This window comes from Cavia porcellus, unplaced genomic scaffold, assembly GCF_034190915.1.
Source record: "Cavia porcellus strain 051 isolate PalLab524CR breed Dunkin Hartley unplaced genomic scaffold, mCavPor4.1 scaffold_31, whole genome shotgun sequence".
Taxonomy (NCBI): Eukaryota; Metazoa; Chordata; class Mammalia; order Rodentia; family Caviidae; genus Cavia; species Cavia porcellus.
This window is the reverse complement of record NW_026947514.1, coordinates 36,771,499-37,000,467: the sequence shown is the minus strand read 5'-3', so window position 1 is coordinate 37,000,467 and position 228,969 is coordinate 36,771,499. Positions and strand designations below refer to the sequence as shown.

Sequence of the window (228,969 nt, the reverse complement as noted above, 5' to 3'; positions counted from 1 at the left end):
GACACCATAGTAAATCTAAAACCACCTTGGAAAGTGAACAATTTCCTATTTTAACTGAAATATACTAGACATGATAGTATTTAAATAGGAGCCTTCCATTAGGAAAATACTGGTCGACACTATAACATACAAGAAAAATAAACACGAGAGGTTTTTGCCTATTTACCATTTTCAATGACTTTCATACTCCTCTACATTTCACACCTGATGTTCGTGCCCTCCATTAATAAAGCAGAGAAGATAGATTCTGATTGTAGACCACAGCTTTACTGAACTCCTAAGATTTGATGGAGGCCACTACGAAGTGGCTATTAGCAGGACTTTAAATGATTAATGTTAAATTAATTGGCTTTTCATATTTATTATAGGTCTGTCCCAGGCCTGGGTGGCTTGCTCAGAAAGTGGTAGCTGGCAGTGAGTGAATCTCTCCACACCACTGGTCACGGTGGAGGCCTGCAGTGGCCTGTGGTGCTGTGACATCTCAAAGGGCAGGACAAGCTGCAGCCTAGGACCCTGGGCTCGGACCCCAACTTATAAGATAAAGACTTCAGCTGTAGCCGTTTGGTGCTTGCTGTAAATGCCAATCTAGAAATAAGACAGTTCTCTTAACTGGCAACAATTATTGCTCGGAGAAGTGTTTTTTTTTTTTTTTTTTTACTTTTTTTTTGGTCTTTTTTGTTTTTTATCGGTACCAGGGATCGAACTCACGACTGCCTGCTTGTAAGGCAGGCGCTTATGCCGCTGAGCTAAACCCCCAGCCCCTCGGAGAAGTGTTTGAGCTAACTTCCCAAGGTCCTGCTCCGTTCCCACCTTGCCTCAGTATCTCTTTACTTTGTTTGAAAACCAAATAAATGTGAGGTGCTGGAGAAGCTCTTATTTTTACTCCCACAGAGTTCTGACTTTCCTGGATTCCCAAACCCATACCTTTTATTGAAGCCTTTACCATAACTCATTTAGGAGGTTGGGGGCCCGATCGATCCCCATAGAAACTGTTTATCCAACTTATTCCAAAGTAGGCTCTTCACCATAAATATAAAAATTCCAATAGGAAAGCAAGTTTCTGACTCATATCCTGCTTAAAATACAGTTAGTAATTAAAGGTAATTGGATAATTATTTATTACAAGCAATGATCCAGGCTATACCATAAATATATTCATAGAAAGTGATTATTATAAAGAAGGTTAAATGCCAACCATCATAAGAGAAAACAGATTTAAGTGAACATTTTCCAGCGCATTTTATTTAAAATGTGGCCATCCTGTAGATGCTGAAGACATCGCGTCAGCCGTCAGCCGGGTTCTCAGCAGCACTGAAAGCAGAGGTTCCTCATTCACTGCCTTTTCCGTTCTCACAAGCAGACGCCATCTTTGATCTGTTGGCTATTTCATAGACTTGGATGATAAGCTTTAGCTGATTGATGATTTCTTTGTCTGCTGTTTTCATGTTGAATCCCAACATCTTCATAATATTGTCTCGAAAGCCAAGGAGCTTTGAAGAACCACCACAAAAAGTAAAATAGGTCATCAGTTTGGGACTTATTATATGCAATGAAATTGGTACTAGAAATTTAGCCTTATTTTTCAAGATAAATAATATCGAATGTAATATTTTAAAAATCAATATTTTAACATACTTTAATCATTTCTTCTTATTTTCTCCCTTCCCTCTTATTAAATAAACATTTCTTTCTCAAATATACTATACATTCAGTTTTTTTGTTTGTTTGTCCCACTTTTTAGCCAGAGTCTTGATAGGTAATTCAGGCTGGTGTCGAACTCACTGTGTAGCCGAGGCTGGCCTTGAATTCATGGCAATCCCCCTGCCTCAGCCTCCTGAGTGCTGGAATTACAGGTGAAGGCCAACATGCCCAGTCTCAAATTTATTTTCAAGCTAGAAAATAATTTCTTCTCTCCAACTCCTTAAAATTTCCTTCAGATTTTAATACTTATACTTTTGTTAGTGTTTATTTATTTAGGTTACTGCTTGTTTTTCACCTACAAAACAACTTTTAATTTTTCATTCCTATTTGAGAGGAGCTCCTACTCTGTTTCCCAGGCTGGCTTACAAATTCTGGATTTAAGTGATTCTCCTGGCTCAGCCTCCCTTCTAGCTGGGACTACCTTTTGGATTTCTGATTTGCTTTATGATAATAGCAGTCCCCAAACTACCTATCTCTCCATCCTTCCTTCAAAAGTCACAGTAATAAATGAAGTGAGCAAATAAAAGCCAACCATAAGCATGCCTAGAGCCTAATTAGAGAATAGCACAGCCCCTGCAGTTGCACACGTGTTCAGTAGCAGACAGCACTTTTCAGAGGCTGGTTTCCACCAGTGTAGACACAGACCACCGCACCCTTCCCCAGATGGGGCACTTCACAAGTGGGGAAATACTGAAAACAAATCTGAGACCTGGTAGAAGGGAAAGAAAGTGCTTAGCCTTAGAAAAGGGTGCTGGGAGAGCTGGATATTCACTGCAGATCCCTGAATCTAGACTCCTGTATCTCACCATGTACTAAACTGAAATCACAGTGTATCAAAGATCTAAATGTTAAACTGGAAACATTTTTCTACTGGGAGATGAAATGGGTAAAACTCTTGAAGACAGGCATAGGCAAGGAATTTCTGAACAGAACTGCAGTGGCATGAGAAATAGTACCATCAGAAACAAACGGGATCACACCAAATTTAAAAGCTTCGCACAGCAAAGGAGACAGAGTGAAGAGACCACCTACAAAATGGGGAAAAATCCTTGCCAGCTATTCTGCAGGCAGAGGACTAAATCTACAGTGTATCAAGAACTCAAAAAGATTAGAGCTGCTCTCAAAATAAAAGACTCAGTCAAAAATGGGCAACTGTAATGAACAGATGCAACAATCACCTATACATACATCAGGTATGTATCAGAATACATACCTGAAAGAATATTCAACGTCGATGGCAACTAGAGAAATAAAAAGTAAACAACACTGAGATTCTTTATTGTGTGTGTGTGTGTGTGTGTGTGTGTGTGGACCTTGCGCTGGCCAGATAGACCTTTGTGATGCTGAACTATACCCCCGGTCCTGAAATTCTATCTTACCCCAGAAAGAATGGCTATCTCAAGAAATCCAACATTAACAAATGCTGTTAAGACTGTGTGAAAAAGGAACCTTCCTATAGTGTTGGTGGGAATGTAAACTGGTATAACCACTATGGAAATTAGTATGGTGATTCCTTAAAAAATGAAAACTAGAAATTCCCTTTAACATGGCTCCCCCACAAAAGAGTAAAAAAATGCATATTTATGTTTACAGTAATAAAAGTCATAATAGCTAAATCTTGGAAGTGTCAGATATGTACATCAACAAATGTACAAAGAAAATGTGGTATTTACACATAATAGAGTACTACTCTGCCATAAAGAAGTACTACTCTGCCATAAAGAAGGATTCATAGATAAATGGACGCACCTTGAGACCATACTACTAAGTGAAACGTCAGACACACAAGCTGACCTACTGCATGGTTTCTCTTTTAGGAGAAATACAAATATAAAGAGCAAGATAGGAAGTGGGAAGAAGATCTTTTTCAAATGGGAAGAAGCACAAGAGACGGCACAGAGGAGAGGAAGAAGAGAGAAAGGGATTAAAACATAAGGAATGAGAGCAGAACAGGAAATAAAGCCTGTGTAAGTGGGAAGGGGCCAAGAGATGGACGAGGCAGATGAGAGGAGAAAGAATTGAGCTGTGATGTGTGCATGTACCAACTTCCCGCGATGAATGCAGTCGTGTGCTGCAAAGGTGAACGCACAAAAATCAATTTCTTAAAAAGAGACTTAGGGGCCGGGGATATAGCTCAGCGGCACAAGCGCCTGACTGGCAAGCGTGAGGTCATGAGTTCGATTCCCTGTACCAAAAGAGACAGAGAGACAGAGAGACAGAGAGACAGAGACTTAGAAGAACAAGAGACCAGAAATGGCAGTCTAGAAGGTGAGACTCTTGAGGAGAGGTTCCAAAGTAGGGACCTGGAAGGGCGGGTTTAGGAAATTAACAGACTTATACAAAATTGTCACAGAATCACAGAAACCCCCAGCACCAAAATAAAACCTCATTCTGGTAACTTTTAGAGCTCGCAGTCACCACGCGAACAGAAGAGGGCAGCATTGAGTTGAGAACCCGAGTGAGGAAGCCGCCAGGGCAGAAGGATTTCAGGGTGTGCTCATGCAAGCTGTGACCCAGCTCTCGGGAAACTGAGCCCTGAGGACCACAAATTCAAGGCCAGCCTCTGCCGATTAGTGACTTCGCAAGATCCCATCTCGATCCAATTGACAACGGGCCAGGGTGTGTAACTCTGTGCGAGGGCCCAGTACCGCATAAGAAATACTTCTTAAAAAGGATTTTCAAAGTGGATAGGTAAGTGGTAAATCCATCCAAATAGGATTACGGTGAGAAGGAAGTAGCAGCACAGTCCCAACACTCTGGGAAACTGACAGAGGAAGACCCGAAGTTTGAGCACAGCTTGGGCAATTTACCAATGTATCAAGACCTGGTCTCAATTAAAATTTTGCAAAAGGGCTGGGGAGATACCTCAGTGAATAGGCCTTAGGTTCAGTCTCCAGCACCACTAAAATTTATACTTAAAAAGGCAGATCATCTAAATTGTTCAGGTGACGAAAATACCCCCCTCAAAAATAGCCATGAAACACAGATTTGAAACAACACCCTAATATGAAGTTCACAGCAATTAAACAAAGGATTTACAGACACAGGGGGGGAAACTTTTCTTCTGTTAAATCAGAAATATAACTGTTAGCTGGGTGTGGTGAATTATAGGATGTCTAAAGAAAAGGTTTTATAAAAAAGATTAAGTGACATTGAAAAGAGGTATAAAAAATGTAGAAAGCAGACACACAAAAGAGAAGTAGAAAGAGAAAAAAGAAAATGCTAAGACAACAACTTTGTTTTAAGCATATCTTAAAATAATTTTTAAGCAACTAATATGGCAATTTGACATGCAATTTAACAGTTGCCCTAAATTGTCAATTAACCTTTAAATTTTTTTTAAAAACTGCTTGCTTTAGTGTGTAGCTCTAGGTTCAATTCACAGCACTCCTACCAATATTACCAAATTGGTACCAATGCTACCAATACCACCCTGATACACGTGAGAGACAGGAAGAGTCAAGCGAGGTGTGGTGGTGCACGTGTAATCCAGTGTGCTCAGGACGCTGAGACAGGAGGGTTTCCCTGAGGTCAAGGCCAGACTGGGCTACATAGTGAGTTTAAGACCAGCCCTCACTACATAAACTACATAACTACATTTAAAGCCTTGCTTTAAAAACAAAAAGAAGGCTGGGCATTTAGCTCAGCGGCATAAGCGCCTGCCTGGCAAGTGTGAGGTCATGAGTTCGATCCCCAGTACCACAAAAAAAAAAAGAAAAGAAATATAAGTCAGACAAAGAAAAGATTTGCTTTGTAAGTACAACGCAGATCTAGGCCAGTTTAGAAGCACTAGCCTATGCTAGAATGTGACTCGGTGAGAAACGTACCTGCTTTGCTCTGAGCTCTCAATCTTTCCCAGGTCCCTGGCCTCCTGGCTGGTCAGAAGACAGGTTGCACAAACCTAAACTAAGATAACCATACCCGCCCTTAACCACTGTGGAGTCATCTGGGAGAGGCACTTTATCATCTACACTGGGCAACGCAAAAGCTGTCCTATGCCTTATATTGATTGGAGGAAATAAATATAAAACTCCACGGCTGTCGGTGGCTGCATTTCCTGACATACGGAGAAAACCAGCTGCCGTCAGACCAACAAGTGATCACACAGAAACTAAGACAAGAGGAGGAGAAAGGCCCTGTGTGGTTCCCGGTGCATGCCTGGCACCTCTGCCTGTAGGTCAGGTTAACCTGCAATTGATACTGTCTACTAGTAAATGACATTTCTGTCTAAGCCTCAGTTCAGATGGGTGCTCATAACTTCAACTAATCTTAACATAGCAACGACACCCACCTCTGGTTCTTTCCGGGATGCTTCTTCCAGTGTGTTCTTAGCTGGGGAGAGCTGAGGGGTGACACCATTTAACGTGTTGCGGGCCCTCTCTTTCTGTGGTCTCGCCTCTTGTTCTGCAGAGTCTGCAATAGTTTTCAAGTTGTCTATTTTTGTCACTGCCTTCTCTTTCACTGTTTTGACTTTTGTCAGTGATTTCTTGAGACTTTCAACAGTTTTGTCCTGCAAGAGGATAAAAAGTGGTGAAAGACCAAGACTTGTTTGATCTTTATAAATAACAGACAAGCATAACTCATTATGTTTTTTTTTTTTAATTTTGAAGAGATGTGTTACTGTTTGGATGTGAGACGTCTCTCACCATCTCACCTGTGGGAGGCATGGTACCAGCGTGGCAGTGCTCAGGGCTCGGGGCTTAGGAGAAGGTACGCTCAGGAGAGCGCCAGCCCTGGGAATGGATTCATCCCCTCATGGATGCACAGCTCGTGGTGGGGAGCAGTGGAGACTTTAGGGGCGGGATCTGCTTGGAGGAAGGAAGTCCTGGAGGGGCACATTCTGCCCTCTCTCTGTCTGCCTCCAGCCAGGGTGAGGAGAGCAATCTCACGCACTCCCCCCTGTAGTATTCTGCCCAGACATGGAGCCCACTGACCAGGGGCTCACATCCCTGCTGGGAGGCAGAATCAGTTTCTTCCTTTTAAATTGATCCTGTCAGGTATTTTGTCACAGGGATAGAAGACTAACACATATGGGAAGGAAAAAAATTCCACAGTTTCTGAAGAGGCTGTTTCCCTATCATTGTGCTTGGTTTTTGTTTGTTTGTTTGTTTTGTTTTGTTTTGTTTTGTTGTCTTTTTTTCCTTTTTATCGGTACCGGGGATCGAACTCACGACTGCCTGCTTGTAAGGCAGGCGCTTATGCCACTGAGCTAAATCCCCAGCCCCTGTGCTTGTTAATTATCAACATCAAATACAGAAATAATGAAAATAATTATTTGCACCTAGAAGACAAATATTGCTGATAAACTGGTGCTTTATCAACCAATCAATCAATCATGTAGTGCATGATTAGCTTTTGAAATAGTATAATTGAAGCTAGAAAATTCAAAGAAGAGGAAAAATCAGATGAAAACCTTTGAACCACTATCTTGGTCAGAGATTACATTTATTCCAAAAGATGGAAGGAGAGAGGAGGGAAGGGAAACGGTGGGGAACAAAAAGAATGAACATGTGTTATGAACCTGTACCAGTGCCCCACGATGGATGTGATAATGATGTGCTGCAAACACGGACTCAGAAATCTTAAAAAGTAAAAGGGACAACATTTACTAGCTTTTATGCTAAGATAAAAATCAAGGTATTGATAGCCATAATACTTAGAATAGTAGTTTACTTGTAAGAAATAGGAGAGTAAATGTGGGCTTTGAGGAGACTGGTAATTACGTATTTCTTAAAATGATAAGTAGGCTCACAGGATTTTATTTTATTTTATTTTATTTTGTTTTGTTTTGTTTGTACCAGGGATCAAACTCACAACCTCTTGCTTGCCAGGCAGGCACTTATGCCACTGTGCTAAATGGCCAGCCCCTCTCTGTCATTATTCTATAGGCTTTAACATTGTATGTTCTTCCACATGTGTGTAAGATAATTTTAATATTGGCTTTTGTTTTGTGTTTTTTTGTAAAGCTCAGTGACAGCCAGGCAGCTAAAATAGGAATGGACTAAAGTTAAAGTGAATTTTGAAAGCCCCACGTCCTTACTTACTTTCAGGATGTTTACTCTTATCAGTTGACTTTTCATAGTTTTATTTGACAATTTCAAATCACTAAGCTGTTCCTGAAGTTTCTGGATTTTGTCCTCCAATCTTAGTGTTGTAGCAATCTGCAAATTCTGCTGAATATTCAACAACATATCTAATCGTTTGAACTTGTTGTGCTTATCTGTCAAGAAATTCTGCATTGTGGAGATCTCCTCTGCAGAAATTAACTATCAGAATAAAGAATTGTGCTTTAAAATGTTATTTTACACCAGCATAAAAACACATCTACTTTAGACTAAAAAACTGCAGAATTAATAATACATATATTCACCATAAATATGTACTTTATTAGTGAAAGGAATCAGGAAAATAAAATGTAACAATAAAAATGATAACAGTATACCAAGGGCATGGTTAAATAGACAGTTTAGTAAGTTCTAAGTAGTAACATAGATTAGTTCATCTTTTTTAGGAATGCAGTACAAGGAAATAATAAATTGTTAAACCAAGATGCATTGCTTTATTCCCATACTGAACACTGAACCAATTGCTTTCCACTGAACTACATCTTTAATCTTTTTTATTTTTTATTTTGGAACAGGGTCTCACTAAGTTGCTAAATTTCCCAGGCTGGGCTTAAACATTTGATCTTTCTGCCTCAGCCTCCCAGAGTGCTGGGACTAATAATAAATTTGTATTACCATACTGGCACACAGATATTCTTTACAACACTATTGGTAACAAAAAAGCAATGAATCTAGACATGGTAATGTACACCTGTAATTCCAGCAATCAGGAGGCTGAGGCAGGAGGACTGCTATGAGTTTGAGGCCAGCCTAGGCTACATAAGCAAGTTCAAGTCCAGCCTGCACTACATTGCAAGACCCTGTCTTTTGAAACTCAGTTTCATTGTTATGTTTATCTTTTTTCTTTCTTTAAAAATTAAATTAAATTAAAATAAAAAACAAAAATAAATATTAAAAATCAAGGAAAATGTCCAAAGAAGAATAATTCAACTTCAATAATTCAATTCATTTTATAATGATAAAATATACATTCCCTAAAAAGTCCCTCAAAAATATTTATCTGGGAAAGTAGTAATGATACAGTTAAATGAAAGGAGCGGGATTAGGAAAAACTATACCTGTTTCAATTATGTCAAAATATGCATAACAGTAATCAGAAGGAAATGTTTCTATATGACAACACTGCTTATCTCAAGATGTAGTTTACTGATGTGTTTCAATGATATTCTATTATTCTGTGCTTTATAAATCTTCAGTAATCACATGAATTTTTTACCACATTAATTTAACTATATTATGCAAAATAGTTACTTTGTGTTATAATGAAAATATTATGACAAATTTTAATGCATTAAAAGAAATAAAACAATACATTAAGGGACAAGAATAATAACATCATTTTACTAAAGAACCACCCCAAAAGACTAGATGATAATGGTAACATCTAATCTCTGTGTAATAATAAAGTCTAAAGCCAGTTATCAGGTAGAAAGAGTCACAAATGCTCTTGTCATTTATACAAGGAATTAAAGGTTATCTTTCCAAGATAACTTTGGGACCTCTTGGGACGCGATTGGAGAATGTCCTCCAGTAAAATAAGAAATGAAATTTTAAAAAAGAAGATACAATTCAGGAAATTGTGATTCCTAAGGAGGAGAGTGGAAAAGAAAAATCACAGGATCACACCCGTGCCCAAACCACGGAGCAAACCCAGGCGGAGGCACGAAAATGCAAAACTTCGCGAGAGGAAAAAAGGAGAGAGTTTTACATACCAGAGGGCTTTTTAATACGATGTTCAAGAGAAAACAATGAATATTAAAAATTATATATGAAAACACAAAGATGGCATTAACTAGGACAAATAAAAGGCACTAGAGAAAGGAAATGTAGCAATACTTTGGATGGTAGGCTTTTGTAAATATTTACTGTCATGGTTAAATAAATGTTGATTATAGGTTTCATTAAAAATACTGATACAACTATAATGGGAAGATAGAAAGTGTGGGTGGAAAAGTGGTATGAGAGAGAACGTTACCAGGAAAGCAAGCGATAATGTCTAAAATAGGTAATTGAAGACACAGCAGTATAAACAAATTGGAGAAATGGAAATTACTACCAGAAACAGTAGCTAAAAGAGGTAAAAGCGCACACTTAGCGCCAGATGAAGAATCAGTTCCACAGAACACATTGAAAGGAACAAGAACGGGCAAAGCTAAAAGAGGCTAGTGGCTGGACACTATGAACTCAGTTATTCAGTGTAACTTTTATACCTGTCCAGACGGCAGTCTGTAAATATCATTTACTATTTACTCAGAACTGTGATGATATGATTGCAGACAAAAATAACACTCTTTTGGTTTCTCAGTATTTCAGCTTTGCCTTACTGTACTTATTTTTATATTTATTTATTTCATTGAGACAGTGTCTTACTATGTAGCCCAGGCTGGCCTTTGATTTAGCCCATCCTTGTGCCTCAGCCTCCCAAGCGCTGGGATTGTGGTGTGAACCACCTGTGATTCGTTTGTTAAATCTATTAGTTTTATCATGTGCTATGTCTATCCATGGTTTTGACTGACAGCTTTGTTTTGCCATAATTTGACTTTATTCTCTTTCAAAAAAAATGTAATAAGAACTAAGGAGTAATCAAACCCAAAATGTGTAAATTCTGTTGTAAAAAAGAGAAGGAAAAAAAGAGCTCTAAAGGATACAAATGCAAGTGTGTTTAGGGGTGTTAAATAGCTGACCATATTAATGTTTTTGGTTGGATCATTGAACACAACTGTTTGCGGTCTCTCTGTTTGAATGTTCACTTTGTATGGTTTGATACTGTGATTTGAGCAACTATCTCTAAGATGATAATGTGTCATCTACTAACTGATGATTTCTTACTTTTTTGTTTGTTTGTTTTGTAGTTCTGTATTACTTTTACCCTTACACCGCTTTGTTTTGCTTTGTTTTTTCTCTTTTTCCTTTTAAATAAAATTTTAAAAATCTATTAGTTTTCTTTACAAGAAATCATTGTTGTTCCAGGTCTAACTCTGTATTGTTATATTGATTTCTATGACACAATTTATCTCTTTCAGGTTTTTTTTTTTTTTAACATGGTCTTGCTTCACAGAAGCAAACTGGCCTTGAACCTAGTACATACCCCAAACTGGAATTGAACGTGTGGGGATCCTCCTGCCTCTGTCTCCTGAGTGCTAGAATTACAGGAGTGTGTCATGCCTGGCTTGAGCTTTTTTGTGGGGGTGTGTGAGGGCAGGGATGGAGCTTAAGGACTCAAGCATGCCTAGCACACATCTGCCACCATGTGAGCTACATTCCAGCCCCTAGAGTTTCAATTTATTGTTACTGAATTACAAAATATTTTTCAGAATTTGTTTCATCTTTTCCATCTGTATGCATTCATTCTGTCTGTTTCTTCTTCCTAATTTATTACATTTTCACCTTCTTCTTTCCTGGATAACTAGTCTGCCTGGCCACCTATTTTTCTTTGCACAGAACTTTTCATCCTTTTAGTTTATACATAACAAGTACATAGTATAGTGTAAACATAACTTTTATGTGTGCTGGGAAACCTGAAGTTCATGCGACTCATTTTTATCGTGAAATTTGCTTTATACCAATAGTCTGGAACCAAGTCAGCAACATCTGTAAAGGTCACTAAGATTAAAACAGCAGAGAGAGAATTGGGAAGGTTATTACTGTGTTCTTCAAATCTTTTAATATGACAAAGGGATGTGGAAAGCATGTGTTATTTTTATATCCTCAAAATTCAGCAAAGCATTTAAATTTTGTGTGTATGGAAATGAACCATCATGATCCGGATACTCAGAAGCTGAGGTAGAAACTGCACGTTCTCTGAACTCTACTGGGTGCATTTTTTGCATCATTTTAAAAATGAAGTGCTCAGTAAGTATTAGACTGGGGCTAAAGGCATTGCTCCAGGGTGGAGCACTTGGTTAACACTCGCGAGGCCTTTAGTTTCCATCTCCCACCACAGTAAAAATGTATATACTATCTTGTAAATCTGAATGAATGTGCTGAAAGATTGAGCCCATCGGGAGGGGGCGTGAGTACCCTTTGAGCCGCAGCATAAAAACGGGGTAACACAGGTTAGGGTGTGATAGGTAATTCAGGGAAGAGGTTGTGAAATACAAACAATTTCTTCAAAATACGTCGTACAGCAACCTATTCATTTATATCCTAAATTGCCTTTTTCTGAACAGATACAGGGAAACAGAAAACAGAGAGGGTAATGGTTTACATAGTAATTACTGAGAAATATCACCAATGATCCTTTACAAGCGACATTTCATGGTCACAGCGCCTGAAATTTCAGCATTAGTCATTGCTCTCAATTCCTTTCAGTTTCATCCTCTTTGGAAAGTGCATTAACATACACATAACAGGCATCCTCATAATAGCATCAAATATGGCCACTAGTAGCCAAAAGGAAATATGGAAAGAGAAGAGAATTGGGGTTTTTTGTTTGTTTGTTTGTAGACAAGGTCTCACTATTTAATTCAGGCTAGATTTGAACTCAGTATGTAACCCAAACTGGCCTTGGGTGTGCACTGCCAAGTTAATATGGCAAAAGGGGAGCTGGGCCTAGTGGTGCATGCCTGTAATCCCAGCACTGTGGGAGGCTGAGGCAGGAGGACTTCAAGTTTGCTCACAACCTGAGTCACATAGCAAGTTCAAAGCCAGCCTGGAACATAGCAGGATTCTGTCTCAAAAACCCAAAGAAGCTGTGATGGTGGCAGTGGTGGTAGTGGTAGAGGAGGAAGCAAAGAAGGGGAGGGTATTGCTGCAAATATTTAAAGCTTCTGATTTTATTAAAAAGTCTGTTTTCAGGTGGGCATTGCGGTGCACCCCTGGAATCCCAGCACATGGGAGGATGAAGCAGGAGGATCGCTGTGAGTTCAAGGCCAGCCTGGACTACACAGTGAGACCCTGTCTAAAAACAAAGAGAAAAGGAAAAGTATTGATAATATGAACACTTTAAATATTAGATAGCATTAACATTTTTAGTAAAATAAAATGATCATTTTCGCTGTGAAACAAATGCTAGTATTTCAGGAAATTCTTACTTTCTTCCTGTCCGAGTCTACTTTCCCCTGAAAAGAGTCATCGACAGCAACATGCCCTCCCAGACACTTGGAGGGTCTGTTCGGCTCCCTGGAATTTTCTCCAATGTGGGGCGATTCTCGGGTAGGCTCTTCACACATCTGATACAGCTGCCCCCGTCGCGGAGTGAGCTTCTGGATCTTCTGCTCCAGACCTTCAATCCTCTGGAACAAAATTGTATTTAGAGGACTTCTTGCATCATTTCAAACTATATCCTTTTCTGTTTACATCAACAGATGAGTAAGGGGTCAGGGACTTAGCTCAGCGGCATAAGCGCCAGCCTGGCACGCACAAGGTCATGAGTTCAATCCCTGATACTAAAAAACAAAAGGTAAAATAACCAGACGAATAAGAAAGATTTTAAATAAATTTAACATATATAAAGTAAGGAAATAAATAGAAAACACTGATATACAAGAATAACATACTTTAATACTGAGAAACAGAGTTGCACGATTTTAAGAGGGCAGAAAATTTTAAAATGACACAAAACTGGAGACACGGGAGTCCCCCATTAGCAGAGCACTTTGCCTACCAAAAGGACTTGATCCCCAGCATGGTAAAAAAATATTATAATAACAATAAATAAATAAAAGCAGATTTGAACAGACAGTTGTGTGGCAGGTTTCATTAGCACGCTGAATGTCACATTCTGTAGTTTCAATCATCATTTGAATTTTAGGACGAGAAATCACAGAATTTTATTACAGTGATTTGGAAACAAAGAAGTGTATTCACTTAGGCCTGGTAATTCAATCATTTGTTGGACTGGACGTGTGAATTCAAATACATTTACCTGGTAATTCTATTAATTGATTTGTGTGCCTTTGTTGGTTGTGGGGGTGCTGAGAATTGAACCCCAGGCCTCGTGCATGCTAAGCACGTGCCCTACCACTGAGCTACACCCCCAGCCCTGACAATTACTGCACCGACGGAACTGACAGTGTTGAACCATTACAAAAATATTACCTTCACCATAGCCCTGTTTTTAAGTTAATGTTTATTGAACTTATGTTGAGCTATATTAAGCATTTCTCATTTCTGTGAGGTGGGAAACACTGCCCTGCACCCCACTGCCCTTCAATCCCCCTGCTGAAATGAAACCAAGGCACAGAGAGGACAGTAAATACCTCCCCCACCCACAGACACACAGCTGGCAAAGGGCAGAACTGAGATTCACCGCACGGCTATACTTCTATCATCATGCCAAACTACCTCCAAGGTTGTGAAGACAACCTACTGTCTTCTTTCACTATAGTACTAAATCAAAACTACAATCAGAGCCATGCTCCACTAAATTAGCTAATGTAGAAATCTACATCTTGAAAGAATCAAAAGAGTACAGACATTGCTTGTTTAATGACAGAGTTCCATTCCTCCCACTCAGTCATTAAATAAATAAGGAAGTGTATGTATCCATATTCAGAACAAAGAAATGGTCAAAGGAAACTCCAACCTGATGGCTTTGGTTTTAGTTGAATGACTCTTACATGCAGTACTGTAATGTAAAACTACATGACTGTACTGTATAGCACAGTCAGCTAAAATTATAAATAAGGTGTATTGTACCAAAAAAAGACATGCAGGGCTGGGGATAGAACTCGGCGGCAAGCACAAAGTTGTGAGTTTGATCCCCGGTACCAAAAGAAAGAAAAACAAAGTCTGGTTGCAAGTACAAACCGCACACCTCAGTCAGAAGTCCAAACAGTTGCTAAACAGGTAGGTCGTTAAATGAAGGGTATCTGTGCACTTACGGATTTCCATGATTGTTCGTTTGCACCAATTTCTTGAATCCTCTCCTTCACAGCGTCCTCTGTGGCTGGGATGGGGCCACCGCTGTCACTCAGAATAGCAGTTGGCTGACTGAGATCCTGATACTGAGACCGCGCAGTTTTAATTTCGGGACTACATGAGTGTGGAGGTCCATCTAACTCAGCTGTTGGTTTTTCCTTGAGGAACACATCTTGTTGAGATTTATCCCAAAATTTCTGCCCATTGTTTGGTCCTTCAGGGTGAATAATGTCTCTCTCAAAGTTTCCGGCCAGGAATGCTTTGTCCTTCTCCTGAATATGCCAAAACACAGGTTAAACTTCCTCATTGAAAGTAACAGAGAGATAGCTACTTCTATCCTTTTGAAGTATAAATATAGTTATAACACAAAAATTCAGGAGAAAAGACCCTCTTACATTACTCAAAAGATCACATGAGAACCACAAAAGGTAGAAATTTAGAGAAGCAGCTAGCCAAGAGCCCTAGCTGATGAGGTAAACTCTTTACAGAACAATTTATGCTAAAAAAAATATAAAATGATAGAAATTCATCACTTTATAACTTGTAATAAGACAATTGAATCAGGTAAGGGTTACCAATGAATGCTAAGACCACAAAGTGAGAAGCTGCCAGGGAAATAATATTTTCATAAGATTTATGGTTATCAAATAAATTTAAGATTAGCCTTGATCATGTAAGGGCATAAATCAAAGAAGTTGTACTTCCTTTCCTCGATCTTTCCTTGTGCTCCTGAAGTCATTTGCCTCCATTGTAAATATGACATGAAAAATAATGAGAAATGTTTGTACTTTTCCTTCCCCCATTTCCCATGAGAGAATTCTAAATTATTTTTAAATCATTTTGGAGACAGAGTTTCACTAGGCGCTTCAGGCTCACTTTAACTCACTTTGTAGCCCAGGCTGGCCTCAAACTCCGTGATCCTCCTGCCTCAGCTCCCTAAATGCTGGGATTTCAGGCACTGGCCACCTTTCAGATTCTACATGCCCTTCTTTCCACCTCACTGCCACTTTCAGGGCTAGCAGCTGAAGGGACGAGTTCAGTCTCTGGGCTTTTTGTTAAGTGAACCTCAGAAGAAGAAAGAGTAAGAATTGTGCAAGTGATGATGGGTTTGTGTACTGAAAGCTCAGAGGATAAAAAGAAGGGGAATAAAAGAGCAAAGAAAGAAACGATCAGAGGTGCAGCTCCCCTAGCCAGACCTGAGTAACACCTTCTGCTCATCCCGGGTCCTGCCTCCTGAGATCCGGCTCACTTCCTTTAGCTCACGTCTTGCTGTAATTCTAGCTCTCCTGGCTCGTGTCTGCAACCCACCAACATGTCAGCCGTGCCATTTCTGTGCCTCGGTTTCAATGACTTGCACTTCCCAAGCTTCTCTTTAGCTCCCTACACCCAGACATAACCCTAGATTACTGCAGCAGCAGGAACAAATCCACACTAGGGAATTAAAACTAGGTGTCTCCAAGCCACATTCCCTCCACCCGTTTCTGCAGAAACACGGACACCTGTGGTTCCTGCCAGGCCGGGCACCTCATCTGCATACACTGGAGTCCACATGACACTGCTTCCCTTGGTCCCCATGAGAAAGAGGGCTGCGGGGCTACTGGATGCTAACCCATCACCCCCCGGAGTAACAGAAAGCAATAGGAATCCTTTTTCTTCAGAAATCAATCAAAGCTGGTTCTCACCTTTGCTAGAATAATGTCCAAAGAGTCTTCCTGTCCTTTTAGATTCGTAGGGGGAAGTCTGCTCATATGCGGCAGATTATTCGCTGGAAAGCCCGCTTTTTGCTCTGCTTTTTCTCTTTCAGCCAGATGCAGTCTGTGTAAGACATGAGAGGGTAACAACATCATGAAACCATTTCAGTCAATTCAAGTAAAGGCCATAGGCTGACAGAAGTAAGATGATAGGCATGGTGATTCTCATCTACCATCCCAGCATCTGTGAGCCTGAGGCAGGAAAGTTGCAAGTCTGAGCACATCATGGGCAACCTAGCAAGACCCTGTCTCAAAATAAAAAATAAAGGGGGCTTGGGAAGAAGTTCAGTGCGAATGGATTGAATTCCCAGTACTGTGGGAAAAAAGATTTAAAATAATCTCTCATATAAAATATTTATGTATGCGTATCATACACTTACGTGTGTATATTCATATTTCTTATGAAAAGAGCTATGCAGTATCCAAGAATTTCCAGGGAAACACTAGAAATGATACAGTAAGAGAAAGAAAAGCAACTTAGTGTTATTAGTCTTATAGTAGCTCCCTTGGGGGGTGGTTAGTTTTGAAACCATTCTTGTTAACATGAAATTCGAATATAAAAATCTGCCTGCTGCTGAGGTAACGTTGTGATGATCAGGAAGTTCTACCTGGGTACAATACACCTATTTCAACATCACCTAAGTGGGACTTCAATGGCAATTTGATGAGGAAACAAGAAATTAGATATAATTCCTGCAACATAGAGAATTAGATACAATGAGGCACAAACTTGTTCAATCATGAAATATGTAAAATCTCCGGGCTCAGATGTAGCTCAGTGGTAGAGCACTTACCTGTTATGCTCTATGCTTATCGCCCTAGAAACCATGTACCTGGAGTGCCGACCACGTTGTTATAAATTTGTTATAAATTAACTGACCACGTCGTCATGCTGCTCTGTATGTGTCGTTTCCCCCACACACACACCTTAGTAACCTGTTTGCTGTGTCAACTTTTGTTCCCCTTGTAAGAGACAAATGATGCTGTGTCAACCATTGTTCCCTTTATGAGAGACAAATGTTCCTGGAATTGGCAGACCAAGGGCTATGAATTGGCCAACCACCCACTGTGAAATGTCTCTGACCTCAAGCAAAGGCCCATCTTGTTTCTGTTTCTCGTCACTATGTACTTAATGATCAATGAGCTAATCATAAATGAACTACAAAAATCAGTCAAAATTATAACTCAGTTGCACAGCTTGGCAAATGCTATCTGCACTGTGTCACTGGGCCAGCTAAAATAAAAGCGCTTCTTCTTAAAACGACATCGTTTTGCCCCGTTCTTTTTTCACCTCAGGGGTCTTGTCCCATTTTTCATCTCAGGGGCCTTTTTGGGGAAGTACAACACTACCTAGCATGCACAGAGCTCTGGGGTTGATCCCTAGCATCACAAAAGAAAACATAGGATAAAAATAAGTTTTGCTATAAGCAGCAATAATTTGATTCTTGTTTGGATTACCAATTGCTAGGTATTGGTAATATTTTCTACCCTGAAGCTAGGTTACAGTTTCAGTCTACCACATTTTTGTGTCCATTTCTGAGAACTGTATTCTACAGAGCTTAGTGAATTTAAATCAGATCAAGAAAAAACCCAAATTATCGAAAGAGAAAATTTAACTCTAAAAGTTATATTAGCAACATGCAAAATACATTCAAAAGTTCTAATAAACCTGTAAATTCAGTCATAGAATCAGAATAGAGACAGAAAGACAAACTAGATCTGAAAAAATATTCTTTCCAAATTCAATGAAAGATATCAATTGACAGAGTCAATAAATCTTGCAAATTCCAAGCAGGATAAATATAAAGTAAATCACAGCAAGATATATCATAGTGAAACTGTTAATCAGTGAAAACAGAAGAAAAGCACACATTACCTGCAAAGATCCAATAAGAGGGATGTCTGACTTCAAAGTCATAAATGTCAGAAGATAACCAAATGACCTACTGAAGTGCTAAAAGAAAATGTACAGAGAACCTAGAATTCTATACTCTGTGAAATTGCCCTGCAAAATTTGAGGGGAAGCAGGGCATGATGGCACACACATGTAATCCCAGCACTTGGAAGGCTGAGGCAGGAGGATCAGTGTGAGTTCCAGGTCAGCCTGAACTACATAGCGAGATTCTGTCTCAAAAGCCAAAACAAAATTAAATACAAAAGAGAGGAAATAAACATAATTTGAAGATGGGAAAAATTTCAGAAAACTTTCTAGATAAGGAACATGCCAGGTAATTTTTTAGGATGAAAGACATTCTGGTGGCTGCACAGAACTGCAGGGGGTAATGAAGACCATGACAAAGGAAATGTGTGCATAAAAAGAAGCCAGTATAGACTAAGGATGTAGCTCAGCAGCACAGTGCCTGCCTGTGTGCAATTTCCAGTACAAAAAGCACAAAGTCCTGAGTTCGATTTCCAGTACAAAAAAGAGAGAAACAAGTACTGACAATTGGTAAAACAATAACATTTTATACATATGGAAAAGTAGAAGGCAACAATAGCACAAGTGGAGTTAAACTGTCATAAGTTTTTTATTTAAGGGGATAAGGTAACATCAGAGTACTAATTTTTTTCTGTTTGAAACAGGGTTTTGCTATGTAGTTCAGCCTGGACTTGAAGTCACTTTGTAGCCCAACCTGGTCTCAAACTCACAGTGATTCTCCCGCCTCAGCCTCCCCTGGGCTGAGATGAAGAGTACTAATTTAAAATGTAATGAATCAAATATGCATTTTGGTCTTGGTCACTTTTCTTTCATTGCTGAGTCAAAATACCCAATGCAAAAATTAGGGAAGGAAAGGTTTAGTTAGCTCACAGTTTGTGGAGGTTTCAGTCCACAGTCAGTTGGCTCCAAGGCAGGTTGGCATGGCACAGGGGTAGCAGTTCACAGTGGCAGAAGACACCAAAGCAGTAAGGGGAAAGGGAGGAGCGTACCTCTTCCCCTCCTTTAGTCTATGTACAGGTTACCTGCTCCAGAGCACTTGCCCAATCCAGCACTACACAATGAACTAATCACAGACTCTAGATTCCCCACCTCCACAAAGCCCACATGCCAGACCCAAACCATAACAATTTTGTAATAATAATTTAAAAGATATTAAAACGATATAAGAGAAAAATTTAAAACTTACTAATCCAAAAATAAAGTGGTAAGGGATAATAAAGGTACAGACAACAGAAAAAAACATAAATAACAATATGGTAAACTTCCAAGAATTTCATTAATTACTTAAGAGATGGTATAAAGATTCAACTAAAAGGCAAAAGTAGCTAGCCAGGTGTGGTGGCATGTACCTGTGAGTCTAGTACTCTGGGAGGCTGAGGCAGGAAAACTGTAAATTTGAGCCTCACTGGGTCAAGTTAGTGACTTAGTAAAACCCTATCTCCACATAAAGTCTTTTAAAAGGCTGGGATGTAACTCACTGTGAGGCCTTGAGTTCAATCCCCAGTACTAGTGTCAGAAAAATAAATAAACTAAACAAACAAATAAGGCAAGAGTACCAGACTAGATTTTTTTTTAAAAAACTGCTATTTTTCAAGACACTTTAAGGATTCAGAAAGGTGTGAATTTAAAATGGAAAATGATGCTGGACAGAGTGATAGATCTGTGGTCTTAAAGCAGGATTTAAAAAGAAAAAGTCAATTTCCCCAACTTTCCCATCCCTACAGTTGTTGTTCTGTGTTCCAACACAGATAAAAGCAGTAGCTTTTATCACTAAAATTTTATCACTTTCTATTCCCATAACATTCTGTTATACCCGAGCAGAGCCACCAAGGTACAAAACTCGTCGCAGTTTGTCAAACTCCCTTTTCCTCCTTTGCCTGCCCACAAGTTCCGTGCTGCAGGCCCACCCCCCTGACCAAACGTAGAGGAATCAGAGCCCGTCCTCTGTCCAGCGCTCAGCCATTGCTGGACATCACCAGGCCAAGATGAGCCAGTGTGCACCCAGAACCTTGAGATGAAATCCTCCTGCTTCCCTGCTGGTCTCTCTGATCTGAATTCTGCCACGTCTCAGCTCTCAAGAGGCTGAGACGGGAGGGTCACTTGAGCTGTGGAGTTTCAGACCAGTCTGGGCAACGCAGTGAGACCTGGTCATGAAGGGAAGTGAAGGACAGGGAAGGAGAGGAAAGAAAAGAAAGAAAGGGAAGAGGGAAGGAAGGAAGGAGAGAGGGAGGAAAGAAACAAGGAAAGAGAAGAAGGTATACTGTGTGACCATCAACCAAAAGAAAGGTGGCTTAGTGCTGTTACAATCAAAACAGACTTCAAAGCAAGAAGGGGCCGGGGACGGGCTCAGTGGTAGAGCACGTGCCTAGCATATGTAAGGCTGTGGGTTTAATTTCCAGCATCAGAAAAAAAAAAGGGGCAACAGTTCAACAGAAGACGTCACAAAATCAGTCTTTAGTTATGATGCAAATAACTGCAAAATATGTAAAGCAAAAATTGACAGACTAAAAGAAAGAGATCCGAATCTGCAATTCTAACTGCACGTTTTAACATATCTCTTTCAATAACAAGAGAACAAAAATAAAAAGTGCTGAGCCTAAAACACATTGTGTGTGTGTGTGCACGTGCACTTCTGAGGCCTGGAGCCAGGGTCTCGTGCGTGCTTTGCGAGTGTTCTGCTGATGAACGACATCTCCAAACTACAAAATGTAGTCCTAACTGTATCAACCACCAAAAAGAACAGCTAATGATGTGGGAGCCAGACACCGACTAGGAACAAGCCTTTGTGCAGTGTTCTCCAGAATACACTCCGTGAGATCAGTCCAGTCCTCCTCTCTCCTTTGATACTAACCGGGTGATGAGATCCTTTCAAAAAACTGTATGTGTGGGTTTCAAGCTTCTCTAGAAAAACCAAACTAGTAAGATGTATAAACATACAGGAGAGAGTTACTGGAAAGACTGACACATGCAGGAGGCCGGCAGGTCCCGAGGTCTGCAAGGGAAGTCAGCAATCTGGAGACCCAGGAAGCTGGGGATGTAGTTAAGCCCAAGTATGAAAGTCTTAGATCCAGGAGCAGAGGGCGGGTAAACCTTCCCTTCCAAGCCCACAGGCCAGTAGAGACCATTGTTCAGTTTCAGTCTAGAGGAAGAAAAAAAGGCTGATGTGCTGGTTCAAGGCCATGAGGCAAGGAAAATTCCCCTTTGGTTGTTATGTGACTGGCTGCGACTAGCCTGCATGAGGGGTACAGGCGTGATGGTGTATGCCTGTAATCTCAGGACTCAGGAGACTGACACAGGAGGATCTCCATGAGTTCAAGGCCAGCCTGAGTTTTGTAGTAGGTTCAAAGCCAGCCTGAACTGCATAGCAAGACCCTACCTGGAGAGAGAGAGGAAGAGAGAGAGAGTAAAGACACAAAAGAAACTTCAACATATTAGTTGGGCTAATATATTCCAAACACAATAACAACAAGCTATTCCAGTATTCATATCTGCATTGGATTTCTACAGTCTGACTCTAAAATATTATTTGTATTGCAAGAGGGAGAATAAAGGATTTTGTTTCTGCTATCAGTCTAAAGATATATGATCAAATAATTTACTTTTCTTTATCAGTAGTGATGAATCTATGGCATGTGTGCTTCACCTGGTTGTTACCACTGAAAGCTCTGGAAGGCTTGCCATCCCAGCCTAAGCAAGCATAGGTCCAGAGTAACAAATTATACATACAATGCATAAAACCACATGGTTACCCAGTAGAGGCAGGTCAAATCACTTGACAAAATCCAAGAGCGTTTCATAAGAAAAACATTCAACAAAGTAGGACTACATGGAAATTTTCCCACCTCACTAACATGCATGTACACAGCTGGGTGGGTGGCCCACACATATAATTCTAGCATTTGGGAGGCTGAGGCAGGAGGATCACCATGAGGTCAAGGCCAGCTGAGGTTACACGGTGAGTTCAAGGCCAGTACATAGTGCGACCTTATCTAAAGAAAGAAAGAAAGTGCATATACTAAAAAACCAAACAAAACAAACCCTACAGCTAACACTCTGATTAATGATGAAAGGCTCTAAGTTCTCCACTAAGATCAAGAACAAAACAAAGAGGCCAATTTCTTCCCATTTTTATTCAATATTGTATTGGAGATTTGAGGTCAAACAATTAGGCAAGGGGGGAAAAGTGTCTGAACCGGAAAGGAAAAAGGAGATTATCTCTACAGATAACATGGCCTTGCATGGAGTTTGGGATACAAAACTCGATTGTGTTCTACTCCCTAAAAATGAAGGATTAAAAGATGAAATTAAGGGAGCAATTTTATTTTAATGCATAAATATGAATAAAATACCTAGAAATAAAATACATGTACAGCTGGGCATGTTGGTACATATCTGTAATGCCAGCATTCATGAGACTGAGGCAGTAGGAATATGAGTTTTTTGTTTTGGTTTGCTTTGCTTTGACTTTTTAAAAAATTTTTGTTTGATTTTGATTTTTTGAGACAGGGTCTTGCTGTATAGCCCAGGTTGGCCTCAAACTCACAACCATCTTCCTGCCTCAGCCTTCTGAATGTTGGGACTTTTTGTGTGCACCACCATGCCGAGTTCCAGCAGGATTATGAGTATTAAACCAGCCTGGGTATCCAGTAAATTCAAGGCCAGCCTGGGCATATACTGAGACCCTGATTCAAACAAAACATATACACTGAAAAGTACAAAACGTCCTTTAAAAAAATTAAAGAAGCCCTAAATAATTTGGAAAACATTTCATGTTTACAGATTGGAAGGCAACATTATATATTGGTATATGGATTCAACATAATGTCTATTAATCAAAATTACATTTGTCTCTCTCTCTCTCTTTTTTTTTTTTTGTATTGGGGATTGAACTCAGACCATGCACTTGCAAGGCAGGTGTTTATGCTAAATCCTAGATGCTGAGCTAAATTCCTGGCCCTACATTTGCCTTTTTATGGAAATTAACAAGTTGAACTTAAAATCTAGTAATTGGCCCAGAATAACAATAAGATCTTAAAAGAAAAAAAGAAGGGAAAAGAAAAAAGGAAAAAGTTGGAGGACTCACTCTTTCTGCTTTCAAAATGTACCAGAAAGCTACAGTATTCAACAAGACAGTGTAATACTGGGAGGACACGCTGGACCAATATGACAGAACAGAAATACTATAAATAAAATTCACACGTTTATGCCCACGTAATGTTTGGCAATAGTACCAAGACAACTCAGGGAGGGAAGGAAGAGTCTTTTCAGCAAATGATACTGAGGTTAAGTGGATAATGCATCTGGAAAAACATATTTTTTGGCACCATTCTGTCTTAGAATAAAACAAAAAAGAGCTGGGCATATAGCTCAGTTCCAAGCCCTGATCCCTAATACTACAAAACAGAACAAGAAAAAGAAAAGATAGGTCTGAATATGATTCTTTTTGTTTCTGAATGTGATTCTGAATTAGGCAATGGTTTCTTAGATTGGATACCAAAGACACAAGTGACCAAAATTTTTAAACTTCATCAAAATTTAAAAGTTTTAATTTAATTTAATGCTTCAAATGGAAGTTGGGGAGTAAGGCATATATAGCATACTGAGAAAGTTTTTAAAAAGGGTTTATGAAAAAGCTGGATGCAGTGTTGTGTGTCTGTCATCCCAAATACTTGGGAGGCTGAGGTCAGACAGTCATTTGAGCCCAGGAACCTAAGGCCAGTGTGGGCAACGTGGGGAGACTCTGGAAGCCAAGCTCTTCCTGTGAGTCGGCACCATGCATGGGCTGCTGGTGGGAGAACCAGATACCAGCCCCTCCTGACAGTGGGCTGGGAGACAAGAAGAGCCAAGTTCCTTCACTGCCCCTGTAAGCAGCTGGCTGATCCGGAGAAATGCAGGCTGAGATGATAGCTACTGAGGTAAAATACAACTTAATGCTTGTAGTCTTTAATGTTTCACTGACTTTGCAGGCCTAAAACCGGTAGTCTGATCATCTATTCAGAGAATAACAATATGCAGCATAGCATCTATGGGGGAATCTCCTCCTGAAAGTGGAAGTCATTGTTAATTCCCTATTATCTTGTTTTGAAGTTCTGTATCATTCTGATTGTTTTGTTTGGTTGGATTTTATTCTGTTTTTATCTTGTTTGATTCTATTATATCTGATGGCATGGGCAGCTATTTCAAAGATAACAAGGTATATTAAGGTAGACATTTTGGATTTACTATTATCTTGTTTTGAAGTCCTTTGTTACATCCATTGTTTTGTTTTTATCAGTTCTATTCTATTTCTGTTTTGGTTGATTTTACCATGTCTGATGATTGGGCAGCTATTTTGAAGATAAGAGGCTTATAGTAACTATTGTTGATTTCCTATTATCTTATTTTCAAATACTGTGTCATTTAAACTGTCTTATTTTTATTGGTTTCATTTTGTTTTATTTTCCTTGGTTTTATTCTCTTTTTTTTATTTAAAGAAAAAAACGGATAAAAAGGGTAGAAACAATAGAGAATTTCAGACAAATAAACAGTAATAAATCACCAGTCGACAAGTTACATACCGTCACCTTAGAAATAGTTGCTCGAGTTACAAAATTAAAGCATACAAAGTGATATTCAAACAATGACACTGCAAACAGTTCTGCTCAACAGTTCAACAAGAACTTAGTAATATGGTTATCAGTCCTATACACTTGTTTTTTATCTTAAAGAGGGTAAGATTAAACAGAACAAAACAGTTTATAAGGAAACAATTTAAAGAAACATAGATTTCAAAGCAAATCCACTGGAGATCTTCACTGTCTGTCTTACTGTCTCTAGTTTTCTTCCAAATAGTTGTCCCCATCTTCACACATATTGAATATGTACTGAACATTATAGAACTAATCAGATCATTACAGGATGATTAAGTCTTTTTAGGTCTTTAAGACCTGATTTTGAGGAAATCAATAATGTCTACCATAATGTTTCTCAGTCTATTCATAGTAGCTGTCTTTATCTTTACATAAGCTGAAATTGAACATAAGAGTCTAGACTAATATCACTCTGAACAGTGAATGATAGTATTGCTAGATTTCATATCATAACGCAGAAGAATTAGCACTGGGTTTCTTAGTGTCTCTTCTTCAGAGCATCCATTCATTACACTGTGTATTATATAATCTGTTCCTATAAATAGTTTAGAAATTCTTCCCATGTGTGACTCTCTACATATATATCTATCCTTTCTGTATTATAGGGAAAAAGAGAGCAAAACAAGACAACAAAATAAATTCCTAGAAAAACATGAAATGAAAAAGACATATAGGACCTCAATATTAGGTGATCTACGGTAGTTACTATGCTTTATTATTTTCAATAGAATTGTCCATATCATCAGGCATAATATAATTGAACATAACATTATATAGCTATTTTAATAAAAACACAACTTTTAAGATATTGTAGGACTTCAAAGCAGTTAATAATCAAAACCAGAATGGATATCTTTTACATCTTGTCATCTTCAGAGTAGTTGCCTCTACTCTTAGACTTGATACTATCAAGCTTACCAAATTTGAATGAAATCAATCGAGGCTAAACAAACCAGCTTCAAATAAGATCAGTCATAGTAAAACAATGTAAGTAATACAGGGTTTCAGTGTAAGTTAATAGGAAATTAAGGACAGTTACCATGGTATAACCTGCTATTTTTGGGTTAACTGTCTGTGCCCTCAAATCTAATATAAGTAGACAGACTGGAACAAAATAAAATCAAACTAAACAGAGCAATAAGACTACTGTGACTTTTAAATCCTGACACACTATTAACAATGTCCTCTGCCTTCCTTTTTTAGACAATTCCCCTTTTCCCTTTCTCAGGGTGCTTTGTATATTTTGAGTCCCACTAGCTCTTTTAGTCTTTAGATTAGGAAGCCAACCTGTTATCTATCTGAATGTTGCTACCCCAGACCTTGATCTTGAACTGTACTCCTTTACTTACTAAAGTCACAAGGTTTTCCTTCCTTCCAGCTGTGTAGTTCTACACTGCCCAAAAGTGTCACAGCTTTCTAGTCTATCTGCGGCTGCTGGACAAGTTGTCCCTATTTCTCTCTGGTTTCCTGTCACATATAGCATTGTCTTCTCATCTTTGACTCCTACTTTATTAACCCTCTTTTAGGTTGAGTGTATCTCCTATTCAGAGTATCTCGATGGATTCTGCCTGCTAATCTACTCTGCCTGTGTTTCTTTTTTGTTAGTGTATCAAGGCTATCTATATTAAAGATTATAGCTTACTGTCTCTGCCTCATTTCTGATATTTTATTCTTCTGCTATTATTTGTCCACTTTACTCCTTCATTCCACTGTCTGCCCCATTCATTGAGGTCTCTCTGTGACTGTAGCTGGAATCCTGGTATTTTTTCCTCTCTTTCTCTGGAATGTCCTTCAGTATTTTTTGTAGGGTTGGGTTGGGGGCCATGAACTCCCACAATTCTTCCTTGTCTTGGAGATATCTTGTTTCTCTATTAATTTTGAGAGAGAGTTTTTCAGGGTACATCAGTCTTGGTTGGAGGTTATTTTCTTTCAGGACTTGGACTATTTCCCCCCAAGCTCTTCTCAATTTGAGAGTTTGTGTTGATAAGTCTGTCATTATTTTGATAATTTTTCCATTGTAGGTGATCTGCTTCTTTTCTCTGGCTGCTTTTAATATTATGTTCTTGTGGTGGATTTCTGGAATCTTGATTATTGTATGTCTGGGTGTAGGTCTATTTTGGTTGTAGGTGGCTGGAGTTCTGTATGCCTCTTTTATCTGGATATCATTTCTTTTTCCTACGCTTGGGAAGTTTTCCTTAATTACATCTGTGAATAGTCTTTATAGTTCATTTGTGGTTACTCCTGTTTCTTTGCTCACACTTTTTATTTTTAAGTTATAGATCCTCTTGTCATCTTCTAGCCTTTGAATTGTTTCTTCCTGGCTTCTTGTTATTTTTAAGAGATCTTTTCTTTCACGATCACACACCATAAATCTCTCTTCAAGTTTCAAAAGGCTAACTTTAGTTTCTGTCAAGGCATTTTGCCAGCTTTCAATGAAGTTTTTAGTTTCCTGGTAATCTCTTTCGATCTGTTTCATGTATTCTAGATTTTGTTTATATTCTTGATCAAAGATTTCTCTTCCTTTTCTGAGTTCCTCTCTTCTTCCATCTGTGTTCTCTTGGGAGGGGCTTATCATTTCTGTAATTAATCTTTTTATATCTTGCCTCACTTGAATCAGAAATACAGTTTTAAATTCATCTATAAGGTTATGAAGGTATTTCTTTATGTCCACTGATGCTGTATCTAATATTGCATGATTACTGCACTGTTTCTCTTCTGTATTCATCTCTCCTGGGCTTATTTTTCCAGAGTCAGTGGCTGAAGGGTTTTTTTTTCTATCTCTTGTCATGTTTCTGGTTTCTTTCAGACAGGTGTGTCCTGGGGGTCTCTGGCCCTCTCTGTATTGCTTAGGGTCTTTCTGAAGCATGCTGACTGGGGTTTTGCTGCCCTCCCCAATTTGCTGTTATCTGAGGTATCTTAAACTCCCTCCCAGGGGCTCGGGATGGTGCAGGGACACTTACCCCAAGCTGCCCAGTCCAGAGTTCAGGGTGCAGGCCCAATTCCCTGAAGCAGGTTGATCATGGCAGGAAACCAGAAAGTTCTAGTTCTGTATGTTTGATTATGGTCTGAAGAGGTGTTTTCAGAAGCAGATTCTCTGTGATCTGTTTGTGGCAGTGGCTCTGTGGGGCTCTGGTCACATGGGCTTGGCAGCAGCGAAGACATACTCACCTGCCCGGAGACCTTGGGGGTGCTCCGGCAGCAGGGGTCCACTCAGCACTGGTGTCGTGGGCTTGTGTCCTCATATGAGTGGTGAATGCCAAGGCGGCGATGCGGCAGAGTTGGAGGCAGCAGCTGGAGCATGGTGGCATGGGGATGGTCTGTCTTGCCAGTGGCCCAGAGGTGCTCAGGGCTGCACAGTGGTGCGTCCAGCTGGGAGTGAATGTTTGATTGGTTTTTCTCACCTTAGTTTCTTCTTGGGATGAGAGAATTCCTCTCCCTCTGTTCGGGACTCCCCATGTTGTATTATGTTGAGTTCAAGCTGACTATCTCAGGGAGCCTCTGTAGCTGGCTGTTATCTATCCACCATCTTTGCTCAACCTCCCAGTTTTATTCTCTTTAAAATAAAAATTACAGGCCATCAGAAGGCCCTTTCCTCTGCATGCCCAGTGTGAGCAGAGTAAACCAGACAGATCCACCTTTGCCTGCTGTATGCAGCCACCAAAAGGCCATGTCTTGCAGGTGGCCAGCGTGGGCAGAGAGAACCAGCAGATCTACCTTCACCTTCAGGGAGCTGCCACCCGAAGGCTCCTTCCTGCAGGCAGCCAGCAGGAGCAGGGATGCCCTGTGCATCCTTAGACTACCACTGAAGGTCCTTGGTTCCCTCAGGCAGCCATCACCCACTGTAAAGTCAGACACACATACCCCTGTGTGTCTGCCACCATTGTGGGAATCCCAGTGTAGACACACATCCTGAGAGATGCAGCCCCATCTCCATGCACCCCTGATCATCAGCAAAACCCCGGTGTAGCTGCACAGGTCTAGAGAAGCCTGCTCCACACCCTGCTACCTCCCTATAAATCTGGGGTTAGGGGAACCCAGGTGCCTGTCTCATCCCCCTACACTGCCTAGAGGTAGCCAACATGGGAAATATCTGGGACCCCACAACCAGTTCATTGGGAGGAGCCCAGGAGAATGTCAAGATGAAGGAGCAAAAGGCAAACTCAGACCTCTAGCCCACAGAAGTAGTCTGGGAGATACAGTCATGGAAGAAAATGGAAGTCACACACCTGACATCTCTGAGAGGATAGCAACTGAAATAAGGAAACAACTTCATGAGATTGCAAAAGCAGTCAAATCAGAAAAAATGTCTCAAGTAAAAGAAGAAATCACAAACACACTGAAAGAATTGTTTAGCAGGTTTAAAGAAGACATAGACAAAAAAGGGGAGCATAGGACAATGGTGGAAACCTTGAATGAATGCAGAAAGGAATTACAATGCATGAAACAGATTCAAAGAGAGATCCATGAAATTAAAAATTCAATCAAAAGCTGGCAAAGAGACTGAAGACAGACTTTCAAACCTTGAAGACACGGATTGCAGCTAGTGATTGTGAAAGGAAAGATCTCTTAAAAACAACATGGAATCAGGAAGTGAATGGCTGCAAGATTATGCAAAGAAGCAAAATTCACAAATAATAGGTGTTGGTGAAGAAGTAGGGGTCAACACAAATGAGATTGAAAGGATATTCACAGAAGTAATAGAAGAAAACTTCCCAAACATAGGAAATGGATCTGGTATGCAGATAAATGAGGCATATAGGACTCCAACTAGCTATAACCAAAGTAAATCTACACCCAGACACATAATAATCAATGTACCAGAAATTCAGCACAAGAACAGAATATTAAAAGCTATTAGAGAAAAGAGACACATGACCTATAAAGGAAAAGCAGTCAGAATCATGGCAGATTTGTTAACACAGACAATCAAGTCAAGAACAGTTTGGAGTGAAGTGTTTCAAACCCTGAAAGGAAACAATTTCCAACCTATATTGATCTACCCAAAAAACTATCTTTCAAAACTGATGGAAAAATAAGATACTTCCATGATAAAGAACAACTGAAGGAATTCATGACTCCCAAACCGACCCTACAGAGAGTGCTAAAGGATATTCTAGAGAGAGATAAAGATGACCATGATTCCAGGAACTGCAGCAGAGGACGATCACCAAACAAGACAGGCAATTGAATGAAGGAGAAAATTGGAGGGCAGGAGGATGGCAGGGCAGAGGAAAACCAATGTATGCTGGTTGTAACCATTAATGTAGATGGCCTCAGGTCAGCAATAAAAAGAAACACAGGGAGAGTGGATCAAGAAGCAAGGTCTATCGATATACTGTATACAAGAAACACATCTAACTGGAAAGGAAATTTATAGACTGAAAATCAAAGCAGAGAAAACAATTGTTCCATGTGACAGGAGACTCCCCTCAAAAAGCAAGAGTAACTTGCCCATCAACTGCAGAATGGATAAGAAAGACACAGTATTTTCATGCAGTGGAAAGCTACCCAGCTATAAAGTAGAATAATCTGAAGGCTCCTATAGGTAAATGGACGCAACTGGAGATGATGTTCATGGCTGAAACAGTTTGAACTCATATGTGTGAACCCCAGCATAAGAAACAGAAGGAGTTAATGAGATCCAAAAGTAAAATAGTTAATGTAAGAGCAAAGGGGAGGAAACACCTGGGAGGGAAGGGTGGAAACTATTGTCATTTCTTATTGTCTTTTCTTGAATTCTTGCATTGTTTACACAATTTTGTGAGGTTTGGCTTATTTCTGTCTATTTTGTTAGATTTTATGCTGTTGGATGGTAGGGACAGTTATTTTGAATGCAATGGGATGTACTATCGTAATCATGGTTTCCTATTATATTGCTTTGAAGCCTTATAATACTTCCATTCATTGGTTTGATTGGTTTTATTCTGTTTTGTTTGATTTTATTATGTGTGATGGTATGAGCAGCTATTTTAAAGAAAATAAGACATTATGATAGCCATTGCTGATTTACTATCATCTTGTTTTGAAGTCCTACTACGCTTTTGTTCTTCTGTTTTGATTGGTTCTATCCTATTGTGTTTTACTAGATTTTATTATGTGTGATGGCTTAGACAAAATTTTTGAGGAAAATGAGATATTATAGTAGCCATTGTTTATTTCCTAATACTTGGTTTTGAAGTCCTGTGATGCTTTCTTCTTTTGAATGGTTTTATACTATTTTGTTATACTTGATATTATTGTGTGTGAAAGTATGCTCAGCTATTTCAAAGATAAGAGACGTTATCGTAGCTACTGTTGATGTCCTGTTGTCTGACTGTGAAGTGCTTGCATTGTTCTGTTCTTTTTGTTTTACTCTCTTTAAAATTAAAAAACTAAACTAAAATAAAAATTACAACAAAAATGGGGAGATGCCTTCTCCAAAAAAGAAAAGGAAGGAAGGAGAGAAAAAGAGAATAAAGACAAAAAGAGAAAGTGAAAAGACAACCTGCATATTGGGAGAGAGTAAATGCAAATCACACATTTAGTAAGGTTCCTTATCTAGAAATTATCACACTCTCAACAATAGACAACCCAAGATTATTTTAAAATGAGCAAAAATTCTGAATAGATATTTCTACAAAGAAGATATGCAAATACCTAGTAAGTACCTGAAAAGATGCTCAGTATCTTTAGTCACTAGGGTAATGCAAGTTAAAGTCACTAAGAGCTACTATTTCAGATTCACTAGACTTATATTCAGTATAGTAAAAAAAAAATACAAGCAGTAAGTATTGATGAAGAATATGATAAAATTGTAACCTTCACGCTGCTGTTGGGAATGAAAATGGTCCTGATATCTTGGAAAATAGCCTGGAAATATCTTAAAAGTAAATACAGCTCAGCAACAAAAGTGCTTACCTGGCGAATGCAAGGTCCTGAGTTCAGTTGCCAGTACCAAGAAAAGAACTTCAAAGCTTAATCAGACAAACAGTTATTATATGACCTAACAATTCTACTCCTAATGCGTGTGCCTAACAGAGATAAAACATGTTCACATGAAAGCTTGCACAGGAAAGTTCATAGAAGGATTATTCATAGGAAAAAAGGGAAACCACCAAGAAGTCATCAAGTAATAAATGAACAAAATGTGGTGCATACACAGAGTGAAATTCTATGCAGCCATAAGAAGGAAATGAAGTAGAAATTAATGCTAAAACGTTATAAACCCTGAAAACACTTTGTAAGTGAAAGAAGTCGGACAAGAGGGGATATGCACTGTAACTGCATTAATCTGAAAGGGCCAGAAAAGGCAAATCTACATGGAAAGAAAGATTAGTCGTTGTCAGAGGCTCGGAGAAAGTGGGCTGGGGAGTAACCACTAATGTGTCCAAGAGATTTCTTTTGTGGATCACAAAAATATTTTCAAATTAGATACTGGTGATAGTTGTTACAATCACTGGATGATATGTGCCTAAAAAAGGTGCATCTTACAGCCTGTGACATCTCTATATAAAATATTTTAATGTAAAAATGTAGAGTCAGGTATTACCTATAATTTTACCAGATTTAAACTCTGTAATCAACCAGCAGCGTGGAGTTCCTATCCAATGTACAAACACACGACGAAAGACTGGTTTGGAAACAAACCTGGAAATGTCCTACCTTAGGAGGTTTTCTAGTTCCGTAACGCGTTTAGCTAGATTCCAGTTGCCTCGTTCAAGGCTCTGAATATTGGAGTTTTTCAGAGACTTAATTCTGGCCAGGGCGGTGATGAGCTCCTGCAGGCTCTTGACGTCGTCTCTCAGGGACATTATCTGGAAGGACTGCTGCTCCTTGTACCGTGCTAGGTCAGTCTTCGTCTCTTGCAGCGAAGTCTCTTCTCTGAACAGTTTTCTTTGGAGAGTTCTTAGCTAATGATAAAGGGAAATATTTAAATTATACAATAAAATGAAGCTTTTTTTTTCGTGGTGTTAGGGATAAAATCCAGGGTTTCACACACTAAGCAAGCACTTTATGTCTGAGCTATGCCCTTTTCAAACGCACACCTAGCAGTATATCCTAGTGCTAAGAGCATTTTACACATAAAATAAAATGGGTACATAGGGTTTGGAGTAAGTGATTTTGTTCTTATTGATATTAAAATTATTTCTTTTGTTACTAAAATAAACTACACCAATAATGAATTTTGTAGTTTCTGGCAAAGAGAAATAAGTATTTGGTGCTTTAGCCAGAGCTAGTTTTCTGGTGGGTGGTAAAGAGGAGCATGTTCCAGGGCCTTCTTCAAGAGAGAACCCTGTTTATAACACTTTGTCCCTGTTTTGTTTTTTGTTTTTCTTTTTGAGACAGGGCCTTGCTACGTAGTGCAGTGTGCAGCCCAGGTTGGCCTTGAACTCTCAGCGATCCTCCTGCCTCAACCTCCCATATGCTGAAATTACAGCCGTGCGCCACCATGCCCAGCCTCCTTAGTTCCTAATACGTGTGCCCAAATTAACCATAATGGTTCCAACTTCGCTTTTGTGTCACTTCTTGGTGTGCATAACCAAAACAGACAGCATATCAGGACAAGAACAAGAGAGGAGTTCATTGAACTCATATTTGGCCAATTTTATGTGGCATAACCAGTTTGGAAATACTGTTTTCAGTTTCCTTTCACTGAGGATAAAGAACAATTTCCTGTTAACTAACATGCTGCCTTATCCTTTGGCTTTAGTGTGTTTAGTACAAACATCCAGGGACAATTCTTTAATGGAATACGTATGAGAGACAAATTGTTCAATTGTTCCGGAAGAATTACCATGAAGCTAATGTCTTAAATTTAGAGACTCTTTGTCTTTTGCCTCCTACCAAAAGCCACCCAGGAGGGTCCCTAGCAATGTGTTTCAGAGTCATATGCTTTTATAAAATTTTCAACTTACTAAGGCTGCGGGTATAGCTCAGGATAAGAGTAGATGTTTTGCATGTGCAAGGGCTTGAGTTAGATTCCCAGCATCACCACTGCCCCAAAAATTCTTTTTCAAGTCATAAAACTTAAATTCTCTGAACATTTATATCTGCTCTTCCCTCCAGAAAGTGTCCCACTATATTACTGAGGCTGGCTTCAAACTCCCAATCTTCCTGCCTCAGCCTCCTGCACCGCTGGGATTATAGGTGTGTGCCACCAAACCTAGGTAAGAAGCATATCTGGGCTAAATATCCTGCAGATTGTTTGACCTTGGCCGAGTGGAACATCATGATTGTGGGGAGATGGAGCATGTGGGCCAAACGAGCCTGAGCTATTTCACTCACCATAACACCCATTTCCTTTCAACCTCTGTACATACCCCAGCACCTCATGACTGTTAAGATAAAACCCTCACAATGAGTTACTAAGCTGAACAGACCTCTAGCTTCTGCCATCTCTCAAGCTAAGAATCAAGTGTGACAACATCTAAAACCTTAGAAAAGACTTTCCTGCTTTGCACCCTATCTAATCATAGCGTTCCCTGTATTCAGTAAATGGACTTAGGACCACCTTTGTTCTGTGGCTATAAAATTGATGTAACTTCTTCCCAGCAGAACATGGACAAATTGAGTCCATGTTTCTGGACCCTGGTCACTTATATTTGGCTCAGGACAAATTATTATTTTATTTCCTTAAAGTGGATATTTTACATTGAAAAAATTAAGATTTTAACAGCGATACACTATCTACAAGATTACATGGTCGTGTTGCACTCCGATCCCTACATTTTCCTCATATGAGGTAGCATTGGGATCACAGGTATTTTGGTACTCAGGCCTGAGGGACTGTGCCAGGCTTAGTGGGGTGACTTCTGTGCATAGTGAACATACTGTAACTGCCTCGTCTCACAGCTTCTGCCGCATCCCCAGTGCTGACCCAGGACTAGGCTATCAAGCTGCAGGCCCAGAGGTGATACCGAGAAATGAACCTATTCTGTGCCTCTCAGCTTGGGAAATATATGAGCAGAAGAAAATAATGTAGTTTTGACATACACAGAGCCAGAAGACATGCAAATTAATTTTGACCTATTTGTCAAATTCTTAAATTGTGATTTGGTGTGACCCCTTATTCTAAATAAACATTTACCTAGAATGAGAATTCAAACCTAATTTTATTTTATAATATCGGTTTCCCCAGCCAGATGTGGTGGCACATGCCTATAATCCCAGATTGGGAGACTGAGCCAGGAGAGATGTGAGTTTGAGGCCAATTCGGGCAGCATAGTGAGACACCGTAGCACAAAACACCCCACCTCCTGCCAAGCCAGCCTGCTGTCCAGGTAATGGTTCCCGTTACAGGTGCCTGTTACCTCTGCCTCATAGAAATGGCTGTCACTAAGATGCCTTTGTAAGAACAAATCAAAGACAGCCAAGTACTCTGCTTCTGCGTTTCCCCTTTTAGTTCCATAGAAACTTCCCTCCCTGAGGCTTCGGGGCCTGATATTCTGGGAACGATCCCAATCAGCGCTCACTGACATAAATAAATCTGCCTCCAAATCCTGCATGTTATTTTGGTGTTTCTGTTTGTCATTGCAGCACTATCTCAAACAAAGCAAAAAATCCAAAACCTGTTTTCCCCAAGTGTATACAAGTTTTTGCCCTGGATTGTCTTTAGGTTCTCCCTATACTTTTTCCTATACTTTTTCAAAGCAGTGCCCTTGAATGCTACAGCATGGACTGCCATGCACACAGGCAAGGCTGTGTAAGCCATCCAGTCCCCCCCTCCCTCCTCCCTTCCTTCCTTCCCTCCTTCCTTCCTTCCTTCCTTCTTTCCTTCCTTCCTTCCTTCCTTCCGTCCCTCATCTGATCTAACTTGGTGGGCCCCGTTTCAGTCTCCACACAGATCATCTGCCAATGCAATCCAACACAAAATGCAAGGTTCCCCCACTGTCAGGTGATCATCCCTTCAAACCCAAGGCCTCACACATGCCAGGCACGTCTCTGCCGCTGAACCTCACACCATCCTGCTCCCACTGATTCTTCCTCCCTTCCTTCCTGCCACCCTGAGGCAACCACTTGCCACCATTTTCATTGCTCTGTGTTATGAAAACTGAAAGACTGCCTCAGAAGAAGCACCCATGATTACCAAAAACATCAACAAGGTCAACTCACCCCTTTTTATGATAGTTCCGTTTTGTGGAGACCAGATGGCAATAAACAAACTAAACCAACCGGTTGTGGTAGTGTACGCCTGTAACTCTAGCTACTCAGGAGACTGAGGCAAGAAGCTCGCAAATTCAAGGTAATTCTGGGCAATTTAGTAAGACCCTGTCTCAAACGAGGCTGCATAGCTCAGCATCCCATGTACTTAGGTCCCAGTACTGCCAAACAAACAGACAGATAGACAGACAGACAGACAAGCTAAGAAAAGTCAATGTGATGATTTATTTCCAGTAGTTGACATTTAGAAAGGTCTACATTAAAAGGTTTTGAGAAAAGTTAATTTGCATGCACATCATATCTAAAAACCCCTCTCAATAAAAATGTTTCTAGGTCAGGCATGGTAGCTCATGCCTATAATCTCAGCACTTGGAGGTGGAAGCAGGATTTGTGGGACTTCAAGCCAGCCTGGGCTACAGAGGCAGATCCGGTCTCAAACAAAGAAAAAAAAATCATTCTAAGCAAATATCTGTAGGAAGCATTTTGCAGGTGTTAATAGTGCTGATCTGAATGTCACAAATCCTAAATTGTGGGAATTTTTGCATTTAAGTTACCACAAAAAATAGACGTAAATGTAGTTTTGTTTGTTTGTTTTACGTGAGTTCTTACTCTGTAACCCAGTTGGCACTAAATTTGTGATTCTCCCAAGGAGCTGGGAACATAGGCCTGCACCTACCCACCCAGTTTGAATGCTTTTGCTTTGATTGGGGATCACACCCAGGTCTGTTCTACTACTGAGTACCACCCAGCCCTATTTATTTATTTGGCTGTTGTTTAGTTGGTATTGGGAATTAAGCCCAGGGTTTTTTCACTGAGCTACATATCTAGCGCTTTTTTATTTGTTATTTTGAGACGAGGTCTCACTAAATAGCTAGATTGCCCAGACTGGGCTTGAACTTTTGCTCCTCCTGCCTCAGATTCCCACAGTGCTGAGAGACCTGATTCAAAATAAAGTAAAAGTGGCTCGGGACGTAGCTCTGTGGCAGAGCACTTGTCTAGCATGAATGAGACCCTGGGTTTGATCCTCAATACTGCAAAAAAAATCTTTTTTTCCAAACAAACTTTTCTTAGACTAACTTATTCTCTTAAGTAAATTTTTGTTTTTGTTTTTGTTTTAGATTTTGTTTTTTTGAGACAGGGCCTGGCTATGTCATTCAGGCTGGCCTTGAACTCACTATGTAGCCCAGACTGGCCTCAAACTCAAAGCAATCCTCCTGCTTCATCCTCCTGAAATGCTGGGATTTCAGTGTATTCCACAATGCCGGGCAAATTTCTGGTTATATACGTAGCTCTTAAAATAGGACCTTAGAGACTGGAGTACAATATGCATACTTAGCAAGGAGGAAAATTACAAAATAAGTGACAATAAATAGGATGCAGCAAGGGAATGCATGGATAGAAGGAAGGGAAAGAAGACGCCTTCCCATCTCCACAGTCTATCTTCCTGTTTCCTACCATCGCTCTTTCATTAACAACAACTAATGCTTAAAAAATCTAAAGTTTGGTAACACGCACATAAACCCAGCACTTGGAAGGCTGAGGCCATGAGTTCGAGGCCAGCCTGGACTACACAGAGAGCCCTTACCTCAAACAAACAAACGAACATCTAAACTTTCAGATCCCATTATATTTTCACTAGAAATTGCTATGGAGCAATCATTTTTTTTTTATTTAAAGAAAAGGAAACGAAAAAAAATACATGGAGATTAAAAAAAAAGGGTAGAAATAATACTAAATTACAGACAAACAAAAGGTAAGAAATTGCCAGTTGATAAGTTACAAATTGTCATCTTCGAAATGGCTGTTCAGGTTATAGAATTAAAGTATTTAGAATGACATTCAAAAAAGTGGCCCTACCAACCATTCTGCTCTATGATCGAACAAAAGCTCCGTAATATGATTATCAGTCCCACCTATTTGTTTTACATCTCAAAGAGGGTAAGGTTAACCATATCAAAACAGAACAGAACATTTAAAATAAATAAAAAACAATTTAAAGAAATACAGATTTCAAAGCAAGTCCACTGGAGATCTACCTTATCTAACTGTCTCTAGCTTCTTACAAATAGTTGTCCCTAACTTCACCCACTTTCTATACTTATTGCATATTATAGAACTAATCAAATCATTACAGGATGATGAAGTCTTTTTAGGTCCTCAAGTTCCAAATTAGGGAAGACAATACCGACTACCATCGCATCTCTCATTCTCTTTGTGATAGCCGTCCCCATCTCTGCATATGCTGAAGTTGAGCTGAAGAAACCAGTCCAATGTCATTCTAATCAGCAAACAATAGATTGCTAGAATTTATATTATAATGCTACAAAATAAGCCTCGGGTTTTTCAGGTCTCTTCCTCAGAGTATTTGTTCCTATCCTCTCTGTATTATAGGGAAAACCAAGTCATAACAAGACAGCAAAACAATTTCCTGGAAAAACATGCAATGGATAAGACTTATAAAACTATAATATAAATGATCTTCCGTAGCTACTATGTTTTCTCTTGTTATTTTCAATAGATTTGTCCACAACACTGGCTTATTATAGTTAAACATACTATCACCTATTTTTATAAAAACTTATCTTTGACTGCATTGTAGTATTTGAGAGCTGTTACTGATTCATACCAGTATGGATATCCTTTACATCCTGTCATGCTCAGAGTAGTTTCCTCTACTTTTAGGGTTGATTCTAACACGCATACCGATTTCAAATAGGATCAGTCAAGGCCAACCAATAGTCTTATGATTCAGATACAATTAAGATCAGTCATAGTAAGACAATGTAAGTAATACAGGATTTCAGCCTAAGTCAATAGGAAAGTAAGGATAGTTACCATGGTATAACCTGCTATTTTTGGTTCTAGAGGTCTGTGTCCTCAAATCTGACATGAGTGGACAGACCAGAACAAATTTAATTCAATCTAAATATGGCACTAGGACTACTGTGTCTTTTAAATCGTTATACACCATTAGCAATGACCTCTGCTTTTTTTTTTTTAAATATAGTTTCAGAGCTGTCTCTACCAAAGACTAGCTTACCGTCTCTGCCTCATGTCTGCTACTCCACTTTTCTGCTATAATTTGTCCACCTTATTCCCTCATTCCATTGTCTGCCCCGTTCACTGAGGCCTCTCTGCCACTGTAGCTGGAATCCTGATATCTCTTCCTCTCTTTCTCTGTAATGTCCTTCAGCTCTCTCTGTAGGGTTGGATTGGTGGCCACGAACTCCCACAGTTCCTCCTTGTCTTGAAAGTATCTTATTTCTTCATTAATTTTTAGAGAGAGTTTTGACGGATATATGAACTTCAGTTGCATATTTTTTTCCTTCAGGACTTGGAATATTTCTCCCCACTCCCTTCTTGACTTAAGAGTTTGTGTTGATAAGTCTGCTGTTAATTTGATAGATTTCCCGTTATAGGTAACCTGCATCTTTTCTCTGGCTGCTTTTAATATTCTGTTTTTTTGGTGGATTTCTGGGATCTCGATTATTATATGTCTAGGCGTAGATCTGTTTTGGTTGTAGGTAGCTGGCGTTCTGTATGCTTCTTTTATCTGGATATCATTTCTTTTTGCTATACGTGGGAAATTTTGCTTTAATATATCTGTGAATATTTTTTGTATTTCATTTTTGGATGTTCCTGCTTCCTCACTCACATTCTTTATTCTTAGGTTATGTATCTTTTTTATCATCTTCCAGTTTTAGAATTGCTTCTTTCTGGTTCCTTGTTATTTTTAAGAGGCTTTTTCTTTCACGTTCATAAGCCCTAAATCTCTCTTCAAGTTTCAGAAGGTTGTCTTTAGTTTCTGTCAAGGCATTTTGCCAATATTCAATGGAGTTTTTAGTGTCCTGATATTCTCTTTGGATCTGTTTCATGTATTCCAAGTTATGCTTAAATTCTTCTTCAGATGCTTCTCTTTCTTTTCTGATTTCCTCAGTTCTTCCATCTGTGTTCTCTTGGGCAGGGCTTGTCATTTCTTTAATTAATCTCTTTATATCTTGCCTCACTTGGATCAGGAGTACATCTTTAAATTCCTCTATGAGATCATGCAAGTACTTTTTAATTTCGGCTGATGCTGTGTCAAGTAGAGGATGGTTACTGTGTTTGTTCTCTTCAGTGTTTAGTTCTCTTGGGTTTATTTTCTCCTGTTGAACAGCTGGAGATTTTTTTTTATTTTTATCTCTTGTCATGTTTCTGGTTTCTTTCAGACTGTCCTGAAGTTCTCTGGCCCTCTCCGAATTGCTTAGGGCCTTTCAGAAGCGTGCTGGCTTGAGTTTTTGCTGTCCTCCCCAATTTGCTGTTATCTGGGGTAGGCTGGGATGCAGGGGCGGTACAGTCTAGTCTCTAGCCTCTGTGTCAGTTAGTTCATAAATTAGGCTGTACTTTCTGGTTGTCACTGAGTTGTGACTATTTTGTATCCGTTTATTGGGCCCCAAGCAGAGGCTTGGTTTAGCCCCAGTAGCTCCTGCCAGTTCTCTTTGAATCAGAAGCAGCTGAGTAATGTCACTATGGCTCAGGATTCTGCCCAAGTCCCAGCCATTCTCTTCCAAACCTCTCTGTGACAGGAGCACCTGAATAGCAGATCTGCCCAAAACTAAGATGGCTCCCACTAAGTTCTCTGTGTGGAGCTGAAGCCAGCAAGTAATCAGGCTCTGCCAGGACTCAATATGTCTTCCACCAGCCCTCCCTACAAGGGGACCTGGTGATGTCACCAAACTGCGGTTTCTGCCGCCAGGCTAATATGTCTGCACCAGACTCTGTGTTATTGATTTCCCCGTGGTGGCGGGCCAGCTGTTCTCTGGCCAAACCCAGCAGCCGCGGGGTTCTCTGTACTCACCAGAGTCCGGTGCAAGTCCTCGTTCCGGGACCGCCGCACACCAAGCTGTCCACTTTTCCCGCACTCCCGGCACAGCGCTGACCGGTCAGATATCTGTGCACCGTTTAGATTTGAAACGCCAGAGCTTTGTACATCCGCTCTGATGCAGCGGTGCAGAACTGGCTGCTACTTGGAGTCCCGGTCCGGATCTCAGTTTCCCGCAGTCCCCAAAAGCAACTCAGCTTTTCGTGCTGGGTCCATGAGTCAGTTTGTTGATTTAAGGGCGCGGGATTTGCAGCCTCCCGTTTTCGGCGTTGAAGGTCTCAGCACGACTTTAAATCCTCCAGCTGTACTGTCTTGGTTAATAAGAATCGCTATCGATTTGTCTGGCCCTCTCCATGCTGTCTTTTTTTAGCTTCGAGTATGAAATCTCTGGAGAGACTCTTCGCTTGATCCCCTAGCCCGCCGCCATTTTCAGAAATCCCGGAGCAATCATTTTTGAGCCATCTTTCTCCTGAATCTTTTCCTTCAAGTCAGTTACTGCTACTGTTATCTCTATACATTTTCCTTTCACTTATTTAACAGTAAGCCTTTAATGCCCTCCATTTTCTAGATATGTGTCAGGCTCTGAGGATCCAAAGTTTAAGAACTCTCAAGATCCTCCCCAGTCACTTGGGAAGACCAGTTTGAAAACAAAAAATTACAATAAGCCATAAGTGATACAATAACAGTGGTATGAATAGAACGGTCAAAGAACACAAGGGAAGTCTGATTCTGCTCTAAATTGTCGTCGGGGTCTGATAGTGTCACCCTTCCTGGAAGCCCTGTGACGATTCCCCACTGACTGCTCACTCCTGTGCAGTCTGAAGCTCTGGCTAAAACCTCCCCTCCCGTCTCCTCTCATGGTCCCTTCTCCAATCTCTGTAAAACTCCGTGTCCTCAAGTCCACTCCAACCGCCGCCACCTCCAAGAAGACCCTGCTTACCTGGGGTTTCATTGCATTGTTAACAGCTCCCTTCTTTCCCATGGATGAGAACCCCAGTCACTTGGTGTCTGTTCTCACCTGCCCAGTGTCTTATTTTAATAAGTACTTTGCGTGTGTCAGAATCTCACAGATGCTGAGTGGAAACTGTCGGTATTTCTAGGAGAATCACTACAAATCGCAGTAGTTGCCCAAGCCCGTTAGCATTATTTTAACCAGTGAGTCAGGAGGTTCTCTGTACCAAAGTGGTCGCCACTCCCTAAACTCTGTAAATACTGCTCCGTAGAGTTTCTAGATGCAGAGGTTCTGCCTTCCTGTCCTGTGATACAGGAGCTACCCTTTCAGATCTGATTAAGAAGTATCTAAGGTGACATGATTCTCATGTAGAACACTAGACATGACATTGATTTCTAGATCTATTTTCGTCTTCCTTTTCATTACCAAACTTTATCAATTGTCTTCCAGAAAATCTGCTAGTTGAGTATTTTCCTTTCTCTTCATGACCAATAATTTACAAATGCTAAGATTTTAAAAGACTCCTACGTTACATGTCAAAGTATCTCAAACTCAACAGCTTGATGTTGAACTTATAAATAATAAAACTGTAATGCACCAAGAACTTAGCTACATCTCAGCCAGCACAAAAATTGAGATACAGCCTGTTGATTAACACTGTCAACAAAGGACTCGGGCTACAATATATACAGAACCCTAAACTCTCAGGAGACTTGAAAAGCACCTCTTTGGAAGGACACACAGATAACAAATAAGACATAAAAACATGTTCAATATTGTCAGTTGCTAGGGATATGAAAATGAAGGCCACTATGAGATTTCACACATATATCAGAAGGTTTAAAATATAAAATAGTGATACCACCAGAGTGTGGTAGGAGTGCGGAGATCACATCATTCACACACTGCTGCTAAGAATGACAAATAGTATGGCCACTGTGAACACCAGTTTGATCACTTTCTTATAAAACTAAGCGTGAAATTGCCATATGACCCAGACATTGTGCTCTAGGGTATTTTCCCTAAAGAAATGAAAAGTTATCTCTTGACCAAATGTGTACATTGATGTAACAAATTGTTTCATTGATTTTTGGTTTTCTGAGACACAGGCTTGCTATGTAGTTCAGGCTTGCTTTGAACTTGCAGTGACCCTCCTGCCTCAGCTTCCCAAATGCTGGGATCACAGATGTATGCCACTGCACCCTACTTAAAATTTACAGTGGGATGTTTTAGTATATTCACAGGATTATGCAGTCATAGTAGATTAGGTTTTTTCCACTACAAATTGAGATATAATTCTAATAAGATAAAATTCATCCTTTTAAACTATTCAGTAGTTTTTAGTGTATTTGAAAGTTGCACCAAGCCAAGTGTGGTCACACACACCTGTAATCCCAGTACTCAGGAGGCGGAGGCAGGAGAATTGTTGCAAATTCAAGACCAGCCTATGCTACAAAGTGAGCTTAAGGCCAGCCTGAACTGCCTGAGACCCTGACTCAAAAAGACAATAAATAAATAAATATTGTACCAGACATGGTGGCGCACATCTATAATTCCAGCACTCAGGAGGCTGAGGCAGGAGGATCACTGTGCATTTGAGACCAAGTAAGCTCAAGGCCAAGTAAGCTACCAAGTAAGCTCAAGGCCAAGCTGAACTACATATTGAGATCCTGTCTCAAAAAAAAAAAAGTTGCACAATCATCTCCACTATCTAATTCTAGAGCATTACACTCCACTTACCTAGTATGCACAAAATTCTGGGGTTCACAGTACAGGAAGAAGAGAAAGAAAGAGGAAGAGGAGAAAAAGGAAGACAAAGAAGAGGGAGGGGAAAGGAGGATGACGGACTGGGGGAGAAGAGGGGAAGAGGGAGAAAAAAGAGGGGAGAAAAGGAATAAATGGCATAGAAGACATCTCTCCATTATTTTTAACAACTACAAGTGTATCAACAATTATCTCAATAAAAATTTCAGTTAAAAATAATAGTAATTATTCTGATAGATGCATATTTTTCCAATTCATTTTATTCCAAAGAGAAAGAAATCAAACAAAACTTCAAAACACATCAACCAGAGGAAAACAATGGAACATACATTGTGCATTGTCATCCCTGAATCATTCACCCAGAGCACAAGACCTGACATAATTTTTAGCTGCCAGTTGTCCCTCCCCAGCTGGCTACAGCTATTGAGTTTCTGCTTTGCTTTATTGCTATTCTGTGGCAAGAGAAACATCTTGTCTGTATAATATAGCCACATTCTCTTACAAATAAAAGTTTCCACAAATATCAAACCAAAAATTACTGGTAAAATACATTAATTATATCTGAAACACAGAACACCGGACTTTGTTATCAATATTACCAGTGACTCTTCCTGTTAACTCACGTTGATTCATGCTCTAGCCCATCTAGTGCTGTGCAAGAGTTTTAGCTCAGTATCACTTTGCCTGAGCTAGAGAATGGAGTCGCAGCTATCCCTTCTATTTCTGGCTTCACCCAATATAGCTCTCATGCACCTGTTTCTCCATTATTGGGTGGATGCACATGGTGATTATTTTTTGTATGTTCCATAAAGAGGTAAAGTTAATTATAACAGAAAATTTAGAATACACAGAGGGAAGAGAAAAGTTACCTCATCAAGACAATTGTGTTCCTGCAGAATTAAATAACAGGTTATTCAAAGAGAGCAGATGACTCATGCCGACGCTCAGATATTCTGTTGAAATCAATTAAACTTACTCTTTAAAAATAGTTTTAACACCAGGAAACCGTATAGTAACTGTCACTAATTTTTACTAAATTTAGAAAATGCCGTAGGAGCTACAGAATACTTCTCAATATTCATGTCAAAATGAGATCTTTCATAGCCTTTTAAATATTTTCTCTGACAGATACATAGAAAAGCATTTGTAATTAGCAAATGATTTATGGACATATAGGGAATAGCTTTGAAAGAATAATTTCAAACTGGGTGTGATGGTATAAGACATAATTCTAGCACGCAGGAGTTGAGGTCAGACTGCCACAGTGAGTTCAAGGCCAGCCTAAACTCTGCAGTGAGACCTTGTTCCAAAAAACAAAAACTAAAAATAATTTGAGAGCTGATACAATGGTGAACACCGGTAGTCCCAGCTACTTTGAGGGCTAATGCAACAAGATCACTTGAGCCTGGGAGTTCAAAGCCTGCTTGGATGATATAATGAGACCCTGGCTCAAAAAGTAAAGAAATGTTTTGAAATTCTTGCAAATAACTTACATATTTTCTTTAAATAAGGTACCTGAACTCTTTGACAATTTGATTTATTAAACAACTATGCATTGATGTTAAAATTTAACCTAACCCAAATCCAAATTATCAAAATTCTCAAACTTGTTTTATTTTATTTTATTTTATTTTATTTTTTGGTAACAGGGATCGAACTCGTGACCTCATGATTGCCAGGCAGGCACTTAGGCCACTGAGCTAAATCCCTGGCCTTATTTTATTTTATTGTCTCTTTGAGACAGGTTTCTTATGTGGTTCAGACTGGCCCTGAGCTCATTTTGTAGCCCAGACTGGCCTGGATCTGGAAGTGATCCTCCTGCCTCAGCCTCCCACATGCTGGGATTATAAGTGTGTGCCACCGTGCCAGGCTACAAACTTCTTAAGTATTAATAATACATTGTATCATAGAGGAGAATGATGTTATCCATGAGCAACTTCAGGGATCTTTTTTCAGGGGTTGACGTCATAGTTTTCAGAAAGAAAAGACAAATGTAGACCCGGTGTGAGGGTGTACATCTGTAACCCAGCACTGAGGGAAGTTGAGGTAGGGATCACAGGTTCGAGTCTTGCCTGAGCAGTGTTTTGTTTTTTTTTTCTGAGAAATTTGCCAAGACCATGTCTCAAGGAAAAAAAAAAAGCACACAAATATAAGAACTCTCTCAAAGATATCACAAAACTTTCTGTGTCTATGTAAACTACATTTAAATTTAAACTCTATTCATCTCTCCATGCTAAACAAATGAAAGCACCAGCACAAGACACACACACACACACACACACACACACACACACACATGCACCCTATGATCAGAAAACACAATGAATGGTAAAAATTTTTAAATGTAAAAGACAATAGGCCCTGCAAACTTCTCCCCCTTACTTCAAACATGTTATCAATAATTCTTGCCACTTTCCAAAGCAGTTCAGGGAGTTCTCTTTTGTCTTTTTGTTTTTTTAGTACTAGCAATCGAACTCAGGACCTCATGCTTGCTAGGCAGGTGCTGCACCACTAAGCTAAACCCCTGGCCCCAAGCCCCCCTTTGTGAGCATCTTTAGTTGTGCTGTTGTGACTGCCTTGAGGTGGTGAATCAGTTTAAAATGTCTACCTTCGAAGAGCTGGAAGTCACACAGTGCCAGATCTGGTGACTAGTAGAGAGAGACAGATGGTAATGTTTTGTTTTTTGTTTGTTTTTGCTTTTGTGTTCAGACAGGGTCTCCTCAAACTCTCTATGTCCCCCAGGCTGGCTTGGAACTTGAGGTGAATCTCCTGCCTCAGCCTCTTGAGTGGTGGTGTTACAGGTGTGTGCCACCGTGCCCCACGATAATGTTTTTATGAGCCCACCTCACTGTTGGACGGCAGTCAGCCGTCCAATCACAAAAGAGAACTTGCAGAGCTCCTTCAGCGGGTGACAGGAGTGGTGGCACAAGTGAGGTCAGAGCCAGGGAAAGTATTTTGATGGGGATTAATAGCAATGTGTCTTTTCCTGCAATACATTTTTAAAAATTTAAACATGTACTATGTATTTTGATCACAGCTTGTAGTGGTCTAGGTATCTACTTAAATGAATATTTGTATCTACTTAAATGACACTTGTAAGCAGGCTATTGACACAAGAACAGGAAAGAGCTTTAATAACATCTTGGGCAGAAAACAGCCCGGTGTTACAAACTGAATGAAACCATCCGTTGAAGTCCTAACCTCCAGTACCCTGAATGAGACGGTATTTAAGGATAGCGTTCTTTAAGTTAAAGAGAGAGCATTAGGCTTGCCCCTGATCCAACAGGACTGATCTCCTGATAAGAGGAGGAAACCTGGACCCAGCTATGAAGGGAAGATGACATGGGGTCTTAGGAAAAAACCACCATCTGCACCCCAACTTTGCTGACACTGCTGGCCTCACGATTGTGAGAACATAAACTTGTTGAGGCCACCAAGGTTGTGATATTTGTGATGGCACCCTAGAAAATAAATACAGCCTCCAGACATAGCCACAGATTCAAAGGGCTCGCCATTGACCCCCAAATGTAACCATGTTGTGCTCTTTATTTGATAAAGTAACCCTAAAATTGTAGCCATGAACAACTATATCATTATGCCCTTAACAATGACAGTGACCTGTGGGCTTCCTACCAGTTTCCTATAAGACCGATCCTTGCAACAAATCCTGATAATACTTAGGCTCACCTGAAGAATTTCTATAAGCATTATCTGCTCTTCATCCCAGGGAGTACAAGTACAAAGTACAAAGGCATTTCCTACAAAATGTACTTTCTGTCCTTTTTATCTATTGCTGCCACTCAGATGCGTTATCAAATATTGAATAAGACTAGTGAATATTTGCCAGTTGGTGGTATACTGAAAATAGCAACTCATTCTTTTCAGTAGAAATGGTTGAGGTGGATGGACGGCAGAATGCTTGCCTAGCATGCACATCTAGGTGAGATCCTTAGCTGAGGAAAAAGCCAGCTTAATACATGTAACTGGTTACTTTTATGACCTAGGTTTTGAGCAGGTAATCCATAAGTACTGTTTAACCTCCAACGTTTGGCAGCTGATGCTAAAGCACTTAACCCTGGCCACCCACAGTGAACGTCCCCTGGCAAAAGGCAGATATATGTTTAAATGATAAAAACTCAATATTGGGGGGGGGCATAACTGGGGTAAGATGACACCTGATCAGCCTTTTATCAGAATGTTTCTGCCCCTGCTTTTACAGAGAGAGTATACTTTCTTTGTGTTTTGTTTTCATAACTCATTTACCTCCGCTAAAAGATTCTTGTTTTTCATCAGCAAACCAGCAAAGCTAGGATGGACTGGGTCAGCTGCCTTTGTGAAGTTCATGCTTGGGTTCCCAGTGGCAACAACTTGAAGAGGTGGATTAAAGAAGCCTACAAAGAGAAACTGCCATGAGTTAACAAAGTGTGCACCTTGTGGATCAAAGCCCTCTATGTTCCAACCCACTTGAACTCTCATTAATGGCTTGAAGTAGGACACAGCTTTAAACAGAACCTCAACAAATACAATAGGCCCTGGAAAACGGTGAGTAGCATGCTTACCTGCAAAGCTACTGAATGTTTTTCTAAAATCCATTCCTTACCAGACAATAGTGTATAATACAAGTCATAAGAAAATGTAGCACAGCAAACTGTGTAGACACCATTTTTGAGAACACAGAAATCAAGAATATATATGAAATTTCTGGTAAAATTTTCATGTGTATCTAACAAAAACTTCACAGAAATTTAAACTATTAACTTCACGAATAAGTCGTTGATCAAAGGTTTAATAGTTGTTTTATTTTGAGACAGGATCTCACTCAGATACTAAGTTATCCAGGCTGGACTAGAAATTTAGGCTACTGACTCTACCTTTCAGAGTACTGAAACTTCGTATATTTTATTTTTGGTTGCAAATAAGTTCCTACATACACAATTATGGTTTTTAAAACCTAATTTCAGTAGTCAATATGTGTGTTTTTGCCACACCTAAATTAAGGGTACAAGTTAGAGTGTATCTATCTGTATTATTGGCTCTCTCCCTGCTGTTAAAAAAGGTTTCCAGAATTCTGAATTGTAATTAGTGGAACTTCCAATGAAGATAGCATTTGTATGACTCAAATGAAACCGTGGAAATTGTGGTAATTGGAATAACTAAAAAGTATTTAAAACCATATTACATGGTCCATTTAATGTACTAAAAGAATGAAACATTTTTTCTAAAATTATCAGAACTAATTTTGTGTCTACCAAGATACTATAAACAAAGATTTGTAAGAGAATACTAAATATCTAATCTCATATGTTTAAAAGAAAATAGAACTTTAAAGATATGAATAAGTCACATATTAATACAAAAAATAAGTAGAGAGTTATAGTGTAGAGGTGCAGTGCTTCACTGGCATGAGTGGCTCTGGGGTCAGAGCCCAGCCCCACGATATAAATAGAAAAATAAAGTGAAAAACCCATACCAAGTTAGAAAAATAACCAAAATAAAACTTTTAAAAATAACAGGTATAATTTCAATTTGAAAATTATATAGACACGTTGACAACCAAGTTAGACCCATCTGAAGAATAAAAGGATATAAAGATGAATCTGAAAACAATTATCAAGACAGCATGTAGGGAGCCAGGCATGATGATGCAAGCCTATAGTCTCAGCACTCAGGAGGCTGAGGCAAGGAGCTGGGGATTTAGCTCAGTGGCATAAACGCCTGCCTTGCAAGCAGGCAGTCGTGAGTTCGATCCCTGGTACCGATAAAAAGGAAAAAGACAAAAAAAAAAAAAAGCAAGGAGGCTGAGGCAGGAGGGTCCCAATGAAATCAAGGCCAGCCTGGGTGACATAGTGAGCTCAGAATCACCCTAGACTACATAGCGAGACCTGTCTCAAAGCAAAACCCTTTCCTATTCTCCAATAAATTTTCCGACTCTTAACCTCTGTTATTCCTTACAATTCATGCTTCAACTTTGGGGGATATGAACTTGGTGTGTTTGACATCTAGCATTTTTCCTATATCATTGTGGAGACGCCGTGAGATACTTGTAAGAGGGCAGTAGGAGGAAATTGAGCCCTGGGCGGGAAGTCACTCTGAAGATGGGGTAGATTCGCAATGGTGTAGTCACAAACAAGGGAATGCTGGCAGCCACAACAGGATATCATCAAAGACAAGAAAAGATTGTGTCCTAGAACTTCTGGAAATTGGGGATCAACAGAACAGATTAGAAGATGCAGAAACAACTCCAGACACACTCAGCCACCTTATCTTTGACAAATGAGCCAAACACCTTTGCTGGAAAAATTGGTTTTCTACATTCTGAAGATTAAGATTATACCCATATATTTTACCATGCACTAATCTAAAATTGAGATGGATCAAAGATCTAGATATTAAAACAGAAGCACTAAATCTGCTGGAAGAATCGGTATAACTCTTGAAGACACTGGTGTAGGCAAAGACTTTATGAACAAAACCCAATTAACAAATCAACTATCACAAAGAATCAACAAGTAGTATCTCATTTTATGAAAAAGCCTTTGCATGGCAAGAGAAACTACCAACTGAGTGAAGAGACAACTCACAATGTGGGGAAAAATTTTTTGCCAGCTTCTCTTCAGACAAAGGACTAATATCTAGAGTATATAAAGAACTCAGAATAATCAGACTCCTCAAATTTAAAGACCCAATTCAGAAATGGGCATCTGAAATGAATATATACTTCTCAGATAAACTGGTAGAAACAACAAATAAATATATGAAAAAACCTTCCAACATCACAAGCCATTCAAGTAGCTGCAAATTAAGAACAGTGATAAGTTCTATTTCACTCCAGAAAGAAAAGCTATTATCAAGAAATCAACCAATAATACATGTTGCCAGGGCTTCCATGTTGGTAGGAAGGTATCTTGTTGCAACCATTTGTGGAAAACGTGTGGAGATTCCTCAAAAACCTAAAGTTAGAGATTCCATTTGACCCAGCTATTCCCTTTATTGATATCTTCCCAAAAGACTTAAAAGCATCATACCACAGTGATATATGCACACCCATGTTATATTAGCTCACTTTGTAATATGAATCTTGAAAACAGTCCAAATGCCCATCAATCAATGAATGGGTAAAAATTGGCTTTTAAAAAATACAACAGGCTACACAGCTGGCAGGGGCCTGAATTCAGCCCCAGGCCCTGAGAGTACACTGGTTGATCCCAGCACACAGGGAAGCCTTGAAACGTTGTTCCCAGCCCTGTGTCTGAAATCATCAGAAGCCACATGGGAGGTCCCCACAGGCCTAACTGGTCCACGCCCAGGAAAGGCCAAGCAGCAGGCAGGGGCCTGAATTCAGTTCTGGATGCTGAACGTGTGTGAGATGAATCTCAGCACATACGGAAGACTTGGAATGTCACTTCCAGGTCTTAAGACCACACCCGGCATCTCATCACAGAAGGACACACAGTAGTGCCCAAGGGCCTAACAGGCTTATGCTCAGGGAACTCCAAGGGGCTATCAGTTGCCAGCAGTCTGCCTCAGAAGCCAAAAGTGGGCCGGGTGATTTCCAGTGCATGGGGTAAGCTTTGAAACATCGCCCAGAACCTGGAAATATAGGAAAATGACAAATGAATAGAGCAAACTTCCAGCCCAACCCAAGCAAGCCTAGGAGACATGGACACAGAAGAAAATACAAGCCCTACATCTGAAATTCCTGAAATGATAACAATTGAAGCAAAGAAACAACTCCAGGAAGCTATAAAAGAACTCAAATCAGAAATAGTCTCCCAGGTAAAAGAAGAAATGATAAATATAATAAAAGAAATGCTGAACACATTTAAAGAAGACACAGTTAAAAAATTAGAGGAACAATGCAAGGAGAATGAAACTCTGAATGAACAATATAAGAAACAAACAATGCATGAAGCAGATTCAGAGATATCCAGGAAATCAAAAATTCCATTAAAAATTGGCAAAACTGCCTCAACAAAAAGTTGCAGATAGTGAACAGGAAAGGAAAGATATTTTAAAAACAACAAGGAATCAGGAAATGACAATTCAACAGCTGCAAGATGATGCAAAGAAAAACAACATAAGATTGATAGGGGTAAATGAAAAAGAATGGGACAACACAAATGATATCAAGAGGCTATTAACAGGAGTACTAGCTGAAAATTTCCCAAACATGAGAAAGGAAACTGACAGATCAGTGAAGAATATAGAACTCCAAATAACCATAACCAAAAGAAAACTACACCCAGACATATAATAATCAACATCCCAGAAATTCAACGTAAGAACAAAACACTAAAAGCTGCTAGAGAGAAGAGACAGATCTCCTATAAAGGAAAGCCTATCAGAATCACAGAAAACTTCTCAACACAAACAATGAAGTCAAGAAGAGCACGGAGTGAATTATTTCAGATCCTAAAGGAAAACAGCTTCCAACTCAGACTGATGTGCCTTGAAAAACTGTCCTTCAAAATGGATGGAGAAATAAGTTACTTCCATGACAAAGAACAGCTGAATAACTTCATGACCATCAAGCCATCCTTGCAAAGAATATTGAAAGACATTTTAGACAGATACCGGAAAAAACCACTAAGCAAGGCAAATGATTAAACAGAGTGGAAAGCTAAAGAATCAACAGCAGAAAGATAACATGTCAAAAATAAACCAATATATATCAGTTATAACTATTAATGTAAATGGCCTCAATTCATCAATTAAAAGAAACAGACTGGCAGAATGGATCAAGAAACAACATCCAACCATATGCTGTCTCCAAGAAACCTATCAAATCCAAAAGAAAGCTCATAGACTGAAAGTCAAAGGATAGAAAATAATACTCCATGCAACAGTATCCCAAAAAAAGGTGGCGGTAGCTATTCTGTTTGCAGACAATGTGAACTTCAAGCCAAGAATGATCCAAAGAGATAAAGAAGACCACTACATATTAGTTAGGGGAAAACTTCAAGAGGAAGAGATAACAATCTTAAATATCTATGCACAAAATTTGGGAGCATCCACCTATACAATACAAATATTAACAGAAATGAAACATCAAATAAACAATAACAATTATAACAGGAGAACTTAACACGTCATTGACACAAAGGGACAGATCAACTAGACAGAAAATCAGCAAAGAAAAAACAGAACTGAATTATACCTGTGAACAAATGGACTTAGTAAATGTATACAGAATGTTCCACCCAACAACATCAGAATATACATTCTTCTCAGCATTACATGGAACATTCTCTAAAATAGACCACATACTAACCCACAGAACATATTTAAATAAATGTAAAAGCGTTGAAATTATCCCATGCATGTTATCAGGTAATAGTGCCATGAAACTAGAAATTAATGATAAAAGAAACCACAAAAACCCCACAAACACATGGAAATTGAATAATACACTTCTGAGTAATCATTGGGTCAAGAGGAAATTAAAGAAGAAATTAAACAATATTTACAGGCAAATGAAAATACAAATACATCTTACTGGAACCTGTGGGACGCAATGAAAGCAGTCCTCAGAGGAAAACTTATTGCAATGAACTCCCACATCAGGAAAACAGAACAAACACCAATAAACACCTGATGCTATACCTCAAACATCTAGAAAAAGAAGAGCAAGTCAAGCCCAAAGCCAAAAGAAGGCAGGAAATTATAAAGGTCAGAGCAGAAATCAATGCAATAAAGACTAAGAAAACAATACAAAGAATCAATGAACCAGAGTTGGTTCTTTGAAAGAATAAATAAAATTGATAAGTCCCTAGCTAACATTAATTTAAAAAGGAAAGAAAAAACTCAAATTCATGCAGTAAGGAATGAAAAGGGTAAAATCACTACACACCCTGTGGAAATATAGATCATCAATACCTATTTTGAAAACCTCTACTCTTATAGGCTTGATAACACAGAAGAAATGGACAGATTCCTAGAAACATATGAATTACCAAAGCTGGGACAAGAAGATGTAAAATGGCTGAATAACCCAATTTCAATTAATGATATTGAATGATATTGAAATGATATTGAAAATGTAATAAATTCTTACCACTAGAGAAAACCCCAGGTCTGGATGGATTCACCATGGAATTCTTTAAGAAATTCAAAGAAGATTTAATGCTGACACTTCTCAAACTCTTCAATGAAATTGAAAGGAAAACAATTCTCTCTAACTCATTCCTGGAAGCAAACATTACTCTAATACCAAAACCTGAGAAAGACCCAACCAAAAAAGAAAACTACAAGCCAATCTCCCTAATGAACACAGATGCAAAAATTCTCAATAAAATTTTGGCAAATAGAATGCAGCAAATCATCAAGAAGATTATACACCATGACCAAGTGGGATTCATCCCAGGAATTCAGGGATGGTTCAACATATGCAAAGCAATAAATGTAATCTACCATAACAATAGAGCCAAAAATAAGAACCACATGATCATTTCTATAGATGCACAAGAAGCTTTTGATAAGATTCAACAATTACTCATGATAAAAACCTTACAGAAAATTGGAATAGATGGTCTTTACCTCAATATGGTAAAAGCCATCTATGACAAACCCACAGCCAGCATCATATTAAATGCCCCAAAACTGAAAGCCTTTACTCTAAAATCAGGACCAAGACAAGGATGTCCATTATCACCACTCCTACTCAATATAGTGCTGGAAATACTGGCCAGAGCAATTAGACAAGGGAGAGAAATAAAAGAAATAAGAATAGGAAAGAAAGAGGTTAAATTATCATTATTTGAAGATGACATGATATTCTACATAGAAGACCCAAAACTCCATGGAAAGACTCCTAGTTTTATAATAAATAAATTCAATAACGTATCTGGATACAAAGTCAACACTCAAAAATCAATAGCATTCCTATACACTAACAACAAAACCACTAAGAGAGAAGAGAAACCACACACTTTACAATAACACCCAACAAAATGAAATACTTAGGAATTAATCTAACAAAAGAAACAAAAGATCTATTCAGGAAAAATTATTATATTCTGAAAAGAAATCAGAGAGGATTTCAGAAAATGGAAAGACATCCCTTGTTCATGGATAGGAAGAATAAACATTGTGAAAATGGCCATTCTCCCAAAACTGTTATACAGATTTAAGGCAATCCCAATGAAAATACCATCAAAATACCTCATAGATCTAGAGAAATCACTCCTAAAATTCATCGGGAACCAGAAGAGACCTGGAATAGCAAAGGCAATTCTGGGCAACAAAGGCAAGGCAGGAGGCATCACAATCTCTGTTTGAAGTTATACTACAAAGCAACTATAGTAAAATCAACACGGTACTGGAATAAAAACAAAGCCAAAGATAAATGGAATAGATTAGAAGATACAACTACAACTACAAACACACTGAGCCAACTTATCTTTGGTCCACTGGAAAAAAGATAGTCTCTTCAATAAATGATGGAAAAACTGGCTCTCCATATATCAAAAACTAAAACCAGACCCATGCCTATCACCATGTACTAAACTAAAGTCAAAATGGATCAAAGATCTAAATATTAAAACAGAAACACTGAATTTGTTAGAAGACAAAGTAGGTAGAAATCTTGAAGACATAAGAGTAGGTAGAGAATTCATGAACAAGAATCAAACTGCACAGGAAATACTTCACAGAATCAATAACTGGGATTGTGTTCTATTAAAGAGTTTTGCATGTTTAAAGAAATCTCCAGCGTAGTGAAAAGAAAACCAAAAAATTGGGAAAAAATCCTAGTGAATGGTCCCTCAGACAAAGGACTTCTTTTCAGAACATATAAAGAATTTTAAAAAAAAATCAGATCCCCAAAGTTCAAAGACCCCATCCAAAAATGGGCATATGAGATGAATACACACTTCTCAGATGAAGAAATACAAGTGACAAATAAATACATGAAAAAATGTTCAGCATCATTGGTCATTAGAGAAATGCAAATTAAAACCACACTGAAATTCCATCTCACTTCAGAAAGAAAGGCCAGGATCAAGAAAACTACCAACAACAAATGCAGGAAAGACTACGGGGGAAAAAGGAACTCTTCTGCACTGTTGGTGGGAGTGTAGACTGGTACAACCTTTGTGGAGGTCAGTCTGGAGATACCTCAAAAAGCTAGGATTGGAGGTCCCATTTGACCCTGCTAGTCCACTTCTGGGCATATTCCCAGAAGAACTGAAAACAGCATACCATAGTGATATATATGCACCCATGTTTATAGTAGCACAATTTGTAATAAACAGATCTTGAAAACAACCTCAATGCCATTAATTGAGGAATGGAGAAAAAAGATGTGGTATTTTTATACAATGGAGTACTACTCAGCTATAAAGAATGATCACATTGAGATATTTATAAATAAATGAATGCAACTTGAGACCATACTCATCAGTGAAATAAATCAAACTCACATGTGTAAATACCATATAGTCTCCCTGGTATAAGAAATGGTCAGAGTACACAAGATACAGTCATGAGTTCAATCCCCGGTACCGATAAAAAAAGAAAAAGAAAAAGACAAAAAAATTTTTTTAAAAGATACAAAAAACTCAATAATTACAGTGAAAGGATAAGAATCTGCTTAAAGGAGAAAAATTTATATGTCAGGAAAAATGAGGAAAGAGAAAAAGGAAGGGAAAAGAAAACATGTCTAAAGTTACATACACACACTTAGGATAGCTAAGATGATTGTGCTACAAGTTCTGTAAGTTCTTGGAACAAAACAGTTAACATTCATAGGATTGAAACAGTTGTGCATGTTATTGCATGGTGATCTGAGGAGCTCTTGAAGATCATTATGTCAAATAGCAACCCTAGTTATGTTCATACCACCTTGTTTTGAAGGCCTAGGTTGTCTGTGTTCTGGGCTCTTCGCTATTGTTGTTTATATGTCTTTTTTGTTTTGTGTTTTTCTTGTAGTTTGTTTTGTTTTTCCCTCTAGTACAGAAAGGATAGGTATAAATGTAGAAACTCATGCATGTATAGAACTTCTAAAAAGTTTATGAGAATCAATTATATAATGCACAATGAAATGAGCAGCTACTTTGAAGAAAAGAGACACTAAGGAATCCAGTGCTGATTCCATAATGTCATGCGGTGAAATCCAGCAATACTATTATTCTTTGTTCAGAGTGATTTTCGTCCGTTTTGTTTCATTTAATTTCAACATACGTGAAGGTATGAACAGCTCTTTTGAAGAGAATGAAAGACATTATGGCAGCCATTGCTGACCTCCTTATTGTCAGGTCATCATCCTGTTCTGATTGGTTTTATACTATTTTGTTTTGTATGAATTCATTGTATGTGAAGATATGGACAACTATTTAGAAGAAAACAAGAGACAATATGATAGTGAAGATCTCTGGTTGTCTTGCTTTGAAATCTGTGTCTCTTACATTGTTTTATTATGATGTTTTATTATGTTTAATTTTATCCTCTTTAAAAATAAAATTTAAAAAATAAAAAATACAGTGGAGTAGTACTCTGCCATAAAGAAGGGTAAGTTTCAGACATTTCTAGGTAAATAGATGCACCGTGTAACCTTTAGTGAAGTAAATCCGATACACGTGTAGGTGATGCGTGGATTCTCTGGTGAGAGAAACTGACAGTGCAAGTAGAATCACAGTGTATAACAGATACTGGGAAATGGGAAGAAAATGTTCAGATGAGAAGGAAAACCTGTGGGAGGATAGAAAGGACAAGAAAAAAGAATAGAAGGAAAAACTGGAAATAGATAAAGGAGGGGCGTGAGAAAAAAGAAAAACACGTATAGGTACAAAGTCCCTGTGAGGAATGTTATCACTATGTGTATGTAAAATGCACCATTTTAGTTAGAAAAAGAAAACAATTCTTTGCCTACACATTGATAATGAAACTGCAGCACATCAAAGAAAGAGATCTTAAAAGTTGCTAACGGAGGGCTGAGAATGTAGCTCAGTGATTGCAGTGACTGAGCCCTTGCCTAGCATATCTGCAGAGTTCTCAGCTCAAAACCCAATACTGACAAACAAAAAAGGAAGAGGAGGAGGAGGAGGAAGGAAGAAAGGAAGGAAGGAAGGAAGGAAGGAAGGAAGGAAGGAAGGAAGGAAGGAAGGAAGGAAGGAAAAAAAGAAAGAAAGAAAGAAAGAGAGAGAGAGAAAGAAAGAAAGAGAGAAAGAAAGAAAGAAAGAAAGAAAGAAAGAAAGAAAGAAAGAAAGAAAGAAAGAAAGAAAGAGAAAGACAGAAAAGAAAGGTGACTGACAGAAGTTAGGGAACCGCAGAGTGGCACAGTACTAAGAGATACTATTTTTCATCTACTCTACAAGGAGCACACATCCACATTTTTTTATCTTAAAGCTGACAGCAGTAGCGCTGGGAATTTAGCTCAGCGGCACAAGCGCCTGCAGGGCAAGCACAAAGTGACTTCAATCCCTGATGCCAAAAATAAAAAAAGACTGAATGATAATTAAAACTGACACAAGTTCCTAAAATGTCAACATTTTAAAAGCTGGAAATATGCTGTCAAATTTCATGATACTGCATAAAACGATAGTTTCCTAAACCCAAGGAAATACGGTAACTAGCAATTAGAATCTTATATTGAATGAAATTATGTTTTAAAAATTAAGAATAGAAAGCAAGTTGGTGCATGCTTGTAATCCCAGCATTTGAGAGGCTGAGGGAGGAGGATCACCACAAGTTCAAGGGCAGCCTGGGTTACATAATGAGTTCAAAGTCAGTTGGAACTACATAGTGAGACCTTGCCTTAAAAAAAAAAAAAAAAGAATAGAGAGCCAGATGGGATGGTGCACACCTATTTAATCTCAGCTCTTGGGAAACTGAGGCAGGAAGGATAACCTGGTCTACATAACAAGATCCTGCATCCAAAAAATTTGAAATTATTATTAATGGGCCTTCTAAAAATTTCTAAGAAAAGAATGGCAGTGCGTACCTGCAATCTTAATTACTTTAGAAGCTGAGGCAGGAGGATCTCTTTAAACCCAGCCTAAGCAATTTAGTGGCTTAGCAAGACCTTGTTTCAAAAAACAAAAACAAAAAACCAAACATGTAAGAGAGATAGAAGAATTATAAAGGAAGAAAGAACTATAAAGAATTATAAAGAATGAATGAATTAGGATAAAAAATAGCAAAACGTGTGTGAGTACATCTAAATAAGAATCAATTGGCTTTAGTAATCTAATTTATAGATGCCAGCCCTCTCCTGTGAGTCGGAGCCATTCGCAGATCGCAGAGGAGGAGAGCAAGAAGTCAACAAGAAGCGAAGACCTTCTGTGAATTAGCACCATGTGTGGGCTGACTGGGGGAGAGCCAGACACCAGCCCGTTCCTGGGGCAGGGCGACAAGAAGGCCCAGCTCCCCCTGTACGTGATCAGCTGATCCCGAGAAATGCAGGCTGTGATGATGGCTACTGCGGTAAAATACAGCTTAATGCTTGTAGTGTTTAGTGTTTCACTGATTTTGCAGGCCGAAAGCTGGTGGTCTGATCATCTGTTTAGAGGATAACCAGACACAGTGTAGCATAAATTGGGGGGGTCTCCTTCTGACGGTGGTAGCCACTGTTGATTCCCTATTGTCTTGTTTGGAAGTCCTGTATCGTTCTCATTGTTTGGTTTGGTTTGATTCTATTATATCTGATGGCATGGGCAGCTATTTCAAAGAGAACAAGATATATTAAGGTAGCCATTTTGGATTTGCTCTCTTTTGTTCTGAAGTCCTGTGTTGCATTCATTACTTTGTTTTTATTGGTTTTATTCTGTTCAGTTTTGTTTGGTTTTACTATGTCTGAAAGTATGGACAGCTATTTTGAAGACAACAAGATGCATTATGGTAACCATGTTGATTTCCTATTATCTTGCTTTGAAATACTATACCACTTACACTGCCTTATTCTTATTGGCTTTATTCTGTTTTATTTTCCCTGTAGTTGAAAATGAAGGCTATAAATAATACAAGACCAAAATGAAAGAAAAAAGACATTTACTTTGAGAAGAGAAAAAAATAAGTTAAAATAATTTTTAAAATCTTCATATCTCTCCTGAGTACCAAAGTCTTCAATTAACTTTGTTAAGTATAGTATATGTGTTAAAGTAATAAAGTATGTTATGACCATGATATGATAGCATATGATTTACAACAATTTGTTTTTGGCAAGATAAAAAGAGGAATGGAAAAAATAAAATACACATACTGAGATGATAGAAATATTTCTAATAACAACATTAGTAAATGCAAATACGCTAAACTTTCTGGTTAAGAGAAAAATTATGAACCTTATCGAAACTGGCCTCAAACTCACAGCAATCCTCCTGCCTCAGCCTCCTAAGCACTGGAATTACAGGCACACATGAATTATAACTTTAGGTTTGTACATGATTATTTTTACACATTCCTATAATATGCTACTTTGGATTTAGCAGAAAGTAAAAAGCATAAATTTTTTACCTCATCAGGCACAAGAGAAAATCTCAAATCCAAGGACAATTCCCAAAAGACACCTGAGCTGTCCACTAACGTGGCTGTCCTGCACAATGTGCTGGTAGAATGTTTGCATGTCAGAGAAGCTGTTGCTAGGTGAACACATCACAAAGATCTAAGAAAAAAGAACTAGCCAGGTGGGGTGGCACAGACCTATAATCCCAGCACTCAAGAAGCTGAGGCAGGAGGATTGCCATGAGTTTGAGGCCAGCCTGGGCCACATTGTGAGTTGACCAGCCTGGACTACATAGCGAGTCCCTGTCCCTGTCTCAAAGAAAGAAAGAGAGTCAAAGTGTCAAAGTGTTACAGTTATGATATAGGAGAAATGAACTCCCAACCTAATAGATGTCTGATATGAGTTCGTGTTCTCTAAAATCAAAGAATGAATTTTAGGAACAATGGAGGTTAAGAAATATGTATTGAGAGAAAGAAAGCTTCTGTCTGAGAGAAAGACAGAGGGGTCCCAAATGGGTTGCCAAAGATTCTGTATTTTCTCAGGATTTTTATAGAGTGAAACCATGAGGTAAGGTGGGTCTAAAGTGGGGAAAACTGGGAACTCGAGAGGTGGACAGGCATGAGGTAGGACAGAGCTGTTTAGCCAATAAGATTAATTGTTCAGGTAAAACTGACCAAATTACAGATCAGTGACTCTTCCTATAGGGGACTGGGTTGGTGACTTCTGGCTTCTCAAGGTGATCCAGATGTAATCCCTAAGGATTATACTTAAGGGTGTGGTTGCATTTGTCTTGAGATCTGGCCCACAGAAAGTGATGTGTGTCCTCTCCAAGGTCATCAGACATCTGGTCCTCTCTGCCGGCTTCTTTGTAGGCCTAGCCCTGTCTGACTGCCTTTAATTTTTCTAACTAGCTCAGTTGCCAGTAACAGTAAATTTAGATTCTTTTCCACTTATTTAAATGCTTTAAGGACTTAGCTTATGGTCTATTTTGGAGACAGTCACATGTGCAGCTAAGAATATGTATTGTCTTTTTTTGGTACCAGGGACTGAACTCACAGCCTTATGCTTGCCAGGCAGGCACTTATGCCATTGAGCTAAATCCCCAGCCCCAGAATGTGTATTCTTATTTGCCTCTCCTGATCTGTTTTGCCATGAAGTTCACTTTGTCTAAAAATAAGATAGCTATTCCTGTTTCTGAATTTTCATTGCATGGAATATTATTTTTCACACTTTGATTGTTAGTCTGTGAATTTTTTAAAATTAAATGTAGTGTTTTGTATACAACACCACTGAGTTGTTTCTTGACTCATTCTGCCAATCTGTCTTTCAGTTGGGAAAGTCAGATCATTCACATTATGAGTTATTACTAACAGGTATTGATTTATTCCTATCATTGCAGTAGTATTAGTGATTCCCATTTAATGCTCACCCTGCCTGATGTGTTCATTCTATTAAACTTTTTGGCACTGCTGAACTTCATTGTCTCTTTCTAGGATATCTTTGAGAATTTTGTAGAGTACTGGTTTGGTGGTCATGAATTTCTTACAGTTCTTTTTGTCTTGGAAATAGCTTATTTCCCCATTGACTTTGAAAGGATTGGTTTTGCAGGATGTTTCAATCTGGGTTGGAAGTTGTCTTCTTTTAGGACTTAAAACACTTCATTTCAACCTCTCTTGGCCTTTGAAGTTTTGTGATGTTTGCTGTAATTCTAATGAGTTTACCTTTATAAGCAAGTTCTTACAGTTCTCTTACAGTTTTAAAATTCTGTCCTTGTTACACATACCAAAGATTAAACCAGACCCATATCTTTCACCATGTACTAAGCTAAAGTCAGAATGGATCAAAGATCTTAATATTAAAAGAATCATTAAATTTGCTGGAAGATAAAGTAGGTAAAACTCTTGAAGACATTGATGTAGACAAAGACTTTATGAACTTTATGAACAAAACCCAGATTGCACAGGGACTATCACAAAAAATCAATAACTAGCACTCTGGAGAACATGGCGGACAGACAACAGCAACTACTGAACGCTCTCTAAAGGCTCGGCTCAGAGGCCAGGAATGATGCGGACTAAGGAGATACGAACCAGTAGAGATATGCTCTGCTGACTCAGGAACGAACTGGGCTGAGAGAATCCAACTTGGAATACAGTCCTGGCGCTAAAATAGGAACAGAAAAATCTCGGTGTGGAGGCTCGACTCCGCGCCATTGGAAACCGCGGCTTGGATTTCCCGCCGCGCGGCGGCCGGCTACCTCCACAGCGGCTCAGCAAGGAGAGACGCGACCCCCGAGCTCTGGGAACGGGCGTCTGGGAATGGTCTCGGAAACGCGACGGGCAGGAAGGAAGGCTGACTGGTGACAAGGTGAGTGAGGAACTGACTCCCTACCGCAGTCTGACTCCAGCGGAGGATTTTCTGGGCGCGGGCAGTCCTGTAAGAGCAGGGCGCGGTGGCAACTGCAGCCGCGCATTTCCCTCTCGGACGGGATTGGTGAAAGGTGCCTGGCCGGAGGGACGCTGCTGGCGGACTCCCTAGGCTGGCCTAGCCCAGATCCCAGAGCCTGACGGTGGCCCGGAGGAGCGACCGACTTCCGCGTAGGCTGCCTCCTCCGCAACTCCCTGGGGTGCAGCGGTGAGCTGGAACAACTAGCCAGCGCAATTCGATCAAGCTGTAGCTGACAGGCAGGGAAGCCGGGCCTCCTATGTAAGATTACATTTTATAAGGAACAGAAAATATGGGGAAGGGAAGCAACAAAAAAGGCTCCTCGACCCCCAATCCTGAGAATCAGGCAATAGTGGACACTGTACCAATATACATTAAGCGCCATTTAGAGAGCCTCATAGACCAATTCAGGAATGAAGTTATCAATGACCTGAAGCTAGAAGTATGCAGAATAGTTAGAGAAATGCTAAGCACCACCCAGGAAAAAGCAGATGGTGGAGTGGAAGAACAGAAAAAGAGGGGAGAATTGCTTGATGGAGAAAACAGAGAAAGCATTGAGTATGTGAAGCAGGTGCAAAGGGACTATCAAGAAATCAAGAAGTATACCCAAGACTGGCATAACAGCTTGAAAGAAACTAAGGACAGACTATCTGAATTGGAGGGCAGACTTGAAACATGGGAGAATGAAATGAAAAACTTCTTAAAAATAACAAAGAAACACACAGCAATAATACAAAGACAAGAAGATGATAAGAGGAGCCATAACTTAAGGATTAAGAACATAAAAGAAGAAGTAGGGACACAAACAAGTGAACTACAAAAGCTACTCACAGAAATAATCCAGGAGAATTTTCCTAATTTAGCAAAAGGTAAAGATACTCAAATGTATGAGGCATACAGGACCCCAGCTACCTACAACCCTAACAGAGAAACACCCAGGCATATAATAATAAAAATTCCAGAAATTCAATACAAGAACAGAATATTAAAAGCTGTAAGAGACAAGAAACAGATCACTTACAAGGGAAGACCCATCAAAATTACAGCAGATTTCTCTTCACAAACCATCAAATCACGAAGAGCATGGGGAGAAATAATTCAAGCTTTGAAAGATAATAATCTACAGCCAAGATTGAGATATCCTGCACAACTGTCCCTGGAAATTGATGGAAAAACGAGGTGCTTCCAAGATAAAGAGGAACTGGGGGAATTTGCAACCACCAATCCAACCCTACAGAAAGTATTGCAGGATATTCTAAAAAAAGAAAAATACAAAGAACCCAGAAATAGGGGCGGGGAGGCCACAACGAATAGAGCAGAGACCAAAACGAAGAAGACAAACTGACAGCTACTGACAGAAAAAGAGCTCAACAGAAATGAGACAGAGAAGATTGGATGATAGGAACAGCTTTTTTTGGAGAAAATGACATCTTAATAGGTAATGCTGATTTAGTACCATCTTGTTTTGAAGTCTCATCTAGCTTTTGTTCTTCTGTCTCCAATGGTCTAAACAGGTTTTATCTTATTGGATTTTACTATGTACGATAGTATAAGAAAAAACCTTTTAAAGACAAGGAGATTATACAGAGACCATTGCTCATTTTCTGTTAGTCGATTCTAAATACTCTATAATGCTGTTATTCTCTTAAATGGATTTACATTGTTTTGATATACTTAATGCTACAGTATATGAAGTTGTACTCAAGGACTTCAGGGAGGGAGTCAATATGGTAACTATTTTTGGGTCAGGATTAGCTGGTGGTGAAACACTATTCTGCTTAAATGGTTATGTTTTGATCTGCCCTGTTTCGCTGTTATGCCCTCTTTTTTTCTCAATCTCCACTCCATTATTTACTTTTTTATTTTTACCCATTTAATTACAGGGAAAAATATAGCAGGATATAATATAGTAACCCACTTTGACTTTCTATTATCTCGATTTGAAGCCCTGTATTACTCTCACCATCTTGTTTTTGACTGAGGTTCCTATATTCTGTTTTGCTGGATAGTATCAGGTTCGAAAGTTTAGGCATCAGCTGAGAAGATAATGAGATTCATTATAACGCCCATTCTCGTTGACTTTTATCTACTTTTGAAGACCTACAATGTCTCCAATGTTTTGGTTTTGTCGGTTTTATTCTTTACGGTTTTGTTCAATTGTATTACAACTAATGATATAGGCAATTCTATTAGAAATAGCGGGAGGCATTAGGGTAACCATTGTTGATCACCTTGTATTATGTTTTTATATTATCTATTATGTCCACCCTTTTGACTTGACCGATTCTGTTCTGTTATGTCACATTTGGTTTTACTCTCTTCCAAAAAAGCAACAAGAACCGTGGGAGCAATGAAACCCAAAATGTGTAATAGTCACTGTACAAAAGAGAGGAAAAGAAAGTGCTCTAAACTATATAACTGCATGTATATTTAAAAGTATAAGATAGAAAATGATATCACAGAGTTTTATTGGATCATTGAACAGAACTGTTTGCAGTATCATTGGTGGAATGTCCACTCTACAAGCTTTAATTTTGTGACTTGAACAATTATTTCTAAGATGGCAATATGTAATCCATTAACTAGTGATTTCCTACTGCGCATTTTTTTATTCTGTAAATCTGTATAACTTGTACCCCTTCACTGTTTTTTTTTCTTTCTTTTCTTTTCTCCTTAAATAAAAATTAAAAAAAAAAATCAATAACTGGGATCTCATCCTACTGAAAAACTTTTGCACAGCAAGAAAAACACCACCAGAGTGAAGACAACTCACAATGTGGAAGAAAATGTTTGCCAACTGTACCTCAGACAAAGGGTTACTATTGAGAACCTATAAAGAACTAAAAAAAAAAAAAAAAAAAAAAACCCTCCCGGATATAAAGACCCAATCAAAAAATGGGTACCTGAGATGAATACATAGTTCTCAGATGAAGAAGTACAAACAGCAAATAAATATGTGAAAACATGTTCAACATCACCGGTCATTCGAGAAATGCAAATTATAACAACACTGAGATTCCACCTCACACCAGAAGAAATGGCTACTATTAAGAAATCAAGCAATAACAAACGCTGGAAGGGCTGTGGGGGAAAAGGAACCCTTATCCATTGTTGGTGGGAATGCAGATTGGTGCAACCACTGTGGAAATCAGTGTGGAGATTCCTCAGAAAACTAGGACAAGAGGTCCCATTTGTCCCAGCTATTCCCCTTCTGAGTATCTTCCCAAAAGAACTTAAAACATCATGTCACAGTAATATATGTGCATCCACGTTTATAGCAGAACAGTTTGTAATGGCCAGATCTTGGAAACAATCTAAATGCCCATCAACTGAGGAATGGATAAAAAGATGTGGTATTTTTATATAATGGAGTACTACTCATCCATAAAAAAGGATAAACGGGACACTTTCATAGGTAAATGGATGTAACTGGAGAACATACTCATTAGTGAAATAAATAAGACACAGATGTATAAACATTGTTTCATTAGTGTGGAGACTAAAAAAATATGTGTATGTGTATATAAAAATAGTTGATATTTATACCACTGATTTCTCTGAGTTCACTGAAGATAAAGATCTGTACTGGTATTGTTTGAACAACTGAATGCAGATACCTTGTGAATGATTTGGGGATGACAGTGTGCAGTGCATGTACCATTGTTGCCCCATGATTGGCATGTTCTGAAATTTTGTTGCAGCGTTTTCTTCTTCTTTTTTCTTTTTATCCTTGAAATAAAATGGATTTGAAAAAAAAATCTGCTCAACCGCCTTAAAAATGTTTTCCTTTGCATCAGCCTTCTGGGATTTTGACAGTGTGTTGTGGAGAGGTGTATTTTGATCATGGCTACTTGGGATTCTATATGCCTCACTCTCTGATTGTTTAATCCTGTCTCCATGTTTGCAAAGTTTTCTGCTGTGATTGCTGTGGACAGGTTTTGTCTACTATCTTTTGTATACTACGCTGTCTTCTGACTTTTCACTAGTCTTCTTTGGGTCACTAGCAGTTGATGGATCTGCTTTTCTTCTTCTCCTATTGCTTTAAGGTATCTCTGGATAACTGATCGCTGACACCCATCCCTTGGTCCCTTCTGCTGCTCAGCTTTCATCAGTAAAGTTTTTAACCTCCTGGATCTCTTAGGGCAACTTTTCATGGATTCAAACTCTTTACTAAACTGGACATTCATGTTTCTTTTTTTATCAGTGTATTTTAAGTATATATAATGATCATATTCATCATAGAAAATTTCTACCTGTACATGATATAACTTGATTTTTCCCATTCCCCTGTTCTCCCTTTAGCCCCTCCTCAGCTCCCCATCTACGAAAGCTTTGTTTCCATTTTTTCCTCCTTTTCTCATTTTTTGTACTTTTCTATCCTCCTCCATCCTCCTTCATCACCTCCTCACTTAAACATTTTATTCTTATTTCATAATACTTATTATACATTTTTATCCTTATTTACACTTTGTTTCTTACACCAGAGAAATGACATGGCATTTACACATACATGTGTGTTTTTCTCGCTTAAGAGTATGGTCTCGTTTACCTAGAAATGTCTCAGGTATAGCCTTCTTTATGCACAGTAAATACTTCAATGTTTAAAAAAAAACACATTTTTTTATTCATTCACCAGTTGATCGGCACTTGGGCTGTTTCTATGATTTGGCTATTACAAAATGTGCTGCTATAAACATCGGTGTGCCTATATCACTGTGGTAGATTGCTTTTAATTCTTCGGGCAAGATACCAAGAAGGGAAATAGCCGGGTCAAATACAACCTCTAGTTTTAGTTTTTAAGGAATCTCCACACTGATTCCACAGTGGCTGCACCAGTTGATACTTCCACCAACAGGGGAAAAAGGGACCTTTTTCCTTACAAATGCCTACAGCATTTGTTGTTAGTTGATTTCTTGATAATAGCTATTCTTTCTGAGGTAAGAGAAATTTCAGTGTTTCTTTAATTTGCATTTCTTCAGTGACCAATAATGTTCAAAATTTTTCCATATATTTAGTTGCCATTTCTATTCTTCATCTGAGAAGAGTCTATTCATTTCAGATGCTCATTTTTGGATTGGGTCTTTAAATTTGGGGCATTTGATTTTCTTCTGAGTTCTTTATATATTCTTTATGTATTCAGTCTTAATCTGAGGAACAGCTAGAAAACATTTTCCCCACATTGTAGGCTGCCTCTTCACTTTGCCAAGTGAGACCCCACTTTTTGTTCTTCGTGATAGCTCCTGTGTGACTGGGGTTTTGTTTATGGTCTTTGCCTAACCCCTTCAACAGTTCTCCCTGTTCTCTCTTCCTATGAAATAGTGCTTCTTGTTTTAATATTTAGATTATTGATCCACTTTGATTTTAGTTTAGGGCGGGGTGAAAGACACAGGTCTAATTTTAATCTTCTCAACGTGGAAAGGCAGCTTTTCTAGAACCACTTATTAAAGACACTATCTTTCTTCGGTGAATGCATTTGGCTCATTTGTTAAAGATAAGGTGGATAAGTATGACTGAAGTTGTTTGTGAATCTTCTCATCCGTTTCAGTCATCTTTGGGTCGTTTGTTTGTTTGTTTGTTTGTTTGTTTGTTTGAACCAAGTTGCTTTTATCACAGTAACTTTGTAGTATAATTTCAAGTCTGGGGTTGTGATGCCCCTGCCTTGACTTTGCTACCCAGAATTACCTTTGCATTCTATGTCTCTTCTGGTTCCAAAGAATTTTAGGATTGTCTTCTCTAAATCAGTCAGCTATGCTGTTAGACTTTTGATGAAAACTGCATTTTCTATAGCAATTTTGGAAGTATGGCCGTCTTCATTATCTTCCTATCCAAGAGCATGGGATATTTTTCCATTCTGATAGTCTCTTCAGTTTCCTTTTTCAGAGTACTATAATTTTCAAGATAGATCTATCCCGAGGTATTTCATCTTCTTGGATGCTGTTGTGAAAGGTGTTGTTTCCTTAATTTCTCTCTCAGTGAGTTTGTTATTCATGCACAGGAAGGCTATGGATTTTTGAGTATTAACTTTGTATCCACTTGTGCTATTGAATTTGGTTATTAAATCTATAAGTCTTTTTGTGGAATTTTTGGGGTCTTTTTTCATGTCATTTGCAAATAATGATAATTTAAATTCTTCCTTTCCTTTCCTGATTCTTTTATTTTTCTCATTTGTCTAATTGCTCTGGTTAGTGTTTGCAGAGCTATACTGAATAAGAGCGGTGTGGACTTGCTTGTCTTGTTCCTGATTTTAGAGTGAATTCTTTTTAGTTTTTGTAGATTCAGTGTAATGTTTGATATTGGTTTGTCATTGATAGCTTTTATCCGATTGAGATAAAGATCATCTATTCCAATTTTCTGTAGGGTTTTTTAAATCATGAATGGGTGTTAGATTTCATCAAACAGTTTTTCTGCATCTATTGAGATGATCATATGATTTTCATCTTTGGCTCTATTAATGTGGTGATTTATTTACTGATTTATCTAAGGTGAACCATCCCTGAAACCCCTTGCCATGATGTAAAATCTTCTTGATAACTGGGGGCATTCTCTTTGCCAGTATCTTATTGGGGACCATTTACACTAATGTTTGTAACTGATATGTATTGACTTGCACTTGTGTAATTTTACTATGTTTGACTCCCCTTTCTTCCTCTGTGTTTAATGGCTTGCTTTTCCAGGTGGATTCATTGTGTTGGGCTTCATAGAGTTGTAGTCATTGCTATTTATTTCTAGAAAGTACTTCAGAACATTTTGTAGTGCTGGTTTGGTGTTCAGGAATTTTTTAAGATGTCCTTTGTCATGGAAGTATCATATTTCTCCATTAATTTTGAAAGATTGTTTTTCTGGGTATATCAATCTGAGTTGGAGGTTGTTTTTCTTTAGGGCTTGAAATACTTTACTCCAAGCTCACCTTGACTTGAGTGTCTGTGTAAGGAGTCTGATGGGCTTTCTCTTACAGGTGATTTCTTTCCATCCTCTAATAGCTTTTAACATTATATTCTTGCATTGAATTTCTATAGCATTGACTATTATATGCATTGGAGAAGATTTCTCTTTTTTTGATCATGGATAGTTGGAGTTCTGTATGCCTCACTTATGTGTATGTCAAAATCTTTTTACCCACTGAGATGTTTTCTGCCATGACTTCTATGAAGACACTTTTTAAATGTCTCTTGTGCTGTCTCCTGCATTTTCATTGACTCCAATCAATCCTGTTATTCCTCTTTGCATCATCTAGCAGCTGATGGATTTCTTGTGGTTCCTTTGCTATTTTTAAAAAATCTTTTTTCATGATAGCTAACCACAATCCTGTCTTCTATATCTGAGATTGTTTCCTCACATTGCTTTTTCTGTTGTAGATATTTTCAATGGAATTTTTAATCTTCTAGATATTTGCTTGATTTCATATGGATTCCATTTTTCTTCTATGTTTGGCATTCACGGTTTCCATCATTTTCCTAAGCTCCTCTTTTTTTTAATCTATATCTGCTCTAGAATCACTAAGCATGCTTTTCCTTGTGATCACCATCTCTGTAGTTATCTAAGAGCTTATTTCTGACTTGATTTTTTTCTACAGCCTCATTCATCTGCTTTGTTACTTCTACTGTTACTACTCCAGAGAATACAGGTGGGTGGTTCTCAGATTGTTCCACCTTATGGCCCTCTTTGTTGCACTTGGTGAGCTGGAAGTCTGTGGTTGCATCTTGTTTAAGTGATTCCTCATTTTCTTATTCTTTTTTTCATTTAATTACTGAGTTGATGCTCACAAGTTGCTTACGGTTAAAAGCTTTATTTCTAGTATTTGAAATCCTTATTAAATGACTGCTTCTCAGAGTTGTCTTCCTGGTGTAGTTGGCTTTTGGATATTGGGTGTGCAAGACCTTACTTCTTCAATTTATTGGGGATTAGAAATTGATGCCTACTTCACCCAGCCCCTGGTTCTTTGGTACTGGCCCACAGTATTTTCTAAGACCTTTAGGCAAACTGAGTCTTGGTATACCAGGAAAAACAGCTGGTTAGGACAATTATATCACTTTAGCTAAAGTATTACAATCAGAAATTACAATAGCATTAAACACAACCTAGAAAATGACAAAGTGAGGTAACTATTAACTTGCCATTTTTAACATAGGAACTAGATTTGTGATGATAGCAAAATCTAAAACAAACTAGAAAATTGTGTACAGTGAATAAGTCCTCAATATGGTGATTTTACCCTCAGGGGAATTTAAAAGGGGTTAGGGGAAAATAGAGAGATGGAAGAAGAGGAAGAGATTAGAAGCAAGGCTGGAGAAATTAGGAACACCATGCAAACTTTGGAAAACTGATGAAGTCAGGAGAAAAAGAGAAGGAAGAAATAAAAGAAAGAACAGAACAGATCAGAATGACAACTCCAAAAAAAACTAGAAACCATATTCACATTCAGATAAAAATAATGTTAAACAATGAAAAAGAAAAAAAAAACAGGAAGAGAGAGGAAAAAAATGTCCAGTTCAAGGTGTGTCTCTGCTGTCACAGATACACAACATGAGCAAATAGAATGCAGATTCATGTTAGTTTATACCAGCAAGCGGCAGTAGCTCTGTGGTGATGGTGTGGATAATCTCAGCCAGCCTGCACCTTTATTTCCCCTGAAATTCAGGCTGGTTTCTGACTGGTGGGTTGGAACCAGGCCTGTTCAGCCTGTAACAGGTGGCACAACTTCTGTGGGCTTGAATTCAGCTGGGAACCTCTGGAGGAAGCCAGAAGTTGTTCTGAGTTCTGAGCACAGTTAGCTTCTCTGCAGAATGCTCCCAGACACTCACCCTCTCCCGAGGGACAGGAGAAATCGATGCTGCTCCTCAGCCACTGTACCCTTAGTGTCCACTGCTCTGCTGCACTGCCACATCCCATAGTGGAGGCTCTGGAGTTGGCAGCAGTCACCATGTGTCCCCAAGTTTGAACTGTTCCTCCCACGACGTAAATCTTGAATTTAGGAAGAAGGCTCCATCTACCCCCTCCTCCTCCTCTTCCTCTTTGAATTTTCTTTCTTTGTTCTTCCTGTGGCTTCAGTTCTCACATTAGATTCTTCCTGGGCCCAGGGCACCCGCTTCCCTCCTCCTTCTTTTCCTTGAGCTGCTATATTCCACTGCCTGGACACAAAATCTCAGGGAGACTCTTTCTCTGCTGCTCACTACTCTTGCCACCTTCTTGGAAACCACATTCTTTTTTGTTGCTGATGTCTTGCTTTCTTTTATGAGACAGGGTGTTGTTATACGGTTCAGGCTGGCCCGAACTCGCTAATGTACTCCAGGCTGGTCTCAAACTCATGGAAATCCTCCTGGCTCAGCCCCTCAAGTGCTGGAATTACAGGCATGCACCATTATACCCGGCATTTTTTCATTCATGTTAACTAAATATCTAATAAATTCAACAACTGTATTTCCACTAACAATAGAGTTTTCAATAGGAAAATAGTAGCATAGAGTTAACTATCTAAAAATTAAAAAGCTTAATGGCCATACAAATAGAGTATGTGAAATGGGAGAGTAATAGAAAACAAATTTGAAAAAGTAAGCATTGGAAGAAAGAAAATTGAGCTAAACAATCTTATTAAGGAGGAAAAGTAAATTAATAGAATAAGATAAAGGTAACAGAAAAGTATAAGAACAAGAAGAAAAAAATTAAAAAGAAAAGAGTGGGGCCAGCCAGCAAGGCTCTGGCAGCAGTGGCAGTGAGGCAGTATGTGTGTGGCCCCGCCCACCGCAGGCAGCAGATAGCTGGCAACCCACCAAGACCCAGGCCCACGCACACACACCAGCACTTGATAAGCCAGATGAGCCAGCATTGTGCTTTGGCACACAGACAAGTGGAATACAAGTGGTAGCCGGGGCTACTCATATATAAATACATACATATATATATATATACAGGCTGGAGAGAACTCCAGCAACAGAACACCAGCCCCGCCCTCAGATCCAGGGGCCAAGATCAGTCATATACCCAGCAGAAATCCCACCACAAACCTGGCTGGAGTACACAACACATTACTGAGACCAGACTTGGACCTACCACAAAACTGTGAACACCAGAGGAATTTTACTTTTGTTTGTTTGATTGGTTTTCCTTTTTTCTGTCTGATTCATGTCTCTTTTTGTTTAATTTGGTCGTTTTATTTTTATGGCTACCTTTGTGCTCTGTTTTTAGCCTCTCTTTTCTGTTTCTTTCTTTAATGACAGATTTATTACCTTCCTTTTTGTGCTCACCTACTAGTCCTCTTACTCTCTTTTGTCAGCTCTCTTGCTTGATTTTATGACACTTTCATCTCCTCCTGGTTCACTTCAATTCTCCTCTGTCTCCTCTTCCATTCTTTCCCTCCTCTGTCTTCCAGTTTTCCATAATTTGGGCAATCATCCCTTGTTATTGCTAACTGTACTACTTTAGCCAGGGTATCACACCATCACCATAATCTAGCACTAACGGATTGGATGCTGGGCCAAATAGATAACAACTTCTCATCTTCAGTACATGGGGAAGGTAGCGTCTTTGGATAGACACAAAGACCAGGAACCACCTACATCCAGAAAACATCTTTGAGGAACATCCAGGGAAGCCTTGTGCTAGGGATTTTAAATAATTGAGATGTGTAGTTTTTTATTTCTTCCCCCGAATGTCTCAGAGGTGAGCTTTGGGAGACCTTATGGGAGCTATCTGCCATAAGAAATTTATAAGCATCAACACAAAAACAAAATAAAACAAAAATAGAAAACAGAGTATGATAAGACACAGAAGCAAAATGCAACCCCAGACCCTCAGCCCACCCAGGACAAGTACAGAGCACAATGAGATAGAGAAAGTCAACAATCAACCAGGGGAATTTTCTGAAATGATAGCAACAGAAGTATAAAAACCAAATAGAAGAGGCTATAAAAAGAATAATCTCTAAGTTGAAAAAAAAGGATGATTGAAATGAACATCAAAGCAGACAAGACTAACAAAGAAATAGAGGAGCTCAGGAAAACAGTGGAAACTTTGAATACCCACCATAGGACAGAAATAGAATCCATGAAACATATCCAAACAGAAATTCTGGAGATTAAAAACTCCACTGAAATTATATGCAACAGATTGAACGGTGGTGAGAATAAAATGTATCTAGGAGGCAGGATTATGACTAGCGACCATGAAAAGAAAGACATCCTAAAAATAGCAAGAGATCATGAAAAATCAAAGTAACAGCTACAAGGTGAAGCAAAGAAGATTGATTGGAGTCATCTGGAGACAGTGCAAAAGACATAAAAGACATCTTCACAGAAATAATGGCAGAAAACTTCCCAACATGGGTAAAGAATTTGACATACAGATAAATGAAGCATATAGAATTCCAAATGCCCATGACCAAAATAAATTTACACCAAGGCATGTAATAATCAAGATTCCAGAATTTCAGCATAAGAACAAAACATTAAAAGCTATTAGAAAAAGAAATCAGCTATAAATGAAAACCCATCAGAATCACAGCAAACTTCTCAACATGAACTCCCACATCAAAGATAGCTTGGAGTAAGGTATTTCAAGCCCTGAAAAGAAAACAGCCTTCAACCCAGATTAATGTATCCCACAAAGCTATCTTTCAAAATTGATGGATAAATGTAATACTTCTGTGACAAAGAGTAAGTGAAGAAATTCATGACCACCAAACCAGCTCTTCAAAATGCTCTGAAGGATATATTAGGAAGAGAAAATGAACAAGCACAAGAACTGTAGGGAGTGGTTCAAGCTAGAGATTGATTACACATGTGGGACTACAGCAAGGCCAGCCTGAGAACATAGAGAGCCCAGAGCGAGCCACATAAACAAACTGTTACAGCTCCAACAAGCAATGTGCTAGTGTGATTGAGCAGTTCCTTTTCTCCCGTCAAGAGAGAGGGCTCCTCCTGACCTCAGCTTTCATCTCTTTCCTTTACTTTCCCATCCTCTCACTGTCCTCCCCACAAGGAACACTGACTGCTGTGCTGGCATGCAGAAGCTGGCGCCTGAACAGGAACTGGGTTAAAAGAAATAGGGGGTGAAGGGACATTTCTCACTGTGCACGCATAAGGGGGAGAAGTGCATCGGTAGTGCTCAGTATTCATCACTGCAGTGAATTGATATTGACATCATCAGGTGTTAAACTTGGGGCACAGAAACAGGCAAAGACAAAAATAAGCTTAGGAAAAGTCAAAGAAAGAAATAGTCCCACAAGAAACAAAAGGGAAATAAGTGTGGATTTTATCAGTTGTTAAACATTGGGCAAACAAGTTCTGAAGAACCATAAATGTGTATGAAACTGTTTGTTATTTTCTTGATTTCTGTATTAATTTTTGTGGACTTCATTAGGGAGTGTTTAATGATTGTAATTTCACGGAATGATCACAAAGAATTTGGCTTGAAGCACTGTTTTAAAATCAAGTTCTGAGCAGGGGAAAACATGACAAAACAACAGCCACCCTGATGATCTTAACCGAGCCATAAGTGGAACTCTCATCTTCTTGAGAAGTACAGGGAAATTTTGCTGCTTCACAGGCTGTGATTTCCACTCTTCAAAAAAGTCATCCTTCAAGTTAATTGTTCAACAACTGGTCTCTAAAAATACAAATAAATGGCATGGAAAGGCTTTAAGAGCCCATAAAAAGATGGGCTACACTGCCTGAGGTGATTCAGATTTGTGCACACATTGGCCCCTGGGGTTACCTGGGCAGGAGGTTACCTGGGCAGCAGTTCCCCCTCAAGTTATTTGTCCTCTGCCTGAAAGGGGAAAAACAGTTACTTGTTTCAGTTGCGGAAGTGGAGGTACTAAATGGTGGCCCTGCCTCCCACATGCTGTGGCACAAATCCCCCTGAGCCTTTAAACAGGCTTGGGAAGGGGTGGAGCCACATGTGAAGCTGCAGAGGAGGAGGAGGGCCACGAGGAGCCACGCAGCTGGGAGTGAGGACCAAGTCAGCTAAAGCTCAGCCATGACTCATTGTCCCAAAAAGCACCTGAAGAGAGTGGCGGCTCCAAAGCATCGGATGCTGGATAAACTGACCAATGTGTTTGCTCCTTGTGTATCCACTGGTCCTCATAAGCTGAGAGAATGTGTGCCTCTCATCATTTCACTAAGGAGTAGACCTACATATGCACTGACAGGGAATGAAGTAAAGAATATTCGCACGCAGTGCTTCATTAAGATTGATGGCAAAGTCCAAACTAATATAACCTACTTACCCTGCTGGCTTTATGGCTGTCATCAACACTGACAAAACAGGACAGCATTTATGTCTGATCTGTGACACCAAAGGTTACTTTGCTGTTCATCATATTACACCTGAGGAAGCTAAGAACAAGTTGTGCAAAGTGAGGGAGGTCTTTGTGGCCACTGATAGGATTATTTCCAAAAGATGAAAAGTATTTCCAAAAGATGAGAAATATAAAACAAAAAGAGGCCTTTATTCTGAGAACACAGAGAAAAATGACTGGCACCCTGGCTGCTGAAGTTTGGCGATCTCTCTCTCGGACATGTGGTGTGGGGGAATATAAGTAGCCTAAGCTTAGGGCAGTGCCCTAAGGCCATTAGAGATGCACAGGTATTTCATTGGCACACATTTGGTGCCAGGGGCAGATTCCAAAGGGTGGGGGGATATAGAGTTACAAGTAAATCTCTAGGGGCAGGGAAGAAAGGAGCTCCCTGATTCCAGCTGAGGCTTTTTCTGGCTACAGTGTTCGATCTGGACCAACAACCCTTTCATATCCTGTCTTATGATTATTATGAAAAGGGGCAAAGATTTCTCTAACTACTTCCTGCTGGCAGGGTCACTGTACTGGAGCCTAGGGGAGTTGAAAGGAGTGGGAATCATCTGTAAAAACTCTATACAGCCATGGTGAGGATGGCCCTCTGAGATGGGAAGTAAGGTGGCTATACTAAGAGGACCACTAGTTGCAATAGAGTTGCAAGGGTCTTGAGAGAGAGCTAAGTGTACCTGTTGAAGGCGAGAAGGGGTCATTAGGGCAGGGAGCACCTCATGTGAGATAAGGTCACATAGGTGATGAGGTGAGTGTACTGTAATAGATTGTCCTAATGTAAACTTTTTACTTCCTGTGTCAGGAGGGCTGCAGCTGCAAGGGCTCGGAGACAAGGAGCCCATCCTTTTACTGTGTGATCTAACTGTTTTGACAAGTAGCTACTGCTTGAAAAGAAGGTCCCTTTTTGTGCCCTAGTACACCTATAGCGTTGTGGCCCTGACAAGTAGTGTATAGGATGAAATGTTGGGTGGGATCAGGAAGGGTAAGTGCTGGAGCTTTTAGGAGAGCCTCTTTTAATTTTTGAAAGGAGGCATGTATGGGCCTAGTAGGGTCCAGGGGTTCTGATAAGGGACCCTTAGCGGCCTTGTAGAGGGGTTGAGCTAGGGCTGCAAAGTTAGGAATCCAGAGATGAAAAAAATTAGCTCAACCTAGGAAAGATGTAACCTGCCATTTAGTTGTGGGCACCCGGAGTTCACGAAGAATTGCCTTACTATCTGAGGTAATGGAGCAAGTGGTGGGGGTGAGAACAAGACCTAGGTATTTGACTTTTGGGGAGGCTATCTGGGCTTTGGCAGGAGAGACCCTGTATCCACGACTAGCAAGGAAATTAAGAAGACTGGCTGAGTGGTGTATGGCTAACATATAGGATGGAGAACATAATTGGAGGTTGTCTATGTATTGAAGAAGAACACTAGGTTTGAGATCAAGTTCTGTGAGGTCAGTAGCCAGAGCCTGACTAAAGAAGTGGTGACTATCCCTGAACCCCTGGGGGAGCACTGTCCAAGTAAGTTGTTGAGACCTGAGAGTGTCTGGGTCAGTCCATGTAAATACAAAGAGGTTTTGGCAATCAGGGTGTAGGGGGATAGGGAAGAAGGTATCTTTAAGATCTATAACTGTAAAGTGAGTAGTGGAGGGAGGGATATGAGAGAGCATGATTTAAGGATTTGGCACCACTGGGTGAGTTGGGGTAACAGCACTGTTAATTACCCTAAGGTCCAGTACCAGGCGATAGGACCCATCAGGTTTGAGTACCAGGAGAATGGAGTATTGTGGGGTGAATGTGCAGGTTTAAGAAAACCATTGTCTAAAAGCCGCTTAATTATGGTTTTAAGTCCCCTTAAATGTTGGGGAGCTATAGGGTATTGGGGAATGCAGGGAAAAATTGAGGGATCCTTGAGACGGATTAAAACAGGTATGGCATGTGTAGCCAGAGTGGGATTGGATGTGTCCCAAACCATGGGGTCAACCAGAGAAGGAGGAAGAGGGAGGAATGGCTTTGTGATGCATTGTGAGCTATTTGGAGGATTAGGGCTGTGGGGAGAGAGAAAGTAAAGGAAAAATTAAGCTTTTGAAGAAGGTCTCTACCTAAAAATGGTGTGGGACATGTTGGGATTACTAGGAAGCTATGGGTAAAGAAAAGAGTCTGGAAACTACATGGGATAAGCCCAGTCTGCAAAGGTTGATTCGGCTGGCCGTCAATGCCCACAACAGAAATCAAAGACTTACTACAGGGTCCTCAAAATTCAGGAAGTACACTATAAGTCGCCCCCATATCCATAAGCAGAGATATTATTTTGCCTGAGACCTCCAGTGAGACTCGGGGCTCCGACAAGGTTACCAGAGTGGGGGCTGTGAGCCCCGAGCCCCATCAATCTTCCACAGCAAGTCTGAGCAGGTCAGTCAGCAACGAATCTGGCATTGACGAAGTCTCCTGTGAGGGTGAGGGATTAGAGGATGGCCTAATCGCTCGCTGGCGTTTAGGACAATCGCTCTTCCAATGCGCTTCAACATTGCAGTATGGGCAGGGCCCAGGAGGAATGCCAGGGTTAGGGCAGTCTCTTGCCCAATGTCCTTGTTTGCTGCATTTGAAGCATGGTCCGGGTGGGACTCGGGCAGCCACACCTTGTTGTGGATTCTTTGTCTTGGAAGCTCCGAGTGCCACTGCTAAGAGGTCAGACTAATATTTAGCAAACTTTAATTTTTGAGCTTGTTTTTCCTCTTTTTGAATCTTATCTCTATTGTTGAAGATATGGAAGGCTAATTTAAGTAGATCTCCTTGTGGAGTCTGAGGGCCATGTTCAACCTTTTGTAATTTTGTACAAATATCAGGAGCAGACTGTAAAATAAAATAAGAGTTAACAACAATCATCCCTTCATGAGAGTCTGGATTTACATTAGTATATTTAATTAACGTTTCCCGAGGCTGATTTAAAATCACAGCCAGGTTTTCGTTAGCCTCTTGGACCTGTTCTAAAAGCTTGTTATAATTAGTGTGCTTGTGGGCAATCTTATTAAGGGCCCACAATCAGACACTCAATCATCTTATGTAATTTTGTTGAACCTTGTCCATTCTGATAGTTCCAGTTAGGGTCTTGGTCTGGCACAGCTACAGGCCCAGTGTTGTTGTCAGTGGTATTTGCCCTGTGCCTGTCGTCAGCTTCTGCTCGAGCTGCTTGCCATAGCTGATTTCGCTCTTGGAGCTAAGAGTGGTATTTAAAATCACATAAACATCTTTAAAATGTAAATCATAACAATTAGTAATAAATTCAAATTGCCTGATATAATTTTGTGGATCAACAGAGAAGCTACCTAATTTATGGGTAATCTGGGATAGATCAGAGAGGGAGAAAGGCACATGGATATTAACAAGTCTCTCGGGGCCAGCTTGTTCTTGAAGCAGTAGCAGAGCCTGAGGAGAAGAATGTGGAGGAGAGTACTATTTGGCAATCTATCTACCCAGTAGACGAGTGTGAGCAATTATCTGAAGAGCCGCTGCCGCTCACCCTGGGATGAGGAAACACAGGCAGATGGCACCGCCCTGTGTGCCTTGCAGTGAGAGAATTGTTGTCAGCCACCATCATGTGGACCACAAGGCAGCTGTTGCTGTTCACAAGAGGAGCCACAAGGGGGCGCCCATTGACCCCAAGACCCAAAGGAACATGGTGGCACCCTGTCGCCATGGTAACTGACTGAACATGGCAGCGCCCTGTAGCCACCCCTCTGAACATGGTGGCACCCCGTCACCATGGGACCCACCTGAACATGGTGACGCCCTGTCACCACGGCAACCGCCTGAACATGGTGGCACCCCATCACTGAGGCAACCGCCTGAACATGGTGGCACCCCATCACTGAGGCAACTGACTGAACGTGGCGGTGCCCCATTGCATGGCGGAGGGCTGCCGCATGGTGACTGTTCCCGGCACAAGCTGGAAAAATCACGCTGCTTGCCAGAAGGGCACAATGAACGTGACCTAGTGTGGTGGGTGGGCGGTGAGAAGGTGTCAGAGGGCAGAGTAGAGCTGCTGGGAGAGGCCTGTATTGTGCAAGGTGGAGGGAGCAAGGATCGCGAAGTGAGAGGTAATTTTGATGCAGAGGGACCACGGGCGGGGGAAGGGGACGGCGGTGGGGAGCGAGATCAAGGATGAGGAATCAATTTGGGGAGTCGTGAGTTCGATCCTTGGTACCGATAAAAATGAAAAAGACAATAAACAAATAAATAAATAAATAAAATAAAATACCCAAGAGATGGTAACCAAAAACAGAAATCAAAGATCTGAGTAGGTGGTAGAATTCTTGGAGATAATTGAGCTGAAAGTTACAGAAAAGGAGACACAAAAGTTACCGAGACAAAAGTTCCTAAGACAAAATAAGAAAACCATATAACTGAGGGCTGGGGATTTAGCTTAGTGACATAAGCACCTGCTTGGCAAATAAATAATAAAATAAAAAATTATATAGCTGATTATATAATTCTTCCTTCCAAATACTTATTATGAGATCTCTGCTAATTAATAATTCTGACTAGTCTATTTATAATCACCAACTTCTAAAATTGTAACAGAATTGTTATAATTCAATTTGGTTAAAAATATATTTGTGCACATTCTGATTTTGTAAGATGTGTGTGTTTGTCCATTCTATTAAGCTCTGCACGTGTTTGGCCATTTGTCTAATAAATTAACAACTGTTTTTGATTTGAGTTCACCTTTTTGCATTTGCATTTTTGGATCATTTGTTCATAATTTAATTTGAGTTATAGATTTTTTTTTGTCTTTTTTTTGAAACAGGGTCTTGCTATGTAGTTCAGTCTGGCCTTGAGCTCACTTTGTAGCCCACAGGCTGGTCTCGAACTCACAATGATCCTCCCACCTCCGCCTCCCAAGTGCTAGGATTACAGGCGTGACCCAGCACGCCTGGCACTGAGTTGTAGATTTTAAAAGCATGCTTCCACTTGGGTTGCCAATTGGTCAAAATGATTTCAAAGATGGGTTTTTATAAGTCATCAAAATTATTAAGATATTAAACAAAAATCCCTTAGTGTGGGAGGAAATTATTGGACAGGACTCTGATGAATAAGAAAGAAGCTGCCTGGAATAACTTTAACCAGTTCACTTTCACTAATAGGAAGCCCAGTGATCTCCATAGATGTATGGGAAGTGCCCCAATTTTTATTTAAAATATATTATTGTGACATGTTTATATTGATCATCATCAAAAGGATTAAGTTTTCCAAACTATAAAGTTTTTGATTTAAAAATGCTCTGGTACAAAGATTTTCATATGGCTTTGACAATGTTACTATTTTTGTAGTGTATTAAATGTATTCATACCTACAGATGTGTGGGTTTTCCAAAGTGTGAAATGAGAATTGTGTGTAGCAATAGACTTTTCTTTCAGATTCAGATCTCTGTCTTTAACAAAAACTCATGTGGTATACATCCCAAAAAGGTCAACAAGTTAGGTAAAATTTCTCATGTATTAGATAGGGATGATTGCCTAAAAGGGGTATTTTATGTCAAAATGGAAATTCAGGTGTGTTACCAATTTCATCATGATTGTCATGCTGATTGTCATGCTATAATGTGCTATATGGTTTTGATTTCTAATTCTCTGTAAAATATGTAACTATTAACATTCTATATATATTCAAATGTTAAAACAACCATAGTTAGTAAAAAATAATGGTTCTATTTTATGTTCTAAAGTAATTGATATTTAGTTAAGATAATATTAAGCTTACTGCCTCTACTATACTGTACTATTATCAATACTTTCTTCTGAATGTTCAACAACTAAGGGTTGGAGGCCAAAAACCTCGATATAGAGATGGGCTAAGAGGTGACCAGTATTTTGGCTCCAGCTCTTCAAGGTCAATGAAGAGACAGGATATTAAAAAAAAATCCCTCTGCTGTGACATCCCATAACTCAGTGAGTCCCCAGTCTTCTGACCAAGGAATTGTGGAACCAGAGACAAAAGTGATCAATGATCTGTAGTGTGCCTAAGGAAAGTCACCAGGAGAGAAAAAAATCTTCCAAGCTTTCATAGAAAGCAACTTGGTCAAGCAATAGCTGTGACTCACATAGATGGCTAACACTGACAGAAGTACTAAGAGGTGCTGGGCATGTTCCTAAGGCAATTGCTGAGAGACATAACTGACCTTGATAGATACCAAGAGATAAATTTTCATTAATACAGGTCTCATTTTAACTTGGTCCTGGGCATCTAATAGAAAAGTATAGCCAAAAATGTATAAAACAATGCTGTAGTAATATGTTAGTTACAAAAGAAACTCAAATCACTGCTACTTTCTGACATTTGCCAGCTACACTGGTAACTGACTACTGTTATGGATTAATAGATTGCATAGAGTTAAATGGCAGAATGTAGGGACTTACAATACTTGCACTGAAAAATTTTTAGCCTCAATGAGTAAGTTCACTTAGAATGGAAAGGATTCAAGAAGGAGAAGATCTTTCAGAGTCCTCCAAACACCGCTTCTTTAACTTTGACTGACCACCCATCACTTGCAACTATAAAACAAAAAAGGGGGGAGATGTAGGGAGTGGCTGAAGCTAGAGATTGATCACTTGTGTGGGGCTAAAGTAAGGCCAGCACTGAGAACATGGAGAACCCAAAGTGAGCTAAGCAAACAAACTGTTCAAGCTCTTAAAAGGCAACCTACTAGGATGGTTGAGCAGTTCCTTTTCTCCCATCAGGAAAAAGGACCTCCATTTTCATCTCTTTATTTTTCCTATCCTGTCACTGTCTTTCCCCCGGAGAACATAAAGAGCTGCACTGGCTCACAGCGAAGAACACCAATAGAAAGAAATCACCAGGCAGGGCAACTCATTAAACAGTAGAAAGACAAGGAACCAATAACAGGAAAATAACATGAAAAACATAAGCCATCAATGTAAATGGTCTCAATTCATCAAGTAAAAGAAACAGACTGGCAGAATGAGTCAAGAAATAAGATTCAATAATACGCTGAATTCAAAAAACACATTTAACTCAAAAAGAAATCCACAGACTAAAAGTTAAAGGATAGAAAACAATACTCTAGGCCACAGGAATCCAGAAAACAGCAGAAGTGGGCTATTCTACTTGCAGACAATGTGAACTTCAAGTCAAGCCTGATCACAAGAGACAAAGGCCACTATAATCTTGTTAAGGGAAAACTCCAAGAAAAAGAGGTAAAAATCATATATATGTACCAAATACCAGTGCACCAAACTACATAAAACAAATATTAACACACATGAAACACTAACACAATTGTAATGAGGGACTTAATACACTCTCACAAGTAGATTACCTAGACAAAAACTCAATAAGGAAAGACTGGACATTTGGACATTATCCAAAATAGATCACTATTAGCCCATAAAACATGCTCAAACAAATAAAGAGAAATTGAAATCATTCTGTGTATACTCACTGATCATGCTTCAATAAAACTGGAAATCAACATCAAAAGAAACCAGAAAAAGTACAGAACCACATGGAAATTAAACAACACCTCCTGAAAAACCAGTGGGCCTCAGAGGAAATTAAAGGAGAATTTAAACAGTACATACAATTAAATGATAATGCTGATACAACATACTGGAACTTAATGAGATGCAATGAAAGCAGTCCTATGAGGTAAATTTATAGCAATGAATTCTCGTATCCGAAAAACATAATGAGCTCAAATAACCTAATGCTAAACCTCAAACTTCTATAAAAAGAACAAATCAAACCCAAAGCTCACATGAGGGATGAAATTATAAAGATAAGAACACAAATTAATGCAATGGAGACTAGAAAACAATAGAATCAATGAATCAAAGTGTTGGTTCTTTTAAAGATTAAATAAAATTGATAAACCCTTAGCCAACCTCATCAAAAAGGAAAGAAAAGACTCAAGTTCAAGTAATTAGGAATGAAAAGGGTAAAATGATGAACAATTTTGCAGAAATCCAGAATGTCATCAATACTGACTTCAATAATCTGTATTCTAATAAGACAGAAAACACAAAAAGAAATGGACAGATTCCTTGACAACTATGAATTGCCAAAATTGAATCAAGAACATATAAAATTCTAAATAATCCAATATCAATAAGTGAAATTGAAATGTAATTAAAAACTTACCAACAAAGAGAAGCCCAGGTCCTCATGTATTCACTGTTGAATTTTAAAACAAAATTTAGAGAATTAATATCACCACTTTTGAAACTCTTTAATGAAGATGAAAGGGAACAAATACTTCCAAAATCATTCCTAGAAGCAAGTATTACCCTGATACCAAAACCAAGAAAGGACCTTACCAAAAAAGAAAATTACAGGCCAATCTCTCTAATAAACATTGGATGCAAAAATTCTCAATAAGATACTGGCAAACAGAATTCAGCCAATCATCAAGATTATACATCATCACCAAGTAGAAGTCATTCCAGGAATGTAGGAATGGTTTAACATATGCAAATCAATAAATGTAACACACCACATTAATAGAGCCCAAAACAAAAATCACATGATCATCTCAATAGATGCAGAAAAAGCACTGACAAAGTCCCAGCACACATTCATGATAAAAACACTACAGAAAATTGGAATAGATGATCTTTATCTCAATCTGATTAACGCTATGTATGACAAACCAACAACTGACATCATACTAAGTGGTCAAAAACTGAAAGTTTTCACTCTAAAATCAGGATAAAGACAAGGATGTCCACTATCCCCACTCTTATTTAACATAGCCCTGGAAACATTAGTCAGAGGAATTACACAAGAAAAAGAAATAAAAGGAATAAGGATAGGGAACTCCAAAAATTCCATGAAAAGACTTGTAAGTTTAATAACCAAATTCATTGGTGTAGCTAGGTATAAAGTCCACACTCAAAAATCAATAACATTCCTGTACACAAACAAGAAATTCACTGAGAAAAATTAGGGAAACACATTCTTCACAATTGTAGCCAAAAAAATCAAATACTTAGGAATCAATTTTACAAAGGCAGTTAAAGAACTATACATTGAAAAAGGAGATTGAAGAGGATATCAAAAAATGGAAAGATATCCCTTGCTCATGGATAGTAAGAACCAACATAGTGAAAATGGCCATATTCCCAAAATTATTTTATAGATTTAATGCAATTCCAATAAAAATACCATTAGTTTTCCTCACAGAACTAGAGAAAATATTCCCCAAATTCATTTGGAACCAGAAGAGATCTAGAATAGCAAAAGCAATTCTAGACAACAAAGGAAGGGAAAAGGCATCACAATCTCCAACTTGAAATTATAGTATAAAGCTACTGTGATAAAAACAGCATGGTACTGACCAAAAAATAGGCCTTAGGATTAGAATATGCAGACACACCTTAAAACACACATACAACCACCTTTTCATTAACAAAGGGGGCAACCATGTTCAGTGCAAGAAAGTCTCTTTAATAAATAGTGGTGGATAAACTGGCTTTCCACATGTTAAAGACTAAAACTAGATCTATGTCTATCACCATGCACTAAACTAAAACCAAAATGGATGAAAGACTTAAAACAGGAACAGTAAATTCATTAGAAGAGAAAGTAAGTAGACATCTTGAAGACATAGGTATAAATAAGAGTTCATGAACAAAACCCAGAACACACAGGAAATACTTCAAAGAATCAACAACTGTGATCTCTTCTTATTTAAATGCTCTTAGACATCAAAAGAAGTCATCAACAGAGTGGAAAGACAACTCACAGAATGGGAAGAATTTTAGCCAATAGTCCCTCAGATGAAAGTTTTATATTTAGAACATAGAAAGAACTAAAAAAAAAAAATCAGAGCCCACAAATTTAAAGATTCAACCCAAAAATGGGCATCTAAGATATGTAGTTCTCAGATGAAGAAATACAAATGGAAAATATATGAAAAAATGCTTGACATCATTGGTCATTTGTGTGATGCAAATTAACACCGAGGTTCCACCTCCAGAAAAAAATATAGCAATCATCAAACAATCAGCCAATAACAAATGTAAGCAGAGTAAAAGGGAAAAAAGAAATCTTTTTCCATGATTATTGGAAATGTAGACTAGTATAACCATTGTGTAAATAAGTATGGTAGTCCTCAAAAAACTAGGATTAGAGGTCCCATTTAACTATTCCCCTTCTGAGTATCTTCCCAGAAGACTTAAAAACTCATACACAGTGATATATGTGCTCTCATGTTTATAGTAGCACAATTTGTAATAGATAAACCTTGGAAACAACCCAAATGCCCATCAATCAAGGAATGGAAAAAAAGATGTAATCTTTTTGTACAAAGGAATCCTACTCAGCCATAATAAAGGATAAACTCAAGACTTCTTAGGTAAATGGATGTAATTACAGACCGTGTTCACAGTGAAATAAGTCAGAATCACACGTGTGAGTAGCATATTGTTTCCCTGCTGTGAGAAACCGAAAGACTAACTAAGGTCCAAAATGTAAAACAGATATTGCCGAATGGGAAGAAAATCGTTCAAAAGGAAAAAGTAAGTAGGATAGGGGAAAGGGAAAAGGAAGGAGTGGAATAGGAAAAAAATAAATACAAGACAGGTATACTAATAGTTTCTCTTAGTTCACTGAAAGAAAAGTTTATGCTAATATCATTTGGAGAAATTTTTATGTCAATATCTTGAATAACTACCCTAAATATGACAATACTTAGTATATTAACTATTGGTATTCTCCTATTATTTTTTTATGGGATACTGTTTTACTTTTTTCCCATAAAAATTTTTTGAATGGAATGATGGAAAAATGAAAAATTCCCAGATCTCAAAAGTCGATGGAGGAAAGGGCTGGGGATTTAGCTCAGTGGCATAAGTGCCTGCCTGGCAAGCGTGAGGTTGTGAGTTTGATCTCTGGTACCAAAAAAAAAAAAAAAAAAAAAAAAGTCGATGGAGGAAAAAAAGTGTAAAAAAAATCCTATGTATTTTCAAAAATTTTATTTATTTATTTATTTTTTTATTTACTTAGTACTGGTAATCAATCTCAGGATCTCACACTTGCCAGGCAGGCACTATACTGCTGATCTATATTCCTGGCCCCAACTCGTATTTTTGAACCAGTGATATCCTCTGTCTTCAGGATTCAGTTTTGGGATCTAGCAAGACATGATTTTATCTGGCTAGTTTTGCGGTCTGTGGGTTTGAGATGACCACGTATTTCGGAGGCCTCTCCATCTGTTTACTCCAGACTGTGGCAACTATGGAAGCAGAAGCATGTCCTTGCTCACACTGGTTGAATGGAAAAAGTGATCACACTCTAGTCTGTGCTGAGTGTAGGCAGCAGGTTGAGGGTTCAAGCAGATCAGTGGTCTCAGTGCTTCTGAAAACTACAAGCCAGGTTTGGCTTCTCTTCACAAGGTTAGAGCTGTGTGTCCTTAGAACTTGAGCCTAAAGTTCTGGGGTAGGTCTATGTCCAGCCTGCTGCCTCTCTGAAACTATGTCCTGAGCTGGCTCTTACCCAGTCACTGTGGGAGGGTAACGTTAGGAACCCTTTTTGTAGGAGCTTTCTGACTCAGTGTAAAGAAATCAACCTCATAAGCTGTGGTGGTACATGCTTGTATATAACCCCAGCACTTAAGAAGCTGAGGCAAGAGGACTGGTGAGTTTGAGACTAGCACAGGCTACATAGTTAGTTTTAGGGCAGCCTGCACTACAAAGTGAGATCCTGTCTCAAAAACAAAACAAAAATAACCAAAACCACCCTTTTCAAAGTGGCACCTGATTAAACACTCTTTGGCAATATTTTGGTTGATCCCTGGATCTGATCTGAAATCCCAGCCTGCTGTGTGGAAGAAGTCACTTGGAGTACACTCACATACTGTTTCTGCAATTTACAATACCTGTGGGCTTTTATTAGGGCTAGCGCTGCTCACCAGGTCCACGTTTCTCCCTGGAGTTTCTGACCCTGGGAGCTTACCCTTTTGTATGCAGAGATAGGTGCTTCTGCCCAGGAGTTGGTGTGAGCTTCTAGACTGCTTTGTTCTTTTCTTTGCACTGCGCTCCGTTTCTCCAGTTCCTCTGTAGCTTCTAATCTTCCTATCATCTTCCTCTAATTCCCAGAGATATACTTCTTTTTTCCTCTTCATCAAGTTGTCATTTTCCAGATTCTGCATTCTAGGTCCCAAATAGGCTGTAATTTGATACTGATTACTATTCTGTGTTCTGTTATTTTTATTTGTTTACTTATTTAGAGACAGAACACTCAATATAACAATCATTGTTAAATTCCTTTTATCTTGGTTTGAGAAATGCTGTATCACTATTGTTTTTTGTTGTTTTACATTTGTTGTTCTATTTTTGTTTGCTTGCTTCTTGATTTTTCTGTTTTTTTACCCATTAAAGTAAAAAAAAAATAGGATATTGTTATGCAGTTTAGGCTAGTCTTGAACTCACTATGGAACACAGGTGTGTCTCAAATTTGTGAAAATCCTCCTGCCTCAGCCTCCCAAATGCTAGGAATACAGGGATGCACCAGCACCCTTGGTTTTCTCTCAATTTTTTTTTTTTTTTTTTGTCTTTTTCCTTTTTCTCGGTACCAGGGATCGAACTCACGACTGCCTGCTTGCAAGGCAGGTGCTTATGCCGCTGAACTTCTCTCAATTTTTAAAAAGCTATACAGATCATTTCAATATAAATTCAGGGCTGAGATCTGTCTCCTGTTTTCACTTTTATAAGATATGAATGAGGCAGAGATTAAGTAATATTCATAGAAATGTAAGTAATACATAATTAAATCAGGAGAACAAGGAATTTTTTCTGTATAGGATTTTTAATATTGGAATCTCATATAAAGTTCATACTCTCAGATAGTTGACAAGTATATTCAAAAATAACCACTAGATGTGGCACACTCCTACAGTCCCAGCTAGATGACTAAGGCATGATTTTGTTTGACCTAGGAGTTTGAGGCCACCCTGGTGAACACAGTGAGTCCCTATGTCCAAAAAAAAAAAAAAAAACCCACCACCATAGCACTTTAGATGGTCATAAAGACTGTGAATAAAATAGGAATAATAATAAGACAATACTAGGATGGTAAATTAGGGAGCAATTTTTTTAGTGGACCAAACTCATGGTCTTAAGCATGCTAGGCAAGAAGTACTGCACCACTGAACTATACCACCAGCCAAACTAGCAACTTCTTGTTTTTGTTGCCGACCTATGTAGTTCATACTGACCTTAAACTTGTAGTGATCCTCCTGCCTCAGCCTTGCAAATGCTGGAATTACAGGCATGCACCATCATGTCCTACTGCAACTTTTGATAATGTAACAAAAGACCTTTTTGGGGTAAATTAACATAAATCACATTATACATTTCATGGGTAACTTTATCACTTAACAATGTGGAAATTATGCTGGGATTTAGCTCAGTGCTATCGGAGTTTCCAAGCATGCACAGTGCCCTGGATTGAACCACTAGCACTCCCAAAAACAAAAAACAAAAAAATATGTGAGGCAGGAGGATCATTGTGAGTTTGAGATCAGTCTGGGTTACAAAGTGAGCTCAAGGCCAGTCTGAACTGCATAACCTATATCAAAAAGACCCTGTATCAAAAAGACCAATAAAAAAGTGTGAAAACTGTTACATGTTCATACATACTACCTTTCAATAAGATTTTATTTTTCTTTCTAAATTGCTTTCTTTTTAAATTGTCTCTATGCAGTATTAGAGATTGAACCTAAGACCTTTGTCCTCAGCTATTTCTCCAACTCCCCACAATCCTCATCCCTACTTGTCTTTGAGACAGGTTCTCCCTAAATTGCTAGTTGCCAGGCTGGCTGTAATTTTTTATCTTCTAACCTCATTTTAGCTTCCTACCTCAGCCTCCCATAGTGTTGGGATGGTGGGCATGTGCCCTGGCAGGAGATCCATTATGATGTGGGATTTATGGTTTACTTTTTTGAGGCAGGGTCTCTGTGTATTTCAGCCTGGTTTTGCAGTCACTACCTAGCCCAGGCTTGTCTCAAATTAACTGCAATCCTCCTGCCTTAGCCTCCCAACTGCTGGGATCATAGGCTTGTGCCACATACCCATTATTAGACCACCCACCCTGCAAGTCACATCCAAGATCCATGAATATACCTGATTGAATACTTTTGGCACTCATTCTGAGGTGGTGCAGAAAAAATAAGGAGAAACAGAGTAGAAAGGCCTTTAATGCGGGCACGGGTGAGCAGCAAAGAAGTGCAGGGGGGTGCTCAGTGAGAACAAAAAAGTTAAGCTACCTTTATCAGGTTTGGCTAGAGGAGGAGTTTGGCAGGTGGGCAAAATGACACATCAACAGCTGATTTGAAGGAGCATCTGCCTATACAAGACAGGAAACAGAAAGATTTAGTGGAGGCCCAGGGTGGTTGTGGAGTTAGGATTGGAGAGGACTCATTGCACATGCTAAAAGGGTGTGGGAGGTTTTTCTCTGGAAGGAGAAGGAGAATGCAGAATTTACTCTTGGAGAGATAAGTAGTTTCTTTGGGCTTGGTTCCAATTTGGGCAGATGTCAGGTTACAGATAGCTAAGCCCCAGGCTAGCAGAACCTATCAGTACCCACATCCAAATCATGATCAGCCTCTCCTCTTGAAGGCCTGTGCTCTATTTCTTTGAGTATGCAATTTATATATAGTAAATTCCTTTACAGCTCTTTTTGACAGGTCCTGAAAATTCTCCACATATGGAGCCAGTGACTTGCAAATTAATTCCATGGGTAGGGTGAATTTAGAAATCTGCTAGGACCCTGTTGTGTGACACTTCCATAGGAAGGTCAAATGGAAATTCCTCAATTGCTCAAATCAATTCCTTTTTCTCAGCACTCCAAATTTTTCTCTTCATTCAAGCTTCTGCTCAAGTCAGAAGCCTAGAGAAATCTTTTCTTTTCTGAAAACAAGTTTTATTTAAATACATTACATAACATCAAAACTGGAAGGGAGAAAGAAAAACCAAAGCGTTTGTTACGTCACATGGCACTGGGCAGCTGCTGTGCGTAGGCTGCAAGTCTGTAGGTGGCTACACTAGCCACGTCATGGCAGTTTGTTCCCTTGTCAGAAGTTTAACTGGGCTGGACTGGCCTGGCCTCTCATGCTGGGGTGTGATGTCCCTTGGCTAGGATGTCTGGTCTAAAAGACATCAGCAGCCAGTTGGGCGTGTTACCACCTCATGGAAGAAGGGTGAGCGAGCATGGTCACATGGCTGGGATAGACTCCAGGGTTCTTGGCTACCAGAGGGTTCTGCTACTGGTGCAACCACACTGCCACCTCACCCTACTCTTTCCTGGGTCACCTCGGCTGCTTGAGTGAAGACCTTCCCCTAGGGGAGTGGACCATGCGGGAGCTCCTGACCAGACACAGCTGCCTGCAGTGTCCGAGCTCTGCTGAAACCTCACAGTACTACTGCTGTTCCAGCCACACACTGCCTGGTGCCTACTGGGTGAGCTCTGTTCAGATGAGGGACTTCCAGACTAGACAGCATGGCTCTTTTCGGTGTATTACATGAAGGAGCTACACTAGTCCAGGTGAAAGTGGACCCCAATGGTTAGATTATTCAGGCTGTGAGGTTTTTAAACTTGTGACAAGGGACTGAAGGGCCATTCTACTCATTGCAAGGAAATCCTCATTGGAGCTTTAGTGAGTCACAAGAGCTTAGATCCCATGAACCTTCAGCGGGTCATCCATAGCCAGGCCATTCAATACCAGGAATTTGTTCTTTTGCTGGTCACCCTGAAGCCGGATCACTTCTCCATATTCTGGATGCTCCATGACAGTACCATTGCAGGCAAATGTCTTCTTAAACATCTTCACCAGTTTCTTTTTATCATGCTCATTAGTGATCCCTTAGGGAGTGGTAAGGGTCTCCCTGACTTTCCTCTGTTGGGTTCTTCTGTGGATATAATCCTCTGTGCCAGGAGGAAGCAAGTCATCATCTTTACTTGCATCAGCAAAGGGGTTGAAAGAGTGGAGGTTCTGGATAGCCAACATAGACCCGGTTTCTTTTCCTTGATGGAAATGGCCTGTGAAAGGCTGCTGCAGGAGAAGGAGGTGGGGCCAGGAAGAGGGGGCTCAATGAGGTTGCAACTGAGTTCTTAGCCGCAGCTCAGTGAGTCCTACAAAAACTTCTTGCTCGATCTTTTTTTTTTTTTTTTTTTTTTTTTTTTTTTTGAGACAGGGTCTTGCTATGTAGTACAGGCTGGTCTTGAACTCACGATGTAACCCAGGCTGCCTCAAACTCCTATGATCTTCCTGCTCAGCCTCCCAAATGCTAGGATTTCAGGCATGTACCACCATACCTGGCTCTTACAATTTTAAAACAGCACTTTCCTGCCTTCCCACGTCACTATTCATCCTCTGACTACCTGGTTTTTTTTTTTTTTTAAATAGCATGTTCTAAGGCTGGGGAAGAGCCTACTGGTAGAGGGCTTGCCTGGCTTGCAGGAGGCCTTGGACCCAATCCTCAGCACTGTAAAATTAAAAAAAATAAATAGCACGTCTCCATTTCTAGAATATTTTATTTCTTTAATTGAACATTGTCTCCCCCGAGAGAGTATGAGGTAGGGGCAAACAGTTCACTATAGTATTTGGTTTGCCAGTATTCTTCTAGCATCTCGAACAGTATCCTGGGCAGACAGTGGCAGCCCAATATTATTTGCGCAATGAATAAATGAACCGCATGGGTGGTGCCCAAAGGACTGCAAATCAGTCCTTTGATGTGGCAAAGGCAACAGATAAAGAGATGAAGTACTTAAGTTTTGGGCCTACACTAGCCACCACTTTTGGCAGTTATTTTTCTCTTCCCTACTAACACGGAGTTGCAGCCTCCTCTGAGTTTTGAGGAATTTAAAACACAAAATAACCAGTTTTTCCTCAAAATCCATTTCCTTTAAACTCTACCAGCTGAGTCACTAGGTATAGAACCTGAGTTCCAATTGGTCCTTTTAAATTCAGAGTCAACTGTGATAGGTGGTCACTAAACAACCGAGCAATGCCCATGCTCTACTTACTCATACTTGTGGACAGAGGGGCCGTGCAAAAATTCCACTTTTGAGATTTCCCTCCCGAAGAAACCAGAACCCCTTTTTTGAGTCCCTCATTTCCAACTAAACTTCCTCCTCTTGGCTCCTGACTTCATTCTCCCATATTCGTGAGACAGCGAGCTGGCTTGGTACAGAATTAAGTGTTTCACTATCATTACACATTAATGCGTTCAGTTGTGCAAACTTCAAGAATGGTAAAGCAAGGCTGAAGGTATATGCTCAGTGGTTGAGCCCACGTTTTGTGTCACTGGGACAGAACCCAGGCCCTTCACACTGAACTACATCAGCAGGTGCCCGATATTTTAGTCACCAGCGCCACTTCCGGGACCACGGCTTCAAACCCCCGACCCCTGGGGGTGCCAGTGTGAGGTCAAAAGCCGCCCAAGCGCTCCAGGTTCAACACCCGCAGTCACCCGGGGTCGTGACTGCTGCTGCGTAGGGCCGGCTGCAACTCCCTGGTGAAGTCGCAGGCCCCACCACGAGTTCCCAGAGCTCAGCCTGTCCTGAAGGGTCACCTCCCGCGCCCGCGAGGCAGTGTTCCCGCGAGATCACTTCTCCCCGCCTCGGCTCCGCCCCGCCCCGCATCCTGATTGGTTGGAATCTCGGCGGGTTCTTGAATCAGTCCCAGCCTCCTTTTCGCGGGATCCCGCCCCACAGGCCCTGCTCAGGCTTTTTCCAGCAGCCAATCATTTCCCTCAGCCAGTAATAATGAGTTTCTTCGTTTTCCCTCTGCTCTCTTGCGTCCGCAGCCCCGTTGCTCCGCAGTTCCAAATCGATTAAGGGACTCTGGTCTTTCCGGATGCGTACCTGCCTCAGGGTGGGCGCGCAGGCGCAGTAGTTTGAGCTCCCTGGGCTGTCGCTAAGCACGTGGGTTGGGCTGTCGGGTGGCTGCAGAGTGAACTCGGGTTTCGCGGCGACCATCGTGGGCAGCGGACTAGTAAAGGCTATGGCGCCGGCAGGAATCCTGGACGGGAAAGTGGTCTCCGCGTAAGCACTTGTTAGAGGTTTGGGGGCTGACAGCGAGGAGTCTGGGCATAGTGTGCCGGGGATCCCTGACTCAGTTTTGCGAGAGAGACGCTCTTAGCAGGAGAGTCAGTTCACCCAGATGGGGAGGGAGCTCGACCCCATAGAGAAAGACCGGTTACTGACAGCCCAAAAACAAGCCCTGGGCCCAATTTGTGTTTGCACGTGGGTTACCTGTTACTTAGCCCCCTTTGGGCGGCACATCAGGGGCAAGTCCTGGGCGCACGATATTTCCAAAGTGCGGCTGCTGCTGCAAGTTGTGTGTCAGGACGTAAGTTAGTTGGAACTGCCTGGAACGCCGCTGTATGAACTAAAACGTGCTGGCTACAGTCTTGCACAGCAATTTGGGAGAAGTCACAATCCATGACAAGCTTGATTAGTGACCGAGGGGCTCCTTCCATTCACATAGCCTTTCCCACTGTATCAGCGCTTAACTTTTCATTTCTCTGAAATCTTCGTGCAGCCTTCTCTTGCATGTCCTGACCCTGGTGTTTTGATTTGTTTTTTTCAGCTAGGTTTGTGTGTTTTGACAATATTTCATACTTAGTTTGACCTCTGCCTGCTTTCCTCGTGCAGTTTTGAATGTTTAACTAGTGGTTGTTATTGCCAACTTTATCCCCAGTAAATAACACACACACTCTTGAACACAAGACCTTGCACATGTACATGGGCAACCACTGTTTTTCATTCCCTGATTTTTGGCTGGAAAGTGAGGAGAGAGGTGAGGGCTAAAGAATAAGAGGATATGTTCTGTGTCTTACTGAGGTTGCCCTTAGGACCTTGGTATCACCCATTATCTAGTACTGCTGTGGCTAGCAACAGTAATTGTACTCTGACCCCTGACTTTGTAAGTGGAGGGTTTTTTGGTTTCGTTTTGTTTTTGGTTTTTGATAATTTGAGACAGGGTCTCATTATGTAGTTCAGGCTGGCCTTGAACTCACTATGTAGCCCAGGCTGGCCTCGAATTTGGAAATCCTCCTGTCTCAGCCTCTTGAGTACTGACTAGGATTACAGGCGTGGGCCACCACTCTACCAACCTATCCCCCTTTGGAATAACAGTCTTCGTTTCTCCTTTGCAGGGAGTTCTGAGGTTGAAGCCTGAATTTGACAAGTGCAGGGAAGAATGGTTAGAGACAAGTGCATGTCCTTTTTAAATTCATGTTTATTCACTTTTTCAGCAGATACCTGTGCACATCTTCAGTGCTAGGCAGTCTTCAAATCCCTGAGGCTTACAGTGAATAAAACAGCTCACGGAATTTGTGAGTTGACCCGTAGAGAGATGATGGTAAAATTGCTGAAACAACTTGAACTTCTGAGAAGTACCAGCGAGAAGACAGGAGCTGAGGAGAGGCCAGGAGTTTTTGTGGCCAGGGGCTGCAGTTTACCTATGGGAATGTAGGTCTGTTTGTAAAGCTGATCTGTGGGCAGACTTGAGGGAGTTTTAGAGAAGAGGCCTCTTCACATAAGCTCAGCTTGTGCCCTGGACCTCTGTCCTCCCCAGCCCTGATGAAGCGCTGCCTTGGGCCAGTGGAGAAGGCTCTAGGAGGCTGACTGTGAGTGGCTAAAATGCAGAGTCGGAAAGGCTGTCCCGATCAGGGGAATAAAGAGACTAGAGGGAGGGAGAAGGTTATATATTAGCATTGGGAAAACACCTTGCTTCAGTTTTTAGATGAAAAGCATAATGCTTCTGCATGTATGCCCTTCAAAGGAGAGTGCTCTGTTTCCCTTTCCTTTGTTTGCTGTAGTTAAGCTTGCTCTTTCCATTAAAGGTTTGAACTCAAAATTTTCCTGCTTCAGCCTTCCAAGTGCCACCATGCCTGGCTAGTTTACCTCCATGTCTTAGCTTTCCTTGTGTATTGGGGTAGTAGAGATACCCAACTGATAAGATTGTTAGAATTAAACAAGTCATTACTTGTAAAGCATTTGGAACACTCCTTGGTACCATACCAGAGGAAGGGTCTTTTTTGCTTACGAGATTAACACTGGTAAGCTTTTTCTTTATTCTGTAGATGAGATACCCCTGAGACCTACTGTGCTTGAAAAGATAAACCTATAATGAAATTCAAAGTGCAGGTCTCCCAAAAGGTACCTTGAGTGGGTGTGTTAACACATACCCGTAATTCCAGCTACTTGAGAGGTTGAAGCAGGAAGGTCAAACTTCAAGGCCAGCAACAGAGTGAGACCCAATCTATAAATAAGTAAGTAAGTAAATGAACATTTTTGGGAAAACCATTTTTTTTGGAAACAGGGTCTTGTGTAGCTCAGGCTGGCCTTGAACTCTGTTGTGTAACCCAGGGTGTCTTTGAACTCAACGTTTCAGCCTCCCAAGTGCTGGGGTCACAGGCTTCATATAATAATACATGGTTTAAAAAGTGATTCGGCTCAGCAGCGCGTTTTCCTTTCTTCCCAAGGGCTGGTCACTTGCTAGCTAAGTAGACTTCCAGGCTTTCTCCATACCCTGCCTACAGGAGGCGCCCTGCATTGGGCGGCTTAGCTCTAAACAGCTCAGCTTGCTTTTTCCTTCCTTGTAGGGAGGGCTTAGGCACTTATGTTCCTGGAGGTGCTCTAAAGGTCTCACAATTGACTGGTCCAGGTCATAGCCCCGGTCCTCTGGGCCATAATCAGCTCGGTGCTTAGGTAATTCTCAAACTGGCAGATGTGCTGGCAGCAGCTCTACCCGTTGGCATGTATGTGACTGCATACAGCTTCCTAGATCCTGGTCCTCAGAGCCACCCTGTATTGTCTCCTCTCACTACTGGCAGAAAGTAATGAAACAGTTGCCCAGAAGCCAAATATTTTGACCTGCAGAATTATTTTTAAAAACTAGATTACTTCTTGGTACATTTATTTATTGTAATGATAAAAATCTACACTCCTGAATTTTTGGTTTTTTTTTTTTTTTTTTTTTTGCTACCAGGGATTGAACTTAAGACTTTGTGCTTGCCAAGCAGGCGCTTGTGCAACTGAGCTATATCCCCTGTTTGACACTTGAATTTTTTAAAGGAGATGGGATGTTTAGCAGTGCTGTACTCCATGTTCTTAGCATTGCCAGTTTGTGGAATCTGAGATTACACCTGGTGTTGAGGGGGAAGCAGATTGTCTAAGAGTCCTGAACACCAGGACCCTAAAGGTGCTCTTTTTTTCTCTTGTGACCCTACTTTAATAATTTATAACTGCAGGATACGATAGCCTCCCCCACAAACAGTGATCTGGCCCAAACACTGGAGGGCTGATGCTGGGAAACCTTGAGTCAGGGACTTAAGTGGTTATGTGTCCCTGTGCATGTGCGTTAGCAGTGCCCTTTACCCTTTCTGAGAAGACTCACTGGGAATTGATGCCTAATTTTCCTGTCATATCAGGCAGTTTACTTTTCCTGTCTTAGGTCTTTGAACGAGTTTATGAGAAATGTATGGAAGAACTTTATGAATTTTTAATGGAAGCGTATTATAATTTCTATACATTAAGCTTTCAAATAGTATCTGGGGTACTTGTCAAATTTAATAAATATGAGCTAAGTTTTAATTCTACTGTAAAAGTTTTTATTTCTTACAGGAGAGAAAACATTTATCAGTTGACTCTTTCATATAGTGATATATTGTAAGTTTTTTGCTACATTAGTAATATGAAAACACCTTTTTTTAAAAAAGACAAGAATGTGAAATAATATGTAGTTCTTAAAACGCTAGGTGGCCTCACAATCATAATTATTTTTACAAGGAAGTGCATATTAAGCTTCTTAAAAAAAAATTTAGCAGGAAAAAATGAACAAATGAAATAGTACAATGAATGAGCACAGTGGAGATAGAGCAAGTTAAACGTTTGTGTTGTAGTATATCGTTAAAATCCTGTAAGGATAGTTTCCTTGCAGAGAGAAATAAATTAATTAGAAAAAGCCCTACTGTTTGTTTATTTATTTTTGAGACAAGGTATACTGTGTAGTTCATGTGTAACAGACCTTTCCAAGTGCTGGGATTACAGGCATGCACCACCATGCCTGGCCTCTTGATTTTATTTTGAGACAAGATCTGGCCCAGACTGGCCTTAAACTTTCAGGGCCTCTACCTCAGCCTCCTAGCAGGAATTACAGATGTGCATTGTATGTCAGCACTTTTGTGTTTGTGCTAGTGGTTAAACCTGAGGCCTGGCTTATGCTAAATATGTGTTCTGTTGCTAAGCTCTGCTCCCTGCCCTTCCATGTACTTTTTTTTTTTTTTTTTTTTTTGGTCTTTTTTTCACTGTGTGGTACAGGCTGGCCTTCAAATTGCAGCAGTCCTCCTGCCTCAGCCTCCCAAATGCTAGAATTACAGGCATGTGCCAACCACACCCGGCCCCATGTACTTTTTAAGAATTACTGTATAAGCATATGCTACTTCTCGACAGTTTTATTGTTTGCTGGTCACTTTTTTTTCATCCTGTACATTTCTTAGCCATGTAGCAAATTTGCCTACCATGTAGCATCTGTTGAAATGTCCCTATGAGATTCTATTTTGGCAGTGCTTCTTTCTCTGTCATATAATGTCAAAGATTTGAGCTTCAGCCATCATATTAAACAGATGGAATTGGTAATGGGCTTTGTTAAGAGTAATTATCTTGTTTTTTGAAAGAGGGTCTCACTATTCAGTTTAGGCTGGCCTTGAACTCTTGCCATCCTAGTGCTGGCCATAAAGGTATGTGCCACCTGCCTGGCCCGGCCTCAAACTCTGGGCATTCTTCATCAGCTTCTTGAGTGCTAGGATTGCACTCAAGAAGTATGCACCAACGCACCCGGCTGTCAATAATAATTATGTGAGACTGAGCCAAAGTGATACGTGATGACTGTTGTGTCCTAGGCTGTAAGTGTGACTCTTCTGGGTTAATACAGTTTTATTAAGATATGTATGTTTCACTTTTGATTGGTTTTTTTTTTTTTTTTTTTTTTTTTTTTTGGTCCTGGGGATTGACTTGTGACCTTGCGATCACCAGGAAAGCACTTGAGCAGCTGAGCTAAATCCCTAGCCCACATTTCGCTTTTATTAACTCAGGTATTTTGTCATTGCATGTGGCAGATTAATTTGGACAAAAGTTCAAATGACTTTTGTCTAGGGAGATTCAAGACAATTTTAACAAAAATATAAATGATCTCTACCTTGATTTCTGCTCCTTAGAAAAAAAGATAATCCTAGGCATTGTTTTTTTGCAGAGTTTCTCAGCCTTGAGGAATATTAACATTTGGGCTAGGTACTGCCTCATATTTGGTAAAGGGGGTTATCATGTGTGGTGTAGGTCTTCAGTTGTGTCCTCGATCTCTACCCACTAGATGCTCCTGACAACCTAGTGAGAACTGCATCTGTGTCTGCTCATGTTTGCTTTTCATATCGTGTCTAAATGACTATTTCACTAGTGTCAACTCGAAGGACTAAGTACAATGACCCCTTTCTTTCATTAACACTCATTTTGGTTTCTTTGAGATGTGTCTTCCCTTAGATTGTAGAGAACATCGATGGAGGTTGGTGTGGCTCTGGGGTGTGTAATGCTAGCATCCAGGAACCGAGTGGTGTTTTTCCTTCCCTGCATTTGGGCCTCACTTTGATGGAGTCCTCACCTGGAGGGCCTAATTCCTGGCAGTGGAAAGAAGTGAGGCATCTGAACTCAAGGAAGCTCTAAGATTTTAATGATGAAGAAGTTCTGTTACAACATTTAAAGCGTTCTGGAAATTATGGGCTATAAAAATCGAAAGGCTTCCTGTCATTTAATTTATCACAGCTTCGTGGCACTACAATAAAGGCAGACAAGAGTGTTCACACTTTCTCCTTCCATATTTCTCTTCTGTAGTTTTCAAGTGTTAGCCAAGCTGATCGTTAACTCTCATTCTACTTTTCCTTCTAAGTTTTTAGTGATCAACCCAGAAAAGCGAGGCAGGGTAAAATGTTTTGAGGGGCTTATGCAACTGTTTTGATTTTTTCCCCCTCTTAGCAGAAGGAAAATCTTTCCACCTGTTGCTCTAGTGTTCTGGACGTCCAGTTCTTGCTGGTTAAGTACATGTCTGATTGCTGTTCTGGTCACATTGTATGAAAGAGCCTAAATGTTAATGTTTACGCAAATCCTCTACCTGGAAGGGGATCCCTGCCAAAGGGACTTCAGAAACTATTTGGCTTCTTAGGAAAAGTTTGAGTCAGTGTAATTGATCTCCCACTAATTTTCCTTTTCCTTTCTACTTGTTCCTTCCTTCCTTCTTTTCTTCCTTTTTCTCTTAAAAAGAAAAATTGTTAAACTCATTTAAATGATAGCATACAATATGGAACATTTTGTTCTTTGTTCTTAACCTGCTGAGCTAAAACAGCATTTTCTTCCTATTCTGCCCATGGTACTGTGTTTCCGTAGCTTGGACCTGCTGGGTATAGGAATTATTTTTATTTGTCCCTAGCCTCCCTGCTTTAAATCTCAAATGCTCACTTATTCCAGAATCTTTGTACAATGTGGTAAATAAAATCAGTGTACCAGCATGAAATCTGTTCTGTGCCATAGAATAGTCAGCGTTGGCCGTCTTCCCCTCTCTTATTTCACAGCCTTTCCAAGCTCAGTCACCTGTATATAGTCCTGGTGTTTGGTTTCATGTTAATGCCTTGCTTCCAGCCACCATTTACCGTCATCTCTGGCCTGGACCTTGGTAGTCAGAGTGACTTTTTATGGGAGTCCCTAATTGTCACCTTTCCTCCTGCAGTCTGTTCCCATCAGCACCAAAACCAGCCTTTACAGATGTAAGTCCAATCAAGTCATCCCCTTTCAGAGCCCTCGAATAGCTTCCTATCACTTTCAGAATACAGGCCAGTCTTACTTGGTGTGGTTCCTGCTTCCAGCTTGTGGTTAGACCTCACTTGTCCATTCGGGACCGTTGCCCTTGCTGTCTTTCTGCTATTTGGCCTTGTGCAGTCACAGGGCTGCTGTGAGCCTGCCTCTGTTCCTCTATATAGTACCAAAAAGCTGCTCCTACCTTACCTACCTCCAAGGGGACTGAGAGTCTCAGAAGTGTTTGTCTGCTTTGACTGATGTTTCTGGTTGTCTTTTTGCTCTCTTTGAGCCAGTTTTGTGTTGTAAAATTACTTCCTAGCTTTTGTTTGGGTCAGGTAAGTTTGAGCCTTTACAGAGCTTTGATTGACAGACACAGACTTTCTGCTTCTTGTGCTGTTTGTGTCTTAGCTCCCAAAGTGGTGTGTGTTGATACAATGGAGGAGAGGAACAGGAAAAGGAGAGGGGAGGCTGGACACTTGGCTTGCCCTGGGGACCTCCCAGCTGCCAGCACCACGTCTGATTGTTATTCCACGGAGGATGGCAAGGACTGGAACTGCTGGGCAGTGAAAGCTCCACAGCTCCAGCATTTCCTGTTCTCTTGTTTCAGAGTTAGAACTGTGTCCTCTGTCCAGGCCAAATCTTAGTTTAAAGGAAAAAAAGTCCAATGGCTTGCTAATGCTTTTTTTGAACTCTGTTGTATAAAATGCTAATTTAAAGTGTGAAGAACAGAGCTGGGAGTAACCAAATAGAGCTAGGGACCAGGTGCTTGTGAATGCTTGTATTTATTTGTTAGTCAAATGTGGTTAAGGTGGGAAAGGTGAAGAGAGGTAAATGTCAAAACTGGCTGTTCAAGAGAGACAAATCCTCTTCGCATTCTTTTATATATCATGACTGGGTACAGATGAGGTATTTTAGAGGATGTGACTATGTAATTCAGGATCGTCTTGAACTCACTCTATCCCAGGCTGACCTCAAACTCACAGTGATCCACATGCCTCACCTAGCTCTTTTGAATATTTTACTATAATGTAGTTTAATTTACTTGATTTCCCACCACACTAAGAAGCTACATGTTCATAAATTGATTAACTTAATTTCATAAGAGGTTGGTTACATACTTTTAAACCTTGTATTGTTTTTGTAAGAACATTCTTTTATAATTTAGAATATAAGTAAGTTCAAGTCAAATTTGGAGAGGAGTTCACTGATTGAGTGTTCAGCCTTATGTGAACACCTGTGGTCATCTTACTAGGGTAGACTGAGCACACAATGTGAATTTGGGTTATTCCCTGCAGAAGTTTTTTTATGACAGCACTAAAAGAATGAAAGTACTGCTGGGAGTGGTGGTGCACAACTATATTCCCAGCACTTAGGAGGCTGAGGGAGATGATTCACTGAGTTCAAGGCCACCAACCGCTATATTATGAGCTCTAGGTCAGCCTAAACTATTTAGCAAGATCCTATCTCAAAAAAAAAAAAAAAGAATAGAAAAGAAAGATTGTAAATACTGAAAAAGATGAAGCTCAAAACCTTCTGGAAGTACTTTCCAGGTTTTCATTTATTCACTGTATGGGTGTGGGCCAGGCCATGGCTTTGCTGCTGAGCTACATCCCCAGCCCAACTATTGCACTGTAAATTGACTTCCCATATCCATGGCGCACACAGTATCAGCAGTTAAAAGAGGCCTAGAAAGTTGATGGGACGGTCATAACATATATTATGCCAGATGTTACCCATTCAGTGAAGTGTTTTTAGTTTGAAAGATAAATATACCTAGTAACTCATATCACTCAGTTGTGCTTGGATCATTGTGTGTTAATACTAACTTTTTTTTCTTTAGGCAAATAAGACAGAGACTGAAGAATCAAGTGGCTCAGTTGAAAGAGCAAGTACCTGGCTTTGCACCTTGCCTGGCAATTTTACAGGTATGATGATGGCATATTTCTGTTAGTGTTCTTTTTGAGACAGGATCTCACTTTGCAGTTCAGGCTGGCCCTGAGCTCACTTTGTAGCCCAGGCTGGTGTCGAACGCAACAACAATCATACTTCCACCTCTCAAATGCTGGGATCACTGGCATGCACCACCACGCCCAGCTCATTACTCAGTCTTGCAGTGGCAGTTCATACATTCAGGCTATAAGCACTTCAGATTTTACATCATATGCTACTACTAGTACTTTTTTCTTCTTCCTCCTCTGCCTCCTTCTCCTCTTCTTCTTCTTTTTGTTCTGCTTTTGTAAAACCTCATACCTTTTCAGTTTGTCTTTATAAGCTGTTCCTCACAGCTCACTTTCAAATGCTTGTTTGTCCTAGTTGCCTGCTCCTATCTGTGGATAGCCTTTTCCCCCAGGCCCATCCCTTTTAGCCTTTGGTCTTTGTGGGATCCTTTATATAAAATCTTAGGACTTCAGTAGCTTTTTTATATGTACTTAGATATTAATACTTATTGTATTTGAAATTATCTTAGTTAGTGGTCTCTGAGGCAAAATAAACACTCTCAAGTTAAGGGAGGAAAGGTTTATTTAGCTCACAGTTTATAGAGGTTTCAGTCCATAATCGGCTGGCTCAAGGCAGAGTAGCTTAGCAGAGGGACATTGCAGAGAACAGTTCATGGAGCCCACAAGGTAGGAAAAGCAACAAGGGACTTGAACATCTTTGTGCCCCTTTTATCCAGACTACTTAGGGTGGGTAGCCCTTCAGCCTGGCATTGCACCATGAATCGGTTCCAGTGTCACATGCTCTAAATCCAGCCACATCTAAAAAAGTCCTACCTATGACCTCATGAGTCTTTGGGATTAACATTTAGACATAAGCCGTAACAGAAATCAAAACCCAAATTTTAAAAAACTATGTGCTTAAAAATGCCAGTAGGAAGCTCATTATGATATGTTAACAAGCATAAGATGTTTATGGAAAAAGAACTTTTCCATGATACAATTTAGTAGGAGAGTTATTTTGTGTTTTACACAGCTTTGCACCACCTGGCATAAGGGAAGAGTTTGATTCTCCCTTGCTGCTGCGTTCAGTAATTAGGCCTCATGCAGATGTGTAGTTGTCAGAAGGGAAGAATTTTTTAAGTCATTTCAGGTAATTGTAGAACTTTTTCTTTGTTACAGTATCAGGACTTAAGAAGTAGTTGCAAAGATTAGTTGCAGTATGGAATCTGCAACTTTATTAGTGAACTGTCATACTTTTTTGCATTGTTTTATACTTTTTGTATCAGAATTATTACAGTTGAAGTGAGAATTTCACTTGGGTGGTTTTGTTACACCTTTCATTTCTCATTTGGAAAACAGTATTCACTGAATTATGCAAATCTTCCATATGTTACTAAATTTTATTACATACTATAAAAAAACCTTAGTCATTAATTAAAATATCATGAAGGAACACATCAGAAAAATCAAGAAGCTGTCAAGCTCACGGAGTGGATAAGAGGTTCTAATATTTGCTTGAAAATTTAACATGTTTGTTTGTTTGGTGCTGAGGGTTGAACCTAGGTTTACACCTGCTGAGCACGCACTCTACCACTGAGCTATACCCCCAGCCTAAAAATGTTATTGGCAACAGATATAGTTGGTTGTTTTCCTTCAATACTGGACTCATTTTATTCATTTTTTGGGAAAATACTTGCCTAATACTCAAGCTTGAATAAACCTTATTTGTCAGTTGTTCTTTCAAGTAAAGATGGTATTCCATAGAAAAATACATCTAGTTTAGCTAGTGGTGCAAAAAATACTAAGTACATTTCCAAGTGGCAACCATGGTGCTTCCTGTGTGCAGCAGGAGTGCACTGTACTGGTGGAGATTACTGAAAGGACATATGCTCGCAGGTTGAGGTTTAATAGTCAACCATTCATATTGCTTTGTCATAGCATGATGGTGCATGCCTGTAATACTAGCACTCAGGAGGCTGAGGCAGGAGGATTGCTGTGAGTTGAGGCCAACCTGGATTATATAGTGGGTTCATTATATAGTTGTATTCAGCATAGAACAGAATATTAAAAGTTGTTAAAGAAACATTACCTATAAATGAAATCCCATTAGAATCACAACAGATTTCTCAATGTAAGCCCTTAAGTCAAGGAGAGCTTGCATGAGGTATTTCAAGGTCTAAAGGAAAACAACCTCCGATCCAAATTGATGTACCCAGCAAAACTATCTTTCAAAATTGATGGAGAAATAAGACACTTTCATGACAAAGAACACCCAAGAAAATTCCTGAACACTAAATGGCACCGCAAAATGTCCTGAAAGACTTTTTAGAGAGATAACAAGGAAACAACTCCAACATAATGAATTCACTAGGCAAAGCAAACAGTTAAACAGAGGACAGAGGGGATAAAGAGGGAACCAACAACAGGTAAATAACATGACTGTGAAAAGTCAATATATACCAGTTACAAACATCAGTGTTTAATGGTCTCATCTCATCTCACAGTCAAGAGAAACACTGGCAGAATGGTTCAGAAAGTAAAATCCAACAATATGCTTCATATAAGAAACACATTTAATTCAAAAAGGAATTCATAGAGTGAAAGTCAAAAGATGGAAAAAAATACTCCGTGATGGTAACCTAGAAAAAAAGCAAGGGGTAGCTGTTCTATTTACAGACAAAGTGGATTTCAAGTCAAGAGTAATTCAGAGATACAAAGAAGGTCACTATATCCTTATAAAGGAAAAATCCTGAGCCATCATAAAAATATATGCACCAAATACTAGTGACTATATGAAACAAATATTAACCGACATGAAAAATCAAATAAGCACTAATACAGTTGTATTGGGGAATCTTACCATAGTCACAAATAGATCAGCTAGACAAAAAAATCCATAATGAAATATTAGAACTGAAGCAAACTTTTGAACAGATGGACTTCGTATCTGTCTACAGAATGTTCTGCCCACATTAGAATACACATTTTTTTTTTCAGCTGCATTCGGGACTTTCTCCAAAATAGACCACATACTAGCTCATGGAGCATGCTTAAGTAGATGCAAAGGAATTGAAATTATCCTAGGCATATTATTAGACCATAATGCAATGAAATTGGAAATCAGTGGCAAAAGAAACTACCAAAACTTCATAAACACCTGGAAATTAAATAACATCCTCCTAAATAACCAGTGAGTCACAAATGAAATTAAAGAAGAAATAAAAGTTTCTATAACTAAGCAATAATGCTAATATAACATACTAAAATTTATGGGATACAGTGAAAGCAGTCCTATTAGGAATATTCATAGCAGTGAATACCCGTATCAGGAAAACAGAATGAGCTCAAATAAACAACTTAATGTTGAACCTCATATTTCTAAAAAAAGAAGAGCAAGTAAAACTCAGAGATTGTATGATTAAGACAATTGTGGAAATCAGAGTAGAGCCAGGGATTTAGCTCAGCGGCTGACTGGCATGCACAAGGTTGTGAGTTCAATCCCCAGTATAAAAAAAAGTCAAAGTAGAAACAAATGCAATGGAGACTTAAGAAAACAATAAAAACAATCAATGAATCTAAGAACTGTTTCTTTGAAAGATTAAAATCAACAGATCTTTAACCTTATAAAAGGAAATAAAAGGCACAAATCCATGCAATTAGGAATGAAAAGGGTGCAGTCACAAAAAAATCCAGATCACCAGTACCTATTTTGAGGACCTATAGTCTAATAAGATGGAGCACACAGACAAAATGGACAGATGCATAGATATATATGAATTACCAAAGCTGAATTAAGAAAATACACAAATTCTACACCAAAAGTAATCAGTGATGTAATTAATTACCTATTGACAAAAGCCCAGTCCCTGACGAATTCACTGCTGAGTTCTATAACAAATTTAGAGAAGATACTGCTATTCCTCAGATACTGCTAATACTGCTATTCCTCAGACTCTAATGAAATTGAAAGGCAAGCAATACTCCAAGATTCATTCCTGGAAATAAGCATTACCAACACTAGAGAAGGACCTAACTGAAAAAAGGAATGTAGATCAATCTCTCTAGTGAACATAGACACAAATAAGATAGTGGCAGCCACTATGCTGAGATTCCATATCACCCATATCATTTGTTATAAAGAATGGCTGTTATCAAAAAATCGATCAGTGGGGCTGGGGATTTAACTCAGTGGCATAAGCAACTGCCTTGCAAGCAGGCGGTCGTGAGTTTGATCCCCAGTACCAATTAAAAAAAAAAAAAATCAACCAATGTTGGCCAAGCAGTGAGGAAAAAGGAATCCTTCCCTGTTGGGAGTGTAGACTGGTACAACCACTGGAAGTCAGCATGGAGATTCCACAAAAAACTAAAAGTAGAGGTTTCATTTGACCCAGCTATTCCCCTTCTTGATACCTTCCTCAAAGAAAAGGATCATGGATATGTGCACACCCATTTTTATAATGGCACAGTTTGTAAGAGCTATATCTTGGAAACAACCCAAGTGCTCAGCAACCGATGAATGAATAAAGCAGATGGACTGCTATTCAGCCTTAGAGAATGATAAACCTGAGACATTTCTAGGTAACTGAATGTATCTTGAGACCATAAAGCTAAGTAAATTGGACACACATGTAAATATCTCATGGTTTCTCTGATGTGAGACACCAAAAGTATAAATAAGGACCAAAATATATAATAGACATTGGGAAATAGGAACAAAATGTTCAAATGAAAAGGGGAACTAGGGAGGAGGAAAGGAAAAGAAAAAAAATCGAGAAGAAGAAGGAAAAAAATGGAAACAGCTTTTGTAACTGACAGGAAGAAGGATTAATGGGAAGGTAGGGGAATGGGAAAGAATCAAGATGTATCATGTACAGGTACAAATGCTTGTCATCTCCCTCCTGCCTAATCCTGTGAATGTCTTGGGCCCCGGGCCTCAGGCCTTTTCTCCATCTTAATTTCCTAAGTGACTTCACCCAATCATGTAGCTTCATGAAAGTATTCTTCCAGTGTTTCTTCCCTAGCTCCAGATTGAGCTTGGGGGCATTCAGTAGATACTTGTATGGGCAGATATGCAAATGAGTTCTTGAAGGATTGAGTCAAACAGCAGGGAAACTCACAGCTTCCTTTGAAACTCCTTTCAGAAGTGCCAGCTTCCTAGCCTCACAGTCTCTCGGAGTGCCTGTCTCTGTGTACATCATTTACTCCCTTGCTAAGTTCCTTGTTCATCAAGAAATGCAGAAGAATGGTACTTAAATATCTTCTTTCCCTGCTGCTTTAGAGGCTTTGCTGAAGAGAAAGGAACACCAGGGCTGGCATTAAGTGCCTGGTGTGTTCTCTGCCCTGGTGGGCTTTCCTTTCACTGAGAGTCAAAAGTTATGTATTGTGGGTGTATACTCGTTACATTTGGGGAGTAGTTTTTTTCTTGGCTTATTCTTGCGAATTGTCTGCTATAAAAAGAAAGTCAAAGTCATAGGCAAGAAATCTGTTTCTGGGCTGAGGGTGTAGCTCAGTGATGGAACACTTGCTTTGAATGTGAGAGGTCCTGGGCTTGAACCCTAGCACTGCCAAACAAACGAAGAATGGAGAAAAATCCATGCTGTAGTCCGTTAAACAAAAACTTAAAAAATAAGGAGGCCATTGTTCTGCACTGAGCTCCTGCACTGGAACCCAGCAGAGCAAAGTAAAAATCACAGTGGAGACATCAGGGCTGAAGATCCATGTTATGAACCTGAAAACTGTTTGACTTTCTGAACAATCAGATATGCTAATAGACAAATTTCCAAACAGGGCAGTTTGAATTGGCATGATAGCGAAGCGCCCTCTGGTTTAATCATGTCACCAAAAAAGGATAACCTAACGTAACCCAATGTTAATCAATCAACTGTTTCTTGTTCCAACTCTGTGCCTACCTTACAAAGAAAGGAATTTTGACCTATGTACTTTTAAACCCTGCTTTGACCCTTTTCTGTCTATAAAACTTACTCTGCCTAACTTGTTGAAATGCTAGTTGTGGTTTATGGGATGCAGTGTTGCCTGATTCTGGAATTATAAACGAAGTTAATAAAAGTCCTTGTTCTTAGAAATACTTAAGAATCACCAGACATAGTGGCTCACACCTATAATACCAGCACTTGGGCGGCTGAGGCAGGAGGATCCCCAAGAGTTTGAGGCCAGCCTGGCCTACATAGTGAGTTCAAGGATAGTCTGTACTACAAACTGAGACCCTGTCTCAAAAAAAGGAAAAAAGAAAGAAAAATACTGGGAAGAGTTTTTATTTATTATCTTTTCTTTTGTTTTTCATCTTGCTGTGCAGTTCAGGCTGGCCTAGAACTTGTGATGTTCCTGTCTCAGCCTTCCAAGTGCTGGAATTGCAGACATGCACCATTTTCCCCCCCATTTTTAAAACCAACTTTTAGAATCAACTTTAAACTGTTGATTACAGTGTTTCTAGTACATAAACACTGCTTGAAAGCTCATCTCTTAATGCCCTTGTAATAAAACAGCTGTTAAATGTTCCAGCTTGTACTTCAGCACCAGAGTCAACGTCTTTCTGCACTACAAGGCCTACGTAATGTGTTGTGATCATGTCTGGTCTTTTCCATCCCAGTGCTTACACTGCCGTTTCTCATGTACCCATTCTACAAGCCTGCGTCGTCATGTTAGGGTATCTCTCCCTCACTTCCTGCAGTGTCGTTGCCCTGGAGATTGTACTGCTCATCAGCTCTCAGAATCAGTTCCATCCTCTTGATTTCTAATGCTGTCCTGGTGTCACTGTCGTCATCTGCTCACAAGTTTCAGATCTCATTTACCGACACCTCTCTGTCCTTTTGACCATAGTAGCAGCTCTATTAAAATGTAGCTCAGTGGTAGAGCACCACAAAACAAAACAACCCCGAGTGTGACTAAGTTCACCCAGTACACCCACTCCTAATCCTTTATTAAAGAAAGCATGACTGCTTATAGCCATAGTGCTGGCTTTAGTTCAGATGGTCTGTATGTTTGTAACTGCTTTTGTAATTGTTCTAATTACCACATTGCCCCTGCAGAGTAGGAGCCCTTTATTGATGGACCTCTGATAGCTTGCCCAAGGCCAGTCAGGCAGTGGACTGATTCTGGGACCAGAACCTACTTCTGGACCCCAAATTCATGTATTTCACCTTGGTTTTTTGGGTTTTTTAATAGGTAGGGAACTTCCCTCATAACTGAATACTGTATACAGAGTTGAGATGACTTTTCAAAAGAGAGAGAAATGAGGTTGTATTTCCATCCCTTGGCACAAAAAAACACTTTAGTTATTAATAATGTAATAGCTAATATGTGTTTACTTATCACAATACCTTTTATAGAAACTCAATTTTCACTAAACATGGACAAAACCAATAAATGTAATATACTCAACTGAATATACTGTAATATATTCCTGAAATAGGAAGAAAATGAATATGGCAATATCCAAGATATTTTATGGTATGAAACAGGGAAGATTAAATATCAGCCCATGACCACATGCTGCCAACGTGTCAAAGATTTAAAAAGCAGGGACAGTCACCTGGGGCGTGACCCACAAAGCCCCAGATACGCCCCTTCAATCTGGCCTTTTACCCTTTACAGAAACAGTTTGCAGATTCCTGGTGTTAACTAAGTAAATAAAACAAAACCCTGACTTGTTCTGGAATGGGATCTTTTTTGGATGCTGTAATACTTAACCACTTTGAAGAAAAGATTAGCATTCCTAATTAATAAAATGCTTTTGCAGTATTCTTGATGAACCATATTGGGTTTAAGATTTCCACCAGTCTTCCACCCACCCGCTTGACAGTCGGTCCAGAACCCAATATTCTTCAGCATTCTTGCATCTAGTGATCTATGACTGTCTAATCACTTTTCCTGTAAAGTCTGTGGCCCAGCTGGGAGCATAGGCCTGTGCTAGAGCCCTTCCATAGGAAGTGCGAGGCCATGGCTTCCACACCAGCGGCAGCACTGCTGTGCAAGGCCTCTTCCGGTTCTCTGGAGATAGAAATTGGCTCTGTAATGAGATCTGCTTGTGGAAGGGACGACTGAAGCTGTGACTCAGGCCGTGTCCCCCTAGATCTGAGCACAGTGTCCAGCAGCAGCATCGTAAGGCAGACCTGGAAGTACCCTCCTGAAGGGTGACCTTATCCCGGGCCCTGTTCAGTCCAGCCAGGCAAGCTTCAGTTCTTTGTCTTGGGTGTTTCCTTCTGTACTTTTGTGAGAAACTGGCTTATCTTCTCTGTGGCTGGCTGCTCTGGGGTTGGGGAGGGTGTGGAATATGCCTTCATATGTTCCTGCCCTTAGGTGTCTTGTTGCCAGAGGACAGTTCACAGTACTCCTCCTCCTGTGTGTCAGCAGCAGTTCTAGGTGTTTCTGCTAGGCATGGAGCCCCAGTGCTTAGCTCCTGGTACACACAGAGGGTCCCCTACTTCCTCTCTTTCCCTCCTCCTGTCTTTCACCACCTGTCTGGCAGCTGGACTTTGTATACTATCGAGGCTGGTCTTGAACTCTGGGGTTCAGGTGATCCTCCTGAGTAGTACCTGGGACAGTAGGTGTGTGTTGTTGCTCTGTTTCGCTTCGTCTTTTCTTCAGGCTTTGTCAGTGGGACTCAGGCAAGCCTCGTTTGGGGGCAGCTGGGTATCATCTATGTTCACATCCCCCTCCCACCCTGATCACCTCCTTTTTCTCCTGTACTAGTTCTTTGCAACAAGAGTGGTGCTCAGACATCCTTTCTGATTGAAACTGAAGTCATGGAAGCTTTTCTGCACGCTGTCATTCCCTAACCATCTGATTTGCATGTATTTATTATTCTAGGTTGGCAACAGAGACGACTCCAATCTTTATATAAATATGAAGCTGAAGGCTGCTGAAGAGGTAAAGCCCAGAACAACTGCCCTCAGCCTCCCCCTCTCCGCCCCAGGTCCTGTTGTCTTTTGGGTCCCTCCCATCAAACTTTTACTGGTCAGCAGACTTACCTGTTTCTCTCAAATCAGTAGCTGATGATTTAGTGCTTCATTATCTGCTTGCCCCTGAATGCTTCTGGCCCATGATTTCTTACTTCCCAAAGCCCAGCAATAGCAGGGATTAAATTTTGGTGAGTGCAGCAGTGACAGCAAATGAGTGATGTGCAGACCTAGGATGAGGTGATTGATAAACTAACACTCCTGGTTTTAGTTGTGTGTTTAAAAGAAGCAGGCCCATTTCTCAAGTTTCTTTGCCATTTACCTGTTTTAAATGTTTGCTTTTGCAGATTGGGATCAAAGCCACCCACATTAAATTACCAAGATCAGCCACAGAATCTGAGGTGAGCTCTTGTGAATTAGTTGATTATAACGAGGATAGCTCACATGCTTTTTTCTCTTTGGTTTGGTGAAACGTGAGAGACCGAGTCATTTTGCGCATTAGACCTCCAGGTAATTCTTCGCAGACTCTGCCTCCAAGAAGTGCTTGAAAATATCCAGGAGTCAGTGGGGTAGTCCCAGGGTTAAGCAGTTGGTCCTCAGAATCTGATTGGCTTCCAGGTCATCTGTGATGCTATTAAAACTGATTCTTGGAGGCTGGCCTTGGTGGCACACCCTTCAAATCCCCGTTCTCCCAGGAGGCTGAGGGGAAAGGAATACAAATTTGAGTCTAACTTGGGAAATTTAGCACCTTAGTAAGACTTGCCTCAAAAAAAAAAGCTGGCAGTCTTGGAGATGTGGCTCAGTGTGAAGGGCCCGTGTTTAATCCTTACCACCATTCACACACGAAGCAGCAGCAACAAAAACAAACCCTGATCCTGGGCGTATAGTTATATTCAATTTAAAAACCAGGTACAAGTTCCATTTATATGATGACCTTAGGCATAGACAGAACAAATCAATGGTGACTTTAAAAGTCACAACTGTGGAATACGTAGAAAGAGGCAGGAGATGATAGTCGCTTTCAGAGGTTGTGGAAATGATTATAGTGAGATAAAATTAAAAATTCAGTTTCTTGGGTGCCCCAACCATGTTTCAAGTACTTCCTAGCTGCTATTGAGTTGTAAGGTGCATTTCTCACCACAGCAAAGATACTGGGCCTTGCTGCTCCACAGTGTTTAGATGGTTGTAACATGGGTCTTACTGTTGCAGTGGTAAGGTTTTAAAGTTCTTTGCTTGTTTTTTGATGAGTTTCTTACCAAACACCTGGAAATACATTCTGCTTGAAAAGGTTGGCTTCTCAGGATTTGGAGGGCAGGTACATTCTGAGAGGGTTATAATTAACTCTTGGAGGAAGTGAGGCAACTTGGTGTTTGTTTTGGATTTTTGTTTTTTGAGATAGGGTCTCACTAGACTGTTCAGGCTGGCCTTGAACTCATCATGTGGTCTAAGCTGGCCTCAAACTCAAGATAATCCTCCTGCTTCAGCCTCTCGAGTGTTAGAATGATATGCCAGGCTTGACGTTTGCTTTGGAAAGTGTTTCTCCATTTTGAGTTCTATGCGGTATATGGATTACATATGGTCTTACTTATAGGTGTTAAAGCGTGTCATATCTCTAAATGAAGACTTTACTGTACACGGATTCATAGTACAGCTGCCTTTAGATTCAGAGAATCCCATTAACACTGAAGCAGTCATCAATGCTATTGCACCTGAAAAGGATGTGGATGGGTGAGTGTGGCTTGGCTTCCTGCATCGCATCACATGATTCCACTGATAATTCATTTCTGTTCTGGAAACAGAGCATTTGTTTATGAAAAGTAAAAACACCTACTTTACTTTTACTTTCTCCCTTATTTTTGTCACTTTTTGTATTTTAGGTTGACTAGCATCAATGCTGGAAAACTTGCTAGAGGTGATCTCAAGGACTGTTTCATTCCTTGTACGCCTAAAGGATGCTTGGAACTCATCAAAGAGACAGGTAAAGACACACAAAGCAAACACCAGGAAAGCGGCACAAATCCAGAAAAAGTGTCCTGTGGACCCTCAAGGGGCCTGTATACTAGGACTTTAAATCCCAGTTTTTCTTAACAATGCATGAAGTAGGTGCTATTATTGTTTTACAGCTAAGAAAGCATCAAACCAAGATTTGAACTCTTAGGTTGTCTGAGTTCAAAGCAGTTTATTCTGGTGAAAAAAATCCTCTATATGGGGAGTATGTAAGGATACAAAGTAAAAATTCCCCATCCCTGGAACTAGCACCAAGACTAAGACCAGACAGATGGCTGGCAGCAGAGCTCTCCAACATTTGGCCGTATTACCTCATTATAGAGTGGGATTTCAGTATGAAGACTTGCAGCACAGGTTATTTTTTTTTTTAACAGGAAAATGGGTCGTGTTCAAAAGAAGTAGGTCAGAAGTTTCAAGTGGAAAATTTGACTAGCCTAAGTGAAGATTTTCTGTCATTGGCAAGAAAAGGTCAGGCCATAGCTTGACCTGTAATCCCGGTTACTCAGGAGACTGAGGTGGGACAGTCAGGAATCTGAGGCCAACTAGGACAATTGAGTGAGACCCTGGCTCAAAACAAACAGCAAATCGAGTCCCACGAGCTATAGCAGCTATCAGTGTCCCACTGTTTTTGGTTTGGTTTGGTTTGGTTTTTGGTGCCTCCAGGGGCTGAACCAAGGGCCTTTGCACTAAGCTACATCCCCAGCCTTTTTTATTTTGAGACAGAGTCTTGCTAAGGTACCCAGGCTGGGCTTGAACTTTGACCCTCTTGCCTTAGCTTCTCCAAGTGCTGGGATTAAAGTGATGCTATACCCGGCTCCCGCTTCATCTTACTGATAGTGAAGCTGCTGTTGGCCCTAAGACAGCTTCAGGTCTTTGGTGAGTCCTGGAAGGTACCCTGAGGTACCGTTTGTTTACTTGCGGTGTTGACATTAAACCCAGGACCTCCTCATGCCGGACTGGTGCTCTACTACTGAGTCACATCCCTAGCCACGGTACTTCTTCAGCACCTCAAACGTTGAAGTCTTACTCCTCAGCGATCATGATGTTAGCATTTTATAAGAGCTGATCTTGGGGGCTGGGGATTTAGCTCAGTGGCATAAGCACCTGCCTTGCAAGCAGGCAGTCGTGAGTTCGATCCCTGGTACCGATAAAAATGAAAAAGACCAAAAAAAAAAAAAAAAAAAAAAGAGCTGATCTTGTCCTGATAAAATTTTGTTTTTTAGTGTTTTTTGTTCTTTGTTTTGGTATCAGGGATTGAACTCATGACCTCATGTTTGCCAAATAGGCACTTGCGCTGCTGTGCTAAACTCCTGGCCCAATAAAATTAATTTTAAGCAAGAAACATAATATACACTAAAACTCCCTTACACAAGGGTTGACAGCCTCCAACCTTGAGTGGTTGAAGGGGCTCAGACAAAGTCTTCAAGACCTTCTCCCTGCTTCCTTCTGTTGGGGTAGCTCATTTCTCAGGCTCCTTATGGCCCTGAGAAGGTCCAGCCTTGTTCCACCAAATGCTCACGGGATTGGATTTTATTGACTAGAGTATTTGTCCACTAATGAGTACTTGCACAAACCTGTTTAAGTAGAGTAGAAATCAGTCCTCACAAGGATGTCAGTTTTTTCCAGAAAGTGGATGCTGAGTAAGCAAAAAAAAAAAAAAGCTTTCTATTGTAGCTGAATTTCCTCTCATCTCTTCCCTGCAAATAGGCCTATGGCTCAGGCCCTAAACTGAAAGAGAAATATGGATGAGGACTACATAAATAAATTTACTAAACTTGGAAAAAATTACTGATGCTAATCTGATTTCCTTCAGTTCTCTTCACCTCATCCCATATACTCTAGTTGTTATAACTGTTTTCTCATGTAATTTCATCTGATAACTTCTTCCATATGGCTCTTTAGCTGGATGTCAGATTTTCTTTTTTGAGTGTAAGATTTCTTCCCACTCCCCTATGACTCAATGAATGGATCTTGGCCTAAGCTGCTTTCTCAGATCCACCGCAAAGGACGGTGCACGGATCCCAATCTGTAGCTGAAGCATTAGAGCTGAGAACATCTCATCTCTCTCTCACTGCGAGAGAAGGAGAGTTTTCATGGAACTTTCTGTTTGACACTAGGACCCTGCTTTCATGTACTTCTTGTTCTCGGTTTTCCACTTGGGTGACATACAAAGGAGGATGGCTCCTGTACCCTACCTCTGATGCACTCTGGCTCTTCTTGCAGGGGTGCAGATTGCTGGAAGTCACGCAGTGGTGGTCGGACGCAGTAAAATAGTGGGTGCCCCAATGCATGACTTGCTGCTGTGGAACAATGCCACAGTGACCACCTGCCATTCCAAGAGTGCCCATCTGGACAAGGAGGTAGGAGCCCCAAGCAAGTTTTCTGTGTGTGCGTGTGTGTGTTGCCCTTATTATCTCACTTAACCTTGTGACAATGCCATGATTCTTGTCTCTTAAAAGATGAAGAAACTATTTGAATACAGACTTGCCCAATTTTATTCAGATGTGGTTCTGACCATATTCTTTCTATCCCAGTCTGTCTTGTGGCAGGCAGTTAGCAGTACAGGCTCTGGGTTTGGCCCTAGAGCCCAGATCCCATGTGTATGATAGAGGCATTTTCGAGCCTGTGGCATTTTGTTTCTGAGCCCAGCATCAGCAAAATGCTCACAAGTCCACATCGCTGTTGACAGTTCTGTTAAATATGGAGAGAGCAGAAGAGAAGCTGGCTTTTGCTTTTAATCATCCCAGAGCTGTGTTTTGTGGGAGGTGGTGGCGTCCCTGTACTGCATGCAGAACATTGTTCAGGCCTGTGCTCCTCCACGCTGCAGGTGCTGCCTGCTTCCTCATGGGGTCACATGCCTGGCGTGCACAGGGCAAGTGTGGTGTGCCACACAGCCCACACGGCCTGCATTTGAGGCCTTCACCAGTGTCCTGTGAAATAGCTGATGATAACAGAATTTAATACAGGCTCAGAGATATCCTTCCCACTTGTAGATTTTTTTAGCATGCATTGCCTTATTTAATTTCTGAGGTCTGAATCCCTTCCCTAGGTAAATAAAGGTGATATCCTGGTGGTTGCCACAGGTCAACCTGAAATGGTGAAAGGGGAGTGGATCAAACAGGGGGCTGTCGTCATCGACTGTGGAATCAATTATGTCCCGGGTAAGTGTTGCTGTGGGGAGGAGCGCGGTTTCTGGTGGAGGACAGGAAGCCTGCGTTGTCTGGGGGGGAAGTACTGGAGTTGGCAGGGGAAAGACAGCCACTTGGGATCAAGCCTGGACTTTCACCACTTTACACACAGTCCAGGGAGACAAAGTAGGATAGTGATACTGCACTGCCTTCATAGAGATTATCCTCTACTTCAACAAAGAAGATCACATTTTAAAAATACAGTAGTCCCTTCTTATCCACAGTTTTGCTTCCCACAATTTCACTTTTCCAAGGTCAACTTCTGTCCCAAAATGGTGAATGGAAAATTCTAGAAACAGCAGGAATCTTAAAAGTGTGTGCTGTTCGGTGTAGTTTGAGGAAATCTTGTTCTGCCTTCTCCATCCCAGCTCTCCCTGCCTGGGCCTGACTCCCCTGTGTCCAGCGTGGCTATGCTGAATACTCTTCTTTCCTTCTAGTTCATGCTCATTAGAGGGACTCTTGGTGGTACTGCAGTCTTGTGTTGAGCACTCCTTATGCTTAGTAATGACCCCAAAATGCACGAGTAGATATGCTTATAATTTGGATAAACCAAAGAGAAGCTATAAAATGAAAAAGTATAAGATTTTGACAGAGGAGGATAATTTGTCAACTTTTTTAGTACAGCATTGGTTTTTTGGGGGTTTTTTTTGTTTTTATTGGTACCGGAGATCGAACTCACAACCTCGTGCTTTCCAACCAGGCACCTGTGCTAAATCCCCAGCCCTACACTATTAAAATTGTTCTCTTGTATTATTACATGTAATTATTGTTGTTAATCTCTTATTGTGCCTTTTTTTTTTTTTTTTTGTACTGGGGATTGAACTCCTGACCTTGCACTTGCCAGGCAGGTGCTTATTATGTCTAATTTATAAAATTAAAGTTTACCATAGGTGTGTATGTAGGAAAAGAGTTATATATTCAGTACTGTCCATGGCTTTGGGCATCCTCCAGGTATCTTAAAATGTAGCCCTGCACGTGGTGGCGCGTGCCTATAATCCCAGCACTCAGGAGACTGAGACAGGAAGATAGTTGCAAGTTCGAGGCCAGCCTAAGCTACAAAGTGAGTTCAAGCCAACATGAACTGCATAGCGAAACCCTGTCTCAAAAAGACAAAAAAACAGAATGTAGCCCTGCAGACAGGGTCAGGCTATTATAGAAACCGTTGCAAAGTGCTGTGAGAATCGAGGAGACACTGTCCTGCCACGGGTTTTATGCTTCACAACAAAGTTCCAGTGCTCAGGGCCTTGTGTATGCGAGGCGAGAACTCTGCCCTGAGCTACATCCTTGGTCCTGGAGTTGATTTGTTTGTTCACTGCAGTTCTGGGGACCAAACCCAGAACCTTGGCAAGTACCATACCACTGAGCTACACTGCCGAGCACTACCACCTTTTTTTGGACTTTGCTTCACATTGCTCCCTCCCACCTCCTCTCTGTCTTTCATGTCTATTCCTCCTTCCCTTCTGTCCCTCACAGGTTGCGACTTCTTTTGTCACATATGCCTCTCTCACAAGACAGTCAGTACCTTCTGCTTAGTGACTGTGTCATGCCGTGTCCAGGTTCCTGCCTCTGATATCTGGCAGGAACTCGTTGAAGGGAGTTACTGTAAGAATAATCTTTTTTCTCCTTTTCTATGTCAAGTTTGAAATGTAGACACTGAGCTGCCAGGAGCATTAGTCACTGTCAAGTCCTCACCGTTTTTAACCTCCCTCCCACTCTCCACTGCGCTTTTAAGACAGTAGCTCATAATTGATCACTCATTTTCTGGTAGCGTAATTATCTGACGAGTGATAAAGAAATTGCTCTCCTACAACTCTGCACTTTGAATACTTGCAGGCATGACAATCTAGCTCATTCTGTTTCCACCTCGCACCTTCTGCTGTGGGCATTTTTTCTGATTAGATGTAAGAGATGGAGAAGGAAGCCCTGGGTGGGGATCTGGGATCTGGCAGATGGGTTTGAAACGTTGATTTAAACAAATCTTTCCATCCTGTTCATGCTGATGCATGATATAGATGGTAAAATATAAATAAAATTAAAGCAGTGTCATCTGTCCTGGTCACTGATCCTGGATATAAAGGCAAATAAATATGGAGAAGCCTGGATGTTACTGTTCCCAAGGAGTGGCCAAATCACTGAGCTGCTGACCAGTGGACAGTCTGCTGGACTCAAAGAGCATTCTTTGCAAATGTTCAGTTTAGAATCAGCGTATTCCACTACTGAGCCAAGTCTTTGTTCCTGTTTTACTTAACTTATTTGCAGGGGGCTGGGGTGTAGCTCAATTGTAGAGCAAGTGCTTGGCATGGACCTGATCCCCAGCATCAAGAAAATAAAAATTAGCCTGTGTGGTGTATGTCTATAACACCAGTGTTCTATGGGGCCAAAACAGGAGGAATTATGAATTCAAGTCTAGCCTGGGCAAATTAGTGATACCCTGCCTCAGAAGAAAAAATTAAATTAAAAATAAATTGGCTTGTATAAGCCACTTGGGCAAAACAGGACAAGTCTCTTGGCAAATTAAGAATAAACTAAGGTTTACATATATTTTCATAAAGAATTTTTTTAGTGTTAACTTTTTTGACTGTGCTGAGTGTTGAACCCAGGACTCTGCACATGCTAGGCCATTGCTGTACCATTCAGCTATATTCCCGCCCAAAAAAGGTATAAATTTTTAAGATTCAGGTGCAGAGTAAAAAGTACTGGCCAGAGCAACATGTGTAATGTTCTTTCTGCTCTGTGTACTACCAAAGATACTATGAGGGTCCAGATTAATAGTATTGAATTTGGAAGGAGGATAAAAAAGAGAGCATTCTCATCCTTACCTGATCCAGTCTCAGCCTGTCCAGTGTAGTAGCTTCTGTTATTGGTGTCTATAATTAAGGGTCTGCAAGTTAAATATCAAGACTCAGTTGAATTTTGTACATGCAACTTCCCAATGTCTGTCTGTTACTGAAGCTGTGTCCATGGGTTGTGCACTGGTCACTTTTCCTACTGACCACATCATATGAGACTATACTTGTGTCAGAGGCGTGAGTCAACTCCAATGATACTTGGTATAAGAACCAAACCGAGTTTGTCTGCTACAGTATTTGATGGTGCAGTCACTGATTTGTGTCTGCTGTCCATGCAGAAACTACAGTGACTAACACTGGCAAATAAGAGTTTCAAAGGCATTTTAAGATAATTAGTACAAAAGATAAAGCTGTATTTCCTGATTATTTTTTTTTCCATTCCTGGGAAGTGAGTGCAGGACTTCCCAGGTGCTAGGCCAGGACTGTACTACTGAACCACATCTTTAGTTCTTTCTTAAAATGTTTTATTTTGAGACAAGGTCTAGCTAAATTGCTTAGTCTGGCCTCAAACTTGTGATCCTCTCAAGTATCTGGCATTACAAGTGCACCATGCCTCCTTTGCCCCTTGAAAGGACTTCAGAAGTTATAGGGGGAAATGTTCTGCCATAGTTGGTGCTTTATAATCGTCTGGAAACAGGAAACAATCCCAAGGAATTGTAGTCACCACTCCTTCTAATACATGCAATTGCGTTCTGTATGTATGAGCTGGGTCTGCAGCTTAGTGTTAGGATATATGCTTACATATATGAGGCCCTGGGTTCCATCTCTTGTGTGTGCATGCATGTGCACACACACAAACAAAAGTTCACAAATGGGGCCAGAAATCTTAATGATTGCAGAATACTTTTTCTTTTGCTATATAGTTCAGGCTGGTCAGTATGTAGCTCAGACTCACCTTAAACTCGCAGCGACTTTCCTGCCTCAGCCTCCTGAGTGCTGGGATAACCGGCGTGTGCCATCACACCCCACAAGAATGTTTTTCACTTTCAAGAATTGTTGGGTGAGGTTTGACAAAGTATGAGACATAGGGAGTGTTACTCTTCTGTGTCTCTGGACCACATACATGTGCAGCCTGTGGTTGAGGACAGTGTAAGAGCTCATCCTAGAGCCTACTCTCTTCGTTCGGGTACTTCGGTCGAACCCTGACGCTTCCTCTCTGTATTCTAGAGAAGCTCAGGGAGAGACGGCAGTATGGCTGAGACTTTGCCAGACCCTGTCTCAGGAACATTACTTCTTCACGGTCCAGGCTGACTCCAGGCCCTCCCAGAGGTGTGCTGCAGCCAAGTGTGGGATGCTGTTGGTGTGAGCGAGCAGTGAGCCGTCACTGGTTTTGTTCTCTTCAGTAGCTGTCCTTTGCCACTAGGATTTGTAGTCCTTGTCGCCTTTTAAAGGAAGGGCAATTATATTCTTTGCCTTTTGCATACATTTAAATGGCTGCTCATCTTCAGAACTGGATGTTGAATTGTTCTTCCAGCTCACCCGTGGAGCTTACAGAATGCTGACAGTTGCTGTAGAAACCGTATCTGGCAGCTGTGACATAGTTGGAGCTTTGTGCGCTCAAAAAATCCTTTTGTAGGCCTTGGCAATTAACATTTTAGTGTTCTTATACTGGGTAGTTGGTTTTAGGAATAAAAAACCAGCCATGTTTTATTTGCCATCTGATGGAGTCTCTGGGTTCTGAGAAACCACTAAAGAATGTCTTGTGAATGTTTACAGGTAACATAGTTTTCTCCCTGTGAAGTTAGAAAAGCCGTTTACCCTGCAGGGGTTCAGGGTGGAACTCATGCCTCGCACTTGTAAAGGGAAGGGCTCCATCCTCGCCTCGTCCTTAGAAGCTTTTAACTAACGCAGGCACTTAGACCCGACAGGACTCACACCCTAAAATTCTACTTAGCTTTTGAAACAGAACGTCATAGTTGATCACTTCGGGAGAAACACAGGTATTGCTCTTCTGAGACAGTGCTTTGATTGTTTTTTTCCCCTCTTGATCAGACAATACAAAACCAAATGGAAAGAAGGTGGTAGGCGATGTGGCGTACAAGGAGGCCAAGGAGAGGGCCAGCTTCATCACGCCTGTCCCTGGTGGTGTTGGGCCCATGACTGTGGCGATGCTGATGCAGGTGTGTGTGAGTTTTTGTGACCCTTCTCCCCACAGAATGTGGCAGAAAGCCTAGCAAAAGGCTGGGCGAAGATGCCAATCTGTTGAAGGAAGAAAGGAAGTAGAAGAGCGTATAAACAGTACCATAGTACCATTAATGGAGGAAATGGCACAGTTCTTACTCCCTTTCCTAGAACAGAAAGACATACAGACACTGACTTGGCAAGCTCTCTTTGGTTTGTTTGCTTTGCAAACAATCCAAGAGCATATTAGTAGCATATTAGGTGAATTTGTGTAGAACTAAAGCATGTTACAGAGGGAATCGTGAGACAGTTTCACGTGGAGTTTGAGCTGGAGTGACCTGGAGTTTGGAATGAGGTGGAGTTGACATAAGCACCTCCTGTTTATGTCATTTTGCTTAGAGTACGGTGGAGAGCGCAAACCGTTTCTTGGAGAAATGTAAACCAGGAGTATGGACAATTCAGTATAACAGTCTCAACCTGAAGACACCTGTTCCAAGGTAAAAATGACACTTCCCTGCCTTAAAACTTTGTGGGTTTCTGGTTTTTAGATGCCATTAGTGTGCATGCATGCATCCAGTGAATACATAATCAATTGGGGGGGTGGGGGGGTGTCATTACTAATGTGAGATTAGATTCAGTGAGCACACATCAATACCTATTTTCTGTGCTTTTAAAGTGATATTGATATCTCACGGTCATGTAAACCAAAACCCATTGGTAACCTGGCTCGAGAAATCGGCCTGCTCTCTGGAGAGGTGGAATTATATGGGGAAACCAAGGCCAAGGTCCAGCTGTCAGCACTTGAGCGACTGAAGCACCAGCCTGATGGGAAATACGTAGTGGTGACTGGGTAAGGCTCTTCTTCTCATTGCCTGTGGAGTTAACATTTGTCCTGATTGTTACCAGCCCAATGTTGTGTTTGCACTTTGCACACACCTGTGCTGTGGAGGTGGCTTTGACATGCTGTGATGTGGGCATTTTCCATGCATTTCGTCTTTAACCTTGTGAGGCAGAAAAAAGTGGGAAGAATGGAAATCCTTTAGAGATGAGGAGAGTGGTCAAGATGGAAAGTTTCGGTTAAGTCTCCTGAAGAATCCTTCTTATTGCTATGTTAAAATTATACATGAAAGCTATTTTTCTTTGCTTTTGTGGATCTGGAGGCAAAACCCAGGGCCTTGTGCATGCCAGGCAAGTGCTCTCCAGCTGAGCTATACCACAGCCCCACAAGTTAGTTTTTGACACTATAAATTGAGAAATTAAAATTATAGTGGTATCTGATGAAAAGGTCAAATGTCAAGCATATTTGCAGGGAGAAGAGCTAAAATACAGTGTTTTGTTTAAACTTTTGAAAATTACAACAAAGACTCAGAAAAGATCTCTTTCACAGCTTTTGTCTTTCTCATTATTTAGATGAGTCATTCTCTAGGTCTGCTAGGTCTGACTTGGTGATTTAACAAACTTAATTCTGGAAGTGAACCTCTTCCTCTTTTGCTTTCATCTGAAGAATAACTCCAACGCCCCTGGGAGAAGGAAAAAGCACAACCACAATTGGGCTGGTGCAGGCCCTTGGAGCCCACCTTTACCAGAATGTCTTCGCGTGTGTGCGACAGCCTTCTCAGGGCCCCACCTTTGGAATAAAAGGTACTCATGGGACTGAGCCTGGGTCCCCAGAGGGTACCTGCCTTTCCTTCAGTCCTCCCAGACCCAGTAGGCCCATGAATGTTAAGGGGCCTTCTGCTCACTCAGGTACCACAACACCCTACAACCCCCCACAGCAGCGCATTTGGTGAAAACTCATCAGATCAGCCCGCTCCTGTCACCATTTGACGCTGCACAGAGATACTCTGGAACTGGTAATGGGTAGCTGGAGATACTTTTATTAGACCCTAATAGTCCACTATCACAGTAAAGGTAACCATAGCTGTGGATTCATGCTCACGGCCAGGCAGAAACAAGCCCCACAGATGTCTCCCTGTTGGGAATGAGAGGTGCCTGCCTCACTGAGCATGTGCTTGGTGCTGGGTGTTATGCTAAGCAGCTGATGCATATTCTATTTTATCCTCCCTTGTAAGAGAGTAGGATTGTCATTTTACAGTAGCAGCAATAGGACTGCATTGTGAACTTGGTCACAAGCACCATTAAGTACCAGACCAGCCCCATTTATTTCAGCCTCTTAACCCTGTATCATAACACACTGCTTAACTGGATGAGACCAGGACATCAGTAATCATACTTAACTTTCAGATTTTGATTGCTACAGTCATACAAACATGTTCTTTTAATTAAAACTGTAATAAGTTCTTCAAGCTAGCTTTCTTGTTTGTTTAGTAACAGGGCATCACATTCTGTTTGTTGTAGAAATTACTGTGACTGTTGACACCAGGCACACCTCTGTCCTTTTTTTTTTCTTCTTTTTGAGATAGGGTCTCACTATGCAGTTCAGGCTGGCCTTGAGCTCACCTTGTAAACCAGATCCTCCTACCTCAGACTCCCATGTACTAGGATAACAGGCATGCACCACCACGCCCGGCTGTGCACACCTCTGTCTTACAGCTGTACAAATGTGATGACTTAGTTCTGCACTGATTACCCGCTTTGACTCCAGAATAAGTCTTTTCCTTGTGCTGCTTAGCAAACTCATTAGTCTCATTCTTTTTACTGCAAAGTAACCTCATTGTATGCTTCCTACCTCACAAAAATAAAATGTGTACTCCAGGGCGACCTCTCAATGATGATGTGGAAACCTGGACATTTATTATTTTTAACCTGGGCATTTTTGACTGGCCTTTTGTGGATAACCCAATTGGGCCATCAGAATTATAGCAGTAAGCTGTTTGCTAACATATGTCACCTATTCGGGAAGAATTGGAGGCTCTGTTAGTGTGTGTACCTTAAATATTCCTTCCTTCCTTTCTTTTTATTTTTAAAGCCAGAGTAGGCTTATGAGAGTAGGAAATTTAACAGGCTTGCCTTTATGTAACTGTCAGCTGGGTCTCTTAACATGTTAAGAATCACAGGGAACCTTTTCTAAAGATAATGAGTAGGTATGTATGTATGTGTTCACAGTTTTGTCATTTAGACTCAGATTTCAGCTGAGAGACTATTCAGCACAAACAAGATCGAGTGTTTTAGCATGGTAAAAGAAAATTAGAAAACAATCAGATCTGTCCAAATGATGATGCAAAATAAACAAATAATATGCTTAGTAGTTAAAGAAATCATGTGGCATCACTTAAAGGGAGTCCCTACCTTTGGTCTGTCCCCTAGGTGGCGCTGCAGGAGGCGGCTACTCCCAGGTCGTTCCTATGGAAGAGGTAAAGCATTTGGTAGACCGAATCCTTTATAAAGCTTCATTCTAGCTTTTTTCCTCCAAAGATTAACTTTTTAAAAAAATACCTTAGAGGACAAATGCTTGTTTCTCAGAAGAAAAAAAATCTTAATTTGTAAACTTCTGACAGAGCTTGATTCCCAAGTCTGGCTTTTGGTGAGAATGATCATTTTAAGCAAGTGGTCAAATGAAATGTACTATTGAAAAGCACCAACACACGGTGAATTCAGAGGCGGCAGACATGGGAACAACGTATAGACATGCAGTACACTCCTCACTCCCTGCTTAAGGAGTGTGCGTAGGTTTCAGTCTTGGCAGTGGGCATTTGTGGCGTCTGGTTCTGTGTTTTGCAGGGGATACTCCCGCGAGTGGACAGCCCCTCATCTGTTTTCAGGAGCTCCCACTGTTGGGTCCACTTGCCATACTGCCACCAGTATTGCATTGGTGTTAACACAGGACAATCTGGCTGTATAAAGGAGGGTTGGAAAGACACAGAGAGCTGGAGACTGATGGGACTTCTGATCTTTCGTAGTTTAATCTCCACCTCACTGGTGACATCCACGCCATCACTGCAGCTAATAACCTTGTTGCTGCGGCCATTGATGCTCGGATGTTCCATGAACTGACTCAGACTGACAAGGTACAGTGCTGGGGACTTTCCAAAGGGTAGAAGCCCTCAAATTAGTGTTGGTGCCTTGAATGGTGATACAGCTAGCCAGGCACTGGGAGTTCTTTCATCTAAAAGCCCCTTTCCTGCTTTTTTTAAGGCTCTGTTTAATCGTTTGGTACCTTCAGTAAATGGAGTAAGAAAGTTCTCTGACATCCAAATCCGAAGATTACAAGTAAGGTTTTTCTTTCTCTATTTGTGATAATGCATGAAATTTGGTGATCAGTAAAGAGGTAAACTGTCCTTAGAGCAGTTATTTTGGTTCCGGTTACATCTGTAATCGTAGGTGGTATAGGTAGCAAGGATGGGTGCTAGTGGTTATCTCATTTATTTGTAGTTATCACTGATTAGTCATGGAATAAATAGAGCTCTGACCAGCTGCCCTCAACTAAAGAGAGAACTGATGCTTCTCTTATTATGTGGATGAGAATCAGGATGCAAGGCTGGGAGATAGTTCCATGGTCAAGTGTTTGAATAGAATATGTCAAATCCTGGGATTAACTCCCAATAACCCAAAAGAAAAAAGGTCAGAATGGCATCATGGCAATATACACAGGTTCTGAGTGTGACTCCCTGTTCTTCCCAGGCCTAGAACTTCATGCAGTTGTGAAATGGCTTATCTCACAGTGTATTCACCTGTAAAGTGAGAGTAATGATACTTCCCCTGGTCTGCCTCAGTGAAAAACTGTATCAAAAGGTTAAAGCAGTGATGGAACTTTCAGTGTTACAGCCTGCTGCAACCACTGTTTGCCACCACTGTGGTTAAAGGAACAATTACTTCTATATTTTATTTGAATTTGTCTACCAATGTATAGTTACTAAGCATACCCTAAACCACATGAACCAGAAATCCCACTCCCAGGTTTTTACCTAAGAAAAATGAAAACTTGAAGTGTTCTTCAGTGAATGAATGGTTGAACAAACTGTGATACTTTCATAGAATAAGGAAATGAGCTTCTGATACATGCAGTCACTTGACTGAATATCAGAGGCATTTGCTGGCTGAAAGAAGCCAATCTGAAAGTCTTGTGCTGTATGCTTTTGTTTATTATGACATCTTCAGTAAAAGAACTGTAGTGAAAGAAGGTATCAGCAGATGCCCAGAGTTATGAGTAAAAGCAAGGAATACCTATAAAGGAAGAACACAGGGGCATTTTAAAAATGATATGAAAAGCCAGACATGGTGGTGCAGTCCTGTAATCCCAGCATTTGGGAGGCTGAGGTAAGAGGATTGTTGCAAGTTCCAGACTAGCCTGGGATAAAAAGTGAGCTCAAGGCCAGGCTGTACTGCACAGCAGGTTCCTGTCTTAAAAATAATAATAATAATATAATAATAATAATAATACTGAAAAACACATGTATTACATTACTGAAGAAAAGAAGTTTTTATATTTGTTCTCTGACAGCGTCAAACATGTAAACATTTAATACATGATTTATACTGTTTATTATCAACAACGGTGTTCACTTTGTTTTTAATTCTTAGCAACTTTGTATCTTTATATTTTGATGCTACAAGAATGTATGAAGTTACCCTTTACCCCAATGGGTGTTTATGTTTGTTCTGTTGCTTCACAGTTCTTTGGGGTTTTAGTTTGTTTTTGATGGTGCTTGGGATTGAATGCAGGGATTTGTTCATGCCGGGCAAGCACAGTGCTACTGAGCTGCACCCCTTGTCCCTTGCTGTACAGTTCTGCGTGTGTCCATTTTGTGTGTGTAGACATCGACCATTGACAACAGCTAGCCTGTAAGCAGTTTGGTATCCCCTAACTTACCTTGCTTTTGCACTCCACTAAACCTTATATGTCAGGCAGGTCATTTTTTACACTAGAGTTGTGTTTATGAGGCAGCAAAGTATCATGGAAAGAGCAGACAACCTCCGATGTTACCTTTCCTAGGGGCTGGTTCTGTTCTGGGGAGGAGAAAAGCTCTAGGCTTTCACAGCCTGAGACTTCTCCAAGGGTATAGCACCCCTTGCAAGGACAGAACAAGAGCCCGGGCCTCCTGCCCCTCAGTCCTGAGTCCTGCGGTGTGACCAGTCTGCACAGAGCCCTGGTCAGGAGCCTGTTGTACAGCAGATTCTTAGCAGGCTGTCTAAGGGCTTCGTTGGCGTATGGAGTTTCTGACAGGCATGTCAGTGGCCAGCTGTGGAAATACATCTGAGGAAAAAAGACAAAAAAAACAGATCCATGTAACACAAGAAAGAAACCATGCGGAGTGGGTCTTGTGAGGGCCCACTCAGTAATTTCCATGAGGTGAAAGAGTATATTACATATGGATTTCCCATTTTAGGATGCACCTTGAGTAGACACTGTAGATCAGTAAATAAAGTTTTCAAATTCTGTGACAAGGAAAATACAAATCATTTTTTAAGTCTTTCAGAACAATAAGAATTCAGTAAAAGTACAGTGCTATAAAAAAACTATGTAAAAAATCTGGCATTGATTTTCATTGATTCGTACCAATTTCTGCCCTACTTAACATACATACATTTATTTAGTTTGAACCTAGCCTTGCATGTGTTAAGAACTCTTACCAGTGAGCTATAGCCTCAACCCCTCAAATTTCATTTAAGTTGGACTTAATTGTCTGATTAAAGATTTTTGTCTCAGTGGTGGAGCATGTGTTTAGCGTGCCCTGCGTTCAATTCCAGCGTCGCCCTACCCCTAAAAGTCTTTGTATATTCCTTTTCCTTTTTAATTGTTATCTTATATCCATCTTATATTTTAATTTACTACCTCTTCAGAGACTAGGCATTGAAAAGACTGACCCCACCACACTGACAGATGAAGAGATCAACAGATTTGCAAGACTGGATATTGATCCAGAAACCATAACATGGCAAAGAGGTACCAGAGCAGGATGCATGTCCCTTGTGTCTTAGTTGTGCTGCATACCCCACTCTCCCAAGAGAGTTACTTGAGAAGCTTGGGGTCGGGATTTTCATGGTTAAGGTGTGACCAAGGTGGTGGCATTGCCTGTTTTCTTGCTGCCTCTAACTATGTCTTCCTTACTGGCTGTCATCAGTTTCTCTTTCTGAAAGAGTTGAACATTTTGCTGCCTATTCAGTGTTGATTGAAATGAAGGTGTTTGCAAAAAAAATGTTCATGCATAAACCAAAAATAACATTTTTCAAGTTTCATTTTATGCAAAAAGTTTTGGTGTCATAAAGTAGAGAAATTATGTTTAATCATTTCTTGAATCATGTGTGCCCTTTATTCTCAGAACTTCTGTCTGGCATCAGTGAGTTGGTTTTGCTTCAGCTTTCTTAATCATTTTATACCTCATTTTGTGAAATCTTTTGTAAAAAAAAATTAGGTAGCCTTCAAGTTTTCAGTACATCACAGTTTCCTGAGTGAGTTGTCTGGCTTTACCACCATATGTTGATTTTCTTTATGTCCAATTAACAAATTTTATTTTTTTATCAACAGTGCCTCCATCTATTTTATATAATTGTTGAGAAGAAATTGTCGTCATCACACAGAATGCATCTAAAGGCCAGTACACTGGCTGTTCTTGTTATTTTTATTGGCATGGCAACTGTTAATATCTAAAGCCACACTGGTTTTTCTCCCTTTGTCTCAATAGCTTTAGGAAATGATATAATATTTTCTAAGAAATAAGCTAAAAATCCGCTTTGAAAATTTAGTAATTCACTTACTTTTCCTTCAATTTGAGTCTAATTCATGCTTTCCAGAAAAGTAAGAGGTACACCCCTTCTCCCCTGTCTCCCCAAAGAAGGATTACATCTTTTTTTTTGCAGTACCAGGGATCGAACTCACGACCGCCTGCTTGCAAGGCAGGTGCTTATGCCACTGAGCTAAATCCCCAGCCCCTCTTTTTTTTTTTTTTTTTTAGGATTACATATATTAACTGGCTGTGTTACACAGTAAAAGAACATAGTTGTAAGAACTGTATACTATATTCTTTGAAAAATAAGGATTGTCTCCAGTCATACATTATGTGGGAGTGTAGGTGTCTGAGTGCTAAAGAATACTCTGCTTTTAGTGTTTAAACCTTGATAGTATTGAGGGATGGGACGGGGGTGGAACCAAGACCAAGACTCCACACCACAGTGTACATGCCTGACATGTGTGAGGCCCTGGGCTTGGTAGGAGCAGGGAGCTTCTCCTCTTTGACCACTTTAGATAATTGACTCTTTTTTTTGTTAGCTTATTTGTGTCTTTGGGGGCCTTTGGGGGTTCCTTCTGTGTTGTTTGACATTTCATACTAAAATGGGAGCTCTTATTTCCCCTCTGTGCTTACACTGCTCTGACGCTGGATATCTAGGTTTTCTCTTGGAGAACAATTCAGTTCAGTTCTGTAGCAGATACTGACTGGGTGTTCTGTGGGTAAACTCAAGTCTCACTCTGTGGAGCTGACCCTGCAGCTCAGGGGCTAAATATGACAAGACTGCCCCATCCACTCCAGATACCAACCTCACGTCCAGGTTGTCACCTCTTCTGACCAACTGGCTATAAATTGAAGGTCCCATGGCCTCCTTCTTGGGTTGGATCATTTGGTAAATTCAACCCAGTCTTCATGGAAAAACTAGTGTTTATTGGTTTATTGTGGAAATTATAGATCAGGTTTAGCTAGATGGAAGGCATGCACAGAATACAGCACCCCTCCAAAGGCTTGATATTTTTACCAGCCTGGCAGCTCATGAAATCTTGTTATTCAAGCACTTTTATAGATCTTAATATCCCTTCCTAAACTCCTTCCTGGTTGTCATTGGGCCTGGAACTTCTAGCCTTCTAATCATTTGGTCTTTCTGTTGACCAGGCCCCTCTTCAGGCTATCAAGGACCTATGTCACCGCATTAGCATAATTTCAAGGGAACTTAAATGGGGTTAATTGTGAGGCCTATGACACTCCTATCACCCTTAAAATTCCAAGTACTCTAGGAACCTTGTGCCAGGAACCCAGGATAAATATCCAGTATATCTCTTATTAAACCATATGTACGAAAACCAAAATTTTAGTTATAGACTAAAATGTTAACAGGGGTTAGTTAGTCCCGGAATGTGAGATTAGCATTGGTTAGTTGGCTGATCTTTGCCATGTTTTCAGTGTTATATAATTAGATAGCTTTTTTGTCATCAGAATAGAATGTTGTAAAGGAAAAGCCTGGCTTGTTATCAAAAGGCATTTGCCCTTGTTGTAAGTCGATGGCTCTTTTGTCTCCCTGGGAGATGGGAGGTCAGTGAGGCACCCTCTGCCCCTGCCTCCCACTGCCCGTGCCACCCCAAAACAGCAACACACACTTCGGCCTTTTAAAAAGTGGAGTGTCCTTTTTTGTTTGTTTGTTTTTTATCTAATAGAATATGCTTTAAAATAGATTCTAGATTTCTAATTAATTGTTTGGATTTTCCAGAAGGAATAAAACTCAGCCACTCCACATTTGGTTTAAAAATAATTCCTGTACATTTATATATGTGAACATCATTTTTAAACCCATATTCTAGCTTTGCCATCAACTAATATTCAAAATCAGATTGTTAGCATTAAATTAGACTTGCTTGCTTTACCACTTCGTTGCTTTCTTTTAGCTTTATGGTCTTTTTATACTAAAAATCATTCTGTGTCTTCCCTTTGTATTGTAGTGTTGGACACCAATGATAGATTCCTGAGGAAAATCACAATTGGGCAGTCTCCAACAGAGAAGGGTCACACACGGACGGTAACTATCTGCTCCTTCTCCGGCAGCTCAGCCTGTGTGAACTAGAGCTGCCGCCTCTCCTCCTCCGTCCCCTCCCATATGACTGATACTGCCAGGTGTTGTTCTGCCTTCTCCCTTTTAAAATGGAAGTGAGTGGGTGTGGTATTGAGCACTCCTGACAGCTTTTGCAATAAATCCCATGTGTCACCTGTGTCGCGCACCCCCCTCTGCATTTTTTTCTGGAGGTGGAGAGCCCCAAGTGAACATCGTTGCATATAAATTGATGAAAATTGCTTTTCTTTTGTGATCATTTGGCAGTATATCTCTTTAGTGTAAGAGCGTCTGTGCTATCCTTTGTATGTTAGGGAAACCATAACCTTAATTCCAAGCAGCTTGCATGAGGATAAAATCATAGCTTACTGGTCACACTAGACCATTTACTTTTAAAAATTGACTACTGAAGGCCTTAGAATAATTACCAAATTTTCCTTCTGGAGGATTATTTTCATTAAGCTCCTTGTAGTATTCTGCAGTTGTGATCTTTTCAGGTATTTATTTAAGCCTTTGATGCCCAAAAGGATGATTTGCAATTTATAGTTCCATTTTAACACAAACGTTTTATTCCTCATTTTCCCCGGCTCCAGGCTCAGTTTGATATCTCTGTGGCTAGTGAAATCATGGCTGTCCTGGCTCTCACCACTTCTCTGGAAGACATGAGAAAGAGACTAGGCAAAATGGTGGTGGCCTGCAGTAAACAAGGGGAGCCCATTAGTGCTGAAGATCTGGTGAGTGCCCCCCACCCAGACACACTAGGTGACACTGGCGCTGCTGTCCTATGATGGCAGAAATTAAACTCTACTTAAGATGTTGCAATAATCTCATCAATTCAACCCAGTTTTGCTAGGTACAAAATAACTGTGAACTCTGTCATGATTATAATGTGGTGTGCTCCAGGTGATGTGAGGAGTTGTCATCCTGCACGTGTCTCCATAAGCGGATGGATGTCTTGAGTTTGCAGAGAACACATGGTGTCCAAGTGAGCCTTTTAATAGCTGAGTTGGGGTTAGCTCAGACCCCTGCGTGACCCTCAGCTTCTTGCCTAGAGCCCTCTTGTCATCGGACTTGTTGGCATCACATCTATGCGGACAGCCACAGTCCAGACCAGACGACACATGAGCCGGTTTGGCTGGTGGTCCCACCCACTAGGCAGCCTCTCTACTTCAGGGTTGTATCTCAGCTCTCTGCATGGTAATACGAGGCTTCAAAAGAGAATTCTTATCAATTACTTTTTTTTCAAAACCTGTTTGTGTTGACACATTCTAAAATAGTTGGCGTGTGACAGTGGTGTGGCAGATGAATTTAGAAAAGGAAGAAAGGATTATCAGCTTTCTGTTTCACAGTTAATATGTGTTTTAAATTTTAATACCCCAGCCCTTAAATTTAAAAACTCATAAATTTAAAAACTAAGTGGGAGCCATTACTTTATCTAACTTTATCATCAGTTTGCTATGATTAGATGACTTAGAAGGGCTGTTATTTAAGATTTATTGAATTTCAGGGTAATGTTTCAGTTTTAGCTTTGGGAAGCAAATTTGGGTTGTACCCATTTCTGGCCAGACACCAAAGTTACAAATAACAACTTAGGCTAAGAGCCTGCATTTCTAGTGCTCTAAACTTGGCTGATGGTCCCACTAGGCGGCCTCTCTGCTTCAGGGTTGTATCTGGATTCCCCACATTAGTCAGCAGATTGAGATGGTTGTAGAATTACATGTTTTTTGTTTCTCAGAAATTGCATGTGAATATTATTTTCATTCTCCTCCTTTTCCCTGTTTAAAATAGCTGGTAGCTTCCATGTATGTATAGAGGGGAAGAAAAATGAGTGATCTAGTTGAGAGGAAAGCACTGTTTGGTCCACAGTGGCTGACATGGCAAGATCTAGGATATGTAATGTTAGTTGCAGAAGGGTGATGTTTGCAGGAAGGAGTTAATGCCCGCTGCCCTTGTGTTGCAGGGGGTGAGTGGCGCACTGACCGTGCTGATGAAGGATGCCATCAAGCCCAATCTTATGCAGACGTTAGAGGTGAGGAGAGTGACTGCCTTCCAGTACTGGTTTACAGCATTCAGAGCACCATACTTGCAAAGGACACCTCCTTGTGCAGTCAGACCTCTCTTTCTTCTCAGTTGTTCTCACAGTTGTGACTGGAACAGTACCAAAATAACAAAGCAGTGGCTTTGTCTTTTCTCTCTAGAAAGTTTTCTTTCAAATTGCAGCTAAATTCAGTACCCCTGGCTGTGTGATTCCATCCTGAAGCAGGTTGACAGCTGTACTCACGAAGTCCTCGCTTCTGCAGGGCACCCCAGTGTTTGTCCATGCTGGACCGTTCGCCAACATTGCTCACGGGAACTCCTCCATCATCGCAGACAGGATCGCGCTCAAACTTGTGGGCCCAGAGGGCTTTGTAGGTGGGTGCTGCTGCATCATAGCTGGAGGGCCTGCACTTTTCTTTTAACCCCAGAGCAGTTAGGATGGCATTTTCACAGTTGTTCTTTCCTTTCCTCACAGTGACTGAAGCAGGATTTGGAGCAGACATTGGAATGGAAAAGTTTTTCAACATCAAATGCCGGTATTCCGGCCTCCGCCCTCATGTGGTAGTACTTGTTGCTACTGTCAGGGCTCTTAAGATGCACGGAGGCGGGCCCACGGTGAGGAGCCAGAGACAGGGTGGGGTGCGGGTCTGCTGACCATGTGTGCTCTGGAAACTTGCAGGAAGCTGAATGACTTGAGCCTGCATCTGCACGAAACTGCTCTGGTCCTCATGATGAATAGGGTGCCCAAAGGAAATGGTCAGACAGGTCCTGAGCTGGCAGCCTTCTTGCTCACAGGCATGTCATTTTAGCAGGGGCAAAGTTGGCTTCATGGCTGCCTTTCTGAGGAGAACATCTGCCAGTACCTAAACTCCCTTAAGGATATGTCCTTGGCTGTGCTCCCAAAAACTCCATTATGTCAGCGTGTTTCCTATGAATCTCAATCCCACCTCCCTTCTGAACAAGGACACCGGCAGCCTGCCAGCTACCCTCCCGTGCAGCTGGGGTCGGCTCCTGCTGGACAGAGCCTGTGACAGCCTAGCAGGAGGGCAGCAGGGGCTGTGTGGGTGGCAAAGGAGCAAGGGTCCATAGGGCTGCTGCAGAGAGAGAAGCAGAGGTCGGGCAGGCTTCTCAGCTCCAGCCTGAGTTCTGTGTCCTCCTGGATTCCTACTGCTTAGCAATTATACGCTTATTCCAGCATTTAATATCTCTCTTTAGCACTTTTGTATAGAGACATGGTGTTAAGTTTTCAGGGGTTACTGGAATGAAATCCCTGCCCTTCCTCCCCTGCTGGATAAAACCTGTCTGTAATGGTACTGACCAGCCCTTGTCCCAGTACAGCAGTTCTCAAGTGTTTTGGCTTGGAAATTACTAAAGGCCTATGGAAGGCTTTTGTTTTTGTTAAGTATCTCTACTGATACTCAGTATGTTAGAAATGGAAACTGAGTTACATGTTAACACAAGAAGTTTTTGAATAAGATCACCGTATTTTTAGGGACTATCCAGTTTTCAGACCACTGTTGTGTCTGGTTACCTGGAGATTATGTTGTAATTGTGTGCTGGAATTGGGCTGTGACCTTTAAAAGTGCATTGTGTACTCAGAATAACCAGCAGGACCATGAGACTGTAGCCTTACAGGGCAACAGTTTGGGCCTCGTGGGCCCCCAGAGCACACTGTTGACAGTGCCTCCCAACACACTCCTGCATGCCTCTCTGAACTCTTACTGTCCATTGCCTTGACATCCCAGGCCCCTGCTGAGCCCTGCTGACCTTGCTCTGGGCAGTGCAGGGAAGGCTTGCTTTGCTCTCACATCAGTGGCAGTTTTTCTCACACCTGCAGCCCACACCCATGGCTTTGCATCTTCCTTCCTAACCCCCAACCTTGAGGTCTAAACATCGTGGATGCTTGCCCAGCTTTCATACACAGCTCTATGGGGGCCAGACCTGTTGCTCTTATTAGCAGCCAGAGGGGCGCTTACTTCCTGTCCTGCCTCCTCGTGGTCTTTGTGTGCCTCCAGCTCCTGTTCTTCCTCCACCACCCATTACCACCCCAGTGGGCCGCAGAATCAACACTGTGTCTTTTGTTCCTCCCAGTCTGTACAGCAGGCCTGAGTCTCTGGCCAGATCGGGATGCAGGTCCAGCTGTTTGGACACCTACAGGGCACTCTTACCATGGGGAGAGAAAGTCCTGCTGTTTTTCCCTGTGGTCAGTGGTGTTCCCATACCAAGCTGTGGGTTGGCTCTGTGGAACAGCATATGAGACCAAGGGCCAGCTCACCATGGGCTGTGCTGTCACACACTCCCGATGTGGCTGCAGTGCTGGCAGCTGCTGTTCCCACACTCACCTTTGCTTATTCCCCCACTGCTGCTCTTTTCATGTAAGGACACTGGCCCTGCCTTGCATACGTCCCTGTCCACATCTGTTTTCATAAATCTGTCCATCCTCATCTCTTTAATCCAGATACCAGAGGTATCCTCCTCTGATGAAAGCAGTGCTTGTTTTGTTCTGTATGGCTGGCTGTGTGTCCAGAGTCCTTAGGGCAGAAACAGCCGCGCTCTCCTGGGTACCCTCCAGCATGCAGCCACCTGCCTAACGAGGAGCATAAGCACCATTTGAAGCTAGAATCCAATGATACGGAACGTACCTAATTTGGTTGTTTTTCCTTCCAGGTTACTGCTGGACTGCCTCTTCCCAAAGCTTACATAGAAGAGGTAACTTTGATTATTTCTGATTACTTGTCCTGGAAAGAGCCACAGCCGGTATCAGCATTTTCAGCCTGGCCTGTGGGGAGACAGGGAGAATGAGATTCGGTGGCCCAAGGTGGCTCCTGGGAGTGCAGATAGGAAGCAGGGTCAGCAGCTGGCACTGGAGTGCAGTTTTTCTGCCCTCTTGGAGGTTGGTACATTATCAAGCTATACAGGATCACAGGTGCAGGTCTGAGTGAGGAGTTTCAGAAATGGATAAGAAAAGACTGTTGGTGCCTTGAGTCTGCCTGTCGGCTGGGTTGTGATTTGCCTTTTATGGTCATCTGTCTGATTCACGCGTAGGAGGGGAATTCACAGTTCTGGCCCTCCCGATGCCCCACAGCCTTTCCTGTATCTAATTACAGTGACTGCCCCTAACCGGCCCAGCTGGTGTCTTCAGTTAAGAAATTCTGCTTATTTCAGTGGTTCTCAGTCTTTCATGTTAATTGGTTTTCATGTGACAAAGGGGTAAAGAATTAGTGCCCTTTAGAAAATCAGATAAATCCTAATTTCAGTTTATAGTTATTAAAGAAAAAAGCATGATCACATTTGTAATGGATCTTGTTTCCTGTTTATAAGCTACAGTTTCTTTGATAGACCAACACTAATAGGTTTTGTTTATGATCCAATATACTTGTACATTTTTATAAAAGATGATTACATTTTTATTTTTTAAATACTCCATATTTTGAGGTGGATTTTGTTGGTTTTTGGCAGTGCTGAGAATCAAACATTCGAGGCAAACACTTCATCATTGAGCTGCATTGCTAGCCCCTTAATGGATTTTTAAGCTTGTCATAACATACTCTTGGTAAGAAAAAAATAACTTAAGCATCACACAAATATTTGATTGAAGTTCTTGTAACAATGTGGTGCATATTTTTCAGCATTTAATTTGGGAGGAAGTACCAGGGGTTAAACCCAGGGCCCTGGAGCTAAACTACACCCCCAGCCCTATTTGTTCATTTGTTTATTTATTTATTTTTGGCATTGGGAATGGAACTCAGGACCTTGTGCTTTTCAGGCAGATGTTGTGCCCGTGAGCTGCATCTCCAACCTTTTTAATTTTTTACTCACTGTGTTGCTAAGTTACCCAGGCTGGGCTTGAACTTTCAGTCCTCCTGCCTCTGCCTCCCAAAGTGCTGGAATAACAGGTGTGCGCCACCATGCCTGACAAAAACAATTCCTGACTTTTACATGTGTTTGTCCAAAACTGGAGTTAATGACACTGTCTCTAGTTCTGCAGCTTCAGTACATTTTGGACAGACTCCATGTTAACCACAGGTCGTTGTCACTTTGTATGACATCTGCATGATGAGCTTTGAGTATGTATCGTACTTCTTGGCTCAGTCCCCTGTTGAAGGTTAAGATTCATAGTTTTCCAGTGCTGGAAGCAGTGATGAACATACTTAAAAGTTTGTTTCATTAATGGTTTTCCTTTAGATTTGATGGTATTTGTTTCTTGTTTCTTTTGTTTTTGGGGTGTTGGAGGTCGAGCCTAGAACCTTCTACATGCTAGGCAAGTGTTCTAACATTGAGTTAGACCTCCAGTCTACTATTTAAATTTATTTTCTTGTTTTTGACACAAGGTCTCTCCTATTGCCCAGGGTGTTTCTTAAGCTTCTGGATACCAGAGATTCTGCCTCAGCCTCCAGAGTGGTGGGGACCATAGATACATGCAACTCAGCTATCATATTTAAAGATAGCATTCATCCTATCAAGAGACATAGGGAAGGCTTGTGGTTGAGTTCACTAAAGTCCGTGAAGCATCACTGATTTCTTATGTCTTCTGACAGTTGTGTGGCACCTGGATAACAAATGCCTCTTTGGTGCCAGGCGCTGTGCTCGGCTGGTTTTTGTTGGAAGGGTTTGTGCTCTACTGAAGAGAATCTGCATCATTGTACAGCATGAGTACATTAAGTCTATAAGCACACAGGTATAGATTAGATAGGGGCACTAATCCCCTTTGACAGCCAAAAAGTTACTGAGACAGAGAACGGATCAGCAGCTGTGGTTTTCAGGCCGGGGGGAGTGTGAGCACAGCTTTGTGCTGGCTGTGGGCTGGAGCCACGCCCCGGCCTCCACAGTGGCTCACCCAGATCTTTGCTCTTTCTTGGAGGCTCACCTCCTCCTCCTAACGCAAATGTCTGCTGGTCCCAAGAGGCAATTTTCCTTTGACGAAAAAACTTTAAATCCACTCTGTCTGACCCTATTGGTCTTTCACTGCTGTTTTATAGAACCTGGAGCTGGTTGAAAAGGGCTTCAGCAATTTGAGGAAACAGATTGAAAATGCCCGCATGTTCGGTGTCCCGATGGTCGTGGCTGTGAATGCATTCAAGTAAGTGCAGAGTATAGGAGGAGGGAGGGGTGTGGGGCGCCTGGAAAGACTCTGGGGCAGCCACACAGCACTGCTGTGGCTTCGCCTGTTCCACAGGGGCCGCTGCTGCTGGTTCTGGCCTTTGGGGCGGCATGACGTATGTATGTCACAGCCACCTCACCTGCTACGTGCCCAGAAGTCAGGCTGCGTCCCGGGGCCCCTTTTCCTCTGGGGAAGTGGATAACACACAGGCTTGGGATTAAAGTTCTTTTCTGGTTTCACGAGGCCTTCTGAGCTGACAGAAGATGACCATTATCTCACCAGGTCTGATGAGGTGTTGTCTTGACAGCATTGAGCCAGAGGTGTTCCTGGGAGAACCTGTGTGGGTGGTTCGGCATCGCAGTACTGGTTTGGGTTTTTGCTACAGTGGCCTCACCACAGTGAATGAGAGAGGAAATTTTTAAAAGCTCACATTTATTAATTCCCAGTGGTGTGCTGGAAAGGTTCCAAGAACTTCATGTGTATTTATTATTTAACCCTCATGACATCCAGTGAAGAGTGGTATGATTGTCCCATTTTACCTGTGTGGAAATTGAGGCTCATAGAGATTAACTAACTGGCCCTGTCACCCAGTTGGGTACTGTGGGCTGAGATTCGAAGCCAGGAAGTGTTACCTGATTCCTGGCCATTCATCAGTGGGTGACTTGTGGCTTTTCATGGCATGAAGAAGAGACGCCCTTCCCTCCCCAGCCATCTTCCACGCCCTAACACAGCTCTGCCTTTGCAGGACAGACACAGAGGCTGAGCTGGACCTCATCAGCCACCTTGCGAGAGACCACGGGGCTTTTGATGCGGTGAAGTGCACTCACTGGGCGGAAGGGGGCAAGGGTGCTCTGGCCCTGGCTCAGGCCGTCCAGAGAGCCGCACAGGCACCCAGTAGCTTCCAGCTCCTTTATGACCTTGAGGTAGGTTATGTGCTGTATTGTGGTGGATGATGGGGTTCCTGTATGGCCACTCTACGGAGCCCCATGTTTAGCAGCGTTAGCCTTGTAGTTTGGACCTCTTATGGGCAAGTTACATGACCACAGTCTGACTCAGACAGCTCTGCACAGCTGTATCGGGAATGCAGTTGCTGCTTACCTCCAATGTGGGGACCAGGCAGGAGCAGCTAGGGAAGCCTTCCACACCTTACCTCTGAAAAGCTTCCTAGTACAGGTTCTTTTGCAGGTGGAAGGGAGGGCTCTGTGTAGAACCAGGTGTGTAATTCAGTGTACCCTTTAACCTAGGGCACTAACAGCACTGTAGCAAATTGTCACGTAGGTCACATGCAGAGAAGTTTTCTGTTTACCTATCAGTAACAGAGCAGAGCAGTGTGCTGCCAGGTTCACTTCCAGACACCTGGAACTTGCCTGACGTGCAGAGAGTCCCTTGGATGCAAACCAAAGCATCTCAGCAGCCTTCACCCTTTTTTCCATCACTGTTTAAATTACATCTGTCCCAACAGAAGTACTATTTACCTGTGACACAGTAAAGTTAGTTCAGAGAAAGCATGGTCGGATTATGGGTTGGTTTTGTTTTCAGTTCTCTGTCCCATGTATTTCATCTGTGATGGACATTATAGTCTGTAAAATCAGAAAACTTTGTTTGCAACTTGGGATGTGTTAATTACACTTGTATTCTTTAGTCTAGTTTTTACCTTAGTTTTTACAAGATGATCGTAGAATCTGGGAAAGAGCCATTGAAAAACAGAAGAAAGAAATCCTATTACTCTAGGGTTTTAAGGTTCTCTCATTCCTCTTTGGTCCTTGCAGGTAATACACTGACAGTTAATTAACAGCTATTTAATATTCTTTTGAGTTTTGATTTTATAGCTGGGTGTGAAAATCTATTCAGTCATCTTTCTAGAAAATGCTAGAAACACAGATAGCCCACTTGTAGGCATCCCTGCAGTGCCCACTCCCCCAGGCGAGCCAGACCCCTGGAAGAAGTGGGGTAGAGGCAGATGATGAGGACTTTATAACCCTTTTCTACTTGGAGCTTTGCACTGTTGTGACAAACAGGAAACTGCCACTTTTTGTCCTGTTCAGTATCTGCTAGTCTTAAGTCACCCCACAGCCAAAGTGCTTATGCTTTGGAAGTTCTGGGTGTGCCCTGGCAACTAATGAGCTCCCGTCATAAGATGCATGTGAAAGCAGTCGGTTGTGTCTTTATAAAACCACTTTTGAATATTCACTTTATTCATATCCATTATCCAGAGCTCCTCTATAAATGATTACTGTTTAGTTAGAAACAATTTTTATACATTATTGCTTTTTGTAAGAAACAATGGTTAAACTGAGCATGATGGCTCACACTTGTAGTCCCAGGACTTGGGTGGCAGAGGCAGGAGGATCACTGAGTTTAATGCCATCCTGGCTGCAAAGTGAGTTCAAAACCAGCCTGAGCTGTATAGCAATACCCTGTCTCAAAAAAACAAAAATCTTATGCAATGTATTCTTTCAGCCTCAGTTGCTAGGCAGTAGAAAGCCAGGTATATTGATTAATTTTAGTGTTTATACATGTCTTACCTCTATGTATCTCTATAGATCAACAGTAACTGCCTTTGAGGGGCTTTTTCTACTTACCAAGTCTGGAGCTTGACATCAAAAATGTTTCTAAACCAGTAAACCCCAGACTGTTTCCATATGTATACAGAAAACACTTCCTGGCCCTTGGGAAAACGCTTTGTCCCCCTCTGGAATGGGCCACATCCTGGGTCAGCTCTCGCACCAGTGACGGCTTCCCCTCTTTCCCTGGTGTCTTAGCTCCCTGTTGAGGATAAAATCAGGATCATTGCGCAGAAGATCTATGGAGCGGACGACATCGAGTTGCTCCCCGAAGCTCAGCACAAAGTTGAAGTCTACACAAAGCAGGTAGATCCTGGCTCGCTCTGTGTTTCACCCCTGCGCAGAGCGCAGCTCTGCCCGGCACCCCCCGCGTCGCTTTTCTGGTGGCAGACTGCTCCCTGCCACACGGTGGGCTTCTGTTTACACGGGTGACCCATGAATATGTGGAAAAGCCTTGAGTAGGGGACGTCCTAACCAGAGTGATCAGAACTTCTGCAGGCTTGTTCTCACGGCCACTGAGGTGCAGGAAGTGAGGTGGTGGTTGATAATTATTTGATAACTGTTTCACATAAATCAAAGGCCTTCTATAATCATATCTTATTGCATCCTCAGCTTTTCATTTGTCCTCCCCATCCCCTTTTCCCCCCAGGGCTTTGGGAATCTGCCTGTCTGCATGGCCAAAACACACTTGTCCTTGTCTCACGACCCAGAGCGAAAAGGTGTCCCCACAGGCTTCATCCTGCCCATTCGCGACGTCCGTGCCAGCGTCGGTGCCGGGTTTCTGTACCCTTTGGTAGGAACGGTAAGTAGGGATGCGAGATAGGAGCCTTCCCTGCGGTGTGTCCCATCTGACGTGGGATCCTGACACTGCCACACAGATGCCAGGTTCCCAGAGACCATGCGGGGGGAGCTGAGTTAGGCCTATTACAGTGAATCCTCTTGCTGTGGACCACACTGGTGTTGATTCCAATGTAATGTGAGTACTTCTGAGGAAAACACTGCTCCCCAGCGCTGGTTGGCTCTTAGTTGAAAGTAGGATGGACACCACTGACAGTTGGATTAGCCCTGTATACAGCCAGCACTCCACTCTTTGGGGTTTGCATCCATGGGGTCCATCATCTGTGGGTGGAAAATGCTTGGAAAAGGAAGTTGTGTCTGTACCAAACATGTACAGAATTTTCCTAATCCTTATTCCCTAAATAACACGCTGCTTACATAACAAGTACATCATGCTAGATACTAGAAGTTATCTATGGGTAGTTTAAAGTACACGGGTGGATGTGTATCGGTTATGTACGAGTATTATACCATCTACAGTAAGGGGATTGAGCTCCCACAGATTGCAGAATTCACTGGCTTCCAAGAGCCAGCTCTGGATGTAACTCAGCCCTGCTAGTGGCTCTGCAAGCTAAGGACCGATTCTAATGTCTAGATCAAGGGTCTCACTGACAGGCTTAGAGCTTAAACCTGAAGCTCAGGAGTCACCGTTTCGGCGGTTGTTTTTTTTGCGGTACTGGGACTCAAATTTGGGACCTTGCGCTCGCCAGGCAGGCGCCATGCCGTGGGTGAGCAATACCCCCAGCCCGGGAGCTCACTGTTCGTGAGGATAGAATTTTCCTGGGACAATGAAAATGAAAATGAATGATGTAGATATGGAAAGTGTGTCTGCTTATTAACGGTTACAGGTGAGTGAGTGACCCAGTGCTTTCTTACAGGTTACACCGAGGGAGGTAATTACTAATCCGTGTCTGGATTAACGTCGTCCTAAGGGTAGCGTAGCCTGGCTCTTTGCCCAGTTCCCCCTTAGATCTTCTCCCTATGCTCTATCTACAGATCTCACATAGGTGAAATACACGATTACAACTGAATGAGCACAGTGAGAAGGGGCTGAGGGTGCAGCTCAGTGCCGGGGCTCTAGTTTAATCTAGTTTCTCGCCAGCTGGAAGAGCAGTGTGCACACTCTTGTCATCTTCCATGGTAGATGCCGAGAGGGACCAGACAGGAGACACAGAGCTGTAGTGGTCAGGCCAACTCGCCTGGCCTGAGAACAAGTACTCATCGGAAGCCTTCGGCTTCAGATGGACCCAGAGTTCTCTACATACGATCCAATGATGCAGTCATTCAAAACAATTTAAAGCTTCCTAATTGCTGCTGGGGCCTCAGCAGGGCCAGGGGATTTGAGTCCTGATACATTAATTTAAAAACACTGGCTTCTGTTGAGAGTTTTATCTGGTATCTAAGGGGTGTGCACACACTTGCACGTACCTTTTTTTTTTTTTCCTGATTATAAATAGCCAGTGTTTGGGATTGGGGAGATCCTCTTTAGGAAAGAGTAAAAATACGCATAACCCTACACTTTGCTGTTTTGGGAACCATCTTGAGTCTCCACCAGCGGGCATACTGCGTGTCTGCACCATCAGGCAAATAGCTTTTGCCTTTGTAATCCACCTGCTAGGTTCCTCTGCTGGGTCTGAAGACCAGAGCTTTCCTCTCCCCTGCTTGTCCCCACACCCAGCACTTCCTTATCTCCTACAAAATACAGGAATAGAAACTGGTTGTCACATCCCTACAGTGCTTGCTGAGAGTAGTGACAGGCTCCTTGATGTCAGAGTTCGGTTTCTGATGTACCGATGTTTTGTGTTACAGAAGGTGACTCATCTTTTTATAATGACATTTTTATAGTTTTAGAAGTTCAGCCAAAGCTGTTTTCCTGTCTAGGTCTGGCTTGGAATCTGTGTATATTCATTATATAGGGCATTGTTAAAAATACATAAGTTTTCATTTACAAGCCATATAAATTTGCATCTAGGCAGAGACTTGTCAAAGCCAAGTCTTCAGAAAAGAAGCAAGTACAAATATATTTCGTAAGGCATACAGGTTTAGTTTTAGAAGGCCATGTTGGACTAATTGGAATAGTGACTGTGAAACTATCTAAATTATATCTAGAAATGTCCTGGGCCAAGCTAAAGGATGTGCATTTTTAACGTCACAGTGCTGAAGCAAAAATCCACGGGCACCTCAGCCTCCCTGGCTCCTGCCTGTGACATTCATTGACACAGAAGGCAAGAGTGATGCCTGGCATTTGTTTGGGGGACCTGAGGGTTTTCTTTTGAGTTCAAAATAGGATAAGTGACTGGATTTTTAACACGTAACAACAAATGCTCCCACTTTATTAACAGCTACAAAGTGATGTTCTCTTTGACAAAAGGGAAGGTGGATGAAAGATCACTCTAAGTTTATTCTTATGTTGTGGGAGTGGGTTCTTTTCTTTCTTTCTTTCTTTTTGGAGACAGTGTCTCACTATGCAGTTCACGCTAGCCTTGAACTCACTTTATATAGCCCAGTCTGGTCTTGAATTTGCAGTGATCCTCCTGCCTCAGCCTCCCAAGTGCTGGGATTATAAGCATGTGCCACCATGCCCAGCTTTCTTTCCTGTCTTGAGACAGGGTGTTGCTATGCACTTTATGTGAACTACGTGGCCCACATTGGCCTTGAACTTGTGGTGATCCTCCTGTCTCAGCCTCCCAAGTGCTGGGATTATAGGTGTGGACCACCATGCCTACCTTCTAAATTCATTTTTAATGCTGTTTTACATCGTAGATGAGCACAATGCCTGGACTCCCTACCCGGCCCTGCTTTTATGATATTGATTTAGACCCTGCAACTGAACAGGTGAATGGACTGTTTTAAACAGGTAAGTTGTTACTGGGAAAAGGTTTTGTTTTTTTCCTTCTGTACTGTTTGTTAATTACAGGGCTCCAACAGTAGCTGTAAAAATTTGGATTCTAATGCTCTCAAAATATTTCTGACTTCACTAAGGGAGGAAGTTAGTAGTGAGAATGAATGAAATATTTCCTTTTTCTACCACATATTTGGAGCAAAAGCGGGGCTTGTCACAGGTTGGCAGTACAGAGGAGAAAGCTGTGACCTGGGACGTCTCCTATAGAACCCCAAGAGTTGGGGTTCAGAGTCAGTGGCACACTGGAGGCCAGAACAGCTAGAAGGCTGCACAGACAGTTGTTAAGGCAAGAGGTGGACAAATGTCCCAGAAAAGAATAAAGAGAAGGCGGTAGGACCAGCCGAGGGTCCTCCCAGTGCAGTTCATGAGTTACCCTCACGCACATCCAAATGAAATTTCAAAAACATTGAACATGAAAATTCTAAACATCCTTCTCCAAAGAAGAAAAAGAAAATGAAAAAGAAAAGAAAAAGAAAATGGCTTGCCTACGCTAAAGTGTGAATTGTACTGAACAGCTAGCTACCTTCTCAGCGGTGAAAGGATTTGGGCTGGGAAATGCCCTGCACATCCAGGAAAGGTCACCTCCGACCTGCGGTTATTCCTGGCCAAATCTCTCTGGATGTTTCTAAGCCTGCAGAGGTTTGCTGCCCCCACATCTCTTTCAAGAAGCTGTTTACAGTTACTGTAGCAAAACAAGGACTGGGGTCAACGAGTAAAGGCCTTAGGACCTGAATCCTGATTTGGAAAGTAACAAAGGGCAGTTCTGACAGCCTGCAGATGTCCTGGAATTACAAACCCAGCACACAGCAAGGAGAGGGAGGGCTGGGGTAAGAGCAGGGCGATGGGAAGAACAAGACACCAGACAGCACTGCAGAATGACAGCTCCCAGATGAAGCCGTGGTGGGGATGTGAGGAAGAGAGACTGGAGGTGGACGCCAGGATGCAGTGTTCTTCCAGAGGGCTTCTGTGATGCTGGGATTGCAGTCCTTGCTCACTGCTGACAGCCAGCCCTCCTCTGATCTTGAACAGCAGCCCTGCAGCCTTCGGGCAAATGCCATGTGTTGTTGTCAAGTCCATTTTTGGACCTGTGCTGGGCAAGGATGTAAATGTTAGCAGCTTTGGCAGTGTGAGTGGAGAATGATGCAGTTTGGAAAGGAAGAAGAAACACTTCGACACTTAAAGAAAACATGTATTTCTTTGCTTTTCTTTCCAGATCATCCATCCTGAAAAGGCCACTTTGGCCAGACTTCGCTGAGCCCCCCTGTGCGTTAGGAATCTCGGAAGGATCAGCGAAGGTGCACATTGCCCGACCTGTGTCTTCTGAATCAGTAGTGGGCTTACTGCAGAGACTTCCCTTAGTCTTGGTTCTGACGATCATGTATAAGCCACCATGAATCATACAGACGCTGTTTGCCTTAGTGAAATTCCACAGAATAAAAGGAGATAATTTTGCTATCTTGGTGTTGAGCTACCAGTTGTATTATTGATCGGCTGTGCTACATTATTGCTGCCATCCTGGGTCCCATTTGTCAGGTAGCCCCCTGAGGTTTACAAGGAACTTGCGCTGAGTAGTCTGTGCTGTGTGATGTTCAGAGGAGGACATGCATATGGCCTTGTGTATTTCTAAAGGACACATAACGTAGGCGATCCGAGAGGGTTAGGGTGTGGGGTATGGAGGAAGACTTGCCTTTCTATGTTGCACATTTTCCATACTGCTGACACATCCCCTGCCCAGAAGTATTGCATATACAAGATTTGTGCTGAGCCTTCTTAGAACTCTCGTTTTTATAGTCTTAAAGTCTGTAAGAATGTCAGGCATGCTCTGTTCAGATATGTCGCATTTGGTTTTACTCTCTTCAAAAAAAGTAATAAGAACTGTGGGAGTAATAAAACCCAAAATGTGTAATTGTCATTATACAAAAGAAAAGTGCTCTAAAGGTTATAACTGCATATATGTTTAAGATAACCATATTACTGAGTTTTTTTGGATCATTGAACAAAACTGTTTGCACTCTCACTTTTTGAAGTCCACTTTATATGCTTCAATTTTGTAACTTGAACAACTATTTCTAAAATGAGAATATGTAATCTATTAACTAGTGATTTCTGTTTATTTTTTAAATTTTGTATTGTACCCTTTTTCTGTTTTTTCTTTTTCTCCTTCAATAAAAAAAAAAAAAAGAATGTCAGGCATGGTAACCCCAGCACTTGGGAGGCTGAGGCAGGAGGATCGTTGGCAAATTTGAGACCAGCCTGGGCTACAAAGTGAGCCCAAGACCAGCGTGAACTGCATAGTGAGAACCTGTCTCAGAAAGACCAAAAAAAAAAAGTCCATAATAAGGAGATGCAAGCCCCAGGGCTTTACGCCTCCCTCCAGGACGGTGTGGTTTCTCCTAAAATAGCCCCACTTTTCTTCCTGTTCTACCCCTCTTTTCTAGGTCTCTCTGTCCCTTTCTTCTCCCCTTACCTTTCTGCCGTGGGCCCTCTTAGTGAATGTGGAATTGTTGCTGCCATCCATGCTAAACCCTGCTGGGGGCAGACCTGCCTGGGCTTCTCCGGGAGCCCCCATTTCACTGTATTTAGCCCCCTGGGCTCCCGTCAGTGTTGTGATCCAGTCAGGTTTGTAGTGGTGAAAGCTGATGGCGTCCTGTGCCCTCGGCCCACCTCTGCCTCCACTGGGCCGCAGGGAAGCAGGCACTTCAAGAGGGCCGCGGTGCAGGAGAGCTTTGTACAGTGCCTGGTATGCTGTGAGCACTCCGTCGCGTGGTCTCTGTTCCAAGGACCCCTCAGGTCCTGGCTGCAGACAGTGCATGGCTTCCGATGGGTTTTTAAATAGCCTGAAGAACTTCATCTGGAGAGGGACTCACTGAGCACTTACTTTGTAAATGGTGGGAGGAAGGAAGCAGGCTTGTCAGGCACGGCGACTGACACAGGCTTCCTGCCCACAAGGAGTTAAATCTCAGTACTGGTCAGAGTAGTGAACACGACTGCAGAGGGTAGGTGGAGATTTATATGCCAGGGATTATAAGTAAAGCCCGATTCAATAAATAATCCAAATTGTTTTTCTCTATTGTTGATTGGAATGAGTGGACCATAAAACATGCCTTCAGTAAAAATTCATGGTACAACTTGCTTTTTCTGCTTAGCAGTGTGTCTTAGAGATCTTACCTCCTCAGCAGTTTGATCTCTACCTAGCTTCTTCCGGCTGCGTGGTACAAAACAGTCCTCTTTCTCAGCTGGCAGACACTTGTAATTGTTCCACAGTTATTGTTATTGCAAATAATATAAAGGCTGGGGAGACAGCTCAGTGGGACAGCATCTACTTGGCAAGCGTGAGGTTGTGAGTTCAATTACTGGTACCTAATAATAACAATAATAATATTAATGTAGCAGTGTGTAAGTCAGACTGGTGGTATCTGCCTGTGTAGTTGTAGCACTTAGGAAGCTGAGGCAGGAGAATCTTGAGTTTGAGGTCAGCCTGAGCTAAGTGGGGAGACTGTGTCTCAGAAACAAAACAAATAATGTAGCAGTGAATACACTTAAGGAGTGTGTCTGCATCTTGTGTGAAAGTACCTATAGGATAAGTTCCTAGTAATGGTGTTGCTCAGAGGGTGACTTGTGGCTTCAAAGAGAGAGCTGATGTTTGGTACAGCAGGGAATTATAATAGAACAAATCTTTAAATTAGGTTTCTTTTCCCAGTTTACAGAAAGGCAGATGATCATCGGCGCCTGCAGGATGAACTTGCCAGGCTGTCCAGAGCCTCTCCTCTTTCCTCAGCTCCTCCGAGAAGGCATGGAAGGTGGCAATCTGTGCCATGTTCCACCCCCCCAGGAAGGGTGGACACAGGCGGAAGGAGAGGAAGAAGAAACAGGTTAGGAAGGTACAGAACAGTCCTGTGCATGGGAATTGATTCTTCAGTCTTTGATAAGGAAAATGTGTCACATGTACAAGCTTACAAATGTTCTTTCCAGTGACAGCATAAATGGCAGAGTAACTGCTGGCAAGTGACACCCATAGGGGCATCCATGCTTGTAGGACCTGTCAGTGTCACCAGAAATGGTCCAGTGCCTTTGCTTGAAGCTGAGAGTCCCTCTATGTCACTGGCTCCCTGGGCCCGTTTGCACCCTTCTCTGGGCTGTTCATGCCTTCCCACCCCAATCAGGGTTCTGTGTGTGTGTATGCTGAGGACCAAACCTAAGGCCTCGCGCCATGTAGCCAAGCTGAGTCCCCAACCCCTGAGATTACTCATATTGCTGATAAACAGCCTGCACCTTCTCTGCTCTGTACCTCTGAGGCTGTCACCGCATCGACGCTGTGTATACACTCTTACTTCACAAGTGACAGCAGCAATGATGAGCTGCCAAGTGGAGCAGATTGCAGCCGAACTGCTGCTGGGTTTGTGCTGGCTCAGATCAAAGCACCAGAGAACTGGAGCCATTGGTTAATTTCGCGGTGTGTCACAGGAAGGAGTTGGAGACCTTCTGACTTCTCCAAAAGTCTCTGCAATGTCAGAGTCAGGAACAAGGCATTATGAACCATTTTTAGTAGCTGTGGGCCTGGACTGTGGGTGGACAGGGACCGGATGGGAAAAATCATGACCAGTTGTTCAGATAAATATGTAAGCTATTTTATTGGCAAACTAGCTAGTGATACTAGCAAAACAAGATGTAAGGATAGTTTCTTGTGAGATTGGGGAGATGTATTTATAGCTGTTTCCTATTGTATAATGCAAAGCTATTAATGGAATAGTGGTGATATGGTTAATAGCTTCAACAGTCTTAACTGTCACTTAAGTGCTTTTAGGGATGGCAGGTTTCTTTCATGCATGAGGTACTGGATATATTTAAAATATCCATCCTAAAGAAAAACCACAATGCAGTATTTTATTTATAGTACTATACTCTGCCTTTGTGTGTGTGTGTGTGTGTGTGTGTGTGTGTGTGTGTGTGTGTGTGTGGTAGAGATTGGGACAAGTTAATAGTAATACAACACAAAGAAATCTGTTGTAATTTTCCCTTCAAATATAAGATAAATTCATGACTTACCTCAAATTTGCCTTTTGACTCCTTCCTTTTATCTCCCCCCTAAGAAAAAGATTAAGTCATTAAAGTGACCTTTATTATCTCACCTGGATATCCTTATTCTAATAAGGCAGTTGTTCTGCCCTGTCTGCAGCTAGTTAAGCTCATCTTACTTTTGGCTTAAACTGCTGTGAACTCTCAGCCCTGCTGGGTTTGGGAGATCCTGGGGTTTGAGAGTGAATAAAGCATCTCAGTTGCTTATTCATGGCACAGCTCTCCTGGCTTGTGCAAAGCTGACCGTGTTAGAAGCGGTGTTAGCAATCTGTACAGGGATAGATAGGGGATTTTTCCTGACCTGCGCTTGCTGGATGAACAAAGCTGAATTGAACCCCCCAACACACCTAGTTCTGGGGGTTCACACTGAGCTTCAGCACGAGCCCTTTATTTTGAGACAGGCTTTTATGAAGTTGCCCAGGCTGGCTCACACTTGCAGTCCTCTCTCAGCCTCCCAGAAATCTGGGATTACAGGTATACACCTTTAGGCAGGCTTGAATTCTTGCTTTTGGAGAAACCAAAAGGGGATGCCTTTTTTGAGATAGGGTCTTGCTATGTAATTCGGGCTTCCTTGAACTCACTTCTGTACCCCAAGCCAGCCTTAAACTCATAGTGATCCTCCTGCCTCAGCCTCCGGAGTGCTGGAATCACAGGAGTCTGGTACCATGCAAACCCTTGAATTGTAATATAACACAAATTAAAACCAAAGTGATTCCTCTTTTACAGCTCTTGTCTCTCCGTTTCCCTAAGATCTTGACAATTGGGACTCAGCTTGGTGGAATTTATTTATTTATTTTTTTGTCTTGGTCTAGTCTAGACCAGTCTAGAAAATTTTACAAAGGTGGCCTGTCTTCCTAGAAAAACATCCAAAAATGGATACCAGGGACTGACCCTCCCACTAAAGAAAGGGGAGGAGTGCAGCTGTTTCTCAGAAATTCTACCTCACAGAAGGCTTCATCTGGCAGCAGGGCGAGGAAGGGCAGAGGAGCCAGGGATCGTTTAGGTTTCTGTTTTTTTAATTTTTTTTATTTTTGTCTTTTTCATTTTTATCGGTACCAAGGATCGAACTCACGACCGCATGCTTGCAAGACAGGTGCTTATGCCGCTGAGCTAAATCCCCAGCCCCTTCTGTTTTATTTATTTATTTATTCATTCATTCACTTATTTTTGGTACCCGGAATCAAATTTATTATGACCTTGCACTTGCCAGGCAGGCACTGTGCCGCTGAGCTGTGTTCCGGGCCTCAAGACCCTGGGATTACAATGAACCTTGTTAGATTCAGAGGCTGGAGCTCCCGGAGGGCACCCCCAGGGCACCGAGGTCTCATAGGAACCCTTGGTGTTGGGTGAACGTGTGCTTCAGGTGGACAGATGAATGCTGCTGCTTTTCACCTTGTTTAGATAAAGGTCCGGGAAAACGACCCAGCCCCCAGGCCGGAGACTAGAGGTACCTGAGCGCTTTGCTCTGGGCTGGTCTGGAAGCCAGGACGCCCTCTCCGGTTCTCCACCTCCGCGTAGAGAGGGACAGGGTCAGGCCGACTCTCGTCTAGCAATGCCCTGCAGGGGAACATGAGCAATTTGTAAGCGGCTGCCTCAGTGTACTTTTGCTAATCCGTAACAAGGGGCCGGGGCTGCACCCGGTACCCTTCCTCACCCCGTCGGTCCGGATACGGCTGCTCCCGCAGACCACGGATTGACTGCGCGTCGTCTCCACCACCTGCGAACCGAACCGGGATCCTCCGGAAATTTACTCCTGACAAAAGTTTTGTTTTGTTCCGATTCGCATACGCAGTTTTCTCTCCAAAGGGCGTCTCTTTTCTCCATGCAGCTTCCATCCCCGGCCCCCTCCCATCTTGCAGCTCTGCGCTCGGTGGACGCTCTGCCACCGCGCGCGATCGCGCCTCGTGAGATCCCGCGGCGTGAATCCGGGTGGGCCAGACCCTCCGCCCCACGGCCGCCTCCCCACGCCGCGGTAGCCGCTCGTGGGTGGTCCCGGGACCCCCACCCGGGCCGCCCCGCCTTGCCGCCCCGGCCGAGCCCCGCCCCGCCGCTCCGCGCAGCGCATTGGCGCCGCCAGCTGTCGGTCTCCGCGCCCGGGAGTGGGCGCCGCCGCCTGCGGTCCCCGGCTCGGCGATCCCGGCTGCCTGGCGCGGTGGGGACGCGGCGCCGGACCTCGGGAGCAAGATCGGCCGGGGACCCAGGTGCTCTCGGTGAGTGAAAGCAGAGGCGGCTGAGGGGGGTCCAGCCTGCCGGTCTTCTGGGCGGGAAGGACCCCGGACGCGGGTTCTGCAGAAGGAACCCGGCAGGTCGTTGGCCGCGGACATCGCCAGCCCACTTACCCACCTCCTGCTACCTCCTGTCCTGGAGCAGAGGTTGTGGAGAGCTTGTTCCTTGCTTCCCCTTTTTTTGGGAAAGGTGGTTTTTAGGTTCGTGGCCATTACAATTTTGCACATAGCTTGAGGCTAGATTCTCTGTTCCACGCCCCCGGCATTTTCCTTTTCGAGTACTTTATCCCGAGAGAAGGCGTCGAGTCAGAGAGAGGCTGCTTCTTCCAGGAGGAAGCTCCTGGTCCATGCCTGGTGCTGGGAGAGGCTTTCTGCAGGTGGTGGTGGCTCTTCACTGCTCTAGGGGGAAAGGGGAGGTGATGGCTTGTGTGGCCTGAGACGTGGCACTCTGCCAGGAAAGGAAGGACAGCAGGGACCTAAAGGTTTCCTGAGCCAATAAAGCTACCTTGCAGAATAAGGGCGCATTTTGTCATTTGCAGTCTAAGGTTTTGTCAAGTGTTCCATCTACAGGCTTGGTCTCCCTACCTCAGCCGGCTTCCTTCTGTGGGGCTCTGCTTTACCTCTGCAGCTGACAGATTCCAGCGAGCTTCTGGAGCAACTGTCTCTGCACAGTTGAAGTTTGTTTTAAACGCTGCCTTCCTAAACACGATCCAGTCTCATGCTGTGTCACTGATCCAACCTCTGCTTAACACAAAGTCAGGCAGAGAGGGCTCCAAAAGATGGAATCAGAGCTCGGTGCTTGTTGAAGTGTTCTGTGTAAGAGACGCTGTAAGGTGTTATTTTTGCTCTATCAGTGTTTTAGAATGACTGTCTTTGTGTTAGAGGCATTAAATACGCAATACCCAACCTGAAAAAATTTTTCTTGGTTCATAAGCTGAATTTTTCAGGGTTCCAGTTTTTTCTACTGTTCATGGAGTGAAGGGCCACCCAAATGGAATTACATGCAAATATTAAGAGGAAAGACTCCCTTTGCCTATTTTAGGGCATCTACCAACTAAAATTAAGAGGATTTTTGTTAGATAATTGCTTCATATCTCTATTCCTTGGTGCTGCATACTAGTTTGTACATTAATTTTTAAATATATCTTTTTACCTACATATAACTAGTTTGCCAGATGCACAGTTTGCCAATTTATATTTGGCTTTTATATTCAAGAACCAAAGAAATAAAGGTTGGTTTTAAAACAGCAAGAACTTGCTAGACATGGTGGTGCAAGCTTGTAATCCCAGCACTTGGAAGGCTGGGGCAGCACTGTTGAGTTTGAGGCCAGCCTTCACAGCATATCAAAACTCTGTCCCAAAAAGACAATACATACATATATACATACTCTAGATTTAAGCCCCAGTCCTATTAGGAAAAAAGCACCATTAAGCAATTAAAAATTTTACACTAGTAAGTCTATTACATATTAGCATGTCCAAAGAGTTCATTTTTGATGATATTCTTTTTACTGTTACTTGGTTATTGAGACAGAGTCTTACAATGTGGTCTAGGCTGCCCTTGAACTCTGTTGTGCAGGCTAGCCTCACTGTGGTCCTCCTGTTCAGCCTTCTGAGTATGGGATTATAGGCATGTGTCACCAGCCCAGCTCTGATGAAATTTTTTTAAAATTTTGTCTTTTTGGGACAGGGTCTCACTATGCAATTCAGCTGGCCTTGAGCTCACTTTGTAGTCCAGGCTGGTCCGGAACTCACAATGATCCTCCTGCCTCAGCTTCCTGAGTGTTGGGATTACAGGAATATGCTATCATGCCCAGCTTCTAATGAAATTCTTAAAGCCCAGCACAGGCTTCAAAACAGGCAGTCTTGGGCAGTTTCGTAATTTCAGGCAAGCTGCTTCATTTAGAGACAGAGGTACCACCACCTACTCACTCTGTGATATTTTGGGTAGGCTAGAGATGTATGTAAATGTGCTTAGCCTGCCTGATACACAAGAGTTGCTCCATAAATGTCCGCTATTATCATCATTAACTCTGTCTCCAACTATGTGCACAGTCGAGTGGAAAGGTATGAGCAACAGCTAAATGTCAGAAGTACACAAGTAACTTAAGCAAAGAATGATAGCAATGTTAGAGTTTCCTAAGAGGATGTATGAAAAGTAGCACCTCCTTCATGGATCATAGATTTTTAGAAGAGAAATATTATGATACAATGGAAGAAACTAGAGAGTAAAAATCTCAAGTTTCTATCTCTGGCTAGGACCTTATTGGGTAGTATGGCTTTTGGCAGACCAGTTGACCCCTTTGGAGCTCAATTTTATCATCTTGCTGGATTGAATGATCTCAAATCTCTAATGTACTTTGGAACTTCCAAAACTTTTTTTTTGAGACAGAGTCTTGCAGTGCAGTTTAGACTGGCCTTGAACTTGCCATGTAGTCCAGGCTGGCCTTGAACTTACTTTAATCCTCCTGCGAGTCTTCCAAGTGCTGGGATTACAGTCATGTATTACCACCCCCAGCTTGTAGCTTCAAAATTCTTAATTGTATATGATAAAATTTGCATTACATTTCATTTCATTTTTTTTGTTATTGTTTGCTAAACTTGCAATTTCAGGTCATAAATAATGCATAAAGACAGGATAGCTAAATAATGAGTAATATCAGATCTGCACAGTAATCCAAAATGAAAATTTAACAAAAAGAATAAAAACAAAATATATGTACATTGAAATCTTTTTGACAGTTGACAGCACAAAAAGTAGACTCCAATTTTATTCTCCAGTCACTTTCAGTAAGTTATATAGAAAACCTACCTGGTAAAAATCTCCATTCAAAAAAAAAAATTCAGCTGAAGTGATCTCTTTGAAAATAGGCTCATTGTAAAATAAAATACCATTTTCTTTTCTCTTATCAGGTTGATCTTTAAGTAAACAAACATGTACAGAGTTAAGAGTTTTCATGAAGAAATTAAAGAGAAAATGTTAAAGCTATAGAGAAACTAGGTATTTGTGTATTGGAGATATCTAAACGGAATGGAGTAAGGCGAAAGAAATGAATACACCTGGAAAATGTTTTTAACTGACTCGTCATAGTTTTGTCCACCTTCTGTAAGGATGCCACAGGAAAAAGAGAATACAGTTTTCTAAAGAATACAGTGTAAAAATGGAGGCCACAGTTTCTGAAATTCAAGTAGAAAATAAGGACGAGAAGAGATCTGCAGAAGTCAGCCCTCGGGATGAGAGACAGAAGAAGAAAACATCCATGCTTTGCTTCAAGAGAAGAAAGAAAACAGCCAAGGTGCTGAAGTCCAAAGCTGGTGCCGAGGCTGCTGCTGTGGTGAGCAAGGGTCCCCTAAAAGCAGGAGCTTCTGACCAGCCCCAGCGGCCAGGGGGTGCCTGGGCCTCCATCAAAGGCCTAGTGACAGTCAGGAAAAGGTCAGATCCTTCAAAGCAGCCAAAGCCACTGGAGGCTGAGGTGCAGCCTGAAATAAAGGCTGATCTCCCTAAGAAAAAGGCTAAATCCAGACTTAAGATTCCCTGCATAAAATTCTCAAGAGGAGCACAAAAGAATAACCATTCCAAAATTACAGAAGACTCGGGCTGCAATCTCAAAGTCCAGGGCGAGGACCAAGCTTTGGGTATACAAACTCAGACCCAACCCAACGACCAGGCAACAAAGCCTAAGTCCACCCAAGATCCAAATGAAGGCATCTTACAAAAAGATGGCAATGAATTCTTTGAGTCAAATGTGAGCAACAGCATAATGCCTGCAGAGAATGTAATCTCAGTAGAACTTGAATTAGATGGTGGGCATTCTGCTATTCAAACAGGAACTTCAGCCCTTGAAAAGGAAACAGAAATGATAGAGAAGCAAAGTGTTCAGTCCCAGCAAGCAGGGACTGAACCATTTGAAAGTTCAGAAACAGTTGATCAGCAACTGGAGGCTTCTGAAGCTATTCCTTCACCCACAACGCCAGATCAGCAAACTCTGGAAAAATCCAGTAACAGTACCCTAAGAGGTGACGCAAACTGGAAAGACCGTGAAAGCAGAGAGACTGTAGCTGAAGAAGAAAATAAGCTAAAAGATACTGAATTGAGCCAGGAACCTGCCTTGAAAGAAAATGAGATCAATGTCGAGAAACCCAAATCAGAAGAAAGCAAAAGAATGGAGCCAATTGCTATTATTATTACAGACACAGAAGTCAGTGAATTTGATGTTAAAAAATCTAAAAATGTCCCTAAGCAATTCTTAATTTCCGTTGAACATGAGCAAGTAGGGTATTTTGCTAACAACAGTGATTTTGCGGGTAGAACTTCAGAACAATATGAAACACTCTTGATAGAAACAGCTTCTTCTCTCGTCAAGAATGCTATCCAGTTGTCTATAGAACAGCTGGTTAATGAAATGGCTTCTGATGATAATAAACTCTCTTCTACAGTGACTTAATTTCCAAGGCATGAGAGACAAAAAGCCTACAGATGAACTCTTTACACATTTGTGGCATTTCGTATTCAGTAACAAATAAGAGATTTATCATCTACGGAGTTTAAAGGTACATTTGCAGCACAGAAGTACTACAAAATAGATCAAGTTTATGAAACTCTTTACCACTGAAGTGCAGTCGTGTCTAGTGCAATGCAAAGGGACATATCAGGAGGTGCTAAGTGGAGACGAGTCCTTTGGGGAAGGAAGATGTGTTTATTGAGCACTTACAGTATGTCACACCTTCTTACTGGCTCTTTCCTGGGGTTACAAACTCTGGTTTCCTTTTGATAGTTTGACTCTGTGAACCCAACATCACATTTGGTTTTCAAAGACCTTTTTTTTTTCACAGTGCACTTTTATAGTGTTTAAAATGGTGAATAAGGTGAGTTATTTTTGTGAATGATTTTATTACACTCTTCAGCAGTAGTCTCACCTCACAAAACATACTGCATTTTCCTAATTTCAGCAGAGTGTGTACAGAATATGCATCCTGGCACTAAGTGAGTGATTTTCTAGTTTTGCTCAAGCCCCTTACAAAAGCCATTTATGAGTTCCAAGTGCAGAAGTGTGGAAATAGGGGCAAGCACATTTCCCCCTCCACCTTGCTTTTGTCCCCAGCCACCTCCATATGTCTATTTCTGCATGGGCTTTTCTGCTGAAACCTTTACAAATACAAGAAGGGGAATCACACTTTTAATCCAGGAGACAAACTTCCCAAGTAACTATCATGGATAAAACAGTGTTCCTCTTGCAGAAATACCTTCCTAAGGTCTCTAGTCATCAACTTCTCAAACAGAAAAGTGCATTCTGCTGGGCCTGACGGTACGGTCCTAGAAAATCATAACATTGGAGCGAAAACATTTACTCCTGGCCAGGAACCAGCCGTGTACAGTTACTGCTAGGGCACATATTTTCAGTGTCAGTGTTTTATCATTGTGACTCTGTGTTGAGACCAGTAAAAGGCATTTTACACGAATATTTAAAATTAACTATTCACAATTTTCAATCCAGTTAATACTTTATAAAAATGAGAAGGGCTCATTTGCATTTTATTTAGAAAGAAGCATCTGATCACATCGGTGATTGCCATATTTTATGAAGAAGCGATCCTGTGTCAGTGTTTCCTTGTATGAAGTGCCCGTGACCCTGCGACACACTTCCCTACCTCACTGGTGAGGGTTCCTACCCTACTTTCCCTCATTGTCTGAGCTGAGTCATGGTGTAACTACCTGAAACAACGAAGTCAAGGAAGCTGATGAAGTATGAATGCCAAAGTATCTGTTAACGATCTTCATCTTGGAGGAAAAGAATATTAGATATCTGAAGTGACCTGGCTGAATCTTGCATTAGTAATGGGTTGCATATAGAAAGTAAGTGCTAATTTTCTCCTACAGTTTTGAGTTGTGTGTCTGTGTCTGTACATACTAATGGAACCTTTGACAGAAGCAAATAATGAATATTAGCAAGATTCTTTGTCAGTGTGTGAAAGTATTTCCCCCAGATTTTCCTTCATGTTTATAATCTTGGGGGGAAAACCCTTCCATTCAACGAGATAAAAAGTGGGTTTTTCAAAACATATACCAAGAAATCAATTTATTCTAATTATACAACTTTTAAACATTTTTTATTAATAAAAGAGTAAGGCATCTTTGAAAAAATTCTTCAGTTCACTATATGTGGTGCTAATACATAGCTACCAGCAAATATATTTTAAAATGAGCAGTGTAAATAACCTGGTTAAGGTTGGTGGGTTTTACAGTTTTGAAGAATCCTAAAATTTGTCACAAGCATGGTGCCAAGCTGATGCAGTTCCATTGTTTTTAGTAGTTTCTTAGGAAAAAGCAGAATATAGCACCTGTTACTGAAAATATTTTGGAAGGTTTAGTCTTATTTTGGGAACTTTAAAAAACAGATATAAGATAACTATGTGAATTATTGGTTAAGAAAATAACATTTTTATCTTAATAGTTTCTATGTTTTTTCACAGTGATTTGATAAGTGTATTTTTGATTAGAATGCATTATAAGGATTATTTTTATATGATGGGACCTATACTCTTATTCATACTTAAGCAGTTTCTTTTCAACCTAATCTGGTAAATTACATAAGGAGGATTTCTGTTTAAAAACAGAATCCAGCTGGGCATGGTGGTGCATGCCTGTGACCTCAGCACTGAGGAGGCTGAGGCAAGAGGATTGTTACGAGGTCAAGACTAACCTGGGCTACAAAGTGAGCTCAAGGCCAACCTGAACTGCATAGTGAGACCCTGTGTCAGACAAAAAACAAAAACTAAACCAAAAGGAAAAATCCAGAAATTAATTGGTCTCATTTAATTTAGCTGCTACATGGTCAAACCCAATGATAGTAAATTCTAACATGATCAAAATTGCATTATTTTTATAAAAATAAGTAAGAATTTGATGGCTTAGAAACCTCTCATAAAATATAGCAGGACTGGGGTGATATAGCTGAGCAGCACAGCACCTGCTTGGCAAGTGCAAGATCCTGAGTTCAATTCCTGGTACCATAAATAAATAAATATTATAATAGTGTTTAGGCAATCTGGCCTTTTCATGCAAAACTAAGTGAACATAAATAGGTTCTGATTCTGTCATATCCAAATAACATTAAAATGGTCATTTAAATTTAACATACCACATTCATTTTCATATGAATTTGTTGTATAAATGTTGCTTTTAATGAACACTTATTAACTAGGATTCAGTTTCTCTTTTGAACTGAAAATTTTTACAGAGTTTGAGTTTACCAGATATATGTTAATCTTTTAAATAGATTACCTTCCCTGAATCAAGTATTACTCAGTTTGCTTCTTACATCACAAAATATGAAACTTCTATTTTATATAGCAATATCCACTTAATTTTTTTTCAAAGCATTTTACAGGATATAAAAATAGTACCTGGTAACATTTAAGTAAAGGTAACAGAAAACAAAAGAACTTTCAAACAGAAATTATGTTCCCTGCCACCTCCTCCAGCTCAAAGAATAATAAGCATGTGGCACAAATAGTTCTGTAAAAGAGCTGCCTGCATAATTTTTTTCAAGATAATGTAGTTGACAATATAACGTTTGTGATTTTAATTGGGCTACTATTTAGTAGGGGCTTAGAAACTCTCTGATGCACCTGAGAGATTGTTATTTCACCAGTGGACTGTACGTAAGTAAATAAACTTGCAAAGACTGTTAAAGATATAGATCATGAAAGAGCACCAGTCAGGTAACTTCAAGTTGCCTTATTTTTATAGTTAATAATTTTCTAAGGATTTATAGCAGAATTTTAAAAATAATATTAGAATCCTATTGTTCAAAAAGATCCTTTTAATGTTAACTTTACTGAAATATATAAAGTCTAATTTCATGTGTATCTGCCTGCTGTTTCTGCATTTTAAAAATACCTTCATTTAAGCTTCACAGTTCCTTAGGTGCAAATTCCTATGATGTGTTATTGTGTAAAATGAAGTTTCTTATACAGAATTCAAAATTTCAATTCATAGTACACTTTAGGGTACACTTTTTTTTACCGGTATTGGGGATCGGATTCACAACTGTGCACTTGCAAGGCAGACACTTACGCTGCTGAGCTAAACCCCCAGCTCCTAAGGTACACTTTTGAAAATTCTTTTGTCGTGATCCTTTAGTTACAAAAACTTATTAAAATGAAGCTACATAAAATGTAGGCGTCCCAATTAAATTCACATTGATTCACCGCAATTAGGCACACTATCTGCCACAGACTCTGATAATGGAATGGCTCCGTGCCCTCGTGAGCACAGCCTAGGCAGCGGTGACAGCAGAAGCTGGGAAGGGAGTTCGTGCAGTCTGGTATGGGGAAGGTGGTGCTCTGAATACAGCAGTGGTTTGATAGCGTGATTGTTAAAGAAAAAGTACATTCATTCTGACTTGTGATTAGTTACAGAAGGCCTGCTTAATGTTACATATTTATAGTTCTTTGTCTGTAAAAATGTTAAGTGGATAAGCTATTATGAAAGTAAGAACTCCATTTTCTTTTTCTCATTAAAATTAGTATTATATTACTGTGGATGAGATGCTAATATAAAAGAAATACTACTCTAAAGAAAAGGCTTCAAACTGAATTTATGTACTGATTATGAATACAGAATAAATGCTGTAACAATTCATGTTTATTTATTCATGGCTTTCAAAAAAATGGCAAATTATGTTCACTCCTTGAAGTGATAAAGATCACACTGATGATTGAGTTAGCTCTACCAAAAGTTCTACCCTGCTAACTGGACAATGGACAGATTTTGCAAATAGATGCCTAAGAGTGTATATTTCGCAAGACATACACAAACACCTAGAACCCTGAAATAATTCAACCTGGAAGAGTTTGAATTTGAAGTCGACTGTATGACCTTGACAAAGGCAGTTTCCAGGCTGGGGAAGTAGTATTTGCTCTTAGAAGCAGGGGCCTGGGTTTGATCCCCAGGAATGGGGTGGGAGACAGAGCTTTCATCATCTCTTGCTACTCATTAGTTGTCTTTTCTGTACTGTATTAATGAATTGTTGAAAATCTCTGGTTTTCCAAATAACCAAGCCACCTTGATAGGAAAATAGTCAGATAGTACCTGTTAAAGCTTCGTATTTCAAGAGTTCTGTTTACCAAGGCACGGATTTCATTCTGCTAACATTAACAATGCAGTTATCTCTTTGGTACCACTCAGTGATAATAAATGTGCTCTGTGAAAGACTGTAAAAAGTTGATATTACCTTCAAAGTCCTAAAACAGAACCTGGCTCCATAGTTCACTTAATTTTTGTTTGTACTAGGGATTGAACTCAGGTCCCTGTACTTCCCAGGCAGGCACTTGCGTCACTGAGCTGTATCCCTGGCCTCCCCTTATTAATGCATGCTGTGCACTGTACACAAGGGTTTTTAATATCACATTTTTTAGAATTTAAAAATTATTATTAATCTTTCTAGTAAAAAAGATAACTATCTTTTCCAAAGCTTGTTCTCACAGGCTTTTTTCTTTTTAAGTTTATGTTTTTGGTCTTTTTGAGAGAGGGGTCTCACTATGCAGTTCAGGCTGGCCTTCATTCCACTTTATGGCCCAGACTGACAAACTCTCAGCAATCCTCCTGCCTCAGCCTCCTGAGTGCTGGGATTACACACCCAGCTTCGCAGGCAATTTTTATAATCCTTTTTAAATACACCTTTCATGCTGAAATTGAGTCCCTCATCCTTTTGTACTTACTTTTCTTTCTTGAAAGCTAAACCTCACAGGTTAAATTTGTGTGCTTTGGAAAGACAGTGTAGCTGTTTGCACTGCACACACTGCATGTTCTTAGGGAATCTGAGTGCACTGTGAACAATGAAGGAACCCAGGCAAGGAGAGGATCATGAGATGACTCCTAGCCTAGAAAATCCTGGCCTTAACTGTCTACATTTCAAGCTGTCATGACAAGGGTAGGGTGTCTAACAGATTCTGCACATTAGCAAGACTAAACACTTTCCTCACCTTTTGCTTTTATGGTTTAACTCAAACAGGACTTTTAGCCTTATCTTCACAACAGTGCATCTATGCAAAGGTTTCATACACTTTTCAGTTAAACTATTATCTATTTTAGCTTAATATAATCTCCTAAACTTGTAGCAATAACACCTCAGCCCTTACTTCCGCTCTGCTCTCCTCAGAGAGACAGAGTGACACCAAAGCAGATGCATTTGTCCACCTGTACCCAATCTTTTTATTGTGTGTGTACATACACGTGTGCACACATGCAAAAGGCTGACTCCAGGGCCTCTCACACCCTAAGCATGTGTTATGCTCACATTTTCCCCCAAATCCTTACTTTGACATCTGTACCTTCAGGTCCCAGGAAAGTGTGGTCAGTATGACTACAGTGGAAATCAACCATCTTTATAACTAATGTAGCTACAACCATTAATCAAACAGCTTCATGTATAAACCTCAGGACAGAGGTTCCATGTGGAATAGTTTTGGTCTGTGAATCACATTTATTTATACAGGTCATCCCAACCCTCCTGAATTACTAATAGAACTGCAATGGTATGGTAGAAGGCTGATGTATATAGAAGGACAAAACAACTGGATTTTACTCAATCAGGTAGAAAAGAAAGTTAACCTTCTTTTCTGGATTTTTTGAGACACGGTCTCACTATGCTGTTCAGGCTGGCCTTGAACTTACTTTGAAGCCCAGGCTGGTCTCAAATTCACAATCCTCCTGCCTCAATCTCCTAAGTGCTGGAATTACAGGCTTTAGCCATCACACCTAGCTGTGGTCTTTTATGCACATATGCCTTTTCCATGATTTCCTGATTGCAAAGTGAATTTTCTTAGAGTCATCTCTTTAATTTTGTGGGTTTCCCTCGATTCTCTCAAAGTCTAGTTGATTTGTTTTCCCTGAAGGATTCTAAATCTCATTCTGATTTCTATAGTATCTCTGTATTTTAGCTTAATATAATCCCCTAAATCAGTAAAACTTGTCATTTAGTGCAGACATTCTAAGTGAAGGCTTCACCTCAGTGCTGATGGCAGGAGGAGGAGAGGCAGGGCTGAGCTGAGCCAACCACCCAGCTCAGCTCCAGGGCATTTGTCTCAGCACTGCCTCACATCCTACTGCACAGTCTGAAAGTAGCTGTCCAGGTTTGAGAGCTCTGCAAAGAGATGTTTTAAGTAACAGCAGTCTTCTCTTTCTATGCCTTTCCTCCCACACTAAAATATGCGGTGGAAAAGGGAACAGGAACCACTGAGCTTGCAGCACCAGGCCATGCACATATGTGAAAAGAAGAAGTTTTAGGAATGAAAACTGGCCCAATGAGGCACACTTTCACTCCCCTGGAGCCTTTAAAACCCTTTCTTCTTACCTTTACAAAAGCTGTATTTGCTGTTTAAGAACCAACAGCTGTGTCTTACTTTCTAAAGAACCATCAGATTCTCTAGGGTTTTCATCCCTGTGAATGTCAGTTCTTCCTAGCCCCAAGTTTCTTTAAATCCCATACGGCTGAGTTTTTGTTTGTTAGAGACAGGGTAGGCTGTATAGTTGAGGCTGGTCTTGAGCTCACCAGGTAGCCCAGACTGGCCTCAAACTCAAAGAGATCCTCCTGCCTCAGTCTCTCAAGCCTCCCAAGTGCTAGATAATGGGCATGCACCACCACACCTGGCTGAGGAAGAGGGGAATTTTAAAGGCAGTTTATACAATATTGGAGGCAAGAAGAATTAAAAGAACTCTACTAAGAAGAAAGGTCTCACCTTACTTAAAATGGAACTTTATGAAAAAAAAGTGTGAAGAGTCAGCTGTTGCATTATTCTTGTTAGAGAAGGGAAATGATCTGCCTTGCAGGCTGTGGATGTGAGAAAGCAAGATGAAGAAAGCCAAGGGCTTTTTCTCCAATGTCTCCAGCGATCTCGACTAGGCAGACAGCATCGGGGTTTGATGCCCGAGCAGAAAAGCCGATGTAATTGAGCTCAAATTCCATGACCTTCCTGTTAAATTTCCAAATTGCAAAAATGCTCGATATCACAATCACAATTATTTACTGATACAATATATTTAAATGTAAATTAGAGGCACCTTGATCAAAGAGCAGTATCAGGGTATTACTGTACTTAATATAAAATTTTAGGGAAATTTCTGCCAAACTACAGCAAAAGCCAAAAGTAGCTAATGACAAAACAGTGAAGAGTTATGTGACATTTGAGTATCATGTACCTTTTCAAAAGGTGTACTGGTGCCACCTTTTGGCCAGATTAAAAATTTACACATTATAACCTACATTCACATCTTAATTTCACAGAGACTTTAGAATTACATTTATTTAGTTCAAACATTATGTAATGGTTTATAACTGTCTTTCCAAATAATACATTTCAGATTTTAAATAATCACATTTAAAACTGTTTAAAAGCTGAGATAAAAGATAATACAATTTTCTTCAGAACACACACGTACACCTTTAGAACACTATAAATTCCAAAAGTTAACTGGGATACAAACCCCAAATTATTTGTGTTAATTCCTGACAACCACCCCAAACCCAAAGCTTTCAGACCAGCACTCCTGGCACACAGCGGGGGAATTCATCCTGGAGTGGTTCTCTACATGGTTCCTATGGCTGGTTCACAGCACTCTTGGACTCTGCCCACTAGATGCCGTAGCAACCTGCTCCTGGTCTCCACCCATCTGTGTCCACCAAAACCTCCCTGCATGCTCAAAGTCTCCAGCAACAGGGGACAGCCCTGAGTGACAGCTGACGGGGGGGACAGGGCAGTTGTTTCATCAGACACTGAATGTATCTGAGAGTGCTTCTGGATAAGATTACCATTGGAACTCATACACTGACTAAAGCTGATGGCGCTCAAGCAATTCAAAATCTGGATAGAACACAAAGGTGACCTTTTCTGGCCTGACTGCTTGGTCTAGGAGGCTGATTCTCCTGACTTTGGACAAAGACTGAAATTTTACACTGGCTCTCCTTGGGTCTCAAGCCTGCCAGCTTTGAGACTAGAACTTATGCCAGTAGCTCTCCTGGTTCTCAGGCCTTTGGATTCACATGGGAATTAAATCATTGGTTCTTCAGGCTCTCAGCTTACCAGGTACAAATCCTGAAACTTCTAAGCTGCCATAGTGGCATTGAGCCAATGTGTTACAACATCACCTGTCTGTGTATCTATGGCCTCTTGGTTCTTTGGCTCTAGAAAACCCTCACTAATACACCCTGCCTGAGAATCAGAGTTTTGGATTACCCTGCGGGGAGGGTACAGGAGGAAATGTAGCAGAGTGTAAACAGGGAAGAGAAATAGGAGCCAAGCAAGAAACTTCAAGGAAATGGCTACAGCATTGGTCTTTCCAGAGATGGTAGCTGGAAAGCACTCCATTAGGATAATTTTCTATTACCATAGACTGTGGTTGGTAAAATGGGATCTGGTGATTATTATTATTTTTTTTGTGGTACCAGGGATCAAACTCATGACTGTGTACTTGCAAGGCAGGCGCTTATGCACTGAGCTAAATCCCCTTTTGTATCATGCCTCCAAAATGTTACCCAGCTTAGCGACTACTTACCTCAACACTACAAAGACAACTGTCAGACACTGCTGTAAAATAACATAATATAATTTACTGCTGTAAAAGAACATAATCTATAAGCTAATAAAACGTTTTGTGATTAAGTCACATTAATTTATTCATCTTAATAAAATACATGAAATCCACTGTATTCCAACTAGAAGGTACAAATTTCCTAAAAGGATTTTTAAGAAAATTCACAGTACATTAGGGTTTATACAATGCATTATTCATTTCAGTATCTTGTATGTACTATGTGTTACTTATAATGTGATTTCTTCAGTGAATATTTTTTATTATACCTTTTATAATATGTTTCTTTTAAAGTATTTCAAGTTTATACTTTGACCTATTCTGACTAAATTATTTGGCACACAAGTGAGGAGCTGATGACAATTAAAACTCAACCGCACTGCAGTGATATTTACTAAGCAATCGAGGGTGGCACAGACACCTACTAACACACAACACAGTCCTCCAGATCTCAGAGATGAAGATCCCAGCTCGGGACTGTGGAACCTTACCAGTTAAAACAAACAAACAAAAAAAAGGCTGGGCACACTGGCACACAACTGTAATCCCAGCACTTGGGAGGCTGGGGCAGGAGAATCACTGCAAGTTGGAGGCCAGCCTGTGTTACATAGTGAGTTCAAGGCCAGCTTGAACTACAAAGCAAGATGCTGTCTTAAAACACACACACACACACACACAAATACAACAGAGAATAATCATTTACAGATTTCATTAAGAGATTTTAAAAATTATATTAAAATGCCACAGACCTACGCTTAGTTTAAAACACACAAAGATACAAGTTACCTTATGAAAACTCTTCATACTGGCCTACTGTTAACCTCAATTACTACAAAAAATTGATACTTATCAAGGACCTGAGTTACAACATCAAGATTTGCCTATACAGTACTAATAAATTTTAATGGAATTACACATTTTTTAGATTATCTTTTCCCGTAATTAATATGTACTTTCAGTTTTCAGTGAAAGCTTTTCCAATACTATTTTAAAAGATATTAATGAATTACCATATATTACCATATAATATCCTTATTCAACTTCCTATCCCTATCTACTATTCAGATCTTCATCAAAGAAATGAAAATGCTACCTCCTTATTGTCCGTTATTTTTTCATGTGAAAAAAAAATATTTAAGGGAACTTTCAATGAAGCTGAAATTGGCAAAGTTTTATTTCATTAGCCTTCTTGCTTGAAGGCTGAAGAATAAAAGTGATAATTATACTATAAATGAACAAGAATTCAAGCAATATTTATAGAGCATTTGCAAAAAATAGTTTTGTTGATTAAGTAGTACAAGTCTGCTTTTAACATATTCTAGAATTTACAGATTGGAATTCTGAAGTTAATAGGCTTAGCTATGGAACAGGTTTTTTTTTATATTGTGGTTTTTATCAATGATACCAACAGAAGTTAACACAATGTTACTATATAAATCCTACAACACCCCTGTGACATAGGCAATGCTTTATTCCCACTTTAAAGATGGGAAAATCACAAAAGTCGGAGCAAGAAGAAATAGTCTAATCAAGAAATTATGGTTTTGTTATAAGGTAGGCTATATGTTCTGCAATATGTAATAAGGACAAATACTCAAACACTATTTTTCTCAAAAAAAAAAAAAACCATCTGGAAAGAAGGGATACTTTAATGCTCATCCAAGGGGAAAGTGTCGGCCTGCTACACTGATCAAAGTGCATGTGTCATCTTCAGTTTTAAGCTGGGTAATCGCTATACAAACCAGGTTATATAGTGTTATTAGGATACTGTGAGTAGAGATAACTGCATTTTGCAGAAGATACAGTCAAAACTAAAGGTCTTACCTGGAAGAAGTTCTTAAATTCAAAGTAGATTTTTTTTTTCTTTTAGTGAGGAATCTTGTCTTTAAAAAAAATACAGTAAAATTTAGGGCACAATATTAGGCTTATGACAATCTCTTTTTAAAATACTTGCAAAATGAATGAAGAAAAAAAACACGACCTCTTTGGCTCTCTGGAACTCAGTTTTTGGAATATTTTTTTCTATAAAATGAAGCTGATGTTGTTCTACTTCCTAAAACATATTATGAGAACCAAAAAAGAGCATTTTCTTTTTTTGTTTGTTTGCTTGGGGTTTTTTGGTAGTGCATGGAATGCAGGTGGCCTCACACATCCAGCTCCTGGCCTCAAATTTGCAAACCTCCTGTCTCTGCGTCCCGTAAGAGCTATAATTACAGGTGTGCGCCATCACACACAGCTGATTTGAGTTCTTATTAAAAGAAACTAGATCCAAAACCAAGCAGACACTGCTTTAATCCCAGAACTAAGAAGGTTATGATCTGATCCCAGTTCTTGGGAGGTAGGAGGATCACCATGACTTCTAGGCCAGCATGAGCTACACAGTAAGTTCCAGATTAGTCTGGACTATATATTGAGACCTTGTCTCAAAAACAAACAAACAACAACAACAAAAACAAAAAGAGAAAAAAATCCAGTTATCCAGTTAATTACTGTCAGTTACTGATAGAGGTCTATTTTGACTTTAAACAGGTGTTGGCTAGCACAGTCAATCAGCTATAAGCAATTTCTCCTGATTTCTCCAGACTGCTTGAACTGCTGCTTTAGCCTATTAGCTCTAACACCTCTGCTTCTGTCCTACAGCCACACAAGTCCCAGGTCAAAGACAAAGAACCAGGCAAGGAAGGAAGAAGATGGATTCAAAAACCTAGAAAAACTGCCTGACATACCTGTAATCCCAGCACTCAGGAAGGCTGAGGCAGGAGGATCACAAGGTTAAGCCTGGCTTGGACAACTTTGCAAGAGCCTGTTTTGAAATTAAAAAATGGACTGAGGATGTAGCTCAGTGCAAAGGCCCTGGATTCAATCCCCAGTACCTTCACATACACAGACATACTGGAAAAATTACCTCAGTGAGAACAACACATCTTTAAAAACTCTAAGGAATACACCACAAATAGTCATAAAATCAGAATTAATATTCACGTTCTTATGATTTGAAAGCTTTGAAGGCAGTATGAGTTTGTGAATTGCTTAAGTAGATTAGTTTTACTTGGCATAAAGACACTCTGTCTATATCCCCAGGTCCACTTAAGTGAATTAGTGAAAAAAAAAATTTAAGTTAGATAAAATTCTGATCCCAAATGGTGATGACTGGTTTGGGTCACTCCCAGGATAACTGTTTTTATCAGTAGATATACTGGCTCTCAGTTTTGATCCCAGGCTTCACTCCTTGCTAAAGCAGAAACTGAGCTGCTTTAGACAATATCAAGAAGCTTTCTGGCCCTCTAGAAAACTTAACACACTAATTCCACCTCACTGCTTTTGTATTTTAGAGTTAGCTGATTATTTGATTTCCTTCCTGATGAACAAGGAGGTGGTTGTATGTCATGAAATGTCCTCAGAAATACTCAGCCAAAAGGAAGCTCAAATATTATTGATCTTAAATTCTAAGACCTACAAGTCAAATGATTAGATGTCCTCATCTGCAGCTGATGCAGGGCCAGGCATGACGGTGCCCCAGTACCCCGGCTTCTTAAGGCGGGGGTGAAAGGACTTCTTGAGGCTGGAAGTTCCAGGCCAGCCTGAGAAATACTGACCTGTCTTAAGTAGGAAAACAAAGCAGAAACTCTTAAATGTTCTTCAAATGCCTGTAAGGGTTGGAATTTAATAAGAAGCCTAAAAAAATAAAAAAGATGATGTCGTTTTGGTTTTTTGAGACAGGGCCTCGACATGCAGTCCAGGCTGGCCTCAAACTTATCACAGTCATCCTGCCTCAGCTGTCCTGAGGGCTGAGATTACAGGTGTGTGGATGAAGCCATTTTGGAGCCTCTCTTTTCTTTTCTTTTTTTTTCTTTTTAATTATCCTTGACTACTGGTATCCCAAATTTGAATATTTCAAAAGCAGTTCAGATCTATTCTTTCTGATGAAGTTTGAACAGCTATTTCTCAGGTAGAAAGAAGAGGAGAATCTCACTTATCAACTTTTTCTTGGGTTTTAGCTTTGTATTTGTCCCCATTATAAACAGGAATGAAGTTCATTCACAGTGGATGCTAAGCATAATCCCAGAACACTAGGTGGATTTCCTCCACTGGTTTTATGAACTAGAAGAAATGAAAAGTATGCCACTAAAAAATTATTTTCAAATAAGTTTTAGAAAATTAACATCAACATAGGAAATCTCATCAACTAGGAAATCTCATAATGAGGGCATAAAAAATGATTTGTAGGGGCTGGGGGTTTAGCTCAGCGGCATAAGTGCCTGCCTTGAAAGCAGGCAGTCGTGAGTTCGATCCCTGGTACCGATAAAAACGAAAAAGACCAAAAAAAAAAATTAAAAAAAAAAAAAAAGATTTGTATATTAATATTTTCCTCCTTAAACTCACCTTAACCTTTGGTCATAAAAATCTCAAACTGCTCTTAAGGTCTCTAAGGAAACACTTTGGATTTAGGTAAAAACCCTGGGGTCTTGGTTAACATAGATATCACTGAATCTGTGGCTTTATATGCTTTTCTAGGTGTATGTATCTTATTGTTTCTCTACAACTTTTTTTTTTCTCTTTGTTCTTCTAGACTCTTTTAACTGGAATATTTTTCTTAAAAATGAAGTATACTTAATGTTAAGTAAATGAACACCATTAAGTAGAAAGTTAAAATTACTAATGATTTGGTATAGCCATGTCTTAAAAGCTAATTTTTTAGTAATCCTAGCACTATAGGAGGCTGAGGCAGGAAGAAGAAGTTCAAGTCCCACCTGCTTTAAAATGAAAAAGTTAAAAGAGCTGGGGAAGGTAGCTTAGTGGTAAACTGCCCCAAGGTTCAATCTCCAGTAACACACACACACATGCACAGATCCAAACTGTTTATACCTGGTAATATAGTTACACATTAAAATAACTACTAACTTCCTATATGGCAGAAATACTTTTAAACAATCTTCGTAAGGACTGAATTCATATGAAACACAAGCCAAAAGTGGTAGTTTAGACTATTTTTTTTGTTAGTGCTGGGTCTGAACTAGGGCCTCATGCATGCTAGGCAAGCACTCTGCTTCTGAACTACATTACCTGCCTCTAGAATATTCATTTACTCCATATCCAATTTTATTTTACTGATTCTGCAACCTGGAAAAACTTAAGGGATTCTATAAGTATGTATCTACTCCAAAATTTCCAAATTTCTACTCTGAAATCTCTGGGCCAGGGCATTACCAAACCTGTGACTAAATTTATGAAAAGTTCACAGGGCTAACTGAAGGTTTTAATAGCCATTTATTAACTAACACATCTCACAGGAAGAAGACCTAATATACACAACCTTAAAACTGTGGAGAACTGGTAAGAAAAAAGTCAGTAACACTTGAGGAAAATAATTTATAAATAAAAAACGTCTTTTTTTTTTAGAATTAGTATAAAAACTCTGAAGCTGCTGCTGCTATTCAACTAGGATAGTGTCTACATTTTCTTGTGTGAGCTCTGACTCTAAGGCACAAGGCAAATCTAAGCGTTCTTGTGACAAGCGAGAAGTTTTCACTGGAATGTCAGCCCAGCTGTCACAATACGGCTGAAATCTCTGGGCCAGGGCATTACCAAACCTTTGACAGCGGCTGTATCTGTAAGATTTACCTTTGTGTGTATACATGTGTTCCAGCAACTGGCTCTTACGAAGAAATTTATGACCACAAATGGTACAAATGATTTTTCTTTTCCTTGAAAAGGAAAAGTTACAGTTTAATTCCACAGGTTCTGTGTCTTTGGAGATCAGAGACACCTGGCTGACTTGCAAAGCCTCTGTGGTTCTCCAGTTCGAGCGGTCAGGCTGCTGTTCATCCTCCTTGACAAGGAAGGAGTTAAGCTTGTGGCATTCGAGAGCCTCACTGTTTTCATGGAGTGGATGGACTTCGCCAAGGTCATTGCTTTCCAGGATGGAAGCAGGGACACCAAATGGGAGGGATCCAGACACATGGGTATGGAGATGTTGTCTTAAGTTACTATGGCAATCAAAACGTTCTCCACAGTAATGACACAAGTGTCTTTTGATACCGTTTTCTATAAAAGAGGGGTCTGTTGCCTCTGATGAGGGCAAGGGGTTGCTCTGGGACGTCACAGGTTCTGAGTCACACCTTTCCTGCTTGATGGACACTGTCGGCTCCTGGTGCTCCTCCAAGGCCTGGGCAGCGGGATGCGCCCTCTGCTGGTCCGCAGTGCCATCATCAAGCCCAATAGCAAGAGAAAGCTGCAACTGGGGGTGGTCACCCTGGATGGCTGCTCTGTTTCCACTGCTAGTGGAAGGCGTTCCTTTGACCTCCAGACTTTGTTTGACAGCTGTTTTTTGTGTTGTTGAGATCTGAATGCCATACAAATTTGAGGACTGCACAGTCTCTGGTGAAAACACTTGGTTCACTTCAGTTGCAATGTGAGAAAGGTAGTCAGCGTGAAGAAATCGAATCCCTTCCTCCAAACGACTGTGATCCACACTCTGCTTTGGCCCTTTCCCCGTGTACATGATATGCAGCAAATAGCTGAATATGTCAGGCTGGATGTCAGTTGGCTGTATTTTTATGCACTCACTGTTAAAAACAAAAACAGACCCACACAAAATGAGACACAATTTGGTTGCCCTTGTAGATATCATTGGAGCCCAAGCCTAAAAGCAATTTCTCCAGAAGTGGTTTAAATTTAGCAATTTGTCTTGACAAAACATGTAACAAAAGCTTCCACTTTTCTCTCATACCAGTCACAAGCCTTAACATTTTCAATCTACTACCTAATGTTAGTGCACACAGATATTCTGATTAGTTCAACATTGATTCCCAAACAATATGCATGCAGGTGCCAGGGGGTAGAAAAATAATAGCAAAAAACAGATAGCATGCCCTTAAGTCTACTGAGAAAAACCTGAACACACAAGTCTCTTACACCAATGTCCACTCCAGCATTATTCACAGTAGCCAGAAGTACAATCTAAGTGTCCACCAAAGATGAATGACTTATATATACAACAAAATATTACTCAGCTATTAAAAAAAGAGTAAAGCTCTCATACATGGTATAACAAGAATCAGGCAAGCATGAGGTTGTGAGTTCAATCCTCAGTACCAAAATAAATAAATAAATAAAATAAATTCATGTTACGGCTGGGGATTTAGCTCAGTGGCATAAGTGCCTGCCTGGCAAGCGCAAGGTTTTAAGTTCAATCCCCAGTACCAAAAAAAAGAAAAAAAAATTCATGTTATAACAAGGATAAACCCAGCAAACATGCTAGTAAAAATACCCAAAAGGACAAATATTATATGTACTATTTATAAGACATATCTACTAGAGGCAAATTCAGAGACAGAAATTAAGATTCAAGGTAGGAGAAATTAAGGAGGAGTGGGATATAATTGCTTAATGGGTACAGCTTCTGTTAGGGTGATGAAAAAGTTTTGGAAATAGTGATGGCTGTACAACATTATACTATAAATGTAACTACTGTCATTGAATTACATAGTTAAAACTGCAAACTTTCTTTGTAGTACTAAAAGTTGAACCCAAGGCCTTTATACTACGCTTATACCCTCACCCCCTTTATTTTGAAACTGGGCTCACTAATTTGCTCAGGCTGGGCCCAAACTTATGATCCTCCTGCCTCAGCTTCACAGAATACTGGGATTACAGGCATGTGTCATCACATCTAGTTAAAACTGCAAAAAAAAAAAAAAGCGTGTGTATGCATGTATATACATATACATATACATATATATATATATATATATTCCAAAATAAAAATATTTTTAAAATTTAAAAAACAGTCTAATAAGATTAGAAATATTTAAATTAGGGGCTGGGGATTTAGCTCAGCGGCATAAGTGCCTGCCTTGCAAGCAGGCAGTCGTGAGTTCAATCTCCAATACCGATAAAAAGGAAAAAGACAAAAGAAAAAGAAAGAAAGAAAGAAATATTTAAATTAAGACTTTACTTCAGTTTCCAAAGTATCTTTTTTTCTTTTATAGTGCTGAAGATCAAACCTAGATAGAACACATAGCATTCTACCACTAAGCTACATCCCCAGACCATACATATCTATTCTTCAAATCACAAATGAATGCAGGTAGAATTGTGAAAGGTTTTGAGACAGCCTCATCAGGAATGGTAGTCCATGCCTGTAATCCTAGCACTTAGGAGGCTGAGGCAGGAGGACAGTCGTGAGTGTGAAGCCAGCCTGGGCATGGTGAGTTCAAGGTCAGCCTCAACTACATAGCAAGATCTTGTTTCAAAAAACCAACTAATAGTAATAATTAATTAATTAATTAAAAGACCAACTCAAACTCAATTTTTGCATATGATTCTGGAATTCAGGTAACAAAAATAACAGTGTACGAAGATATCAAGAAACTTCTCTGCAATATTAGGATATAGACAACCTAAGGGAAATACTGATTATCAAAGAACAATGCTGTTAATCATGGACTTAACTTCCTGGAAGCACAGTTCACAATGTGTCAGAAAGCACTGAGTGTTGGACACTGTCTATGCCTTCTTTCCTTTAGCTTTGCTTGACTCCCCACATTTTCTCCTGCACTCTTTGCTCTGCCTATCTATACTCTTGACAGAATCTGTGGCAAGCTCTGTTAAATACTGGTTCAGAGTCCACTGACTCAGAGTTTTAAACTGCTCACACAGAGACATTACAGGTTGGCTGCCACCTCCTAGGTTTAGCACTGCTCCTGGTTAAGTGCATTAGGAGCAGAACCAACTCACAGCTCTCAGAGGAAACTGAGGAGGTGGCATTTCCAATCTTACAGAGACACTCTGAGAAGAAATCTATTGAGCTGACTGAGAACCTGTCCCACGCTTCAACTTCCTCACCCCATCGTGCAATATGCTCCAATTACTGTGATCTGCTCTGTGGTCTCATGTTCAATGCTTGGTCATAGCTTGACTCACATCTGTATGATGTTTTCATGCCATTCTTTCTCTGCCTCCAATGCACCTTCTTACATTCCTCTACAACATCTAAAAAATTCCTTCTGAATCTTCAAGACCCCAGCCTTCTTCTTATCCTGTTCCCACCTTCCCAAATAGCACTACTGAAATCCTGTTCTACCTTGTGCACACTTTGATGACAAACTATTATATTATTAACAACAGCAAAGCTCTGTTCTAAATATTTTAACAGTAATCCATTCAATCTTCTTAATACTCAAGGAGTGAGTACACTATTCTAGCATTTTATAGGCAAAGAAACTAAAGCAAGAGGTCAAATACATTGATTATTTGCTTCACATTCACTATCTTTATTGGATTATTAACTTCTTGAGGGCAGAGTATATAACTTGTCTGTTACTGGGGTCTAGCTCAGGGAATGGCACATAGGTACTTAATAAATATTTGAAAATGAAATAAAAATATATAACTGCAGTTGGCACGCTTATAATCCCAGCACTGGGGAGGCTGAGGCAAGAGGATCGTTGCAAGTTCAAGACCAGCGTGGGGTACAAAGTGAGCACAAGGCCAGCCTGAACTGCAGAGCGAGACCCTGTTTCAAAAAACACAAAACAAAACAAACAAAAGTGCAGTTGAATTTGTACTTCATGTAAGGTACCTTAAAAAAGTGTTCTGTCACTTTTAACCTAGAATGGACTAAAATTATTCTTTATCCACATCTTACAACATGAATCACTAAATTCATCTGTCACCTAAAAAAAAATTTTTTTTTTTTGGTACAACTAATCGAACTCAGGAGCTTGCCAGGTAAGCTCCGTGCCCCTAAGCTATATCCCCCCTGCCCGCTGTTACCTAAATTTAAAAATGCAAAGAACTCTTTGAAAAGGTATTTAAAACAAACGACCTTTCAATTGTAATATGGAATATGTGGTGGGTACAACTGACATTGAAAACTTGCTATGAAAGTACTATAGAAAAAAAAAAAACTTTGTGATTAAGAGCACAGACATTTGATTTTAGACAGATCTCAACTTCATCTGTCTATAAAACCAGTATGGGCAAGTTACTTAACCATTCACCCTCAGTTTCTATTAATATAGGAGCAACACAGGAATTTACATTATAGGCTTTAGCGCCTAGAGATAGAATAAATCTCCAATGAATTTTACTCAATTATTTTTATCTTCTGCTATAGATCCTATATATTAGGTTTAATTATTGATATACAAAACTTATTATAATTGTTTTTATTCTTAGGGTAATTCCATAATAAAGACACCACGAACTATCACACATACACATACATGAAGTATTAAAACTTCTTTTGATTTACAAAAATACACTCTTACCTTGTTTGGTGAATAAATATCATCTTGAAATAGTTAGAAAAAGCAGCAAGTACTGCTCTATGGGCTTTGAAGTAAACATCTCCAATAGCAACTGTACAATCACACAGAAAACCGAATTCTCGCTGCATGTTTAGCTGCTGTAAAAGGACAAGGCTGTGACCAGCAGTATCCATTGTGGCCCTAAGAAAAAAAACAATATAAATATATGTATACATGTGTGTGTGTATATATACATATATATTAGAAAATTATTTACAGCTCACATGAATCTACAGAGTAACAAGGAGACACCTTTTTTATTTTTTTATTTTTTTTGAGACAAGGTCTTACTATGCAGTTCAGGCTGGTGTTGAACTCACTTTGTAGCCCAGGCTGGCCTCGAACTCAAGAGTGATCCTCCTGCCTCAGCCTCCTGAGTGCTGGGATTATAGGCGTGCACCACCACGCCTGGCAAGAGACCCAAATTTAAATGAAATTATTCATCAATCTTCAATATTATTAACTTCACCTGAAACCTAACTCACATTTAATCTCTCCAGTATGACAAGTGATATCTCTGCTGAACAGTAAAATATGGCCCTTTCCCAAGTGGTAAGAAAGTAGTTTGGTATGACATGAGCAAAAGAAAGCTCTGTCCTTTTGCTTCTGATGCTGTTTCCTCTTGGAAAAATCCAAATGAGTTAAAGATCTCTGCCTTGGAGTTACACAAAATAATTAATGTAAAAATTATGTTGTAATGGAAACTGGTAGTCAAATGTTAGCTTTGAATGTGACTAACGTAACAAGGTGTCCTGTCTGGGCTAGAGCTTTTAGTGCCCTTCAAGGTCCTCTGGTGCTCAGAGAACAACTGGCCTTCCAAACACCATAAAATGTTTGTGGAGACTTATCAGTCACAGAAAGGTCAGAGGAGCCCTTAAAATAAATGCTCGGCAACATCCCCTGACTTAAACGGTGCCCAGAAGCCCCATGAGAAACAACCGAACACCTTACTCAAGTCACCTGGACTCAGACACTTCCACGTATTTAGCTTCCCTAAGGTAAGAGAAAGGTGGGATGGGAAGACCCTGTAAGAGGAACAATATGCAGAAGCGTTCTAGTCGAGAGGCCTAATCTGAACAGAAAGAACATTCGAGTCTAGCGTAATGCCAGATGGGAAGCTGTACTTTCACCACCTGCTCCTCCTCAGCTGTGTTCAGAGCCCCACTGCTTTACAAAGAAGGCAGCTGTGGTATAAAGTGTATTACTCAGGGCTGCAAAAACATCCTTGGAAAGCGTGTATCCGAAAGAGATGACGTTTTCTCACTAGCCACACAGACCAAGGGCTGAAGAGATCAGTGGTGGAGAGGTGGTTACTGGTAATACAATAAAAATACTTAACATTTTACTTCATTAGTCACTTTCATTCTTTTTTCTTCTTTGTAGTATCTACTTGGGATTGAACTCAGGGGCTAAGCAAGGCCCGTGCCAACTGAGCTACATCCTCAGTTTTTGTTTTATTTTGAGACAGGTTCTAGTTAAGTTGCCCAGGTTGGCCTTGAACGTGCAATTCTCTTGCCTCACACTCCAGAAGAGCTGGAATTACAAGCCACTGTGAGCCACTCAGTCCAGCTTCATTTTAATTTTTAATACGACGCTACAAGAAAGAATACAAATGAAAGCGCTTACTCAACAGAGTGTTAGGCAATTTACCCAAGGTTATTAGGTTGGTATATAGAACAGGATTTAAACCCAAGCTCTGAAGCCGAAATTTCTTTCCTCCCACCTCTCAGGGGGAACATGACCCACAAGGTGAAGGAGCCAGGGCAGCAGAAAGGTTACAAAGAAAGACAATTCAGCGAAGACTCCAGAATATTTACTAAAAGGAATCAGAGAGAAACGTCAGTTTCCTGTTGGCTAAGCAAAGTGATACAGCAAAACCAGTGCATATGCTTATTAACAAAATTTAGATTATAACTGGAAAAGATAATAGTAAATATTAATGGTGAAAAGGAGACTCGAGAGCTGGGGAAACAGCTGAGTGGTACAGTGCTCACCTGGGATATGTGAAGTCCTCAGTTTAGTTCTCAGTGCCATCCCCCCAAAAAAACCCAAAATTATTTTTATTAAAATTACATATTTAATGTATACTATGGAGTAATTTCTAACACATATTAAGTAAAAAAGGTACAGTCAGGGGACTGGGGATTTAGCTTAGCGGCATAAGTGCCTGCCTTGAAAGCACACAGTCGTGAGTTCGATCCCCACTACCCACTCCCCCCACCCCCCCGCAAAAAAGGCACAGTCTAAAACCATATAAATAATACCATTTACTATACAAAAGGAATGACATGTTTATTTTATTTTTAAAGATAGATATTACTGCTTATGTATATATCTCTGGAAGTGTTCAAAGAAATCAAGAAAATGCTGTTTTGGGGGAGGCAACTAAGGAGCAGGGGATCAAGAGCAAGTAGGAATCTATACTATTTGACCTTATAAATTTCTTTCAGATAAGCAAATAGGTAGAGAGAACAATGAGAAATACCCATCTATCCATTACTCAACATAGAAACAGGTGTTACGCACGTGGTAGATACACTTTGGCATCTCTCCCTCATTCTACCCCCATCTACTTGCCTCCAAAGATTATCACTAACTGGATTTGGCATTTGTGACTCATTCATACCCTGTCACATTTTTACTGTTTAAGTACAAGGTAAATACTGTTTGGTAAGCTGCACATTTTTATATAAATAATACTGTACTTGAAGAAGCCAGCAACTTGATTCTTTTAACTATAAATTCATGCACTACTTCTAAATCCTACATATTAAAACTTATGTACATGTCCCATTTCTATCATAATAAAAATTTAAAAGACACTTTTTCTCTTGTCTCTTTGAGACAGGGTCTCATTATGTAGTTCAGGCTGGCCTTGAACTCACTTTGTAGCCCAGACTGTGGTCTTGAACTCAACGATCCTCCTGCCTCAGCCTACTGAGTGCTAGGATTATAGGGGTGCACCACTATGCTTGGCTAAAAATAAAAAAAAACTCTTAACTTTTACCATCTCACTTTTAAAAGATTTCAAGCATCAATGAAATAAAATGACAGAGGCTATAGAAACTTGACTATAAACACAAATCCAAATTGTGGATACCGCTCCAAAGGTTAACCAAAATTCACTACTTGAATTTATTACATTTCCTTGCTTTTAAAACACAGGAAGACTTTTAAAAATAAAAGAACTCTACACTGGAAATTTCAATATATGAAAAACATTTCTTAAAGTCAATGAAATGGCTCAAACCAGCTTTACAAATGGCTTCAAAAATGTTTTTTCATCATTTTTTTCTACATATATTGTGCATTGGTATCACGAACTACTGAACCATATGGAAATGAAAAACAGCACACTAAAAAGCCACATGTACAAAAATCCTGTGGTTAAGAGTCTAGTAGCTAAACACTTCACTTATTCCACACTCTTGAAGAGAACTTTAATAAAGAAAAAATATTTGAAAGTATACACTGTTGTCAAAAGAAATCTCCAGCATAGTGAAAAGAAAACCCACAAACTGGGAAAAGATTTTAGTGAACTCTCTCTCAGACAAGGGACTCTTGTCTAAAACATATAAAGAATTTAAAAAAACTCAGACCCCCAAAATTCAAAGATCCAATCCAAAAATAGGCATCTGAGATGAATACACACTTCTCAGATGAAGAAATACAAATGGCAAATACATGAAAAAATGTTCATCATCATTTGTCATAGAGAAATGCAAATTAAAACCACACTGAGATTCCATCTCACTCCTGAAAGAATGGCCAGGATCAAGAAAACCAACAACAACAAGTGCTGGAGAGGCTGTGGGGAAAAAGGAACTCTCCTACACTGTTGGTGGGAGTGTAGACTGGTGCAGCCTTTGTGGAGGTCAGTCTGGAAATTTCTCAAAAAGCTGGGATTGGAAGTCCCATTTGTTCCAGCTATGCCACTTCTAGGCATATTCCCAGAAGAACCAAAAGCATCATACCACAGTGATATATGTGCACCTATGTTTATAGCAGCACAATTTCCAATCGCCAGATCTTGAAAACAACCCAAGTGTCCATCAACTGAGGGATGGATAAAAAAGTTGTGGTATTTCTATACAATGGACTATTACTCAGCTATAAAGAAGGATCACATTGAGATATTTATCAATAAATGGGCACAGCTTGAGACCATACTCATAAGTGAAATAAATCAATCTCGCATGTGTGAATACCAAATAGTTTCCCTAATGTAAGTAATGATTCAAATATATAAAAGTATGTGGTAATCATGATTCCCCATTATATGGCCTTGAAGCCTTATAAAGTTTTCACTTATTAATTGGAATGGCTTTATTCTGGGCTGCTTGATATTACTACCTGTGATGAAATGAACAGTTATTTTGAAGAAAATAAGTCATCATAATAATTAGTGCTGATTTACTATCATCTTGTTTTGAAGCCCCACCAAACTATAGCTCTTCTGTCTCCATTGGTTTCATCAGGATGTATCTTGCTGGATTTTATTATATGTGATAATATAAACAAAAATTGTTATAGGCAAAGAGATAATATAGAAACCATTGTTCGTTTTCTATTAGCTGGTTCTAAATACTCTACAATGCTTTCATTCACTTGAATGGTTTTACACTGACTTGATATATTTGAAGCTATAGTATACAAAATTATATTCAAATATTTAAAGGAAAAAGACACTATGGTAACTACTATTAAGTCGGGTTATTTGGTGGTGAAGCACTAGGTTGCTGAAACTGTCATGCTTTGACCTGTATTGTTATGTTGTTATGTCCTCTTTTATCTCAATCTCTCCCTTATTCATTAAAAAAATTATTTAGTTAATTTTTATGATTTTTTAAATTAAGGGGAAAAATAAAAAAATTAGCAGGATATATTATAGTAACTTTTTTGATTTCCTATTAACTTGATTTGATGTCCTATAATACTCCCACTATCTTGTTTTGACCGATTAGACTGTGTTCCGTTCTGTATGATAGTATCAAGTTTGAGGGTATAGCCAACTACTTTGAAGGCAGTAAGATTCACTATGATGCCCATTCTGGTTTGACTATTATCTTCTTTGGAAGTCCTGTAATGTTTACAAGGTTTAGGTTTTATTGGTCTTGTTCTCTACTGTTTTGTTCAACTTTATAATACCTAATGAGATAGACAATTCTTTTTAAGGAAGCAAGAGCATTATGGTAACCATTGTTGATAACCTTGTACTCTGTTTTACATCATGTGCTATGTCTATCCTTGGTTTTGACTGACAACTTTGTTTTGCCATATTTGACTTTATTCTCTTCCAAAAAAAAAAAGTAATAAGAACTAAGGAGTAATAAAACCCAAAATGTGTAAATTGTGTTGTAAAAAAGAGAGGAAAAAAAAGTGCTCTAAAGGATACAACTGCAAGTGTGTTTAGGGGTGTTAAATAGATGACCATATTAATGTTTTTGGTTGGATCATGGAACACAACTGTTTGCGGTCTTGCTGTTTGAATGTCCACTTTGTATGCTTTGATACTGTGACTTGAGCAACTATCTCTAAGATGATAAGGTATAATCTATTAACTGGTGATTTCTTACTGTGATTTTTCTTTTTTTTTTTTTTTGTAGTTCTGTATCACTTGTACCCTTACCCCACTTTGTTTTGTTTTGTTTTTTCTCTTTTTCCTTTTAAATAAAATTTAAAAAAAAAAGAAAAGAAAGTATGCACTGTACATAGCCTGCAGACAGGAAAAAAAAAATGACACTGCTCCTAAAATCAAAAGGATTACAGTTTAGTGGAGAGATAAAATATAAAGTAATAATTACGATATGAGTTAAAAGTGCCAGAGACCATGCTCTGAGGAAGAAATAAATAAAGGCAACCCAAAGGAAAAATAAAGCATTTGGTTTGGAGGAGGTTTTTTGCTTTTTTTTTTTCCTCTTGAGACAGGGTCTCACTAGAGTCACACAGCTGGCCTTGAATTCACTATATAACACAGGCTGGCTTCAAACTCACAATGATTCTCTTGCCTCAGTGTCCCAAATGCTACGATTCTAGGTATGCACCATCATGCCCAGCAAAATAAGGTATTTGAGTTGGTCTTACATAAACAACCAAACAACAATAAAAACGAATGATAATTATTGGGAGTGGTGGTGGTTTGTTTCTTTGTTTGTTTTGGTGGTTGTGCTGGAGATTAAATTCAGGAACTCATGCATGCTAGGCAGGCACAGTACTATCTAGCTATACTGCCAGTCCAGGGGATGTATATACAATTTACCTAACAGAAGAATTCAGTCTGGCATAGAAAAAAATGAAGGTCTAGAACAAGAAAAAAAATCCAGAGATGGGGTTAGCTCACAAAGGATACTGAATTTAAGACTAAAAGGTACTCTAGTTGTGTTTGAAATGAGCTATGAGTCTGGTGTGGTGGCATATATCTACAATCCCAGTACTCCGGAAGGCTGAGGTAGGATTCCAAGAATGAGGCCAACGTGGGCAACGCGGTGACTTCCCAAAACCCTGTCTCAAAAAATAAAAAAGGCGGGGCATGTGGCTTAGTGCAAAGGCCTTGGGTTCAATTTCCATTGCTGAAAAAGACAAAACAAAAAAACCACCAGAAATGAGCTATGTAAGACGTTAGAAAAAGAACAGCATGATCAGTTAATCTGTGGAAGAGGGCCAGGGATTTAGCTCAGCAGTATAAGCACCTGCCTGGCAAGCACTAGATTATGAGTTCGATCCCCAGTACCACGAAGAAAAAAAAAAAAGGTCTGTGGAAGAGAGCACAGCACAGTAATCAAGGCTTAAACTCTAGACTGCAACAGTTTCAAGATTCTGGCTCTGCCACTTACTAGCTCTGTGATCTTGACAACACATTCAACTCTCTGTTTTACTTCTCAGTTTTACTTCTGTAGATAATAATAGAATAACTCAAAAGTTTTGTATTAACTTAAATGATGTACACACACACATATTAACTTAGAAATAGTGGAGTCCATAGTAAGTGTTCAATAAATACTGGAGGCTTGAAGATATACTAGTTATTATTACCATCATCAGGCCTTTACTCTAGTGGCAACATGTAAAAGAGATCCAGAGAAAGAGAATGACAGGAGCCTACTATAATTGCCAGCTAATGGCGTGAGAATGAAGGAAGAAATACAAGTGATTCACTAGACACGGAACTGACTGCCTCAGCAGCAAACACGGTCAGATGTATAGAACAAGTCGACGATGGGCTCAGAATTCCACCCTAGGGTAACTCTAAGAATTCATTCATTGTTTCAGACCATATCTGCAGAGTAATTGCTATGTTTTAGGTCTTGATATAAACGCAGGGTCCCAAAATCCCAAAGCTGAAGCATAAAAACTGGTTTGTTAAGAGACGTTTTGTTTTGGATACACTGAGCTCCAAGTGTTTATGCTAGAACATGCAAGTAAAACTGTTTGGTAACCAGTGGAGAAAAAATTCAAGACTGAGCTCCAGAGAGACTGAGCCTAGAGAAGAGAGGAAGTCCTCTGAAATGAAGCTGAAGTCTACTAGCTACACCTGGAGCAACACAGTTGAATGAAATTAGAGAAAAAATTAAAACTAAGCAAGACCGGGCAAGGTGGTGCACACCTGTAATTCCAGCACTTTGGAGGCTGAGGCAAGAGAAGTGCCATGAGTTCGAGGCCGTCCTGGATACAAAGTAAGTTCAAGGCCAGCCTGAATCATATAGTGAAACCCTGCCTCAAAAAGACCAAAAAATAAAAAAAAACTAAGCATGAACCCTTGGAAAAGACACAAAAAAAGAGAAATTATAAAACATACTGTCACTGAGGGAAGACAAGAGAGGTAAAGAAAAGGCAAGAACCCTAGTGCCAAATCCTCAAAAGAAATGTGGGTGAGTCCCCTTATACCCACCTTTAAGTGTGATGATCAAGAGTCCCGGTGACCTCTGAGTTCAGGAAAGTAGCAAGGGTAAGTAATCCACTACATGGGGACAGCAGGAAGCAGAGGCTGTGAAGAGTGGGCAGAGAACAAAGGGCGCCGGGGCGGCTGCAGGTCAGAGGAGGCAGTCAGCTGTGCTGAACAGGGGCTCACACTGTCTCTCGGGGGTAGGAGAAACAGGATGGAGGGGAGGAGAGTACTTCTGAGTACCCCTCTGGAGGGCATTAATTTACAAGCTGTGATGTCAGTCTTTAAGTAAAGGAAAGGGGTAAGTGTAGGACTTGGAAGATACCTGGAATAACAGTTCTCATACACAGACTCTGAAATGAACTTCTGTATGTTTTCTCTGTTTCAGATTAGATAACTTCTAGTTTACCTTCAAGTTCACAGACTCATCTGTCATTTCAAATTAGTTAAATCATACAGTGCAATTTTAAAAAATCAGATATTGTATTTTCAAGTCTAAAATTTTCATTTCTTTTTTTCCTTTTTTTTTTTTAATTAGTACCAGGAATCAAACTCACGACCGCCTGCTTGCAAGGCAGACGCTTATGCCGCTGAGCTAAATCCCCAGCCCCTAAAATTTTCATTTCATCCCTTGTTTTGAAGTCTTATTGCTCTGATGGAATTTTCTATTTACTTACAACCTCATTTTCTACCCCTTTTTTTGTTGTTGTTCATCACTCAGAGCTTTCACACACTGAACTACATCCAGCTCTTTTTGTTTTCTTGAGACAGGCTCTCACTAAGTCACTAAGTTGCCCAGCTGGCCCTGAAATTGCAATCCTGCCTTGTACTGCTGTGATTATAGGCATCACCACTATACCCCGCTCACTTTACATCCTTGGGCATGGCTACAATACCTGTTTTAAAAGGTGCATGTAGGGCCAGGTGTGGTGGTACATGTCTGTAATCCTAGCACTCAGGAAGCTGAGGCAGAATACTGAGAGTTTGAGGTTAGTCGGGGCTACTTTAGCGAGTTCAAGTCCAACCTGAATTATAGATCAAGACCTTGTTTCAAACCCCATCACCAGCCCCTAAAAAAAGGGCATGTAATACATGCCCATAATCCCAGCATTCTGCTGAGGCAGGAAAGTTCAAACCCAGCCTGCTCAATTTATAATTTAGATCAAAAAGGCCTGGGCATATAGGTCAGTGCAAAGGCTCTGGATTCAATCCTCAGTACTAAGATAAAAGACCTGTTTTAAATCTTCTCTGCCAAGTCTAATATTTGGGTAATTGTGCGGTAAATCTCCATTGATCAGGGTGATGATGCCCCCCCACCTTTTTATGTCTAATCATTTTAGAGTATATCTCAACAAACTAATGAATCAGTGGACTCTAGGGTCCGTAATAGTTCTCCAAAAAGGTGATGTTGTTTTTGCAGATAATTAACTAGCCTGGACTTCAACTTCTATCTCTTAAATATTGGCAGTAACTGAAAGGTCTGCTCAGTTTTTGAGCCTTAGATGTGCTGTTAGGGGGCTGCTCTACACACATATACAGTTTAGGAGTTTGCAAGAGATTCAAGAAAATCTTATACACAGCATTTGGGGCTGTCACCCCAGCATCTGGGGTTGTTCTAGGGTTTCCGCTCTCACTTTCAAGCTGCATGGTCACCTGAGCTTTGGCTTCTTTCCTACAAGAGAACAAGATCACAAGTTTTTATCGCAGCTTGAACCCCATGGATCACCAACTGGAGCCTTCCTTCAGGCTAAAAGCCATAAAAATGAAAATGTATCCACTGCTATCCCCTTTTCAGTTATAGAGCACACCAAGCTTCTATTCACTCTTGACGACCATCTGATAATGTTTTAGACTTTTTCTTTCATAGTTATACTTTTTTTCTTTAAGTTTTTGAGACTAGACCTCACTATGTGGTCTAGACTGCCTTGAATTTACTACTTAGCTAGGCTGGCCTCAAACTCGTGGTGATCCTCCTGCCTCAGCCTCTCAAGTGCTAGGATTACAGACATGAGCCTCCATGCCTAGCCTAAATTTGTATCTTTTAATCTGCAGAACTGTCCCAATAGAAACTATTCAGCCTTTATTTTTTTGTTTTCATTCCACCACTGCATCCTTTTAGTGTATTAGAAATGAATTCTCACTATACACAGGTCAACAAAAAATTGCAACAAATTACAACATAACCTTTTTAAATTATAAAGTTAACATAATCTTCTGAAGTAACACCTCAACATAGATTAGGAGGTACAACATTATATTTTACAAGTTACTAGAAATCACTGGCCTTGTTCAAATAATACCAATTATAGGACTAGTTATATGATAGTAATTATTGATTGTTTACCATTTCTCTACATGACCTTAAATATAAGTTTCAGTTTTTTCACATGTGAAGTGAAAATAAAAAGACTATACTGGAAATAAGATCACCCAAGTATAAAATGTTTAGCAGTGTGAGGTGTACAGCAAACAGCTGTTACTCTTAATCAACCATTTCTTTTCTTTTTTTTTTTTTGGTACCGGGGATCAAACTCATGACCTCACACCTGCCAGGCAGGCACTTACGCCACGGAGCCGAATCCCCAGCTCCTTAATTGGCCATTTCTATGTACCATTCTAAAAAGTTTTGGTCTCAAAATCCAGCTACACTCTTAAAAAGTATTAAGGGATAGACACAAAGTATATTACATGCATATATGAAAGGGTCATAATGAAACTCATTATTTTATACTGTTAATGCTAATAATAATAAAAGTATTAAGAATTATAAAAAACATGTTTATGTAGATGTTTATATCATATAAATTTAAAATGCAAAACTTAAAACATCTATCTATATAATATATATTTTTTTTGTACCCAGGATTGAACTCACAATCTCCTGCTTGCCAGGAAGGCACTTATGCCTGCTGAGCTAAATCCTCAGCCCCTTGAACATATTTTTTAAACTGTATCTTCAAAAACAAGCCAGAGAGCGGCATTGTTTTTTATTCTGCAATCCTATTTATTTTTGCAGGATTGGGGGTTGAACTCAGGGCCTTTGCACCAAGTTACATTCCTCTTTTTATTTATTTTTTAAAAATTTTTTGTACCAGGGATGAAACTCATGACCTTGCCCTTGCCAGGGAGGCACTTATGCTGCTGAGCTAAATCCCCAGCTCCTTTTTTTATTTTGAGACAGGGTCTTGCTCAGTCACTAATTTGTGCAGGTGGTCTCAAATTTTCATGCTCTTGCCTCAGCCTCCCACGGTTCTGGGATTATAGGTGTGTACCACCCACCACACTGGGCTGATCTGAACCTGCTGATTTCATTTGCCATTCATTTTAATGAATGGCATTTTCAGATGACTGGAGATATGATATCTGATTACAGTAAATAGGGATAAGAATCACTGTTTATAGAACTTGTTTGATCCTGAAACAGCATTTGGGGTCTGTCACTCCAATATTGTTATCACTGACTACTGTAACGCCTTCTATGTAGACCTGTATTGATAATGGAGTTCCACCCAAACTAACCCAAACAGCCCTCGAAGTCCTTTTTACAGAGCTTCTCAGAAGACTCTGACATGAAGCCTCAGTTAAGAACCAGTGCCTTAGAACAGGAAACCAAGAAAATCCAAGAGAGCAATTCACACCCTAAAGTTACACTGATATTTAAGAGGTGTCAAAAAACTTACTTTGTAGGGTATACCACCTCTGGATTAGTTCAAATTAAAATGGAACGATGTTATGCTAGCATTTACAAAAAAACAATTTCACAAGAGGTATACTAAGTGTGGGAATTAAACGAACAAACATCAACAATAATTCTAACTGTAACTTTAAACTTTAAAAAAAAGGCCAAATTAAAACATAAAAGCAGGGGCTTGCTCAATGGCATAAGTGCCTGCCTCGAAAGTGCAGTTCGATTCCCAGGAGCCAAAAAACAAAAAACAGCGCTCCTAAACTAGTGGAGAGGTACAAATTATATTCTAACTTTTAAAGAAATATTTAGGAAAAACAATTTAGTTTCATATTCCATTACATTTCAGTCTCTAAAAATTCAGAAATTCCAAATCTGAAAATGCTTTCGGAGACAAACTCTGCCATAAATTCTAGATATCTATTTATGAAAATTTACAAAGAATATTAGAGAGAAGTAGAAGTGGTAGATGATACAGGAAGAGCAGTTATGCTCTAGAAACCTTTAACAAAACAGGGAAACATTAGTGTGGGGCCGCCTGCCAGCTGGCAGACACTGCCAGCCTTCTCCATCTCTTACCCCCATCTAACCAACACTGTGGGATGTCTGGTAAAACCAACAAGAATACTATCAACAATGAGTACAAATTGTTCATACATTTTTTTAAAAAATCTGAACCCTATTAAGGAAAGATCTTCTGAGGCCATTGAGAAAAATAAAAGATCGAATTTCTGCTAAAAAACAGAAGATACTTAAAGAATAGGCCAAAGTCTAAAAATAGCAATGCTGGTACAGATCTAGAATACAGTACACACAAGTGATTATAACTTCAATATGTAATGAGCCAGCACTAACTTTGTCAGGCAATTACAGTTCCACGAATGTACTATCCACATAGGCTAATGGAATCCTTTGCTTCTAGTGTCTACAGCTTTTAAGAAGCAATAAAGCATTCATGTATGACCGGTCTGTAACCAGGGAAGAAATGAATTTTAAAAATTTCAAAAATAACTAACAATACTTTGAACACTTTTTTCTGGGGAGGAGAAGATGACAGCTTCTGGCTAGCAAAGAGAAAGCAGAAGTGTAAGTAAAGGGGTCAGTTAATAATGCTGAAATTGACGTTGGCCTTTTCTCCTGACATTTTCCCTACACAGGTGCAAGTGGCAACACTTTCCCTTTTCCAGGAAGAATAATATTTTGGTTAATTCCACTGGTTAGTTATTACAATATGCAACTGTTTGAGGACTTGTGCTAAGTGACCTATGTGCATTATCTGTTAATCCTCCCTGTAACTAATGTATCTTTCATTTTTATTTTACATGAAAAAAAAATTTTAACTTGGGGCATAGTAACATTTGAAAAAGAAAACAAATGAACTGTTGAGGTTGGGTGCTTTCAGTTCTATAAACTAGCAAATCTATAGAGATCAAAAGGCAGGTCTGATGCCATACGCTGTGCTGGTGACTAAACTGAAGCAGTATTTTCTTCACCTTTCCCTCTTACAAGATTGAAGTTCATATGCTCTGGGGAATAAACAGGCAGGAAGGGGGCACAGGAAGTGGTGCAGAAGTACTTTATACTTTCTCAAGATAAGGACACCTGCACTACTTTTTTAAAACAAGGAGGGGGGTGGGAATCTGCAATAATATAAAACCCCTCTTTTCTGGTCCTGTTATTACCAAAATGGACAAGTTGGTCAAGTACCACCTACCGACTATAGCAAATAAATCACTTGGGTTCAGTGGTAGGGAGGGCATTATGCAAGATTTCCCAGCACAGCCTGGCCAGGATATTTCACAGCCAAGGCACTTGGGCCCCTCCTCCCCAGCTAGACAGCCTGGCTCCTTTGCATTCCCCTCAAGAGATAGGGTGGAAGCACATAGCTCCACTTTCTAAGGCAAAGAGGGCAGCTGAAAGTCCTAGTTGGCCTCTCTGGGCAACCACAGGCGCCAATAAATAGGCCACAGGCGATTCTCTCATCCCTTTCCCGGCTTGAAGTGGGAGCAAGATATAATGCAAAAGAGCACTGACTAGGCTCGGAAGATAAGTGATCTAGGCTTAAACTCCTCTGGAAATGACTACATCAGTGTAGTCAGGTAAATCTCTGAGTATTTCTACAGGCTTGTAACATGACAGTACTACCTTCCCTTTAGTAAAAATCCAAAATTCGTCCATGAAATTAGGTGATATATGTCCTATATTATAATAATTGGTCTGCTGAAGGCACTCAATAAACACCAACCATAACTGGGCAAAATCTACCTGCACTATATCCAAAAGACACTCGAATAGGATAGGTCTGCAGGGTCCCTTCTTGCTATCTTGCTGACCAGCCCTTGATGTTTTCCAGCCATTAGGACCAACTTATTTCATGTCTATCACGTTAATATTCTGATAACAGATTATCAGTTTACCCTTACTAAATGTGCAAACTGCTAAACAAACTTTGATGCCTTAAACTAAGCAGACAACCAATGCCACAATGTCTGTTACTCTCACAGACATAAGGCCAACATTTGAGGGGGGAGGGTGGAAAGAGGCATGGGTTTCTGGCTTCACTGTACATCACAGGCAGCCTGTCTCACTTAGAAACGCACTACCTCCACTATTTCAGAACCATCACACACTGGTAATCTCCTTTTTCAATAAGCTTGAGAACTCCACTGACTGAAGCCACAGTTCCAGTATGGTAGACTGCAATGACCAAGGTGTCCTCAGCCTTAAAGTCCAGCTATAGAGAAGAGCAGGACTTGATCAAGCATTTTGCTCTCTAGGCCTGGTATCTTCACCTGTAAAATTAAGTGAATTGGACTTTAGACAAGGCCACTCTCAGCTCTATGGTTTAAGATTCTAAGATGTATTTTACACACTTGTCAAAATCCTGTGAGAGAATGAACAGTTCTGCTGAAAGGACTCTCTCTCAAGAAAAACACCGTTTTAATCCCCTGGGAATGGGGTGGGGAAACAAAGGGCATTAATTTATAGAATAGGTTGGTTGCTGTCAGGTTCCAGGTATGGACTATGTGTTGCCTAGGCAACTAATAACCGCTAGATTTTTCCAAACGCTGAGTGGTAGAGAGATGGTGACAAGATGGGGCAGATTTCAACTAGAAAAACTGGACTTGCTTAGTAACATTTGAAAAAGAAAACAAATGAACTGTTGAGGTTGGGTGCTTTCAGCTCTATAAACTAGCTATCACAAGCTGGGAGGGAGACTGAACAGGCGACGGGGCGACGCCCTCGAATCCCGCACCTGAAGATGGGCCAACGTGCAAGAGGGGTTGGCCTGGCCTTCGGGTCCCAACGCCTGCGGCCCGGCGCGGGGTCGCACGCGGGGAGAGGGGCTCCAAGCCTTTGCGGCGCGCCCTCCCCGCCTGTGTCAGGTCCCAGCGGCCCTCGGCAGAGCTGCTCCGAGCATCCTCCGCCCGACGCTCAATCGCGGTTGCCATTTTCCTCCTGTGCTTCACTGACCAAAAACGCCCCTCTCCCCCAGTTACTTGCATCTATCCTGCGACCGGTGCCGCTGCAGCTGCCCCGAGTGGCCCGCGGCGGGAAGGACGGGCCGTGTCGCTTACCCAGACGCCGCAGCGGCAGCGGGCCGACTCCTCCGGGCGGGAGGGGCGGGCTCCCAGCCGCGCAAGGCACGCGGCGGCGCCAGCTCACGCACCCCGCGGCCCGCTCTCGCGCGGTTTCCCGCGCCAGCCGCCGCGCTACGGGCTCACGTGACCGTACGTCTGGTAGCTGGGGAACTGGCCGCGCTGGGGCTGTGTGTGTGCGTGCGCGCGTGCGTACGTGCGCGCCCGCGTGTGTGGCTGGGTGGGGGTCTGCCGGCGCTCCGGGCGCTGCCTCTACCGCGGTTCCAAGTTGTGACCGTGTGGGCGGAAGCGTGGGTACAAGCCTGAGCGTCACAGGCTCCCCACACAGCCGCGTGACTCGGGGACTTTCCCCAGGGTGTGCAAAAGCACCGGCACCCCTTCGACTCTGGGGTGGGAGCGGGGAAAGATGGGCCCGCGTGTTCTGCGGGAGAGTGGTGAGGGCGTGGGGCCAGTGGGGCCGAGCCATGGGAGCCTAGGAGGAGAGGCGGGCTGGGCGGGGTGGAGCACGGCGGGGGAAGTGACTCAGGCCTCGTGGTGGACTGGCCCACGAAGGCTGCAGGGGGGCGGGGAATGGGCGACCCTGAGTGGACAAGCTGTGGACCGGACAGGGCAAAGAGTGGTAGCGCCCCCAAAACGCCTGGGGCGATCTGCAAGGGAGGGCCGCCGGGCCGGCTCTGCAGAACAGGGGTCTGATACCTAGGCGGAGTGGGAGAGCAGCACCCTTCCCCTGGGGAGTCGGGAGGAGCGGCGTCTCATCCAGCTGTGCAAACAGGAGGAGGAGGAGGTCCCAAGCCGACCCTCAGGAGAGGGGTGGCCAGGCTGCCGCCGCGCCGGCCCCCGCGGTGCGGGTCGTGCCAGCCCGCCCGGAGCCCGACGCAGAAACTTGTTGCAACAAACAGGCGACCGCTGGTGCCCCTAGCAGCCAGCGGCGGAGTGGGTGGGCGGGCGAGAGGGAGGGGAAGGCTGGCGGACGCCGCAGCGAACTGGTGGGCAGACCCGGAGTCGCCGCGTAAGCGGGGCCGGCTCAGTGCGGTGCGGCAGGCGCGGCTGTGCGGCAGCGGAAGTCCTTTGTTGCAGCGCAGTCCCTGGCAGAGCAGTCTCCGCGCAGCTCAGCCCTAGCGCCGCGCGCCGCCACCACTGTAGCTCGCGGCCCCTTCGCCTCCGCCCGCCTCTCCCGCGGCCGATTTGCCTTAAACTCCCTAAAATCTCCGCAGCCCTGGTTCCCAGCGGCCGGTGAGTATTTGCCAGTAGTGAGGCGATTTGCGCAACTTTGGGCCGGGCCGGAGGGCGGCGGGCCCGACGGAGTGCGGGCCGGAGCGGCGCCGACCGTGCGGGGAGCCGGAGCGTGGCGGACGCGCTGCGAGAACCAGGCGACGGGAGGCTACTGGGCCGCCTGCTCGTGGTCGGCGCTGCCGATCCCGGCGTGCGGCCTCCCTGGGTCGGAAGCGAAGCTCCAGTGAAGACTAGTTCCCAAATTAGTTTCTTTGCCCTTTCTTTCTCTGCCTTTATTTTATTTTTTCGAGGGGGGAGGGGAGAGGTGGACGGGAGGCGGGAGGACCCGGTTGATTGACGGGTGCAGAGCCCGCTTCTTAACTTGAGCCGAGACTGGGCGGTCGGTGGGAGGGGAAGCGGCCGGGACCCCGAGGCCGCGGACTTGGGCGCGCGCCTAGGCGGGAGGCGCCTGGGCGGTGCAGATTCTTGCTGCTTGCTTTCCCACCCTTTTCTCGTCGGAACATACGCTTTTTGTTCAGAAAAAAGTGGTAGGTGTGGGGTTCGGGAATTTTCAGTGAGCTATTTTACAGGGAGAAAGTGCGCTCTCCTCTGGCGGTGGGTGCCTACCGGAATGGAGTTGTCGTCGGCAAGTGCGTCGAATGTGGGCGCGGGGTCGCTCCGCGCCCACAGGCTCCCTTTTTACCGGGGCCTCGCGTCCGCTCCCTCTGAGGGCTTTCCCAGTTGGCTGAGTCGGGGAGAGGCTGAGCAAAGTCCTTGTTTTCTGGGGAGAGGGCATTGATTGGTGTGCGATAATGCTCCCGAATAGTTGAATGTGGTAGGTGCACGCGGATTTTCCACTGACCCATTCATTGCCACTCAGGCAGTATCGCGATGGGAAGAGTTCTCCCTTGGATACTTTTATCCTAGGAGCGGTTCGCGGCGTTTCGAAGTCAGAATCAGTTCCTGGAGCCGAGTGTGGAGGCACTCAAGCAGACTTGAAGGGCGCAGTCCTCATGACAACTTCAAACCAATCGCGGTCGTCTTTGAAACGGAGTTAGGTTCTGTGAGGTGTTAGTGCAAATGGCTATGAGATAGAGAAATAGGGAGAATGGAGACACGGGAAGATGGAGCCTGGTTGGTGGCTGGCTATCTTTTGGTCTGAACATTAAAACTTTGGAATCGCTGGCCGAGTGTCAGATAATGCTTTAGTAATAACTGAGTAGCTTTGGGAGCTAGATGAGGCTTCTTTCTCGAAAAAAGCATGGTGATGAAAGCTTTGCAAAGGTTAATAAACAGTCTGCAGGAAGCCTTCATCAGCTCATGTCTTAGATTCATTTTAAAAGCAGAATTTCTCCATTAAGAGCAGATTTTCATGGTTTTGAGTAACACAAGTTGAGTAGTCTTTCTGTTCTTTTACACCAGTAATACGATTGCCTACTCTTTGGTGGACGGTGGGGGCTGAAGCATCAATTTCAAAGGAAAGAGAAAACTTGTTTTAATCAGGACTTTGCCTTGAACGGTCACCCGCTCTTGACCTTGTGTTTTTGATTTCACTTTAACACTGCTAAGGTTTTGTGTTGCTTCCTCATTCTCTTTTGCCAGGCCGCGGGGAAGGTACAGTTCACGGAGCTTTTAACCCTTTTAAAAAGTTCTCCGTGTTCTTTCCAATACCATTTCTTTTCTAATGTGGAGGAGAAAAAAGTGCCTGCCCTCAAGCCTGTCCTTCTCTAGCCAGCAAGGCACTAAACCTTTGCCGGCCCAAAGAGAAGGGAATCATTTGATTCAGAAATGCAGAAATATTTCCATAGGTTTTGGTTTCTGTTTTTTAAACAAAATCTTTTAAAAAGATACATTTGAAAAATATAAATATCTGCTTGAGAGAACACTTTGGTCTCTATAGAATGTTCTGATGGTTAACTTTTTCTTTTCTTTTCTTTTCTTTTCTTTTTTTTGAGAGTCTCACTGTGTTGTGCAGGCTGCCCGCAAAGCCAGGCTGGCCTCAAACACACGGTGATCCTCCTACCTCAGCCTTCCCCAGTACTGGGATTACAGGCAAGAGCTACCATACCTGACTCCTGATATTTTCTTGTGTAATATCTCATGATGAAATAGTGGAATTGGTTTGTAATTTTTCTTGCATATATTCTGATGTGAGCCAGAAATTAAAAGTTATTCATGACTTCTCAGAATCAAAAAACATTTTTAAAATTAAAAAATCCTTACTCTTTATAAAAATTCAGCCCATACTGGCATATATAAAATGCAAAAATGAAAGTCATTTTGACTCCTATTTTCCCTGGAGATAATCACTATGAGCAGCCAAGTCCTTGATTTAGAAACGAGAGACGGCAACATTAGATCATAGCTGGGCTGCTGTGTGTGTCGCTCCCTTCCCGGGGCAGACTGTCAGGAGTCATGGGCTCATGTTCTCTGTTCACTGCGGAGATTGGTGAGCATTGTCAGGTGGAGGGAAAGGGAGGTTTGAGCCGACTTTAAATGCTGTGTTGAAATGATAGTCATGAGAATTTAAATTTATCACAGCTGCTATTGCAGGTTTGACCTCATGAAGTGAATGTTGCTGGGGTGGTTCTCACACTTTGCTATTGTTGATACCCATTCTGATAGATTGCTACATACCTGTCAGACTCATTAAAACAAAATCTCTCACATGTGTACAGCATTTCCTAATTCACCTAATTTACAGTTGGGTACAAGGGGATATATGGTACTTGCCTTGAAGACCACTGCCAAAATATCCCTGTGTTGATACTGAATGGTAGGGATTCCTCCTGGTCATTTTCCAGAGAGTGCATGCCAAATGTTATGCAAAGGAAATTATAGAAAGGGACTTTCTAATAGGGATAGGTGCTGCTTTCAGATGTGGCATGGGAAGTACTGATAAGGGTATGGGATAGTAGGAGACTCCGGCATAAATGCCATTTGTAACTGACATCTTTACATTTGCATAAGGTGGGTTCTAACTCACTTATATTTTGCATGTATGGTCATTTGTATATTAACTGTGAAAGATCTTAGAGTACAGAATCACTTATTCCTTAGCCTGTTATATTCAAGAATGTGCTCTGAAGAGGTTGGATGTTCAAAAAACAAAGCACCAAAACAGTACACAGAAATTTAATCACAGCTTGATTGCTGGAGGGTATTGGAGACATGGATTTTTTTACACAACTGTGACTTTCAAAATTTTAAAGTTAAAGAATTAAATTACCAGCCTGATTTTTGTATTAGCCAAGTGAGACACATGTAATCCTTTTCTGAGGTAACTTAAAGAGCTCCATTTCCATTTAAAAAGTGGTATAGGGGTGAGCATGCTCCATAAGCAGTGGAAGTCAGCAGGTGAAAAAGGAGACAGGGAAGGGGCTGGCATTGTGCTCATCTGCAAGATGGGGCAGCATGAGGATTTTAGCTTCATGGAAAAGGGAAACTCTGGGAAGCTTAGAAGTTCTAAAGTAATAAAAGCTTCAGTTAGTAGTCATGTCCAGAAAGTGTAGTCTGGTTTACAAAAACTGAAACTTAGAACTTCGAATCAAAAGAGAGTTTGAGTCCCCAGCTTCTGCTTACAAGATGAGCAATTTGGGGTAAGTCAACCACTGGACATGTTTTTTCCGTTCACAAAATGAGGACAGTAAAAATTCCTATCTCAGGATGGTTATGAGACTCAGTTGTGTGATGTGTGGAAAATGCTCTATAAAATGTCAAGCACGATATAAATAAGTTGCTGACTGAAATAAGCAAAAACTGAAAAGCAAAACAAAACTTACCTACTTCGACATTTATTCATTCCAAAACATCAGATGTCAACTAAATGTTAGGCAGCATGTCAGAAGCTCAGAGGTTGCATTGCTGACTAAGATAAGGCTTCAGTGTCAAGGACTTAGAGCAGCAGGGTGCGGTAATGACAGCAGCAACCTTAAATGTGGAGAGAGAGAGATACAGCATCCCACTTTGGATGCTGCATTATCTGTCACCCTACAATGACATGTGTGAGGTGGGCAGCACATAAGCACGGTACCTGCCTTCCCCTCCAATCAGAACTCTTCGAAAGAAACGAGATAAACATGGAGAAGTAAGCAAGGGAAATTAGCAGTGTGGAAGGAAGGCTTTTGTTGTGTTTGTTGCGTTACAGTGAGAGAAATCATGATTTTTTTTTATGATACTCTGTTGGCTTCATTTCCTTGAATTATAACTAGATGAGGATGTTGAATTTTCAGGATTTTGGTTAGAATTTTTAAAAATACTAGAACCATAGAATTGGAAACAATATAGTGTTTTTTAATTTTTTTAATACAGTATTCTTTTAATTTGTTAAGATCTGCTGAAAGAAGGAAACTGGGAGATTCCTCTCATTACGATAGAATAAGCTAAAATCTTGGCCTTCAAGCTGCTTACAAGGTAGTGAGAGGGACCAGCACACAGATGAATTGTAGCCAGTTGCTATTCATGTGATGCTGCCTCACAATAATAACTAAGAAAGTTACTGCCTCTTGTTAGGTGAGAATATTTGAGGCATAAGTGGATTAAGCAACCCAGGAAGGGCACTCTCTAGGTGGCAGAGCTCAGGCAGTTTGGTTAGTATGTTCTAGTGCCTACTCAGTATTCCTGTTCTGATTATTAAAATAGAGTATAATACAGTACATGCAAAGTAAGGACAATACACAGAAATATGAAATAGAAGAAGAGGAAGTTGTTAGAGTGTTTTTAGGAGGAGGTAATAAGGGTGTTCTTAAGTGATGTGTGGGAGGTTCAGACAAAACCAATCAACATGAGTAAAACCTACGAATAAGCACAGCTCCTGCCTGGCATGAATCCAATCCCCAGTTCCAAAGGAAAAAAAAATGTTTGGAGAAATACATGAAGCAATGTAGAGTGAGGGAAGACAGGGTTGGTTAGCAGGTAGTCCTGTGTGGCTTGAACACGAAGCTGGAAGTAGGGCGTTAGCCAAATAGAAGAGTGGGTGGACAGAGAGGTTCTTTGGATGTTTACTAATGAGATATACCTTAGCTTGAGGATATATGAAGGGGAACTATGGCAAGAGAATGACATGATCTTAATTTTTGTTTTTGTGCATCCTCTAAGTGAAGGGAAGATTCAAGGGAGGAGGTCAGAAGCTTGTTTTAATAACTTGGAGTTAATAATAGAGGCTTCATAAGGGCAAAGAAGGTAGGGATGAAATGAGGGGCAGATTTGAGAAATACAAGTAGGGAAATTGGTAAAGCAGTAGTTTGTAAGTTCCAGGTGACACCCAAGTAGCCTGAATGATTGATTTGTAGTGGTGGAAGCTGAGACAGAAGATAGAGGAGCAGTTTTACTTGGACCCCACTCAGGCTGAAGACACAGAGTGAATATTTTGGTATAGACAGAAGTCCTACAAAATGAATCCTGAGACCACAAATACCATGTGCAGAAAGGGACTTCCTGGTGAAGTCACTTTTAGCTGAGAAGAGCCAGCTGTTTACACAGTGCCCTCTGGTGGTCATAGTGCCTGAGGCCTCCTTAGGTTGAACAGATGAGAATGTAGTCAGCCTGGATTAAATACCCTTTACTCCTGGAAGGAAAGAAAATATTACAAAAACCATTAAGTTTGCTCTGCCTTATGTGTGGATGAATTCACTAATTCAGTTCATAAGCCATAATGCAGTTGAGTTGTCTCACTTACCAAGTTACTTAGTTAACCTTAGCTAGACTGTGCCTTGGAAAAAAGCAGAACAGGAATTTGATTGCCTATGAACAAAATTCAAGAATTGAAGCCTTACAGCATACTTAAGAGCACTTGCCTAGGTCCTTACAAAAAATTAAAGTATTAGACATTGATTTTCAATGAGTATCTAGTTTCTTGGGCCATAAGATACTGAAATGGTGGGCATCAGAGATTGGCACACCTTTTAGAAGTGCAAACTGTTGTCTTGGTAAGGAGACCAAAATATCAACCTGCCAGAAGTCTCTAAAAGCATTATAGTCTGAGGACATTTAGTGTAGGCAAAAGGAAAAAAAATTTCCCATTACTGCAGAGTGAACCCAGGGCCTTCACGAGGAGATATACCCTCAACCCTTTCTGAGCAAGGTCTCACTAAGTTGCCCAGGCTCTGCTCACATTGGCAGTCCTGCCTCAGCCTGCTAATGCTGGCATTTCACAGGCATGTTCCTCCATGCCCGACCAACTGCAAACAACCTTTGCCAATTTGACCAGCACTGGTATTTCAGCAAAACAATCGATGTAGAGGACAAAACAGACAGGTGATACCACACCTGAGACCAGTAAACATATATGAAGAGCCCTATACCAGGGTGAAGGAAACCAAGGTTTTATCATGGGAGCCATTAAAACAGTGTGACTTTGAGTACATCACTAACATCTGAGGGTTTCAGTTTACTTTCTGGTCTATAAAACCATGGGTTGAACTTGATCATTTCATATAACTCTATAAATATGTTTACAATGATGCCATTAAGATTCTTTAAAGATTGGATTACGCTTTGTGTGTGGGGGGGGGGGTGCTGGGGATTAAACCCAGGGCCTTGTGCGTGCAATGCAAGAACTCTACCACTGACCCACATCCCTAGCCGGATTGTGCTTAATTTAAAAGGGAAAAAAAAAAAAAAAAAAAACATATACAAAAGTCCTTTGAAGAGTATGATTATTCCTATTTTAGAGCTGGGAAAAGTAGGATTAGAGAGGTAAAATAAGTTTCCTCATGCCTGCATAAGTAATAGAAGTGGCGTTCAAATCTAGCAGTCCTGCCTTTCTGGACTCTTTTTTTAATTCTTTCATTTGACAAGCATGTATTTAAATGCCAAGTATGTGGGAAGAGTATGCTAAACATAAGGACCATTGAGCCGCATGTGTGTCCTCGAGGGGTCAGTATAGTAGGCAGTACTGTACCATACTGCTCCTTAGATCTCAGTGCTAGTGAAGCACGTGATACTGCAGCATTGTTGGGATTCACACACAGTTTGGTTTTAAAAGACTTAGGGTATGAGCATGAAACTGAGCCTCCATTTACAACATTGTTTTTTGGGGAATATATATTTCAGGTTCCAAATAATTTAAAAATAAGTTTTGGAATATAGCTAATTAAGTTTCAGAACTTCCTATACTAAGTACTGAATTTATAGTTTAATAACAAGCCAGCATCCTTAGCCTAAATGGTGAATGAAATTTCTAAACTTCATCATGTCTGACATTTAAATGGCTTAAAGTAAAACCTTTTTTCTTTTAGAGCATCTTCTGGTTATTCCAGAAAGTTTCAAGGAGGGAAGCTAAGGGATTTAATCACTTTAATGTTTGGACTGTATGTCTTGGAAAGAAATGCTGCTGATCTGCATTTGTTTTTGAGTCACCAGGGAGTAAATAATCTAGGGTCTTCTGCAAGCTAAGCAAGTGCTCTATCACTGACTTACATCCCCAGGTCCTGCTGTGATACTTTTATAGGTGGTAAAGTCTTCAAGACCATGATCATAGATTGGAGAGGCATACTGCTGTGCTCTGATCCCAGAAAAAAAAATTTTCTTGTACTAGGAATCGAAATAAAGACCTTCTGCTTGTCAATCAGGCACTCGTGCCCCTTGAGCTGTATCCCCAGCTCCAGAAAGTCTTCTCTTTATGGCATGTGTGTAACATTGTATGCCTCTGCCTTTGTCAGCTTTTCATCACTACAATAAAATACCTAAGGCTGAATAACTTATACATCTGCCTAAATAAAGCCCAATACTATAGTGAGGCTTAACAAATGTTAGCTGTTCACATTAATATTGTGTATGGTATACCCTACCTTCATAATCTTCATCCTCAATTTAATAAAGCAAATCTGCATTCCCTTTCATTACATTTCTAGCTAAACTGTTGTATAATTCTTTATTGTGATCCCAAATATTAAGTACAGTTATATAAGTATCATAACCCCTTTTCTAATTTTCTTCACAATCCAACAAGTTATACTTGTAATCCCATTGAGACATTGGAATCCCAGCAGAGTTAATTCCAATCTACCCCACCACCAATGCAACCCACAGTGAGAGTAAAGACATCAAGACATATTCCAAGGGAAGGGCAGCCAAGGGGTCCTTAGTCCAATCACTGTGAGGACACATGGACAAAGGCCATGATCCTAGGCCTCTCCCAGAATTTATCCTGTGAAGAAGGGGGGTGGTTCAGGGATGAGTGACACAAGATGGCGGGAATTACATGAATAATTTGAGCTAGCTATCCAGGTTGGGAGAAAAGCATCTCTGCAAAATGCAGAGATATGCAGAAGGTTGATTTGCATAATTCTATTAAGGTAGCAACTGAATTGTAGGAAGCTGATGCTTTGGTTTCTGATATGTAAACTTTTGTGCTCTGGGGAGTCATAGCCTCTTTACCTTGAGACTCATGCCATTCCTGGAGCTAATGGCTCTAACATCGAAGGGCCTCATATCTTTTACAGTGAGCACTATTCAGGAAATAGGAGACTGATGGCTCTAGAGATTACATATCAATGCCTCCGCAAGCCTTATTTGTGATGTTAGAGCCAATTAAAAAGAAAATACCATAGCTAGCTCTCTACTTACCAGTACAAGGAAATAAGTCTCCATATAATCAAAGTTGCAGCAATTGTTTTGCCTTCAAGGAGAGTCACTGGAGTTGTCTCCCACAGTTCTTCACAGTTGTTTACATACATATCTGTACAAATACCTGAAATACCTTTTCCTTTGCCTTCTTTTTTTCCCTATCCTATTCATTCAAGGCTCCACTTAACTCCTACATGCTTTCTAAAGCTTACAGTTCTGGTATAATTCCTGCTTTTCTTGTAACTTCTTGGTGTACTTTATTCAGTGTAATTTAGCACCTAATTGTTCTTTGGTTTCAAATTTAACCCCTCATATATAATTAGCTCTCCTCTATACATCTTTCTGCGCCTCAGTGCTTTACCTCACCATAGTAACATGGTGGGTGTGAGGAACATTCTGATACTCCCATTTCGAAACTATGAGAATCCTTTCATTACATTTCTAGCTTTTAAAAAAGATAATCCTCCAGTTAAATAGTCCTCCAGTTAAAATCCATATATTTAGTCACATAAGACAAATAAAAAAAAATAAATATATTTACAAGTATCCTTTATCCAAAATACTTAGGACTTGAAGTGTTTCAGATTTTTGGACAGAGTTTTCCTGGATTTTGGAATGTTTTTATGGTTTTTAATGACATGTTGGCACTCAAAAAAGTGTAGGAGTTTGGATTTTGTATTTTCAGATTAGAGATGCTCAACCCCTACTTGAATACTTCTTGAGTTTTAGAGGTAATGTAGACCTTTAAATTATCACTTGACCAAGGCTGGAGCAAAAAGAACTTCCAGCAATGCTGTTATTTCCAATATAAGAGATATGCCATAGAGGAAAATTACTTCTGAAGTTTTACTGTGCGTGAGAAATGGGCAAAACCGTTTACACAGAATAACTTAGGGAACATGTCTGTTGAGTAAGACTAAAAGGACATGTAGAGATAAAACCATATTGCACATAGTATTCAGATAGGAGCAGTGACTTGAGCAGCAGCAGTGCCTGGTCAGTGAGCTGCATCCATACTAAGGACCGTGTGCAGTCCTGGTGGGCGTGGTGTGCTGCAGGCCACATGCACAGCACTGAGGAGGGCGTATTTGCTGTCTGGGTAGATAGGAGGCCTTGCTCTGTAGCCCTAGTCCCTACTTTAACATAGCTATATTCTGATACATAGTTTAGGGCTCTAGATGGTTGCCTTCTTCCATAAAATACTCTAAGCAATACAGATATCTAAATTAGTATGTTTATTGTGTGTAGTGGCTGTTTTTGAATTTGAGATGAAGTCATTTAAACTTAAATTTTTAAAATTCAGTATGAAACTTTTGGATTATCTAACTCCTTTTTCTTGCTGTAGTGCCGCACCCTGGCTGTCATCGTAGCTTATAGAAACAATCTCCTCCATGTAAAGGGTGTGTTCTTTTTGAGTCACACTTGAAGGCTCTGCCCTTAGCTCCATCCCATGTCTTTCAGCTGTAATAAACTTGTTCTTCCAGTGATGCAGCCAGTAACAGACAAAAATGATTACAGGCCTGGAAATCTCACTCTACTAAAAATGGATTCGAGGCTACATTTTTGTGAAATATTTTACCTTTTGAATAAGGTAATATTGTTCATATTTCTAATTGTAATGTAATTTTGTATTTCCTTTAATTTGATTCTACATCCTGAGACTATACTCACATCCTTGCCCTCATAAATACAATTTTTTAATTTTATGTATGTATTTGTTTATTTTTTTGTTTGTTTGTTTGGTACCGAGGATCAAACTCACTACCTCATGCTTGCCAGGCAGGCACTTATGCTGCTGAACTAAATCCCGGCCCTATTTTTGGTCTTAGTTTTAGTCTTTGTTTCACTATGCAGTTCAGGTTAGCCTTGAACTCAGTTTGTAGCACACATTGGCCTCGAACTCTTAGTACTCATGCCTCAGCCTTTCGAGTGGTAGGATTACAGGTGTACACCACTGCATCTGGCCGAAATACAAATTTTAAAGACCAGTGAATTTTTGAAAGAGTGAATTCTAGGGAGTAGATTGATCCTAGGTCATCATGAAACTCCTTTTTTTCTTTTCCTTTTTTTTTTTTTTTTTTTTTCCTGTCTTTTTTGGTACTGGGGATCCAACTCATGACCTAGGCAAGCACTTGCACTGCTGAACTAAATCCACGGCCTATAAAGCTCTCTTACTACAGGCACTCAAATTTTAAGAAACATGTCAGTGAGTATCTTTGTGCGTATACTGCTTTTGTTTTTTGGCACATGGTGAACCTGATTCCTCACAGTTTGGTAGAGATATACAATTTACAAAGTGTTGGAAATATTTTGCCTACTTGAAACATTTTATTTGGCTTCCAGAAGGCACAGTTGTTGCTATTTTAAGAAGGTAGCAGGTGTCATTAAGTTCAGTAATATTGTCTATACAGGAACTTTTCAGTAGAAGATAGATTCTGAAACTTCATGTACATAGATTAAAATTTCGAGGCCAAAATTAGATCTTACTTGTATATGTAGTGTAATAGATAAGATTTCTAATGTATTTTGTATTTTCATTCTCTTTATTTTTTGCAGTTTTTGGGATTGAACCCAGAGCCTTTACATTAAGTTCTCTAAGTTTCTCTAACAGTTTTTTGTTAAGTCAGTAAATTGCCACCCAACCTGGGCTTAAATCTGTGATCCTCCACCCACAGCCTCTAATAAGAATGGTTGGATTACAGGCATGTACCACTATACCAAGCAGACTTCCAGTGATTTAAATCTTTCCCTCTTGTTTATCTAAAGTTGATTCCCTGCACTAAAAACACAATATCTACCCATGTTAAATTCAGAAAACTAGTTGTAGAATGGTATATGTGGTATACAAATCACATTAAAATCACAACTGTGTTCCTGGCACATTGTAAGTACTTAACATGCTGCCTGTGTTTGTATGCATATAAACAGATCTGAAAGTATATTATCCAGAATATTTGGAGGGGTTTCTTCAGAAGAGGTACCTGACTTGAGGCATTGTGGTCCATATACTAGTATGTGTTTTTGCAATGAGCATGTGTTAGTTTTGCATACTGTAACAATTTTTTAAAAAAGAAAAATGTACAATCTAAAGATAGACATGTGATTCCCAAGTAAATTTACTGCTTATTTGTACTATGAAATGCATGTTGAACAATGAATATTTATTCTGATTCTACAGAATTACCATTTTTCCACTAATTCAAGAAAAGGGGAAAACATTGACCAAACCTGTTTGTTTGCTGCGGTGTCCATACAATTTAATAAGTTTTTTTAAAATAAAAATTTGTCTATGTAAAATTTCAAATATATAGACAGAATTCTAGTTATCTTCAGTGATTGTAGTCAATCTTGTATCATTTATAGCACCTATATCTACCTCACTTATTTTGAAAAATACCACAAATATATAATTCCATCCATAAATATACATTAAGTATATAAAAGGACTCTTAACATAACCAAAAACTGCCAGGTGTGCTGGTGCTCTCCTATAATCCTAGCACTGGGAGACCAAGGCAAGTGAATCATTGCAAGTTCCAGACTACCCTGGGCTACAAAGTGAGCTCAAGACCAGCCTGAACTGCAGGGTAAGACCCTGTCTCAAAAAGACCAAAAAAATAAAAAACCCTTTAGAAATGCACTCATTTAGAAATGAGCAGTAGTTCCTTAGTATTAAACACCTAAAAAGTCTTAATATTCTATAATCTAGTCACTAACTTTAAGTTGCTGTTTTATTTCATTGTTTGTGTCCTTTTAAGTGTTTTTAAATTAGTGTCATTTTATTTCAAATTTAGTATGTATTTTCCCTCTTAGAGTTGTAATAAAACTACAGTTAAAGTTTTTGCTTATGATGCTTTATTCATTATGAGAAATCTGAATAAACAGCTTAAGTATCTTCATCTTTAAAAAAATGATTCAGGTGTACATTACTGAGTTTGAGTGTATCAGAATGGAATTACACCTTGATTGTAATAGCAAAGTCAACACAAGTCAAAAATCATGGTAAAAATTACTGTTTTTCAAGTGCTTCATTTATATCTTGTCTGACTTTAATATTTTGTCTTCCGTAGGTCTCTACTAGAAGATGGCAAAGCCCAGCCATAGCAGCTACGTCCTTCAGCAGCTAAACAACCAAAGAGAATGGGGTTTTCTCTGTGACTGTTGTATTGCAATTGATGACATTTACTTTCAAGCACACAAAGCAGTTTTAGCTGCCTGTAGCTCCTACTTTAGAATGTTTTTCATGAACCATCAGCACAGTACTGCACAATTGAATCTCAGCAACATGAAAATCAGTGCTGAGTGTTTTGATCTCATTTTGCAATTTATGTATTTAGGAAAAATTATGACAGCTCCTTCCAGTTTTGAACAGTTTAAAGTGGCAATGAACTACCTACAACTGTACAATGTTCCTGACTGCTTAGAAGACATACAAGATGCAGATTGTTCTAGTTCAAAATGTTCATCTTCTGCTTCCAGCAAACAGAATACCAAAATGATATTTGGGGTAAGAATGTATGAAGACACTGTGGCTAGAAATGGCAGTGAAGCCAACAGGTGGTGTGCAGAGCCAAGTTCAACAGTAAATACACCTCATAATAGAGAACCAGATGAAGAACCTTTGCAATTAGGTAATTTTCCTGAGCCACTGTTTGATGTATGTAAGAAAAGTTCTGTGTCCAAACTATCTGCTCCAAAAGAAAGGGTGTCACGACGCTTTGGACGGAGTTTTACTTGTGACAGCTGTGGATTCGGCTTTAGCTGTGAAAAATTACTAGATGAACATGTGCTTACTTGTACTAATAGACATTCATACCAAAACACAAGATCTTACCACCGAATAGTAGATATTAGAGATGCAAAAGACAGTAACATCAAAGCTGAGTTTGGCGAAAAGGATTCATCTAAAACATTTTCTGCACAGGGAGACAAATACAGAGGAGACACAAGCCAGGCTCCTGATGATTCCACTTCAACCACTGGAAGCAGAAAAAGCACAGTGGAGTCTGAACTCGCCAGCGAAGAAAAAAGCAGGGCTGCTGAGAGGAAAAGAATCATCATTAAGGTGGAGCCTGAAGATATTCCTACAGATGAGCTGAAAGACTTTAACATTATTAAAGTCACTGATAAAGACTGTAATGAATCCACTGACAATGATGAATTAGAAGATGAACCTGAAGAACCATTTTATAGATACTATGTCGAAGAAAATGTTGGCATTAAAAAAACTGGCAGGAAAACTCTGAAACCTCGGATGTCAATAAATTCTGAAGAGAGAGGTGCTTTAGAAAATCTGAGGCCCCCTAACAACAGCAGTCCAGTACAAGAGGATAGCGAAAATGCCTCTTGTGAGCTGTGTGGACTCACCATAACAGAAGAGGACCTGTCATCTCATTACCTAGCCAAACACATCGAGAACATCTGTGCGTGTGGCAAATGCGGACAGATCCTCGTCAAGGGTCGACAGCTTCAGGAACACGCTCAGAGATGTGGAGAACCCCAAGACCTGACCATGAATGGGCTAGGAAATACTGAGGAGAAGATGGACATGGAAGAAAACCCTGATGAACAGTCTGAAATAAGAGATATGTTTGTTGAAATGCTGGATGATTTTAGGGACAGTCATTACCAGATAAACAGTATCCAAAAAAAGCAGTTATTTAAACATTCTGCCTGTCCTTTTCGATGTCCTAATTGTGGCCAGCGTTTTGAAACTGAAAATCTAGTGGTTGAACATATGTCTAGCTGCTTAGATCAAGATGTGTTTAAGAGTGCCATTATGGAAGAAAATGAAAGAGATCATAGGCGAAAGCATTTTTGTAATCTTTGTGGGAAAGGATTTTATCAGCGGTGTCATTTAAGAGAACATTATACTGTTCATACTAAGGAAAAACAGTTTGTCTGTCAGACATGTGGGAAGCAGTTTTTAAGAGAACGTCAGTTGCGTCTGCACAATGATATGCACAAAGGTATGGCCAGGTATGTCTGTTCCATTTGTGATCAAGGAAACTTCAGAAAACATGACCATGTACGGCATATGATTTCTCATTTATCTGCTGGTGAGACTATATGCCAGGTCTGCTTTCAGATATTCCCCAATAATGAACAGTTGGAGCAGCACATGGATGTTCATCTGTATACATGTGGAATATGTGGAGCAAAATTTAATTTGAGGAAAGATATGAGATCACACTATAATGCCAAGCATTTGAAAAGAACCTAAGTGATTTTCTACTGTATTAATGTCTAGTCAATAGCAAATAAAACACCAAAGCAAAAAAGAATATGAGCTATTTAGAAATCGATTTTATAAGATGAATTGTTGAGAAAAATTTCAAGGCCCTTTTATCATTAATATTTTTATTTAGAATCTTAAGTATCTACACTTTAGGTGTTAAATGCTTATTTTTGTTGTTAATAGCATTTTTTGTTTCTAGTTTTCTTTAAAATTACTTTTAAATGTAGACAATAAGTTGTTGTTACCCCTTCAATGATATTAAACTTTAGTTTTTTTATAAATAAGGTGATGACTTCACTATTTCTATGTGCTTTTTTTTTTTTTCTTTTTCTTTTTTAAGGTTATCCTGTGAAATCTTAAGCCAGCATCATTGGCCATTTCTGTTTAAAGTTTGAAAAAATTTTTTAAATTATTATTTGAAATTATTCCATTCAGATTTAGTGGGGTTTTTTTGTTTTGTTTTGTTTTGGTTTTGGTTTTTTTTGTCTTTTGTCAACTGAACAGCAGATTAGCTACTGTTTATTGTCCCGTCTTATCAGTGAAACTCATATTCTTAAATTGACAAGCTTCTTAGGCAAGTTAGGTGCACTGAATGTAACCTTTAAGGTTGACATGGGCTCAAACTTGGCCTAAAAAGATTCATTGACCTGAGGAAATTACTATAAATGATCATTTCCTATAATTGATAAAATATTATCATTTAATCACATTTAAAACTTATATTAAGTGTAAATCCCAATGACTTTCCCTCACTTGTGAAGTTGGTGGGGATAAGCCATTTTGTTTTGTGATATGAAATTTAACTATGATAGTTAATTAAAAGACATATTCATTAAAAATATTTTAATTTAAATTCTGATTTCTAAAGTGTGTTTATCAATTATTTTTGTTTATAAATAGATTTTAATAGCTTTATAGGAATATCTAAAGGAAAGTGATTTTTCACCTTTAAAATGACATACTTTTGGTACTTTGAGATTTGAGAAAGCTGCCATGTATATTAATAAATCTAATAAAGAAATCAATTATAAATCTGGTTGTTCTATAAAAATAGAATGCACAAAATTGTGTTGTGTCTTATACTAAGATTTGGAGAAACTGTTGTGGCAAATTGCAATTTATGATGCTTTATTTCTGTAAAGGATACAAAATTTGAGGAGTATCAATCACAACATAAATGGAAACAGTTTATCATTTTTCAACTAAAGTAGTATTGTTAGTTGTTATTGACATAGGGTCTATATCAATTACATGTGAACTAAAACACTGGCAAACCTGACCCATCAATAAATAAATATACTGAATAGAATGCCTTTTAATGTGAATTACTTGCAATGTAACACCCTTCTCATAATGAAAGGGATTTTAACTAACTTCTATATTTAAAAATACAGTTTTGTGATTACGAACAGTAATTGCATAGCTCCATTTGTTCACAGATTTTAAGATAAGCATATCATTTTTATATATAATTTGCATAAAATAACAAATTGCCAAGGAAATTGAGAGACATACTGGCTAGTACAGTACTAATTTAGTTGAAGGTATTGGAACACAGTGTGAGCTTTGTGGGGATAGGTGTAAATGTTAAATAAGGATACGATACAAACAGCAAAGGAGCCAGTAAAGAATTAAAGTAATGGGAAGTAGAATGGCACAAAAAGTTAAATTAAAAAAATCAAGATTTTTTTTTAAATCGCCTAACAAAACAGGAAAAGATTCATTTGAGTCTTAGATGTAATAGTTTTATCAAGTACTTAAATCTGCAACTTAAAATGAAATATAGGATGCATGTATATATAACTTCTAGCAACCTGATAAACAAGTTTTAACAAACCCAGAGACTAGAGTAGTATAAAGAGTAAGGTAAACAAAATTTCCAAATTGTGTAGTCTGTTAATGGACATAATTTTCTTTGGGATCACATTTTTCAGCTCTTATCAAAAGTTCTTTTGCAATAATCAAAGGTTCTGTTTCCTACCATTAATGAAAAGGACTTTTTCTAAATACTACTCTTTTAAGAAAGTATTATTTGTCTATTTTGTTAGGAGGGTGAGTTTAATTTAGTGTTTTGACATGTAATAAATAGATAAACAAAAAGTTTATTTACAGCAAGTAAATAAACCATAGCCAAGCCATACCTCATGATGCCTTCTCCCTGTTTCATACCACAGAGAACACACTTTTGCTTTGGAATTAGCTACAGGGTAGCAAATACTTCAAATGCAATATACAGTTTTCTTTATCAAGGCAAAACTCATTTAAAGGCTACTTGGCTTTTAGGATTGGTAGGGATGGGTAGTGAAAAATACCCAACACTTGTCTCCAGCTATGTTCTGTGTCAACTTCTTGCCAGGGTTTGAGCTGCACAGCTCTCACTCCTTTGCTATTGCTTTTTGCTCTCTGAGCAGTGATGAGAATGAACCGAGATGAAGTTGTCTCTGCTCCGACCTTTATTCATACTCAGCCCTCCCCCCTCACGGACTGAAATCTTGGTTTATGTCTCACAGAGATGACATTTTTACTTTGAAGGACCTTTTCTAACCATGTCCAATTTTTTTATTTCTTAATGTTTAATGAGCAGTCTGACTAGTTTTGTTGTTTTTTGCAGTGCTGGGAAGCAAACTCAGGGCTCTGATATGGTAGGCAAGTGCTCTACTGCTAGCCACATCCCTAGCCCTCCTTTTCCTAAACAAATCCTGGTGGGAAAGAGTCCGATCCTAGCAGTTGCTGCGAATTACAGCGCAATTTGGATGAACTATAATTCTTAATAAATAGCACTAAGAACCCCAGAGATTAATAAAGCACAACAAAGGGAACAGTATATTAGAACTCAGAAGCCCATGTTAGAGGCCAGGGGTTTTAGCTCAGCGACGTAAGTGCCTGTTTGGCAAACCCAAGGTTGTGAGTTTGACTCCTGGCACCAAAAAAAAAAAGGCTTGTGTTAGTTTTTCATAATTTTAAGATACTCAGAAAAAGTGACCCACATGAGCAAATTGTATGTGGCAAGTTTTAATTACCAAAAAGTAATTAAGTTTGAGTAAAAAGGAATAATAGACTTTAAAACATGTTTTACTGTAGTTAAAAAATGAGGTATAAAAATTGAATTAAAAATGAAAGACGAAGGTTATAGGTGAAAAAAAAGTTATAGGTGAGATGAATAGGGATTAAAATAATTTGATGAGATGAAAATAATTACATCTAATAGGACAGTGGTAACAAACATGCTAGGACTATGCCTAAATATTTACGTACTTTTATATTCTAAAATGTGGGAGGAGAGGCTGGTGTGGTTGGCAACTTTCTGATTAAATACTTCATTCCTATTGCTTAAGCTTACATATTTAATATATCTGGAAAATTTAAAGAACCAATGTAACATTGTAATATTTTAAATTAAGTATAAAACTTGTCATTGTTAAAAAGCTAAACCACTACCAAAATAAAAATAAAAAATCTGAGTATGTATGTGTACCCCTAGTTAAGAATAAATTGGTATATCTAATTTTAAGTGGGTTTATCGTGGATTAAAATTTAAAACTTTTGCCATTAATCTACTTTAATGAGTTCTCAGCTTTCCTCACTACCCCTTTCTCCTTTGTAAGAAATACTTCCCAGAGATAAAATGCCATTACTCTGCTGGCCCCCTAGCATCAAGAACTTGTCGGATTAAGGGTACCAAAAAGGGGAACATGTCATGTAGAATCCTTCCAATGGCCTTGATACCTAAGGTGCAGTAAATTGGGAGGAAGAGGATCGATTTCAAGAATGCGTTGTGTTAAGATTTGAAGGTGCACCCAAGATTTGGAAACCCAAGGTCAATCCATACTAGGGCTCTCATTTAGCAACCCCAGCACCCACTTACTTAAGCATTGTATATTAAAGTGCCTTACATATATCATTTTAATTCTCACAGCCTTTGAGGTAAGTATAATATCTGATGGGGAGCAAGTTTTAGAGGGTTTGAGTATTTTACCTAAACTCACACAGAAACTTTATTAGACCTGGAATTTGAAGCCAGGCTGCTAACAGCCTACGACCCTGTACATAATCACTAGGCTACATGGTCCACCTCCCAAGATGGGTGTTTTTGGCATAGGAACATGTAAAAGGTCCTGTTAAGCTGTGGTCTTTGTTCGTTTGTTATCTGCAGTGCCTGATAAGGTGATGGTACCTATTAAGGATTCTGAGTCATGTGAGAATGTCAATGGAAAGCAAAACTTTATTTGAATGTTGTTCAGAATGATGTTTAGAAATATTAAACATTTTAATTTTTCTGCATATAAAACAAAACTGGGCTGGGGATTTAGCTCAGTGGCATAAGTGCCTGCTTGGCAAGCATGAGGTCATAAATTCAATCCCCAGTACCAGAAAAAAGGAAAAGAAATTTAAAATCAGCCATTTTTCAGGTTCATAATAGGTGCTCAATTAAAAATTTCTTTAAATTCCACTTCCATGTTCTTACGTCTATGGCTTCTCCCCTTTATTTTCCTTATCCCTGTCCTGTGTGTTATAATCTTTCCCATCATCCTCCATTTCCTTTTTTCGTTTGAGACTGATAAAAAGAACTCATCATTTGAAAATAAATGTCCTTGAGAAAAAGGAAAATGACAGAATAACCAGTTTTTGCCTTAACAGATAATGTGAGTAAGAAATTCATTTCTTGTGGCTAATGAAATACCTGCCGTGACTATATTGTGATAAACACAGTTGTATAAAAGAATCTAAGTTTGCTTTTCAGAAGTTGATTTTTCTAGCAATATAGTTAATGAAAATTGTTTTTATAATAACTTATAGAGCCTTCCTCATAAAGACAATTTCAGAAAGGGACATCTGCATAAGTACTCTAACCTGGCAACAGACTTAAAAAGAAGTCTGTTGTAAGAGAAACAGTCCTTTCCAATCTAAAACGATTTTAATTTTTTTCTTTTTCTCTTTTTTGGGGGGGTTTGGAAATTATACCTAAGGCCTTATCCACACTAGGCAAATGCTCTCTCACTGAGCTATATCACCGGTGTTTTTTGAGACAGATTCCCACTAAGTTGCCCAAGCTGGCTTCAAACTTGGGATCTTCCTGCTTCAACCTCTCTCCCAAGTACCTGGGATGACAGGTGATGCCACATGCCTGGCCTGATTGTAACTTTTGCATTCATTTTTTGATTTCTTTACAACAGATTCTTTGCTACTATGCCTAGCATACTACTTTAATGATTTGACTAGCATCTGCCAAATGTTTTTCAAATAAAAGTAGAAGAATTAAATGTAGAGTCTATGAACAGTGTCTATATATATTTAAATGGCCCACTTTTTCACTGCTTCCTGTCAAACTCAAGCACATACTACTTGGTAACATAGGTATATTCTGACCAAAATCAGATGAAATTCACACAGATGTTTACATTTGGCAAGAGACAAAAAGGCAAGGGTTTAGTTTTTCGTGATTTTTTTCATACCAAGGGTCAAACTCACAACCTCTAGCTTGCCAGGCAATTGTTTATGCCACTGAGCTAAATTCCAGCCCAAGAATATTCTATCTATAAAACACAGTTTTAAATATAAACTGACTAAATGACACTACTTAACATTTTTGTCACACATTTAAATTTAGCATTAAGTTTATATTCTATTTAAGTTCCCTTTTATTCAAGAGAACAAATACTAAAGTCAATCACTTGCAACAGAATGGTTCTCTTTTCTATCAAAATTTACATAAATCACTAGGAGTCAAGGAGCCATTATAATTTTTCATTAAAATTCTCATCCTAACTCAATTTGCTGACCAAAGAGACGATACAGAAATTACAACTCAGTACTTGGCTGTGAATCAAATGTAGCAACGTACTAATCATCTTCATACTAAAATCATAGCAAAGCCTGGAGACAAAGGTGACAAAAATTTTAAATTGTTTCATTTCAGAGCCAGAAGTGTTAATAATTTTATGAGACAATTTGTATAGTACTCTACTTACCTAATCAAGAAACTACTAAGTGTATATTTTATAAAACTTAAGCTTTAAAGGTGTTTTTATTCTACTTAAACCAATGGAGTCAGTAAAGCTCAGTTTTTGATAAAGAATTCTAACCACACATTATCAAAGTCACATTTTCTTTCAAATGCTTATTATGTTCCCTGATACAAAAAAAAATTTTTTTAAGTAAGGATAATTATGTCAAAGCATTGCTGCAGCAGATACAGTTTTAATGTAAAATCTGGTTCTCTGGGGCAGGTTATGACAATTATAAGCCTAGGAATTTGAAGAGAAATGCCTCTCATTTTCATTTGCAGAGTATACAGCACTTAACATTTGAAGAAAGTATTGGCCTAATTGAAGATTAGAAATTACAAGAACTTTTATATGTTACATCTGTTTGTCAGAAATTTGCCATTAAATACATTGTAGAACTATTTTATTTGAACTCTATGTCTGATCTTTTTTTGTTTTGTTACATGTTTCCGTGCCCAGGCATTCTAGTTCAGACCATGCAAGAGTGAAAAAAGGAAGGTGTCCCTATAGCAAGATTAGTAGTAAGAGTAAATACATCATATTTGGAAGGCACAATGAGTGGCATTTGAGAAGTAATTACATTTAAATTCTAGGTGTTTTTCTTTTGTTTACCTTCTCTGTGCTTTGTCTTGCCTGTGCCAAAAGCTAAGAGTAATGTTTAATCTCATAGAGGGCTAAATGTGTAATACTATTTTTCTTGAGTTTTGTTTTTTTCTGTGTGGCAGTGGTGAAATAGGGCCTTCTAAACCTCTGGAGAAGTGACAGATCTGAATTTGGAGAGCACATGGGGAAGAATCACTCTTCAACAGATAATCTTTAAGTGCAGACCCAGGAATATCAGATCTGAAGTGACACCATCTTTTCTGTCTTCCTGACAAACTTCATCAACCCCAAAAGTTCCAGTTGCAAAGATTCAAGAAAGCTCAATACAGATCATTTTGGAATCACCTTGTCATAATAAAATTGATTGGTGACTCTTAGCATTTGTGGAATACCTACTAGAGAAATGTAACTGTAAAACTTATATGAAATCAGTGGTTAAAATTATACTATATGAAACTTTACATGCTAATTATATTCAAGAGTCCCTTCTAAAATAAAAGGGCTTGCTAGGCTGCTGTAAATATAAGGAGATAACTACATGTCTTTATAAAAATAATTCTAAACTTAAAATATCCAGAAGTACAGCTTATATATTATGAAATTAAGTAATTTAAGAAGTTACACCCTAAAATCTGTAGTTTAGAGTCTAATTCAAAAGAATGGTACAAAGCAAAAAATTTTAAGGCCAATATTTTAATGAGCTAGTTATTCTTCACTGTAATGTAAAATTTGTCCATCCTTTTTCTGAATATAGCAGTCATATGCTTGACCTATTAATGAAGCTCTTTTTTAAGACTGTTAACTTTAGGGGCTGGGGATTTAGCTCAGTGGCATAAGCACCTGCCTTGTAAGGAGGCAGTTGTGAGTTCAATTCCCGGTACCGATAAAAAGAGAAAAAAAAAAAAAAAGACTGTTAACTTGAAGAAATATTTTATTAGTGGTAGGTTTTCACAAATCACAGACATTACTTTCTTACGAACCTAACCTATTAAGGCAGAATTAATTTTTGTTAAACATTTATTCTCAATATAATGTACAATGCCATGCTCTGAGCTGCAAATTTCAAGATAAAATTAAACTGTGTATTGAAAACTTAGATGGTTAGCATGTTTTGAAAACTCATGGAGGAACTGAATATTTTGTGAGTCTTAACCTGGTTACAAATACTTTGCGATGTGCATACATGCACATATTCCTTGGGATAGGACTTGCCGCCATTTGTTTCCTTATTGTGAGTATACTTGTACTATACTTTTACCTTTAGTTAACTGTGCACCAAATTCCCTATTACTTTGTTTTTTGTGCAATATCAAGATATTATATATTTTTAGAAAGGTTTTATTTTTACGTCTATCTCTGCAAATGTTTTACTAAGGAATTTCACAGAGTCGTAACATAGAATATACTTAATAGTATATGCAGACATGAAGTCACTTAAAAACCCTGGCTGTAAGATTGCATGATAACTTGAAAATTCACTCTAATAATTAGGCTAGATCAAGATCAGAGACAGAGTTCATTACAGTGGAATAACATACCAGAGAAAGAAGGAGGAAGATTCACTGAACAAATTGCTTTAAGATAAGTAAGTTTAATGAAGCCTCAAACAGGAAAACACTAGGTATTGTCTTTTGGAAACATGAAGAAACATTTAGATTTGCAAACTTCTAAAAATAAGTAGGAAACAAAGAATATTACCAGTAATTAAAGGTGCCTAATATAGAAATGACTAAAAAGTAATTTTTGATGAAATTTTTTATTGAATGAGATTTACTAAAGAAAAATGGCTTAAATTTTGACTGTACTAACTGCAAGTGTAATGAATACAATAATTATAAATGATATAGATGCGTTCAATGGTGTGATTTTCTGTATATTAGTATAAAATGGAATTTTTGGATTACATAAAGTACTTTTGTTACATTTTAAAATCAATTGCTTTTACCTAATAAAAAGTCCTCCTCTATGTTCAGAAGTTAAATTGTCTATTACTTTTATTTATACTGTATTATTTTCAACCTGGCTCTTTTAAAAAAGTCTGAAAGTTATCAACTCTTTCCATCCTCTTAATACTATAATAACTGAATAAATGATAGTTAATTGTTGTCTTTCTGCATAGTTTTAGAAGTGCACCAAGAAAATTAGCTAAAAATTCTGATAACCAAATCCTAATTTCTTTCCATGTAGAACAATGATTTGAGAAATGCTACCTGGCAAATATGTATGATAAACTGGATTTCCTCATAAAAAAATACAATTATGTATAAAAATCCACTAATATAGTATTTATTTCTTTCAGAGGATCAATTTCGTTCTCAAAATAATTCACTTCAGAGAAATAACTTCTTAGTTAAGGAATCTTGTAAATGTTAATAATAATAGCATGTTTACTCTGATGGTCCCTGGACAAGATCACTTCCCTTGTTCCAGGTTGTTTCAGACTATTCCACGGGGTCTGCCCTTCCGGTGGGTACAGAGTTCCACTATGCAGTTGGTCTGCCTTTGTCACAGTGTGCTTCCCTTAAGAGAAAGGCTTCTTCCAGACTCGGGTCCCCTCACCTTCCACAACAGATGAAGCAGTTCCTACCCCAGCCTGCCACATACTACAGTGTACACGTAATTTAAGACTAAGCTTTTTCACTCAGAAGCAAATGCTGGGTGTTTTTTGTTACTGTTTTTGTTTTTTTCTACAGTGACAAAAATATTTTGAAACACCCTAGTGTTTTATAATCTGGTAAAGATCATTAGTTGAAAGATCAGTATTTTTATATAATAGGACTAATGAACTTTAACTGAACATTAATAATCATTTTAAAAATTAATTATTATAAGTTTAGTAAAAATCACTAATGGAAAATTTTGGGAGGGAATTTTCAAAGAATTATAAAATGGCAATATTTGTGGAGTTTTTATTTTTGTCTTTTGAGACAGTCTCGCAATGTACTTTAGAATGGCCTCCAACTCATAATTTTCCTGCCCCAGCCTCCCAAGGGCTGGGATTACAGGCATACGCCACACCTACCTACAGAGAGCTTCACTAGACTCATTACTGAAACTCCAGTTTGCTACAAGGTGATCAAATTATTGGCTGTTACTAGTGTACCTTCTCTTCATGCTAATATCACTTCCTCAAAACAATTCACACCTTTTGCAAAAATTATGCCTGGATGGTGACCCTGAGTTCAGGAAAATATGCAACTTTTTGTTTTCCTAGTAATTCTGGAAAAATTTATTCCTGTTTGGTCAGTCTCCTCCAAGCAGCCTGAATCCCCATGCACATGGTTTTAGACCTCATCTCATTCGTTTTTGTGTCTCTGGTGCAGGTATTTTCAGATGTGGATTTCTTTCACTTTTGGTCTATGCAGTCATTTAGAAAAATATGTGGTAGCAAGGGATCTTCCTCCTACCAGAAGAAAGATGAAGTTACTATTGTGAGTTTTTATTTAAATAACATATTTTAAATCACTTTAAGAAACACTGAGAGGGTTGGGGATGTAGTTCAGTTGTAGAGTCTGTGCTTTGCACACAAGGCCTTTGGTAACTTGTCCAGCACCACTACCCCCATAAAGGCCCTTAACATTGAGCCAGTGAATTACTAATGTGTTCCGAGTACTCCACTCGATGGTAGGGTTAATTGGAGTGTTTGATGTGTGGTAAAGCACTTGGTTTTTTCTACCATTTAATCTGAATGAAACCTGATTTGGGGGATTTTAAAAAAATATTTTGAGAACACTTCAATGTTTATAATCTAGCAAACAGGTTTCCCTTACTGAAAAATCAGTATTAATTTCTATATACATGATAGGACTAGTGAACTGTGTTTCAGTTGAACATTTGTAGTCATTTTAAAAATCTCCGGCCAGGCATAGTGTGACATAGCCCAGCACTCAGGAGGCTGAGGCAGGAGGATCACCGAGTTCAAGACCAACCTGAAATAAACAGCAAGATACTGCCTGAAAACTTCAAATAGAGGGCCAGGGATTTAGCTCAGAGGCATAAGGGCTTCCCTGGCAAGTGTATCCCCAGTACAAGAAAAAAAAAAAAAAATCCAAATAGATCTGTAAATGTAGAAATAAAGGATATTAGAAAACTTAGTGATAGTCCCACCATCTGACTTTTGATGTATTTTTCACACATGTAAAATTATTCTACATATAGGACAAGAACATAGTAAATTTTTTTTCAGTTATATCAAGAACAATTTCTTGTGTCATTAAGTCTTGGAAACAAGCCGGGCATGGTGGCTTATGCCTGTAATTCCAGAACTCAGGAGGCTGAGGTGGGAGGATCGTTGCAAGTTCCAGACCAGCCTGGGCTACAAAGTGAGCTCGAGGCCAGCCTGAACTGCATAGTGAGACCCCGTCTCAAAAAAGACAAAAAAAAAAAAAAAAAAAAAAAAAAGTCTTGGAATCAATTTCTAGCTTTCTTTCTTTCATTTTTTTTTTTTTTTTGGTCTTTTTTTCATTTTTTTATCGGTACCAGGGATCGAACTCACGACTACCTGCTTACAAGGCAGGCACTTATGCCACTGAGCTAAATCCCCAGCCCCTGGAATCAATCTCTATAGTTGCATGATGGTTCACAATATTCATGTAGTATAACTTATACAATCATTTTCTTATCATTGGATACTTAAACTATTTCCTTTTTATTGTGCTAACAATAATATTACTTGAATTTTCTATTATTTCCTTAAAGTGAATCCTCTGAAGACTAATATTAAGGGTCTGATCATATTTAAGGTGAAGAAAATATACTGTCACAAAGGATTGCATTACTTGACATTCTCACTGATAGAGATTGTTTTACTGCACTATTAATGGCATGGATGAATGTTATTTGGTCATAAATTTTCTTATTTGATAATTTTAACAGGTCATATTTTTAATGAACTCAGGCAAAATTATAAAAAATAAGATTTTAGAAATTATTGCAAATAAGGGAAATGTAGAAATTCTAAAAGTAATCAATGTGCTAAGGTTCTATTACTACAGAAATTTCCTGTAAAATAAAAATGTAGATCCTGTATCTTGGGAGAAGTTAGTTTGGAAACATAGATTTACCAAATAAAAAGTTACAGCAGAAAAATATATATATATAGCTAATGAAAATGTTGATGATTGTTCTTGTCATTTCAGAAAGTTGTGTTAAAGACGAGTGTGGTGGTGAGATTCCAAGAGTTGTTTGCAAATAACTGCACAGAGCTAGGACTTAGTTAATACTCCAAAGAATTTCTCCTTTCAAGCTCTAATTTTAATGTTTGTGTGGAAGTACTTTGGCCTGCTTGTGGGTTTTTTGTTGTAGTTGCTGGGTTTTTTTGCAGTCTTGCTTTATGTGTGTAAAGCTTGACTGAGTACAAGAGACCCAAAGAACTGCTTCTCACAGTTCTTTCATGTATAGGCGCCCCCCCCCACAAATTATATCATCTCAAATAATTAATAAAAATTCCATTGTAAAGAGCTACAAAACATGTGCCAGAGGTTTAGCGCCGCGGCATAAGAACCCACCTGGCAAGCACGAGGTCATGAGTTCAATCCCCAATTAAAAAAAAAAAAAATCTACAAGACAAAATAAAAAAAATATATGACAAGAATTTCCAAGAAAAAAAAATCAAAAGCTCAATCCCACAGTTTATGCCAGTTTCCACTACAAATGTTTTGTTTTATCCTTGTTTTCAAATGTTACTTTTTCTTCCATGCTTTCCTTCCATGGAAGACAACTTGTGGTTAAAGCCAATATTATTTAACCAGCGAGATTAATAAATTACAAGTGTTTTTTTTTTTTACAAGTGTTTTTAAAAACGAGGTTACATACACAGATAAAATCTGAAATGTTCACTGATTTACAGAATTCCCTAACATTATCTTTCACAGGTAGCTTCTGCGTTTCTCAAAGTCTTCCCTAGCAACTGTCTCGCACACCTTCTGTATGGCCCACATACTTATTTAGCCTTCTTTAAAGGGTGTGTCTCCTCTCCCACACCCTCAGGAAGAGACCTCGGCACCAGAAGCTCCTGAATGTGTCCCGCCTACTGGTAGAGAAGTTTTTGTCCTGTACTCTCCCCTCGCCCTTTTAGGGACGCTAATTTACACAGAAAAATGCCATCATCTTTGGCTAGGCTACCACCTAAGAATGTCTTTGCTAGCCAGGTGTGGAGACCGTGGCAGGAAGATCACAAACTTGAGTTCAGACTGGGCACGTAGCGATTTGGGAGATGTGTTCCAAAATTTTAAAAAGCTGGGATGTAGATCAGTTGCAAGGCAAGGGATGGAGTGGGGGATGGCTGTGCCTTTGCGGTCCTCTCTGCTGGTAAACTTAACTCCGGCTTAGGGAGTCACCTCCAGGAGGCCACAGCACACTTCCCGCGCGCCCTCCTCCCACTGGGCCTCGCAGAGCTCCACTGGAAACGCGCGAACCTTTCTGGCAGGCTCACCGCCCTCTCAAGGCCAGACCATCTCTTTTTCTCCTCGTCCCTCTAACCCCGGCGGGAATAACTGTCTAGACTTTCCCCTCCGGGAAGTCGCTGCTGTCGCTGTCAAAGGCCGCCGCTTCCTCTCCATCACCCGGTGCAGCCCAGCTTCGCGAAACCTCTCGCAGTTTTGGGGGCGCCGGGCGGCAGCCAGCGCGCTCGACCCCGACCTCCGCGCCTATTCCGCTCCGCCATGCCCGCTCCCGCGCCACCGCTCCGGGGGAAGGACGCGCTTGCCAGAAAGCAAGGCTCGGCGGGCAGGAGGCCGGGAGCGAGTCCACGCCGCGCGGGGTCCACGGCTCTTCAAGGACGGACTCCGGGGGACGGGGAGAGCCCTTAACAGAGAGAACCCCCTGGGGGGGCGGGGAGCTGAACCAGGAAGTTCGGGGCGGCGGGATGGGCGGAGCGCGAGAAGGCAGGGGAAGCTGGTGTCGCCGGGACGCGGGAAAACGCCCAGTCTCTCCCTGCTCCTCCTCCCCGCGCGCCCAGGAGTCTCCTCGAGCGCTCGCCAGAGCCGCTGGCGAACTCGCCACGAAAAATCCAGAGGCCACCGCTCCTCGTGCAGCCGCGGTTCACTTCTTGTCCCCGCCCGTCCCAAGGGAGCCGTCCCGCACCTCAGCCCAGCCCAGGCCTGAGCCCTCAGCGTGGACCAGCGCAGGGGAAGAAATGGGCACCGGTCTTATTCAGTGTAACCAACGGGCTGAATTTCTCTCCTGCGTGATTTGTTAGTCTGGACACCCACGCTAAAGCCTTATTGCCTTAAAAGCCTGAGAACAGCCTTGTAGACCCAGACAACTAACTCTCCTTCCTTGCCTCCTCCGCGCGCCACGCCCCAATCCTGCCCCACTTGAGCCCGCGCTGCTCATTGGTCGCTTGTCCTGCCAATCCCAGGTCTTCGACAAATCGTGCTTTAGGAAAGGCAAAACGCATGAAAAAGTTTACACACCTGGAGCAGGGCGCGAGACTAACGCCCCCAAGCGGCTAGCTGTACTGCGAGGAGTTATTTGCATAACGGCCACCCCTCCACCGGATTGAGGTCTCGCCGCTCACCAATTATATGTTTGTTGGACCAGAGGCCTGTCACTCCGACCCAGGCAAGCCTGTGGTGGGGGCTGGAAGAGTTTGTGTGGGCGGAGTCGGGAGTGGATTGGTTGTAGGAGTTTCGGCAAGGCGACTATAAGAGCGTTGAACTGGGAGGGAGGGAGCGGGGAGATGCTAGGCGCGCTCGAGGCGGACGGTGGCGACCGTTAGTTGACCCCGCGGACTGCGGCTCCCTGCTTTCTTGCCTGAACGCCGCTTGCCCCTCTTTCACCCAGGATGTGCGCCCGCGGCCCGGCCATCGGCATCGACCTGGGCACCACCTACTCCTGTGTGGGGGTCTTCCAACATGGCAAGGTGGAGATCATCGCCAATGACCAGGGCAACCGAACCACCCCCAGTTACGTGGCCTTCACCGACACCGAGCGCCTCATCGGCGACGCAGCCAAGAACCAAGTGGCCATGAACCCCACCAACACCATCTTCGATGCCAAGAGGCTGATCGGGCGAAAATTCGAGGACGCTACGGTGCAGTCGGACATGAAACACTGGCCATTCCGGGTGGTGAGCGAGGGAGGGAAGCCCAAAGTGCAGGTGGAGTACAAGGGGGAGATGAAGACCTTCTTCCCGGAGGAGATCTCTTCCATGGTGCTCACAAAGATGAAGGAGATCGCCGAGGCCTACCTGGGAGGCAAAGTGCAGAGCGCTGTCATCACGGTCCCGGCCTATTTCAACGACTCCCAGCGCCAGGCCACCAAGGATGCGGGCACTATCACCGGCCTCAATGTGCTGCGGATTATCAATGAGCCTACTGCGGCCGCCATTGCCTACGGCCTGGACAAGAAGGGCTGCGCAGGCGGCGAGAAGAATGTGCTCATCTTTGACCTGGGCGGCGGTACCTTCGACGTGTCCATCCTGACCATCGAGGACGGCATCTTCGAGGTGAAGTCCACAGCCGGCGACACCCACCTGGGCGGCGAGGACTTCGACAACCGCATGGTTAGCCACCTGGCTGAGGAGTTCAAGCGCAAGCATAAGAAGGACATTGTGCCCAACAAACGCGCGGTGCGGCGACTTCGCACGGCCTGCGAGCGCGCCAAGCGCACCCTGAGCTCGTCCACCCAGGCCAGCATTGAGATCGACTCTCTGTACGAGGGCGTGGACTTCTACACGTCCATCACCCGCGCCCGCTTTGAGGAGCTCAACGCCGACCTCTTCCGCGGGACCCTGGAGCCGGTGGAGAAGGCGCTGCGCGACGCCAAGTTGGACAAGGGCCAGATCCAGGAGATCGTGCTGGTGGGCGGCTCCACTCGCATCCCCAAGATCCAGAAGCTGCTGCAGGATTTCTTCAACGGCAAGGAGCTGAACAAGAGCATCAACCCCGACGAGGCAGTGGCCTACGGCGCGGCGGTGCAGGCGGCCATCCTCATCGGCGACAAGTCTGAGAACGTGCAGGATCTGCTGCTGCTCGACGTGACCCCCCTGTCGCTGGGCATCGAGACGGCGGGCGGCGTCATGACCCCGCTCATCAAGAGGAACACCACGATCCCCACCAAGCAGACGCAGACCTTCACCACCTATTCGGACAACCAGAGCAGCGTGCTGGTGCAGGTGTACGAGGGCGAACGGGCCATGACCAAGGACAATAACCTTCTGGGCAAGTTCGACCTTACCGGGATTCCCCCGGCACCCCGTGGGGTCCCGCAGATCGAGGTCACCTTCGACATCGATGCCAACGGCATCCTCAACGTCACCGCCGCTGACAAGAGCACCGGTAAAGAAAACAAGATCACCATCACCAACGACAAGGGTCGTCTGAGCAAGGACGACATCGACCGGATGGTGCAAGAGGCGGAGCGGTACAAGTCGGAAGATGAGGCTAATCGCGACCGAGTGGCAGCCAAAAACGCGGTGGAATCCTACACATACAACATCAAGCAGACCGTAGAAGACGAGAAACTGAGGGGCAAGATTAGCGAGCAGGATAAAAGCAAGATCCTCAGCAAGTGTCAGGAAGTGATCAACTGGCTCGATCGAAACCAGATGGCGGAGAAAGATGAGTACGAACACAAGCAGAAAGAGCTGGAAAGAGTGTGCAACCCCATCATCAGCAAACTTTACCAAGGCGGTCCTGGCAGCTGCGGCGGTGGCTCTGGAGCTTCCGGGGGCCCCACCATCGAAGAAGTGGACTAATGCTTGCACGCAGTCAACGTAAACCTCTTTTCCTTTCTTTTTTTCCTTTTGTTTTGGTTTCTTTGAAATGTCTTTGTGCCAAGTAGATCTGTTGTTGAAAGGCTTTAGCCTGGTATATGCATATGAAAGGAAAGGAAGACAACATAGTTTAACTATAAAAGATTAGTTCTGAAGTTTGATTTTGAAAAAGCATTATTTGAGGTTTCTCCTTAAGGCATTTTGCGTGATTTGAGCATTTTTGGTTAGTTTAGTTTGTGCATGGAGATTTGAGAAACCTGATGTTTGCACACCTGTCCTATGGAAGCATGGTAACAATGAAATATATAGGAGCTTGAATTGTTTATTTGTATGCACTACGTTAAAACTAAAGTAACACTGCAGTAATGTAAAGGACAGGTTTATTTTTTGCAAATAAATGCATTAAGTGCGACTTTAAAATAAAACTGAAGTTGATCTCAACGTTATTGCCTTGAGTTTTCCATTTTTTCCCCATATTTTACTCATGTTGGTCTTTAAGATATTAGTATGTTGTGAAATGTTTCTAACCCAGTCTTCTCTAATTCTCAGATGAAGTTCCTGGCTTGAATTACCAACAACTTAAAGGGAGAAGAATCTGGGTAAACTCTTCTACCTCTCCCAACCCCCCTTTAATAAAGCCATCTGACTAGGATCTCTTACTTTGTTCAAATGAAAACCTACTCGAATACTCCAGGGAAATACAAGCTGTATGCTAGGGTTAAGCAAAAATTTTTTTGTAGAATAATCAAAGAAGGGCAAACATTGTCTTCTCAGCATAGCCCAAAGGAGCACAGTATATGGAACCCTTGCTTTTTTGTGACATACAGGTGCCTGAAATAAGACCCAGCGGACAAATTTTAATGTTAAAAGTCCATATCCAGTGAAACTTTTTTTAACTCTTTAATTTTCTAGTAAAACAATTCAGCATTTAGGTTTATAGAATATATATTTTTGTCTTTTTGAGACAGAGTCTTGCTGGGCAGTTCAGGCTGGTCTTGGACTCACTTTGTAGCCTTGGCTGGTCTTGAACTGCTTCAGCCTCCCGAGTGCTGGGATTACAAGGGTGAGCCATCATGCCCAGCTGCATAGTTTATAGAATATTTTATAAGAACATTTCCAACAGTTGTAATGACTTGGGAGGTATGGGAAAAGTATATATTTTGTGTGTGTGTAATTTGAAAATCTTAGTGCCTTTGCAATACCTTCTTCAAATCACTACAAAAAATTCTATTTGAAAGGGCAAACTATAAGACCATATTTTGTTAATATCCATCTTGACCATTTTTCCTATAAACCTGATTTGAGATTGTTATACATAGGAATACATTTTCTCTTTTGGAGAGCCTTTATTTTGGACTTAAGATTGAAAATTCATATCCTTAGGAAAAGGAGATTGATTTTTTTTTTTCCAGTCCTCAGAATCTGTCCCATAGGCACTCTACCACTGACCCTTACCTATCCCCTTTTAGTCTTGAAATTTTCTATAGGGTCTTGCTAAGTTGCCCAAAAATGCTAGCCTTACAGGTGTTTGCCACTCCTGGCTTGATTTTTATTGTTTTTCTGCTCTGTTTTGATTTACTCTGTGTAACTTGTGAGACATTTAATAATGGTGGTTGGAAAATGCTTGTTTTAATGTTTTCCTTGCACATGGACATTTTGCACATGGACAATCCAATGACGTGTTGTTCATAGGGTAATGAAATATACATATTTTCATTTTAGTAGTGGGCCCTTGTATGTCACATAGAGATTAATTTTTGGAATAGTAGTATGAGTAATTTAAAAATAGAATACAACTTAGTTTGAAGATACTGGGCTTTGGTAATGACCCTGTAACATAATAGTTGACCCCTATATTCAGACAAGATTTTTTTAAAAAATAAAAAAGTCTGACTTGGCTCAGGAGAGGAAGATAAATAGATGTGAAATTGCTTCAGAATAATTTTAAAGACATACAGGGGATTCTTTACGCTCTGGAAAGTGGTGAAAATAACTCAGGTTATCAGTGCTACTAGTGTTACATGGGTGGAAAGTTTTGGCAATTAGTGTTTGAATTTCACTGGCTACAGACAGCATCACATAAATGTTTGACAAAATACTAATTCTGTGGATACTCACAGAATTAGATGTGGTTTTAGAGTGACTTAACATGAGTTTTACCAAAATAAAAATCTTCTATGAGTCCTTTATTTGTTGATACTGCTTATTCCTCATATTAACTTCAAAACATAATTGCCTTTCTGTAAGTGCAATGTGTTATTAGTATGACTCATTTTATGTTTTTATTCTTTTGGGGAGAAGGTCTCGCTCTGTAATTCACAATGGCTTTAAACTCCCTATGAGGCTCAGTCTGGTCTTGAACTCAAACCTACTGAGTGCTGGGATTCCAAGTGTGCACCACCACACCCTGCTAGTATCACTCAATTTTCAGACCTCACTTTGGAAAACATTAGTCATAAAGTGAACAATGACTTTGGGAGGCTGAGGCAGGAGGATTATAAGTTTGAGCCCAGCCTGGACAACTTAGCAAGACAGGACCTGCTAGAGCTCAATACAGAAGCCCTGGGTTCCTGCCCTAGTAGTGCAAAAAACAATGCCTCCCCCTAAAAAACCCCAAAATGGTGACTGATAATATATCCTGGTTTTTGATTATATGACTGGCCTCCTAAAACTTGTCATTATACTAATTTGTCTTAAATTTACCAAGATTTGACTATTACTAGGATAAAGCCACCAAAGTAGCCTTTAAGTGTTCCCAGGAGTCACTTAAAACTGGTGACCTAAGAACTCCTAGGAACTCCTTACAAGATGTTAGACGAGCTGTATGTAGTCAAATAACAGTGGAAAAGTACTTGGTGTTAAAACAACTAAATTACAGTTGGAGGAATAATTAACATCACCTAAATTTGAAAGTAGTGTTATGCTTGGGATGTAAGCAAGTGAAAATATACATCTTGGGCCAGGGATTTAACTCAGTGGCATAAGCACCTGCCTGACAAGCACAAGGTTCAACCCTCAGTACCAAAAAAGAAAAAAATATATATCTCACGGGAATTCAGTCATACAACCTGGATGAATTGAAAGATCTATTTTTATCAAGATAAATGGATCTATAAAATATTCCTACTGGGGCTGGGGATTTAGCTCAGCGGCATAAGCACCTGCCTTGCAAGCAGGCGGTCGTGAGTTCGATCCCTGGTACCGAGAAAAATGAAAAAGACAAAAAAAAAAAAAAAAAATATTCCTACTGCTGGGCGTGGTGATGCATGCCTGTAATCCCAGCTCTTGGGAGGCTGAGGCAGAAGGATCGTTTTGAGTTCCAGACCAGTCTGGGTTACAAAGTAAGCTCAAGGCCAGCCAGAACTTTGCATAGTGAGACCTTGTCTCAAAAAGACAAAAAAACTGATATTCCTAGTTTTTCTTTCTTGGTACTGAGGATCAAACTCATGAATTTGTGCTTACCAAGCAGGTGCTTAGGCCACTGAGCTAAATTCCGGGACCCTGATATTCCTAGTTTAAATCAAATATAGTTTATAAGAGTTGTGAGGCATATTTCCTCTTGCTTTTGAACACTGAAATTGAAGTTTTAAGAAAAACCTCCCATCCATGTGTCACAAGACAATATATAGAGTGTGCCAAAAAATATATACATCAGGAAAAGAAAAACTTGTGTAAATATTTTAATAGTAAATTTATTGAAACATAATGAGATGAATACAAGTTACCTTTGGCCTCTATAATCACAAAAGGTGTTCAAAGTGGTGACTATGCATACCCAGGTATTTATTAGGATAGTGAACTGCTAAATGTATACACATTTTTTGGCACATTGTATACATGTTTAGAATAAGAAACAAGGATATTCAGTTACTTTGGTAGTGTGTAAATAGGTACGAGTAAACTGATCTGAATTACAGAATTAAAAATTAGATGCAGAATTTTAGTCCTTAAAATTACGAATCTTCAGAAAGAGTCCAATTTATTTTTGATGTAGCTCTTGCAATGGAAACATTTTAGAGTATATGCATTTTTGAAATTTAATAGGGTAACATGTAATTTTGAAACACTGTCCCTCGGAACAAATAAAAATCATAGGCCCTTTCCTTCACACCTCTCAGTGTAGATTAGTATGTAAATTAAAGGTAGGCAGATAAAAATAATTGTATTCAAATTAGGCATTGCCATTTTCTTTCATGGAAAATGAAAAAATTTTAGGTAAAATTGTAACACTAAATCCCAGCACTTGGGAGGCTGAGGTAGAAGGATCACTGCCAGTGCAAGGCCAGCCTGGGATATGAAGTGAGTTCAAGGCCAGCCTGAACCACAATGTGAAACTCTTTGGGCCAAGGATATAGCTCAGTGGCATAGCACCTACCTGGCAAGCATGAGGCTGTGCATTCAATTCATAGTACAATAAAATAAATAAATATACATATGAAAAATATGCATATAAAATATATCTATGATGTTTTCATACTATAAACATGCATTATAATCAGTGTTTAGCAACTTAAATAATTATATGACCTTTAGGAGTTTCTCTTTTTCTTTTTCTTTTTTTTTTTTTATTTTTTTGGTACTGGGGATCAAACTCAAGATCTCAGACTTGCCAGATAGGCAATTATGACACTGAGCTAAATCCCTGGTCCTAGGAGTTTGTAAGACAAAAAAATATCTTTCCCTTATAGGACATTTATAATTATTAGATACTTAGAAAATATTTTACATCATCATAAAGGGAAAAAACATTTCCGGTTTGAATTCCAGTTTGTGAATTCTAATTTATTTTCTTAAACCTAATTGGTAAAAAATGTAGCCTGGGAAATGAGTAACTCATACTTTAGAATAATGTTCTATAGATACAAAAACAATCATTTTGGCTAGAGTAAGTTGACAAGAGATGTATAAAATGATCCCTTCAGATTACTAAAGTTTTAAATATTATATTCTTCTAGCATACATGAAATAACATGTAACATTTAGGTGGATACTATTTTGAGTTCCTAATAACATAATATTTTTATTTAATTTTGTGCATTAGTCTGTTAGACTATGAAGATATACAACATGATTTCACTTTTCCACAATTTGAGTGCCAGTTGAAGAGGGTTACTGACTATATTTCTTGAAAATGACTGTGAAGTGCCTGGGTCCCATCCACATTCCTTGGTCCTTCCTTCTCCTGTGGAACTTTCCTGGAGTCAGCTCTCCCTGTTCTTCCCACCCCAAGTTATACATCCAGCTGGGTGAAAAAGCTCTTGGCATCCGGGACATTTCTGACTTTTCAAGTGAGTCATCTTGTAGTAAGCAGGCCTGTCCACTGCAGCTTGCACCACGGC

The 228,969-nt window shown here is 40.5% G+C and overlaps 6 protein-coding genes, 1 long non-coding RNA gene, 1 other non-coding gene and 1 pseudogene across 28 annotated transcripts; 4 read left to right on the top strand and 5 right to left on the bottom strand.

The window, feature by feature from the left end:
- Positions 1-1,096: 1,096 nt before the first annotated feature.
- On the bottom strand, positions 1,097-60,279 carry LOC100716739 (coiled-coil domain-containing protein 170-like). Of its 3 annotated transcripts, XM_063240889.1 has the most exons (9): positions 60,172-60,279; positions 47,986-48,113; positions 32,648-32,895; positions 16,370-16,502; positions 14,651-14,959; positions 12,860-13,060; positions 7,746-7,967; positions 5,993-6,211; positions 1,097-1,490 (listed from the first exon to the last, which is right to left on the bottom strand). In XM_063240889.1, exons 2-9 carry the CDS (start codon positions 48,064-48,066, stop codon positions 1,329-1,331), a joined length of 1,575 nt encoding a protein of 524 aa, XP_063096959.1. In that variant the 5' UTR covers positions 48,067-48,113; positions 60,172-60,279; the 3' UTR covers positions 1,097-1,328. The 3 variants fall into 3 exon arrangements, with proteins under 3 accessions (XP_063096959.1, XP_063096961.1, XP_063096960.1); XM_063240891.1 differs by lacking the exons at positions 47,986-48,113; positions 60,172-60,279 and adding an exon at positions 44,346-44,422; XM_063240890.1 differs by lacking the exons at positions 47,986-48,113; positions 60,172-60,279 and adding an exon at positions 44,322-44,411.
- Trnaa-agc (transfer RNA alanine (anticodon AGC)) lies at positions 13,734-13,805 on the bottom strand. The gene has a single exon. It is a non-coding gene; the product is annotated as a tRNA-Ala (tRNA).
- Positions 60,280-90,896: 30,617 nt separating the features above from the next.
- LOC134474225 (eukaryotic translation initiation factor 1-like) lies at positions 90,897-93,677 on the bottom strand (annotated as a pseudogene).
- A 31-nt stretch (positions 93,678-93,708) lies between these two features.
- On the top strand, positions 93,709-146,370 carry Mthfd1 (methylenetetrahydrofolate dehydrogenase, cyclohydrolase and formyltetrahydrofolate synthetase 1). The gene is made up of 28 exons (XM_003472347.5): positions 93,709-93,945; positions 102,590-102,674; positions 111,513-111,572; positions 111,949-112,002; positions 113,193-113,329; positions 113,479-113,579; positions 115,832-115,968; positions 116,658-116,769; positions 121,638-121,765; positions 122,166-122,263; positions 122,443-122,616; positions 123,271-123,407; positions 125,034-125,080; positions 125,627-125,734; positions 125,862-125,936; positions 128,508-128,610; positions 131,368-131,444; positions 132,068-132,208; positions 133,435-133,503; positions 133,775-133,886; positions 133,987-134,126; positions 136,179-136,220; positions 138,491-138,591; positions 139,358-139,535; positions 141,375-141,482; positions 141,826-141,978; positions 144,777-144,870; positions 146,129-146,370. Exons 1-27 carry the CDS (start codon positions 93,905-93,907, stop codon positions 144,864-144,866), a joined length of 2,808 nt encoding a protein of 935 aa, XP_003472395.2. The 5' UTR covers positions 93,709-93,904; the 3' UTR covers positions 144,867-144,870; positions 146,129-146,370.
- LOC134474226 (uncharacterized) lies at positions 111,924-121,149 on the bottom strand. Its single transcript, XR_010044937.1, has 3 exons — positions 120,541-121,149; positions 119,616-119,677; positions 111,924-112,300 (listed from the first exon to the last, which is right to left on the bottom strand). It is a non-coding gene; the product is annotated as an uncharacterized LOC134474226 (long non-coding RNA).
- A 5,674-nt stretch (positions 146,371-152,044) lies between the features above and the next one.
- On the top strand, positions 152,045-165,878 carry Akap5 (A-kinase anchoring protein 5). 2 transcript variants are annotated; one of them, XR_010044936.1, is made up of 3 exons: positions 152,045-152,201; positions 155,130-157,082; positions 157,758-165,878. XR_010044936.1 is itself a non-coding variant. In XM_005004767.4 (2 exons), exon 2 carries the CDS (start codon positions 155,378-155,380, stop codon positions 156,659-156,661), a length of 1,284 nt encoding a protein of 427 aa, XP_005004824.1. In that variant the 5' UTR covers positions 152,045-152,201; positions 155,130-155,377; the 3' UTR covers positions 156,662-165,878. The 2 variants fall into 2 exon arrangements, 1 of the variants encoding a protein (XP_005004824.1); XM_005004767.4 differs by having other exon boundaries at positions 155,130-165,878.
- Positions 165,879-171,056: 5,178 nt separating this feature from the next.
- Zbtb25 (zinc finger and BTB domain containing 25) lies at positions 171,057-191,442 on the bottom strand. Of its 11 annotated transcripts, XM_063241291.1 has the most exons (5): positions 191,266-191,320; positions 184,009-184,104; positions 176,441-176,528; positions 176,082-176,261; positions 171,057-172,373 (listed from the first exon to the last, which is right to left on the bottom strand). In XM_063241291.1, the coding sequence occupies exons 4-5, from the start codon at positions 176,252-176,254 to the stop codon at positions 171,239-171,241; spliced, it is 1,308 nt and encodes a 435-aa protein (XP_063097361.1). In that variant the 5' UTR covers positions 176,255-176,261; positions 176,441-176,528; positions 184,009-184,104; positions 191,266-191,320; the 3' UTR covers positions 171,057-171,238. The 11 variants fall into 11 exon arrangements, with proteins under 11 accessions (XP_063097361.1, XP_063097354.1, XP_023421856.2 ...); XM_063241284.1 differs by lacking the exon at positions 184,009-184,104 and having other exon boundaries at positions 191,266-191,442; XM_023566088.2 differs by lacking the exon at positions 176,441-176,528 and having other exon boundaries at positions 191,266-191,319.
- Zbtb1 (zinc finger and BTB domain containing 1) lies at positions 191,400-215,887 on the top strand. Of its 8 annotated transcripts, none has more exons than XM_003472353.5 (3): positions 192,381-192,519; positions 205,137-207,035; positions 214,035-215,887. In XM_003472353.5, exons 2-3 carry the CDS (start codon positions 205,151-205,153, stop codon positions 214,043-214,045), a joined length of 1,896 nt encoding a protein of 631 aa, XP_003472401.2. In that variant the 5' UTR covers positions 192,381-192,519; positions 205,137-205,150; the 3' UTR covers positions 214,046-215,887. The 8 variants fall into 8 exon arrangements, with proteins under 8 accessions (XP_063097352.1, XP_003472400.1, XP_003472401.2 ...); XM_005004770.4 differs by having other exon boundaries at positions 205,137-207,045; XM_063241282.1 differs by lacking the exons at positions 192,381-192,519; positions 214,035-215,887 and adding an exon at positions 191,400-191,418 and having other exon boundaries at positions 205,137-208,613.
- Positions 215,888-221,572: 5,685 nt separating this feature from the next.
- Positions 221,573-224,282, top strand: Hspa2 (heat shock protein family A (Hsp70) member 2). Its single transcript, XM_063241283.1, has 2 exons — positions 221,573-223,630; positions 224,180-224,282. Exon 1 carries the CDS (start codon positions 221,699-221,701, stop codon positions 223,610-223,612), a length of 1,914 nt encoding a protein of 637 aa, XP_063097353.1. The 5' UTR covers positions 221,573-221,698; the 3' UTR covers positions 223,613-223,630; positions 224,180-224,282.
- The last annotated feature ends 4,687 nt before the right edge of the window (positions 224,283-228,969 follow it).

Coding starts and splice junctions, on each gene's coding strand:
- LOC100716739 (XM_063240889.1), bottom strand. CDS start 48,066: ATGAACTTCACAAAGGCAGCTGACCCAGTCCATCCTAGCTTTGCTGGT. Junction 6,212..7,745: donor TAAGAGTAAACATCCTGAAA/GTAAGTAAGGAC, acceptor ATCCTCTTGCAG/GACAAAACTGTTGAAAGTCT. Junction 1,491..5,992: donor CATCCCGGAAAGAACCAGAG/GTGGGTGTCGTT, acceptor GGTTCTTCAAAG/CTCCTTGGCTTTCGAGACAA.
- Mthfd1 (XM_003472347.5), top strand. CDS start 93,905: ATGGCGCCGGCAGGAATCCTGGACGGGAAAGTGGTCTCCGC. Junction 93,946..102,589: donor GACGGGAAAGTGGTCTCCGC/GTAAGCACTTGT, acceptor TTTTTTCTTTAG/GCAAATAAGACAGAGACTGA. Junction 134,127..136,178: donor TGCACGGAGGCGGGCCCACG/GTGAGGAGCCAG, acceptor TTTTCCTTCCAG/GTTACTGCTGGACTGCCTCT.
- Akap5 (XM_005004767.4), top strand. CDS start 155,378: ATGGAGGCCACAGTTTCTGAAATTCAAGTAGAAAATAAGGACGAGAAG.
- Zbtb25 (XM_063241285.1), bottom strand. CDS start 191,193: ATGCAAGTAACTGGGGGAGAGGGGCGTTTTTGGTCAGTGAAGCACAGG. Junction 176,262..176,440: donor AGGCCAGCCTGGGCTACAAA/GTGAGTTCAACA, acceptor TTTTTTTCTTAG/GGCCACAATGGATACTGCTG. Junction 172,374..176,081: donor ATATTTATTCACCAAACAAG/GTAAGAGTGTAT, acceptor TGTTTTTAACAG/TGAGTGCATAAAAATACAGC.
- Zbtb1 (XM_063241282.1), top strand. CDS start 205,151: ATGGCAAAGCCCAGCCATAGCAGCTACGTCCTTCAGCAGCTAAACAAC.
- Hspa2 (XM_063241283.1), top strand. CDS start 221,699: ATGTGCGCCCGCGGCCCGGCCATCGGCATCGACCTGGGCACCACCTAC.